Here is a 288358-nt window from a genome sequence, read left to right as displayed (position 1 = left end):
TGTATAATCTTGTAGGAGCTCTTTGTATTTCCTGAATTTGACTGTTGGTGTCTCTAACAAAGTTGGGAAAGTTTTCGTGGATGATATTCTGAAATATGTTTTCCAAGTTGTTTGCTTTCTGTCCCTCCCTTTCAGAGATGCCAGTGATTCATAGATTTGGCCTCTTTACCTAATCTCATACTTCTCAAAGATTTTGTTCATTCCTTTTCGTTTTTTCTTTTCTTTTTTTTTCTTTATTTTACCTGATTGTCTTATTTCAGACAGTCAATCTTCAGGTTCCGAGATTCTTCCCTCGTCTTGGTTTATTCTGCTGTTAATACTTATGATTGCATTGTGAAATACTTGTATTATGTTATTCAGTTCTGTCAGATCCATTAGGTTATTTTTTATGCCAGCCCTTATGTCCTTCAGCCTCTGTGTCAATTTATTGTGATTCTTAGTTTCTTTGGATTGGATTTTGTCATCTTCCTTACTGTTGATAATCTTTGTTTCTATTCATACCCTGAATTATATTTCTGTCATTCCAGCCAGCTTATTCTGGTTAAGAACTCTTGTTGGAGAGTTTTTGCAGTCGTTTGGAGGACATATGACACTCTAGCCATTAGAGTTACCAGAGTTCTTGTGTTAGTTCTTTCTCATCTCTGTCTGTGGATGTTCCTTTAACTTCAATATTAATTGAGTAGAGTCAATAGACTTCTTGAAGTTTTCACTGGACTGAGGCTTTGTGGAGGGCCTTTCTTGAAGCTGACTTGTCTCTGGTTTCAGAAGGGGATATTTAGCAAGGCATTTTTGGTGTTGAAGCTTTGGGGTGTAATCCAGTAGGTGGCACTTAGGTTATTTGTCAGTTTGTAGGCTCTTGCTCAGTTGTGTGGCTCCTCTATGTTTTCTCGTAGTTGCAGCCATGTTTCCTCTCAGTGCTCTGAAAATGTGCGTTTCTTCCCCATTGAGTGCTGCCTGTAGATCGTGGCTTGGCACTTCTGGGCTGCTCGCTGCAGCTCTGGGGCAATCTGTGTTTATGTTCCTCCTCAACTTGGAGGCAACCGAGAAAGGGACCTTAGGTGGCTGTAGCCAAGGGTCTTTGGTTTGTCTCCTTGGGGCTCCACCCCAGAGAGAAGCAGGTTAGCAATCACTCAGTGAAATCAGCTCAGGATGGAAAGTCCATGCAATGAGCCCAAGCCAGGGGCTCTATGTGGTGATGAGTAGTGGGGAATGGGGGCCTTGTGGGAGATGAACTGGCCTTCTCACCTTGGGTCAACTGCAGCTTATTGGAGGTGTGGATAAGGCACTAAGGGTCTTTGCTGCTTTGTTAGTCCAAGGGTAGAAAGGCAGAGGCAGTGAGTGAGAGGCTTTCAGTTGCCCCTGGAGGCTCTGTCCTGGGAGTTACTGAACTGCTACTGGCTTGATAGCTTTGGCAGTGGGTGGCTGGAGGCCCAGGCCCAGAGGACATGCCTAGTGAAGAGATATGGGAACAGGCCGCTGTGTATAAGCCTGGCCACTTTTCTGTAGGGCTGCTGAAGTGTGCTGGTGGCCTGCTCCAGTCACTAGTTGCTTCAGATTTTTCAGTACCTGGAGGTATCACCAGTGAAGTCTGTGAAGCAGCAAAGACGGCGCCAGCACCTTTCTCTGGGAGCTCTATCCCAGGGAGGTTTGAAACCTCTGTCAGCCAGAGAACACCATCAGGGATAGCTGGAGACCCTGGTTTAAAGATTGCACCAGGTGATGAGGAATGGGATTGGGGACCTGCTTAAAAAAGCAATATGAAATGGCCATATTTCCAATCCATATGAAAAATAAGTAAATCCCCACTTCACACCATTCAGGAAAAGAATACTAGATACATTAAATACTTATATATGAAAAATAAAACTTAGAAATTATTAGAAGAAAATAAAAAATTAAAAACCTAGAATTAAAATTACCCCTTGTATTAGTCTGTTTTCACACTGCTGATAAAGACACACCTGAGACTGGGCAATTTGCAAAGGAAACGGTTTAATTGGACTTACAGTTCTAAGTGGCTGGGGAAGCCTCATAAACATGGCAGAAGGCAAGGACAAGCAAGTCCTGTCTTACATGGATAGCACCAGGCAAAGAGAGAATGAGGAAGACACAAAAGTAGAAACCCCTGATAAAACCATCAGATCTTGTAATACTTATTCACTACCATGAGAACAGGATGGGGGAATCCACCCCCATGACTCAATCATCTCCCACTGGGTCCCTCCCACAACACATGGGAACTATGGGCGTATAATTCAATATGAGATTTGGGTGGGGACACAACAAAACCATATCACCTCTGAACCAAAATATAATATAAAATCGGAAGACAAGCATACAGTGGGAGAAGATTCTGTACCACATATGAGATAAAGAATTAATAAGAGTATATAATTGTCTCATATAAGCCACTATACTGTTTCTTCCACTTATCTCTGTGTGTATACAAAAATGGTATTTATATAGGTATATAAATTTTTTCAGCTTTTAACAAAGAAGAAATAGAACCTGCAGAATAAATATTGAACTATTTCCTATCTCACATGTTTAATTTTGAGAAATGTGCTGTTTTACAACAGCTTTACTGAAGCAAGGGGTGAGGATTCAATAGGATTATTTTCAAAAGGACAAAAAGTACCAAAGTCAGGGCCTGTCAGCCATTCATGTAGTCCTGTTTACTCAGGTATTTGTAGAAAGGTATCATGAGGTAGAGAAAAAATATATAAGCTATTAAAAGAAAATAATGTGAATTTAAAAACTGTTTTACTTGTTATTTAGTTGTGTAATATTGGGCAAACATCTTAACTTCTCTGAACCTCTGTCCTATATTTTTAAAGTAGAGACAATGGTATATAACGTACCTTTTTGTTATAGTTAGTACGTTAATTACACAATGTGCCTGGTGCAGAACTTAAAGAATATTCACTTGTTTTTCTTTTCTTCCTATAATACTCATTCTTTTCAATAAACTATCTTTTAACTTTTTTATTTTAAGATTTCCATGAGTTACTTTTACTCCTTTAATAATTTTTTTTTAATTTTGTATCTTCTTAATTTGAGACTGGCAAGAATCTATTTTGATAGTGATTTTTTGGGGACTGTAGAAAGAATGAAAGATGCACAATTACAACCAGCCTGTGTTTTCTCACAAAAGTTCATCAAAGTTCATGTGCTCAAACTTATACCTATGAAAACCAAAATAATATTTTTCTGAAACCAGAATACAAAATATTAACCTGGATCACCACAGCTACAACTTCATGCCAGTTACATCACATAGTTGACTGAAGCTAGACTATTAATTTTAAAATTAAGTAATAAAATTTTGTTTGATAACTGCTATGGTATTAAAGTCAAGATCTTTCACTGTGTAGTCAATTTATAGGGCAGAGTATGAGTAGCATAGATTATTTCTCATAATATACAAACTACTTTGATTCCATTTTACCCTGAATTATCTAATTTAATTTTTAACTTTTTGGCTTTGTTGTATTTTTTCTTATACTTTTATTTTTAACAATTTTTGGATAAATTTTCTGAAAACACATAGCCAGTAACAGTAAAAGAATCATAGAATATCTATTAATATTGAGCTTCTTTTATTTTACTCACATTTAAATTCATTGCATGATTAAAAGATAAATTGTCTTTTTATCTTTCCCTGAACTGAAAAATAATGACAAGAAATAGCAACGGCACCTTACAGGGTTCTTACAGAATTTCTCTGTTAATAGCCTAAAAATTATTAAAAATAAAAATGCAACAAGTTATCTTTCTCACGCTTCCAGATGAAAGATCATCAATTTCTATCCATTTGATTGTCTTTAGCCCTCCTCACCATCCCAAAAGCTACTACCTGATTCTAAGCCCTCATCATTTCTTTCCTGGGCAATGCCAGAGCCCATGAACTCTCTCTGCAGGGCACTTACATTTTCAAAATACACATCTGACACTCTGACTCTCCAGTTTGAAAATCTGCATGTAAGTTTATGGTTAGTGAATACACTTAGCACTTAGGCTTTTTTGCTTACATTGATAACTTTAGAACCAGAAGGGTCAGCTTTGGATAATACGATTTATCCTACATAAATCCAAGAAATGTGGGAGAAACGAGACATCCCTTGGCCCTATAGATGGAAAGAGGTTTTCTTTTATGGGAAGAGGAAATAAAAGACAATGATATATAGCTTTCAAGTTGCATTGATGATTTAAGCTTATTATTGGTCATGAGCATTAGGACAGAAAGGGTCCCATTTTAAGACATGCGGTCACATATATTTAATTTTTGTGAGAGCAAAATTTTTGGAAATATATCATGTGTATTTCTAAGAGCAATCTCTAAGCTGCAGGCAGAATAAAATGGATCAAAGAAATAGCTACATCTTTATAGAAACAGTTCGGTGGGCTAAAGTTACTACAATAAGCAACAACAACAACAAAAAGTCCTTTTGCAAGCAGAAGAGTCACATGTCTTTCACATTGATTTTTGTGGCTTCATCATGCACAACAAATCTATGTCAACATGAGTGGTAAATCTCAGAGGAGAAAAAAATGTACAAGTCAAGGCCATGAAAGCAAAAGATATACTTAGGAAACAGTCTGTTGTAGCTATAATGAGAGGATTTGTTGTTTTTCAGAGTAGGATTCACAGCACTCTGTATCTAAAGAAATGTTAAAGAAAACTTTATTAATTTACAATAGCTATCCCTCAGTCAATATAAATGATTTTTTAAAGAAACAGAAAAAAATAAGACTATGTATGGTAGCCCTATTAATTGGGTATTCTTTCTATAAATTCTTGCTAGTTTCTTATGGTGTGAGTTTGCTGGGGCTGACATAACGAAGTACCACAAACTAAGTGGTTTAAATAACAGAAATTTATCAACTCATCATTTTGGAGAGTGGATTATGAGACCAAGGTGTAGTCAGGTCCATGCTCCCTCTGAAGATGCTAGGGAAGGATCTGTTACAGGTCTCTCTCCTACTATCTATCTAGATGTGTTTGTTTCTGTGTCTAAATTTCCCTTTTTCATAAGAACACCAGCTGTATTGTATTAGGGACACACCCTACGGCAGCATGACCTCATCTTAACTAACTAATCTGCAATGACCCTATTTCCAAATAAAGTCACATCGTGAAGTGCTGGGGGTTAGGATGTCAACAAATGAATTTTAGGAGGAATGCAATTGAAGCCTTAACACTTATAAATACTCAATGTATTCATTACCTTTACACAATATAAATAGTGTGAAAATCATTCTTCTTTTTGCTTGTTTTTGAGATATTTCATTCTGCACTGAAAAATAAGAAAAATGAAAACACAGACTTCACATTCAAAGAGCTTATAATTTTGAAAGGGAGATACACTGTAGATACGTGAAGACACCTATGATATTGCAACATAGTGAGGGTGTGGCCAAGTGAATATTACTAAGAACAAGGAATATGGAAGTTTTCAAAGGCTCTTACAAGGATGATCAAGTTGTAAACAGAAGAAAGTTATACAGTGAGCAGAATTTTACGTGAAAAAATGTGGACATGGTGAAATTTACACACACACTCACACATACAACACTCTCACACACACACACACACGATCAGGATTCTTAAATGAAGAAAATTAGGCACAAACAAGGATGAACTCATTTGCAGAGATCCTTAAATGTTAGGCTAAAGAGTTTGGATTTTGCCACATAAGTAATAGGAAGACACAGAAGCTTTTAAGTAGAAGAGTAACATTCTAAAATGGTGTTTCAGGAAAATTAATTTAAGGCATCTCTGTGAATGCATGAAAGGAGACCATGGAACTGACATAGTTTAAACCTCTTTAGAGGATAAACCAAAGGGTGGACACTTCCCTTTCACATAGGTGAAATCCCCATCCCTCTGCTGAAAGAATTTATTTTGCCAGTACTCTTCCTTTCTTGACATTTCATCAATTATGAAGCAATGAAGCCTGGAAAAACTGCAGAAGTGGACTTATTGCTGTACCTGATTATGGGATGTTGGATCACCATGAAACAGAATGACGCTGGGTTGAAAATCTTGGTCTCAAAGAACTGAAGATCATTTCCCAAATCTACCAAACGCCTGTAGTCACAAGACAATAAATGAATTCATATACATCTTTTGTTTGTTTGTTTGTTTGTTTGTTTTTTCTTTTGAGATGGAGTCTAATTCTGTCACCCAGGCTGGAGTGCAGTGGTGCGATCTCAGCTCACTGCAACCTCCACTTCCCGGGTTCAAGCAATTCTCCTACCTCAGCCTCCTGAGTAGCCGGGACTACAGGGGCATGCCACAACTCCCTGCTAGTTTGTTTTATTTTTAGTAGAGCCACGTTTCGCCATGTTAGCCAGGATGGTCTCAATCTCCTGACTTCGTGATCTGCCCTCCTTGGCCTCCCAAAGTGCTGGGATTCATATTATTAAAATGTTACAGGTGTAATATTTTAAGTATTATCAGAAGGTAATTGTGAGCAGGTTCATACTGAAAAGTTTGTTAAGTGAAGAAGGTCATTATTATTCCTGGACTGACTACATATGCAAAAATAAAATAAAATAAAAATGTTACGGAACAGAGAAAGAGTCTCCACTTTGAGATTCAGGAGAGACTAAAGCAGGAATATGCAGTTTGGGGATCTCATTATGAGAAAAAGAGACATACTGCAGGAGGTTCAGAAGAAATCAACAGGAATAATTAAGGATCCAGAGGTATTTACTCCAGAGGAAATATTAAAAGAATAAATAATGTACATGTAGTTGGCTATGGGGAACATGAGAATTGTCTACAAATACCTAGTATGTGTAAACATTGAAAACTGAAAGTCAATATAAAGACTAGAGCAAGAAAGTAAAATTTAAAATAAGGCAGTTCAATGAAAAAGAAAATTCTGGCAGAATAAAAAAGAGGGCAAGTAGAATTCTGCACAAATAGTTTGCCTAACATGTCCCAGAATATTTAAAAATAAACTAGTCAAATAATATGTGGGTTCTACAGCACCCAGGAATAAATAAGTTTTAACGCATAATGTTACCTGCTTTTCTCTTTTCTAAAAAATAGAGTTTTAATGTTTAGTCACTAATAGAATAACAATAAAGGAATGATATTTGGAGCTCATCTGGAAAATCAAAGTACAATTTAGCTATCTGCAATGTTTAAAGACAGAGTGCTCTGTCTGGAAGTGAGGAGATTTTGATCAATTTCCTCTTCTATCTAGAGTAATTTTTATTTACCTGAAAATGGTAGAAATTAGTTGAATATTGGTATTTTTATCTCTTTTCCATTAGCCCTCTCCTTCTGCAAGTAAGTTGAAGGAAAAGTACTTACATGAGACTGTACAGTTGGATGGTCACCTCACCTGGCACTGCCAACCCAATCCTATCACCAAGAAATTACAAATATTTACCCCCTTCTTTTATGGAATGAACCCAGAGATTCTTATTCTAATCAATCTGACTTGAGAGTTTTTACTGGAAACTCTCAAGCATAGAGGGAGAGTCACCCAGGGGAGGTTGTCATCACCAGAAGTGTGACACTTTTGCCCAGTATCCCCATCACCTAGCAAAACGCTAGTTCAGGTCTCAGAAAACGTCTGCAAATTAAATGAAAGTTTTGTGACCCTAATCCTTTCTTCATCACGAGAAGAGAAACTAAGTCTTACCCTCTTTAATACTCTACAAATGACAAAAGAATTTCTGATTCTTTCATGATGATTGTTATGGATGCATCTTCTTTTTTTTCCAGAAGCATAACTCCTATTTCCTCACTGAGACAGAATGTTTCATTCAAATGATCTCATCAAAGGCACTGTGCATATATCTTTTTTTTCTACAAAAGTTCAGATTAGACACTTATCCTCAAATCAGACCTCAACAAGTTGGGTTGAATGGGGTATCCTGGAACTGGGGATATATTGTGAGGTTTTATTTGCTGCATTGTTTTGAGTCTGAAATTCAGTTTGCAATGTGTAAACTGGAGCCTCTAGTGATCTGGACCTGTGTCATTACAGATGCTTCACTTTTCCTTAGGAAGTTCTAGTTTAGGAAGGTAAATACAAATATCTTCAGAAAACCAGTGCAAATGGAAGTTACCACAAGATATATTGACCAATACTGGCTCAAAGATCACAGCCCTTGGAAGCCTGCCTCCCACCCCATCATCATTTAGAGAGTAGTTTGCATCCATGGTCTACAGGTTTGTTTGTTTGTTTGTTTTTTGTTTGCTTTTTTGAAACGAAGTCTCATTCTGTCGCCTAGGCTGGAGTGCAGTGGCGCGATCTTGGCTCACTGTAACCTCTGCCCTCCTGGATTTAAGCAATTCTTCTCCCTCAGCCTCCCAAGTAGCTGGGACTACAGGTGCACACCACCACGCCCGGCTAATTTTTTGTATTTTAGTAGAGATGGGGTTTCACCGTGTTGCCCAGGTTGGTCTTGAACTCCTGAGCTCAGGCAATCCACCCGCCTTGGCCTCCCAAAGTACTAGAATTACAGGCATAAGCCACTGAGCCCAGTCTCATGGTCTACTTTTAATTTTAACATAGTTCCCCTTATTACTGCAGAGGTCTATAATGTTACAATTTGAAAACACCAACTCTATCTATAATAAAAAGTGGCTTTAACTCTGTCCAACTTTTGTACACTTTCTGAATAAAGATACCTTAAATTTTAGTCTATTGCACAAAACCAACTGACAAATTTTCTGCAATTTTATACTTCAGCCAGTAAAATATTATTGCATATTCCCTGACCTGCACTAATAAAAAATTCATTCTATTAAAAACTTTAATATGAAAACACATATTCTTTTAACTCAAACTTTTATTGCAATGTATGTTCCCTTCCATTTAAATTTTAAGAAAGTAATGATGAGATCAGGTGGGTAGTAAATTGATCACAAGTCTATATCCAGTGAGTTTGAAGACATATGGTGCCGCTTGGAGCTAGACGGCCAGTGTTCTCTTGGTCTAGCACTGTTCATGAAGTAAAGTGTGAAATAGGACACAAGTGACTTAGGTATAGTCATTTAGCATCTGGTCCAGTCATGTTAATTCAGGTTGGACATTATATGAAGGCAGGAATATAACATGATGCAGAAACACTTACAAAAAGCATGCCAATTTAATAGCTTGGCAAAAAATGAATGTTTAACCTTCGGGGCAGGAAACTGAGTTTGTTTTAACAATAAGATTTTCTGTTACCCTGAAACCACAACAACATAACATGAAGCAAAGTTTCCCTTCATTCTAATAAAGGCAATGATTATCACTATTCAATCATGTATTCATTCACCCATTCTTTAAATCTCAGCTCTAGTATCGGTTCTTCCAAAAAGAGCAATTAACAATTTTAAAGGGATATACACTAGAAGCAGAAAGAATAGCAAGTGTGAATGAGTGCCCAGAATAAAAAGTAGGAAAATGTAATAAATACAGTATTAGTTTTACACTAGAAAAGCACATAAAATAGTATCTAGAATAAAAAGAAATTATGTGACATGTGGCATCTTGACTAAGGACTATTTTAATCAACTTTTTTTTGAAGTAGTGGAAGGATAATTTTCTTACACGTGCTTTTTCCTGGTAAAGGGGAAATAAACCATATTTCTCAATGTCATGGTGTTCTGAGGCCACAATCAAAATTTCAGTTATTTTAAATTTAGCACATGTAGCCAAAAGAACATCATTCAATATGCTACTTGTTCATTAATATCAAGGTCCTGTTGAAATGCAATAGTTCATAACATAGTTTTAGAGAACAATTGCTAAATGTGTGAAGTGGGGACCTTACATCATATATCTACACAACTTAGCAAGAGGAAGGCAGCATGATAGAGAGGGAAAGAAAGTACTAAACTGGGAGTCAGGAAATGTGGCTTCTATTGATGGATGTTGGTTAATTGCCAATGAGTCAATCACTATGAGCTTCAGTTTCTTTATCTATAAAATTGTGAATTGGACCGGATGCCCTCTAAGAGTCCTTCCATCTCTGATATCTATTTTAAATTTGTAATATTTGGTGGTTAACAAAATATTATAAAAATAGGCTTTCATTTATAAATAAAGTTGATATTATTTAATAAACTTTAGTGTGCCCTGAGCAAACAGTTAATAAATTTCTACTACTAAAGACTGTTAATGAATCTCTATTAAAATTAATACCATCAATTTCCAAAATAGTTTATTGAGAAACAGCCTGAGGATAGGAAATAGAATGCTTCTCTGAATCATGCCTCTAAATATTTTTGCAAATTACCCTTACAACTTTATTCTCATTTATTTCTTTAAAAAATTACAGGCATACTATATGCTAGGAAATATGCTGGTTATTGGAAAACAAGACAGTTACCAAAATGTTTTGCTGTTTTTATTGTTTGTAAGTCTCATAATAAAAATTTTCTGGATATTTATTCTCATAATGATATCCCCAAAGCCCATTTTTTACCCTAACTGAAAATATGAAACTTAGTAAAAACATCAAGTTGCAACATGGAGATAGGATCAAAAAAAAAAAAAAAACCCAGACATATTGGCCCGTGTGACATTAACCTCCACAATAGTTTTATTTTAACAACATTTGAAAATGATTTTTTCTGTGGTTTTTGTTGGGGGGATGGGAGTGAAATTTGTTATACTTATATACTAAAAGGATTCAATAAATGGAAAATAATAAAATTAAAACAAACTATGTGGATCCAAATTATTACTTTGAAGCTATTGCTATACAATGTTCTCAAACCTTAAAAAAAATTGAAATGTAGTTAAGCATTCTCATGTAAGAAAACAAGCAATATGTTGAGTTTATCATTTGATTTTTTTCAACACATTCTGAGAGGTGATGTATAAGCATAACCAAAATTAGCATAATTGTTTAAATGTTTATAATTATTTTACATGTTAAATATTAAGTTGTTAGCAGGGCTGTACCAGGGAGGCAGAAGTTGACTGGCTTAATATCTACCTAAATGGAAGAACAAGGTAAGATAATTACAAAGAGACAAATTTTTGGTTTAATCCAGCAATCAAAGATATTCATACATGGAACTGGCTGTCTTCATGAGGACTTCATTATTCAAGAAGTAACTGGGGTACAACACGTTGGGGATATTGTCCAGTGAACTCAAGCATCTGTCAATATAGGTTTAATGTCTCTTTCAAACCTCACTTACTACAATTCCTTAAAATCTTATGTAAGTCAAAGAAAAACAAAACAAACGTAAATGCTTGAGCAAAACTCAAACTAAAAATTGAAATAAGATGGCAAATTTTTAAATGTAATCCCCAATTCCGTCTACCAATTCTAAACTAGCTTAATCCAACTGTAACTTTCAGAAAGTAAAAGAACAAGGGAACTAGTTGATTTTTTTTCCTGTAAACAAGCCCCTGTAATCTTCCCACTCTAATATATTGGAAACAAACTTTTAGAAATGATTCCTATTTCAATACACTCCAGCTGTGCTATTTTTCTTATATATATAGACTTTTTCTGGCCCTAAACATGAAATACAACATTATTTTATACATAAAAGTTAATATTTCTATTAAATTACATGTCAAAAGAACTTCAAGGATTCAGCTTTGGGAGAAATTCACATATTCTTTTTCTTTCTCATAAGGAATATAGTGTATAAAAAACACAAAGAAATGTATATGTTGCTTTAGTTACAGAACACTCTGTCAAAAGGTCTCCCCCCACCCCACCCGACTGTTGTTTCCAGCATTCTCTGTCTCTCCATTATTCTTTGCTTGCTAAAGTAGCTGATTCTATAATAAAGGCAACAGAGTGTCGGCTTGAGACTGCCATGAAAACTCACATCCATATAAAGCGTTTTTCCACTTTTGTTAAGCTTCTTATCACACACACACAAAAGAAAGAACTCTCTCTCCTTCTCTCTCTACGCCTCTTTCCCTCTGCCCTTTTTAAGCGATCGTTCTAATTTTATGGAGACTCTTTTTGCTAGGGTACCAAACTACAGTTCACTCACTATAGGAAAGTGAACCCCAAAGAGCCAGCTTGCAACTATGACAAACCATTTCCACTTCTTATGTTAACATTTCATCTCAGAGGACTCTTTTCTCTCTCTGGCAGTTGCAAGGCACCTCTTTGTCTCTATTGAGCTTACTGTGTGAAGGTGCGTCATTGACTATAGTGAAGTGAACTCGAAATTGCCAACTTGAAGCGGGCACACGGTTTTTTAAATTTTGTTGAAGTTGACGCCCCCATGGGATTTGTGCTGTCCTAAGCAGCAGTTTAGTCTTTTATGACATTTCTCTTCGGAGACAGCCTCAGGGAGAGACAATGTGCCAACTTCTGCATTTGGGGAGGTGGAAACATTGGTGATTTGACGGAACTCATTTGATCACACCCGCACCCCACTCCCGTGTCCATCACAGGTGTCCTTTCTCATTGTTCTCTCTTCTCTCTTCTGAACTCACTGGGTTCTTTAAAGCAGGAAAAGTTCAAAAAATGCTAACTGAGGCAGCCCTCTCAACAGGAGGATTGCCCAGTAAGAGAAAATACAAGGCATTAAGGCAGTCTGCTTACCAAGGCTATAAGCAAAATTCTCTTCTTCTCCAAGTCCATTTTTATGTCCTTTGTTAGGACAAATTTCAATAGTAAAATTAAGCAAAGAAGAAGCTGCTCTTTCATTCTAAGGGGATATTAAATATGCTGAATATCATTTAGACCAGTAATTCTCAAAATTTGGTCTGAAAACTAGCCACATCAGTATCACCTAGAAACTTGTCAGAAATGCAAATTGCTGGACCCCATCTTGGACCTATAGAATCAGAAACTCTAACCTGCTTTAACAAACACTCCGGGTGATCTCAATGCACAGTAAAGTTTGAACTGTCTAACTAAACTAACAGCTCAAGCACTACTGTATTTGATGAATGTTGGTTATTGGAGTGGAATCAAGTGAGTGCATAATAATAAGAGTAAATAGGGAATAAATATAATAATTCATGATACAATAAACTGTGTTTTAGTACTGAATTCATCAAAGCAGAATCATTTGAAAATTCGAAACTTCATTTGAAAAATATCCTGAAGCATATGGGTACAAATAATACCCAAATCGAGGTCAGTTGCTCTACAGTGATATCTGTTCAAATAAATGCCAGATCAGTTATTAACACAAAGAGTACACCTTGAGCACTTGCCACATATACTGTCCTGTACCAGGATCCAAGAAAAGTGACAAAGATCCCAACCTCAAGTCTATGAGGAAGCTAGAACCTTTACATGCAATCTTACTATACAAGGAAGAAAGTCATTCCATAAAGCACAGATAAAATGCTCTGGAATTTCAGAAGAGATGAAAAATTTTACCTAATGAATCAAGAAAGGCATTATGGAAAATCCGCCAATTCAATTTACACAAAAAAAGAAGCACGAGGGGCAGTAAGTGAAAAATATATGAACCTCACTAAACATAAGTAAAACATAAGTAAAAACTATAAGTTACAGATTTTACCTCTTAAGTGGCAGTGTTTTTTAAAAATATTTGGTGAAGATGCAGTGAATCAGAAACGTTAACCACTGACTGGGAGGGCAAATTAGTCCATTTCTGGGAGGAAACTTATGCATTGAAAGCCTTAAAAGTGTTCATACTTTTTGACATAGTAATGCCATTTAAAGAATTCAACCAAAGGAAATATGTACAATGCTTTATATGCAAGAATAATAACTAAGGAAAAAGTGATTTTTAAAATGTTAAGAAATGGTGGGTTGAATGAATATATATGGCGCCACCATATAAAGTAACATTGTGCTGTCCATTAACATCATGTTGTAAAACAATATGTATTGACATGAAAAAAATGCTCATGGTGTATTGTTGGGTAAAAAAATGGAAGCCACAAAACTCTATCTACATTCCTGATGTTGTTTTTTAATCTGCATTTCTATATATCTAGTAAAAAGAACTGAAGAGAAATAAGTCAATATTTTATCTACAGGTAATGTTTGCTATTAGGCTATGGGTTTTTTTCTTATATTTCTATAGTTTTTATATAATAAACTCAGAGTAAAATCTATCCCCACCATGGCCCTGGTTTTTGTCTTCTTCTGTGACCCTACTTTATATTTCTCTTACTCACACTCTCTGATCTAGAACTACCCTGGCCATTTTTTTTGCTCCTCAAATATACAAAAGTGCAGCTTGGTCTTGGAGCCTTTGCACCTGCGGTCCCCTCTGCATGGAGTGCTCTCCTTCAGCTCATTTTGTTACCAGGGGGTCCTAATTACCCTAAAAGGTGGACTCCTTCTTGTTCAGTGTCGTGAAGCCAGTACATTAAAACGAAAGTGAGCATAGAGCAGTACAGGTTTTATGTGATGGTCATGACATAGAGAAGTGGGAGAGTGGCTCACAAATCAACATGTCAGCTCCTGAGAATCAGGAAATTACAGATACAGGGTATCTTTAATGAAAGGTTTGAGCATTAAAACCAAGGAGAGGAATATTCATGCTTTTCTTGGGAAAGGATGGAGATTTTCCTGGAATCAAGTAGCCACTTCTTTCCTGTCCTTTTCTGGTTCTTTTTGGTCATTGTCATGATGATTGTCAACTGTCATGGCGTTGGTGGGAGTGTCATTTACTATGGAAATTGGAGTATAATGAAGTTAGAGGTTCTTCAAAGATCAAGTAAGTGGATTTTGCCAGCTTCAACTTGTCTAGTTCCAAGAAGGAACTTCTGACTACAGATATTCTGTTTCCTAAAACTAAGCAGAGATAAGGCTGAGTAGAAATTCAGCTATGTCAGGGAGGCATTGCATTTGACAGTGAAAGCTAGTGGAGTACAGCTAAGTCACATTGGCACAGACATGGCTAACAGTTGCATGGCTGGCTCCTTCAACATTCCTCTTAACTTATCATATCAACAGAGAAGCCTTCTTGAGCAAGCAAACTGAAGTCCCCACACATTTTTCCTCTCCTTGTCTTTATCTCATTCATCACTATCCAAAATTATTTTGTGCATGTGCTTATTAGTTGTCATCTCTCCCCCTTTCTCTAAAATGCATGCCCCCTGGGAAGCTGCCTATCTTGCTTATCTTGAATATTAGTATATCTAATAACCAACAACAGTGCCAGATATATAACAGACCCTCATTGTACTATAATTTATATAAACAATGAAAATATAAGTTCTTGGGTATTTCCTGGGGATCAAGAACCTTTTATGTCTAAAATCTTCCTTTACCTCCAGTCTCTGTTTTAATTTTCTGCATTCTAATTTCTTGTCTCTTCTGCATTGTCAATATCTAAATGTCCACAGAAATAAAAATAAGCAACTAAATGATAATGTGTATACATTGATACATAGTATTGTAAAGTTAATATTGCAAAAAGAAAGCCATCAGCACAAAGTGCGCTAAACAAGAAAGACTTCCTGGAAGAGATGTTCCTTGAGTTTGTTTAGGAAGTGATGGAATACAGCTTTATGGAGGAGTGGTAGAAGGACATTCTACATGCAGGGACATCATCAGCTAGAATGAAGCAAGCAATGTAGGATTCACACCAGTAAGATTATGCATAGTGTTCCTATAAGGAGGATGTTTTACATGCATTTTTGTTTAATATATTGCCTAATGTATATACAACAACAACTATAAACTCTAAAATTTCAATGTTTTATAACAAAAGAATTTTACTTGTCTTTGTTCTCCAAGTATTGGGAGAGAACCTCTAAATCTTTAGAATTTTCCAAATGATAAGAGTGTTTTTGTTATTTTTGGTGGGCCTCTCAGATCATACCTAAGCGTATGTTAACAAGGTGACTCATGGTGAACCCCTAATAACCTCAGCATAGTGGCTGGCTATACCAAAAAGATCAGCCATTACAGAGTTGGGATTTTGAGCCATTTATATCTCCAGGGAGGGGAGAAAAAAGACTGAAGACAGGGTTTAACCACATGGGCAATGATTCAACCAATGGTGCCTACACAAAATTCCAAAGAAAACTTTAGACACTGAAGCTCAGGTGAGCAGCCAATTTGGTAATACAGATTGATTTAGTAGGACAATGACATATCCTGAGGATGCAGAAGTTTCACATTTGGGACCCTCCCGGACATCACCCTTTGCATCTTTTCATTTGATTGGTCCTCATCTGTATCTTTTATAATAAAAGTATGGTTATAAGTATAGCACTTCCTAAGTTCTGTGAGTCATTCCAGTGAATTATTGAACCTGAAGGAGTAGTGGGAACTCCTGAATGTGTAGGTAGTTCGTCAGATGCACAGGTAGCCTGGGAACGCCAGAGCTTATGGCTGGTATCTAAAGTGAGAAGGCTTATGAAGAACTGTGCCCTTAACCAGTCAAGTGTGTGCTAACTACAAGTAGTTAGTGAGAAAACTGCAATGTACTCAATATAGAAAAATTTGATTCTCCATGAGCTTATACCAATTTTTCTTAACATATATGTCTATCTGAATTTTTAAAATAATACTCCCATTTCCCAGATATTAACCAAGTCAAAAATTTTACCATATGGTATATAAATCACTAACAAGATAATATTATATCCATAAACAGAGGTTTCATCACAAGCCGACTTACCTTAGTATTTCATCATTCAGAGGCAGATAAGAGAAGTATAATGCACCCCTGGGTTCTTCCAAATGAAATTCAGCAATAAAAATTCTGACTCTATAGAGGCTCTCAATGTCCTGGGGTCTTATTTTATAACATCAGAAATTCTCCCTGAAAAGTAATTTCTTCCCAGTAGTTGTGGAAGTTGGCGAATAACATCACCTACATGATTCCTATTTGTACCAAACTATATTCAATAGTACAGATGTTACAGATAATTTAGAACTATATGAATTATATTGTTGCTTTTCATATTTTAAAGCAAAAATTTAAGACTTATCTGTGTGTCTCCTGTATTCTAATAATAATTGTAAGATTAAATAGTTCAAAGTAGTGAAAAGAAAAGGAAAAAAGTTTTTAAAAGGCATCCATTGACTATGAAACTGTTTTTTATTCTTGATGTTGCTTATTTCAGGGAAGTAACTACAAATATTTCCTTAACATGGTAAAATTCAGCAATTGGCCTGAATCTTCTGAAGATGGAAAGTTTTCATATTCATATCAAAGAGTTTCTGCTTTTCTTGAAAATGCCACAATTGCACATTTAAAAAACTCAATTTATTTTTACTTTTGCTTTGTAAAATGTTGGAATTGAGAAATATCTAGCTCAGAACATAATTATGGAGTTAAAATATAACATAATAGAAATTGTAGATTTGCATACTAAGATCAAGGCTGTAGTTTTTGATCCTTAGAAGAACCCCTAAGGGAAGTGGATCAAGTAATAGAATCGCCAGTTTCCATTTAATGATGTGGAGTGTTTATTTTGAAAAGAGTAAAAATAGGTAGGGAATGAGCGAATCTTCAAAACATCCTAAATCCTCTATAAACTACTACAGAATTTAACTACAGGGATGGAAAAGAAACTTAGCAACTGAGATTGAGCTGGGATTCTCTGAAATAATTAACACCATTCTCCTTAACAGCCAAGGTGCAAGGTTGGCTCTGTATTATAAAAAGGGTGCAGAACCAGGACCTCTCCCCTAGCAGTTTCATTGACCAAAGAAGAATTATTGCTTCTCTCACTTAACAAATTCTGTGAGTCTTCAGAAGTGCAAACCATGCCCACCGACCCCATGATCTCAATTATTATGAGAAAGACCTTGTCCTATCTCTACAGTTAATAACAATAACAACTAAATCAATTGATATTTATTAATTGCAAAAACTGTATGATGAGCGTATTTATACCTAATTTCATTTAGTCTTACTAATAACACTATTAGGCAAGTAGCATTAGTCCTATTAAACCAAAATAAGAGGGAAGGTATCAAGTTGCTTGCTCAAGATTGCTTATGCTGATTGCTTAGCAGCTAGTAAGTAGTAGAGCAAGGATTTGAACCTAGGTCTGCCTATTCTAAAGATCTTATCTGCTACAATACACTGAAAATAATGGTCCTGTGAGGAAAAAGTAGCGAAAAATAGATGTTCAGTAACAAATATCTACAAGATGTTCTCTTAAGCTTTTACATCCTCAGCTAAATCTGATTAAACAATCAGGTGTCACTTTAGAGTCTCAATATATATGCAAAAACAAGCAACTCTTTAACATCGGTCCATTTGTTTTTTGAAATGTAAGTTACATTTGACTAAAGCAAATTTAAACTCTCCCCAGACCCCTACTTCTGTATATAGTGAGAATCAGAAAAGATATAAAATATGTAGTGTATGAACATCAAAGGGATATACAACTATAACTATATATGACATATATGTTATATAATATATATATACATACACGATATACATACATTTTAGAAACAGTGTTTGATTCTGTTTCTAATACCTTATAACATTCTAAAATTATATGGTTTCTTAACAATTAAATTGGTAGTCAGTCAGCTTAAGTCCAATGAGCTTCCAAATGAGGTTTAAGATTCATTATTTGCAACACTTAATTATTTACATCTTTCTCTCAATTGTTTTCTAAGTTTAATAGAGCTACAGTTTATATATCTAGGACAACATATTTATTTTCTTTTATTCTCATTTTTGTCATCAGTTGATGAAAGACATTTACTTCTTTTTTTTTTTTTTTTTTTTTTTTTTGAGACAGAGTTTTGCTCCTGTCTCCCAGGCTGGAGGGCAATGGCATGATCTGGGATCACTGCAAACTCCACCTCCCAGGTTCAAGCAATTCTCCTGCCTCAGCCTCCCAAGTAGCTAGGATTACAGGCACCCGCCACCACACCTGCCTAATTTTTGTATTTTTAGTAGTGATGGGGTTTCACTATGTTAGCCAGGCTGCTCTCAAACTCCTAACCTCAGGTGATCCACCCACCTTGGCCTCCCAAAGTGCTAGGATTACAGACGTGAGCCAGTGTGCCCTGCCAACACATTATCTTAAAGATCAAATAGCGTGGTGCTCGTTAGGCACAATTTCTTATATACAATAAGTGCTCAAAAAATAATGTTATTTCAATTATTGTAATCACTGTACTTTAGCATACAGGAACTCAACAGGATCTACAGCACTAATATTAGCTGTATATTGTCCCCTGGCATTCAGATGACCAACCAACAGTAATTGGTTTGAGTACAGATCACGTAGCTAGCTAGAGGTACTGGGTACTTTAGCATGATAAATCATTCTTCCACTCTAGTAAATCTTCTGTGATTTTCAGTAAAATGTTACTCAGGTCTCTCTTTAAGCAAAAGATTATTTCTAAATTATATATACCTGGTACAAGTCGACTTGTTTCCATCAGGTAAAACATAAATCAAGCTTTAGTTTAGAAAAGAGCTTCAGTTTCCTGAATTATTTACTGTCTTATTAACTTTAATAACGTTTAATAAAGCGGACTTTGTCATTGCACAAATTCTTACTAATAACCAAAATGAACACTTCGAAAAGAAGTATATGCTCTTGTAAGCCACTTGGAGACCATTGGGTACATTCAAGAAACAATTTACTTAATGGTATCAGCAGAATCTAGCCAAGTAAATTTAAAACAGCATATGTCAGAAAAAGTGGAGGGAGTCACATTTTGTCATGTAAATACACAGCGATATGTCCCTGTGAACATTAATAAATGTTCCTTAATTTCCTTAATTCCTGAAAATTTCCTTAAGATGAACAGAATTATGCTAATTTTAAAATTTTATATAAATGTAAGGAGTACAAGTGCAGGTTTTTTTTTTTTTACATGGGTATATTGCATAATAGTAGTCTGAGCTTTTGCTGTAACCATCACCTGAATAATGTACATTGTTCCCATTAACTAATTCCTCATCCGTCATTCTCCTCCCATCCTCCCACTCTTCCACTCTTCCAAGTCTCCAATGCTGATTCTTCCACATTTTCTTTTTGAGATGGAGTCTCACTCTTTCACAGAGGCTGAAGTGCAGTGCCACAATCTTGGCCCACTGCAACCTCCACCTCCTGGGTTCAAGCGATTCTCCTGTCTCAGCCTCCCGAGTAGCTGGGACTACAGGCACCTGCCACCATGCCGGGCTAATTTTTGTATTTTTAGTAGAGATGGGGTTTCGCCATGTTGGTCAGGTTGGTCTCGAACTCCTAACCTCAAATGATCCACCCGCCTCGGCCTCCCAAAATGCTGGGATTACAGGTGTAAGCCATTGCACCCGGCCTCTACATTCTATGTCTGTAGGTACACATTATTTAGCACTCACTTATAAGTGAGAACAAGCAGTATTTGACCTTATGTTTCTGAGTTGTTTCACTTAAGATAATAGCCTCCAGTTCCATCCATGTTGCTGCAAGATACTTTATCTCATTATTTTTGATGGCGGAATAGTATTCCTATATATATCTCGCATTTTCATCATCCAGTCATCCACTGACAGATACAAGTTTACTTCGTATCTTTGCTATTGTGAATAGTGTTGTAATAAACATATACGTGCAGGTATCTTTTTGATACAATGATTTCTTTTCCTTTGGACAGATACCCAATAGTAAGATTACTATTGGCAAATAGTAATCTACTGGTAAATAGTAATTCTGTTGGTAAATAGAACTACCGTTTGTTCTATTTTTAGTTCTTTGAGAAATCTCCACACTGTTTTCCACAGTGGTTGTACATTTCCACCAATAGTCCTACCAACAGTGGAATTTACATTCTTACCAGCAGTATATGTGTTCCCTTTTCTCTTCGTTCTCACCAATATCTATTATTTTTTATCTTTGTAGTAATAGTCATTCTGAGTGGTGTAAGATGATATCTCCTTGTAGTTTCAATTTGTATTTCTCTGATGATTACCGATGTTGAACATGTTTTCATATGCTTGTTGGCCATTTGTATGTCTTCTTTTGAAAAATAAATATTCATGTTCTTTGCCCACTTTTTAATGAGGTTATTATTGTTGTTGTTGAGTTGTCTGAGGTCCTCATAAATTCTGAAGAAGCAAATCATGCTCATCATTAATCAGTCATAAAATGAAATGATGTAATTTGATAAAGTGTAGTCATGATGTAAATAATCTAATTGCATACTCTTACTAAGAAAATCAAGAACAATCGCCTTGTAATAAGAGGAAACAGTAGGTTTGATCAATCTTTTAAGTTTGTAATGTAATTCTAATGCTAAGTCAGCTTTAAAAACCAAGGGGACAAGAACTAGATCGTTCTAGATGGTAAATAACTGATATCATGAGAGTCCTGTATTATATCAAAATATTATTATAGAGAAGAACAGGAGCACTTTCAATTTGCAAATAAGAACTCTGTTAAAAATAATCAGTCAAAAGTTTAAAATAAGCTTTGAATATGTCTAGCAAATCGGAACAGAAATGCAATTGGCTATCCCAGGAAAATTTTTTGGCAATCTTTCAAAGAAATGAAGAAGCATAACACGAGCATTTTGTCAGGCCTCAGGAGTTTTGGTGAATATTCTATAAACAATAGCATCTCAGCATTATCCCCAGTCACAATCATACCAGATGTTATACTTCCAACCCTTATTCCATGGCTCATAATAAAAAAAAGGAAAAATGATCCTTCTATTTATGAAAATAGGAGGGAAAAAGTAACTCTTTTATAGACTATCCGTTGAAAGACAGTAGGATAGATAGTTTGCAAAGGTGTGTTAAAGTAGCAAATAATGGTAGCATGCATTCATTATGTCTTGTTTTCTCAAAGCTCAGCTAAACTTGAATTTTACTTCATTCAGTGTTTCAGAGGAAAACTGAAAGAAACATAACCTCTGCAGTAGTTAGTGGCAACTTTCTATGAGATTGGAAATGTATTCACTGTGAAAATATTGAGTCACTAAGCCTTCAGACTGCATTCCAAAAGTCTACCAGGGACATTTCAATCAAGGGTGTGAAAATGTGACAGCCAGGCCATTTGGGCTAAAAAGCATTGCACAGAATTATGTTGGGGAATCTAGTGCCCTCCAAATGACCTCGTGTGTGGCCATGGTATTAAATCATGGAGAAACTTATTCATTAGTTGAATATTTTCTTTCCAAAAAAGGGAGAAAAAGAAAGAATCTTGCATTCCCAGTAAGAATGCTAAATTACCCTATCTCCCAATGGAATGATTCACTTTCATTTCCAATAGCAGTAAAGCCTATTGACCCCCGTGGTGTTATCCTTCTCGCTGCTCATGCAGTACTTTCTTTAATCTCTCGGATCAAAGATTGGTCAATAAAAATCATCTCTGCTTTTGTGGGGAGCAAACAAATTGCACTCAGTCCTGTGATAATTGTAAGTTTTCACAAAATTCCAGAAAAAGAAATACCCATGTGTTGTCACTAAATTAGCCGAGGAAAGAGGTCATCTTCTATTTGGTGAGCCCATTTAAAATGCACTAGCTTTTCCATGTAAGGTACATATTACTTCTCTCGGGAGGGTAGGAAGAGTTCTGATTTTTTCCTTCTTCCTAAAAATTTTAAATGAATTCTGAATCAGTGAAAGATCTCTTACCGATGACCCTGAACACTGAAGTCCAATTTTTCTGCAGAAAAAAATTACATGGAGGTGTCATTTTGAAAAAAGAACATCAATATAAATGACAGCCTCAATATGAACTGCCCTTTGCAATAAAAGAAACATGCCTCAATCCCAAATGAAAAGGACAACTTCTTTGGTGAAAGAGTAGACCAGTTGTTTTCTCCATTAAAGTTTTGTCCACTTTGCTAAGTAGCAGCAAGTTTCAGTAGAAGATGAAAATAAAATCTAGTTTTTGTTAGGTCTGTAATTATTCAATTGAAACTAAACTCAGTTCATTGACTTATTTCATAATAGATCATCTAATAGTCACTCATGGGAGATTCATGTTTCTTCTGAATTATCTTAAAGTTGACAAATTGCTAATTTAGTCAGGCACAGTTTGCCATTGACAACCCCATTAAGCTTTTAAAATTTTATTTTAATTTTCTAATTGCTAGTCATAAGAAATATATACTGTCATCTGAACTGTTTCTTTCATCCCAGTTTAAATTTAAAATGTGATGGAAAATTAACACTTAGCAGAAGTAAAATTTGTGGAGGGTATTCTGATACCTTTGCCATCTGAAACGGTTTAGCTGTGTCCCCACCCAAATCTCATCTTGAATTGAATTGTAGTTCTCATAATCCCCATATGTCATGGGAAGGAACCCATGGAAGTTAACTGAATCATGGGAGCAGTTTCCCCCATGCTATTCACATGACAGTGAGCAAGTTTTCATGAAATCTGATGGTTTTTTAAAGGGTTTTCCCCCTTTGCTCAGCTCTCATTCTACTTCTCCCTGCTGACATGTGAAGAAGGACATGTTTGCTCCCGCTTCCACCATTATCGTGAGTTTCCTAAGGCTTGGCCAGCCAGCTGAGCTATGAGTCAATTAAACGTCTCTCCTTTATAAATTACCCAGTCTCGGATATGTTAAGTTTTTACTAGCAGTGTGTATTCGTCTATTTTTACATCGCTGATACAGACATACCTGAGACTGGGGAAAAAAAAGAGGTTAAATGGACTTACAGTTCCACATGGCTGGGGAGGCCTCGCAATCATAGTGGAAGGCAAAGAGGAGCAAGTCACCTCTTAGATGGATGGTGGCAGGCAAAGGAGAGAGCTTGTACAGGGAAACACCCCCTTATAGAACCATCAGATCTCATGAGACTTAATTCACTATCACAAGAACAGCACAGGAAAGGCCTGCCCCCATTATTAAATTACCTGCCACCACATCCCTCCCACAATATGTGGGAATTTAACTTGAGATTTAGGTGGGGACACAGTGAAACCATATTACAGTGTGAGAATGGACTAACACAGTAAATTTGCACTGCAGAGAGTGGGGTACTGCTGTAAAGATACCTGAAAATGTGGAAGTGATTTTGCAACTGGATAACAGGCAGAGGTTGAAGCTGTTGGGAGGGCTCAGAAGAAGACAGAAAAATGTAGGAAAGTTTGGAAGTTCCCAGAGACTTGTTGAATGGCTATGACCAAAATGCTGATAGTGATATGGACGATGAAGTCCAGACTGAGGTGGTCTCAGATGGAGATGAGGAACTTGTTGGAAACTGGAACAACGGTGAGTCTTGTTATGGTTGAGCAAGGAGACTGGTGGCATTTTGCCCTGCCCAAGAAATCTGTGGAATTTTGAACTTGAGAGAGATGATTTAGGATATCTGGTGGAAGAAATTTCTTTTTCTTGAGACAGAGTCTCTCTCTGTAGCCCAGGCTGGAGTTCAGTGGCACAATCTTGGCTCACTACAACCTCCACCTTCTGAGCTAAAGTAATTCTCCTGCCTCAGCTTCCCAAGTAGCTGGGATTACAGGCGTACACCACCACACCTGGCTAACTTTTGTATTTTTAGTAGCGAAGGGGCTTCACCATGTAGGCCAAGCTTGTCTCCAACTCCTGACCTCAGGTAATTCACCTGCCTCAGCCTCCCAAAGTGCTGGGATTACAGGTGTGAGCCACCACACCTGGCCCTGGTAGAAGAAATTTCTAAGCACACAAGCATTTAGGAGGAAGCAGAGCATAGAAATTTGGAAAAGTTGCAGCCCGATGATGCTATAGGAAAAAAAAAAAAAAATTCTGGGGAGAAATTCAAACCTGCTGCAGAAATTTGCATAAGTAACTAGGAGCCAAAAGTCAATCACCAAAACAATAGGGAATATGTCTCCAGAGTATGTCGGAGACCTTCACTGCAGCCCCTCCCATCATAAGCCTGAAGGTCTAGGAGGGGAAAATGGCTGGACCTGGGCCCTCCATGCTCTAGGCAGCCTCAGGACATGGTATGCTGCTTCTCAACTGCTTCTGCTCCAGCCATGGCTAAAAGGCACCAACATATAGCTCAGGCCATTGCTAGGGAGGGTGCAAGCCCCCAGCTTTGGTGGCTTACTTGTGGTGTTAAGCCTGTAGGTGAACAGAAATCAAGAATTGAGATTTGGAACCTCCACCTTGATTTCAGAGGATATATGGACATCCAGGCAGAAGTTTGCTGCAGGGGTGGGGCCTTCATGAAGCACCTCTGCTAGGGCAGTGGGGAAGGGAAAGGTGAGGTTAGAGTGCCATACAGAGGCCCCACGGGGGCACTGCCTAGTGGAGCTGTGAGAAGAGGGCCACTGTCCTCCAGACCCCAGAATGGTAGAGCCACTGACAGCTTGCACTCTGTGCTTGGGAAGTCTGGAGACACTCAATGTCATCCTGTAAAAACAGCTTGAGGGGAAGCTCTACCTTGAAAAATCACAGCGGCAGAGCTGCCCATGGCTGTGGGAGCCCACCTTTTGCATCAGTGTGTCCTAGATGGAGTCAAAGGAGGTCATTTTGGAACTTTAAGGTTTAATAACTGCCCTATTGGATTTTGGACTTGCATGAGGCCTGTAGCCATTTTGTTTTGGCCAATTTCTCCCATTTGGAATGGGTATATTTACCCAATGCCTGTACCCCCATTGTATCTAGGAAATAGTTAACTTGCTTTTGATTTTACAGGCTCATAGGCAGAAGAGGCTTGCCTCGTCTCCAGTGAGACTTTGGACTTGGACTTTTGAGTTAACCCTGGAATGAGTTAAGAGTTTGGGGGACCGTTGGAAAGGCATGATTGTGTTTTGAAATGTGAGAACATGAGATTTGGGAGGGGCCAGGGATGGAATAATATGGTTTGGCTGTGTCCCCACCCAAATCTAATATTGAATTGTACTTCCCAGAATCCCCACATGTCATGGGAGGGACCCTGTGTGAGGTAACTGAATCATGGGAGCGGTTTCCCCCATGTTATTCTCATGATAGTGAGTAAGTTCTCAAAGGATCTGATGGTTTTATATGGGGCTTCTCCCTTCACTTGGCTCTCGTTCTTCTTCTCCATGCCACCATGAGAAGGATATGTTTGCTTCCCCTTCTGCCATTATTGTAAGTTTCCTGAGGCCTCCCATCCATGCTGAACAGTGAGTCAATTAAACCTCTTTCCTTTGTAAATTACCTAGTCTCACATATCTTCATTAGCAGCATAAGAATAGACTAATACAACATCATAAGGAAGAAATGATCAATTTCAATATAGTGGGAAATAGCAATTATGTGTGACAGTTATTTTAAATACTACTAGATATTTTATGGAATGAATCAGAAAAGAAATAACTGAAACTATAAATATATAGAAGAACTGTTAAATACAAAGTGGAAGAATTAATTTCCAGGGAGAAAAACACACTCTATATCAAGATTTACAGTCTCACGTATTTTGCTTTGCATTAACATTGATATTACTACTGATCTTTTCTGTATATACTTGTTCTTAACAATACTTTTGTGTTATAGGGAATGATAGTATTTGCCTACTTAATATCTTACAGAGTTACTATAAAAACAAATGAATATATATACTGTAAACTCATCAGATGAATAAGATTAAATATATCTAAGAATGATTGCTCATTTATAATTTAAAAAATAATTTGATAAAACTTTGTCACTCTTAAAAACAAGTTACTGTGTTTTAAAAAATAATAAAAGCATCAGCTTTGGAGTTAGAGTTGGGCTAATTTTCAGATTTGTGACTTATTCTTACTGAGTTTTGGTTTCTTCTATAAAATTGGAACTTTAAAAAATTGTTTCCTTGTAATAAGAATTAAATATAATAGTGCACTCAATATGCCTAGTAGCATGCTTGGTTTAACATTTACTAAGCATCTACTATTGTCAGGCCTCGTATTTAGTGCTTTTTTTTTTTATAGTCAGTCATTTAAACTTCAAACTAATCTATGAGGTAGACATTATGACAACCACATTTCACAGACTAGGAAACAGAGGCATCATTCAATAACTTGCCTAAGGTCGTAGACCCAGTAGTTGGCAGAAGCAGGATTTGAACCAAGCTGGTCTGACTCAAGCACTTAAATTCTTGATTGTCACACTAGGCTGCTTCTCCTGTTAACAACAACTTCCAGCTTGTCAGCTCTTTATGTTAGTATGTATAGCACTTTCTTGCCTTCAAAGTTCTTGAGGTTTGCTTTTTTTTTTTTGAAAGGGAGTCTCCCTCTGTCTCCCAGACTGGAGTGCAGTGGTGTGATCTCAGCTCACTGCAAGTTCCGCCCCCCGGGTTCACTCCATTCTCCTGCCTCAGCCTCCAGAGTAGCTGGGACTACAGGCGCCCGCCACCACACCTAGCTATTTTTTTTTTTTTTTTTTGTATTTTTAGTAGAGACAGGGTTTCACCATGTTAACCAGGATGGTCTCGATTGCACTTTTTAAACTTGGAGTGAAAGGCTGGCTTTGACCTTCATTGGTGATGTCAACATGGTTCGCTTTTTCAATATCTCTTTCTCCTTTATTAATAATATGAGGAACTACCTCTCAATGCTATAGAGAAGATCACCAAAGATGATGAATATGAATACGCTAAATAATGATTGATTTTACATGGCCATATTGTACCTGGAGGGAAAAAACTATTGTATCTTGACCCAGTGATACAAATGCTTTATGATTCCACAGTTTTTGGACTATGCTTAACAAATGCAGGTTCCTAAGAATCTTCATGTAGAGTCAGACAAATCTGAACTCCTCCCACCCCCAACAACCAGACTTGTTATTTGTACTTGTTTTTTGTGTTATAACCAAGAATGCATTTTAAAAAGGATTTCAAACCTAATATATTTTTAAATCTCTGAATTCTACAATCTGTAGCTTCTAGCCAAAGTCCAACTATTCTATGAGCCCTACCAATTATATCACATGCTAAAGAGATTTGGATATGTTAATTAATTTCAATGCAAACTGCTTTTTAAGGAACTATATACTAAACAGGATGGTTTCAACTTTGGCAAAGTTAAGTTAAACCATTCTGTTGTAAAATGCTATGATGTTGGGGAGAAAGGACAAAGGATAGGCAGTCTGAGGACTGTCGTCTTCTATCCCTAATCTGACTTGATTGTAGGTATACACATTAGCCCCTATTATTCAACCCTTATAAATGACAGCATTTCAAAATACATATTGTAAATATCTCACTATTAACACTAGTAGTGAAGGAGTGGACTCTAAAAGGAAACGATGTGATACTTCTTCTAGATACTTGTCCTGGTTTCTTCACTCATGCGTTCATTCCTTCAAAAAATACCTTTTGGTCATTTACTGAAACCCTCTGGTAGCTGCTATAGCAAAAAAATACGTACTCAACATGGAAAACTAAAAATACAGAAAAGTATAGAGAATAGTTTAATATACTTCCAGACATTTGCAGTTTTGTACATAGTTTCATTATATTCCATAAACAAAACTGCATTGTTTTAAATACTGTAATATGATTTTCCGACTATAAGAGTACTACATGCTGGTATAGACAGAAAATTAAAATGAAGAAAGAAAAATCATCCAAAGTTCTGGTGAATATCATTACCACTGCATTTTCCTAAAAGAATGTCTCCTATGCATTTTTAAAAAATAGTTGAGATCACTTTGTATTCTCTGGTTTTTAAGTGTACTTAACATAGTCATTCAGAGATCTTACATGAAAAGGAAGTTAAGATGAAATCAGTGACAGATAACTGCCACTGGATTGTCTCCGTCAAATTAAAGCAAAAGTCATCTCTCAGGTCATTTAATGTAAGTTTAAACATGCAGAAATTAGTTATTCAAGTACTCCAGAAATTTAAAAAAGGAGAAAAAGGACACTTCATTGTTCCACTTAACCAGCAATTGGTAGAGACAAAAGGACATTTTTCCTAGGTCCCCTAAACTAAAAATTGTTAGCATCAGGTAAAATGGAACACCACCAAGTTTGGTTAAAATTGTCATCCTCAACATCTGTAATTTTCTCTTTCAGCATTTTATTTATTGATGCAGTGTATTGGAAGATGATCTCAAAGTTTTGGGTAGTGCTTTCCAAACTTTAATGAGTACTCAATCATCTGCAGATCTTGTTGAAATGCAGATTCTGATCCACAGGTCAGGACTGGATCTGAGAGTCCTCATTTCTTACAATAAGCGATGGGCTTGCTGCTGGTCCACAGACCAATGTCTCTCCCCAGCTCCCACAACCCAACATTCAAGGGTGAGACGCTTGGTAGTCTTTCGCTAGTTCTCAGTCCCTAGGTCTCTGGGTTTGAAACAGTGAGCACACTTTGAAAGAAGAAAGCGTCTGGCTATCTTGTTGTAGATGATTGAGACTGGTATGTTTCATGTTTTTAAATTATTTTTAAACTACAGATTAATTTTGGGTTTTCATTTTCATTATTTTATGCATCGTTATAAAGAGGTTAGTGGGAAATTGAGAAAAGAAGCATCAACTCTTCAGCACTTAAACTGGAAGTTTAAAAAAAAAAAAAAACAGAGTAAAAGGTAACATGAGTTGCTTCAACAGCCAGAAGTAAAGAAGTTGGAAAGGAGGAGCTACCTGTTCTATAAATTGTAAGAATAATGACTCTCCCACAGGATGTAAAACTATCTTTTTATTCCTATTTCTTTCAATGCAAAGTTTTCAAATGATATTAGCAGCCTAAACCTGTAGTGCCGACAGGTGAGTGCGGACGTATCCTAAGAGAGTCCATGCCTGGGGCCAGGCACAGATGGCTGTCAGTGATCCTGGTCAGCATTAAAAACCTCCTGCAGCATGAGGACCAGAGCAGAATATAATTTAGACCACATTGCAAACAAAATCAAGTGGGAGAGAATTTCACTTTTAAATGTTCATTCACCAATAAAGGAAATAAACAAAGACAACCTATCTACATAGCATTATTTTCCCCCGAAGTGAATGGTTGCATCTATGCATCAATTGGTTTCAGAGAGAGCTCTGTGAGCCAAGATCATTAAGTATTGTCCTGCCCAGAAGCAGGGGGATGGGTAAAATGACCTCTTGAAGTCCCAATTCTATAATTTAGGAACTGGTTACTGACTCCTTCAGTATAACCACAGAAGTGGTGGTAAAAGTGTTAGCAGGCATGAGTAGCCAACAGGCAGCATGCTTAAACCATCTGTCAGCCACACCAGAATGTTAGTAGAGAAAATGTTGCTTCCAATACCTCGAAACTTCCAGGTTCCTGTAACCCTCTCATCCCAGTAGAAGTCATCATGTAGTTTCCTTATTAGCATTAGGAGACTCCCCAGGAAATCACGGAAACTTTGTGCTAACTACTTAATGAAGAACCGTTATTTTAAACTTGTAGTTTTTACACAAAAGGTACAGAATCAAAGGCCTTAAACTCTTGACAGATCATTTTGCCTGAATGGTTCTAGACAAAGGGAATAAAACTATTATGTGGAACGTCAGTTTTCCAGAATGGTGTTGGCTGAGCAATTTTTATTTAAAAAATATATTGTAAGATTTGACAGATTATAATGTATGTGGATTATCAGCTTCCAGAGAATTAGAATACCTGATCTTAAACTCTATTGCTAACCCAAGTTGACCGTCTTTGTAAAGTGTAGCATTAAAAAGAAGGAAATCTGGACCAGAGACTGCATGATTTTGCAAGTCTATTACCAATTACTGAAAACCAAACAAAACAAAACAAAAAGCTAAGCTCACCTCCTGGTAAAGGTTCAGAAGAATTGTCATTATTGATGAAGGAGAGACATTCTTAAAGAGACATTGTGGGTGTTGTGGATCATTTCTGTGTAGTTTGGACCGTCAAATTCCAGTTCAGAATCTGTAATATACTGATGCAGCAGCAATCCAGTCTTCCTGCCGTATCCTCTTATAGGCTCCACCTTTCCTTCATGGAATTCTATGGCTTATGAGTTCATATTTGTGGGTCAGTCAGAGGCCTTCTACCCTTTCTTCCCATCTAGACTGTGAAAAGAAATCTTTTGTTTTTCCCTCTTGAATCCACAGCAATTTTAGTCTTAGTATCTTATACGTAGTAAGCCCTTGATAAATAAAGAATAAATTTTAAATGAATTTTTGATTTTTTATATGTAAATTTCTCTTGCACTTACAGAGGTTCACTGCCCTTTTGATACAGACATTTTCTAGATAGAGTTCACGGTAGTCATAGGAATCGCGCGTTTAAGTACTAATACTTTTAAAAGGACTATGAGCTTTATCTGCGGAACTGATTTCTCATTGTCTTACTATCTTAAACTAAGCAAGCAAATTGGGCCCGCATTATGGATGATGAGTGAGAAGGACAAAGATTCCCGATTAGCCAAATTAATATCCTAGATAAACAGAGAATTAAAAGCCAGATATGTAATCAGGTACTTAAAATATTTTGTTACCTGTTCAACCACAAAGTGCAACTCCCTCCATTACTAATAGAGTTCATCCATTAGCTCAACAATTATATTAATGGAAGCACTACTTAAATCACATGAATGCCTAACGACTTTTTAAAAATTTACATGTATTTAAGAAGTAAATATGTAGCATATAATTGCATCTTCATGCAATCAATACATAGCACTTAAATTTTTTATTTTATTTTTTCTTATTTGTAACATGTAACATTTTTCCTTTAAGAAATAGAAGCAAGTCATCAGAAGACATCAAGGTTTATTTTTTAAACAAAGCACTCAGATACTAAAAAACTGAATACTTCATAAAGGAAATAGGTTGCTCTCCCCTAAAATTGCCTCTAATGTTAGCTGAATATTAATAAAATCCATAAACCATTAGTACATTATAGCTGCTTTGTTCTGAATTACATAGACCTTTTATGTTTATTCCTCAGTGAAAATGCATAAAAAAATGAAATCCACTCTAATTGTACTCTCTGAAGATAGCTGGTAAAATCATTTCTAGCAGCTATAAATCAATTGTAGTATTAAAATGACCTGCCAGGTGCATCTTCTGGGTATCAGACTAATTAAGGGAATGTATTAATTGCAACTATTCATCAACACCACCAACGTTGTTAGGTAACCCTTACAATGAATCTTTTTACTGTATTATCTAGCAATAAAACTGCAGTTTTATAAAATGTGGAAAAAAAGGGAGAAAGAGAGAGCTGGGAGAATGGCGTGTGCTTGTGCTTCTACATTTTGAAAAGGTCTTACAGAGTGTCATGATGGCCAGAATAAAATATTTTCTTACACAAAATCTTTAACTCACCTTTATGCTTGGTTTCTATTGTGTTTTATTTTGTAAAACATGTTTAACGTGGCCTATTAAATCAATTCTGGATTTTAAAATCCCAGTTATTTTACTGCTTTTTATTAAATAACTGCTAACAACAGCATATTATGGACATATAAGTATATACATATATATGTATGTGTATAAAACATAGTCTTGCAAAGTTATGTATGCGTGTGTGTGTGTGTGTGTGCACGTATACATAGCTTTCCCTGTATGAAAGTCAATTAAACTGCAATGGTAATTGGTATCAAAAGAATGTCAGAAAAATGTAGGCTTTGATCATAAGTAGTAAACTGAGTAGGCCTTTGAAATTAATTTCAAATGATGGCCATACTATTATTACATTTTCCATTCCTCAAAGAATAAAAGAAATATAAGATCTTGGAAATTTTTATAAAACAAGAAGTGGTTTTTTTTCTTTCTTTCTTTCTTTCTTTATGAGCCAAATTCTTAGAGAGCATTAAGTGGCTCACTAGTTCTAAGAACATTAATTCGCTTTGTCATTATGGCAACATTTTTGTGTGTGTGTATTTGGGTCTCTTTAGTACTTTAAATAATATGAATGACAAAATGACATATTCCAAGAAGAGAGACTACTATTTCCGTTCTTCTGATACAAATCACTGGGAGACTCTGAATTGCCCCCGAATATCCCTGAGTAATCAATTCCAGAAGCTGCCTCCAAGGTTCCAAAAATGTGCTTTCCTTCAAATCAGGTCCCGGTCTCCTTTTCATTTTTTGGAGAATTCCTACAACAAATCTCTTCTATGTTTAAAGTATACTAAGGCCGGGCGCAGTAGCTCACGCCTGTAATCTCAGCACTTTGGGAAGCCGAGGCAGGAGGATCACCTGAGATCAGGAGTTTGAGATTAGCCTGGTGAACATGGTGAAACCCCGTCTCTACTAAAAATACAAAAAAATTAGCTGGGTGGGTGCCTGTAATGCCCACTACTTGGGAGGCTGAGGCAGGAGAATCGTTTGAACCTGGGAGGTGGAGGTTGCAGTGAGCCGAGATTGTGCCATTGCACTCCAGCCTGAGCATCAAGAGTGAAACTCCGTCTCAAAAATAAGATTTAAAAAGAAAATAAAATAAGATTTAAAAAGAAATAAGATTTAAAAAGAAAATAAAATACAGTATACCAAGACCACAGGATCAAGAGTAGATAGGATTCCAGGGTAACCCTTATTACACTAGCACATCTAATCTCCCTATAATAGAAATGAAGAGAAATTAAGTCACTGGAGTCACTGGGACTGGTAGAGCAGGAAGCAATGCTCTCAACAGCATGAAGAGTAATCGCTAACATCAGTTGCTCCAACACAAGTTGCCTATTGATATTTAGCCATGAACAAACAACCTTAGGTAAGCCTTGTGTTGAGGGGAAGGAAGTTTTTCCTCCTATGTATTTGGAATTTTGAGGTGGGACAATAAATCTGTTTGTTTAATGATTCTCAAAGTCTAAGAAGAATCCATTGCATTCCCCAAAATAAGTATACTGGAGATAAGAAATAAGAAATTGACAGGCAGTGTTGGGAAGTTCTGCTCGGATGGGTAAAGTCTCAAATCAGCCATTGCAAGCAAAGTAACAAGCCCCATATCAGGGGCTGAAGCTATAAATTCACTTTTGTTCTCCATTTCTTAAGGAGCTAAAATAGGATAAAGGAGAAACCAAAAAGGACTGAAGGCTAAATGGGGCAGACAAAACCCTCCATGTAAGAGCAACAGGGCAAAGCCATAGGCTAGAGTGCCCAACAACTACAGGAAAGCCCTAGTCACTGGAAGCTCATTCATTTAAGCGGCCCTGTCTTCAGCAAGCAGTGCTGGGTGCTGACCTGTCAGGATCAGCTTGTAAAGAGATAGTTATCCAAAGTCTGGGAGATTGTGGAAGAGCACTGATTTGAGTTTGCCAAATCAGTTTGGCTGCTGTACTTCTCTAGCAGTGTACAAAAAGAGGATAGGTAAGATGTAAGTAAATACCCTGCCCATGAATGCCAGAAATGTTTCATTTAGTTTGAACTCTCAAAGCTAGATATGAAAAAAGAAATATATAATTTTAAAGCTAGTACCATTTATTGATCATTTTCTATGTCAGGCACTATACTGAGTATTTTGTAAACATTTTCCTCTTAGCTTCATTTCATCTTCCTCACCATCCTAGGATAAGGGAATTAATTGATGTTCAGCAAAGATAAAAAAACTTTCACAAAATTCTATAATTAGTTGAGAAGCAAGGATTTGAATCCAGGTCTGTTTGACGATAAGCCCATGCTCTTGATCAGTAAACTATACTATTCCTGAATATTATCTTGAAGATTGGAATCATCTCAATGTACAAGTAACAAACATGAACATTCCAGGATTCCCTTTCACCACTCTGATTTTTGTTGAATCATCTCAATGTACAAGTAACAAACATGAACATCCCAGGATTCTCTTTCACCACTCTGATTTTTGTTAACTCAACTATACCCACCAAATGATTTCTGCCTGGTCTGCATCTTCTAAATTTCCTATATATTCCCAGGAATGCACTCTTGAGCTCAACAATTTTAAATTTTGATACCTCATGAAGGAAAGATTAGCAAGACTGATGCTCCCATTCAACAAAAGTTAAAATCCTTTATTCATGTCTTATTTCTTTACTGAAAGAAATAAATGTAGATTTTCAGATTCTCATTTACTCACCTGAGTTTTCACTTCATGTTATTTCAGGAAGATTTTTCTTTATGTGTAACAGGAAATTTTAAAAACAGTAGATAAATAATTGTGCTATGGTGAGCCTCAGAAAACCAGAAAATTTGCACAGCACTGGAAAGTACATGTGACATGCTTCTGTCTACTCAATCATATTCGAACATAAAAAGTCACACCATTGGGACACACTGATGACATCAGTACTATCAGGACTGGAGTGACAACAATCATAACCATGCTGACTGATTGAAGGTAAAGAATTTCCCTGAAGATACCATTAAAATACTTGTACTTTGTCTTCATATATCGTTACTTAAAGAAACACAGAAATATCTTATTTTGAAGATCTCACTTACATATAGGGCCAATTCACTTATTGATATGAATCAAAGAAAGTAGAACAGGGAATAATTCCCAAGTCACTTTGGGCTATGAAGTAAGTATGTTTGGATATTTCCTTTTTTTATACAGGAATGTTATTTTTATATCCCTACTGTTGAAAAACTCAGAAAGGAAAACAAAATTGGTTTCATAATTCCTCAGACTTATCTATTTCCTCTTTGTCAATAATACTGTTGTGGACTCTGTACAAAATGAAATAGAGTGAGTTCAGAAAATGCTTATAAGCTATTCAGTTTTCCCAGTTGGTCCCTTTGCTTGACACCTTCTTGAAATTACCTGTGCTGGGAATAATTAACTCTCATTCAAGCTGATGTTTTATATGGCTTTTTATCTTTCTATGTATATATCACAAGCACAATTATCTCTAACAACATTTAAGCTTATAAATATATAGTATTTACTATGTCTCTCATTTTATCTTTGATATAGACTCCATAATCCATTAATTCTTCCTAATTGATCTGCGGTTAGTCTCCATCTTTTTCCTATAGTATGTACAGGAAGATTTTTTCACATGTTTCTGACCCCGCTCTCCACTACATCCTACAGGTAAAGGATTTCTTTGCCAAGCATTTTGATTCTGTTATTTTTCTTCAATAGACCACTCTGGGGCTGTCCACCCTCTGAAATTCAAACTGAAATTTCAAAGGAAAGTGCTGTTTTTAAGTAGCACTCTTTAGAAAAGACTTTTGCAGTCTTCTCAAGAAAGTTAGCTTCTGCAAACTTGCTGAAATCTTTTATTATCTCCAACAGGTAGTTTTTTTTTTTTTTAATTAGGATTTTCTATATTCAAAACCAAATCTATGCCTAAACATAGGTTTGTTTCTTCTGTTTAATCTGGATGGATTTTTTTTTCTTGCCTAATTGCTCTGGCTACAATTTTCACTACAAAAATGCAAAATAGAAGCAGTGAGAGAATACATACTTTTCTTGTTCTTGATTTTAGAAGTGTATATTTCAGTTACCACTAATATGATGTTAACTGTGGACTTTTCCTGAATATCTTTTACCATATTGGCAAAGTTTCCTTCTATTGTATTTCTATAAAACTCCAACAATCTAAGAATAAAATTAAGAAAAGAGATCCGTTTACAATAGTGCCAAAAATAATGAAATACTTAGGAGTAAATTTAACTAAGTATAATGGAATATGATTCAACCATAAAAAAGAATAAAATCATAGTGTTTTGCAGAACTGGAGGCCATTATCTTAAACAGAAAGTCAATACTATAATACATGTTCTCGCTCATAAGTGGCAGCTAAATTATGTGTACACATGGACACAGAATGTGGAATATAGTCATTGGGAATTCAGAAGGGTGGGAGAGTAGAAGCTGGGATGAGGGAAGAGAAATTACTTAATGAGTACAATGTACATTATTTGGATGATGGTTACACTAAAAGCTCAGACTTCACCACTAGGCAGTATATCCATGTAACAAACCAGCACTTTTATCCCTTTGATTTATACCAAAAAAGAAGTATAAAAAAGTGTAAGACTTGTACCTTGAGAACATTGAATGAAATTAATAAAAACTTAAATAAGTAGAAAGACACAAAAGAAAAAAGTTATCTTCTTATTCCTCATGGCCATCATTATACCTTGTACACATCTCTATTTTGTAACACTTTCCACTCAGAAGAGCATTGGTTCCATTATCTGACACCTCATTAAGCAGTGAGCTCTTTGAATAGAGGAATCATGGTTTGTATATCTTATAAATCCAGAACCTAGTATTCTGCTTGGTATGAAGTGGCACCCATTAAATGTTTGATCAATAAATGAATGAAGACTCTATTAATTGCCATCACCGTATTTTTATATATGACAACTTTCCTTTAAATCCTATCCAATGAGTCCTATATAAAAGACTCCACAAATTTAAATTTAAATTATCCTGCCTTCAGGTTATGGCAAAAAAATCCCTCACTGAGAATGCAGAATTGCAAAGTGACTTGTAGAGTTACTCAAAATAAAAATCTTTCTAAAAGTGATTCCCATTCTCTTGACAGAGAAAATCAGAGAATTTAATTTCTATGACCTTCCCCTCCTGTGTCAAGTCTGGCCCTTTCAAAGGGCTGATCAATATTAACCTTATCTTTTTCAGAAATATTTTTATTTTAACTAACACTATAAGTTACTTTGTGATTCTGGTTGAGGATAATGATGATGACAAAGAATACCATTAATTAAGAGTCTACTATACTAATCTCTTTATATCAATTATCTCTTGTCTTTGCAACAGTTTTAAAATTTATGTAATGAATGCAATATAATCCCCCATTTTACAGATGAACCATCTCAAACTGAAAACAGAATAAATAACCTGTTAGTCCCACTTTTTTTGTTACTGACTAGGAAACAGTCTTGTATTAAAGAAACAGCAAGTGCTTTAGAGTTTGTTATATCTCCTTTCAAATTCTAACTCAACCATTCATAACCTATAGGACTACTTAACGCGTCTGACCATCAGATTGCTAACTTACAAAAAGAGGATAAGAAGTCCAAGAATTCGGTTTCCTTTTTTCTTATCCCCAACTATATTATATTCTACATGCTAGCCATCAGCAAATGACTTTGATCACGGGGATATTTGTAATAGTTGCTGTATTCTCTCTGCGTGAACAACACAAATGAAGAAAGTGGATATTGTGATTCTTTATCACCCCAAAGTACTTACCAAGTTATCTTATATTTACCATTGTTCTGTATAAGCACTGCATTATTTAAGATTTTTTAAAACTAATGAACCGTTGGAATTTCTAGTTAATCCTGCAGCAACTAAGTAGACCTACTACTACCACTTCAAAAAAAAAAATAAGCTAAGAAAAATATAACTGTGCTACATTAAAAATGAGCGACTTTCCAGATAGAAAAGTAAGAAAAAAATAGTTTAGAAATCACAACATTATTTCCATTTCATCAGGGGAGGCTTTCCCAGGGTAACAGCATTTAAAATAATTTTCTAATGGAATCGTTTAGTATATACCTGAATGGTCATTTCTCGTCCTCAAAATCACAAGGGGAGATTTGACAACCTCAATTTCTTAACGTAGCTATTTGAAACACTCCTTCATCACAGTGCTATCTCCATGCTTAGTTAATGCCCTCTGCAACCTTAAAATGGGAACCAAATGTCTCCTGTCAAGAAAGAGCCTTAGCACATAGTAATATAATCAAATGTTACAATTTATCTTTTGAGTGCTCTGGAATTTTCCTGTCAGGGTGCTATTTCTCACTGGTTTGGTGACATTCCCTGGTTTTTGCTTCTGACACAGTCAGAAGGGGCTCCTGAAAATTATTGATCAGCTGTGGCCCTGCAGTGAGCGTCTGAATGCCATTCAATAACATCCCTTGCCAAGAAAGAGCGATATGCTGCAAGTTGTCGTGAAATTCCCACCATGCTGGTTTCCTTTAGGTTCATTGATGCCTCAAAAGAAAGCCTGAAAAGCAGAGAGTCGACTGATGTGGATGGCAAGAGAAGGAAACGCATGTGGGATTTAAAGGTAACATCAAGAAACATTTGTTAAAAAAACATAAAACTCTCTCGGGTGCTTGGAGGCACCCTCTCTAGCGCTGCTGTTTCAACACCGCGCTCTGCAGTCCTTTATTCTCTGGTCTTCTCAAAGGGCTACTGAGCCATAAGCAATAACACAACAGGGAGTACTTATGTCAGCCCCCACACACATTTCTGTGAACTGAAATATGAGGTGTGGCTAAGTAGACCTCACTATTGCCAGGGTCTACATATTTTATCTACACACTCACTCCGTAGAATTGCTCTCCTACTACAGCCCTGATTGTAGCTAAAAACAATAAATGAAAATATGCTGAAAGATGACAGTCTGAAGTCATAATGGAAATTACAGGCACATAAAGTAGCACCGAGGTGCCTGGATGGCCATTTGACTAGGAGTACAGATGCCCTGTCCAGATGAACCAGAACAGCCCGCGTCTCCCGCTTTGTAGCTACAAAATGTGCACTCGGCACATTGAAACCTGGAAACCTCGAGACTTGGTTTTCCTGGTAGCAACTCCATGGCACTTCTTTAACTGGTACCCTTAAAGTTCCTTGGACACTGTCCACCACAAATAAAAGCCACTCCAAGCTGAGGGTCATGCCCACGCTAGCATGACACAAATAGCTGAATACGTCTCATGTGGGACCTACTTCATCAAATAACACTGGTGGCACTGAGAATGTTGAATTCTCTCCTCCCTCCAAATAGGCTGTATGTCCAAGTTACTTCTGAGCCCTGTCATGAAAAATCAGTGGAAGGGTGACTGTAATATTCTTAGAAAGCATAGCCCTCTTCTAAAATGTAGGAATTAGTATTCTATGACCAAAAAAAAACAAAAAAAAAAGTGATTCCATAGTCAATACATTCGGAGTGTTCTTTGCCACATCCTGAAGATATGCAGTAATAAAGTATTGGAATATATTTTTCATGAAATGCCATTTCATGTACTATTCCATGAAACATAGTTTGGAAATCACTGCTTTATTCATCTGAAATGACAGGTCTGATCGGTCTCAGGAAATTCTTGTGCCCCTCTTCTTTTTAATCTAAATTTTCCTTATTTCATCTTCATTATCTAACAGAAATACTAAGTCCAAACTCAGGTTATTCCAAATAATATTGAGAAGCAGTATGTTAAAAGATAGTTATAGAAGGCCGGGCACGGTGGCTCAAGCCTGTAATCCCAGCACTTTGGGAGGCCGAGACGGGCGGATCACGAGGTCAGGAGATCGAGACCATCCTGGCTAACACGGTGAAACCCCGTCTCTACCAAAAACTACAAAAAACTAGCCGGGCGACGTGGCGGCGCCTGTAGTCCCAGCTACTCGGGAGGCTGAGGCAGGAGAATGGCGTGAACCCGGGAGGCAGAGCTTGCAGTGAGCTGAGATCCGGCCACAGCACTCCAGCCTGGGTGACAGAGCATGACTCCGTCTCAAAAAAAAAAAAAAAAGATAGTTATAGAGGTCCTACATAGGGCTGCCCTTAGTTAATCTAGAAACCAAATAATTTAAAGATGTCTTAGAACTTGAAAAAAACTAAATCCTTATGCTAGAGAACAAGGCTAATTCACCTTACACTAACTGTTATTTTTGTTATGAGAATTATAGACTTTTTGGATGGTGATAAACATTTTTAAATTTTACCACTGTTTCAAGACCAGCCTGGGCAACACAACAAGACCCCATTTCTAAAAATAAAAAAAAAAGCTAGCTGGGCAAAGTGGCATGCACCTGTAGTCCCAGCTACTTGGGAGGCTAAGGCATGAGAATTGCTTAAGCCTAGGAATTGGAGGATGCAGTGAGCCATAATTGTACCACTGTGCTCCAGCCTGGGCAACAGAGTGAAGCCCGACTCTAAACAAGAAAAAAGAAAATTTTGTCTGTGTTATAAAGGGGCCATGTGTAGTTAACACTATTGCAGTATTAGCTACTATGCAAATTTATACCCCCAAATTCTGTCCCACCTTCAACAGCATCAGTACCTCTGTTTGGAATGTCTGAAGCAAAACAAGCATTGCATTCAGCAAACTGCTCTTGCCATATGAGGATAATACTCTCCTACCCACTAATTCATTCAATTTCTTCTATTGTGGTTACTTTGCAGTGCATTGATCTCTAGATACCTGGATTTAAAACTTTCTTTGTGCCTTTTAACAGCAATTGATGACTTTAAAAATCCATGAGAGTTTAGTTTCTATCCTGAAACTAAACAAGAAATTCTTCACTCTTTTCCTCTCTTATTGTGCTTTTTTAAAATCTTCCTTTTGTCCTCTATCTCCTACTTATCCCTTTCACCTTCTCTCCTCCTGACTCACTCTCTTGATCCATCACACACAGCCCAGTCACCTGATAGCTATACCTTAAAGTAATTTTGGACAGAAGCAAAAGGCCCTGGAATCCTTAGTAATCCACTTCAGATCCAGCTACTGAGCACTGGTTAGGCTCCTGAACAGCCAACCGTCTTTTCAGGCAACTACCTTGGAAATTGAAAACCTGTTAGAGCATCTGTGGAATAACATGAGCCCTGAAACAAAGTCATACAAATAAAAGAAAATGTACTTTAAGGCACCACTGAAACAATTGAAAGGAAGACAGACTCTGGTGATCTCTATTGATGGACCTCAAAGTGGCTGGTGCTTAGAAGCAGTCTGATCATTTTGCCTGCATTTCCGGTGTCATTAGGCCTCTGCCCTGAAAACCAAGCAGTTTATTTAACTGCACAGAGCTTCCTGTCTGACAGTGAATAGCAAACCCGAGAGAATGCATACTTGAGAGTTACCCATGGGGTAAGCAATACATGCACAGAGCATTCCAGCCCAGCAACACCTGCTATTTTGTTTAAGGCGAAGTTAGCTGTGCGAGCATGCTTGCTATAGCTGCTTCCATCCTGCTTTCTGCCCCCAACTTCCACAAAAGCCCTCTCTGCACTCCTCTCTGGAAAAAAGAATGCTATGCTCTTACCTCTGCCCACCTGCCTTTGACTCACTGTTCCCCGATTAGCTTTCCCTCACTAATTCTTCTACTTCCTTACTCTATCCCCTATACCTGCTTCCTGACTATATCGCATCAATACAAAATATTTGACAAGGATCTGCAAATATGCAAAATTAATAATTCTGCTGATCCGAGTTTAGAATTACATCTCTGTTGTTGAGATCATGTCAGAAATTATTCCAATGGTTCAACAATTTCATTTCTGCCCAATACAAGGAATATTTTTAAGCAGATAATTTTGTTTCTGTGCCAGACTGCCAATATTAACAGCTTCAAATGCACAAAATGTAATGCATTCCTGGGAAATCATGTAACATCATCCATTGCTTCTTCTTAACATAAGCCTCTCTTTTGTATCTCATCTCCTTTCTATTCATCACTTTACACTCCTCCATGACTCCCTTGCATCACCGTTTAGTTTCCAAGCCCCTCCCTCTCCTCTCCTCTCCTCTCCTCTCCTCTCCTCTCCTCTCCTCTCCCTTTCTAGTCTTCCCAAACTAAAAGAAATACCTCATCTGGCCATTTCTGGTCACCTTGCTACCACCTAACAAGGCAAGCCATCTTTCCTTTCCCATTTCCACCCTATTCTTCACCCCAGCTCATCCTCTGGTCCCAGGACAACTAAGCTCTGCAAGATTGGGACAAGGATCAGGAGCAGGAAATTTAACAATGGCAGAGCTGTGACAAGTTAATTCAACTCCTGCTGTTAAATTAACCAGCGTTCCAGCCGAGTTAACGCGTCACCCAGTTTCAAAAGGTTAAGCTCCAAGCTTAATCTTATTCATCATTATGAACTCTTCAAATTGGCTGAAATATTTAAAATTCAGTGAAATGAAAGGACTGCAGGAAACATTTAAGAGCCAACTGCCCGGTCTTCAAAAAATGGAGAAATAATCTACAAAGATTAGGAAAAGAAGGCTTCAGAATGGGTGAATGGAGACACTCGAGAACCAGGTTAGAGTGAATAATAAAAGGACATTGAGGACAAGGGCATCTTATCTTCCCACTATCGTGAAGAGATTCAGACGTTAGGAAGAAATTTAATGGAGCACCCTGAAAATGCTTGTCCTATCTCATCATAAGCAACAGACCAAAACTGAATGCTAATGAAAAGGGCATATACAATAATACCCACTGAGCTCTCTGTTTCTCTTTGGACTTCGGACAAAGATGGGAGGTGGGTCACAGTGTACCCCTCCACTTATCACTGACTGGGAGGGAGATCTCAGCCCCCTGTGTGCTCTCTACTCAGGCTTCTGTGACAGCGAAGAGGCCATGTGAATTTTCAGAGAAGGAGATGTGCAGTGGAAAATAATGCTAGAAGCACTGAGCCTCGCATTTCTTATTTAACACAATGTTTAGTATACAATAGGGCTTACTAAAGGTTAATTCTATTATTATTATTATTATTATTATTACTATACACCTTTGATCTCAAACCTCTGCAAACTTTTGAACAGAATAACAAACTGAGATAGAGGGAACTGATATTCCACATGCATCCCTTCCCCCTCCTCAATCCCTTGCCCCACGTGGAAGCATATGGAGCTGTTTGAAATATTCTTTCACATACACATGAGCTCAAGCTACCAACTCTGCTACCCAGGACTTTTCATACAAATAGTTGCATTCTTCCCAAACTAGTCCTCATGTCTACATTTCTTCTTTGCTTCTGCTTGCCACTTCATATGTGTTCTTACAATTTCCTTCATGCTTTGCCTCTTCTTAGAAGGTTTTTGTATTTGGAATATCTGTAATTACACCTCAGCTTCTTGAAAGAGGTATTTTTAAAAATTATCATGATATTGCTTTGTTGATTGTATATTTCATCTGGTTTTTGCATATTTTATTAGATTATAGGTATCTACAGGGCAAAGATCAAGCCTACTTTTAATATATTCTCTGTATGCCTAGAACAATCATGTGCATCTCTTGAGTTCCTTAGGTTGGTGAACATATATATAACCTCCATCTTAATTTTGTACATATTTACTTCTTTTCTCTCTCTGTCTTTCATACACACACATGCACGCGCATGTGTGCGAAAGAGTCCTTTTCAGTTTATATGCTACCTTTAATTGTTCTGTTCTAATTACATTGGCAAAAATCCCCAATCCCGTTAAAGAGTAGTAAGATAGGAAGCATCTTGCCTTGACTTTGGCAGGTGTACTTCTAGTATCTCCCCACTAAGTAAGATGCTGAGTGTAACTGATTGCATTTTCCAGTAATACTTATAGTACCATCTCCCATCCCAAATTTACCTATGCAGTGTGACCTTGCTGCTCTCCCATCAAAGTATGGAGGCTAATTCCCTTCTCCCTGAATCTGGATCAGCCTAAGCAACTCAGTTAAAACCAACAGGACACGACAAAAGTGAAGTTATGCGTGACCTCTGAGACTAGGTCAAAGGAAGCCTTCTGTCTGTTGAAAAGTTAGATCTCCAGATGTTCCTTTGCAGCATGCACCTTCTCACCACTCAGTCACCATGCTCTGAGAGGCCCAAACCAAACACAAAGGCCACACATAGATGTTCTGATCTGCGGTCCCAAGTGAGCTCATTCTATAGGCCATCTCAGTCCAAATGCCAACCATATAATGGAGGAAGCCCAAGAAAATTCCAGCGCCCAGCCTTTGAGTCATCCACAGCCATTTAGTCCCTAGATGAGGCCCAGACATCAAGCTGCTGAGACAAGCCATCACCCTGTGCCTGGTCAGAATCCTGGTCCACTCTCTTGGTTCTTTTGAAGAGGGTCAAAACAGAGGATGAAAAAGAGAAAGTCTCAAAGGAGAAGAAAGAAGTCACAGAAGAGCAAGAAGCCAAAGGGATCAAGGAGGAGGTCAAGTTGGCCTGAGCAGACCTCTCCTGATTTATGGCTTCTTGCCAAATCTCCCACCTTTTCCCCCCAACCCTTCAGATTTTGTATTTCCTATTTATTTTATATTTCCATAAAAATTTATCAAAAATAACTATTCCCAGGGACTAAACAGAAACCAAGGTCCTGAGCCCAAAGCAGCTATGCTGGGTGAGCTCTTCTAGGAGCTGCCTTTCCACCCATCGCTCCCCAGTTCTTAACTTTGAACCATAAAAGGTGCCAAGTCTGGATGGAAGGAATACTTTTATGCAACCATAAGACAAAATCCTGAAATGCCAAGGGCTTGCTTAGTAGCTTTGGAAACGTGCCCTTATTGAGCATTCTAAAAGGGTTGGCTGGGTCTTTAAGGACCCACTGTTCTTCTCAGTCTCCTAAGGTTAACATCACCCATTTTTAGATGGGTTCTGTTTTCATACCTTCCCGCTGGCCTCAAGTGAGCCAGGGAATTCACAGTGCCTGCCTCTGTCTTGCCCCAGTTCTGCCGGGTTAGGGTGGTAGTCTAGTTTCCTTTTTGAGATATTATTATCAGTTTTGTGTGACTCTTTGTGATAAAATGGTACATTTCTATACCTTCTTCTGAAAAATCCTCATCTGCACGATCTGTGAGTATAACATAGTTGTTTTACAAAACTAATAGTGATGCTTGTTTTATTAAGTGTTTTGATTAGGAATTGTTACATTTTGTCAAATGACTTTCGAGCATCTGCGGAGATGACTTTTTATTTTTTCTTTATATCTATTAATATGTTTATATTGATAGATTTATTAATTGATATTACATATAAAACAGCTTTACATTAATGAAATTAATCTTACTTAATCATGATATATCATTAAATATACTATTGGATTTAACTTGCTAGTATTTAAGATGTTTGCATCAATATTTATAGGTGATATTGGTCTTTGGCTTCCTTTTTTGAAATCTTTACCAGATTTAAATACCAGTTATAGTTGACTCATATAAAGAAATTGGAAATTTTTCTCCTTCTCTGAGCTCTGCAGCTGTTTAAGTAGCACTGGGATCATCTTGTCTTTGAGGGTTGTACAAATATGTAAGCCTGATGCTTTTCTCTGGGGGATTCATTGATTAATTATCTATTTCCTTTATAAAAAGTATGACCTTAATATTTTCTGTCTCTATTGGGGTCAATTTTGATAAATTATACTTTGCTACAAATTTAGCCATTTTAGCAAGGTTGTCAAATTCATATGCACAGGATTGAGCAGCATTATCTCCCTTTTTAAATACATACTTTGTTGGAATGATGTTTCATGGTCATTTCTTGTATCATATATTCGTCCTTCTTGACTAATTTGCTAGCAATTTGCTTGTTTTGCTGATTTTTAAAAGCATTTTAATTTTTCAGTTCTACTGAGTTTTTTCCTATTTTCTACTTAATAAATGTTGGGTTTTGTCATTATATTTTCCCCTCTGCTTTTTGAAGTTTTAACTTCTTGCTGTATTCCCACATTTCTGAGTTGAATATTTCTTTTATTTTCATTTTTATTGACCTAATTATTTAATTCTTCCCACCACTGCTTTAATGTTATTCCAGAGATTCCATTATGCAGTGTTTCCATTATCATTATTTTGGGATTTTTTTGTTTCCATTTTGACCCAAGAATTTAATAAGGAGTTTGATATATTTTAGATAGAAGGGCCTCTAAAGATTTTTGTGATTAAATGCCTATTTTTACTGCATTTTACTATAGAATGTTGTTCACGTTATTTTTCTTTCATAGAACTGAGCTTTTAAAATGAATTGGTATATAATCAGATTTGGTGTATAGTTAAGATTTATGTGCAAAGTGAGGCATTTTAGTGAAAAGCCTACTTGGAATCCATAGCCAGAGCACTGAGTAGAGTTAGATGAGGACCTGAGATAATTAAAAGTTGGGCACAAGGTGTTCAATACACAAGGTGCATCTTTGCCAATATTATTTATTTTTATTGTTTCTGAGTCACTTTGTTTCAGATATGTCACATGCATATTACAGAGTTGGATATTGCTTTGTAAGCCTTTAAAAATCTTTTTCAATATGTGATTGATGTCATGTACATGTATTAATATGACTGATGTATTCGGTCTCAGTTCTTATATATACATGCATACATATATGTGTACAATTTACTGTATTATATTTATGTATTTTTCACTATGTTTTGTTTTTATCTTTTGCAGTCTTTTGATAGATTTTTATTTTTTTCTAGTGATTACTTTTGTACTAATACTCTTGTATATTATTTTTAGTCCTCCTTTTCCTTAAGCTTATGTGATTTCTCAGCTTGAAAAAATAATTTTTGACTCCAAAATATATGGTAAGTTCATGGACTTTTCATAGTTTACACTTTCTCCCATCTCCTCTCATTTTCTTCCTTCCTTCCTTCCTTCCTTCCTTCCTTCCCTCCCTTTCCTTTCTTTCTTTCTCTTTTTTCTTTCTCTTTCTTTCTTCCTTTCTTCCTTCCTTTCTTCCTTCCTTTCTTCCTTCCTTCCCTTCCCTTCCTTCCCTTCCCTTCCTCCCTTCCCTTCCTTCCTTCCCTTCCCTTCCTTCCTTCCCTTCACTTCCTTCCTTCTTTCCTTCCTTCCTTCTATCTCTTTCTCTCTTTCTATCTCTTTCTCTCTTTCTATCTCTTTCTCTCTTTCTTTCTCTCTCTTTCTCTCTTTCTTTCTTCTCTCTCTTTCTTTCTTTCTTCTCTCTCTCTTTCTTTCTTCTCTCTCTCTTTCTCTCTTTCTTTCTTCTCTCTCTCTCTTTCTTTCTTTCTTTCTTTCTTTCTTTCTTTCTCCTCTCTTTCTCTCTCTCTCTCTCTCTCTCTCTCCTTCTTTCTTTTTTGAGACAGAGTCTTGCTCTGTCACCCAGGCTGGAGTGCAGTGGTGTGATTTCGGCTCACTGCAACTTTCGCCTCCCAGATTCAAGCGATTCTCCTGCCTCAGTCTCCCAAGTGGCTGGGATCTCAGGCACGAGCCACTATACCCAGCTAATTTTTGGATTTTCGGTCAAGACAGGATTTCCCCATATTAGCCCGACTGGTCTCAAACTCCTGACCTCTAGTGATCCACCCGCCTCAGCCTCCCAAGGTGTCTCATTTTCTTTTTTCTTTTTTTTTTTTGAGACGGAGTCTTGCTCTGTGCCCCAGGCTGGAGTCCAGAGGCGCGATCTCGGCTCACTGCAAGCCCTGCCCCTCCCCTCCCCCGGGTTCACGCCATTCTCCTGCCTCAGCCTCCGGAGTAGCTGGGACTACAGGCACCCGCCACCACGCCCGGCTAGTTTTCTTGTATTTTTAGTAGAGACAGGGTTTCACTGTGTTAGCCAGGATGGTCTCGATCTCCTGACCTCGTGATCCGCCCACCTCGGCCTCCCAAAGTGCTGGGATTACAGGCTTGAGCCACCGCGCCCGGCCTCATTTTCTTATTTCTACTTTGTCAAGCATATATAGAAATCACATGAACCTTTTCCATATTTATACTCATCCAAATGTTCTGAATTATCACTACCAGTCCATTTGCCAAAAGTTCTCTAGCATCTGAAGGTGTGATGTAATATGCTCCATAGTGGAATCTTCAAGAAGGGCTTGGGGGTGTGCTATTTTTGAGTTCTTGCTGTGTTAAACTGCTTTTCTTTAGCTTAATTCTTAGAAGACAACTTGAATGGATATAAAAAGCTTTGCCATTCTATCCTGGATTCTCTTGAAAACAGCGCTTCATTACTGTCTTAATTTGTATGTTGATGTCAGTAATTCGGACACCAACTTTAGTTTCCTTTCCTTTTTAAATGGCTTTTTGAAATCTAAAAGTCTGAAGAAATATTTTTGTTTATCTCTAAAGTCCAGCAGTTTTACTAGGATGTATTTCAAAGTAAAGTTTTGTCAGTACACGGAAGGTTTTCAGTACTGTATGTAAAATCAAGTCTTCTTTTATTTTAGAAGTTTTTTTAGATTGTCATTTAAGTATTAATTCTATTCCAATATTTTGTTTTGGTTCGTCTTGGATTCCAATCATATCAATCTTTCTCTCTCTGCTCTTTTTTCATCTTTCTTTATTAATTTTATTGTTTTGCTGTTTCTTAATATGTATTTTCTGTATCTTTCACTATTATCAAACATATCTACTTTCCTGTGGGCTCCTTGCAATTAATCTTTATTATGGTATAACTGTTTTTTTCCTCAGTTATTCATTACTACTAGTTCAGTCAGCTTTTATTTTACATAAATCTGATATTCATGGTTTTCACTATTGGTCTAATTCACAGTGGAGCATTTTCTTGCCTCCATTAGCTCTTTATCTTAAAATGCTTTCACAACCAGGCCTCCAGTTAATACCTCTCCCACTTCTATGATATTGCTCTGTCTCCCAGATGTAGTGTCTTTCCAGGATTGCTCCTCTAGTCCAATACACTTTCCGAGCCTCTTCTCTTAAATTAACATGCCAGTTATCAGGCTGCTTCACAATCTTTTCCCATTGAAAGTTTGACTAGCTTCTTCTAGGTTAAACCCTAGTTGATGTGATTGGAACTGTGTTCCCAATAGGATCATTCCTCACTCTTCATTCTTCTGTTGACACTCTACTAGGTTCTCAAACAGTTTAGAGCTTGATTCTGCTTATTTTGTATGTTTCTGGATATAATATATTTTCAGTTCTCACTAGGTTAAACTGATTTTCTTTAGCCTAATTCTCTAATTCTTAGTTTACTAACTTTATGTGAATTGTAGTTTGTAGTCATCTGTCTCCTAGTTATGTCTAGCCATGGTGTCAGGTAATGTCATTTACTCTCATTTATCTGCATGGTTTTTGGAGGCTGCATGGAAAAATTTGACTGTAGGCTTCAGCCATTATTTTGGTAAGACTCATAACATATCACATAATATACATATTTAAATAGAATTTAGTCCATTTGAAAATGCTTTATTGGGAGAATAACTATTTGAATATTAAGTGGTTTACATTTTGATCTATAAAAGGGAGTCAAAAATCTAACATCTTGCAATACTTTGAAAAAAAGTGTGAGCACCAAATTAGGTTAACATAATCACATTTTTCCATAAATCAACCTACAGCTTAATAAGTAAAAATGTGTGAAATTTTAAAATAATGACAATATTTTAATTTCATAAAATCCAATAAATCAAAATGATATAGTATTATTATTTAATGGATTATACATAGTTTCTATTGGTACTGAAGGACTGATACTAGACACATAGTAAAAATTTCAGCCACCATGTAGAATATGTGATAATTAGTATATTCACCACCAATCCATTGACTACACACTATATTTTGATAAGGTGTCTAAATATTGAATACATAATATCTAAATAAAGATTACATTAAAGACCAAACAACACTTTTTTTTTTCATCTTCTCTGAAACATAGGCTAAACAAAGTGATAGGTTGCTGACATTTCCTCATTAGTGTTGTGGAAGACTTGAAACCCAGTTTTCATGCCAAGATCTGTCCCTTTCCCACACTAACTTTATAAGACAACACACTTTGGCTGCACTCTGCTCTGTCATTTCCAAGCCTCTGCATTTGCAATTCCTCCTTCCTTGGAATTTTCATTCATTCTTATTTTCCTGGTAAGTACTCAACCACACAATTTTTGTTGACATTTTTCTTGATGTGTTACATGTCTGATTTCAAAAGCTCTAAGGTACTGCTTCTCTACAAGACTCTTGAGACTAACTGAATTATTATAAAATTTTGATTAATGTAACTTTATACTGCCACCCTCACAAAATGCACTCTCCAAAGAATTATTATTTAGGTGGACTATCATGTGTAAATATAGCATGTAAATTGTAATTGATATATTTATGCAAACTATATCAGATAGCAGTGTTAGGATCTGTTTAATAATAAATAATTTTCCTTTTCCTATGCAATATTGAAGAAAAGTACTCTAATAGAGAAAAAGCCATAATTATATGGATAGCCACGAGTCCATGAGACTTTTAAAAACTTCATAAGCTTAAAGTACACTTGGCGTGAGGTCACAGAGATATCATCAGCAGTTTGCTACAAACCTGTAGCTATGGCATCACATTCCACAGTGGCCAACACTAAACATTAATTTATGAAGTATTTAAATATTATCCATACGATAGAATAGAAGATATTCTTTAATATGCTGAGAAAGAAACTCACCCATCCCTTGAACTAAGTTTTGCTACCTCCTACAACTCTTCCTTCCTCCACCCCTGTCCTACTCCCACCAAATAACTCAAGGGCCCAGTGTGTTGAGAGGCTTCTCTCAATTTCAGGTCGTTCTTGCTCTGATAGTGTCATAGAGCTAGCATGCATTGCAACCTCCTCACTCAATGTGCATCTCATATGCACTTCTCTTTGTATTGCTTTCACCATCTGCTCACATGTGGTTCCTTTACTAGAATGGTTCCAAACCACACCCCAACAATTTTATATCAGGTACTGTATAAACATGGAATAAATAAACATAGAGTAGGGTAGGAACGAATAGAGGACACAGACCAAACATTTCAAAATAGAGATTAGCTACTAGGAGGCTTATGGACATAATACTGAGCCTGTCAATAAACACTTTAAAATGCTTCAAACCAAGAAGGAGACTAATCATCAATGAATCTGAGATTTTAGTGCAATAATGTAACTCAGGAGACTTTTCTGCTTTCAAACAGGTAAGTACTAGTTTCCCCATTTTACAAATGTGTCCCTGGAACCTCAGAAAAAGTAAATGAAATGCCCAAAGTCCCTCAGGTTATATCAGTAGTGGCAAAACAGTTGTTTGTCCTCTGTGTCCTTTTACAATGCTATGACTGCTGTATTGCAATGGCTTATTTTACAGATTTAGTTATATACACTTATTTTACAGATTTAGTTATATACACATAATCTTTTAATAAATTATAAAATAGTAACATTAACTCTGAACTGTGAGTAATGTGATGGGAAAAAATAAAATACAGCAAATAAAAGTCATTTTATCAAATCATGCTAAAGACATACAGATCATACTAATGAAAAAAATCTTAATGTAAGCTTATTATGTACAAAGTGCAAATATTATGTAATAAAATCACTTATAAAGTTCATTAAGAAACAAGTAAGAGATAGATAAGATTCAAAAGTGTGGGCAGAAAGTGAATATTTGAACAAAATATTACTGAGGTATATGATACCTGATGATTGTTTTTTAATTAACGTAGTAAAACTCAGTATTTGAAATATAAAGCATATTAACTCACCATATTAACTCATATTAACATCATATTAACTCATCATCCTGAAAGCCCAAGAAGTTAGGATATTTTTATTTTGAAACATTTGAAGAAAGTCTTCAAAGAAAGCTATCAACAGAGCCAAAGGTGATTTGAACAACAGTTGGCTAAATTAAGGCATTATGACTCCAAATGTAGTTAGAAAATAACATTTTTATTCTCAATGATTTAAAAGGTACAACAAGCACAAAGCCTTCTATAATTGGCAATAATTCAATGATAATGCACAATTTCATGGAAAGAAGAATTGTCATTACAATAAGATTTGCTTTATTGTTTTGGAACTAAATGCTAACAGGCATTATATTTAATGAGTAAAATGTAGTTAACTTATAGATAAATAATATCAAGTCAAAGAATACTATTGTTTTTCATGGGTTTCTTAATGTCAAAACAGGCCAGAGAGAATTTTTAAAGTATTATTTTTGAAAACTTTTAAAGACTTTGAATTTTTATTTTATTTATTTCTGAATACCTTACATAATAAAAAATGCAGTTAAATACAAGTTTATTGCAGACATAACAAAATTTAAAGACAGGAAAATCCAGAGGGAAAAAAAAAGTCTATTTCATTCCATATAATGCAACCTCTACCAAATGAAAACAGTGAACTTTGTCTTGTGATTACTACGATCATTTAAATAAGTGATTCTTAGAATTACTGGTAAATAAAAAAGAACTTACCAAAACAAATGACTATCTACTGATTATATCCATAAAACCATGCACTGAGGAGTGCTTCTTCCGAAAAAAAAAAAAAAAAATGTAATGCCATACTTAAACAAACAAAAAAAAAGGCGAAGCCATGCTTGTGACTCTCATTTTTAATACTATGGTGGAAACTCATGATTTACAGCATAATTAAGAAGTTTATTGTTGACACTATGTGCAAAGCTCACACTTCTTCCATTCAGATTGATGTCACTTAAGCAGGCACTACTGATATATTTTAGTAATCTGCAAGAAAACATTTGAGGTCTACAACTAGATAAAAGCTCACTATAGAAGAAGAAGAAACATGTACTAAAATTAAATAACATTTCAAGCAGAATCCACAGGATGTTCAACTAATACAGCATTAAATTCAAAATGACATGGGCGCATCAAACCCTGCAAGGGTTTATGTTATGGTGCTTAAATATCACCTTGAAGCAGTTTTCTATTATCACTTATGTGTACATTTTGAATTTGAGCATGATAGCATTTCCTGAGCTTCCTTTTATACCACCTCAGTGAGATTCTATTCACTCACAAACATTAACTAAGCACTCTGGTACACCTGTTTCCTATCCTAGAAAAGTTCGCTTGAATGTTGTAAACCTGCACACTCACCTTTTCTTCAATGTTCTTGTTTAATCTTATAAGCACTCATTTCTATATATCGCACATCTGGCAAATTTGACCACATTATCTTGTAGTTTTTAAACACAGAAATTGCAACTCGTTTTAGAATATGATAAAGCTCTCTGCAAATCTGAACTAAGGCCTGATATTGTAGCTATGCTGTGAGAATATAAGAGTCATGGATTAGGCTCCCTGATCAGCTGATTGAGCATTGCTAGGCATGATGTGACTTTGTTGCTTAAGTTCTCACGCAACAGATTTATAGCCAATGATTGAGCTCCTATCTGATACCTCCAGTTCCCACAAATAAAAAATCACCAGCCTTTGAAGACCAGTTTTCTTCTGGAGAACATCTGACTTTAAGACTTTATTCAGAGTTGTTCTTCGAGGTTTCTATTACCCTAATATTACCAAGGATACTGCTCTCCAAATGCTTTTTCCTTGGTATCAGAATCAAAAAGCAAAGTGAGCAGTCTGTAACTAGACCTAGAGTTAGGCAAAAATTCATAAGACATAAAGCCAGGAGTTCCACATAAAATTCTGTGTCTGAAAAATCATGGTGAATATTGAAGATTGTCTAAGACAAACCATTCTGAATTAGACTGTTTCTGAATGATTTCAATTTGTATGTGCTTAGCTAAAGATTTTCGTTAAACTCACGTAAAAGGATAGCTTTATTTAATGGGTGATCAGTTTGAAAACTGTCCTGAGATTTGTAATTTAAAACCACTGAGGAGCTACTTTAATGAATATCAAACTGTATTAAGGGGAAGGTTACTGTGCATAGGTGAGTAGTGATCAGCTCTCTTCAGATTTCCCTGGGAATAAAGAGAAATTATCTTTAAAAATATCATAAGAGTTTTACAATTAAGAGAAAGCAGCAGACATTTAGCACTGCAACAGTGGTTAAAGCAGATTTAGAAACAGTTTTAGAAGTCTCTAAATAAAGGATATAAACAATATCCCCATAGTGTATTTGAAACATACCACTATCTTGCCTCTATTTTACATTTTATAATTTTGAATGCTCTTTGAAATATTTGATCACCACAAAATTCTTGAGAAGTGAAGTGGCAAATGGGTCTGAATTTGCCTAATGTAGCCCCATTTTAGCCCATCACGAAGGAGACACGGCCATTTCCTTTTTAGTGTTCCTCAAAGTGTCCCATTCTAGATGAAATTGTATGGATTGATCAAAGATATAAACCCCCATTTTATGATTGAGGAAATTAAGATGCTCAGCTGGAATTATAACAGTAATAAATAATAGAACTGATACTGAATAGGAATAGCCTCTGATTCTTCCATGTTAAAGGCATGTTCTTCCAAGGAACAGGACTGGACAACTTCTAGGGTGTATTTTAATCATTAAAGGTTTTTCCTAAAAAATGACTACTTATTGATAACAAAGTTTCAAAATTTTTAAATTTTTCTATACATTTACTAGCAAGAAAAATGTGCCCATGCCTTAAGAGCCAATTTGATGTAGTTAATTGAAATAGGAGGTGTGGCAGATTAGAAATGACCAAATGTTTTTTGAGATTCTTTCCATGAAGACATGGCTCTATGAACACTGCTCTTGAATATTCATGGGCTCTTTGACTGCCCTGATGAATAGAATATATTGGAAATGCACCTAAAAAGTTTACAGTCCAGAAAACAAACTACAAAATGGCAAGAGTAAGTTTCTACTTACCAATAATAACATCTATATAAATAAACTAAAATCTCCAATTAAAAGACACAGAGTGACTGAATGGATAAAAAAATGGGACCCATTGATCTATTGCCTGCCAGAAACACACTCCACCTATAAAAACATAAATAGGCTGAAAATAAAAGATATTACCTGCCAATGGAAACCAAAAAAGAGCAGAAGGAACTACACTATATCAGATAAAATGGATTTCAAGACTAAAACTATAAGAAGAGACTAAGAAAGTCAGTACATAATAATAAAGGGATCAATTCAGCAAGAAGATATAAAAGTTGTAAATATATATGCACCCAACACTGAAGCACCCAGATATAAAAAGCAAACATTATTAGAGCTAAAAAGAAAGATAGGACCCAATACAATAATAGCTAGAGACTTAAACACTACACTTGCAGCATTGATTAGATCTTCCTAACAGAAAATCAACAAAGAAGCATCAGCTTTAATCTGTACTATAGAACAAATGGATCTAATATAGAGTAAAACAACATTTTATCCAAAGTCTACAGAATCACATTCTTTTCCTTAGCACATTGGTCATTCTGAAGCATAGATCATATGTTAGGCCACAAAACAAGTCTTAAAACATTCAAAAATTCAAATAATATTAAGCATCTTCTTTGACCTCAACGGAATAAAACTAGAGATCAGTAACAGGAGGAATTTTGGAAACTATAAAAATACATGAAAATTAAACAATATTCTTCTGAATCATGAGTCTATAAAGAAATTAAGAAGGAAGTTGAAAAATATGTTGAAATAAATAATAAAGGAAACACAACATACTAAAACCTATGGGATACAACAAAAGCAGTACTAACAGGGAATTTTATAGCTATAAGTGCCTACATCAAAAAGGAAGAAAAACTGTAAATAATCTAGTGATGCATTTTAAAGGACTAGAAAAGCAAAAGAAAACCAAACTCAAAATTAGTAGAAGAAAGGAAATGATAAAGATCAGAACAGAAATAAATGAATTTGAAATGAAGAAAACAGTACAAAATATAAATGAAACAAAAAGTTGGTTTTCTGAAGAGTTAAACAAAATTGACAAACCTTTGCCAGGCTAAGAAAATGAGATCCAAATAGATAAAATTAGAGATGAAAAGGGAGACATTACAACTGATACTACAGAATTTCAGATTATTAATGGCTAATATGACCAACTAACTATAGGCCAATAAATTGGAAAATCTAGAAGAAATAAACACATTCCTTGACACATACAACCTACCAATATTTAACCAGGAAGAAATGCAAAACTTGAACAGGCCAATTAACAAGTAAAATGATTAAGGCTGTAACAAAAGGTCTCCCAGTCAAGAAAAGCCCAGGACCCAGTGGCTTCATTGCTGAATGCTACCACACGTTTAAAGAACAAATAATACTAATCCTATTCAAAATATTTCAAAAAATAAAAGAGGAGATAATACTTCCAAATTTATTCTATGAGGCCAGTATAACCCTGATACCAAAACCAGACAAAGACACATCAAAAAATTAAAACTATAGTCCAATATCTCTCACAAATATTGATGCAAAAACTCTCAACAAAATACTAAGAAACCAAATTCAGCAATACATTTGAAAGTTGATTTATCAGGACCAAGTAGGATTTATCAATGGGATGCAAGAATGGTTCAACATATGCAAATCAATCAATGTGATACACCATGTCAACAGAATGAAGGACAAAAACTATATGATCATATTGATTGATGCTGAAGAGCACTTGATAAAATTCATCATCCCTTCATGATAAATCCTTCAAAAAACTGAAGATAGAAGGAACATACCTCAACATTCCTATATAGGACCAACTAACAGCTGGTATCCTACTGAATGGGGAAAGATCTGGAAGATCTGGAACACAACAAAGATGCCCACTTTCACCACTGTTATTTAACATAGTATTGGAATTCCTAGCTAGAGCAATCGAACAAGAGACAGAAATAAAACGCATTTAAATTAGAATGGAAGAAGTCAAATTATCCTTGTTTGCAGTTAATATGATTCTATATTTGGAAAAATCTAAAGACTCCACTAAAAAACTATGAGAACTCATAAATTCAGTAAAGTCGCAAGATACAAACACAACATTAAAAAAAAAAAAGTAAGGGCGGAGCAACTGGCCGAATAGGAACAGCTCCAGTCTCCAACTCCCAGCGCGAGTGACACAGAAGACCGGTGATTTCTGCATTTTCAACTGAGGTACTGGGGTCATCTCTCTAGGGAGTGCCGGACAATCGGTGCTGGTCAGCTACTGCAGCCTGACGAGCCTGAGCTGAAGCAGGGCGAGGCATCGCCTCACCTGGAAGCGCAAGGGGGAAGGAAATCCGTTTTCCTAGCCAGGGGAACTGAGACACACAACACCTGGAAAATCGGTAACTCCCACCCCAATACTGCGCTTTAAGGAAACAGGCACACCAGGAGAATATATCCCATACCTGGCCGGGAGGGTCCCACGCCCACGGAGCCTCCCTCACTGCTAACACAGCCGTCTGCGGCGATCCATACGCAAGGCAGCAGCGAGGCTGGGGGAGGGGCGCCCGCCATTGCTGAGGCTTAAGTAGGTAAACAAAGCCGTTGGGAAGCTCGAACTGGGTGGAGCTCACAGCAGCTCAAGGAAGCCAGCCTGTCTCTGTAGACTCTACCTCTGCGGACAGCACACAGCTGCAGTCCATTAGGGGAAAGAGCGGGGCGTTGCAGACGCAAATGACTCTGTCTGACAGCTTGGGGAGAGCTGTGGATCTCCTAACGCGAGGTTGAGATCTGAGAACGGACAGACTGCCTGCTCAGGTGGGTCCCTGACCCCTGAGTAGCCTAGCTGGGAGACATCCCCCACTAGGGGCAGTCTGACACCCCACACCTCACAGGGTGGAGTCACCCCTGAGAGGAACTACCAAAGAAAGAATCAGACAGGTACACTCGCTGTTCAGCAATATTCTATCTTCGGCAACCTCTGCTGCTGACACCCAGGAAAAACAGGGTCTGGAGTGGACCTCAAGCAATCTCCAACAGACCAACAGACAGTCCTTCTGACTGTCAGACGGAAAACTATCAAACAGGAAGGACATCTCTACCAAACCCCATCAGTACGTCACCATCATCAAAGACCAGAGACAGATAAAACCACAAAGATGGGGAAGAAGCAGGGCAGAAAAGCTGGAAATTCAAAAAATAAGAGCACATCTCCCCTGCAAAGGAGCGCAGCCCATCGCCAGCAACGGATCAAAGCTGGTCAGAGAATGACTTTGACGAGATGAGAGAAGAAGGCTTCAGTCCATCAAACCTCTCAGAGCTAAAGGAGGATTACGTACCCAGCGCAAAGAAACTAAAAATCTTGAAAAAAAAGTGGAAGAATTGACAGCTAGACTAATTAATGCAGAGAAGATCATAAACGAAATGACAGAGATGAAAACCATGACACGAGAAATACGTGACAAATGCACAAGCTTCAGTAACCGACTCAATCAACTGGAAGAAAGAGTATCAGCGATTGAGGATCAAATGAATGAATGAAGCGAGAAGAGAAACCAAAAGAAAAAGAAGAAAAGAAATGAACAAAGCCTGCAAGAAGTATGGGATTATGTAAAAAGACCAAATCTACGTCTGATTGGGGTGCCTGAAAGTGAGGGGGAAATGGAACCAAGTTGAAAACACTCTTCAGGATATCATCCAGGAGAACTTCCCCAACCTAGTAGGGCAGGCCAACATTCAAATTCAGGAATACGGAGAACGCCACAAAGATACTCCTCCAGAAGAGCAACTCCAAGACACATAATTGCCAGATTCACCAAAGTTGAAATGAAGGAAAAAATCTTAAGGGCAGCCAGAGAGAAAGGTCGGGTTACCCACAAAGGAAGCCCATCAGACTAACAGCAGACCTCTCGGCAGAAACTCTACAAGCCAGAAGAGAGTGGGGGCCAATATTCAAGGTTCTTAAAGAAAAGAATTTTCAACCCAGAATTTCATATCCAGCCAAACTAAGCTTCATCAGTGAAGGAGAAATAAATCCTTTACAGATAAGCAAATGCTTAGAGATTTTGTCACCACCAGGCCTGCCTTACAAGAGACCCTGAAGGAAGCCCTAAACATGGAAAGGAACAACCGGTACCAGCCATTGCAAAAACATGCCAAAATGTAAAGAACATCGAGGCTAGGAAGAAATTGCATCAACTAACGAGCAAAATAACCAGTTAATATCATAATGACAGGATCAAGTTCACACATACAATATTAACCTTAATGTCAATGGACTAAATGCTCCAATTAAAAGACACAGACTGGCAAACTGGATAAAGAGTCAAGACCCATCAGTCTGCTGTATTCAGGAGACCCATCTCACATGCAGAGACATACATAGGCTCAAAATAAAGGGATGGAGGAAGATCTACCAAGCAAATGGAGAACAAAAAAAAGCAGGGGTTGCAATCCTAGTCTCTGATAAAACAGACTTTAAACCATCAAGATCAAAAGAGACAAAGAAGGCCATTACATAATGGTAAAGGGATCAATTCAACAGGAAGAGCTAACTCTCCTAAATATCTATGCACCCAATACAGGAGCACCCAGATTCATAAAGCAAGTCCTTAGAGACCTACAAAGAGACTTAGACTCCCATACAATAATAATGGGAGACTTCAACACTCCACTGTCAACATTAGACAGATCAACGAGACAGAAAGTTAACAAGGATATCCAGGAATTGAACTCATCTCTGCACCAAGCGGACCTAATAGACATCTATAGAACTCTCCACCCCAAATCAACAGAATATACATTCTTCTCAGCACCACATCGCACTTATTCCAAAATTGACCACATAATTGGAAGTAAAGCACTCCTCAGCAAATGTACAAGAACAGAAATTATAACAAACGGTCTCTCAGACCACAGTGCAATCAAACTAGAACTCAGGACTAAAAACTCAATCCAAACCGCTCAACTACATGGAAACTGAACAACCTGCTCCTGAATGACTACTGGGTAGATAACGAAATGAAAGCAGAAATAAAGATGTTCTTTGAAACCAATGAGAACAAAGATACAACATACCAGAATCTCTGGGACACATTTAAAGCAGTGTGTAGAGGGAAATTTATAGCACTAAATGCCCACAAGAGAAAGCAGGAGAGATCTAAAATTGACACTCTAACATCACAATTAAAAGAACTAGAGAGGCAAGAGCAAACACATTCAAAAGCTAGCAGAAGGCAAGAAATAACTAAGATCAGAGCAGAACTGAAGGAGATAGAGACACAAAAAACCCTCCAAAAAATCAATGAATCCAGAGTTGGTTTTTGAAAAGATCAACAAAATTGACAGACCGCTAGCTAGACTAATAAAAAGAAAAGAGAGAAGAATTAAATAGACGCAATAAAAAATGATAAAGGGGATATCACCACCGACCCCACAGAAATACAAACAACCATCAGAGAATACTATAAATGCCTCTACGCAAATCAACTAGAAAATCTAGAAGAAATGGATAATTTCTGGACACTTACACTCTTCCAAGACTAAACCAGGAAGAAGTTGAATCCCTGAATAGACCAATAGCAGGCTCTGAAATTGAGGCAACAATTAATAGCCTACCCACCAAAAAAAGTCCAGGACCAGATGGATTCACAGCTGAATTCTACCAGAGGTACAAGGAGGAGCTGGTACCATTCCTTCTGAAACTTTTCCATCAATAGAAAAGAGGGAATCCTCCCTAACTCTTTTATGAGGCCAACATCATCCTGATACCAAAGCCTGGCAGAGACACAACAAAAAAAGAGAATTTTAGACCAATATCCCTGATGAACATCGATGCAAAAATCCTCATAAAATACTGGCAAACCGGATTCAGCAGCACATCAAAAAGCTTATCCACCATGATCAAGTGGGCTTCATCCTGGGATGCAAGGCTGGTTCAACATTCGCAAATCAATAAACGTAATCCAGCATATAAACAGAACCAAAGACAAGAACCACATGATTATCTCAATAGATGCAGAAAAGGCTTTTGACAAAATTCAACAGCCCTTATGCTAAAAACGCTCAATAAATTCGGTATTGATGGAACGTACCTCAAAATAATAAGAGCTATTTATGACAAACCCACAGCTAATATCATACTGAATAGGCAAAAACTGGAAAAATTCCCTTTGAAAACTGGCACAAGACAGGGATGCCCTCTCTCACCACTCCTATTCAACATCGTGTTGGAAGTTCTGGCTAGGGCAATCAGGCAAGAGAAAGAAATCAAGGGTATCCAGTTAGGAAAAGAAGAAGTCAAATTGTCCCTGTTTGCAGATGACATGATTGTATATTTAGAAAACCCCACAGTCTCAGCCCAAAATCTCTTAAGCTGATAAGCAACTTCAGCAAAGTCTCAGGATACAAAATAATGTGCAAAAATCACAAGCATTCTTATACACCAGTAACAGACAAGCAGAGAGCCAAATCAGGAATGAACTTCCATTCACAATTGCTTCAAAGAGAATAAAATACCTAGGAATCCAGCTTACAAGGGATGTAAAGGACCTCTTCAAGAAGAACTAAAAAACACTGCTCAGTGAAATCAAAGAGGACACAAACAAATGGAAGAACATACCATGCTCATGGATAGGAAGAATCAATATCGTGAAAATGGCCATACTGCCAAGGTTATTTATAGATTTAATGCCATCCCCATCAAGCTACCAATGACTTTCTTCACAGAATTGGAAAAAAGTGCTTTAAAGTTCATATGGAACCAAAAAAGAGCCCGCATTGCCAAGACAATCCTAAGTCAAAAGGACAAAGCTGGAGGCGTCACGCTACCTGACTTCAAACTATACTACAAGGCTACAGTAACCAAAACAGCATGGTACTGGTACCACAACAGAGATATAGACCAATGGAACAGAACAGAGTCCTCAGAAATAATACAACACATCTACAGCCATCTGATCTTTGACAAACCTGAGACAAACAAGAAATGGGGAAAGGATTCCCTATTTAATAAATGGTGCTGGGAAAATTGGCTAGCCATAAGTAGAAAGCTGAAACTGGATCCTTTCCTTACCCCTTATACGAAAATTAATTCAAGATTGATTAGAGACTTAATGTTAGACCTAATACCATAAAAACCCTAGAAGAAAATCTAGGTAGTACCATTCAGGACATAGGCATGGGCAAGGACTTCGTGTCTAAAAACACCAAAAGCAACGGCAGCAAAAGCAAAAATTGACACATGGGATCTAATTAAACTAAAGAGCTTTTGCACAGCTAAAGAAACTACCATCAGAGTGAACAGGCAACCTACAGAATGGGAAAAAATTTTTGCAACCTACTCATCTGACAAAGGGCTAATATCCAGAATCTACAAAGAACTCAAACAAATATACAAGAAAAAAACAAACACCCCCATCAAAAAGTGGGGAAAGGATATGAACAGACATTTCTCAAAAGAAGACATCCATACAGCCAACAGACACATGAAAAAATGCTCGTCATCACTCGCCATCAGAGAAATGCAAATCAAAACCACAATGAGATACCATCTCACACCAGTTAGAATGGCAATCACTAAGAAGTCAGGAAAAACAGGTGTTGGAGAGGATGTGGAGAAATAGGAACACTTTTACACTGTGGTGGGATTGTAAACTAGTTCAACCATTATGGAAAACAGTATGGCGTTTCCTCAAGGATCTAGAACTAGATGTACCATATGACCCAGCCATCCCACTACTGGGTATATACCCAAAGGATTATAAATTACTCTACTACAAAGACACATGCACACGTATGTTTATTGCGGCACTATTCACAATAGCAAAGACTTGGAATCAACCCAATGTCCATCAGTGACAGACTGGATTAAGAAAATGTGGCACATATACACCATGGAATACTATGCAGCCATAAAAAAGGATGAGTTTGCATCCTTTGTAGGGACATGGATGCAGCTGGAAACCATCATTCTTAGCAAACTATCACAAGAAGAGAAAACCAAACACCGCATGTTCTCACTCATAGGTGGGAACTGAACAATGAGATCACTTGGACTCGGGAAGGGGAACATCACACACTGGGGCCTATCATGGGGAGGGGGGAGGAGGGAGGGATTGCATGGGGGATTATACATGATATAAACGTCATGCACATGTACCCTAGAACTTAAAGTAAATTAAAAAAAAAAAAAAAAAAAAAAAAAGAAAAGAGAGAGGAATCAAATAGTCGCAATAAAAAATGATAAAGGGGATATCACCACCGACCCCACAGAAATACAAACAACCATCAGAGAATACTATAAATGCCTCTACGCAAATCAACTAGAAAATCTAGAAGAAATGGAGAATTTCCTGGACACTTACACTCTCCCAAGACTAAACCAGGAAGAAGTTGAATCCCTGAATAGACCAATAGCAGGCTCTGAAATTGAGGCAACAATTAATAGCCTACCCACCAAAAAAAGTCCAGGAACAGATGGATTCACAGCTGAATTCTACCAGAGGTACAAGGAGGAGCTGGTACCATTCCTTCTGAAACTATTTCAATCAATAGAAAAAGAGGGAATCCTCCCTAACTCTTTTTATGAGGCCAACATCATCCTGATACCAAAGCTGGCAGAGGACACAACAAAAAGAGAATTTTAGGCCAATATCCCTGATGAACATCGATGCAAAAATTCTCAATAAAATACTGGCAAACCGGATTCAGCAGCACATCAAAAAGCTTATCCACCATGATCAAGTGGGCTTCATCCCTGGGATGCAAGGCTGGTTCAACATTCGCAAATCAATCAACGTAATCCAGCATATAAACAGAACCAAAGACAAGAACCACATGATTATCTCAATAGATGCAGAAAAGGCTTTTGACAAAATTCAACAGCCCTTTATGCTAAAAACGCTCAATAAATTCGGTATTGATGGAACGTACCTCAAAATAATAAGAGCTATTATGACAAACCCACAGCTAATATCATACTGAATGGGCAAAAAGTGGAAAAATTCCCTTTGAAAACTGGCACAAGACAGGGATGCCCTCTCTCACCACTCCTATTCAACATCGTGTTGGAAGTTCTGGCTAGGGCAATCAGGCAAGAGAAAGAAATCAAGGGTATCCAGTTAGGAAAAGAAGAAGTCAAATTGTCCCTGTTTGCAGATGACATGATTGTATATTTAGAAAACCCCATCGTCTCAGCCCAAAATCTCCTTAAGCTGATAAGCAACTTCAGCAAAGTCTCAGGATACAAAATTAATGTGCAAAAATCACAGCATTCTTATACACCAGTAACAGACAAGCAGAGAGCCAAATCAGGAATGAACTTCCATTCACAATTGCTTCAAAGAGAATAAAATACCTAGGAATCCAGCTTACAAGGGATGTAAAGGACCTCTTCAAGGAGAACTACAAACCACTGCTCAGTGAAATCAAAGAGGACACAAACAAATGGAAGAACATACCATGCTCATGGATAGGAAGAATCAATATCGTGAAAATGGCCATACTGCCCAAGGTGATTTATAGATTCAATGCCATCCCCATCAAGCTACCAATGACTTTCTTCACAGAATTGGAAAAAACTGCTTTAAAGTTCATATGGAACCAAAAAAGAGCCCGCATTGCCAAGACAATCCTAAGTCAAAAGGACAAAGCTGGAGGCGTCACGCTACCTGACTTCAAACTATACTACAAGGCTACAGTAACAAAACAGCATGGTACTGGTACCACAACAGAGATATAGACCAATGGAACAGAACAGAGTCCTCAGAAATAATACCACACATCTACAGCCATCTGATCTTTGACAAACCTGACAAAAACAAGAAATGGGGAAAGGATTCCCTATTTAATAAATGGTGCTGGGAAAATTGGCTAGCCATAAGTAGAAAGCTGAAACTGGATCCTTTCCTTACCCCTTATACGAAAATTAATTCAAGATGGATCAGAGACTTAAATGTTAGACCTAATACCATAAAAACCCTAGAAGAACATCTAGGTAGTACCGTTCAGGACATAGGCATGGGCAAGGACTTCATGTCTAAAAACACCAAAAGCAACGGCAGCAAAAGCCAAAATTGACACATGGGATCTAATTAAACTAAAGAGCTTTTGCACAGCTAAAGAAACTACCATCAGAGTGAACAGGCAACCTACAGAATGGGAAAAAATTTTTGCAACCTACTCATCTGACAAAGGGCTAATATCCAGAATCTACAAAGAACTCAAACAAATATACAAGAAAAAAACAAACAACCCCATCAAAAAGTGGGGAAAGGATATGAACAGACATTTCTCAAAAGAAGACATCCATACAGCCAACAGACACATGAAAAAATGCTCATCATCACTCGCCATCAGAGAAATGCAAATTAAAACCACAATGAGATACCATCTCACACCAGTTAAAATGGCAATCATTAAGAAGTCAGGAAACAACAGGTGTTGGAGAGGATGTGGAGAAATAGGAACACTTTTACACTGTTGGTGGGATTGTAAACTAGTTCAACCATTATGGAAAACAGTATGGCGATTCCTCAAGGATCTAGAACTAGATGTACCATATGACCCAGCCATCCCACTACTGGGTATATACCCAAAGGATTATAAATTACTCTACTACAAAGACACATGCACACGTATGTTTATTGCGGCACTATTCACAATAGCAAAGACTTGGAATCAACCCAATGTCCATCTGTGACAGACTGGATTAAGAAAATGTGGCACATATACACCATGGAATACTATGCAGCCATAAAAAAAGGATGAGTTTGCGCCCTTTGTAGGGACATGGATGCAGCTGGAATCCATCATTCTTAGCAAACTATCACAAGAAGAGAAAACCAAAACACGCATGTTCTCACTCATAGGTGGGAACTGAACAATGAGATCACTTGGACTCGGAAGGGGAACATCACACACTGGGGCCTATCATGGGGAGGGGGGAGGAGGGAGGGATTGCATTGGGGAGTTATACATGATATAAACGTCATGCACATGTACCCTAGAACTTAAAGTATAATAAAAAAAAAAAAAAGTAGTATATCTATATGCCAACAGTGAAAAATCTGAAAAAAAAATTAAAGTAATCCCATTTACAATAGCCACAAATAAAATTCAATACCGAGAAACTAACTTAACCAAATAAGTGAAAGATCTCTATAATGGAAACTATAAAAACTGATGAAAGAAATTGAACAAGGCACCAAAAATTGGAAAGATATTTCATGTTCATGGATTGGAAGAATCAGGATTGTTAAAATGTTGATACTACCTGATATGGTTTGGCTGTATCCCAAACTTCATCTTGAACTGTAGTTTCCATTATCCATACATGTTATGAGAGAGACCCAGTGGGAGGTAATTGAATCATGGTAGCAGTCATCCTCATGCTGTTCTCGTGATAGTGAGTGAGTTCTCGCAAGATCTGATGGTTTTATAAGGGGCTTTCCCCTCATTTCGCTGAGCACTTCTCCTTGCTACTGCCACCTGAAGAAGGATGTGTTTACTTTTTCTTCTGCCATGAGTAAGTTTCCTGAAGCCTCCCCAGACATACTGAACTGTGAATCAATTAAACTTCTTTCCTTATAATTTACCAGTCTTGGGTATGTCCTTATTAGCAGCATGACAATGAACTAATACACTACCCAAAGCAATCTACAGATTCAATATAATCTCTATCAAAATAACAATAACATTCTTCACAGAAATAGGAAACACAATCCTAAAATTTATATGGGACCATAAAAGACCCAGTATAGCCGAAGTTACCCTAAGCAAAAGAACAAAACTGGAGGAATCGTAGTACCTGACTTAAAATTATACTGTAGAGCTATAGTAACCAAAACAGCATGGTACTGGCATAAAAACAGATACATAGACCAGTGGAACAGAATATAGAACCCAGAAACAAATTGACACCTACAGTGAACTCATTTCTGACAAAGGTTCCAAGAACATATACTAGGGAAAATACAGTCTCTTCAATAAATGGTGCTGAGAAAATTGAATATTCATATGCAGAAGAATAAAACTAGACCTCTGTATCTTGCTATATATAAAAATCAAAATAGAAAGGATTAAAGTATTAAATCTAAGACCTCAAACTATGAAACGACTACAATAAGACATTAAGGAAAATCCCCAGGACATTGGTCTGGGCAAAGATTTCTTAAGCAATACCCCAGAAGCACAGTCAACTAAAGGAAAAATGAACAAATGGGATCACATCCAGTTAAAAAGCTTCTACACAGCAGACCAGGCACGGTGGCTCATGCCCATAATCCCAGCACTTTGGGAGGCCAAGGTGAGCAGATCACTTGAGCTCAGGAGTTAGAGACCAGTCTGGGCAACATGGTAAGACTCCATCTCTACTAAAAATACAAAAAAATTAACCAGGTGTGGTGGTGCACACCAGTGATCCCAGCTACTTGGGAGGCTGAAGTGGGAGGATCACTTGAGCCCACGAGGCAAATGGTGCAGTGAGCTGAAATCATACCACTGTACTTCAACCGCGGTGACAGAGTGAGACCCATCAAAAAAGTGAAGACAATCCACAGAATCAGAGAAAATATTTGCAAACTACCCACCTGACAACGCATGAATAACCAGAATATGTAAGGAGCTCAGACAGCTCTATAGGAAAAAAGCTAATAATCTGATCAAAAAATGGGCAAAAGATTGGAATAGACATTTCTTAAAAGAAGACATGCAGGCAAGCTGGGCTTGCATATGAAAAGGTGCTCAACATCATCATTGATCATCAGACAAATGCAAATCAAAACGACAATGAAATATCATCCCATCAAAGTTAAAATGGCTTATATCCAAAAGGCAAGTAATAATAAATGATGGCCAGAATGTGGAGAAGATGGAACCTTTGTACACTGTTAGTGGGAATGTACATTAGTACAACCACTATGGAGAACAATTTGGAGGCACTTCAAAACGCTAGAAACTGAGCTACCATATGATCCAGCAATCCCACTGCTGGGTATATAGCCAAAAGAAAGGAAATTAGTATATCAAAGGAATATCCACATTCCCATGTCTGTTGAAGCTCTGTTTACAATAGCTAAGATTTGGAAGCAGCCTAAGTGTCTATCAATTGATAAATGAGTAAATAAAATGTGGTAGATATACAAAATGCTGAACTATTCAGCCATAAAAATAAATGAGATTCAGTCATTTGCAACAACATGGATGGAACTGGAGATCATTATGGTAAGTACAATAAGCCAGGCACAGAAAGACAAACATCACATGTTCTCACTTATCAGTGGGATCTAAAAATCAAAACAAATTAACTTATGGACAGAGAGTAGAAGGATGGTTACCAAAGAGTGGAAAGGGTAGTGGAGGGCTGGGAGGTAGGTTGGGATCATTAGTGAATAAAAAAAATAGTTAGAATGAATAAATACAACCTACTATTTGATAGCACATCAGGGTGACTACAATCAATAATAACTTACTTGTACATTTTAAAATAACTTAAAGAGTGTAATTAGATTGTTTGCAACTCGAGGGATACATGCTTGAGGCAATGGATACCCCATTCTCCATCATGTGCTTATTTCACATTGCATGGTTGTATCAAAACATCTCCTATACCCCATAATAATCTACACCTACTATGCACCCACAAAAATTAAAAGTAAAACAAATTCTTTTAAAAAATCTCACATGAATTAAGCCATCTAGCCATCCCTGCTTAGGCACCAGTCAAAAGTATGTGAAGTCATCTTGACCCTTCAGACCATCCTTCCACCAGCTGAATCCTGCCAAATGGCATCATTCAACATCATGCAGAGCAAAAGCATGGGCTAGCTGAGCCTTGCCCAATTTACTAACTCACAAAATTATGAGATATAATACATTGTGGGTTTTTTTGCTTTAGGCTTTAAGTTCTGGGATAATTTGTTATGTAGCAATAGATAACTGGGACAGAATTTGGCACCTAGATGTGTGGTGTTGTGATAACAAATAATTTAAAAGCTATAGTATTGGCTGGTACGAGGTGGAGAGCAGGAACTGCAAGGAACTATCCATGAAACCTTATATGGCCTCAGGGAAGCTATTAGGGCATCAAGAACAATGAGGAAAATGTTATTGGAGGCTTGTGAAAAGGGCCGCTGAGTTATATACAGACAGAACATTTAGCAAAACTGTTGCCTGAAGCAATATGGAAAATAGAATAGCAACCTAATAATCTCAAAAATCTTGCTAAGGAATCCATAGGCACAGATTATTCTAGCTCCCTATGACAAAATAAAAGATGGGAGAAACAAACTAAAGAAGAAATCTCTCAGTTTTCTAGCATAATTTGGAGGAAATACTAAGAGCTCAGGACAGTCTTTCCAAGCCAACAAAAGCTGTTAAAAGTAAGAAATAGCCTCATAGAAAAGATCAAATCTAGGTCCTTCTTAGAAAGCAAGGTCTGAGGGTAAAGATGAAGTAAAGGATGAAAGTGTGAAACCTTTTTTTAAGACCTCAGAGAGATGTAAGGTGGTGTTTTATGAACACTTTCAGCTGGACAAAATAACTTCTAAGGATAAAAATCCTTCTTAGGCAAGCCCTGTAGACTCTCTTCTTTAAAAATATTGGGCTTCAGGGAAGCTTGGAGGCATTGTCTTAGCCTCACAGAGTACCCTATGTATAGAAATGCCTATTTTGAAGATGTTTTTGGTTGTGGTGTTATCTACCAGCATGAATTATAAATTAATATACACGAAATCTACAAAATTTTTTTTTAATTGTATCAGTTGGACAGAAAAATACAGTGATATTACAGAATACAAAAGGCATTTGGGTTCCTAATTTTCATTAGGCAAAAAAGAAAAAGCTGAGAAACTATTCATCTAGAAACATATGCTGTTTCTTATAGAAAGGAAAGATGAGTTCAATGTCAGAACAAAGTGCTCAGAGGGAGAAGCAAGTAGGCACAGAGAATTATTTCCATGGAACAGGACTGAGCTCTAATTTTTTTAATGGCAATATCTGTTTGATTGGATTTCAGAATTGCTATGGACCAGAGATTGCCATATGTCTCCTGCTTCCCTCTTTTTGAACAGGATAGTCTATTGCTGTCATCCTATGCCTATCTCACCATTATATATTGTGTGTGGAGAACAGATAACTTATCTTTTGTTCACAAGTTAACATCAAGAGAAAGTATAAATGAAGGAGCCTAATATACAACATAACTTGTTTTAAAGGAATGAGATCTTAGACTTCATGATAATATTACAATAAGATAAGAGTTTGTGGGATTTGGAGGAAGTGAGTGTATTTTCCATGTGGAAGAAATATAAGCAATTTATGCCTCAAAGCAAACCATGATGGATTAAAAATACTTGGGTACAAATTTAAAAACTATAACAAGGCATGTATGTAGAAAACTACAAAACACTTTTAGTTTGTATCACAGAAGTATCCTTGATACGCATGTATACAAAGAAATGTGTCAAAGAAAGTCTAAAAAATGGAAAGATATTCCATGTTCAGAGATTAGAAGACTCAATATTGTTAAGATGTCATTCTTCAAAACTTGATCTGTAGGGTCATCAAAATCCCCATAATAATCCAAGGAAGATATTTTGTAGATATCAACAAACTGACTTTTAATTTCATATGCAAAGACAAAAGATCCAAAATAGCCAATAAAATACTGAAGCAAAAAAATGACACTTACCAATTTCAATATTTACTGTAAAGCAAAGTAATCAATACAACATGGCATTGGCAAAATTATAAACATAGAGCAATATAACAGAATATAGAACATACAAGTAGACCCCCCAAGTATAGTCAATTGATTTTTTATAAAGTCTCAACAACAGTTCAATAAAGAAATGATAGACTTTTCAACAAATTATACTGAAAGAATTAGACATCCATATGCAAAAAAATGAATTCAGACACAGATCTTACACTAAAGCTAACTCAAAATGGATTTTACAGCTAAATGTAAAGTTAGAGACAAACAACCAAAAAACCTACAAGAAGAAAGCATAGGAAAAAAATGCATGTGACCTTTAGTTTTCTGATAAGTTCATAGCCACTATACCAAAATCATGACCCATGAAAGAAAAATATTGATAAATTAGACTTAATTAAATGAAAATCTTCTACTTTACAAAGACAATGTTAAGAGGAATATAAAGCAAGCCATGGCTGGGAGAAAATATTTGTAAAATACTTATCTAATAAAGGAATTGTATCCAAAATATTAAAGAACCCATAAAACTCAACAAGAAGAACATCAACAACCCAATTAAAAATGAGCAAGAGATCTGGACAGATACTTGCCAAAGGAGATATACAGATGGCACAGAAGGTTATGAAAAGATGCTCAACATGATTTCTCATTAGGAAAATGCAAATTAAAACAACCATGAGATATCACTGTATACCTTGTAGAATGACTAACCTCCAATGGTCTGAAAATAGCAATTGATATTTAGGGTGCAGACCTACAGGCACTCTTATTCATTGTTGGCGGGGAGACAAAGTGGCACAGCCACTTTGGAAGACAGAGTGGCAGTTTCTGACAAAGTTAACCATAGTTTTATCACATGTTCCAGCAATCACGCCCCGAGGTATTTACCCAACTAATTTGAAAACTTACATTCACACAAAAGTGTGCATGTAAACATTTGTAGCAAGTTTATTTACAATTATCCAATTGGAAGCAACCAATAGGGGACCTTCAATAAGGGAATGGATAAACAATTTTTAGATATCCATACAATGGAATACTATTGCTAGCATTTGAATGTTTGTGTCCACACAAAAGTCATATGTTGAAATCCCAACCCCAAGGTGATAGTATTAGAAAATGGGGCATTTGGAAGGTAATTAGGTCATGAAAATGAAGTTCTTAAGAATGGGACTGATGCACTTATAAAAGAGGTCTGAGAGAGCTCCTTGCTCCTTCTGCCATGTGAGGTTGTAATGAAAGATGGCCATCTAGGAAGCAGACACTTGCAAGAAATTGAATCTGCTGGTACCTTGATCTTAAAATTTCCAGCCACCAGAACTTTGAGAAAAAAAATTCTGTTGTGTATAAGTCACCCCATTAATGGCATTTCATTACAGCAGTGTTAACATACTAAAAAAATTCTGTTGTGTATAAGTCACCCCGTTAATGGCATTTCATTACAGCAGTGTTAACATACTAAGACAACTATCCAGTGATAAGGAATGTGCTCTCAAGCCATTCAGAGACATGGGTTAATCTTAAATGTGTGTTGCTAAGTGAAAGAAGCCAGACTGAAAAAGCTACATGCTGTATGATTCCAACTATATGGCAATCTGGCAAAAACAAAAATGTAAGGTAGAAAACTGATCCACTGATCACTGTACCAGGGTTCGGGGATAGAGGGTAATATAGGGGAAACTCGGGGATATTTTTGGGTAGCAAATTTATTCTGTGTAATACAATAGTGGTGGATGCATACAATGCAATTTTCAAAACTAAAAGAACTTTATAGCACAAAGAGTGAAGCTTAACATATGCAAATTAAAAAATAAGATGTCACAGGGCTCCAAGATAGAATGGAGAATGTGACGATCTAATTATATTACACATATATGAAACAAACTCACTGAAAGGGATGAGGGAGAACTGTTCTGACTTTAGAAACGGGTGGAATCTGTAAGACAAATTGCAGAAGGAACCATGCATAAGCACTGTACTTTAGTTGACAAAGTTGTTTCTCTAGAGATAACAGTTCTAAAACTACTACACATTTATACCGCAGTTAAACACATAAGTAAATGGATGGAAGGCAACAGTAGCCACTTTTCTTATTGCTGGAGTAGAAGATCACAGATAGCAAGGGGAGGGAGCGAAAATGAATGGTGTAGAAATGGATTACAGTTGAAGACATCAGTATGCAAACTCATGTTTAGGTTAATAAAGACACAGATGCTTACATATAAAAATATTTATAGATATGTGTACACACATATATGTCTCCTTGCTCTGTCAGCTGGGAGGGCCTGGCAGCAATAATGCCACTATAGCAACAAACACACTGAGCTCCCAGATCTTGATTTCAAAAATGATTCTCTAGTAAAAGGAATCTGGGATTCTTAGAGAAATGGCTGGATTTAGGACTGGGAAGTCCCAAATTCTGGAGAATCCTGTAGTGAACTAAAGTAAGAAAGTACTCAACACAAATAAACAAAGGGATCCCACGATATTAGGTATGTCAAAGGGTACAGAAGCCAACTGAAAGAGTTCCCAATGGCCAAAGCTGGAACAATTTGAGAAACAAAATAAACAAATTAGTATTTGATTATTAACAAAATTATAAAATAAATATCCATAAATCCATACTGATATAGATAAATAACTTTATAAATGAATAAATAGAGGAGAACATCGTGTGCAGAAAATTCCAAACAATTTATATAAATACGCTGCTGTTAAGGAGGTAGAGCGTACTTCAAATCAGGTAATTAAGGTTAACATCAATTGTGGTAAGTCATTACATCACAGTACCTACTCTTGACATACATCAAGGTATGTATGGTACATACATATCATATACCCCTGATATGATGAAAATAGCTCTTTACCTCTGTATATTCCTACTAAAAACACATTTCTTCTATTTAACCATTAGAAAAACATCAAACACATTCCAGTTATGACATATTCTACAAAACATACAATGAGTACTCCTCAAAACTGTCAAGGTCATTGCAAATAGAAAAGTTTGGGCAACTGTCATTTATAGCCAAGAGAAGCCTAAGGAGACATGATTGCTAAATGTTGTATAATTTCCTGAATGGTATCCTATAACCAGAAAAATGAACATTAAGAGAAAACTGAACAAATCTGAATAAAGTATGTATATTATTTAATATCAATTTAACAATGTTATTTCATTAATTGGGACAAATATACCATACCAATGTCAAATGCTAATTATGGGGAAAACTGAATGTGGAGTATATAGGAACGCTCTGCACTATACTCTCAATAATTCAGTAAATCTAAAACTGCTTTAAAATAAAAAGTATATTTGGCTAGGCGTGGTGGCTCACGCCTGTAATCCCAGCACTTTGCGAGACTGCAAAGGCGGATCACGAGGTCAGGGGATCAAGACCACCCTGGCCAATATGGTGAAACCCCATCTCTACTAAAATATAAAAAATTAGTTGGGCATGGTGGTGAGTGCCTGTAGTCCCCGCTACTCAGGAGGCTGAGGCAGGGGAATCGTGTGCACCGGAGAGGTGGAGATTGCAGTGAGCTGAGGTCGCACCACTGCACTCCAGCCTGGCGGAAGAGCAAGACTCTGTCTAAAAAATAATGATAATAAATAATAAAAAGTGTGTTTATAAAAAGAGCAAGTGTGGAGAACTTACAATATGCAAAGTGAAGCTAATGTAGACAATAAAGCTGTATTAATCAAGACAGTGTGGTATTGGAAGTAAGATAGACATACAGAACAATTGAACAAAATAGAGTTTAGAAATACACTCACACTAATATAGTCCATTGATATTTTAGCAAAGGTGATAAGGTAATTCAATGAGAAAAAAGTCATTCAATGAGAAAAGAGTCATTCAATGAGAAAAAAAATCTTTCAACAAATGGTGATGAAAAAATTGGATATCTATGGGCACAAAAATGAACCTCTTGTCTCACACCTCACAAAAAAGTTAACCTGAAATGGATCATAGACCTAAACACATAAATTTAAATTAGAATTTAAATTACTAAAATTCTAAGATATAATACAGAAAAATATTTTAAGTGTGCATAGAAAAGTGGATTGATACTCATAAATACCTCTATAGAGAGAGATTTAAAGAAAGAGAAATAAAATGTCACAAAATGGTAACAATTGAAGAATTTATGTGAAAAATATATCAGTATTCTATTCACTATTCTTGAAACATTTTGTAATCTGATAATTTTAAAATTTAAAAGTTTTGGGAAAGAAGATAATAGAGTCAAATAGAAACTAAAAATGGAGATACCGCATTAGAGGACTGCTCTAAACACCTTGAAATAATTAAATTGTACTATATTATTCTAGTTATAGCAACAAATGGCTTTAAAATAAAATAAAAGGCAGTGGTAAACAATGACAAAGACACAAGAGATTCACATAAGGTGAAGACAATAGAAATTCATTGATGTTAGCAACATGAAAGTCATCAGTGACTTAAATGAGAGTAGTTTCAATGGGGTACTAGGAACGAGAACCAAATTTAAGTAGAGTGAGGGTCAAATAAGCATTGAAATAAAACACAGCCTGCTAATCAACTTTTTTTGAGAAGATAAACGAAACTGCTTCCTTTATGATAGGACTTAAATAGAAGGAAATGGGTGCAAAAGTAAGTAGGGTTTTACATTGTGGTGGGAAGGTCACAGATTTTGGCATCTCTTGGTTTCTGTATTGTCAATTAATAATGAAGTGAATAAAGATCTACATCTGAAATTTAATGTGGGGAAATTAAGGGACTTTCAGAGTTGGAAAGTTAGCTTCTTAGAGTATCATAGTAGGATTTCCATGCTATTGTGGAAATCCATTTAGAAATGAATTTGTATTCATACAATATTCATAGCTGTACATAAATTATTATTAATTAGATAGCAGCATTATATTATTTACATTTATCTAAGAGAAATTAAAACTGTGTTCACTCAAAGAACTGTACAGAAATCATTACAGTAGGTTTATTTCTAATTACTAAAACTTAGAAAGAACTCAAATGTCCTTCAACAGGTCACTGAGATATATCCATATAATGCAATACTACTCAACATCAAAGAGAAAACACACACTAATGATAGGTGCAGCAACATGGAATCTCAGATGCACTATGCTAAATGAAAGAGGCCATATCTAAAAGAATGGATAATTATGATTCAATTTATATCATATTCAGGAAAAGGTAAATCTATAGCCTGGTAGTTTCTTAGGTCCCCATGATGAGGGGGAGTAGACTACAAAGGGATGCAAAGGAATTGTTGTACTGATGGACTTATTTTATATTTTTATTGTACTAGTGGTTACAGGACTCTGTGTTAGTTATATCTCATACAGCTGTACCCTAAGAAGGAAGAATGTTAAAATATGTAAATTCAGTCTTAATAATTATTTTTAATTTAGTTGATAAGAGGTAAGTGTGGAGGCTTAGACTTCTAACTTTGACTGAGTCAAACAATTATGTGAAGCATGATGAACGTGGTCTTAACAGTCTCTAAAAGTAGAAATTCCCAAATGGTCTTCCAAGAATAAGTTACAGGTGGACCAGGGATACTGCTCTCCTTTAGTTGCAAGGACAGGGAGCAGGTCCTAGGCCCCAGAGCTCCTAAACTAGGCATTTTAGCTGGAAGCAACTTCAACCATTTACCCCATTGGGCTGTACACATGTTATTGTCTGTGTTAGCGTTATGTGAGAAGCATGGGAAGCACTGTCTTAAAAGGAGATGGGCCCTTCTTGGAAGGAGATAGTGCTGTAATTCTTACTACTTCACTCATTCCTGCAAGAGCTTCGGAGAGGGTAGCATCACAGTGATTAGGGCATGCTTCCTGCTCCAGGCTGTTACTGGAAAGATAGTCTAGACAACAGAAGAAAGCACAATTGCTCTTGTCTCTACAGTAAGACAAAAAAACTGAAACCAAATCTATGGTTAAAGAAAATTAAGAATCCTAAAATGCTCTCATTATTTAATAAGGAAGAATAAAATTCGATGAACTTAACATGTCATTGAATAGCTTGGGGAGAAAAGTTGAAGACAAAATAAATTTAATTTTAAAAATAGACAAATGAAAGTAATAAATTAAGGGCAGGAAATAATACATTTTTAAAAAGGAAGTTTGATATTGAAGATTCTGCACACACACAAATAATATATCTGCAAGTATTAAAAATTCCAAAGAAAAATCAGAAAATAAATTAACTTATAGTTACAGCAATGATTAAAAATATAAAAATGTCAGTAAAAACAATAGACTTCTAAGAAGACAAAAAAAATTACCAAATTGATTGTGTAAAAATTACTAAAATTGATTCAGAAAACCTGAATAAACCATTAACCCATAAAGAAATGGGAAAAGGTATCAAATATTAAACTTAACTTTTCCATGTTATATAAACTTTCCAAGAACATAAAAAATTCTATCAGGTCTATCTAGTGATAAATGGTAACTTTCTTTTTCTTTTCCATATTTCCTAAATATTATAAGCAATACGCATCATTTTTATAATCAGAAACAAAACAGTAAATTTTATTTTTAAACCAAATAGTCCCAACCAAGCTTCTGTTACTATTATTAATTAGTTATGAATTTGGCCTTTGCAATCCTGCCACCTCAACACAAGTTTTAAAAAATTATCTTCATTCATCCAAAAAGTATTTAAGTTTTGCATCTTCTCAGTGAATATATGTCACAATTGATTAAAGAAAGTATACTTGCTTGGGAGTAGAGAACTAGTTTAAGAATATTTTAAACTAATCAATCTTCCAGAAGCCTGAATGATTATATGTGAACATGAACCACAGGAATTGTCAAATGAATCTGTTCAAAGAGCCTACCTCCAAGTTCTCCCTCATCACTTAGTTAAGTTCTATGAAAAGAAGAAATGTCAGATGACTTGAAGTGTTGAAATATAAACTCCCTCTGAAATCTAAGTTTTTTTTTGTCTGTCCTAAATAGTTTCCCACATTTGTGACAAAGTAATAGGAAATTCATTTACTCTCTAAACATAATGAAAGTTTAAAGCAAAGGTGCTGCCATATTTGCCCCCTATATGCTGACAGACAAGCCTCTAGTTGTCATCGATGGGAGACATGGGAACATACATGGCAGAAAAAATACTCTTGTAAGGATTTGAACAGTATTGCAAAATAACAGTGAGGGAGGTGAGAAGTCACTTGCTTAACAGAGGAAAAAGCCAGGAAGAAAAATACAATAGCATGAAAAAAAAAAGAAAGAAAAGAAAAAGAAAATTATAGAATCACCTAAAAGCACTCTCACTTTTTATTTCCTTTCTCCTCTATTAAAAATTTAAAAACTGAAAGACAGATTTCAAAATTACCTAAGACAACAAACACATTGGATTCAAGATAGACTCTACAGACAGCTGCAGCCATTGAAAAATTGGAGGTGAGAACCACAGCAAACGAAGTGAGGAAGTAATAACAAGAGAACTCCTTATGTCTTTAGCAAATGTGAAGAAATTAAGAGATACATACTAGGAAGTGAAGCTTCAGGGGCATGAGGAACTTCAGTATCCATATACTATTCACTGAATAAGTATTGACCATATATTCTTAGGTAAACTGAGTTTCTTTTCTATAAGACAAAAATAATGTCAATGGGAAATATGTAACTCATTGTTGTATATTTTTCAAATAGCTCTAGATTTTCTAAGATCTGGGGTTGGAATTGAGGAAATTAATAAAAGAAAAGGTAGCTAACTTTGTTCCTTGAAATTATAATGGGACTAATAATGGAGTAATGGACTAATAATTATGGAATTTGATTTTTATCACATATTGTGTTAAATTGTGTACTATATATTCATTGTTTAAAAACATTAAGAGGAAAATGTATTGGAATAACATGGGGAAAACAAAAAGCAACAGAATAGCCAGCCATTACACACAGAAGGAGGCCATTTAAAAGTGGGTGTGTCCATAAATTTTCAGATAAGACCCATATGGGATGAAATTCAGTCATATTCTATTTCAGGATAATGATAAAATTCAAAATATATGAGCAATGTATGAGAAATCACAGAATGCAAAGAAGTATCAAACAACGGAAATAGGCAGGTTTCTAATTTTTAAATCAGGGCAAAATATGGGCTTATTCACTCACTAAATATTTACTCAGCACATGATACATATTACTTCATATATGTGACAATGAAAAATAAAGTTTATTATCTTATCATTTGACAGTAGGTACCATGGTTAGGAGAAAATAAGACAATTAACTAGGTTGGTATATTACTCTGTTCTCACACTACTATGAAGAAATACATGAGACTGGGTAATTTATAAAGGAAAGAGGTTTAATTGACTCAGTTTCACATTGCTGGGGAGGCCTCAGGAAACTTACAATCATGGTTGAAGGCAAAGCAGAAGTAGGAACCTTCTACAGAGGGTGGAGGGATGGAGTGAGTGCAAACAGGGGAAATGCCAGATGCTTGTAAAACTGTCAGATCTAGTAAGAACTCACTCACTATCATGAGAACAGCACAGGAGAAACAGCCCCCAATATTCAATTACCTCCACCTGGTCCCACCCTTGGCACCTGAAGATTGTGGGATTATAATTCAAGGTGAGATTTGGGTGGGGACACAGAGCCAAACCATATCATTCCACCCTGGGCCCCTTCCGAATCTCATGCCCCTTTCACATTTCAAAACCAATTATGCCTTCTCAAAAATCACCCAAAGTCTTAATTCATTCCAGCATTGACCCAAAAGTCTAAGTTCAAAGACTTATCTGAAAAAGGCAAGTCTGTTCTGCCTATGATCCTGAAAAATCAAGTTAGTTACTTTCTAGATATAATGAGGGTACAGGCATTGGGTAAATATATCCATTCCAAATGGGAGAAATTGGCCAAAATGAACAGTCTACAGGCCCCATGCAAGTCTGAAATTCAGTGGGGCAGTCAAATCTTAAATCTCAAAAATGATCTCTTTTGACTCTATGTCTCATATCCAGGTGATGCTGATGTAAGAGGTGGGCTCCCATGGCCTTGGGCAGCTCCACCCCTGTGGCTTTGCAGGGTACAGCCCTGCTCCTGGCTGCTTTCATGGGCTGGTATTGAGTGTCTGTGGTTTTTCCAGGTTCAGGATGCAAGCTGCCAGTGGATTTAACATTCTGGGGTCTGGAGGATGCTGACCCTGTTCTTACAGCTTCACTAGGCAGTGCCCCAGTGGGGACTCTGTATAGGGGCTCCAACCCCACATTTCCCTTCCACACTGCCCTAACAGAGGGTCTCCATAAGGGCTTCACCCCGGCTGCAAACTTCTGCCTGGACATCCAGGCATTTCCATATATCCTCTGAAATCAAGGCAGAAGTTCACAAACCTCAATTCTTGACTTCTGTGCACTTGCAGTTTTAAAACCATGTGTAAACTGCCAAGGCTTGGGACTTACATCCTCTGAAGCAGTGACCTGAGCTGTACCTTGGCTCCTTTTAGCCACAGCTGGGGTGCAGGGCACCAGTTCTTGAGACTGCTCATGCACAGAGCAGCAGGTTCCTGGACTCAGCTCATAAAACCATTTTTCCCTCCTAGGCCTGTGATGGAAGGTGCTGCCATGAAGCTCTCTGAAATGCCCAGGAGGCATTTTTTTACGTTGTCTTGGTGATTAACATTTGACTCCTTGTTACTTATGCAAATTTCTGCAACTGGCTTGAATTTTTCCCTAGAAAATGAGTTTTTGTTTTCTACTGCCTCATCAGGCTGCAAATTTTCCAAACATTTATGCTCTGCTTCTTTTTTAAACTCAGTTCCAATTTCAAACCATCTCTCTCCAGTTCAAAGCTCCACAGATCTCTAGGGCAGAGGAAAAATGCCTCTTGTCTCTTTTCTAAAGAATAGCAAGAGTAACCTTTTTTCCACTCCCCAACAAGTTCCTCATCTCCATCTGAGACCACCTCAGTCTGGACTTCATTGTCCATATCACTATCAGCATTTTGGTCAAAATCATTCAACAAATCTCCAGGAAGTTCCAAACTTTCCCACATTTTCCTGTCTTCTCTGAGTCCTCCAAACCATTCCAACCTCTGCCCATTACCCAGTTCCAAAGTCACCTCCACATTTCAAGGTATCTTATATCAATACCCGACTCTTGTTACCAATTTACTGTATTAGTTCATTCTCACATTGCTATGAAGAAATATCCAAGATTGGGTAACTTATAAAGGAAAGAAGTTTAATTGACTTATAGTTCTGCATTGCTAAGGAGGCCTCAAGAAACTTATAATCATAGCAGAAGGCAAAAGGGAAGGAAGAACCTTCTTCACAGGGCAGCAGGACAGAGTGAGTGCAAGCAGGGGAAATGCCAGACACTTATAAAACCATCAGATCTCATGAGAACTCATTCACTATCACAAGAACAGCATGGGGGAAACCAACCCTATGATTCAGTTACCTCCACCTGGTCCCATCCTTGACATGTGGGAATTATGGGGATTACAATTTGAGGTAAGATTTGGGTGGGGACACAGAGCCAACCAAATTAGTTGGCAATAAAATATTAGAATTTATCTTAGTATTTTTATCCTAAAAATAAAAAAGACATGAAGCTATACTAATATTTAATATACAAATTGGCAAGGACATCCGCATTGAGCCCAAATGTGAGACCATAATACACGCTGTATAGTTTATTGAAGCATCCTAATGGAACAGTAGGAGTTCAATAAGACAGGTGGCCTTTGCTCATATTTGAACTATTGTAATTTAAGCACACCAGTTAAGTCGATTTACAGATTACATTGTCTAGTTTTAATGAAATTCACCCTCACAAAATGAACAAGAAATTTAAAAAGACTCTCACAAAGGAGCCACAGATCAAAGGCAATTCTATTAACACACATACAACTGAACAATTAGAAAATGGCAATGCTAAGATCTCTATTCTTACTTGACCACATTTCTCATCAGACACTTATGAGTTAAAGGTCAATGGTAGTCTCATCAGATCTAATGCAGTCAGGAGACTTTCACTAAAATACTAAAAATAGAAGTAATATTAATATTGACTAAAATATAATTACTAAAATCTAATGAGAAGAAAAGATTTTCACACTGAAAAAATAAATAATGTTGCATTCTAGTTACCTTTATACTTTTTCAATTCCTATAATTGGTCAAGTTTTATAGAACATCTGTCATATTTGCATTATGTTTATATTTTAGTACAAGCACATAATTAGACATATATTGGAGTGAAAATGCATAAAAATATTTTACTGAAAGGAGTGCACTATCAAAAACATTTGGAAATCATTGATCTGGAAGACGTATTATCAAAATAAAAGTTCTATTAGGCTAACATCAATAATCAGGAACATGCTGAAAGAGATTTTATAAAGAAATACAAATATAATTTTTAAAGTGTAATGATTAGAAACCAACATGACTTAAAAAAACAAGGCACGCAATTGACTTCATTTGTCTTTTTAATATTATTACTCTAACATTAAGATAATAGAGTATATACTACTATTTTGAACTGAGCAAAGTACTTAGAAAATATCAGAATGTAACTAACTAAAATAGTAGAACTTAGATGGCACACACTAGGAGGAATAGTAAATATTATAGACAACCAGAACAATCTTTCCAGCTCACTTCCTTTAGTACCACCAGTTCAAAGCCTTTGATCACTCTGACAACGAGTCCTAATGTCCATTGATCTATCACCCTTCACTGATCTCCCAGCCCCTGATGCCTTCACTACCCTCTTTAGCCACTTTAAATTCCATGGTCCTGTCATTATAACCATTGTCTTACACAGGCTCTTAGATAGCTCCCTTGGCTCTCCCTTGCTTTTCCATTGAACTTCCACCTGCTGCATCTAAGTCTATGCTTGAATCTAAACATGAATGCAACTAAACTAGTCATAACCATGCTCTCTAGTATAACTTTAAATTCAGGAAGAAGTAACTCTCAATAACACCAAGAATTATGTGATATTTCCCTGGACTGTTCACATCTTCACTCTCCTAAACAATTGTTTCACACATTTTTTGTCTTTTTAAGACATAAACACTTTCTTTTGCCCCCAGTATGTTCTAATGGTCTTACTTCCAATTTCGCTGAAAAAAATGAAGTCATCACAGCCAACCACCAGCATCCATGTCCATAAACTCTATCCACCCTTCTGTACCCTTCTATTAGTGTGGAGAATGGCCCAGTTTCCTAGCTGTGACCTGTCAAGATAGGAAGGGTCTGAGATTTTACTCTACTTTCAACCTAAAAAGTTCGCTTACCACATTTTTGTGAATAACACCAAAAGCCATGACACTCCTGGGATGTATACAAAGGACAGTTTACTACTCACAGAAATTGTAGTAGCTAGAGTGTCGTCATTTGCTTGTGGTGGTTCCTATGAGGGTTGATTTTATGTGTCAACTTGAGGAGGCCACAGGTGCCCAGCTATTTGGTCAAACATTCTTTCTGGATGTATCTGTAAGGAGGTTAATATTTGAATCTATAGACTGAGTAAAGCAGATTTTCCTTCCTAATGTAGATGGGCCTCATCAAACCCATTGAATGCCTGCACCTGAATAGAATAAAGGGCTGAGTAAGATAGAGTTTTCTCTCTATGCCGACTGGCTTTGGACTTCTCCTGACTTTGAACTACAGCTATACTATCAGCTCCCCTTGGTGTCTAGTTTGCCAACTACAAATCTTAGACTTCTCAATCTCCATAATTGTGTGAGCCAATTCCTCAGAATAATTTTATTCTTATATATCATATATAACAATATATAATATATATGTGTATGTGTATAAAATCTCCTATTGGTTCTGATCCTCTGGAGAACTCGAATACAGTTCCCTCGACCTCAGTTCTCACAGGGCAATGTAATGAGGACCAAGTGAAATCTGCCTATGCAGTGGGTTGCATTATGGGTGACAAAATTTGAGCTTAGGGAATTTGAGTATTTTATAACAGGACATGAGCAAGCTCATCTGACTTTTCCTTAGAGGAAAACATTATCTTTACTACATTTGGCAGTAAGCAAACTTGCTTTCTCTCCAAATAGAGATAGATAATCTCTCTAACTTCCCAGGCTCTTTACTGTACAAACATCCTTGAAAAGGGAGTCTAGAACAAAAAGGCAATAAGTGATATTGTTCACAAGACACATAAAGACATAATAATTTCATGGAGAATTATCTCCTAACATAGCCAACCTCTCCACTCATTGTACACTTTAGCTGATACCTTCTTGTCTACATCGCACCAGCTTTGGTCTGTTCTCAACAGAGCAGCCAAAATGATCCTGTTCTAAGGTAAAACTTATCACGTCATTGCTTCTTGCACACATTGCTTTAGTGATTTTCCCATCTCTCCTCTAAGTAACTGTTTTTCCTTCTCTGTTGGCTCCTTCCCATGTACAGAAATGTCTCTCATCTTACAAACAAAATAGACTGATTTTCAGCTCATAATTACTATTCCCATTTGTCTCCTATTCTTTATAGCAAATCTTGTGAGAAAAAAACAAACATAACAACAACAACAAAACTGCTTCTATTCACTGCACCTGAGTTGTCTTCTCCAATTGTCTCCACAACTCATTCTAATTAAACCCCTCCCTCCCATCAATCCAGCAGCCCTCCTCATATCAAGATCACTGTCTTAGTCCATTTGGGCTGCTATAGCAAAGTATTCTAGGCCAAGTAGCCTATAAACAACAGAAATGTATTTCTCACAGTTCTGGAGGCTAAGAAGTCCAAGATTAAGGTACCAGCACATTCGGTGTCGCAAAGGGCTACTTCCTGGTTCATAGACCGATGCCTTTTCCCTGTATCCTCACACGGTGGGAGGTGCTAGCTAGCTTTCTGGGATCTCTTTAAAAGGGCACTCATTCCAATCATAAGGGCTCCTCCTTAATGACTTAATCACCTTCCAAAAGGGCCCACCTCCTAATGCCATCACCTCAGGTGTTAGAATTTCAACAAATGAGTTTCGCAGAGAAAGAAACATTATCAAAGCCATAGCAATCACCAGTGACTTATATGTTTCTAAATCCAATGGTCAATCATCAGTTCCCATCCTGACCTATTAGCAGCATTTGAGACAGTTGTGTTCCCTCTCCTTTTTCACCATGTTATTCACCTGGTTTTCAGGAAACCACTTTCAACATGTTTTCCACTGGCCTCTCTGACTACTCCTTCTCAGTCTCTTTTGTCAGTTCCACCTCATCTCCCCAACCTCTAAATGCTGAAGTGCCCCAGGATTCAGTCCTGGTATTACTGCTATGTTCTATCTCCACTCATTCTCTTGATAATTCATCTAGTTTTATTATTTTTAAATAGCATCTATTGTACTATATGCTGTTGACTCCTGAAGTTATGTTTCTGACCTGTACCTTTCCTGGAACCCTAGACTTACATGTCCAACTGCCTATTCAACAGTTTTTCCTGGGAGAATCACTTGATCTCTCAAATTCATGAGCTCCTGATATTTCCTCCTTACCTCACTCCTTTTGTATTCTTCCTCATTTAGGTAAATGGCAACTCCATTCCTTTAGTTTTGGCTCGGGTCAAAAATTCTAGAGTTATTCATGACTTCTCTAATATTCTTCATGCTATTCTTCAACTAATCCTGCCTGCTCTCTACCTTTAAAAAAAATCCGAAAGAGAACAAATTTTCCTTATTTGCCTGCTACCATCCTAGTCAAAGTCACACAAAGCTGCAATAGCAGCTTCCCTTGCTCCCATCCCACCTCCCAATCCCCCAAAAACCTGATGTCCTTTCTTTTGTTTATGGCCAGCTTTGGTCTGTTCTCAAGAGAGCAGCCAAAATGGTCCTGTTCTGAGGTAAGTCACATCATGTCATTTCTCTAGACAAAATTCTCCAGGGTTTTTCCAAAGTAAGAGCTCAAATTTCTTGCAGTGACATATAAAACCAGCTTTTTTTTCTCTGATCTCATCCTAACCTCCTCTTTGCTAATTCCACTTTAGTTACACTATCTTCCTTTTGTCCCTTGAACATACCAGGCATATTTTGCCCTCAACACTTATCCCATTCTTCTACCTGGAATGATCAATTCCAAAAAACTAAACAGCTCACTATTTTGTTACCTTTACCTGGTGAGACTTCACTTGCTTACTCTATCTAAAATTCCAGCACCTTTCCTCTTTCCCTAGATTTCCTGTCTCCCTTTCCTTTACATGTTTTACTTAACATATATTCATTAATATTCTATAAATCTCGTTTATTTATCCTGCTTATTGCCTACCACTCTCACACTAGAATGTCAGCTTTATAAGAGCAAAGACGTGTGACTGTTTTGTTCATTGCACTATGCTTAACACCTACAATAGCACTTGGAATATGGTCGGTATTCATTTGTAGAGTGGATTAATAAACCATTCAATGAAGAGAAGTTTAACAAACAGATGAATTAGATTTAGATGCAAAAAGCATGCATAACCTGACAGATATTATGCTAGGTGAGATAATACACTCACAGGATAAATACTGCATGATTCCATGTATATGAAGTATCTAAAATAGTCAAACTCACAGAAGCGGAGAGGAGAATGGTGGTTGTCAGGAGCTGGGGGAAAGGGGGATTGAGTAATTGCTGTTTAATGGGTATAAACTTTCAGTTAAGCAAGCTGAGTAAGTTCTAGAGATCTGCTAGACCAATTGTCCCCAAACCTTTTTGGTACCATGGACTGGTTTCATAGAAGACAACTTTTCCACGGACTGGGAGGTTGCGGGAATGGTTTCAGGATGAAACTGTCCCACCTCAGATCATCAGGCATTAGTTAGATTCTCATAAGGAGTGGGCAACCTGCAACCTAGATCCCTCACATGTGCAATTCACAACAGGGTCCGTGTGCTCCTATGAGAGTCTGATGCTGCTGCTGATCTGACAGGAGGTAGAATTCAGGTGGTAATGCTCGCTTGCTCACCTCCTGCTGTGCGGCCTGGTTCCTAACCGGCCACAAACCAGTACTGATCCACTGCCTGGGGGGGTTAGGGAGCCCTGTGCTATACAACATAGTACCTATAATTAACAATGATGTCATTCATTTTAAAAATATATTAAGAAGGTAGATTTCATGTTAATTGTTCTCACCACAAAAGAAAGGTCAGGTACAAGGGAACTCTTGGAACTGATAGATGTGTTTATTACTTTGATTGTGTCGCCATGGTTACAAGCTCACCAAATTGTAAACATTACATATGTACAGTTTTAAAAATATATCAAATGTACATATTTCAATAAGGCCATTTTAAAAAATCAATTCTAAAAATAAAGAAGAGGGAACTTGATTTAGCTATTCTCTTGGAATTTCCTACACATATCTTGTTATTTGGACTCAATGCCTTTGCATGTACTTTCTCTCGTGCCTTACATTTCCTTCCCCACACCATTCATCGCAGGTGTCAATTGCTCAGCGAAGTCTCTCTTGTTACAAGATGTCTCGTTATAAATCTATTAAATCCTCTTCTACCCTGCCTGTGTAGTATGTTGATACTTCTATTTTCACCTGTATTATACCATGTAGTAATTATTTGTTCTGAGTCTCCTTTTAAGTTATGTATTCCTACGTGTTAATTATGACCATGTTTGTGATATTCTGTCTTTCACATGCGCACATCCATGGTATATAACTGTTTTTCAAATGTAACAGAATTTCTCTTCTTTAAAAAAATACAGAATGACCAATTTTTCCAAAAGCTTTAGTATAAGCCAAAGTTGTCATTAGTAGATATACATTATTTGGGCTGTGAAAAGTGAATCCCAAAGTTTTGCTGAAAACATGGCCACACAAGGGTATGAGTTTCCCATCACTGGATGTAATTAGGTGAAGCCTAGAGACCAATGCTCAGGGATCCTTGGAAAAGAGATTCTTCAATCAAAAAGGAAGTTAAATTAGAAGAACCCTTATTTTTCTGCTTTTCTTTGTGATTTATTGTAGTCTGAGGTTTTTAGCATACTATACTATCCTGTCTAATTTATTACAATTTGGATACAATGTATAGATAAATAAAAATTTGATATCAATGAACAGTGAATACATTTGCTCAGGTATCTGAATGATTTTGTAGGCAAAATATATTTTAGCTATAAAACTATCAATCTATTTTCATGTCAAATAAGTTACTTTTGATTTTAGTAAGTATAGCTTTCATGTTATAAACAATATTTTGCAATCTAAAATATGATTACTAGGAATATTATTCTTTGGCTCTTATTTCTCATTTCTTTTCTCTCACCCTCCCCTCTTTTAAATTTTAAATGTGAATGCTTCCTGTATTTCTGTGTAGTTTTTTTTATGATTTTGAGGTGTTTGGAATTTAGAAGCATCATTTAATATTGAGTGTTTTCTTTAGAAAAAAATCGTATTTAATCATTTCAGTGTTAATGCTTCAATAGTAGCAAGTTTAAAATATCTTAGTGAATACTAAAGACATAAAAATGAAACTTCTACTGATGCTTAATCACTAATCATATTTTGCCAAGTAGTTATCATTATTTCTTCAATTGATCTTAAAAACAATACCAAATGTAGAAAAGGTAGATATTATTATCTTCATCCTATAATGAATATTCTAGTACAGAATCACACAGCAAGTCATGGCAGGCATAGCAATAGAATTCTTTCCTGATTCTAGCCCAGAGTTCTGTACATTTCAATCTGTGCGTTTAACTTTCAGAGGCTGCTTGATGAATGGATACTTCTTTTTATAATTTTTTTTGTTTAAAACAGAAACATTCAATTTTATTTTTTTCAAACAAAGAAAAAATATATTTCATGTTTTTGAAGCTGAAATTTTTAAATTTATTATTTATTCAAAAAAAATCTGACTAGATGCTTAGAATAAATATTCTGTACTTGAAACACAGTACTCCACTATATATTTCTTTCCTTCAAGTCTCCCTCACCTGCCCCTCATCTCTAGAAAGATGCCCTCACATAGGGATCCACATCTGTCAGGAGACCTTTCCCTCTCCCTACTTTAAAAGAAATAGACATAATTTAAAATAATTCAAATTCCAAAAAGCACATTTAGCGTATTGGTCAAATATTTTGGCTTTTTATTGTGCAAAAGTGCAATGCCTTCTTTCTTTTAATATAAAGTAAGTCAGGCTACTTTCTGCACAGTAGTCACTATTATCAACAAATGCACAAAAATGCACAATAACTAGAAGTTGCTAGGATAATAAGTATTCTCTGAGGAGTCACTTTTGAAGTCCAGAAACCCGCAGAAACTGAGAAAATGTTCCTTAAAAGAACATGTCTTGTGAGTTCAGATTCCATTTGCTATGTCTGTGATTAATCCATACCTTTTTTACTAAGATACTTGCGTCACACTAGTAATATATTTTCTTTGTTAATGTCACAGTAGGAATAAAAATGGTGACAGTGGACATAAATATTTTGAACCTGATATCTGTATTTATTGCCATTCAGTAAATCAAAATATCCTATGGTATATAAACAATTGTTTGAGGAAATAAGTATAGGACATTTGAATTAGCCATAGTAAATTTGTAGGGCTTATATGGAAGTTGACAAACATATTTTACTATGAGCATTTAGGTGCAAAAGTGATTGTGGTTCTTGCCATTATTTTCAGTAGCAAAAATCGCAATTGCTTTTACACCAACTTCATACAAGATATAAATATTTATTTTACATATATATCACTCTACTAATCATTAATATATGTATATATGTACATGTATATGTATATGTTACATATCTATATTTCTCCTAATCAGTAAAATCTATTCACTGTCAAGGACAAACACATGATTTCCTCAGCTTTTCCTTCTTTATTTTGAGTCTACATAAAAAAATTCTCCAGAAGGAAAATACCAATTTCCAAGAAAACAAAAATGTTAACCAATTGGTAGATATCTTAATCCCTGCTAAGTTAGACCTTGGCCTCTGGGAGATAGATGAAAAGATAAATGTACATCAAAAACTGCCTCTTATTGGGAAAGTTTCTACTAAGATGTCCAATAGTTGCAATAAGTGATTAATCAGTTTCCTAAATGGTATCACCTATCCACAGGACAAGCCAGGTTGGAGCATATTACACAAATTATAAAGACATTACTAAATTGTCCAAACAAAGTCTTCATATCTTGAACCTGAAGGAGCAGTCAAGAATATATGCACTGCTGATCATACCTACATAGCACGATGTGCTTTAATAATACAAATTACCAAATATTCTAGAGCACCTCCAAAGATTATTTCAAAAAAATCTTGCCCTGATCCTCTCATCCCATGTTGTCATAGATTCATATCCAGAATAAAATTCAATCCATCCAATGGGCAACCCATCCAAACAGGCCATGTTAGACATTTTAGAGGCCCTACATGTCCCAAAGATAGGGAGGGAAGAAAGAAGGAACAGAAGCAGGAAGGAAATGGCTGACAACAATCTTCCAACACTTCTATATGCCTGTCTAGAAAGATTATACACATGACAAGAATCAAGCTTGGGTATTCGTAAACTGAATTGCAATTTAAAAAATAGCATGTTCATCTAAGAAAGGTCTTATATGAAAAAATGCAACTCGAGAAAATGTCCTTCCCATAAGCTTTTATACACAGAGGTGTATATAGTTATACATATATGTGTGTATATATAAATATATATGCATAATCTTAAGTATCCACATATCTTTAAATATTTATATATAATGTTAAAATATCAAGTTTAGAAAACCTGTACAACACAATTGTCTCAAGATCTTCTGAGAAATTCAACGTGCTTGTCTATTTAAAAAATGATTGTGTTCGAAATTCTTTGAGCTTATAAACCTTCTTGCCGAAATTTTCACTAAGCACAGAACATGTGTAAGTCATGTACACAATATAAATTAGATGGAAATGGGCATATGGCAAGTTTATACATTTCATAAAGCATAATATATAGATAGTACATACCTTTCAATTCCTCAGGTAACCACAGAAAAGAAATCTAGATTATCAAAGTGATATTTTTATGTTGTTTATGTCTCAATAATGATGATGGAAACTGAGAAAGACAGGACTCATTCCTTGGATGTTTAAAGCAACCGAAACATTCTATTTTCATGGTGTATTGTGGCACAAGTGAGGATATATCCTTAGCTTCGTATATGTTTTGCTAATTTCCCTAGGCTTATTTCTTTCTGTTTTTTTTCTTACACTTCCTTTGCACTTTCTCTCTCTCCCTCTCCCTTTCCCTCTCCTGCTCCCTCTCTCTCCTTTTCCCTCTCTTCTAATTAGGCCACTTCTTTCTTCTATCATTCTTGCTCTAAATATACTTGCTAAGTCGATCACTGCTATTGCCTCTTTTCCACGTTATCTTTTTTTAGGCACAATGCCAGTGCCATTTTTCTTGTGATTTGTGAAAGTCTTTCTTTCCTCTGTCCCTGCCCAGGCCTCCTACCCCCTGCCTAAGCTTTTCCTTTTTCCTCTATTATCTAGTATGCTTTCTGTTATATTTCTAGCCCTTAAAGTTCACAGGACTCGTGAGAAAAGAAAACTACAGCTGTGGTGAAACAACAGAGGTTTGTCCAAAAACTACCCTTGATTATTTGGATCTGGTTTACCGTGTTGCTTCTAAACAATAGCTTAATTGCATGTCTTGAAAAACCCTGCAAAAATCAAGCCAAAGCCCTAGAGAAAGTACTTGTTGTAATATGTTTGCTCTCAAGTTTTAGAACCCTCCAATTTGCCCTCATTTCTGCATCCACATGATAAAACAAAGCATATTTACATTTTCTCTTGTTTACAAGAGAAGCAGAAGAAAAAAACCTTCTGTTCCCCCAATTATAATGAACTCTCAATACTAATATGACACACAATACATGCCATCTCAAGAAATATACATTTAATTTGGATAGGATGTTTGCAGTTTTATCCAGAACACTGGGAAAAAGGTGATTAAGTACCTGATGCCTGAACTCTTAATGACATGCAGAGAATCTCATGAGCTGAAGAAATTCCCAGAGGAAAACTCTGGAATATAATAGCCAGTTTGGGTTTCTACATGTGGATCACTTCTTTGCTTACACATGCAATGATTTTAAAGTCTTTAATTGTATCAGTGTTGTGTTTTGTTTTACTATAACAACCTTTTAAGTTTATTTTTATTGCCGGTTTAGTTCCTAAAAGCATTCCCCTTACTCCACAGGCACAAGATGCCAGGTAAATTTGCTTCACTACCGATCAGCATTTTTATTTTCATTTCATTGATAAATAGTTTTTCACATGCTTTGAAAAAAGAATAAATATATTTAAAATCTTAATAGGGAAACTGATCATTGCAAACATAATTGGATCCCTTGACTTTCTTTCTTTACTACACATGCATCTGCGGTAGTGTACTGAGCTGCAGACCTACGGAGGGAAAAAAAACCTTTCTGATTACAACTGGAAATATTTTTAAATTCTACATTTGCAGAATCAAAATTACAAAAAAAATGATAGCACTGGGAATAGCAAATTAAGTTCTCTATAAGCTACAGCCAGAAGTTAACAGTACAGAGATAGTTAATGCAACTGAACTTCTCAACAAAATCCTCTCGCAAAACCACACCTGACTTAGTCTTATGGGAAAGAAGGGAAGTAGAAAATATATGGATTCTAAATAGATTGTTAGGAAATTAAAGATGAACGGAATAGACATAAAATAGAGAAAAAGCAAAAACCAAAGATGCCACTATGTAATTAACACTGATGTGTAACCATGAATACAGTATAGATAGAAATTCATACTCTTGAGTCTTTTAAAGAGAAATACTGCTGTGATAAGAGAAAAGGAAGCATTAACACTGACCAGCTTTTGAACAGTGATATTTTGCCCTATGAAGTTCTGTGAAAATTGCACTGTACCAGTAATATTTAATTGTAGCATAAAACTTAAACACCATTTACTTGATATAAAATAAGGATAGTATGTAAATTAAGTAAGTTTCAATTCATGTCTTCTTACTCACATCTGTTGGCAGTTTAAATAGTTTTAGTGTCATTAATTGTTATAAAAGTGCAAGATTTGCTGTATGCTTGCCACTTAGGACCAAAGGCACAAAAGTCTAATTGAACTAAGTAATTAGTAATTTGTCATTTCCTATTGTCAGCAATTACTTTCCATTAGAAATCCTCACTGAAAATTCTAATTTGAAGTGAGGTTTGCATTTTATTGCTGTCCATCCAAATTAGTTTAAAATTGACAGCTACATTTTCATTTAAAATTTTAAAGATATTAAATATGCTTGAAGAAACTGGAGCATACACAGATCCACATAAGCGCACGCGCATGCACACTGTCTCACACACACACACACACACACACACACACACTCACATTCATTCAAAGGAAAAGACGGCGAACACCAAAGGAGGTGCCTTTTATTTTCCCAAAGATGAGTTGCTGTGCAAATATCACATCATCGTTGCTTCTACAAAATTCTAGGTTTCTGATTTTTACATTTACACACAGACCCCTGCAGTGGTGTTCTCACCTGAACACAGATGGACAAGGAAACAGCACACTATTAGACTTCTTTCTGGGGTTCCAAACTCCCTCTGGGATATGGTTGTTGGATGGTTTTTATTTTGCTCTTTCTTCACGCTCCACTAGCCAATCAACACTCTTCCTCTCCTAAGTTCTGAGTACTGTAAAAAGCTAAGGGGGAGCTTAGATCAGCCCTTAAAAATAATACTAAGGAGGTGATTTATAATTAGCATGGATCCACTGATCTACTTTAAGGGCAACTCGGAGAGTCAAGCTTATACTTAGCTCCCTTTGTAAAAGTCAGAGCACCACATGTTTTCCCAACTAGCTAATCTTCCTCTTTTAAAACTTAACAAGTCTGTTTCCCTTAAAGTAAAGCTGAGTTTCTTTAACAACTAAACTAGCTTTCTAATTTTCAAAATTAAAAATATAGATTTAAACATCACACATTTTTCTCTCTACCCCATTGTTTAAGTCCTAAAACTGTGCGACAAATCTTTAGCTGGAACGTTTGAGTTAACATACATGTACACAAATGTCCAGTTTCTTAGATGAGACTAACAAAAATTGCTTGGGGAAAAGCATATTCGTATATTTATTATGATAAAGTTGGCAATGTCCATAAATAACAGATCTGATTTATTAGCCTAGGGTTAGAATTACATTAAAGGGCGAAAGACAATGAAATTTTACAATTAATGTCTAATAATTGAAGAACTAATAGGGTGGTGTTTAATGCATCTCTATATTAATTTAAATGATATGGTTTACTAATTTTTTTCCTAAGTTACATAAATGGTAAAATTGGCTTGTAACACTGGAAATGGTAGTGAATTTCTCTTATTTTTTTAAATGACATTCTAATCATTACTCTAAATTAATATACTTTCACAGAACAAATTTTCTACAGTTACCCCTTTGGTAACTAACTACATAGATCACACATCTGTAACACTTAAGTGAACATTAATTAGTGCTAATTTACAATCAAATTCCAATGGAGAGGCAAATTATGCTTTCTTGAACATCAAAAGTCTTTATCATGACCATTATGATGAAGAATGCCAGGACATCTTAATTATTTCTGCTTATAAATAATGTTTTGCACAAACCTTAAAAATGTGGAGTACTTAAGAAAGAGAAAAAAAAGCTAGTCTCATTATAATTTAGTTTTTACTTAGGGCTAATCTAGTTCATTTCATTGAGTATCTTTCTCTTTCCTTTATTATAATAGGAAAAAGATTGCCTGAAAATTCAAGAGCAAATTTTTCCATTGGGCATACTGTTTGCAATCTATTGAAATAGCTTTAAGAATTACAACACTGCTACAAGATTTTGCTATGTAAATCTAAGGTTCTCCATAGTATTCAAGTTTTATGTGAACCAAAAATTATTTAAAGTGTAAAATATTTGCTTCCTTACATGTATCACATTTAAATAGATTCATAGTTCTAAAATAATATGCTTCACAGAAGAAAAATAAGTAACTGACACATAGAAACTCTTAACTGGCTCATTCTAAAAATGTGTGTAATTGCCAATAAGGCACTGAAGAGACAATTAAATTAAAAGTTCAATAAACACTGATCAATATGCTTGTAAATACCAAGTCTATAAAATGATCTTCCCTTTAAATGTAGTTATACCACAGGTACATATTCTGTATTTTGGAATTTGGCTGATCATTTTAAAATCTACTTAAATTTGTTTCTAATAGAAACATTCCAGAAATCTAGAAAGGCTGCCCAAGAGGATTTCTTTTTAAAAAAGGAAGAAAAAGAAAACAGCAGCCTGGATTCTCTAGCTATTGCTATCTCCTGGTTTAGCATTAGCTCACAATCAGCTGAATAAAGAAGTCATCTCTGTCTAAGATGTAAATAAATCACAAGCCTCAGTTACTTTACCACTAGCTGTTTGTCATTCAGGAAAATAATGGTTAATCAATGTCTAATCAATGAAGATGTGTAACATATTAGTTTGCAGTCCTTCATCATCCTATTTTCTTCAATTGCCTGGGGGTTTGTGTTCAGTACTTACAGAATCGATTACAATTGAGAATGATCATTCAGCTCATGTTGAGAGCTGTCAGCTGTGCTTTCCACGAGGCAGCTTTACTCTTGTGTTTAATATGAGATGCTAATATTTAGCTTCATCTGACAAACTAGGTTCCATGGTGGAACATTTTATGAGAAGTGCTTAAGTAACTAATTGTATCACTACATGTCACTTGATGAAACTAAACTTTTCCTGACTTCACAATAATCATAAGCATTACTGACTTGCTGTGGAAAATTAAAGAGAAATAGCTGCCTGCTTGAGTCTGATCATGCCTGCAGGGAAGGTCTAAGAAAGGCAACTACCAATGATGCCTTTATAAATAACTACAGGGGGTGAAGGGGGGTGATGATTCTACAATTTCATATAAAATAACATTTATAAGGATGCTGTATCCTCAAGTGCAAGCATCCTTGAATGTCCACAATACCTCACAAATAGCATGAGAAAAGCTGGACCGCAGACTCTTGATACATTTCCTTTAAGAAACAACCTTTTCTGACTGCGCATTTAAATTCCAAATAAAATGTTAATTGCCTGACAAGCCCGTTTTCCTTGTCATTTATAAAAACGTATACATCCTGAATAAAAAGTGGGAGAATACTTAAAAGGGTAGAAGAGGAGAATCTTGATTTTAACAACAAGTAATTGTCAAGCTATGGAGCTCTTTGCTTTAATTACTGTTTTTGTGATTTGTTTTGGAAGTTGGGCTGATGACAAGCACAGAGCCCAGTGTTAAAAACTAATAACGATATAGTATTTCATTCGAAACATTTTTGGATCTTGATAGTATTGATTTGAAAGAACAAGTTTAGGCCTCTCATTGTTAGTATTAGTTCCAAGAGCACCCTCTAGTGCCCACAGCTTTGAAGAACCTTGTGGAAGACAGAAAAGTCATTTGTATGCAACTCAAGCTCATTGACACTTGCTTTATAGGCCAATATTAAGAACGTTTAAAAAGTATATCTGTCATCACAAGTGACCTAAATGTGCTCTTAAACTTAAAAATGTTTTAATATTATTCTGTGATCAAGCATACTGGAGAAATTTAAAATGATCTAAGATTTTCTTTAAGTTATAATAGTGCATTAACTTTATTAGAGTATTACTTCAGTGATACATTGTCAAATTTTATGGATATTTCAGGATATGTGTTAATTGTATAAATTGCTGGGATAACTGAGAAAAACTTAACTAATGACAACACCTTAAAGAAAAAGGTTACTTCACACCCAAAGCCATAATGTACAATGAAAGATTGAATTTACATTGTTTCCAGTAACAGTGAAAAAGAAAAAAAAAAAAAAACTTTATCTCTAAATTCAAATTTTCAATTAATCTGTTTTAATCAATACCAGTTGTAAAGGTGAGCAAAACAGACCCTATCAAATGATTAAATGATCACTTTTGTTTGCTCTTAGTTTTAATTCCGTTCATTTCACAAATAAATCACATAATGAACCTGCATACATTGGACTACAGTGGGCCTGCTGAGAAAATGAAAGAGTATCTGTAAAACACTGGTTTTGTTTCTATTTTGAAATATAATTTCATGGTCATAAATAACAAATACAGGAAAGACATGTGTATTCAATTTTAAATCACAGATCTATCTTTCCGGGTTGGTGTACTAAAGATGTAGTAGAGGAATTCAAAATTATGGATTTATAGTAATATTTTAGGCAATCATAAATGGTATTTATAGACACAAACTACTTAGCTAACCTGATCAAAAAAACAAAACTCTCAGCCTTTAAGTAAATCAAAACTGCCAAACCAAAACAGTTTTGTGCTTAAGCACACGATAAGAAGACTGAAGACAAAATTGCTGGAGGCACCGAACTCCAGAGAAATTTCCAACCCACAACATTGCTATAATTGTATCAAAATATATGTGATAGTGTTTTCCTCTTTTACACCCAAATTTCTTATGTAGAAACAGTTTATACACTGACATTCTGCTATTTTTCCGCAAACTTTGTTAGATTATTTCTTATGTATCTTTCTAGTGACAAATAGAATGGAAAGAAAATAAAGCTAACACGTGCACAATGCCTCATAGGTAACAGTCTCCAGACTGGGCATTAAAGTATGTGTTACCTCACACAGAATCAGATCAAGCTCTGAATTAAACTTGGTCAACATTTTCTACAAGTTACTTTTTTGTCCTGTCACTCAGCAAAAGCTCAGAATATGGGAAAACCTGAGCCGGATGTCTTATCAGCTGGGTTCACATATCTGTGCAAATATTTATAGTCTTCTTAAACTACCTTTTTACCATCAGCAGTTCCTAAATCAAGCATATACACTATAAAAGGCAAACCAACAAAGAAGTATGTAAAAGATCTTCATCTACCTCTGCACAGCTACCAGGTGAGGTGAGCTTGCCCCATGAATGTCTACACTTTGATAGGAGAGCTGTGATAATGATGAAAAGTTAATAGATTTTTATCTGTATCAACGTGATGATCATAGACCTTGTTATTTTTATTATTTTTAAGAAGGGAATTGGTGCTGCATGAATATGAAGGCATATATTCACAGAATTTCTTAGATTTATAGGTACAGGAGCTACAAAGCCTTCTCTTCTTTCTGAGGTAGATAAATTGAGTTCCATGCAGTTTACTATGTAGGGGTCTTTCAAATGAGACCACAAAACCTCAAATCCTTCCTCTTCTGTGTGGACATTAAAGATCTCATAGCAATTTTCATAAGAGTAGGGGTTTGTCACCATGCCACTGGACAAATTCCTAGGACTTACCTTAAAGTCAAGCAGCCAGCTTCTCTCCACAGGATTTTAGTGTATTAGATACCTTGAAAAGTTCAATATATTTACTCAATTTATTTAAAATGTTCTCCTAATGATTCTGAAATATATTTTTAAGCAAAAAGGAACCAAAGGTCTCTTTAGGTGAAGTTACAGTAATGTTTGTTACATGAAATCAAACTTCCTTCCAAAATATTTGATTAGTCCCTTTTGAACACAAATGCCTACAGTATTAATTTTATTTTAAAAACAAAAACAACCAGCATATAATAAAAAAATCTTATAATCCATGATCCATGCTTTCTGATACAGGTAATGTAAAATAAATGATATAATCTACAAAACAATGACAAATGAAAGACTTGGAAAAGGTTATGGTTTGACAAGGTAACATTTTTGAAATCTGGACACCAATCAAATTGATGTAACTATTGGTGATGCAACACTCTCTGACACTAAAGTCTTTACCACTGTCTAAAACATATAGAAGAGCCTATTGTGATTGCTTAATGTCAGCTTTTGTTCATAAGCTCTTTCATAAAATTGAAACCAGGAAAATGATTTAAAGCAGTTCAATTTGTCTATTTACCTTAATCTTTAACTATTCCCATATGTCCAGCTACATGATGTATGACTCTTCATAAACCAATTTTTCAAAGATATACACGACAGAAAAAAGTCAGGCTCCTAACCTTTTATGTGCTGAACTTTTATAGAGCTCTAGAAAACAAAATGCTTTTAGGTTTCAGAGAAGGGGAAAAAATGAGAGAGAAAGATTATTTTCTTTTTCTCTCTTCTTAGTACATATTTGCATCAGTGAAAGTAGAGCATGCACTCATTTCTAAGTATGTGAAAAGTTCTTCCGGAGGTGCATTACGCACCAGTGTAAAGGTCTTTGTTTATAAGTACTATGTCATAAGTGAGAATCTATAAATTAGGATCATTAAATCCTTACAGGTCCCATAGTTGAGGCAGGAATATTGTGCTAGGTATAATATCACTCAACAAGGGGGAGTAGAAAAAAAGAAATGCAGATTAGGGATTCCTCAGCTCAAGAAGCCTGAATCATAATCATAGTAGAACTGCTTTAGCTTCAGTCTTAGAAAAAAGCAATAATCATAACAATAAATTTAGCCAGAATTGAAATAGAATGTTCTGATTATTTTTAAAATATTACAAGATCATATAAACTTTTAATTTATGTACATGTCTTTGTAAAGATAAAAACAAAGGGAAAATCTAGCATTTTGTTCATTCATGTAAAAAGATATTTGCTGGGCACCTATTTTGTGCTCGTTGCTGGATAAACAACTATGAACAGGACAAATTCACAGCCCTGTCCTCCTGGAACCTACTTAGTTGTAAACCAGAGAACCAGCTTAAGGAGTATTGCTGTCAGGTTATGATTATGCGACAGTGTACAAGTGAAATTTTTCTAGTACTTTTAGTCCTTATACCCCCTTCAGCTCAGTCCTTATACGAAGTTTACATCAGGTCAGTCTTTACGCAAATTTTGTTCTGTAGGCTGTGTTATTTTCAATGTACACTGTAATTTCTCAGTTAGTTTGTCCAAATTTTAAAAATGTAGTCTTCTCTCATTTAAAAAAAGGCACAAAAATGTAGAATGCAGAACAGAGAGAGAGAGTTAGCATTTGTTACACATCTAACTATGTGCCTAGCCCAAATCCAGGCACTTTGCATATGTTACATATAGATGTTTTCATAAGATGCAAGTCTAAACATTTCTACTGTGAATATTTACATCTTTCATAAGATTAAGATCAGACTTTATGGATTAGCATAGTCTTCATCTTAAAATAGAAGAAATTCTAACAGAAAAAGCAAAGGTTCATTACAACTAACTCTTATTTCAGTATGTGGATCAGTTAGCTTGTATTATACCACCATTTCTCCATCTGTAAGTAGGTAAACAGCACTTTTCTTATGCAGATTTTGTGAAGAGGTCTTAATGAACCACTGTATTAATTGATAAGCCATAAGATTTAATGCAACTTCCCAAAGTGCTTTATATGCTGAAAAAAGGCAAGCCTGTCAACCAATACAGAAAAAAATTAGCATTCAAGTTATTATCATTATCAAGCACTTTCAAAATCTAACATATAAAAATTGCATGATAAAAATCAATGCAATACTGTCTAAAGTACATCAGAAAATTTTATTCACAGCACCAACACCACAGGATGATTTTATGATTTGTCCCTGTCATTTGACCAAATCACCATAATTCCAAATTGAAATTTTAGTACCAGTTTCTAAAGTGTGTGAAATTTATGTCTTGTTTATTTACTATCCCCAAGTGAAACACTGAACATATATCTCTACACATATGTATGTATACACAGACATTACTATAATATATTCAAGTATACTTGCAGTTCATAAAAAGCAAATGGAGCTGTCTTTATAATTTTGAAAATGAGAAACCTACAACTTCCAAAATAGGTGCTAAGATTCATCTGATGTCGTGTTATTTTAATGTACATTCTCAATTTATTAAAGCTCTGCAAAGGAACTCTGAGTAAATGAAGATAAGAAATTGTTATAAACCTAAGAATATTGCAATTTCTGTTATTTTTTTTTCTTTTAGTAGGAATTCTAATTTCTAATCTTACTCCAACTTCACACTAACAAAAAAAATTGTCATCTTAAAGCAATTTGGAATAACTACAAAAATGAAACCACTTAACAATTAGAAAATGTAAAATTGATAATATGTGTTTAAATAAAAATTGCCAGTTTAAATACTGGCAATTCTCAGAATGTAGGAAAAAGCAAACACATTTGTGTGACTTTAGGTAAATGGCTCTAATCTGTTTACTTAGATATCTTGCTACTTATCTTGTTCTACTTATCAGTTTTCACTGATGAAATACAGGAAAAAATGTATAGAAATCAGATACACATCACAAAAGTGTGTTTATGTGTGACTATTTGTTGCTTGATAATCAGATTTTAGAAGGGTGAAGTAGATGAACTATACATATAAAAATAGAAATATTTGTGTGCAACTTTAAATTTTTTTAATTATTTTATTAAATTATTTTTAAAGTAAAATAATTTTAGATCCACTTAAAATACAAATGATTAGATTTTGCTATTCTGCTCATTTGAACTAATACATTTAAAACTATTTCAACAAAAAAACTCATTTAAAATCGATTTTTTTAATTCCTAACTTTTTTTCTTAATGGCTCTATTTAAAACTTCAAGTATGCTTGAGAAACTAACTGTGGATCATGTATACAACATAGGGTCAATGCTGTATTGAATTTCCAGACCATTTTCAGACTACCTTCTGGCAATGGAAGCATTTTGACCACTGACACTCCCTATGGGTATATCTGACTATCCTGGTACAATGCACCATTCCACATTATTGAATCTACAACAAACTGCTGTAGGTTATTCATTGATTGAGTGTTTAAGTATATTCTTTAGGAGCAAATAGAGAGCTAATCTGTAAGCAATCACATAAAATAATAATAATTTTAAAAAAGCAGAATTTCCGTGTCAAAGATGCTTCAAGCTATAGCACTTAATTATGTGCATTCTTTGATTATATTGTGTCACATTCAATAAAGATATATAGGAATTCTATTTCTTTATATCACCCTAGATTCTTCTCAGTGCTTCATTGTACCGTACAATGAAGTTAAGAAAGCACCTGCCAAACCAACCACACCAATTTAAAGCACATCTACTCTCTTTTTATACTTATATTTTGGGGGGGAGGCCTGAATCAATCACAATATTCACCAGAATGTTTATTTAACCAGTAAAGATCCAGGCAGTGATTCTATATTTTCCAATGCATGTAAAACTAAATATCAGGTAAACTGTTTCCAGCCTCGACATAAATGTACATAGGTGCTTGAGTCTTCACTCATCTTATCTAGACTGTATTTTAAGAATAAGCTTAACGACCACTCACACAGTCTTCTTAAACAATGCAGAACCTGAGAGCGTGTGGTGGCATGTGTGAGAGAGCAGACAGCTCTCCATCCCTTCACAGAGTCCCTGTGTCAGTGTGTATTTAGGACAGCTTTCTAACATGAAATCAGCTCAGCTGCAGTGTCGATTTCAGAGGGTTCTGAGAGAGACAGAAAGGGAGAATGCTTCAACTCCTTAAAATGCATTTGCTATTTCTCTTCTCTGAAAGCCTGAGTGTATTTTCTGATTTTTGCAAAGAAATTACTTTCGAGAATATGTCTGCCATACCAAACTGATTTCTTTTGGTTTGCATTAGCTTGGTAGGTTTTGAATATTTTAACAAATATACATTTAGAAACGTTAAAGAACAGAGAACAACACATGTATGCTTTAAAAATATATATAAAATATGTATACCTTAATACTTGACATTTTCAAAAAAAGAAAGTAGGAAGAAAAATGGGGTGAAAACATTTTTTACAATCTTGTGTCACGTAATGTTTTATCTATTTTTTAAGTATTTTTTAGTTGCCTAGGTCTTCTTTGTTTTGTTGTGTTCTATTGTAAGCAAAGTACCCATTGAAACCACCATTTGTGACAAGGAAGGAAGAGAAGCTCAAAGTGTTAATATCAATAAATATAAATATCAAAATTTTATCTGGATTATTTTTCTGAAATGCAGCTGTAGCACTGCTTTGATGTCCATGCTTTTTATTTACTGAATTATTTTCATTTTAATGGCAGCATAGAAGGCATATGGAAGAAGATGTCACTTTGCAGCCTTACTAATATAAGAGTTCAGTGAAACCTGGAGTTTATTCCAGCTAATGAAATGCTTCAGTATTTTGAGAGATTGCTAAATGTGGAAGTAGTTTATTTCTAATAAAACATTTCAGTAATATTGTTCTTCAAGTGGAAAATAACCAGGGAATAGAAAACAATTTTAAAACACAAGCTAACAAACTACAAAGAAAAGAAAATGCCACGGTCAATGTCACACTCCTACTCACCTCTCTGATCAAGTTTGTGGAGTTCTTCAAGTGTAACAATTAACGATCCAAGTCAGTTAATCTATGTGATTATGCTGTAGGGACTTGAATGAGTAAAAAATGTGGCTCATTCACAAAGGAGTTCACACTATAGAACAAGAACATAGAAAGAAAGTCAGTTCCTTATAAAATAGTAAAGAAAATATACTTATGATGTGGGAGGTTAAAAAAATGATTTCATACTATTTATTAGCAATGTTTCCTCAAAGTTATGGACAGTTTTTAAAGTCTTTTTTTTTTTTTTAAAGTGAGGAGTAAGTGTAGTGCAAGTATTTTTTACAATTCTTTTTACAATAAATATATAAAGTTTAATTTTATTCTTTGGTAAGTTATTCTTTTGGTTGTTTAGGTTTTGTACTGATACTGACTGTACTTTCAGCTTGAGTTCAAGCTTTTACTTATATATAATACTTCTATGGATTTATTACTACATATTTTATATTATTAAAAATGCATATATTTAAGCAAGATACTCACTCAGAAAGGCATTGAGGCACTCTCCAATAATTTTTAATAGAGTCATTTTGATTCCTCCAAGGAAATGTCTTTCTTCAATTTAAGAAAGACTCTTTCTCTGCTAAAGGTTAACACATTTAAAAAGTCCATTATCAAACAAAATTTTTAAAATTCAGGATACCAAGGAATCCCAACTAACATTGTCCTACCAGAAATTTTTGTTAAAATTATAGTTATACACTCGTTACACTGGATTATTATCTTTTATATATCTATAGAGAGAGAGAGAGCATCCTTAGACTATGACAGTTTTAAAGACTTCAATCATTATTTCATTCAGATCCTAATTCAGAGAGGAACATGTAGCAAATTTCCAATCAGTGTTTGTGGATGAAAAAAAAATGGAAGGAAAGAAAAAAAAGAAATATCAAAGAAAAGATGGATAGACTTGAATAAGAGAGCTAAATAACAGGAAAACCCAAAAGAAAAGTAGTAATATAAAATGTGTAACAATATTACACTAAACAGCCTTTACTGTCAGATGTGGAACAGCATTAATCCATAATTAAGTAAGACAAATGTAAATATACTTGCTGGGCTGATAATCTATCCATTATTAAAAATTTCAGCATCAAATCTGTTGTTAAATAAGGTCATCTTACTTCATTATAATTCCCTGAGGAAACATTTTAGGAAGGTAAATTTCTGTTTTTGTTTCAAATAAAGAGATTGCATTCCACCGATCCCTACCTCAGTTCTGAACCACATCGTCATAATTTAGATTTCCTCTGCAACAATCTCCCATAAACCATAAACAAATCACCCCCTGGGAAACCACTGGACAGTAGCAGCCACCAGCAACACACCTAGGCTCAAAATCCTGTGATACAGTTTCGCTATGTCCCCACCCAAATCTCATCTTGAACTGTAGTTCCCATAATCCCCATGTGTCCTGAGAAGGGCACTGTGGGGGCAATTTAATCATGGGGGCAGTTACTCTCAAGCTGTTCTCATGATATTAGTGAGTTTCTCATGAGATCTCATAGTTTTATAAGGGACTTTTCCTCCTTTTGCTGTGTCTTCTCTTTCCTGCCATCATGTGAAGAATGTGCTTGCTTCCCCTTCCATGATTGTAAGTTTCCTGAGGCCACCCCAGCCATAAGGAACTGTAAGTCAACTAAACCCCTTTCCTTATAAATTACCCAGTCTCAAATATGTCTTTATTAGCAGGGTGAGAACAGACTAATACATCCTGTCACATGGGGAGATTCTACTAGCAAGAGTCTCAGACTGACCTCAAGTGTAACAGAGAGAGTTGAAACATCACCAATTTCTGCTAACAGAGTCTATCTATAACACAAGAACAATCCTCACATACGTACAGTATGGAAAGGATTACTCCTGATCACCTTAATAAATATATTCTTTTTCATGCATTCATTTTTGAACTACAAAGATTAGCAGTGTCTTCCTAAAGCGCCTTTGAAATTTTAAAATTCTTAAACATCGTTCAGTTGGAAATGGAAGTTCTATGTACTAAACTTTTCTGGTAAAAAACAATATATTTTCTTCTCAAAGCTAGTAGGGGTTTTAACTCTACCAACCATAGAACATGGTTTACATTATGGTCTAGAACAACCATCTTTCCTTTGGCATAGGTTCTGAACGCATTACCTGAATTTGCATGATGTAGCTCTCTTGAGCTTTGAAAGTTAATAAATAATGAATTCCAGTGTCCTATTATACAGTGAACCTATTATTATTGTAAAAAGTAAAGACACTACAATTATAGAAAATAAAGGCTTGGAAAACAATTTGAGGATAATTCTACAAAATCAGAGAAGGAAGAAAAGACACCTAACATGTTTACTTCTATGAAAAAAGCAGAGTGGAATTTAATTGTATATCTGAAAAGAGAGGCAGAGTATTTAATTTCTCTTGAACCTGCCTATCAGCACATTTTTAAACAAATTTGATAATTTATAATATAAAATCATTTATTAACCTCTATTATTTATGTAAGTCGATTATATTTGCCTTGAGAACTGGGCATATCTTTTTTTCCTCAGTATAAGGGCCCAATGCCATGTACATACACACAATATATCTTGCTGAATTTGTTGCATTTGTTTGAGTTGAATGAAACATTGTATAGCTTTCATCTAGTTCACAAATGATGATAACGCTAGCTAAAAAGAGTGCACAAGATTTTGAGAATTTGTTCATGAAAAGAGAGAGAGATTGAAAGAAAATGACTAGCCAGTTAAGCTTTAAGCTGAGAGAACCTCAGTAAAAGAATTCATGCAGGTTTATTTGGTATTGACATATACATGTATTTCCCTCTCAGCTGGAATGACTCCAAAAGGGTTGTCATGGTTGGTTGAGTAAATAATACATGCTTTAAAAACAATTATAAATCTGTATTCACCTGATGGACTTTGTATTCATTCCAGTCAATTGGGCATATAATACTCGTTTAAAAAATAAGTATATATAATGCATTAAAAACTGCTTAAACGCCCATTTAACCGGAGGGGCCAAAACAGCTCTAAAATGGAGCATGTGATTAACGCTAATGGAAGTTATGCATATGTAATGAAAGGAGAACCCCAAACCCTTTTAAAGAGGGCTATGACAGGAGAATGACAGCTGGGAAACACCATGATTTAAGGCTTCTATTGCTTTGGAAAGCAGTCTCTGCCCTCATAGCAACCAACAACTCCCAGAGTGGTGAATCTTGGGGTCTAAGGCAATAAATGTACCGATATTTAAGGTAAAACAACGCTAAGGGGAATGGCAGTAACAGCCTGATGATAAATAATGCAGCGCTGTAATTGGATTGCATCTCCGTACTTAAACAGCTATTCACTGATGATGGCTCCCATCCCACTCAAAGGTCTTACCCAAGATTCCTTCTTTATAATGTCAAACACAAGAAGGACATATTTTATGTTTTTAATGAGTGCAATTCGGAAATAATCTCACAATATTTTAGGTTCACAATATTTTCCTTTTATAAAGGATGAAGGAAATAAGCAACAGTTCTTCTAAAAGAATAGAATTCTGTCTTATTTCCCTTTTGATCAGAGTTTCAAGAAAGTATTTTTCAATTGTTCACATAGATGGTGAGATTTGGGAAGCAAATAAAAGTCTGCCTGTCTGTCAACCAAATTGTTTCTCCATTAACCCTCCCCACAATGCCCACCCCCACCAAAAAAAAAAAAAGTTTGAAATTATCAATAGAAGTGCTTTGTAGGGGATTGGGTTCAGATGATAGAAACTCACTGCTGAAAGTGCAAATACATTACCTCGACAAAATATGCATCAATTCATGAGTGCTCCCCTGCCCATAAATTAACTTTGCAGGTGCACTCTTCATGACCTAGGGAAACTGGTCCTGTATCACAACAAGGCACAGAAAAGAGCAGTTCCATTGGGACAAAAGGAACAAGGAATATATATTGTACTTTGAGGTAACACAAAAGAATAGACTATAAGCAATCAATGGGAAGAAGGAAAGCACTGGGCTGTGTCAATGAGCCTTGAAAACAGACCTCCATGCTCTCACCCATTACTTTGCTGATCTCTTTCAAAGTAAGATCACACTGGTAACTACTAGAGTTCCATCTCAAGTCTCAGTCTCTTTTCAATTTTCAGTGTTAATTGCAGTAGTTTGAATGTTGCTATGATGTGAGTATCTTGAGGGCAGGGACTTTGATGTGTAGAGCATCTAAGGTGGTCGTAGTAGTAATAGTAGTATACAGGTATAATTAGTAGTACCAAGAAGAATATCTGAAATGTAAGAGATGCTCACTATGTATCTGTTGAATGAATGGAGTGAATAAATAAGTAAATATAATAAAGCTTTCCAAGAGCACAGGATTAGAAATTAATTTCAAAGTCAAATGATGAGCTGGCTTCTTACTTCATCTTCTAAGGCATAATGAAGACAATTTCACCTCTAAATAGATGATTTGACTAAGTAAAAGCTTCCACATACAGAAAGGGAAACATATAGTAGAATGTGAGTAAACCAGCTAGCAAGAAGAAGGGAAAAGAGAAGACCAAAAGGAAACAAAAAACCCTAAGAATGTCTTACAGTGCCATTGACAACATAGAGATGACCCATAAAACACAAGTCCCTTAGAGTTCCTTGAATCCAAGTCTGTTGTCTGCAAAGAGTGGCAGAGTATGTTTACTAGTTTTGTATTCCCATGAGATAAATGCTGCCTTCCTAACTGTCAAATATAGTCTTAAAATAAATCCCTATAATCTGACCCTGAGCAAACTCAAGGTCTCAGTCCTCTGAGAGTCACAAAACACTGAGTCCCATGCAGAGGGCAGAAGTGTTTCCTTCCAAACTCTTTGCCCACGTTATCACCTAGGTACAGTGCAGCCTTGAAGAATCCCACCACTTCTGCCTCTTTCTCTACAGTCGTCTAAAGCTAGGCCCCAAAATATGAGTTAGTGGTGGGTTGGAAAGGTGATTACATTTTATCTCCCATCCTGCACTATCCTCCCTACATCATACACCAAATCTCTCCTCTCTAGTGATAAAATAAAACTCTCAAATGAAAGGAAACAAACCAATACTATGGAAGTGGATGGTGAGGGGAAGCACAGTCATCTAAGAGTAACCTGCCAAAAATTCCTACTCTACATGTGTTATTTCATGTAGTTCTCACCACCTCCCTATGAAGGTATCTTCATCTTTGATATGTGGAAACTGAGGCTAACTCGAGAGATTAAGTAACTTGCCCAAGAAAGTATTATCTCCCATGAGTTAGCACGTGAAACCCAGGGTTCAACCAGAAAGACATAGCTCTTGCCTTCATGAAGCATATTAAGTAGACAAATGGAAAAGTAAACAAGAAATTAAATTAAATATGCTACAGAAGTACCTAAGAGAACTTCTAACTCACACCTGGAGAAGCAGATAAAGTGTTGGCTACACTGAGTTCTAAAAGATCAACTGGATTAAGCCAAGAAAAGAGGCAGTGAAGACAATCCGTGTAGAAGAAATGATATATACAAAAGAGCAGATATATACAACCTAGAAAAACGGCAAGGATGAAAAGTTGCAAAAAGTGCTACTGAAGAAATCAGTAGAGACAAGCTCGTGCAAGACCTTGTAGGTCACAAAGAGGAATATGGACCCTATCCTGGGAACAAAGTAGAACTGTTAAAGGGGATGAACAGGGGTGAGATACGCTTAGATTTTGGGAAGACTTCTCTGGCTGCAGTGTGAAACAAATGGATTTTTAAAAGAGAAAGGAAAATAATTTAGGTTGAATTGAATAAGTGTCAATATCTGAGTATTTTTGTCTGACAATATTGACAATTTCATATGGTTCAGTCTAATGGTTACACAGCTGTTGTTTACACTAAAGCAATGGTAGGGAGAATAAAAAGATGTAGATGCCTTTCATACCTTCCGCAGCTATTTATGAGAAGACAGCACTCAAAGATTGATTGAATATGGCTAAGGGAGGGAAAACGGAGTACCAAGAATGATCCCCCAAAAATCTTCTAAATAGAGAGACTGAATAGATAATGATGTCAACCACTTATGTAGAAAAAGAGGTGAAAGAATTAGGAGGAGAACATAAAGAAGTCAACTGGTTGGAGTAGGTTACTTATAGCAAGAACTCTACATACAAAGAGTAGAAAAAATGCTTTAAAATGGAAAATTCTGAATTAACAAAATAAAACTGGTTTAAAATAGATAATATTGTTAAAAGGTCTATCAATGCTTAAATTAATAAGTAAAACCCTTAAGCTAAATTGCCAATCTCCATCTTTTGTAAAATCGGCATCCTTCTTAACTGATAAAAAATATAGGCTTTTATTTTTGCATGGATTCATAATCTGACCTTCTCCAGATTGTCAAAGCCTAAGAAATAGCTTCAAGACTATAGATTAACCTTTATAGGGTATACTTGACATGAATTTTTAAGAGATATAGTGTCTTCAACTAAATGATCTCAATACAAATTTAAGATTCAATCAGCATTAATGGTGGTATTAGAAATGCTAACTTCAATTATAAGCATAATGCATTTTCCTTTGGGATATTAATTTATGTAGAGTACTCAGAGTTTGCCCTGGTATAGTCATACTTCAAACCTCCTTGTCACCAAGAAAAGGCATTTGTGCTAGTTTGATTATCTAGTTTGATTATGCTAGACAAAATATAATATTTTAGATGATTCATTTAGATAATAGCAAATGTTTAAAAAATAATGTTATGTAACTCATTTTCCAGAAAGTTATTTTTTCTAATTATCTGAGAAAAAGGGTATAGGTTGAAATTAAAACAGATAAGATATGGAATTCATAAAAGAAATCTATGATTTGGTCCTCACGTGAATTTTATAATCTATTCAATCTATAACTTTAAAGGAATAGCTATAAGAATATTGTGCTACATGAGAATAAAATAAGCAATTTCCCTGAGTATTCTCTATCATCATTTCACTTTTCAAAAGAAAAAAGTTCTCTAAGGAGACATGTGACTAAATCTATAAAGTAACTTTTAAGGATATTGACAACTATTTTTAAAATGAGAACATTAAGAATTCTCTTGAAAGTGAAAGTGAAAGTATCCATAACATCAAAATTATCTAAGCTGAAAACTCAGATGTAAAATGTTCTTCTCTTGGTAATTTAGAAAAAAAAATGTATATTATTAAAAGAAATTTCCCTGGGGACCTTGTCAAGGTATACTCTAGAGTACTCTATAGACTATAGTATACAATAAAATATATGGATTGATATTCATATATAATATCTCTAAAAACACATTAAATTAACATAATTAAAAGTTATTTTAAAACTTTAGAGCCTAGAGTGTTAATAATTACATGTGCTAATCGATTTTTATATGCCATGCAAAATATATCTGATGCACTGGTACTTAGATGTAGGTACAATTATAAGTCCCATTTTACAGATGAATAAACAAAGATTGAGGTTTAAGTTACTCATCTGAGTTCTCCCAGCTAAGGAGTGGCAAATGCCATTTGCGAGCCTCTAAAGCATGAGCTTAACTCTAGCATGCTATATATTAACTCTCTAGGAAGATGTAAGGTGACCTCCCTCTTATCATTATATTTATTTTAGATTAGCCTGTCCTTTCATTGGTAACATTTAACTAATGGGGAAGAGAGTGGTAGTCAAAGGTGAAAAATAGGGTAATAGAGTACACTTCTGGCTTGATCACTGAATCACTGAGTTTATACCAACTGAATCTTTTTTTTTTTTTTTTGAGTCGGAGTCTTGCTCTGTCGCCAGGCTGGAGTGTAATGGTGCAATCTCTGCTCACTGCAACCTCTGCCTCCCGGGTTCAAGTGATTGCCTGCCTCAGCCTCCCAAGTAACTGGGACTACAGGCGCTCGCCACCATGCCCAGCTAATTTCTGTATTTTTAGTAGAGACGAGATTTCACCATGTTAGCCAGAATTCTCTCGATCTCCTGACCTTGTGATCTGCCTGCCTCGGCTCCCAACATGCTGGGATTACAGGCATGAGCCACCGCGCCCGGCCTGCATCATTAATCTATTCAGTTTTTCTGTCTGCAAAATGAGAATTAAACTGGATTAAACAAGTGTACCATTCTAAGTAATGGTATTTCTGATGTTGGTATTGGTGGTTATGTAGAGTTATTATATAATTTTAAGCATTTAAATTGAAAGCCCCTCATTAAAACTTATTTTAAAATAGTTCAATATAATATTCTTACATCCAAAACACTTTGGTGGGTACTTCGAGAAAAACAGAAACCAAAGGCAGTCTATGCTTTCCGTGATATAACAATCTACTTGGAAAGATACAAAACACATGCAATTGGTATAAAACTGCTAAGCAAAATATACAAACCAGTACAAAACAATGTAGTAAAAAATATCCACCCAAGAAATGAAGGCTAAGGAATAAAGCAACAGGTATGGCTTGGAAAGAGAAAGTGAAGGATGTGTTTTAACCCAAAGAATTAAGAAAGTGATGAAAATGATGTTCAAAATGAAAAGGTAAGTAAGCATGAAAATTTATATTGGGGGCTAAGAAAAGTGTACAAGAAACAAGAGCTGGAAAGTTGCGCGAGGGAAATTGACAGATGGCCTGGAATATCACACAGCAGATTTAAATGAAATAAAAACAACTTTGTTTTGATCTGGTTCTTCAACTTACTTTTATAATTCAGGGAAACACAAATTCTAATCTAATATACCATTTGCCCAAAGTGTTTGCCATGAGTACCTGTCAAATTAATGTTTTTATAAGTTACTCTATGAATTATACTCTACAATTAAATAGGAAGACCAAACCCAAACATTCCCTACACAAGTTGAAAGGTGGGTTTTCTTAGCCCAAAGATTTCTTTAAAAAAGATATATATATATAGACACACACACAAAAGCTTTTAAACAAAAGCTACATATGTATAAATGTATCTTTTGATGTTTAGAGCCTAAAAGATACATTTTCTCCAACTCTCTTCAATGAGGTCTTAATGGTAGTTGTATCTTTTGTTTTAATTTAATCCCCCTTGTGTAACTTTTAATGCTTTTTGCAAAATTCAACAGTTCAGTCTGGAGCCAAAGAAATAAAATCTTGATGACTCTTAAAGAGTTTAAGATTAATTCAGGAAGAAATTACCTTGGTTAGTCATGCCCCTTCTTATTAGTATCCTGAAGTTTGCTTTTGCTGAAGAAGTGGTGAGAGTTTGATGTGCAGCCAGGACTTAGTGCACAATGCACACTTTGTTTCTAATCACTGAATGCAAGAAGATAGAATAGCATTTTGAATGATGATATTATTGTACATGCTATCAAATAATAGTAAATGAGATAAGACATTAATGTGCATGATAAACAGAAAGGAATATCATTCTTCCTGGTTCCTGACATAATATCATCATGTCAACGAAACAAGTGAATATTCTATGGTTCAGAAACAATATAAGTAAATTTTTAATGGAAGCCTACATATAACTTGTCTTTCTAAGTCAGGATATCGTGGGCAACTACTCAAAGTCAAAACATCTATTACGTTGGGGAACTTGTAATTGTTCTTCCAGAATATGCTATGAACACTGCAGTGTTTATCAATTAATCATACAGTTACTGTTATGCAAACCCTCTGCCAGGTGAGCTGTGAGTGTATCTGCATACTGCACGTGAACTAAGAACGAGAACACACACAAAAAATGGTCTTTTTTAAAACCTGCTTCCTCTTATTCAAAGGAAAAGACACCCAAGTCAGTTGAAACTCTGAATTAGGAATATTCACATGTGTATGGAGAGAGTGATTGGCATCTCCTAATATCTGCTTTAATTATATCATATAAAAAATACATCTCACATTTTTATAAATGGGTATAAATAACAACAAATATCTATTGAGCAATTATTATATGCCAGATACTATGCCAAGTACTTTGCATACAATCTCATTATTTCTACCTTAAAACTATTGTAGTTGTTTTCAGTGGTGTCCATACTGCCTAATGGGGATATCTGGCACGTCTGGAGTCGTGTTTTGTTTTGTTTTGTTTTGTTTTGTTTTGGACGTCAGAACTCGTGGGCAGTGGTTCTCCTGTTGACAATTGAGAGGTAGAAGCCAGGGATGCTGATAAACGTTCTTCAATGCACAGGACAGTCCTTACATTGAATTGGGGGCTTTTCAATTATCCAGTCCAACATGTCAATAGTGTTAAGGTTGAGAAATCCTGCCCTATTTTAATCTTCATTTAACAGATGAGAAAAATGAGGTTTAAAGTGGTTAAGTAAACTGCTCAAAGTCACAGGGCTAAAGAGTGGCTGAGTCGGAACTCAAACTCAGCACTGTCTAACTACAAAAGCCCGGATCCTCGCCACTATCTCACACTCTTGCTGCTTTGCACCTCAGTGTAAAATCATTTGTTTCACTGTACACATTTCAGAGTGCAGCAAACCTGGTGCCTTGAATCAGAGGCCCTCCATTTTGGTGTAAGTAGAGCTGCTATCTACCTCTTTGATCTTCACAAGTCATTCAAATTCTTATCAGTAAGCAAGGAACCTACAGCTAGAGGTTTCCTATATTTTCTTTCTATGATTTTAACCATGAGCCATCTAGAAAGGCTGCCTGATTGCCTCTCCTTTCCTCCACTGGGTGTTAGCTTAGGCCTCCCTAAGGCTTTGCTCTTATTCTGTTCTCTGCTTCCTAGCAAGTAGCAAAAGAGTCCCTGGAGTCGCCCCCTGCTGACTTTTCCATCTGTTCTGTAGAATAGAATCCCATCTTCAGTTGTGCCAGCGGTGACTTTTTCTTCCTCCAAGGAGCAATCCAAACTCCTCTGGGGCAGTAAGGGGGATTTGGCACTGCCCTTTCCCTCCAACTGTCTGTGGAGTATCAGCTGTTCTGTAGGGAAGCCACTAAGAGTTCACTCTCTCCTACTCTGCAGTAGTAAAGATTCCTAGGGGAGGGGTTCCACAGCCTGACCTCCAACCCAAATAGCTGAGGACTCAAGGTATGTTGCTCAGTTACCTGTATGCACCCTGGGGACCAATCTAAAACACCCAACCAACATTAGCTGTCAGCTAGCTTTGGGGGATTCTCATGACCCCAAAATAGCCATTCGGCTAAACCACAGCATAAGGAGCTATAATTTGTTTCTAAATATAAATTTCAAATAAAAGAAGCAGTATTTTCTATTATATATCCTTTTAAGGGATCAGACTTGTTTCTGTAGAAAATGGGATAGAGAACATGCAAGAATTGCAGTCAGATATCAAGCAGAACCAAACCCACTAATGAGGATTCCACTGCCTCCTGTTATTGCCAGAAAAGGATTTCTGGCCATTGAAACCTGCCTATGCGATCCAGACGTGATACCCCAGTTGGAACACATCACTCTCACACAAAGATCTCAGTTTTGCAAATAATAGGAGATCAGTAGAACATGGATTTGTCATCATAACCAGGTAATTGAAACTCAAGACAGAATCTAAACTTTAGTAATTTCTTCTTAACCTTCCTCTCCAAGGCATCTCTCAGTTGTGCCCATAAAGATCAAAATTACTCAACGTCAGCTACTTTTCCCTTATCTCCACCAGACCAGCTTCTCCCTGCTGATGGTTCCAATCATGATTAAATTCCACGTAGTAGAATGAGAGAGAAACAAGAACACTACAATATCAAGAAACTTGAAATATCTTGTGAATAATTGTAAATAAACTGCATTTTAACTACCCGTGTCATGAAATTGGGCTTACGTTACTCCTACCCCCACCCAATTCTGCCTGGCTTGGCACAGTTTCTGCTTCAGTCCCTTCTGGGGGAAGCAAGGGATTGCTTGTTGGAAAGGTCAGCACAGTTCAGAAATAGGGGCATACTCCCCATCAGAAAAACAATCAAAGATAATGAGGTAATAAGAACCCCATTTCTGTCCCTGTTGCTTATGGCACTTGAAGCAATGAAATTCTCCGCATCCCACAGACCAGATGGTAGTTAGTGTTGAGTGTAGCACAACTGGTTAGATTCAAAGTGGCCTTCCCATCATCTGAAAGTAAACCAAAGGTCTTATCACAGTACGTTTCTACTCTTTGAGATTCAAATACTGTAGAAATGAAATCAGCTGCTTCTAACGGAGATTTAACCTAATTTGATTTTAAATCATTTTCTGTTTTTCTGGTCACCACTATCCAACATCCTACCTGAATACACACACACACACACACACACAAACACGCACACACATACACACTGTTTATTCCATGTTTTTCCAAAGATTTAAGCGGGGTGAAAGTGAGAGAGCTAAGCCCGGCTAGAGCTAGAGCAGCTGAAGCTGTCACGGAGCTCTCTCCCCCTGACACATAAGTCTGCCAAATTGAACAGCCAACTAGCAATCATTTGTCTTTTCCCTCATCTCCTCAGAGCAGAAGCTGATGTTCAGGGTAGTTTCAGAATATGGACAGGGGTCTCCACGGCCAAGAAAAGACATCTGACGCTTCCCCCTCCCCTCCCCCAAGCCCTGCTCAGCGGATATAACTCCTCTAAGGCTTGGATGCAGGTCTCCAGAGGTGAAAGGAGCATGGACCAGCCCACTATGCTGCCTTGCCCACAGCATAGTATAATATTAATTAGTCACCTTCCTTATTATTCAGTCAAAATATGCCAGACTGAAATAAATTACATTCTTAGCACATATTTCACACCCCTGGATCAAGTCTTGCAAGGTTTTTCTTTTATTATTTATAAGATCATGTGCTGTCTTCCTGCAGAAAATGAGATGGTCTGCATGAGGAAAAAGGTAAAAGAAATGCAGAGAAATGAAACAATCACATATTCCCTAATGATATTTAAAAATAGAAAATTTGCTACTGTTACATACAGCATGTTCCATCTTTTGAGATTTAATGGCTCTCTTGTGGTTTAATGGAGAATTACTTTCAGTAATTGATTATTAAAATTTAAAATTGCTAACCATCTTCATTATTAGATGAGCGAACATGTTATCCTTGTAATTAAAAAAGCCTGAGACTCACTTTCATCCTGTTGACAGAGCGGGCAGACTGTCTCCACACTCAGACTTGATGGTTTCAGGCTTCTTGTTTGACAAAAATAGCCAGCCAGTCATTTGATGATGAAAATGCAGAACATCCACAGAGACTGAGCAGAAAATATAATGAACAAAAAATAAAATAATAAAAAGCCCTACAAGCAAATTAAAGTTTTCAGTCCCGACTCATTAAATGCTATGCATCACTTATGTGATATTTCAATGTGCCGGTGCTCAGGTAACACAGAGCGCTGTCAGGTTTTTCTTCAGCCTCAATCAACGTGCCCGTTGAAGGCAACACAGTCTCCCAGCACTCTGGGAGGCGAGGCGGGCAGATCATGAGGTCAAGAGATCGAGACCATCCTGGCCAACATGGTGAAACCCCGTCTCTTCTGAAAATACAAAAATTAGCTGGGCGTAGTGGCGCGTGCCTGTAGTCCCAGCTACTGGGGAGGCTGAGGCAGGAGAATCACTTGAACCCGGGAGGCGGAGGTTGCAGTGAGCTGAGATGGTGCTACTGCACTCCAGCCTGGTGACAGAGTGAGACTCCGTCTCAAAGAAAGAAAGAAAGAAAGAAGGAAGGAAGGAAGGAGGAAGGAAGGAAGGAAGGAAGGAAGGAAGGAAGGAAGGAAGGAAGGAAGGAAGGAAGGAGGAAGGAAGGAAGGAAAAGAAAGAAAGAAAGAAAGAAAGAAAGAAAGAAAGAAAGAAAGAAAGAAAGAAAGAAAGAAAGAAAGAAAGAAGAAAGAAAGAAGGAAGGAAGGAAGGAAGGAAGGAAGGAAGGAAGGAAGGAGGAAGGAAGGAAAGAAAACAGCACATCTTTCCTTCTCCACCTGCAACAGCATTTCCCCTTTGACATTTCGCCTCGGATATTTACCATTACAAATTTTTGGTTTTGGCAACATATTACACAAAGTTGGCACTGGAAAAACGCAGTGTGGTTCCCTGTTCTCTTGAATGTGTATAGGACGTCTCTAGTTTCTTGCATGGAGGGCTCCAAGGAGTAAGCCCCCTGCAGAGTAAAAAGAGCCATTCCTCAAAATCTCTCACCATGTCCACATCCTGAGAGACACAGCTTTATCAGTCAGTTAGCCACACACAGGGGGTGAGGGATTTGTCTGTGTGGGATCTTGCATTTCCTTGAACGTTTTCATCATATTAGACTATTCATTTTGTGAAGGCAGCACTCAGTGCTTTCCAAAAGGAGATTTTATAACTGTCAATGAAAAGAGCCTATCAAAAGGGACATTTTTCACAACTCAAATATTAGACAGATGTCAGCCTTCAGGAAAGGAAAATCCTGCAGACTCTAGGAGTACAAACATAAATGAAGCGAAGATTTTTGTACATGAAGATTTCTTCGAAAAATTAAGGAAAGTCATCTGTGTATCAGCATTCCCATAAAATCTCAATCGTTTAGCTCATAAAATCTCTGCTCAAATGTCAATTTTTTAAAATTGACTAATCAATGACTTGCCAATATTTCCTTAAGATCTAGATTCTCAAGGATGTCCTCTCTAATTTAGCCCAGCCAACCTTCATTATTCCTTAATGCAAATTAGCACCCTATACTTTGTACACATTCAAAGACTATGATATCACTGGGCAATATTTAGATCATGCTGTAAAACTGTTCTTATGTATTCGTCCTTGTGTTTGCCTTCCCAATTAGATTACATGACCCTCAAGGGTAAGAGCAATTCCTTTTATTTCTTTTGTTATTTTACCTTACCTACAGCCTCTCACCCACTGTCAAGTTCAACAGACATCAGGCTTACCACCATCTTATTTGCTTCTGGAGTTAGATATGGAGGTTTGACAAGGAGTTGAACTCCTCTATTCTAGTTAAATATAACCTGGAATTTAAGTTATACATAAATATCACCTTGAATTTAGGACTTGTAGGGACTAGATTAGTCTTTCTCAAGCATAGAAAAAATTTCCTAATCTTCCCAAGGATGGCATATAACTAATTCCATTCTAGCTACATATAAGTAAATGCGTTACATACAATGAGCATTAGTACTTAATTCTCAGAACTTCTTGACAGTCTCATCTAGATTGTTCTTTCAAATTACTTTCAACAATCTCACAAAGTCATTAAGAGACAAGAAACTGTCTTTCCTCTTTCATGGTCTTTCTGGCTTTGGTGATGTGGCAACCTTCATCCAGGATTATAAAATGTCAAACCATTTTTAAGGTCATCTCATAGGGTACCACTCCCCATAGTCATTTGCCTATATCCAACTGTCATGGTACCTTACCTGTTTTAACGAATCACTTTTCTACTCTCTATTAGGTACTACTAATAAATTATATGTATGCTGGCAACATAATTCACATTTGAACAATTTTCTATGTCTCCCAGCACCTAGCAGGGTGATTTTAATGTGTAAGAGATTGCAGTACATATTAACTAAATGAATAAATGAATGCATGAATGAAATTAAAAGAATGGCTGAGTCTTCGATTTTTTTTCCCATTTCTAAGTTTCCTTTCTAAATTTAAATATGAATGAAAATAATTACTCAATACAGGTTTACGGAGTAAGAATTTAAGAAACATTTCTTCCTCATCCAGGCATCAAAAGCATATCTGAAGACAAATTCTTCATTTTCTCATCTCAGTTGATAACAATTACATAGTTTTAACTTCTCAAGCTATAACCTCCAAGTCATCTTGGGCTTCTCTCTTTCTCTCATATTCCAATTTATCAGCAAATCATGTTAGCTTTTCTGTCAAAGTGGATCCAGACCACTTATCAACACTCTACCATTACCACTTTGTTCCAAGATATCATTATCCATCCCCGGGATTATTCTTATTGTCTCTTAGCTGCACTCCCCGTTTATTGCCAGAAATATCCTATTGCAACAACACTTAGAAATCATTCCTCTGGCAAAACCCAAATGATTCCCCATTTCATTAATGCCCTACAAAGTCCTACAAAACCTGCCTCCCCCTCCTCATCTTCAGCCATCCTCTCCTACTTTTTCTTTCTTTCTCTTTGACACCAGGAATACTGGCCTTTTTGTTATTCCTGCAACCAGACACTCTCCTGCCTCAAAAAATGCCTCTGGACTTCTGCACTTGCTCTTCGCTCAGCCTGATGCTCTTGCCCAACACAGATGGGAATAAAATCTTGCTTCCTCAACTTTCTTCACATTACTGTTCAGGTATCACCTTATTATTCGGATCTTCAGAGATGTAGAAATTTATATTTTCTCCAACTAACTTAAACCAGTTAATTTATCAAAGCAGTTTTAAAACGATCCTATTTTTCTCCAAGGAATAGGGCTCAGGTGGTAAGGTAGAAAGGAAAGGGGAAGAAAAAGCTGAAAGAAAGAAAAAAAAACTTTCATTTATCACTTCTTTGTAGTCAGATAAATCAGACCAAAAACAAGATTCATTGAGCAGCAAAAGATTTTCCCCCAAGCTTTTGTTTTTATGGGTTTTTTTTACTGGTTGTTCCCACTCATTATAATGTCTTGGCAGCAACACAGATAACAGCCTGTTGGCATTAAAACAATTTCTGGAAAATATTCGAGTTTTCTGAAATTCTGACAACCTAACATGTTATACGATGTTATACGAGCTGATCCCAACTAATTTTTGTGGTTAAAGCAATGACTTTGCAGTAGGAACTTTCCCTGATGAGAGTTTTCCAAAAAAAAAAAAAAAAAAAAACCACAAATCTCTGAAAATTGGAGCTGGATGTAACATTGGCTGATTCACTTTCTCATTTTACAGATGAAGACTCAAAGACCCAGGGAGATTAAATGATTTGCCCAAGGCACGTGGATTGTTACCAGCAGAGCTGGGAATAAAATTCAAGCTCCTTGGCTTCCAATTCACCGTTCCTTCTGCTTTGCTGTGTGATGTGTCTTGTTCATGATTGTGCCATTTAACTACTCACAGTGAAAATCCAACTAATGTCAGCCTTACTCCCTGGGAATTTGTAATCCAGAATGTGAAACCAAATGGATAACATGAAAATAATCATAATCATAATTATGATGAAATGTATCTTCCAGTTTCCAATCCTCAAAGTGTTTTCATATCTATCTCCTCATTTTATCCTCAGAAGAATACTCTACAAATTATATAATGTGAAACATTGCATAAATATTAACAGGTAATATTTAGGTAATCCAATGTGTCCTCTGGGGGATGATCAGGAAAGAAAAGTCACTACAGTTTTTTCACACGTATGAATGAGATGGCACTCTCACCACTTATGCTAGATTCCTCTAAATTGGTTTGATAGACCAACATTTACATAAGTATATATGTTTATACATTTATATGTAATTTTATATCATGCACATATAAATAATTTCTCTTCTCTGTTATCATATTCATACTTGGAATCCACTAATGCTCTTCACTATATTCCATGTGTCAGCACAGACAAAAGCCATCTCAGGTCTCTGGAAATGGCAGAGTGAATAATTAAGATCAGGCATCAAGACATTGACATGTCATTCTCTGATAACATGGGCAGACGGGATGCCAATATTACTTTCTAAATATGCCACCGAGGGGAGTATTTCCTAGATCCTTAATAAAATTGGCCCCCATACATAATGGATACTCCCAGTCAGTACCTGCTTTCCACTGCATAGTTTATGTCAAAATTATGAAGGGAAAAAAGAAGAAAAGGATATTGTCCATTTGCTTATGGAGTAGACAACTGTCTGTTTTGTGAAGTGTGAATGGTGTCAGGCAAGGCCTCTGGCCAACAGTATATCCCCCTCAATACCTGTCATACTGCCTTAAATCCCAACCTTACTGATTCCAGTCCTTTGTGTCTTGAATCTTTTTTAGGCCCTGAGCAAACCCATTAAAAGGTATATGCCCCTAAAAGGAACACGGTCTTCTCACAGATCAGCCCCCTAATTAATGGAACCCAGGATAAATCAGGGATAAGGAGAGTGATAGTAAACGAGCATTTTTAAAACAATGCAGGGGCCGCATGCAGTGGCTCATGCCTGTAACCCAAGCACTCTGGGAGGCCAAGGCAGGAGGATATCTTGAGCCTAGGAATTCACAACCAGCCTGGGCAACACAGGGAGACCCCTGTCTCCACGAGTAGATAAGAAATTAGCCTGTCATGGTGGTGGGTGCCTGAGCTCCCAGCTACTCAGGATGTTGAGGCAGGAGAATTGCTTGGACCCTGGAGTTTGAGGCTGCAGTGAGCTATGATCACACCACTGCACTACAGCCTAAGCAATAGAGTGAGACCCTGTTTCAAAAATTTAAAAAAAAAAAAAAAAAAAATTAAGCTAGTTTACCCTTGCTGGTTAGGGGTAGGTTCTGATTCTTTTTCTATTTGACTTCCTATTTGAGATCCTGCATACCTACCAACAAGTTTTAAGAGCCAATTATGCAATTACGTATATCCCTATTTTTTTTCTTATAAAAGTCCAATGTTATGATAGGCTCACCAGCTGGGAAAACCTAACTCTAGCTGACCCAGTATCATTAACGCTCACATTCTAAAATCTACTAGGTTTAAGTAACACATGAGAGCTTAGACAGTAGTCAATTAAATCATTTAGTATGAGATTAAGAAGGTAGAGTGGAAGAAGAAGCACTACTGTGGGAAAACTTCCTGAGCAGGAAGTGGCAGCAAAGTGATCACGAGAACTGCTATGACCACCGGCCATCCCACACTATCCAACCAAACTCCCACGTGCCTCCTGAGGCCACAGTCTGAGGGGTTTGTGCAAGAGGGACTGCAGAGGACGGGGGATACCAGTAGCCTACTGTGCATGCCAAGAAAAAGCCAAGAAATAGACTTTTCCACGTTTTGTTGTATCTTTTCATTTGTCCACCAGTAAATGTGGAGGAAAAAGTTGTCCCAGATCCTCCATAGGAAACTCTTACTTATAATTGGATTAAACCTTAACTAAGTTTGAGAACGACTCACAGTATTGCAGAGGAAGAGGGAAAAGGTAGTAAAAATTCAAAATGCAATGAAGCCTAATATATACTCTTTCTTGCCAAACGCCCTTAGTCATACTGAACTAGGATGCATCCCAGGAAGTAGTAGCTCCTTTGGAGAAAGGATGTTCTATGACCCCCAAGGGAATAGTGCTAACACCAGGGACAGATTCTACAAACCTCTGTAGACAGAGTGAGGAAAGGCTCTATTCACTCACTGGAATTTCCTGGCACTTCCATAAATGTCAATAAACACTGGTCTAAGGGGCATATGATGTTCCAATATATTTTGACATAAAAGTTGTAACCAGGAGAGTCTTAAAATAAAAGTACTGGAGGGAAATGTGTGAGTCAGTTGGGGAAGGCTAGGCCATTCTCAAAGGCAGTATATGACTGCAGAGGGGAGCTACAGTCCCCCGAAGCCAATTGAATAATCTGTTTCATTGACACAATTATTAAATCATTGATTAGTGTGCTGAGTGGTCGGTATCGGTTGTCTTTATTACAGGTGAATTGTAGCTATTGCCAGCTGTTTCTGCAGCAAGTTCTTCAGCTGCAGAAAAGCTGGCATTGTGCCCAGATGCAGCCTGGGAGTCCCACCGCTTCAAAGTGCTTTTTTTCCCCCCAGCGAGTGCTTCTCCCTGTCATTACATGGTTTCCCTGTGCTCTCATCATTACAACAATAGAATCCATAAAACCAAACGCAGAAACAAAAGGATAACTTATTGGCAACTAATGAAACACAGAGAGATTGTTCAAGTGGTATAAATGTGAAAGGGCTTTGAACCAGTTTAAACAATCTACATATATTCCATCGCCCCATTGTTAACACAGGCGTGAAGGCAAGTGTCTCAGCTTCATAGAAATTACACCATCTTTGCCTTAAAGATCTGCTCTCTTGTTGCCTCTGCCTCTGGCGTTCTTTTTAGAGGGCTGGTTTGCTTTTTGTCTACTTATTCAAATTCTGCCCATCCATCAGGACTGGTTCATCTTCCAAGTTTTCTGAAAAATTTTCCGGGAACACTGGAGACTCAATGAGATTTCCTTGCTTTTCTTTTCTCCAATAACTTAGGTGTGTGCCACTTATTTAGCCAGCCAGAGCTAAGGCAAGTATAGGCAATATTGAGAATCCATGTTACATCACAAGTGAACCAAGGAACCTCCCTCTGATCCCAGAGGTGCACTGAGAAACATTCTCAACCAGCACTCCAAGTAGAGCTCCATCAATGACTCAGTTTTGACAGATGGGATGGGATGAAATGCGTATGTCATCCCAAGTGCTGTGGGAATGAGACAGATCTTGGTGTCAGATCAACCAGGATTCAAACTTCAGATCAACAGCTTACCAGATATGCCTCCATGGTTTTTGTTGTTTCCTTTTTTAGCTCCCTCGACTCGGGATTTTAATCTATAGAACAAAAATGAGGCCACCTACCTCAGATTGTGAAGTCTGCCCAGTTCCTGGTACACAGAAAGCATCTAATATATGGACATTTCTCATCCCCTGGGCCCCTACTAAGAGTGCTTATTGTTGAAGTCTTATCTGCCCAAGCAAATTGTAAGTTTCTGGAGGATAAGTCTACAGAAGGTGATTCATGCTAAGGCTAAAACTGTACCCATCTAATGCAACATTTGTAACCTTTTTCCTGAAACACTAGGTATAGACTGAAAGAAACTTAGGTGATGTTATGAATGGAAATAGGGAATTAATGAACTAACACTTTCAGGTAGTTGATTCCAGCAATATGCTCATTCTCTATAGATGCTATGATATGAAAAAAATTACAGAATAAAATAAAGCCCTGCTCATTTGTGGCCCAAATATATAACAGCCTTAATAATCTGCTTAATAATCTGTCTGAAAGGATTCTGATTCATGCTTTTACTGTCTGTAGGGCCTGCTCAAGTCTCCAGATAAACATTCTGATTTGGTCAGGCACAGCTTTGACAAATGGCAAGTGAGAACCACATCTGCCACACTAGCTTGATGTGTTCCTGTCAAATTGTGTTTGAGAAGCATTTTGAAAGAGGATTGGACTTAGCACAGGTATCAGGTTATTTTCCTTGGTAACATATCATGAATATTGAATTGCACCTCTAACCCAAGCCAGAGAGGTTTTTGAATGCTTTCATACTCCCCACGACCTCCTCTAGATGCTACTAGATAGATAGGTGACTATATGTAGTCTAAAATATAGTGCACATCAATTTCTTGAATTCAAACATCTCCTTCAAAATCAAGCATGTGATGCAAATAAAATTTCAAACTTTCCAAGTTAGGTTTCCTTTGTTTCATTTCTACATATGGTAAATGCAAAACTTCCAGTCACTAGGAAATACATTAAATAATCATAGAATCATAGAATTTTCAGGCTGGAAGGGACCTTAGAGATCATCTAGTCCAACCCCCTCATTTTAACAGATGAGGAGACTGATGTCTGTGGAGGATTATAGCCTCAGGGGGAAACCAGAGTTCATTAACTCATCTCTGGAAGAACTTCGTTCTTTTTTTTGTTGTTGTTGTTAGAATAAATGATTAAATGATTCCAATTTCATGCTATCTCCTTTATTCAGAAAGTTTACATTTGCTTTCTCCTTTTGTCCATGTAACCATGACAATAGTGGGGAATAATAGAGCTATCAGTATAAAAATAGCCTCATTAGCATCAAGAAGGGTCTCGCCAATCAGCTTGGACCTATGAAAGGGCTGATAACTACCTCCCCTGCCTTCCAGTTTGCAACAAACACACTCTCTGGACTCCTCCCATAGGCTGGCTCTTTCCTCCTCTGAAGCTGTGTCCCTCACAGTTTGACAGCTGGTATTTACAAGTGGAATCCTACCTGAGAAAGCCCTGTTCTCAAGCAGGCTCAGCTGGATCTGCCTGAGATTTCCAACCTGCCTCTGCTTTCCAGAACCCCTATTGTCATGTCTAAAACAAAAGTGAACATATTTCTCTCTGTGTATATAACAAAGGACAGAGAAAACTTAGGTAAAATTTACAAACGGACAAATTTATTAGCAGGAATCTTTTCGAGAGGGTTTAGTGTTTGTTTGGGGTTCTTTATTTGATTTTTCCACTGCCACTCCCCACGCCACCATGAGCAATTTGAAGATTCTATAAGTTTATATATGATAGAAAGCAGTTTGTCAAGCTATTTATATCATATCTCCACCACACCCCCCCATGCCCCGGCCATAAAAGCACAAAAAATAAAAAATGAAATAAAAATGAATAGTGGAAAACAGAACTGACAAAAGGTAAAGAGAGTCTTCAGACCAATTTTACATTATTGGCTAAATTCACTTTGTCTAAATTTCACTAAAATAGAAAATTATACAGAGTTGTCAAATTGAGATACATGGAAGGAGGGAGAGAATGATGGAATGACACTCAACAAACTGTCTCAAGAATTAAAAGTTTTCAAACTATACCATGGCCTTAAAAACAGACAAATAGAATAATGGAGTAGAATTGAGGAGAGTCCATAAATAAATCCATACATATATGATCAACTGATTTTTGACAAAGGCGCAAAGGCAATTCACTGCACAAAGAAGAGTGTTTTCAACAAGTGGTACTCAGACAATTGAAGATCTATATATTTAAAAAATGACATTGAGTTATACCTTTCACCATGTGAAAAAGTTTACTGGAAGTGGATCATAGATCTAAATATAAAATCTGAATCTATAAAACTTCTCAAAGGAAACATGAGAAAATTTGGTAATCTTGGTTTAGGACGAGATCTCTAAAAGATAAAGTGATAAATTGAATGTCATCAAATTAAGAACTCTCTTTAACAGATGCAATAAAGTTCATGAAAACACAGTCACAAATGGGGGGAAAATTGCATATTATATACTTTGGATACAAATCTTTTATCAGGATTTGTATATATTTTGGATGCAAATATATAAATAACACTAAAAATTCAATAAGAAATCATTCTAATTTTTAAAGCAGAACAAATAATTTGAATAGCCACTTTATCAAAGAGGATATAAGGATTGGGAAAAAGTACATGACAGCTATTAGGGAAATTAAAAATAAAATCACAATGAGATACCATTACATCACTCTTAAAATAGCTGAAATTAAAAAGATCAACCACACCCAGTGTTGGTAAGTAAACAGAGGAATTGAGACTCTCAAACGGTGGTGGAGAGAGTGTAAAGTGACACAACCACTTTGAAAAACAATTTAATGGCTGGGCGCGGTGGCTCAAGCCTGTAATCCTAGCACTTTGGGAGGCCGAGACGGGCGGATCGCGAGGTCAGGAGATCGAGACCATCCTGGCTAACACGGTGAAACCCCGTCTCTACTAAAAACTACAAAAAACTAGCCAGGCGAGGTGGCGGCGCCTGTAGTCCCAGCTACCTGGGAGGCTGAGGCAGGAGAATGGCATGAACCCCGGAGGCGGAGCTTGCAGTGAGCTGAGATCCGGCCACTGCACTCCAGCCTGGGCGATAGAGCTAGACTCCGTCTCAAAAAAAGAAAAACAATTTAATGACTACTTTAAAAGTTAAACATACACTCACCGCATGATCTAGCCATTCCACTCCTAGGTATTTCCCTAAAGGAAATGAAAAAATGTCCATACCGAGACTTGTATTTGAGTGCTCATGGAAAATTTATTAACTCCAGTTTAGTAACCCCAAACTGAAAACAATTCAGCTGTCTATCAACAAGTGAATGGATAAATAGTTAGTGCTATAGCTCTACGATGAACTAGTCCTCAGCGAGAAAAAGGAATAAATCATTGATACATGCAACCAAATGGATGCTGCTCAGGCAGAAATGATGCCTCACTGGGGTCAAAATGTTTATCTTAACAATAAACCTAGAAGTAATTATGCTGAGTGAAAGAAGCCAGATCAAACCACCACTGACAACAACAATAAAAAGCACATATGAATGGATATGATTCTATTTATATCAAATTCTGGAAAATGCAAACTAATCTGTAGGGGCAGAAAGCAGATTAGTGGTTGCCTGGGGATGGGGAAGGGGCAGTGAAGATAGAGGGTGGAAGAGTTAAGGTGAGGGGTAACAAAATTGCACAAAGAAACATTTGGGGATAATGGATAAGTTTATTATTTTGATCGTAGTGAAGGTTTTATGGGTGCAAATAGGTATCAAAACTTGTTCAATTTTATAGTTGTTAAAAAATGGGGGAGAAATAAAAATAAATGTATCTTGGACCCATTTATTAATATGATCCACATTGATGACTCCAGAGTAGCATTTTTGAGGATGTGGGGCAAAGAGAAATAAAGTATGAGGGAAGCTTGAATAAAGAATATACAGCAAAGAGGTCATACAATATTGCCAGCTTGGGTATCTGAGGTCCCTTATTTCAGCTTTGGGAAACATATTCTAGGGTACAGCTTCTGAGAGCAGCAATGTTTTCAAATGTTTGTTTATTTAATTTATCCTCACCACTTCTGGTCTTATCTTCTACCAAGCATTTACCCTGTGCCAAGCATTTTACATGCATGTTCTCATTTAACCCTCCCAGTCCATGTTATTGTCCCCATATTACAGATGAAAAAGAAAAGGCTCAAAGAGATTAGATAATATGCATAAAGTTATACAACTAGTGTCAGGCTGAACCAGGGTTCACAAGTAGGTCTGACTGCAACCCCCATGCCCTAAAATGTACAGTTCACTGACAGAGGACGCTTCACTGACAGAGGACGCTTAAAAAAAGAAAAATGCGCAAAGCTGCAGAATGAACTAAGGGTGGCCTCGATGAACAGATTTCCTTTGTTTGTCTTTTGTTCTTTTACTATCTTCCAAACTCATAGCATCACATTACCACGCTGGATTCTGCATTATTCATGTCAAATAATCTGCTAAATAATGTGTCCTAGAAGGCACAATATGAACCAAGGTAGCTCACATAAAAAAGAAAAAATAGTGGCATAAATGATAAATGAAATAAAGATTCTTAAAGAAATTTTATGGTATTTAATTAATCTACCAGTTTTACTAAGTTGCTTTCAAGTGAAATGGCTCTTTACCAGTGCCTTTTGAAAAGGTTAGAAGTGAATTCCCTGAGCTACAATCATTAGCATATAGATGTCTCTAAGTGTTAATTTCTGTTTTCACTGAATGAATGTAATTTAAAATGAGGCCCTTTCAAATCAGTTAACTTCGGCCATTTGAGAAAGATAAGAAAAATGGACTCAAGCATGAACCCCCAGCAGAACCTGCTTCTTCGGGATAAGTACTATATGCCACGGCCACGCACTACTTTGGGAAATTGCAGATCTTTTCAGAAAGAGAAAGAGAGTTTGAGGTGAGCAGGTTAAAAGGACCCTAAACAATTTGCTTTCGATTTAGCTAATCATGAAAAGGAAATTAAAATTGAATGAAGAAATCAATTTTGAAAAATATGGCAGTTCTGTCCCCACAGAAAAGCCCAGTAATATTGTAGATCAAATCCTGCAACAATAACTTTCTGTTTTTGCACAATGCTTGCCACATAGAAATTACTCAATACTCTTTTGCGGAGCTGTATTATGTAAATAGAAAGATGAGTCTAATAGTGATCATTAAAGACAGTTAAAATTTTACTCATACTCTCTTTACATACCGATAGTCTTTGTTTGTTTGTGATGCTATAAGGAAACATCTGAGACTGAGTAATTTATGAAAAATAGAAATTTATTTCTCAAAGTTCTGGAGGCTGAGAAGTCCAAGATCAACGTGCTGGCAGGTCCAGTGTCTCTTGTGAAGATCCTTTCCTCACAGATGGGGCCACCTAAGTACCCTTACATGGTGGAAGGGCTCAAAAGGGCAAAAAAGGATAAATGCTGTGATGTCACATGGCAGAAGAACCTAAGCTAGTCCTTCCAGCCCTTTCATAGGGACTAAACTATTCATGACAGCCTAGCAACTTAATCAATTCCCAAAAGAATCCAGCCCTTTTCTTTTTTAACTTGTGTTTTATGTTTAGGGATACATGTTCAGTTTTGTTACAAGGTAAACTTATGTCATAGGGGTTTGTTGTGTAGATTATTTCATCACTCAGGTATTAAGCCTAGTACCCATTAGTTATTTTTCCTGATCCTCTCCCTTCTGCGACCTTCCACCCTCCAATAGGCCTCAGTATGTGTTGTTCCCGTCTATGTGTCCATGTGTTCTCATCATTTAGCTCCCACTTATAAGTGAGAACATGCAGCATTTGGTTTTCTGTTTCTGTATTAGTTTGCTAAGGATAATGGCCTCCAGCTCCATCCATGTCCCTGCAAAGGACATGATCTTGTTCTTTTTTATGACTGCATAGTAATCCTTGGTGTATATGTACCACATTTTCTTTATCCAAGACCCCAAATCTTAATACTGCCACAAAAGATATTAAGTTTCAACATATGAATTTTGGGGCACACTTTCAGACCATAGCACAATTCCTTCTCTTTACTTCTGAAGTAATCCTTTAATAATACAAATCAGAGCCTGCCAATCCCATGCTTGCAATACTTCAACAACTTCTTATCTTTCTTAGGATAAAATTTAGGATAAAATTCAAAGTCCTAAGCAAAGTCACAGGTCCAACGTGTTCTGCCGCATTGACTTCCTCTCATCCCCATCCCCACTAGGCTCAGCTATACTGACTTCCCACAGTCTTACACACACAGCTCTGTCCTGCCTGGAGCCCTGATTTTTGATGCTCTCTGAATGCAAGGCTCTTCCTGCAGCTCTCCTACGGGCAGCTCGTGATCATCCCTCATGCTTCAGGTCAGATGTCACCTTCCCTAAGGAAATCTGTCCTCATCAGCATAGCTAAAGTGATCCGCACCTCACCACTGGTTCTAAATCTCACCACTCTCTTTCTATCATAATACTTATCAAAATCTGACATTATCATTCTTATTTAACATCTATCTTTCTCATGAATGTAAGGGCATTGTGACAACACAGAACTTCTCTCTCTTGTTTATAGCAATATCCCTGGTACCTAGCACAATAGGCACAGTGCCTGTTCCTTTGTAGGAGACTGAAAAATATTTTCTGATATAATCAATAAGTGAATGGTGAACAGGCGGATTTGCCAGCTCCACTCTAGATTTTTTCAGTGGCATGTAGACCCAAAGATACATAAGCCCATTGATTACACAGAATATATTAAATCAGAGCATGAAATCACTGCCTTCAAAATACTATTTTAAAAAGTCAAATAGTGTCTATGTTCCCACACAGCACTTATAGCACCCAGTAACACAACAGCACTTAACACAAAGTTCTGGCCTGTCTACCACATTCATGCTATACTTATCTACTTATAGGACAACTCTAATGCCCCTAAACTGTAAGATGAGTCAGGAAAGAGATCACAACTTCTTTTTTTTTTTTTGAGACGGAGTTTCGCTCTTGTTGCCCAGGCTGGAGTGCAGTAGCGCAATCTTGGCTCACTGCAACCTCCGCCTCCCAGGTGTAAGCGATTCTCCTGCCTCAGCCTTCCAAGTAGTTGGGATTACAGGCACCCACCACCATACCCGGCTAATTTTTTGTATTTTTAGTAGAGATGGGGTTTCACCGTGTTGGCCAGGCTGGTCTCAAACTCCTGACCTCAGATCTGCCCACTTCAGCCTCCCAAAGTGCTGGGATTACAGGCATGAGCCACCATGCCCGGCCAAGATCACATCTTGTTCAACTTTTTATTCCCTAAGTTCCCTTGAACATAACAGATACATATGAAATATTCAGTTTGTTCTTACCTTCTCTAGAATTCAGGCACACTGCCAGGTAAAGTCCTTCTCTAAATTGGCTTCACACTCACAGTTCTGTCATAGCAAAGAGGAAAAGTCAAGGCCTTTCATTGTTTGATCCTCATGAACATAAGAAGCTCTTGGATTAGGGCTCCATTCATGTGACTGACTCATGGAACTATCCACGTATTCGCCCATTCTTCAGTCAACAAATGCTACAGAATACCTACCCAATGCAGATTAGGGTCCCTCTTAGAGCTCACAGCCTAGTAGAAAAGAAAGACGATAAGCAAGTATAAACAAACTAACAAAAATCTATAATTGAAATTGCAAAGTGTTTTATGAAGGTATGAATAGAGCTAATGATAAAGAATAGAAGGTGCAGGGGTTAGGTGGGCAGGAAAGGCCTCACTGAGATGGTATTTAAAAGGAGACTTTAAATATGAGAAAGAGGCTGGGCATGGTGGCTCATGACTGTTACTCCAGCACTTTGGGAGGCCGAGGCGGGTGGATCACCTGAGGTCAGGAATTCGAGACCAGCCTGACCAACATGGTGAAACCCCGTGTCTGCTAAATGCAAAAAATTAGCTGAGTGTGGTGGTGTATTCCTATAATCCGAGCTACTTGGGAAGCTGAGGCAGGAGTGTATGTATGTACATACTGGTGAGTCTCTTGTGCTTTGACATTGGATCTATAGTGGATTTCCTCCTGAGGGGCTTTATTCTTTTGAGAGAAGGTCATTTCTTCATGCTTATTTGTCTGCCTCTTGCTATTTGTTTGTTTGTCTACATGATCTCCAGTGTTACAAGTATAAGGCCATATTTTTAAACGCAGACATTTCAGGTACTATGACTCTTTTCTCCTACTGTGGTTCTAAGCCAGCAATCCCTATCCTTATCAACAAAGGCAGTGTGAGGGTCACACTTCTGCACACACAGATGTACACAGGAGGGCCTATGGATGAAGAAAGCCAAGAGTTTTGTAGTTTTGTTTTCCTTTTTTCAAGGGCAAAAGTAGAATAAAACCTTGCAGGTCATGCAGCAACTTAGTGGCTCAGATTGCTACAATAGCTCCTTCCATCTCCTTTAGGAGCTATTTAAAAGACTTGATTCTTCAATGCCCATCCTTCTTCAGTACAGGAAACACCAATGCATAAAATCATATCCATTCCCTGTGCTCTAAATAATATCCTAGGTAGCCTGAGTTGATGTGTCAGCTAAGATGGCAAAGGCAGGACCGTAAACTGCAAGATAGCATAGTTAAATGAGGTATATTTCTGTATATTGAAGGTTAATCTTCAGAGTTCGTGAAACATATGTGTCACTAGTTAGCAAATTCAGAATACAAGCTGGTTTATCTATGTCCCTTATAGCCCTATTTATGCCACACAAAAAAAAAATGCATCTACCACTATAACAGTACTCAACTTAGAAAATACAAATAATAATTATAATAGCTAATTTACATTGAGCAATTGTGCATTGTAATGCATTTAATTCTTCTAATACAACATTATAAAGAAGCAAATATTATCTTCATTTTACAGGTGATAAAAATGGAGCTTCAATAGGTTAAGTAATTTGCCAAGGCCACTCTTTGAATAAGTAACAGACCTGGAATTCAAATCCAGGTCTGTCCAATCCCAGGTCCAAACTCTTAATCCTATATAATGCTGCTTTTTGCTTTCAAGATGCTCACAGTAGGAGAGACAATAATGAAATCTATTAATATTCACCACGGAAAGTGCTATGTGTAGTGATCTTGTGGATACTCAGAAAAGAGACTCCCTGAGTGGGAGAAGATTTGCAAAAACAAGTGAAGTTTGGGTTGAATCCTATGTGGTGCCAGTCTAACACAGTGGTCAAAATATCCTGCCCTGAAGATATAGTTCAGGTTTTAATCTGGTAATCTGGCTTCTCCTTGTTTAACAATTTACATAATATTTCAGTGTTTCAGTTTTTCCATCTGTCAAACGGCGTTACATACTTTGACAGATCAATATGAGGATTTAATGAGTTAAGTCATGTCATGGGCTTAAAACAGTGCTTGGTATATAGTAAACATGCAATAAATGTCACTAATTCTTGTTTTTAGCAAAGAAAATTTAGGAGGTTATCAGGGTGGATTAGATGGTGGCAGGAATGGCATTCGAAGCTGAAGGAACATTTTCAAAAGCTAGTAAGCAAGAGAGTGTGACAAAGACAAAGAGTTTTCAGACATTCTGCAGGTTGGAGTTTTTGGGTTTTCATGCATAGAGGAAGGAGGTAGCACCATATGACAGGAGAGTGAAGCAGCACCTTGACATTAAAATGATTTCGTATGTAACCTTTGAATTATAGAAGACTTCTTACTTGGTTCTTATCAATAAAATTGCGGAATTTGATGAAATGACAATACAGCCCATTGAGGTTCTAATGATTACCAAAGTCTACAAATCCTACCATCTCCATTGTCAATTTCTTACAGAATTTATGCTTGGGTCTTTTAAATTTAACTGTTCACTTGGCATTCTTATTACAGAATCCCTAATCAGTTGATGAAAATGGTTGACTTACGTTTAATGACGTCATTTTTAGTAGGGATAATATTCCTGTAAGTAGACAATCTTGAAATTCTGATGACTTGTGTATTTTTGTCAAATATCTGGTAATTAAATATGCTTTCATTTAAACCAGTCTTTGATAAAACACAAGTGTTCTTCAGAAATGATATTAAAGAGGAACACTAGGGACACAAATATTAACATTAGTTAATGCCAAACAGTAATGTTTATCTAACAAATATGTGCAGTGTGCTTGACATTTCTCCTGGTATCAATTTGTTTTATTTAGGATTTTTTTTTTCACTTATGGCAGCACAAGTACATTTAAATAGTAAGTTTGCCTTTTACCTAAAATGTTCACAGTCATCATAAAATTATATACATCTTGTTTTAATAGCTTGTTGACACATTTTTAGAGATGAATCCAGCACCTATATCCATCCAAAGCCCACTATTAGGGAAATAATTTGTTTCCAACCAGTCCAATCACTGCAGAAATAGGAATTGCCATTGTACTGTATCTACTGTGCAATGTTATTTATAAAGTGCTGCAGTGGAGCACAGCAATGCCATTCATCGGTATCCAATCAACAACAAAGCTGTCAGGGAAGTGGAGTGAACCAGGAGATTCTGCAGCTTGAACTTGGCAATAGTTACTGAAACTAATTTATTTGTTATTTGTGGGAAGGGGTTGCTACTTTGAAACACAGTCGAAAAGTTTCCAATTTCAGGACACTGAAGGGTCCAAAATGCAACTAGCATTCTTGTGTGATTTCCTCCCAGCACTCCCTTCCCCCATTCCCACACCTCATGTCATTTCATTCTCTGCCATGGTTACATTTCTTTTTTTTTTTTTTTTTTTTGCTCATTTCCTATTTCTGTTTTTAAAATTGAATCCTCTCCAAATTCTTTTCCATTTTTAAACACCACCTGCTCTTCTTTCTAAAGTACCTCCAACACAGGTTCACATTTCTTGAGAGTCCCATTAGATTCGGAAATGATACATAAATGCTGTTTGTTGCTTAGCATTAAGGGCTAGAGTATGGATCAATTCTTTATTCACATATATTAGTATTATGTAGATGAGTTAAAATGCCATGATCATCTATAAATACAATGAAATTCAAATTCAAAGCACAATAGAATTTTTCATACACCTTGACAAACCAATTCTTAGCTCTACGTAGAAGAACAAAGCTCTAAGACTAGTCAAACATTTTTCAGAGAAGTACAAGCAGTAAAGAGGTCTTGCTTCACTAGAAATTAATATTTGTGTGGAAAACCATGTTAATTAATACAATGTGGCTATAGAACACAAAAAGACAAATTGATCACTGGAACTAAATAAGAATCTCAGAAATAGAAGTATGCATAGAGGTAAACTTGTTAAATAATAAAAGAGGCATTGAAAATATGTTATTAACAAACTACTCAAAAATGGCATTGGGATGTTAGCTTCTCATGCTAAACAATAATAGTAATAATAAAACTCAACAGTATACACATACATAAATTCTAAGAGTATTAAAACTTACATATAAAAAGACAAAAATGGCCCAGTGCAGTGACTCACGCCTGTAATCCCAGCACTTTGGGAGGCCGAGGCAGGCAGATCACGAAGTCAGGAGATCGAACCATCCTGGCTAACACGGTGAAACCCTGTCTATACTAAAAACACACACAAAAAATCAGCCATGCGTGGTGGCGGGCGCCTGTAGTCCCAGCTACTCAGGAGGCTGAGGCAGGAGAATAGCGTGAATCCAGGAGGCGGAGATTGCAGTGAGCCAAGATCGCACCCCTGCACTCCAGCCTGAGCATCAGAGCGAGACTCCATCTCAAACAAAAAGATAAACATATAAAATGTCTGTGGCCTTCGGATGTCAAACACTTATAAGTTATTAAGGAATGGATGCTTTAATTGGGCCAGATCAAAATGAAAGCCTCTGCACTAAAGACACTATAAACAATGTTTAAGGACAAGCCGTATCCTGAGAGAAGACATTTGAAACACATATGACCATGAATTAGAATTTTAAAAACTTGTTTAAATTCCTCTAAGTGATACGAATACGACCAAATAGTAAAATGTGCAAAAAATTTGAACAAATATCAGAAGAGGAAACTTAAATTTTTAATTAACACAATCCCATGAAAATAAATTCACATCCATTAGTATTATTAAAATATTATTTCATAACTATCCAACTGGCAAAAAAAAAAAAATGTCTGTAACAGCAAGTGTTGATGAGGATGTAGGTAATCCCCATACCTAGGTTCTCATACCCCTGCTTGCAGGGGTATAAAGTATCAGGACCAACTTCAAAAGCATTTTGGCAGGACCTGTAATATAGAAAATTTACAAAATCTACAATCCAGGAATTCAATTCCTAGGTAGATAGTCTAACAACAGAAACAAAAACAACATAAACAACACAAACAAAAACTCTCATAAGAAGATACAACTTAGAATATTTTTGTAGAATTATTTGTAATAATGCAAACCTCATAAAAACACAAATAAAAACATACAGGAAATAAATAAACTTTGATATAACCTTAAAAAACAGCAAAAGTAAAATATACACACACACACATAGCTAGATAGAATTATATAATAATAGATGATAGAAAGACAGATAGCTAGATAGATAGATAGATGATAGACAGATAGGTAGATACCAACATGGATAACCTTCAAAAATACATTTATTTTGTTGTTTTTAAAGCAAGTTAAAGAACAATATGTATAGGATAATAACTACATTTAATACACAGAAAATAACATATATCATTTATGGGTAGTTACATATGTGATAGAAGTACAAAAATAGACATAAAATTTGTGAATGGCATTACCTTTGGAAAGGAAAGAAGAGAGAAGGCTATAAAGTTTTGCTTCTTTAAAAAACAGCATGAATTAAATATGACAAAATATTACTTATTAATTTTGGAGAGTGTGTAAAATGTCTGCTGTGGAAAATAAAACTGAGGGGAGGAAGTATGTAATATTTCTGCCTGTTACATACTCAAGAAGTTAATGTCTTATCTCATTTCTCACATGTTTTACCTTCCTGAACTAGAGCTATGGTTATTTTTCACATTAACACTTGAATAAATTTAACTTTAAAAATTATCTACCCTTTAAGAAGCAACTGATTTCTGAGCTCAGATGCACACGAGCTAATGGAGAAGGTTTAGGTGTTCAGGAAGCACTAGCCTTTTATTGGAACCACAGACAGAAATAAGGATGGGCTTTTACTCTGAATTACGTTCCCCTGTCAGTTAGCTGTAGCGCTACAACATTCCGCCAACAGTTGCTTCCTTGGTTAACAACATTGTCATTTCACCCTTGTCTTTGGCTTCTCATCGCCTCTTTCCTACCGCCAAGGGGTATCTGTATCTACGAATATTTTCGTATAAGTGAGATTTTTAAACACCCCCTTTCTAATCTAGTAGAACAGCTAAGACAAAAACAGTTTTGATAGGAAGAGAGACAGTGGAAAATATCCTGTGTAAAGACGTTTATTCATTTGGTTGGACTAGGTTTTGGTTGGCAGAAAAGAACCCTAAAACAACTCCAAAAATCCAATCTGTTTAACCTAAAAACGTTTCTTTCTCAGTCATATAATATGTACAAAGTGGACTGGTGGAGGGCTCTTTTATACCCAGGAACCCAGGTGACATAGGCTTACTGTCCTATACTATCAGCTATACTACCTGGAAGATGTCATCTTCTCAGTAGCTTTGTCAGGTCCAGAGCAACTGAAAAAAAGGACACAAGCTTTTCACCTCCATACTTTGTCTTTTGGCCAGCAAAAGTTCCAGGGCCCTTTCACCCCGGGAATCTGTCTTCCAAATGCCTGACATTAGAGAAAATTGAATGTTAGTGACCACTAGTAATATCTACTAAGGTGTAGAACTAGGGTGCAGCCAGGTGTCCTACAGAGGAAACCTGGAGAAGACAGCAAGTTTAAGGCTGAAAAAATGATTGACAAGGTACAGAAGGAGCAGACTATCAAAGCTCTGCCTTAAAGTGTCAATAGATTCAAATATTTGATTGACATACAGAAATTAGGGGAAAAATAACTTTAATGCTTTTAGTGTAGAGATTGTAGTATGTACAAGATGTTCTGAATAAGAAATACAGAACTTGCATATTTCAGGTCTGCATTTTTTTCAACAGCTCAAACCTGATATCTTTTATTTTGCTGGTGACTATAATTGTCAATTAGGTGCTAGGTCTTTTGTAATTTGAAATGTTTATGAGAAAACACAAAAATCAAAGAAGGAATATTTATTCTCATTCTTTCACCCCTTTTTATTGGATCCAGTATAAGAAAATAAAAATTTGTTCATGTCCCATAAACACTTTATACAGACTTATTAAAAAACCTATTGAGAGGATTATATTGTTTATCTTCAGTGATGCCAGGGTTTGTGCAATTATGCCTAAAATTAATCTTATTAGGATGACTCTCTTTACCAAATTCGTTTATTATACTATAACATCCATAATATATTTGATTCTCTTCTCACTTAGCTAAATTGTAATTATCTATACTGGCAGTTTTCTACGTGAAGTTACATACTAGGTGTTTTTAAATTCAATGCAATTTAATGCCAAAATATATCCATGTTCTGTAACAAGAAATTCTAAATAAATCTAACAGAGCTTGTCTGCTTCCTTTATCTTTTGTGAAAACTACTGGTAGTTGCAAACATAATGTAATCTATCCTCAAGCATAACATTTAATTATAGGCTCATAATTTTATTAACTTCAATGCAGCAACTGTAATGAGTTTGTGTTCAGTTTTGCATTTAGAATCAAGATCTAGGGATTAAATAATCTTCTTATATTCTTATTTGTAACTAAAATCCAAGAGCACTGTATCAATTTGATAAGATGTAAAACCTCAAGAAAAGTGCTGTGGTCAGCTGGATCTACAGTTTTAATTTTGATGGTAGAGATAATTTGATAAACTTTTTTAGGAATGTTTTTTCTTACAGTTAATTTAGACATACTGCTCTTATTTCCCCACTGCTTTCCGCTTTTTTGATAAAGAAAGAAAACATAGTCAGGAAGCATTTTTTTCCCCTAGAACAAGAGCAGCAGGGCCTTTTAAAGGATCTTCATTATTTTATGTGGTAAATGTTCACAGCTCTCAAATTTATTGGTACAGCTGTCAACATGTATATTCAGTTTGATAATAATGTTCCCACTTAACGAGGCCTCTTGGAATTATTTATTATTAAATTTCATTACTTTCTGCAAATGTTCGTGCTGATTAAGCCCACCCTTTCAGGCTCTACCACACTTAGACCAATCACAGTGTGACGAGATGGTGAAATTTAAGCTAACTTGCTTTCCACAGGACCTGTCTTGTCAAATCTTTAAATATAATTTAATGAAATGTCTGTTGATGTAACAATGGTAAGTGGAAAAACTCATTTATAAAATCAACCAACCATACCTGAAGTACATTTGCACTCCTTGACATGACAAGAATTATTTAAACATTTTGGACTGCCTTTGTGTGAAAAGAATTGCCACATACGGTGTTTGCCAAATATTCTGAACATTGTACTCTGCGATGAACATGGCACATCTTTCCTGGAAAACGTTACTCCCAAAACTCAGATCTCTAATAAAATGCCTTGAAAAGCATCAAGTGGAATAGAAATATAATCATTATTATCTTTATAGATACGGACAGAATAGATCTTGTCCAAATTCTTGGTGATTTTGAAGGTGATAGTGGTGTGATAAAAATATATTATCAGTATTGCCATATGAAGGAATCAAGAGAGTAATTCTATACATAAAATAGAGAAGACCTGTGAATGGAATATACATACACAAATATATATATGTGTGTATGCTACATATACATATATACACACACACAGAGACACATACACACATGTACATGTAATTTTCAACATGGAATATGAAAATCTTAAGATTTTCTTAGTAGGAAAAAGAAGTGTAGAGATACGAAAAAGGGTATAGGATCACTAAATTAAAATCCTCATGGGCAAGTTATGGGATAAGAGCATCTCATTTTCAAAATAAAGGCATCTAAAAGCAGGTTAGATTTGCCCATTTAAGATGCTTCCATTATTTCTATGAGTTCATCACTGCACTAATCATGTTTTTATACTTATCTGTCAATGGGTTTGTTCTTACTTTCTGTGAGATCTTTGAGGACAAGGACCTTATTTGTTATACGTTTCATTTCCTTAGTACCTAGAACAGTCTCTAAGACATAATAGACAATCAATAAATGTTAGATCGATGAATTGGAGACAGAAAAAACAATCATGGCCAAAAACAACTTTGGAAATTTCCTTACATATAAACTGGTTTAAAATTATTTACATATTCCTAAAAAAATAAAGAAAATAAAAGAAAAACAAAGTACTGGCAAAGATGGAGAGAAAAATAGGCAAAATTATTTCTAAAATACTATAGAAAGATTATTTTATCTTCTGTCTTTCTGATATGGTTTGGTTTGAAATGTATCTATTATTCAAATCAGCATATATTTTAGCATCTAGAGGATAGAAAGTAACATATAAAATACATTCCCTGCTCAAGAAGACCTTATAGTCTGTTTCAAACACATGCTAATTTGAAAGAGACCACTTCAACCTATCCTCAGAAATGTAAAATTTTGAGAGAACTATTTGCCATGTGAATCTTTTTTTTCCTTCTCTTGGAAGGTTTTATGGAAAGCATATATTTTAAGTCATGCTTTGAAGTATAGCAAGATTTGAATAAGTGAAGGAGGCCTTGGATGAGAAAAGATGTCTACTTTTAGGGGGTGTAGATGTGAAACAGGACCATGAGAGCCTCCAGAAACAAATGTAGTCATCAGCAATAACAGAACCCAGAGAGATGTTAGCGACAACAGACTTACATTTAGAGAAATTTAAAAGGTAGGATGCTGAAAGAGTATGATAAAATGATGATAAGGAGATGATAATTAACAAATTGATTCAAAAGTTGCTTATACCGTAGCAGTCATTTGTCCTTTAACCGAAATTTATTGAATGATTATTATGTTCCCAAAGAGAAAGGGAAAAAGAAAAGGATTTTAAAAAGAGTATTTATTGATCTATTTTGTTCCAGGTTCTAGGTCTTGTGTTTTGCATGTATTCTGTCAATCTTTATGACAATTGCTTTTGTTAAAGGAAACTGAAGAGCAGAGAAGTTATTTATCCCAAAGTTACAGACTTGGTAAGTGGGCTTGAACCCCCAGTCTTTCCATGCCTAAAATTATGGTCTTTTCATTCCCCCTCCCTCATGCATACTGTTTCCCACGGGTTCCTTCCAACTGAGATGTCCGCAACAGGGTTCCTATGCAAATAACTTTTGGTCTAGATTTTATAAACTATCTAACTAGATAGATGATAGATAAATAATAGATAGATAGATTATAGGTTATATACATGGAAGATAGATGATAGATAGATAGATAGATAGATAGATAGATAGATAGATAGATAGAAAATAGCTAGATACATATTATTGGAAATCACCATTAAACACTTGAAAACAGCACATATGAGCAATAGCAAAATAAAACCACTTTATCGAAATCTTAGAAATAAACCAACCCTGAAATATGAAGGAATAGAAAACAAGTTATCCCATCAACATATTTATTCTACAAAGCCAGAAACATCATTTCTTAAGCATTTAAGCTACTTTAAATCATTTTAAAGTTGCTATTTTATTTATTCACAATGTTTACCCACAGATATAATTGGGTCATGCTGAGTTTGGGATGATATTCAAGCACATAGTTAATGATAACCCAGCAAAACCTGTAGTTATGGAAGCAATCTTTGGAACAATGTCTCCAACAGGAGTGGGATTGATAATCCACTTCAAACCGTGGGTATCCAGGGACTAACATGAGAAGTGTTGGTCAATCCTAGAATTAAGTCCAGACTCCTGTAGTGGTCTTGAGGCTATTATTTATATTCACCATGGCTTTTCATCTCTAAGTTAAGACTGAAAATATCTTCTTCAGTTTCTTGTCTTCCATTATAATGCTTCAAAATTTAACTTAGAAACATTAACATTCTACATGGCTCTGACTCTCAGTCTCCAAAGTATAAGTAACTAGATTCAGTCCCAGGAGTCAGCACAGACAGAGCCCACTTCAAAGAGTCCTGGAAGAGGCTTCGCAGATACCTCCTGTTCAGGAGCGTTGGACTTTGACATCAATGGCACTCATGTTGTGGCACGTACTGCCAGCTGTTGGTCAATGTACTACCTGTGGAGTATATTCAGTGCAATGCCTAGGCCTTAGAAAGTGTGACAACAGCATTATCTACTGAAAAGAGCCCTTTTGAAAAATATCTTAGGCATTTGACTTAGACATCCCATGATTTCAAAGCAAGCTTCAGCACTTTACTTTTCTGTTCTCTGTCACATCAGAATAGCACAACTTTCCTTATGGGACTTTTTTCAACGATTTAATGAGGTAAATTGTGCAAAGAGCCTAGGGTGGTGCCTGACATTTAGCAGAGTTCCCAAAATAATAGTTATTTCTGTTATCAGTATTGTTTTGTTTGCCTTTTAACACAAGTGGGGAAGGTGAGGGAAGAAGAAGCATAAAAGGTTTAAACATCTTTTCCACTGTTACACAATGGAAAGACCTGGAGAGACTCCAGACTCGCGTTCATAACGGAGAAGAATCCACGATTTGGAGAAAAATGCATTTTAAAACTTAGAATTTGGGGGTCAGAGCTGCTTAGGGCAATTTTATAATTAACTGAAAGTAGCTTTATTGTAAGCCAAGGGATCTCAACAGCAATTCCTATTTGATCTGGACATCTATGCTTCACTGCTTACACTTCACAACAAATCTTCAAATGGCAAAATTCACTGAAGTAATTACAATTTTTAATTGGAGGGAAAAGTATGCAATTCACAAAATGTATTTAATTAGCCCTCAGACCACTCACTGATCCAATATATAATTTCCAAAACAGTTGTGCAAGTCTCTAACATGAAATTTGCTGAAAAGGGAACCACATTTTTAAAACAAAGCAGCTATTACTATCTTTTAGGGTAAATGTTTCTTAATTGAATGACAATCTTACTTCTTAGCATTTAACCCTATTCTCTTTAAATATCTCACTTCTTTCTTAAATGCTTTCAAACTTGTTTTTTATTAATTATACAAATCATTTGTATTAAAAGGCAATATAATTGTTTCAAGAAGTAGCTTCACAGACTATCTGCATATTTAATCAACTGCCTCTAAATTTTTAATCATTTGAGTCCAGGTTCTTGTCTTGAAGCTTAACTTGATAACAAACCTAGCCACTGGTAGAACTAATTGGTACAGAATCAGTTAATAATTTATAAGGAAAAGAAAAAAAAGAGTGTATGTTAAGAAGCTGTAAGACCACCAGCCAGATATTCCTGAGAAGTAACAACAAAAACACTTGCTTCTACAAATCCATGGCGCGCTGGTGACATCCACTGGCTGTTCCTTAGCATGATTCTGATTCTTTGGATTTTTAGTTAAAGACTTGTGAAAAAGAATCAGTAGGTTTTACATATTTGTGCCTTTCCTTAATGTTAACTTTAGTTGGATTAACCTATATGCCTACTACACTTAGTCCATCGTATGTCTAACATTTTAAACCTTGAAATTCAATAATACATGAGAATCACTTCGTTTATCCAGAGTTAGAGTGACTTCAATGAGTCTTGCTATGATTGTGGGTTTGAAAGAACACAAACCAAAATAGAGTGAGAAGAGAAATCATCGTCATTGGTTACATGATCAGTGGAAATTAATACTGTCATTTTACACTAACAGGAATTTGGCAAATTGCCTTGCTACTATAACTGTGAAAACAGTGAAGCATTTGGAAAGGACTAGTACTGGGCAGTAATAGTCAGGTGGACTAAGATCGTGTTTTGCAAAGCTTAATAAGTATTATAACCATCTGGAATGTCTATTACAAATGCAGAATTCTGAGTCCCTTTACAGACCTACACCAGAATCTGTGAGAGAAGTTTTTGATGCATTTGGCAACAAGGGGAAGAGCTTCAACTTTATCAGAGGGACAAACGATTCAGAAAGAATGCCTTTTGTATGAAATTTTATATTCTTAAAACTTCATCATCAAATCAATTAAAACTTATTTACAAAAGGAAAAATCATTTCTCCAAATCTTCCAGACAGTGCACTTAAGATAGAGATAATTTATGATTCCTTATAAATAAAAATCAGATGCCAGAAAAAGTGACATCAAATAGAGAATAACTAGTATTAAATGCTCATAGACAATACATAATTTATTCTCGTTATACATATTGATGCATTAGCAGTACTGTGTTATTTGCAGGTGGCGAAATTACAGATGTTTTGGCTTTTTGTGGGTTTTTTTTTCTTTACTAGTGTTGCCTAATTGTTCTACAGTGAAGATGTGTTACTTACATGATTTTTTAAAGTTTAAATAAACATATCCTATAAGTTCTGAGGAAATTGTGCTTGTGCAGAGAGCACTCAAGGATGCATTCAGCATTCTTGCTAATATTTAACCAGTCATCATCATCATCATCATCATTATCATATTGTAATGATCATCTCTCTAAATCCCACAACTAAGCTTTCGATCAACCAGAAGCTCCATGGATAATTTGAGTTACTGCACAAAGTTTGGGTATTTGCTTGAAACTACAATGTAATAGCCTTAAGTTAATAATTGTGACATGGAGTGAAAGACAATTTTGAAAAGCACCAAGAAGGTAAGAGACAGAAGGGCAACAAAACACAAAGGCTAAGCTATTTTCTATGAGAAACCAAGAAAAGCCTATTACAAGGATGGGTTATAAAATGGTAAGAGTAGGAAAGACAGCATCCAGCACTTAGGGAAAAAATTATTTTTTTTTTTCTGGAGGGGCTGAAAATTAACCAGGTAGATAGCAATTTTAGGTAAGTTATTTCCTTTTACTGTAGTACAATGTTACTCTATTTCACTTCACAGCAACACGAAAGTAATGTTCTTTCAGGAAATATACTCAAACAACTTTCAGACTCCCAGGGCCCTGTGTAGGATTCATGTACGTCTAGAATAATGCCACTGGAAGAAGACTGGGGAGTTTGAAGCTGAAGCCACTTTGTGATCTTTACCAGTCCTTCAGGATGAAAAGCTGGGAGCTAGCCTAGCCTCAGAAGATAAAAACAGGTCTGTTTTATTGAAAATTCTCTAATTCCTTTGAGTTACAAAGACCACAGCCTAGGGAGAGAGCCTAAATTTAGACTTCTCTTGTTTCCTTAAGGAATAGGCAGGAATCTGCCAAGATGTGTGTTCATTGTCCATTGATAACTAATGGGAAATAATGAAGCCACATGTTTTGACAGAGGAGTAACATGCTCGGATGGAAATACTAGATTAGATGGAAAAGATAATAATTCAAATGTGTATCATATTAGAAAAGAATGCCAGCTCACATTAAGAAATGGCAAACATAGTCAAATTTTGGAAAGCGGAGAGAGTAAGATGACTAAATAATATTCCCTTGCCTTTTTTCTCTAGAATGAAAAGGAAATTGTTTGTATTCCTGATTATAAAAAGTATTCCCAATCATAAAATGTTACAGAGAAAAAAAGATAAAGCAAATTATAGTCACCCCAACACCTCACTGATTTTATGTCATAGGGAGAGCAGAGTCAACTACTTTTATCATTTTTGTGAACATCCTCCTAGCATACGTGTACACATACGGACATACTTGTTCTCAAAAACTGTATGAATTTTTCCATATCAGTGTGTACAGATACATGATCATCCATCTGATTATGACCAATCCCTATTGATAATTATTTGTTATTTATAATTTTTCACTATTATAAATGATGTTGTCTATCCTTGCCCGCTTCCAAACCATTATGCACAAAACTTCAAAGTAATATTGCCCCAATATAAATCTGAATTTATCTTTTCTGTTTGATTGTGTATAAGTCATCACTGGCTTTCCATGGCCCTTGGGATAAAACCCAAACTCCTTTTCTTGTCCTAACAGGGGTCTGTACGGTTTGAATGTTACTAGTATCTTCACTATCATCTGTATCACCCGCTTCTTACCCACCATCCCCAATCATCCTGGTCTCCCAGGTGTTACATTTTGCCTTGGGGACTTTTGCACACACTCTTTCCACTGCCTGAAAAGCTCTTTGCCCTCATGGCTCTCACATGGTTAGAACCTTTTAACTGTGTCTCCACGTAAATGGAGGTCTTCTCTGAACCTCTTGTTTAATATACATTGCCCATTCTATTATGTCTGTTAGTACTTCCTTACAAGTAACTTGGAACTATTTTTAAATTTGTTTTTATATATATATTTTTTTTCTGTATCATTTACCAAGATATAAAGTCAGTTATCATGTCTTGCGTGTACCTGAGTTTTTCCCAGTCAAACACGTACTGGGCATTAAGAAAATATCTACTGTGTGAACAAACAAATAAATTGAGAAATACGTAATGATACATTACCTAATGAATTTTCTCCTTAGAACAAATTTCTAGAAATAGATTTTAGGACTGGGTGCAGTGGCTCACGCCTGTAATCCCAGCACTTTGGGAGGCCGAGGCAGGCGGATCACGATGTCAGGAGTTTGAGACCAGCCTGGCCAACATGGTGAAACCCCATCTCCACTAAAAATACAAAAATTAACCGAGTGTGGTGGTGGGACACCTATAATCCCAGCTATGCGGGAGGCTGAGGCAGGAGAATTGCTTGAACCTGGGAGGCGGAGGTTACAGTGACCAAGGCCACACCACTGCACTCCAGCCTGGGAAGAGCAAGACCCCATCTCAAAAAAAAAAAAAAAAAAAAAAAAAACCTTTCTGGCAAAAGGAGAATTTACCTTATCTCTTTGCTATTAATATTGCCTAACTGTTCTCCCTAAAATACGTAACACTTGAAATTTTCTCTAATGACATGGTGGGAATGTTTCATTTTCCCCCCACACCCTTGACAATACTTAGTAACAATGTATTAGGCCAAAATAACTGATTTAAATTTTAGTTGTTGGATATTAATGAGGGTGAACATCTTTTTATATATTTACTGGTGATAGTTCATTTCTTTGCCTTCTTTCTACTGGAATGCATGTTCTGCTTACTGATATGTAAGGCATTTGCATAACAAAAATATTAACCTTATTTATTGTTAATGTTATAAATACTTTATCCATATTTTTATTTTGTCATTAAGCCTTATTTATTGTGGTATTCTCTTTTGTATGTATATATTATGATATGGGGTGTCTGTGTCCCAGTCCAAAATTCATCTTGAATTATAACTCCCATAATTCCCATGTGTCATAGGAGGGACCGGGGAGTAGGTAATTGATAGTGATCTGAATAAGTCACATGAGATATGATGGTTTTATAAAGGGGAGTTCCCCCGCACACGCTTCCTTGCCTGCCACCATGTAAGATGTCCCTTTGCTCTTCCTTCGTCTTCTGCCATGATTGTGAGGCCTCCCCAGCCATACGGAACTGTGAGTCCATTAAACCTCTTTCCTTATAAATTACCCAGTCTTACTATGTCTTTATTAGCAGTGTGAGAACATACTAGTACAATATTTTAATTTTGTATGTTTCAATAGTTTGTTTCTAGCTGTAATATCATGATTAAATACAACCACATTTTAAAAAACATATGCATCCATTGTTTTTCTAGTTCTTTATGACTTCGTATACCATATGTTATTTTTGACCTATCTGAAATTTATTATGGCATAGAGTGAAGTAGAGTTAACAAATGCTAGCTGTCCCAACAAAACTTAAAAATCAACTATTTCTTTATTGATTTTAAATTCCATGTAAATTCCTGATTCTTTTACTGGTTTCTCTTTTTTTTTTTTTTTTTTCCATTTGAAAGAGATGAATTTGCTCAATGAAACTTGAGTGCAACAGTGTTCACCGTTATAGAAATTCAAGGCATGGTCCCAGACAATGAGGGCTGTGACTTGATATTTCACTTTGGTGATTAGCACCATTTGAACCTTTTGCTGAAAAAAAAAAAAAAATTGATGTCAAATGAGTCTTCGGCCATCAGGTCACCCTTAGTGTTCTAGGCAGCCTACTTCTGAGTACAAGTTCTGCCACAGAAGCCCTTGTCTCTGCTCTAAAATATAAAATGCTTGATCTTGTCTTCTGGGCATCCTCCAATTATCCACTCAACAATAGAGCTGTGTGTAAGAGGGACACAGGTTTCTGATCCTCATGGAAAGCTCCTAACAACCATCTGTTTCTTAATTTCCACTGAACTAGACTACTCTCTCTTTTGGTTGAGCCACTTCCATTTCTTACAGTGTGGTAATACACTTTCTCCTGTTTGGATAATCTACCTTTCAATATCCATAATCCTAAATAATAAGATTTCGCCATATCTTTGGAGATTGGTAGGAGACAAATGTGGTTGGGGAGCTCAGATATTTATAATCACAAGGTTGGTCTATGTTTCCTGAAGTCAGGGTAGAAGGATGAGATTTCTTCTTCTCCGAAGAGTCCTCAGCAGTTACAAGAAAAACAAGTCCTGTTAGCTCAATTAAACAATGATCATGTCAATGTCTTTATTTAAATGCTGTTTTAATCACTCTTATCTTACAATATATTTTAATATGTGTTGTAGTAACACCCCATGATTTTCTAAATGTTCTTGGATATACTTGTATGCTTATTCTTGTAGACAAAGTTACAATCATTGCATTAAGGGAATAAATATACTAGGCATTGTCAACAAGGGTTGTATTGAATTTATCGGTTTGGTGAGTATTGAGACTCCAGTTACCTTTAAAAGCAGAATGGGGAAGACACTGTGCCACTGGTCCAGGAAAACAATGGAAAATTCTTAGGTGTTTTCTACTGAATTCAATTTGAGAGTTATCTTTAAATGAGTTTTAGTTCAATATAAATTTTCAATAAAGGAAAATAAAGTAAGAGGGTACAGTAGTTTCTCTTATCTGTGAGGGGTAAGTTCCAAGATCCCTAGCGGGTGCCTGAAACTGTGATGGTACCAAACCTTACACATACTATGCTTTTTCTTATATATACATACCTATGATAAAATTTAATATAAAAATTAGGCAAAATAAGAGATTAATAACAATAATTAATAAAATGGAACAATTATAATTGTATGCTATAATAAAAATAGGTAAATATGATGTCTCAAAATATTTTATTGAACTATATTCACCCTTCTTCTTGTGGTGATATAAGATAATAAAATGCTGACATAATGAAGTGAGATGAAGGATGTAGGCATTGTGGTGTAAATAAAGAATTTCAGAAATCAGCAACTCCTAAGTTTTAAACTGCACACTCTTCTGAGTAGCATGATGAAATCTCACACTGTCCCACTCCCTCACACCCTATACACAAATCATCCCTTTTTTCAGCATCTCCACACTGTACATGCATTACCCACTCATTAGTCACCAAGTAGCTGTCTCAGTTATCAGATCAATGGTCGTGATATCCCAGTGTCCATTGTGTTCAAGTAACCTTATTTTATGTAATAATGGCCCCAAAGTGCAAGAGTTATGATGAAATATTTTTAGACTGCAGTTGGCCATGGAAAACTGAAACCATGAAAATGAAAACCATGAATGAGAGGGAATTATTACTGTATATTTGAATTCTAATTTTAATCTTGTAATGTCTGAAATCATATATATGCATATATATATTTTCCACTGTTACAAAAGTGAAAAAATTTTTCACTATTACAAATCTGTGGAGGAAGTGATCAACATCACTTTACCCTCAGATTTTAACCTTCCTTCTTTTTTTTTTTGAAATTACATTATATTTCTTCCTGTTTTGTTAAGCTTCCAATTTACATTTCCAAAGGACTGGTGTCACTTCCTCATATATTGATTTCTTTGACAAATCTCGTTAAGCACTTACTATCAACCTTAGGCACCTGGCTAAATTCTGAGGCTGTAACTATGAACAAGATACTTCTTCCTTGCCAGGAGTTTACGCTTAGTAGGAAAAACAAAAATTAACCACGAATTTCATACAATGTGACGATGAGTATTACAATGGAAAAGCTGGAAGAATCTACAGTATGGCAACTTAACCTAGCCTATAGTCAAGGGAATTGTCCCGAAGGCAGTGGTGTATTACATGAGCTTTTGAAAAGGAAAAGAGTTCATAGAACTGGAGACAAGGTAAAGGGATATGCTGGAGATAAAGGGAATGGTATGTGCCAACGCTAGGAAGAATGGACTTTATCCAAAGGCAATGGGAAGTCACTGAAGCTTTTAGGTAAAAGTACTATGATCAAATAAGTGGAGAGATCAGTTTGTCTTAGAGTGGAGGCGGGAGGGTAGGTGGGGAGAAAGACCAGGGGATGAAAGACCATTCAAGAGTCTTCTGTAGTAGTGGAGCAAAGAAAGTGGCCCAGATTTGTGTAATGGCAATAGAGGTGGAGGGCCGCACAAAAATATAACAATGTATATAAACAGCACTCAGAATTATTTGGATGTGGAAGATGATAGTCTCTTGATACCTTTCAGGGTTCATTTGGGGAAACTGAATGGTCATTCTCTGCTTACTGAAGCTCTGGAGGTCAGTTTTAAAGGGAAGACAGAGATCCATGGAAATGTAGAGTTTGATGTAACCATAAGATGTACAAATAGAGATGTTGGAATATGCCTGAGTACATGGATCTAGAGTTCAGGAAGGAGGCACAGCTTTAAAAGTCACTTAGTATGTGAAGTCATGAGAATAAAGGAAAGAATCTACAGGGATGGAGAAAAAATAAAACAAAAGAATTGAGTGTAGGACCTAGCTAAGTATTGCAACATTTAAAGGGAGCCAAGAGGAAGATGAGTATGGAAAAGACACCAAGAAGAGGTACCCAGAAGGACAAGAAAAATATAAGCACTCTTTTGACATGGAAATCAAGGGAATAAAGTAGTTCAAGGAGGGAGTGGTCAAAGCACCAAAGTTGTTGAAAAGGCAACTAAGAAAAGCCTGAAGTTATCTGTTTCAGTGAGGTTGAGGAGACATCAATGATTTTGAGTAATAGGAAGTAAAGAAGGGGTGATGTGCAAGAAGGTAGACTATGAATGAGAAAAGCAGAGAGTGAGTTAGAGTGTTTGCTAAGGCAATGAAGAGTTGTTTTTTAAGAAATGATTATTATAAAAAGTACAACTTACATGTTAGCTGATGGCAGTTTGCCTTTTGGTTTCTGTAAAACAGAAGTATGTCCACTTGGAAGGCCAATGATGTCCAATTCAAAGTTTCTGATAGTTGGTCCTGTAGTTTGGATTTCCTACTTCTGCTAAACTTGTATTTGCCTGTATTCCACCTTTACATGCCACCTAAATTTTGGTGTGGAGTATGGCCCTTTCTTTCCTTGAACTTTCTGTAACACCACTCCTCCAGGTCAGTTGTATGTGCAAGAGTTTTCTTTCAGGATTGGAGGATTAAGGGTGGCTAAATTGTAGAACCACATAGCAAACATCATTAATACTGTGTACTCAATATCTATGTTCTTAAGAATCTTTTTGCCATATGGTCTCTTTACTTTCTCAATGACCATCTTTCTCTTCAGGTTCCTGCCTCCCACCATCTCATTAGGCCCCTTGATTATTCTCTAACTGCCTCACTTCTTCACTTCTGTGCCCTAATTCTTAATATCCTGTACAAAATAAAGTTCTCTGTATTTAACTATTTCCTTCAGCATGGATCCTTAAAGCCTCACTTTCCTATAGAAAAAGGTTCTGAATGAAGACTTTTTTTTCTCTAAGAATTTCAATGACATCTGTTAAAATTATTGGGTATTTTTACCACCATAAATATCAACCCTCCTAGTTTCTCTGGCCCTAAACCTACAAATCATATTTTACTCTTCTCTTTGTTCCCTCTTATCCCTCTCGAGCAATTGTTTATGACATCAGTGATGATTCACTCTCCATAAAATCCGTTTCATGCCCATCGCTTTAGAACAGGCTCTCCTGATTATTGGCAAGACTATTACAACCGCTCTTTGCTGCACCACCCTCCTTTTATTCCTTTCTTCATCTTTAATCATCTTATCCACAGTTGCTCTTATAACTCCAGACATTATCGGCCTGCTTCTACCCTTTAGATTGAAGAATAAATTCACTCATTTGTTTGAGAAACAATTTTTGAGAACTTATAATGTGCAGGGTAGAGATTAAAAGGTGAACAAATTTCATTCCAGGTAGAAATTTAATGGAGTAAAGCATTGAGGTACCTGGCTATGCTTTTCCTTTACTAAAATAGAAACCTCTTTGCCTAGGTTTGAAGTTCCCCTAATGCGCAGCCACTTGCTTTTCTAGTCCTCTTTGCCACAGCTTTCTTCTCTGTTATGATGCACCATATACTTCAGTCACAACGAAGCTATCATTTGCAGAAAAACCCTTAAGTTCAGTATGTGTCCTTTCCATGCTGCCTGGCATTGCCCCTCTCCCTTTGATGAGACCATATAGTCCTTTCTCCAAGGCTTTGTAAATTGAACTCCTACAGGCCTTCCAGGAACCCACTTTATTCCTCCCATCTTTCAGCAAGTGTAAGCAATGTCTCTCTCCCATTGTATTTATAGTATAGCACTTACCCAGCTTACCTTCTAGGATAGATACTTGTATATCTATACTGTATTATTCAATTTTGCATGTCTAAAAGTGCCTTCCACATAATAGGTACTCAATACATCCTGAAGTGAACTTAACAAGCATACAAGACAAGAACATTCAGCTCCTAATCAGATTGCTAACAACAAAAGAGCTTCCGAGGGGGGCAGGGTATACTGAGTGTATCATCAGCCAGAAGGACACATTCATTTAGCAAGTCTATTAATTTCTCAGAGATGCACCAATCACCTAGGAAGAGCTTTTTTCATATTCCTTGACCCAGCCGTGCACCATCCCATGCCCTGTACTGTCCAGGCATGAACTCTAAAGCAGGTTTTTAAGCTTCTGTATTTCCCATCCTATCAATCACTGTAATTTGGGGGAAGGGGACAGGATGAATGTGAGAATCACAAATCACACTTAATCTTTTTCATCAGCAGGTGTAAAAATCATGGTGATCTGTACGATCTTGTACAGATGGGCACAATATGGTTTTACACACAGTCCCTACTGATGGACTGGGTAGCACCCTATTGTAGAACACATGGTTACTTCCATAAAAGCATCCTTACAGAAAGAACTGAAATAAGGGCAGAGGCAAATATGTGACGTACAATATATTGTTCCTGGCAGGAAGAACAAGAGGTAGCAATGAAATAGCACTCAGTGGAAAGACCAATGTCCCTCGGAGGTAGAGCACCTAAATGTATGATCGTTAATGTAATAGACATATATACCAGTGAAGATCTAGGCCAGTGATTTGACTGGCAAGACAACTTAATAAGTGGTGGTTATGATGGTGGTGGTAGTGATCCCGTATAGAGATGAAGAAATTAGTTTGACCAAGGCTACATAGCTGGTATATAATGACTTGGAATTTGAATCTACAAGGTATAATACCAGAGCTAAAATCTTAACTCAAGTTGCTAAAGTTTTGTGTATTGTGTGGTGTTGAATTAGTCACACTTACAAAGTATATTAACATGGCAAAGAACTAATTACATGATATCCCAATCGCAGGCAAGTATTTATGCTGGTTAAATTCAATTGGGCAGATCTCTGCAATGAACTCTTAGCTGAATATAGTTATGTGATCAGCCAAGATGTCTATGCAAATCTGTATCGTGGCCTGAGGAGTAGGAGGTTAGCAACATTACAAGCAGTGCCCCAGTTATGAGCACTGCGGCTCATATCACCACACATTCCTATGAATGTCACAGATGGTAAGCGTGGGAGCCAGGACTGGGCTGCTGTGATGCATCCCACAAGAAATAGGCATGGAGGTTTTGTTGAGTGAATTTTCAACGTTACAATAACCTTGTAACAACAAGGTCCTTGAAACAAGTACTCTGAATCTCAAACAAACTACTTTATGCCCCACAGGTATTGTAACACTAGGAATCACCCACTCTGTTGTCTAAAGAACTCAAGATGGAAAACTGGAGGTCTTGTATAGGTAAAATCAACACACCCAGGGACACAGCAGGTCACAATATGGCAGCATTTCTACCTTCTAAGAAGGAGGTCCATAGGCTTCACCTGGCCGCTGAATGGATACAAGGCACCATGAAGCTTAAAAGTGGCTGGCAATATAGAGAGCATTTTAGACGGTAAAGCCAGCTTGAAACACCAAGCTGTAACCGTTACCCCCAACAACCTTTCCTCCTCAGAGAAGTTATGCTCCAGGAAATAATGCGACATCACCACCAGAATACAACTACCACGTGTAGAGTTGTCATGATCGGTGTTCAAAAACCAGAAACCATATGGAGCTCTGATTAACTGATGTCACCCACTGTAAAACAGCTAAAACAAAAACGTCCATCTAGTCTCCTCAAATCAGTCAGGGCTTACACTGTTACCTACATGAAACAAGCAATTGTTGTGAATTGAAGCACTACTAATAATTTTTATCCTGTAAAAACAATATTTACTATATAGTCTGCTGTGCTAGCTTCTTTCTGGGAGAGTGAAGTATATTACCTCCGATGTGAACAGAAATGGAAGAAAACAGAGACCATTTGTCTTCATTCCTATCCCAAATGGTGCAAGATAACAGAACATGGCTAAATCAAAATGGAAAGTAATCCAAAGGTAATTCACATTTTACTAGAGAATGCACTTTAATAGTGTAGTAACTGTAAATGTGTCTGAAATTCTCAGATTTCATGTCATACTGGATTTACACACAGACACATAAATACACACACACACACACACACACACACCCCAAGACCCATTTTCAGAAGGAAACAAGGAAACAAGAAAATGATTTCCCTTTGTCAACCTTTCCTCAATAACGCTTCTTCACTCATACTTTAAGATCAAATTAAGCAATTACATATAAAATCTGAGCCCCTCAATAATACATTTAGATTATGAAGTTAGAGACACAAATAACAAAGATAAGCACAAATTGGCCAACTTACAAGAGTTTGGTATTCAAAATAGTACATTTTCTGATACTGTCTGTTTAAACTGGGTACAACTGAGCAAATGTATTCCAATTCAAAACACAGATCTTTTCAAAAATCAGAATTAAATCAGAAATCCTCAGGGCCCTTCTGAGAGGCTGAAAGAGGCAAGTGTGTTCACTCATGCTGTTCTTCTTAGAAGAGAAGTCCTAGGTGCCTTCCAAGCCTTTGCGGAAACCAGACCAGTATTTTATAATATCAGATTAACATTCTAAGTTTCAGTGTTTTAGCAATTAGGCTTGCATTAGCTAAAAGTAAATTAAATCTTTAAAAATTTAATAATTCTTTTTCAGTTATTATTTTGTTAGCATTTCACGAATGCTTTCATATGTTTTGTCACCAAAAATTATACAGATTTCATTGAAAAGTAAAGTATGCATTTATGAATATTGCTTTAAAAACTCTTTCTTGCAGTGTTGTCATAAAGGTTAGTTAGAGGAAATGGCTAATAGTTTGTATAATTTTAACGTTTATTTGATGTTTTGTTCCTTTATTTTTAGGAACAAGTAAAATCCTTCCCACAAAAAAATGGGAACAAAAGAATCATAAAATCATTTTTATAAAGAATCATTTAATCATTTTTAGATTAAAACTATTCCCAGATGGTCTCAACAAAGTTATAGGGAAGGTTAGTATTTCAAGTTTTCAAAATCTTTGGCTTCTTTCTTGATATTGCCTGGTAAGAAACTGAAAAGGGGGAAGGCAAAGAGACAAAAACAAAGATTTCCATATTGGTATCCTTACAGATTGTGAGTCTTTGATTTCACCTATAGATTTGGTTAATGATCTATTAGTGAAAAGATCCAAAAAGTGTTCTGAAAGTTAGAGAATGGGGCAAGTGTGAAATGTTAAAGTAACGATGTCACATTGTCACAGATTATATACCATGAAAGGTGTGTGCAAATTACATACATCTCTTCTACATTTCAACTACTTCTTTAAAAACAAGTAGTACTAGCCAATCATTAAATGAATGGAAGAAAATACAATGAACAATATGCCACTAATGGGTACAATACCAGTATAAATTTTATAATGAACTATTTAATAATATTTTTAAATTACCTGGAAAAAAATCAACATATTTCAAAATGGTTTAAAGCTACTATCTCAAAATATGATTTCATTTTGAGAAGATCATAAACCCAGAAAATATATAGTTCAAAATAGTTTTTACTTTCATTAACAGGTTGTGGCCGGGCGCGGTGGCTCAAGCCTGTAATTCCAGCACTTTGGGAGGCCGAGACGGGCGGATCACGAGGTCAGGAGATCGAGACCATCCTGGCTAACACGGTGAAACCCCGTCTCTACTAAAAACTACAAAAAACTAGCCGGGCGAGGTGGCGGGCTCCTGTAGTCCCAGCCACTGGGGAGGCTGAGGCAGGAGAATGGCGTCAACCCGGGAGGCGGAGCTTGCAGTGAGCTGAGATCCGGCCACCGCACTCCAGCCTGGGCCACAGAGGGAGACTCCGTCTCAAAAAAAAAAAAAAAACAGGTTGTGGATAATTTCTTTTAATTGATAAGTTATTATCATATTTCTTAACATTAAAAAAAGTATAATTGAAATTTAGTGCACAAATAATTATTTCTGACCCCCAATTTATTTCATATTTTGTGTTTGAGAATTCTGATGTTGCTATATAGTAAATAAGGGAGATAGATGTTTTAATATGCATATTTGAAGAAAATATTATAGTAATGTAAAAATCACACAAGAACACACCAAGTCAATTTTTTTCTAAGGTTTAATTTTAACTAACGAATTTTAAATGATGAATGTAAAGTCAATCCAAATCTTTGCTTATTTGCAATGCACAAATTATTTTTTTTATAACTTGCAGGTAAAATACATTCTTTTCACATGGTAACGTTTTCACCCTTATTTATGGTCTTTTATTATTTTTCTTGAGTCCTTTTTCTTCAATAGTTTAATAAGTCACTTCTGGTTTGGCTAGAGAGCAATCCTAGCACAATAATGTTTCAACTTGCAAGGAAGAACACCCTTATTGAGTTGATAGAACTCCACCAGTTGTATTAGATCTGTAAATCTTGTGTGGCCATCATCCAGTGTGTGGAACATTTCACCATCATCTTCTACCTGCAGAAGGAAAAGCAACAAATAAGTAAAGAGGGTACATTACACAGAAGGACAGTCATATTCGATTGCAAACTATCTCCACATGCCAAAATTGCCAAGTTTTTCAAACTAAAAGACAGTGAAAAGAATGTTATGGCATTTCTACTTGTTTTTTGTAACATCACTTGCATTTAAAAGAAGTATCAGCTGATCCCTGGATAAGCATTGCTACTCTACTTCATTGTAACATCACTTGCAAATAAAAGAAATATCAGCTGATCCCTGGATAAGCATTGCTACTGTACTTATTCTCCCAACATTCTGTTAGTAAGGACAGTATGACTATTTTGAATCAATGCAAGAAATCTACAATATTCCGAGTAAAAGTAAATGAAGATTTTAATGCTCCCACTTGGAGAAATTAATTTGCTTTTCTAAATGTTATCTACTTAGCCACAAAAATGAATATTTACATAATTTTCTTAGTAGATTTATTCTGAAGCAATCACATATTATGCTAATGGAATGTCATTTTGTCAGTTGTCTTTTTTTTAAGTCAGGGAAGTCTTCTGGTACTAAACAATTCATATTTGCTAGGGACATTGATCACAAAATAAAAGAAGTAGGGAAGGATACTTTATATAGCCTTTGGATAATTCCAAAAAGAGGCAATTCAAAAGGATGCACTAGTAATTTAGCAATATTATGGAATACCTTTCCAAAAAGACTGAATCTTCATTCCACACCATCCAGTTCCAATATACTACACACATTACATACATACATGCACACCCACACAGACACACAGCAGCAGAGGCAACAGAAATCCCAAAGCAAGTTGTGTGCCACAGAGAAGCCCAATCACAGAACTTTTAAAAAATGTGTTCAGAGTGCTTTCAGTCTTCACCAGTTCCATAGAATCTCTGTTTCTAGCCAAAGGCATTAAAAACAAAACAAAAAATTTTGAGAAAAGAGAGCAGAAAGGGCTTTAAAGTAATGTTTTCTAAAGAGCCGTTAGTAGAATTCAGGAGAAAGAAGCTTTAGTGCCCTTTTAACAATAGGTGGCATGGGGTCTATACAATATTGCTAAGTCATATTTCATAGAAAAGGGAAAATTTAATTTTTACAATTCCTGTATTTCTTATATTAATTCAGGCTCATAAAATCATTTCTGCCAAAGTTAATATAGTCAAAGCACAAGCTCCCAAATTATATTTAATAAAAAGACCAAAAGAAAACCAAAGTTTCCAAAAGCTTATGCATTAAGATCAAAAGCTTATGCATTAAGATCATTTCTAATATACGAATGTGAAATCACAAATTACTTACTGGTATAATTTGAAAGTGCTTTATTTTTTGTCCATGACTCATTGACAGTACGAAAGTTTTGGGGTTACTCTGACTATCCCGTACCAAGAAAACTCTAAAGAGAGAGAAGAAATTTCAATGTTTCTATATTTACTCATGGATTTCATAGAACTACAGTGTTAACAAATTCAAGAAGTGTATGCGTAAGTGTAGATGGGGACTCCTTTACTATGTATTCAATGGGTGGGATTATCCAACTTGGCAATCAATATGGTATAACATAATCTGTGCTATAAAGCTGACATTGGTGCTAATGTAATTTTAATAGGCTAAATACATGACCCATTTGTCAGATTGTTTGATCACAATAAACAATACACTGTTATGTCTGCATCAACAATTGGTGCTACATTCTCTTTGCACTGGGAAACTGGGTATTCACATGCAACTATTTTGCCTAAAGATTAAGGCATTTGCATATTGTTATTTTACCTTCTGGGTCATGTTAAGCTTTGAAAGAAGGTAAGAATTTAGAATGAATTTTTTTTTCTTTTGAAACAGGGTCTCAGTCTGTCGCCCAGGCTGGAATGCTCTCGGCTCACTGCAATCTCCGCCTCCTGGGTTCAAGCAATTCTCCCACCTCAGCCTCCCAGGTAGCTGGGACTACAGGCACATGCCACCATGCCCAGCTAATTTGTGCATTTTTAGCAGAGACGGGGTTTCACCATATTGGCCGGGCTGGTTTCAAACTCCAGACCTCAAGTGATCCACCTGCCTCAGCCTCCCAGAGTGCTGGGATTACAGGCATGAGCCACCACACCTGGCCTGAAATTTTATTTTATTACAACCCCCTCTTCTATACTGGATACCCTTTCTTTTGATTCTGGTTTTAACTGTTACATACACAATAGCAAGAAAGAAATGAATATATTGTTTTTAAAAAATCTTGAAATTATTTATCAAATATTTAAAAAAAATACTCTAAGTAAAAAAAAAAAAAAAAAAAACCATCCGATCAACACATACTTTAACCTTGAAGAATGCAGCAGAAAAGCCTCTATAATGTCAGGCTAGAAAAACAAGACATGACCTCTAATGGCCTAAGAGAAAAATACTGCCAGAAGTAGATTCTTACTTACTGGCAGTGCAATGCAAAACCAGTTTTGTATTAATTGTTGGTAAACACACTGTGTAAATGATCCCCACTGGTGAATCCAATACGAATCTCACTGTGCCTGGGCCAAGAGGCAGCCAAATTTAAAGCATCACAGATGTCTGACGAGGTTATCCATTTCATTTGCACTGTGTGAGATTCCGACATTACATCACTGGGAAATGGGACAAAGGGGCGTTTCACTGGGAAATCAAGCTGTAAGTCTCTTCCCAGTCTCAAGTAGATCACCACTACCACCTAGTGGATCACTTGGCACCATCACACCTCACCAAAAGAATACCAAAAATATTAAAAATAAAATATTATCATTTTTATACGATCATTTCATTCACTTTATAAATACTGGGCTCAGAAATAAAGAAAATTATAATCCTTCAAAACATTTTAATAATTCTTTGTGACTCATTTATTTTCTTGGTTTCATCAGATTGTAATTCTACTGATTGTTCAAATTTATATCCAAAAAGACTGCACTCCATGCAAAGAAACATATTAAAATATCTTATTTACAGTCTGGGGAAATGCTGACTTGCTATTAATAATCTTCCATGTGAAGAAGCATTTTTATCCAAATTTCAGTATTAAATCACCTTGAAACCTTGTCATTATCTGAAGTCAACTTTTGAAGATAAAAGATTCCATCACCACTTGTTTAAATTGATAATGATTTCACTTCTCATCTAAACCACAATACAACCTCCCTCATTTGTACTGCATTTGGAAAGGGAATTCAGCCAGTATTATAGAAAATATCTGAAACATCGAGTAATTTGAGAAAAATAAAATTCTTCACATTATAAACCTTTCATAATACATTTTATATTTCTCTTTTGAATTCCATGGTACCCCACTAAAAGACAACATGAGAAACAGTTGAAAGCTACTCTTTTCACAGGTTTATATTACTTTAAGATGTTAAAATGTAGAGAAAGGACAATAGGGATGTAAACAGAAAAAAAATAGGTGTTCAAAACACATACGAAACAGTTTTTTACTTAATACACATTGTATCATGCCTAAAAATATACAACAGGTGACATAATGTCACAATATAAACCATACTTTGAAATCATAATTACATGTTCAAATCAAAATATTGACACTTAAAAACAAGTTCATTTTCCCCCCATCAATTGATATCTGAGATGCTAGAATCAGCACATAATGGGTAACATTAGTGATCGCTGGTTAAGAACAAGATATTCTATTCTGTTATATTCATTTCTATAAAAATACCAGGCACACACTATGTACCAGGTATAATACAGATACTGTTAGAATACAATGACAACCTCATTTACAGAACAATGTCACTTCTGTTTTATGATAAGCCCAAATCAAGAACCCTTTGTGGCTGTGGAATAAATAATTACTGCTTATAGGAGAAATCCAAATCACAAGTACTCAAAATTAAAAATACCAAACGTACCCATCCACAAGTCCTTGCTGAATAATCAATCGCTGAGCCTCATCTCTAGAAATTTTGTGGTGAAACCATGGCTGGGACCGGTGGATAGCTAAAGAAATAAGATGGATGAATGCAAAGCTTTGTTTGAGATGACTGCAATCTCATTACATGTCCTTTCCACGTCTATCCGTCTACTCAGTGGCAATGACTATGAACAGACATACCCATGTTTGTGGCAGAGCTCTGAGAAGAGGCAGTGGGGCTACCGTGAGTGCCCAGGCGTAAACATCCTTTTTTCTGAGCAAGGAAGGGGAAAACAGAGCTCAAGTTTTTTGGTGAAACAAACTGAAATCATAAATATTTTGAAGAACATGAAGCTACTTGTACCCTCCAAGCGAGTCCCTCTTCAACTGCAACGGAAAGGGCTTCGGTGGGATTTTCTATAACTCTGCTTTTCTGGCCTGAGAAGTCCATTGCTACCAGGGAATTCTCTGATATACTTCTCTGGAAAAAAGAAACACATTTGAATCATGAAAATATGATTTGAAAGTTATCTTTCAAAGAAATAGAAAGTGCTTGTCAATTTTAGTGTTTTTCTCTCAGTGTTTTTCTGGCAGTACATTTCCATTCTAGAAGGCGGTGCCCAAAGTGGCTAGCAGAAAATTTAAAGTGAAAATACATATTCAAGATACAATGGCGCTATAAAATATTTTTGTTAAATAAGCTAAATGGTAATTTGTTAAGGTAACTGAAGAGTTGAATAAACAGACTAAAAGCTTTTAAGGTATGTCTTCCTTCTAAAACAAACTTATCTTTTCATATTCTCTAGTAAAAAGGGAACTTCCATTTAGGAAGGAATAGCTCTTCCTATGGTTAAAAAGATACATTGTTTCTGAATTGATCTCTCCATTAAGCTTTGAGATCCATCAGTCATCAATTAAATGTCAAATCCATCTACTTATGAAGCAACTAGTTTTTAAGATTCAAGATGCATGAAAGTTACAACTTAGATTGACATACATCTCTTGAGAAATAATACTAATATTTTTAATGAGTTTTATTATGGAGCAAACTAGAATACGTATTTTAAAAGTTTATCACATCAACTTTCATCTTGCTTAGAAAATAAAATTTAGAGAAAGAATAATCCCGATAATTCCATAATCTTAAAATTTCCATGATTTAACATATGAACACATTTTCATCTTGTGAGAATACACTTGGCCACATGCAGGCGCAAAAATAGCCTGAATATAAACTCATAGAAGGCAACGTTAAAGAACTTAGTTTAAATAAGTGATAAAGTCATTGTCTTTGCTAATTACTTCTTGTATTTATATTCTTTGAGTTGAAAGTAAAATATGCAAAACCTGGATCTTATTTTCCTTCTTTGTTTGGGGCTCTACTTTACAATCATCTTTTAACAAGTATGCCATCCCACAGGTCATGAATCTTAAGAAAGACCATTGTCAAAATCCCTAGTCAAGAATCCCACTCAGTGCATACAACATCAAGAAGGAATTAAAATTCTCCAAAAGAAAAAAATTTAAAGACACCCATGGAAAATAACAGTTATTTTCTACTAATTAATAGAAGAGCAAAACCCAAAGTAGAGTTATAATAGTAAACTACTAGCCAGACTGCATCTGGGGCCCCCTGGCTTAAAAACATTTTATCTCTCTTTATGTGGATTCCGCTATACCTGGCTTGGTTACATAGACTATAGTCAAATGTGGGCTTCAAACAAAACCTTATCCACAAAAAACATTAGGACTCCTTTATCACTGCATCACATATTCCACTTTATTAGCATTCGTAATTTTCTCTTCAAACTATGCTGTAGTGGTCTACAATCTTATTATGGTTCATCTGTATTTCTAGAGATCTGGCATGCAATCTTTCATTTGTTATAGGAGCCTTTCTAACTGACAGCTGCTCTTTCCACACAGATGCTGTCTCTGTAATCTCTATTTGCTGTCACACCTTAGTTTGCCCTTCTCACCCCGTGAGCTTCTGTGCAGGTCTGCAGACCAGTCGGATATACTTGTGCTTTGCTGACATTAATGAAAAGCATCCACCTGCCCAAACTGCAGAGTAAGTTTCCTCAATCATAACAGCTTTATGCTTATAATATCTCTCCCTTTACATGTCAAGGTAGGTTCTGTAATCTCAACTCCCTGGCAACATAAAAATACCATTATATTAATAAAAAAATAAACATAATCAGTTGTCCTATTTTTCTCTCTCTAGTATAGCAGGCCAGGAAATAAAACAAGATCCTGTGTTCCCTATTTACTTGACATACATAAGAAGACGACACTACAAATAAGGAACGTTATCATTTGCTACATTAACTAGATTAAGGGAAAACACAGGACTAAAGCAAATGTTTTCTACTGAATGGCAGGTAGTGGATGAAAAATTAATAGTTTATCATTGGCGGACAAAGAAATGGAAGTAAAGCAGAGTCTGACAAACTCAAAAGGTCATTTTCAGCTCAGTTTCTTTCACATAGAAAAGCAATGTTGATAACATTCAGAGTTGGTTATATTTCTCCAACACTTGTCCCCTTTTCTAGCTCTTCCTTCTTAGGAGATGAACAGGGCAGGCCCTAAAGATGGGGTCCATGATTTTAATGGCATGACTTTCATTTTAAGAAAAAAAAAAAATAGGTCTGGGTATACCCTGGATTATCCAGCCCACACTTTGAGATCACATCTACTCATTCTTAGTGAGGCTGCACATAAAATAGTTTTTCAGGCAGTTTGGCTAGGTGACAACCAGTATCATCCCATTTGAAGGATTTAGATAAACCTACAGTGCCACCATTAGCAACAAGGCACAAAATTTCTTCAGATATTATTCTCTCATTTGCTTTATACAAAGCTACAGACATCAGAAATGCAATGGTTTCTAGATTATACAACCATCACCCTCATTTTACACTGCAGGATACCAGTGACTTGACCAAAGTCACACAGGCAGCTTATGGTAAAAGCAGTAACAGATATGTCTGGTGTAGGGTTCTTTTACGTTCCATAGAGTGGGAAATACAGTGAAGAAATTGCATTTTAGAATGTTTATCTTCAGGTCAAAAGTGAAGAATAAAAAGAGCTTGAGTAGACTCGCCTTCCCCAAACCTCCATCCCCTCACTCTGGCCAGGGCAATATTGATAAATGTTCCTTTAAATGAATCTTTTGTTTTCCCTAAAAAGGACCAAATATATTTGGTTTCCTGAAATGTCTGCTGCTGACTGATTTTCACTTCAAAGGCTGATAGGGTGGCTGTTACATGCTACATATAGCTAAGACGTTCATTACGGTTTGAGTTTTTTTCTCATTTCCTTTCTCAAAATGTATACCTGGAAAAGTAAGGAAAAGAAAGAAAAGAATATTGCTCCTTTAAAAATATAACTAAAGTTTTACACTAAAATGTATAGTAAAAACTTAAGTGTTAATCGCTGAAAATAGTGCCTGGATGAAAAGCAACAAAGGCTAGTAAAGATTACTGGCATCTTTTAGGTCCCTGATTCTTCCCAAATAATCTGGAAAAGTGAGATTTTATACAGACACCAAAGTCAACACAACTACTTCCCAAAACTTCTAAGTTTCCTTCATGTAAATTAATAATATTAAAGATGTAATGCTCACATACTACTGTATCTGATTATGACAACTGCCAGACAGGATAGGTCTTTACCACACGGGCACCTGCATCCTACAACCACTATTCCCAACCAAACTCACTCAAGGAGTATCTCTTCCTTTACCTGGCGCTGAACAAGGAAAGTCACACTAATTAAACCGTCATCCACATCTTGATCAACAGCAGCATCACTTTCAATGGAAAAAGGCAAGGGTAATACCACACATGTATGCTGAAGGTGATGAGAATACAAAGAACTTCCTTTATAACCATGTTTCCTATGGTTAAGAGGACACTAAACAATAATTGCCTCCAAATATTTGGCTGCTATTAACATGTTCATCATAATAACTTCGGACTCTAAAAGAAATTTGGAGGACTTTAGGAAAGGATTAATATAATAAAATTCATTATTATTCTTATATACATATGAAATGAAAGATAAAAGTAAGCTGAGAAAATGTAAAAATATTCATCTTAACATGATTGCTTTTATAAAAATTCACTGTGTTCCTTAGTTTCTTATTTTAGAACTTAAAAATAATACCACACAAAGATGAAAAGTTATTCTTCCATAACTTAAAGCGATGCAACTAGAAAATTGGGGTTCTTTTTCTATATAGTCTATCAGGTTTCATAATCAACATTATTTCATGCTTCATTCCTAGAACTGAGCATTTCATCTACTATATTACACATGGGGTAAATGCACCTTCCCTGGTCACATCCATGAAGAGCATATTTTTAACCTAAGTGAAAATGTAGATTTTAAAAAAATGCACATTAACTGATTTGTAACACATGTGCATACATCGGAATTCCTAATATACTCTATCTTAAGGAGTGCAGCAAAAATAGCAGAACATAAATCTTAAGTTCAGAAATGCATTTCTTATGTTAATGCACACGAAATTAAAATTAGATCCTAAAGAAGGAAAAAGATGTGCCTGTGTGTGTCTGCAAATAAATATCCAAGTTACATTTAGTATAAGTCTGAAAAGCAGTGCTAGAGTTAATGTAACACACGACCTATATTTTGGCTTGCGGTTTTTGGGTTTCCTGGAAAGCAGTCTGCTTTTAAAGGACCTGGAACTTAAAAAAATTACTGTTAGAAAGCCAAAATGCAAAAGAGCTCACATGTGTATACTGTAGCTTTTAAAATTCCAAATCACTGGCATCTTTATACTACATTGTGACAATCCCAGAATCAGTATTAAAATAAAAAATGAAACCACAATCAAAACCAATAATTAACAAAACATAATCTAAAATGCCAAGGAATATGTTCTGTAAATTATATTTTTAAGATCTAATCTTCAAATGTTGTAATGACAGAGAAAGACACATAATTCTTTCAAATATTTAAAACTTTAACATATACTGTTATATGTTTTATTAAATACTTTATGTATTATGATATGATTTTATCACATAGGTTGCAAGCAAATAAAATCCAAGAATAAAAAATTCAATGTAACATTATACTAGAATGGTGCCAAAGAATTACTTAATCAACAGAAAGTAATGTAAATTATTATAAAATATTGTTATGTAGTGTAATTTAAGTGAATATAATGCAAATGTAAAATAAAATACAGGCTCAAGAATTTGGTCCTTACCATAGGTGATATGCTCTGTGAACTGCAGCCACTTCTACCTTGATATGGATGCATATAATTCTGGTACAGCTGCATGCCATACTGCAGAATAAATAAATAAAACACATTCCCACCACTTTTACTAATCTGATAATCTATGAAAATCAACACTTTCATCAATTATACAATATAAATATAAAAAGAATTAAAGCAAACAAGTAAAGCAACCAAAATTTTGAAAGATAAACTTTTAGTGCCCTGCAATAATACATTTAAAAAGACAATTGAAGTCTTTTACTTAGACCTACAACTTAAAAGTCCAGCTCATCTGTACAGAGTTCTGGAGCTGACATTTCTACTCATTATTCTTAGCAACAAATTGTACCACAACTATCTGGAGTAGTACACTGCCTCATGATAAAAAAAAAAAACTCACTTGGGAAGGGTGATGTGCTTTCTGGTACAAAGATTCCAAAAACTTCACACGCATGCTAAGCAACACTGTGCCAAATTCATTGTACCTCTCTGACGAATGACTAATGATTTACTTTCCCTCTTTGGTAAATCCATAAACATGGCCCTATGTTGAAAATTATCGACAATATAGCATCCTCATATCAAAACTATTAATACCATTATTAATGTTTTACTTCAAATTCAGGGAAACCAAAATAGTGGGGAATCAAGCTGATTTCAAACAAAAGGTTTCAAGGTCCAATGTAAGTGGCAGAAGATAAGAATTTCAGTGTCTTCACTTTCAGGAGGCAGCATCACATGGATTGAGCTGGCAGGACAGAATTGGAAAACAGGTCTGGATTATAACTGGATTATTAGTTTGAAAAACAGTAAGAATGCCAACTGCCAAGACCAAACTTGTCCTGGAGTTTTCCACATCTGAATTTGGAAGCTAATCTCCAAATTCAGGTTTAAGTCACTTTGTGAAAAAAAAAAAAAAAAAAGAAAGAAAAGAAACAGAAAACAATGGAATAAACAGCCTTTTTTCCCCTATATTCTGCAATTCTGTCCATTTCATAGAGCCATAATGAACTTAAAAGTTAGGTTCTATATGAAAGAGATTAAATAGACACCATGGAAGCAAATCTTACCCGAAGGATAAATTCTATTTAAACATTCCAACAGAGCCGTTTTTCTACTAAAGACTATATCCTTAAAAGCAATTTTAGCACAATGGATATATTTGGTAATTAGGCAAAAAAAAAAAAAAAAAAAATCAGAGGGGGTCTAGAGGAGTCACTGTTTTCAAGATTTTGCTTTTAACATGAAGGCAAACCCACACTCATTTAAAATTCTCTGTGTTGACTTCTTATCCAATTATTCCCCAACTTCTAAAAATTATTTTTTAATTTAAGGTTTGATTGACATTAATGGGACCTAATGAAATTTATTTCAAATCAACTCTAAGCCTACAATAGCTTTAAAAAGAAGGCAGAGGAGCTTAATTCCTAGTCAAATTCATTTTGGAGAATATATAATAACCTCAAACCAACATTTTCACAAGAAACATGCTGCCTGGCCACCTTTTATTTATCTGCATTGAAAAGCCTGCTACCTACTAATAAGTCTGTTTTCTTCAAAGATGTATTGTCCCTGGTACCTGCAGTGTTAGGTAGTTGCCTCTGTGCTGCTGGAGGTCTTTAGTAGGCATTTAACTCTGGACAAGAGGTAGGGCGGGGGTCACCTTAACATTTCCCCATCCTATGGCGGGGCAGATAGGGGACCAAAATATGTTAGGGAGGACCTAGCAGAGTTCTCATTGAAAGGGAAGGAAAAGAGACAACATGTAACTAGCACATTACACATAAGAAAATCTCCCATTGTCTAAGTCTCAGATATTCTATAATTCTATGTGTAATTAGAATTTATCCAAAGAGAAAAAGAGAGTCTCCATCTGATCCATATGAAGACTTAACGTACATATAAAAGAAAAGGACATAAGAATAAAACAAGTGGCCAAATTCTTGGTGGGAGGTTGTATCTAACAAGTGGTGTGTGATGAAAAAAGAGGGCACTCCCAGTTCAGCCAAGATAATATCTCCTTGTTCATCCCCACTAAGTACAATGGTAAACTCTGGAAATAACACAGTAGACAACACAAGAAAACAAAGTACATGTTGGAGACACTTCTACCATCTGGTAAGCCCAGCTGCACCAGCCAGGGGGATCCAACAGGAGGAGCCCTGCTGACAAGAAATTGCCAGGGAAGCCAACTCACTCCACCATTAGAATGCCACAGGTGTGTCTGTGTTGTAAGACCTGGAGTAAGCCCTGGATTCCTGTGATCTGGATATTTTATAGTGTAAAAGAGATCATATCATCTCTTTCCTGTTTGGGTTCTCATAGATTCCACATAAGGGACCTCAAAGATGCCTCCTCCCTCTTCAGTCTCACCTGGAAAAGCTTCGTCATTATTGAAATGAACAGGAAACACGGATGTGGTAGGTGGAATAATGGTCCCCCAAAGATGTCCACATCCTAATTTCCAGAGCCTATATTAAGCTACATGGGAAAAGGGAATTAAGGTTGTCAATCAGCTGATTGTGAGGTGGGGTGATGATCCTGGATTATCTATGTGGGCCCAGTGTAATCAAAAGGGGCCTTAATAAGTGGAAGGGAGAGGCAGAAGAGGCAGAACCAGGGAGATGGCAGTGTGAGAAATACTTGGTGTTACAGTGTTGGCTTTGAAGACATTGAAAGGGCCCCCAGACAAGAAGTCTGGGCAGATTTTAAAGGCTGCCAAAAAACAAGGTAACTGGATTCTCCTCTAGAGCCTTCAGTAAGAAATGCAGCTCTGCCAACACCTTGATTTAATCCAGCAAGACTCATTTCAGGCTTCTGAACTAAAGAACAATAAATTTATGTTGCTTTAAGTCACTACCCTGGTGGTAATTTGTTACAGCAGTTATAGAAAACCAACACAATGAAGCATCTTTCAACTGGGAATCTGTGATTGAAAGATGCCTTAAGAACAATAAGGTGAGAAAAAATAGTGAGAAGGGAACATTCTTCCAGGAACTAAGCATCATGGAAACGGAAGAATTAAAGAAAGTTTTTAGTGTATTTCATCCATTTTTAGATGTGCATTTCAAAATTTAACATCTATAAATTTAACTGCATCCTATAATCTATAACATCTTATATTCACTATGGACCTAGTGATTTGTCATTGCCTGATACCTTTGGTGGGATTAAGAAATCACCAGCATCAAAACTTACACACGCAATATTAGTGGAACACAGCCCCATGCCATATCCTATGGAAAATACAGGTATCTGTGACTCTGAGATGAAAATGATTCAGAAAAGCCAGGCTTAGAATACGAAGAAGTTTTAAAGATACCTCAATTAATGCATTCTACTTATACATTTTATTTTATATTTATGTGTGTATATACTTAATGCACATATATGTGTATGTGTAAAATACACTTATGTCTGTGTGTGTGTGTATATATATATCTGAGTGTGTGCAAACAAAAGTGATTAAATTACAAAATCTAGGTTTAAATAAACCTAACATAACTATCTCAATAAATAAAACAAAAAATATAAGTGATATGAAAGCATCATGTCATTATTTTATTGGCATCATTTTTTTTCCTTCTAATGCTAATAAAAATACTGATGTATCCTGGTAAAAACCAATAGTTTCTCAGATTAAGTGAAATGTTGATTAAACGAAGTAGGCTTACCACCTGCTTCTGTATTGGGTGTCAAACTTTAAGCCCAAGGGAGGAAGAGAGGAAGATGAGTTAACAAGGTTGAAGAACATCCCCCTTGCAGCCTAGCCTGATTTCCAGTTTTGAAAACAAAGAAAACCAAAAACCACAAGGTAATTTTCTCTACCATAACTCTTGATGGAGTAGAGCCTTCCAAAGAGTACCAGCCTCTTTATCTGTAAAATTGGACGGCTGGACAAAGTTAGTAGTTCTTATTCAGAATCCCTAAGGATGGGGCGGGGACCACATGTAAATTCAGAAAGCTTCTCAGGTGATTTTAACAGCAGAATATTTGAAAAACAAGCAAACTTCTCATAAAGAAGTAAACATGGTGGCTATCTGCCAAAACAGCAAAAGAATGTAAATTTCACAGTTAAACAAAAAGCTTCATTTAAATGACTTTTTAAAACTTTCTTCCAATATCACTTCACATCCACTAGAATGACCATAATTAACAAGAACAGGAACCAAAAAAAGTAAATAACAAGCACTGACAAATATATGAAGAAATTGGAACTCTCATGCATTACTGGTAGGAATGCAAAATGTTTCAGCCACTGTGGAAAAACATTTTGGCAATTTCTCAAAAAACTAAACATAGAATTACCACATAATCAGCAATTTCATTACTACATGTATTCCCCCAAAATTGAAAACCTGTACTCAAACAAATACATACACACATATTCATAGCAGCACTATTCACAATAGTCAAAGGTAGAAACAACCTAAATGTCCATCAGTGAAAAAATGGATAGACAGTGTTTATCCAACATATAGATAGATATAGAGGGCTATGCATACAATGGAATAGTACACGGCCATAAAAAGGAATAAAGCACTAACATATGCTTCAACGTTGGTGAAACACAAAACATTATGCTAAGTAAAAGTCAGAAACAGAAGGTCACATACTGTATGATTCCATTTATATGAAATACCTACAATAGGTAAATCTACACAGACAGAGGCAAACTAGTGATTGATAGGGTCTGGGAGTAACACTTAATGGGTATGGAGTTTGCTTTTGAGGTGATTAAAATGTTTTGGAACTGAATGCACTAAATGCCAATGAATTATTCACATTAACAATAGTTTGATTAATTTTATATTTTGTGAATTTTACCTCAATTTAAAAATTGTAAGAACACAAAATAAAACTTTCTTCTAAACCTGGTATGATAATAATTCTGATTATGACATTCTGTCCTTCTTTACCCTGATCTCTCTTAAGTCGGATGCTAGGAAAAAGTCAACAGAGAGCAGAAAAGGTAAAAATGGCAAAGGCAGAAGAAAAAAAGTACACCTGGAAAATATGCAAACTACAAATCAATTGAAAAGTTTACTGCATCCGCTTCTTCAGGGTAAATGAAATGGGGGAACCTAAGGACTTCACAATGCTCCAGCTGCTCTGATTTTCATTTCTAACTATATTGAAAAGCTAGTTTTAGTACACTCATTGTTAATAATCTAAATCTTCCTGTAGTAAGAAAAGGATTACATATACATAACACACATGTAAAATGCATAATCATTATATTGGCAAATTATATTAGTGCCTAGGCATAAATTATAAAGAGTACCTTAGAAAATGTTAAATGCTCTTATTTTAAACCAAAAATTTAGTAATAACGATAAATTATGTATTTTGTTGGCTTCAGCAGCAGCAATACTAACTAATGTGGACAGGCACATTGCTTGGATTGTATCTTTTCAACAACAACAACAACAAAATTTTGTAATTTCCTCCCTAACTGTGATACCAAATCAGTATCTTTAAAAGGAACTCATTGGCTGGGCACGGTGGCTCAAGCCTGTAATCCCAGCACTTTGGGAGGCTGAGACGGGCAGATCACGAGGTCAGGAGTTCGAGACCATCCTGGCTAACACGGTGAAACCCCGTCTCTACTAAAAAATACAAAAAGCTAGCCGGGCGAGGTGGCTGGTGCCTGTAGTCCCAGCTACTCGGGAGGCTGAGGCAGGAGAATGGCGTCAACCCGGGAGGCGGAGCTTGCAGTGAGCTGAGATCCGGCCACTGCACTCCAGCCTGGGCGACAGAGCGAGACTACGTCTCAAAAAAAAAAAAAAAAAAAAAAAAACAAAGAAACAAATAAAAGGAAATCGTTGATAATTGTTATAAGTATACATTTTAAGTTTTGCTCAATTTACTGGCAAACAGTTTTTGAAAATAAATGTGCATTCTATACATTCTGGAAGAAATCAGTTCTGCTTTTATTTCCTATGAGCGTCTACCTTTAGAATATTGTTACTCATTTCAAAATCGCTCAGCAGCAACAAATAATTATGCTTACGGAAGTTGTAATTTCTACTTAGCACAAGAGTAGATGTTTAAAAAATATATTCATAGTAAAATTGTACAGTAATTTCAGTCATGCTTATTAAACTAGAAAGCAATTTATAAAACACAAATCAAACACAAAACAGTTACATTAAATATCACAAGGGTGGGCACGTTTTAAAATACACTTTACCTTGGATTGTTGACAACATTTTAAGAATGCAGACTTAGTCTTGTATAGGAGACATTTCATTCAGTTATACTGGCTATGTAATACCTTCACAAAAGTAAAAATCAGAACATTTCTAGAAATGGAATACTTCACACACAAAAGAGAAATGTATTAGGTTATCCAATTCTACTCCAAAATGTTTACCATTTAGAATTTTAAAAATATACACATTTGGTGGTTATTTTTCTTCTTTCTCATGTAGCCACCCAGTGAGACTTCATGTTCTGAATTACAGATATTTTCTAACTTTTATGGTACTCACAGCATTTAATAGAAATTCATGCCTCCGGCAAGATTACCTTAAGCAATCTAATCGCGGTCACCCAGCACGTCCTACTCTGCTCTTCTTCTGCACAGAGCATTTTCAGGTCTCGGGGCCCTCCCGCTTTGTTAGGCTAGAAGGCCACAGCACATTGTTTATCGTTAATGCATATCTTGAAGTAACACCTGTTGAAATAAAAGTCACTAAAATTCTCCTATATATAAGAGAAAGCTGTCTCTTTTCAAAAGAAATTAAAAGAAACTCAAGCTTACCTAAAAGGCTGAGGCTTGCTTTATTCATCTATCAAAATATTAAGCCTGTACCTTAAAGCAGAATCCATAGTTAGTCGGTGCTCCATGTTTTTTTTTGCCTGCCAGTGACACATAAATATCACTATTGCCAAATTCGCTGAAAAACTGCAAATGCCGCGGTTCCTTAAAAAAAAAAAAAAAGTATTGAAATGGATACATATTTTTGCATTATCTTTTTTGTTTGTTTATATTATATAATTGATACCTTGGGCAAAAACTTATGACTAGCAGAAGCTCAGTATGATGTCACAAAAATAAAAGGAGAAAAAGAAATCTAAGTTACTATATCTTTAATTAACCAGGAGCTGGATACAATTTTATTTAATTTGAGAAGTGAAAATTTTGTGTATAATTTAACTTCCAATAATATAAATAAAGTCCTGTTTTAAACTTCCGATTCTCTTTAACCACCATTTCAAGGAATCTGAGAGAGAAAAAAGTTAGCAAAGATTGGCTTTTGGAAATGTATTCCTCATCCAGCTTTCAAATAAGGGTAGCTCAACAAAGGGGAGAATGTTGGTTTGAGCTTCCATAGCCATTAGAGAAGATAAAAGAGAACAAGACAATGATTCCTGCTTCATTCACACACAGTCATCCCTCACATTTGTGTACAGCGGAACACACCACAGGAAGCAGCGACTGCAGGAATCTCTAACTTTACAAAAGGAAAGAAAGAAAGTCTGTACAGATAGAAGAGTTCAGGGAAATTAGCTGGCAGAGGAATGTTTCTGATTTTCAACACAAAGTGGAATCATGAACAGCTATTTCTTCTCTGGGAAATCCATGAGATTTAAAACTGGTCATGGGAAATCACTAGGTCATATTACTCTGTGATAGGTTAATAACTTGGAGAAGTGCTTAATTCTGAGGTTGAATGTATAATCAAAACTGACCAGAATGCATTTGTTCTCTAAAACCTTGCTGCTAGGAGTGTGGTCTCAGACCAGCAGCATCAGTATCACCTGGGAGGTTGTTAGAAATGCAAACTTTCAGGGCTCATTCCAGACCTCCTGAATCAGTATTTGCATTTTAACAAGATCCCAGGTGATTCATAAGCACTAAAATTTGAGAAGCAGCGGAAAAAAAAAAAAAAAAGAAAAAGCACCCCACAGAAGAACACTGAGCAAAACAGGCAACCCCACTCAAATCCAAAAACCAAAAGAACCTTTCATTGTCATTTACCGGTGTTACTCCACCTCTGATAACTGGGAGACCAAGAGTTTCTCTGTACGTTACTATTCTTAAGCATTTTAATCTAACGAATAACTGTAGTTTCTAACACCATTGGAGAATAAGACAGGAAAGAAAATTGTTTTAAAAAGACCCCGAATAGGACCCTTGGTAAAAGGTAGGAGGAAGGAGAAAGGTACACTTATTTCTATGGCTTTAAAAATCTTATTCCTTGATAGAAACTAATTTGCTGGCAAAAATGTTTGATATCTATGAAGATGGAATAAAACCATCCCTGTCCACTGATGCTGTAGAAGTCAATATAGTTCAGTCATTCAAAGGAGAGTAAAAGGTAGCTGGAGAAACACTGGAAGGCAATAAGATTATGATGAGTTTTTTTCTCTTGATTTATTTTTGTTTCACCACTGCAGACATGCTAAGGCTTACTGGCACTACAAGGCTATGAAGTCGAATTGGCATGGTTGGCAAAATATAAGAATGTGTACATTTGTACATCTCCCCATGTGTACGGACATAGGGAGGTGGAGAGAAGGGTACTTCGAGATTTCTCTGTAAATATATTCCTGACCACATTTTTAAGGCTTGCAGCAGTGGTCAACTAAATTTAGAACTAAAACCAATCAAGACCTCCTCAGAGAAAAGGATAGGAAATGGTCTCTTTGCCAGGTAGAAATGCCATATATGACATTAGGAGGGACAGAGCAAGATGGCTGAACAGAAGGCTCTATCTATCCTCCCCGCAGCAGGAACACCAAATTTAACATCTACACCAAAAAAAAAAACAAAAGCACCTTCCGAAGAACCAAATCAGATGAGCACTCACAGTACCTGGTTTTAGAGGGGAGCCCACTACCATGAAGGTTGAGTCTCAGTCCTGGTGCATTCACCCAAGATGACTGGAGAGCCCTTAGGCCTTAAGTGAACATCAGCAGTCCCCAGCAGTACTCCCTGCGGCCTTCGTATCACTGAAAGAGGCACTGAAGGAGGTAGTAAAGACCGTCTTAAATTGTCAGCACCTCCCCTCTCCTGTTCCTCAGCAGGAGAAAGAATCTGTGTACTTGGGAGAGGGCGAGCTCAGTAACTGTGAGACTTTGCATTGAATTCGGTGCTGCCCTGTCACAGTGGAAAGCAAAACTAGACTGAACCCAGCTGACACCTACCCATAGAGGGAGGATTTAGACCAGCCCTAACCAGAGGGGAACTGCCCATCCCACCAGTTAGAACTCGAGTTCTGGCAAGCCTCCCAACTGGGGACTAAACTACTCTGTGGCCCTAAATAGACATGAAAGGCAGTCTAGGCTGCAAGGACTGCAACTCCTAGGCAAGTCCTAGTGATGAGCTGGGCTTGGAAGCCATGCACTTGGAGGGCACACAAGCTAGTGAGTAACAGCTGGGGTGGCTACAGGAGTCCTTGTACTACCCTTCCCACAACCCCAGGCAGCACAGCTCGTGGCTCCGAAAAGAGATCCCTTCCTTCCACTTGAGAGGAGAGGGAAGAGTAAAGAGGATTCTGTCTTACATCTTGGATACCAGCTTAACCACAGTAGGACAGGGCACCAGTCAGAGTTGTGAGGCCCCCATTCAGAAAGTAGCTCCCAGATGACATTGTTATACACACCCTGAGCCAAAAGGGAACCCACTGCCTTGAAGGGAAAGACCTAGTCCTGGCAGGATCTATCACCTGCTGACTAAGAGATCTTGGGCCCTGAATAACCTGCAGTGATACCCAGGTAGTAATCCATGGGACTTGGATGAGACCCAAAGATATATCCTAAGATATGCTGGCTTCAGGTGAAACCCAGCACATTTCCAGTTGTGGTGACTATGGTGAGAGATTCCTTCTGCTTGAGAAAAACGGAGGGAAAAATAAAGGAGACTTTGTCTTGTATGTTCGATTCCAGCTCGGCCACAGATGGGTAGAGCACTGGGATGGTTCTGAGGGCTCCCAGTTCTGGGCCTCAGCTCTTGGATGATATTTCTGAACATGTTCTGAATCAGAGGGGAGTCTACTACCATGAAGGGTGAGTCCCAGACCCGGTGGCGTTCACCACAAGATGACTGAAGAGCCCTTGGGCCTCAGATGAACATCAGCAGTCCCTAGCAGTACCCCCTGGGGACTTGTAGTAATAGTGACCATAGGGTGAGGCTCCTCTGCCAGTGAAAAGTGAGGGGAAGAGTGGGAAGGACTGCGTCTCGTGGTTTGAGTGCCAGCTAAGCCACAGTAGAATGGAACAGGTAGATTTCCAAGGTTTTTTGTTTGTTTGTTTGTTTGTTTTTATTTTTTGAGACAGAGTTTTGCTCTTGTTGTCACCCAGGTTGCAGTGCAGTGGCACAATCCTGGCTCACTGCAACCTCCGCCTCCCAGGTTTAAGTGATTCTCCTGCCTCAGCCTCCCAAGTAGCTGGGATTACAGGCTTGTGCCACCACACCTGGCTAATTTTTGTATTTTTAATAAAGATGGGGATTCACCATGTTGGCCAGGCTGGTCTCTAACTCCTGACCTCAGTAATCCACCCGCCTAGCCTCCCAAAGTGCTGTAATTACAGGTGTGAGCCACCACACCTGGCTGATTTCCAAGGTTTTTGGCTATAGTCCCTGGCTCCCAGATGGCATCTTGAGACCAACCCAGGGACTAGGGGAACTTGCTGCCCTGAGGGAAGGACACAAGCCTTGCAGGCTTCACTACGTGCTGACTGTAGAGATCCAGGGCCTTGAACAAACATAGAAGGTAGCCAGGTAGTGGCTCATGAAGCATTATACCACAAGGAAATACATGCACACACATAAGACCCACACACAAGAACAGCAACAAAGGAAAACTGTGTATGAGGGAAAGAAGGAAGCTATACAAGAACAGCTAGGGGAAAATATGGGAAAAAGTCAAGTATAACTATTTTCCAGCTCCATATCTCCTATTAAGACCATTACGCAAACATCTGGTCTCCATCATTAGCTGTTTTGAGCATTGCCATTTGTTGGCTTCATCCTCAGTAAAACATATCCAGAACTGAGATTGCTATTTGTCTTCTAAGAGAGTTACCTTCTAGCAAATATGCTATTCCTGTTTATTTTTATTTTCTATTTCTCAATTTTCTTTTATCTTTAAGAACATTTTTAACTGCTTCCTCTTCTTTGATAGCAATCGGCCACACAAATCTGGCCTTTTGCCATTTAATCTTGTGGCCATTCTTTTATTCTGCCCTCTACTGCTTGTCCTAGGTTAGACCCCATCGCTTCCACCTGGATTAATGAAATGATCATCTAATTAGCATCTGTGTCTATAATCAATTCCCTCTCTCTCTACTTCTCTCTCTCTCTCTTTCCCTTCCACTTCTCCCTCTCTGCCTCCTTTGCCTTCTTCCCTTCAATCTCTTTTTCTCTCTTTCAATCTCTCTCTTCTTGATCTTTTAAGCTCCCTGTGACCAAACTAATCTCAAGTTTGGTAATTTCACTCCCTTTTTCAAACATTTCAATGGCTTTCTGTAATGGGTTGAATAGTAACCCCCCCAAAAAATATATACCCATGCCCTAATGCCAGGAAATTGTAAATGTAACCTTAATTCAGAAAAAGGGTCACTGAAGATATAATTAAGTTAAGGATCTTGAGATGAGATTATTCTAGATTATCCAGGTGGGCCCAAAATCCAATGACATGTGTTGTTATAAGAGACATACAGAGAGGAAGGGAGAAGGCCATGTGAATACAAAGGCAGAGACTGGAATAAATCAAGCCATGGGGCATCTGAAGTCATAACTAGCCAAGACAGAAAATCCTAACAAAAATGCAAAAGATCACATAACAAGAATGGAAAAGAAGTAGTCAAATAAATAATGGATGTACATTTCTACTATGAAAAAAAGATGAGTTTTCAGATTGAATGTGTGTGCTAAGAATCAAGCAAGATTTAGCAGACTATATTTCAACACACCTAGTAATATAGCAGGGAAATTACTGCACGCCAATGTTTATAAGAATGTTTGAAAAATTGCTAGAGAAAAAAGACAGTTTAACCCATAAAGAAGCAATGGTGCTTTCACTGACAACTATAGATGCATGAAAATAGAATAACAATAACCACCCATAAAAACTCTCAAAAGAATTTTTACTTGAAAGACATCAATGCATTGCATAAAATGTCAACACTTACATGCCAAAGACTATATAATATAATGGACATAGAGTAGACACAGAAAACAGACAGAACTGTAGAATACATATGTATGTTTAAGTGATAATGTATGTGCATATGAACTTCTGCACATGTATATCTGCGTAACCATTACATAGGTAAACACATAAGTATGTAGATAAATATATCTATTCATCCCTGATGACAGCATCATAACTTCCTCTAGGAATTTACAATATATGTAAGGGAAAAAAATAACACACACAAAATAAAGAGAAGTAAAGGAACAGGAGGCAGGATTAACTTGCAGCTCCCACTCTGGTGGGCAGAACAGCATGAGGAGACTCACACTGTGAACTTTTGCTCCAAGAACTACCACAGGAACATACAAGGAAAGCCAAGAGAATCCACAGACCCTTTGAAGGAAATGGATTGCTGCTGCAGGGCCCCCAGAAGACAGCCAAAAAACTGTGAGTACCCAAACTGTGAAAAGGGGGATCAAGCACCCCTGAACACACACCCTCACTGGGGAACCTGAAGGTCCAGATCACAGGAGAAGGATGTGACCTTACCTACAGCTGAGACAAATTCAGAGTTGAGCGAAATACAGGGTGGAAAAAGCAGCAGGAAAAGCCTGTGGGCACTCTTGGTCCCCGGGGAAGCCTTTTCTGACTGTCTCACAGGGGTCCCTGGGAAGGGCTGCCAGAGGAACTTGGAAAAGACCACAGAAAGAAGGAAACTTCCAGCTGAACTTTGTAACAATTTCAACTGACTCAATGTTTCCTAGACAGAACCTGGGTGAGGGGGTGAATGAGGAGTGCAAACACAGTACAGAAGCCGTGGCAGGCCGGGAAGTGCAAAACCTGAAAGCCTTGCTTGCTTTCTCAGTTGGGAGCTGGTAGCCTGGGGCAAGTTCTCAGCCCTGTTCACCTGCTGCCTGGAAAAATACTCAGTGCTGTTGGTGGGGCATGGTGGGAGCTAACCTGAACTTCTGGGCTGCACAGGAGCTGGGGGAGGCCTGTAACTGCCAGTTTTCCACCACTTCTCTGGTGACCTACTGTATGATGCAGGAGAGGCAGCCATAATTCCCCTGGGAATGTAACTCCATTGGCCTGAGAACCACACCTCCATCCCCTACAGCAGCCTCAGCAAGCCCTGCCCAAGGAGAGTCTGAGCTCAGACATGCCTAACCCTGCCCCACCTGATGGTCTCTCTCTACCTGCCCTGGTAGCCAAAGACAAAGGACATAATCTTTTGGGAGCTCCAGGGCACCATCCACCACGTGATCCTCCCTGTACTACTGCAGCTGATATGCTCTTGACAGCACCAACTCTGGGTTGGAGGCCAACCCACACAAAACTAGCACAATAAACAAAATTACAACTAAGGACCCTCACAGAGTCCACTTCACTCCCCTGCCACCTTCACTGGAGCAGGTGCTGGTATCCATGGCTGAGAGACCTGTGTTCACATCACAGAACTCTCTGCAGACACTCCAGTACCAGCCCAAGGCCCGGTAGCTCCAGTGGGTGGCTAGATCCAAAAGAGAAGTAACAATCACTGCAGTTTGGCTCTCAGGAAGCCACATCCCTAGGGGAAGAGGGAGAGCACCCCATTAAGGGAGCACCCCGTGGGACAAAAGAATCTGAACAGCAGCACTTCAGCCCCAAATCTTCCTTCTGACATAGCATACCCAAATGAGAAGGAACCAGAAAAACAATATTGGTAATATGACAAAACAAGGTTATTGCATACCCCTAAAAGATCACACTCGCTCACCAGCAATGGATCCAAACCAATAAGAAACCTCTGAATTGTCAGAAAAAGAATTTAGAAGACTGATTATTAAGCTCATCATGAAGGCACCAGAGAAAGGTGAAGTTCAACTTAGTGGAAAAAAAAAATGATACAAGATATGAAGGGAAAAATCTTCAGTGAAATAAATAGCATGAATGAAAAACAATCACAATTTTTCAAAATAAAGAACACACTAAGAGAAATGCAAAATGCTCTGGAAAGTCTCAACAATAGAATCAAACGAGTAGAAGAAAGAACTTCAGAGCTCAAAGTCAAGGCTTTCAACTTAGTCCAACAAAGACAAAAAAAAAAAAAAGAATTTAAAAGATGAACAAAGCCTCCAAGAAGTTTGGGATTATGTTAAATGACCAAACCTAAGAACTGGTATTCCCAAGGAAGAAAAGAGATCTAAAAGTTTGGAAAACATATTTGAGGGAATCATCAAAGAAAACTTCCCCAGCCTGCTATAGATCTAGACATCCAAATACAAGAAACTCAAAGAACACCTGGGAAATTAATCACAAAAATCATCACCTAGGGAAATAGTCATCAGGTTATCCAAAGCCAAGTCAAAGGAAAAAAATCTTAAGAGCTGTGAGGCAAAAGCATCAGGTAACCTATAAAAGAAAACCTACCATGATGGTGTGCACCTGTAATCCCAGCTACTTGAGAGGCTAAGGCAGGAGAATCACTTGAACCTGGGAGGCGGAGGTTGCAGCGAGCCAAGATCACGCCACTGCACTTTAGCCTGGCAACAGGGCGAGACTCAAAGAAAAAGGAAAAAAAAGAGAAAACCTACCAGATTAATAGCAGATTTCTCAGCAGAAATATGACAGGCTAGAAGGGATTGGGGCCCTATCTTTAGTCTCCTTAAACAAAATAATTATCAGCCAAAAATTTTGTATCCAGTGAAACTAAGCAGTCTTTTCCAGACAAACAAATGCTGAAAAAAATTCTCCACTACCAGGCCAGGACTACAAGAGCTGCTAAAAGGAGCTCTAAATCTTGAAACAAATCCTCAAAATACACCAAAATAGAACCTCTTTAAAGAATAAATCTCAGTATTTTGGGAGGCCAAGGTGGGTGGATCACTTGAGGGCAGAATTTCGAGACCAGCCTGGCTAACATGGTGAAACCCTGTCTGTACTAAAAATACATAAATTAGCCTGGCATGGTGGTCCTTGCCTGTAATCCCAGCTACTTGGGAGGCTGAGGCAGAAGAATCACTTGAACCTGGGAGACGGAGGTTGCGTGAGCCAAGATGGTGCCCCTACCCTCCAGCCTGGGTGACAGAGCAAGACTCCATCTGTATTAGTCTGTTTTCATGCTGCTGATAAAGACATACTTTATCAGCATGAGACTGGGAAATTTATAAAAGAAAAAGGTTTAATGGATTCACAGTTCCTCATGGCTGGGGAGGCCTCACAATCACAGCAGAAGGTAAAAGGCACATCTCGCATGGCAGTAGACAAGAAAACTTGTGAAGGGAAACTCCCCTTTATAAAACCATCAGATCTTGTGAGATTTATTCACTACCACAAGAATAGCATGGGAATGACCTGCTCTCATGATTCAGTTATCTCACACCGGGTCCCACACACAGCACGTGGGAATTATGACAGTACAATTCAAGACAAGATTTGGGTGGGGACACAGCTAAACCATATCACCATCTTACAAAAAAAGAATAAACCTCACAGCTCACAAGACCTATAAAACAAAAACACAATGAAAAAAGAAACAAGGTATTCAGGCAACAAATAGCACAATGAATAGAATAATAGCTCAGTACCTCACATCTCAATACTAACATTGACTGTAAATGGCCTAAATCTTCCACTTAAAAGATACAGAATGGAAGAATAAATAAGAATTCACCAACCAAGTATCTGCTGTCTTCAAGAGACTCATGTAACATATAAGAACTTACATAAACTTAAGGTAAAGGGGTGGAAAAAACATTCCATGCAAACGGACACCAAAAGAGAGCAGGAATAGCTATTCTTATGTCAGACAAAACAGACTTTAAAGCAACAGCAGTTACATTATATAATGATAAAGGGAATTGTCCAGTAGGAAAAAATCACAATCCTAAATATATATATGCACCTAATCCTGGAGCTCCCAAATCTATAAAACAATTTCCATCAGACATAAAGAAATGAGATAGACAGCAACACAATAATAGTGGGGAGTTTTAATACTCCACTAACAGCACTAGGCAGGTCATTAAGACAGAAGGTCAACAAAGAAACAATGGATTAAACTATACCTTAAAACAAATGAACTTAACAGATACTTACTGAACATTCTATCCAACAACTATATTCTATATATTCTAATATATGAATAGAATATACATTCTATATATTCTATATATATTCTATATATACAGAATAACTATATATCCTAATACATGAATAGAATATATATTCTATTCATCAGCACACAGAACATTCTCCAAGATAGACCATATGATATACCACAAAACAAGTCTCAATAAAATTTTTAAAATTTAAATTATTTCAAGTACTCTCTCAGAACACAGCGTAATAAATTGGAAATCACCAAAAGGAAACCTCAAAATCATGCAAATACATGGAAATTAAATAACCTGCTCCTGAATGATTGTTAGGTCAACAATGAAATCAAGATAGAAATTAAAAAATTCTTTCAACTGAACAATGATAGTGACACAACCTATCAAAACATCTGGGATACAGGAGAGGCAGTGCTAAGAGGAAAGTTCATAGCCTTAAATGCCTACATCAAAAAGTCTACAAGAGCACAAATAGGCAACCTAAGGTCACACCTCAAGGAACTAGAGAAACAAGAACAAACCAAACCCAAACTCAGCAGAAGAAAAGAAATAACAAAGATCAGAGCAGAATTAAATACAATTGAAACAAATACAATACAAAAGATAAATGAAATGAAAAGCTGTTTCTTTGTAAAGATAAGTAAAATTGATAAACCATTAACCAAGATTAACCAAGAAGAGAGAAGATCCAAATAAGGTCAATTAGAAATGAAACAGAGATATTACAACCAATACCAGAGAAATACAAAAGATCATTCAAGGCTACTATGAACACCTTTATGCACATAAACTAGAAAACCTAGAGAAGATGGATAAATTTCTGGAAAGATAACCCTCCTAGATAAAACCAGGAAGACATAGAAACTCTGAACAGACCAATTACAAGCAGTGAGATTGAAATTGTAATAAAAGAAATTACCAACAAAAAAAAGTCCAGGACCAGATGGATTCACAGTTAAATTCTATCAGACATTCAAAGAATAATTGGTACCAATCCTATTGACACTATTGCACAAGACAGAGAAAGAGGAAATCACCCCTATATCATTCTATGAAGCCAGTATAACCCTAATACCAAAACCAGGAAAGGACATAACAAGAAAAGAAAACTACAGACCAATATCCCTGATGAACATAGATGTAAAAATCCTTAACAAAATACTAGCCAACTGAATCCAACGGCATATTGAAAAGATAATCCACCATGATGATGTGGGTTATATATCAGAGATGGAGGGATAATTTAACAAATGCAAGTCAATAAATGTGATACACCACATAAACAGAATTTAGAACAAAAATCACATGATCATCTCAATAGATGCAGAAAATGCATTAGACAAAACCCAGCAACACTTTATGACTAAAAATTTCAGCAAAATTGGCATAGAAGGGACATACCTTAAAGTAATAAAAGTCATCTATGGCAAACCCACAGCCAACATTATATTGAATGGGGAAATGTTGAAAGCATTCCCCCTGACAACTGAAACAAGAAATGGATGCTCACTCTCACCAGTTCTATTCAACATAGTACTGGAAGTCCTAGCCAGAGCAATCAGACAAGAAAAAGAAATAAAGGGCATCTAAACTGGTAAAGAAGAAGTCAAACTGTCATTGTTTACAGATTATATGATCATAAACCTAGAAAACCCTAAGGACTCCCCCAAAAAATTCCTAGAACTGATAAATGAATTAAGCAAAGCTTCAGGATACAAAATTAATGTACACAAATCAATAGCTCTGTTATATACCAACAGTGACCAAGCTGAGAATCAAATCAAGAACTCAACCCCTTTTGCAATAGCTGTAAAAAATAAAATAAAATAAAATACTTAAGGATATACCTAACCAAGAAGGTGAAAGAACTCTACAAGGAAAACTACAAAACATTGCTGAAAGAAGTCATAGATGACACAAACAAATGGAAACACATCCCCTGCTCATGGATGGATAGAATCAATATTTTGAAAATGACCATACTGCCAAAAGCAATCTATAAATTCAACGCAATTCTTATCAAAATACTATCATCATTCTTGACAGAACTAGAAAAAAAAATCCTAAAATTTACATGGAACCAAAAAAGAGCCTGCAAAGCCAAAACAAGACTAAGCAAAAAGAACAAACCTGGAGGCATCATATTACCCGACTTCAAACTATACTACAAGGCCATAGTCACTGAAACAGCAAAGTACTGGTATAAAAATAGGCACATAGACGACTGGAACAGAATAGGTAACACAGAAATAAAGCCAGATTCTTACAGCCAAGTGGTCTTTGACAAAGCAAACAAACAAACAAACAAACAAAGTGGGAAAAAGGACACTCTAGTCAACAAATGGTGCTGGGATAATTGGCAAGTCACATGTAGAAGAATGAATGTGGATCCTTATCTCTGTCCTTATACAAAAATCAACTCAAGATGGATCAAAGACTTAAATCTAAGACCTGAAACCACAAAAGTTTCTAGAAGGTAACATCAGAAAAACCCTTCTAGATATTGGCTTAGGGAAAGACTTCCTGACTAAGAACCCAAAATCAAATGAAACAAAAACAAAGATAAATAGATAGGACTTAATTAAACAAAAAGCTTCTGCACAGCAAAAGAAACACTCAATAGAGTAAACAGACAACTCACAGAGCAGGAGAAAATATTTGCAATTTCTAAATCTGACAAAGGACAAATATCCAGAATCTACAAGGAACTCAAACAAATTGGCAAGAAAAAAACAATCCCATCAAAAAGTAGGCTAGGGACATCAATAAAAACTCTCAAAAGAAGATAGATAGATGGTCAACAAACATATGAAAAAAATACTCAATATCACTAATGATCAAGGGAATGCAAAACAAAATCACAATGTGATGCCATCTTACTCCTGCAAGAATGGCCATAATCAAAAAAACCAAACAACAGTAGATGTTGGTGTGGATCTAGTGAAAAGGGAGTGCTTTCATGCTGTTGGCAGGAATGTAAACGAGTACAACCATTTTGGAAAACAGTATGGAGATTCCTTAAAGAACTAAAAGTAGAACTACCTTTTGATCCAGCAATCCCACTACTGGGTTTCTTCCCAGAGGAAGTCATTATATGAAAAAGATACTTGCACATGCATGTTTATAGCAGCACAATTCACAATTGCAAAAATATGGAACCAGCCCAAATCCCCATCAATCAATGAGTGGGTAAAGAAATTGTGAGATAGATAGATAGATAGATAGATAGACCATGGAACCATAAAAAGGAATGAAATAATGGCATTCCCAGCTGCCTGGATGGAACTGCAGACCATTATTCTACGTGAAGTAACTCAGGAATGTAAAACCAAAAATCGTATGTTCTCACCCGTAAGTGGGAGCTAAGCTATGAGAATGCAAAGGAATAAGAATGATACAATGGACTTTGGGGACTCGGGGAAAAGGTGGGATGGGGGTGAAGGATAAAAGACTATACAATGAGTAGTGTACTCTGCTTGTTGATGGGTGCAACAAACTCTCCGAAATCACCACTAAAGAACTTACTCATGTAATCAAACACTTTCTGTTCCTTACAAACTTCTTGAAATAAATCCATCAATCACTAATAAAAGAGCAATAAATGACTCAGATGAAACATTTTATTAACTGTTCTATTATTAACTGTTCTGTTCTGTTGATGTTGATCAACAGAGGTTCAGAAGTAGAAAAGATCAGCAGTATGACCTGGGGTAAAAAGAAAAGGTATACACTACATCAGGCTTCAAACTCTGCAGCCAAGGATGAGGAGAAAAGAGTGAATTCAGAGTGAGCACAAAGGAGTAACATATGTTGTACTGAAATAAGAGTATCCAGACTCCATCAAAGATACTACATTGAAACCAGTGTGAAGTAAAACTGAGTAGTTAGTGTTTAAATAATCAAGGCAAATGTTTTAAATAAAAAAAATCAAAGACCAACCTTTAACATCAAGTAATAAAATAATAAATAACAAAGTAAATATGTTTTAACTTACAGCTTAATATGTCATTCATAACACATCCTGGATACTTCAATTTACCTTTGATGTCCCTTTAGTAGAAAAATATAAACCAGATCTTCTTAGAAAAAAGTAAATTTTTTTCCAAGACTTCTTTCCCTGTTCTTTCGCATGTAAGAAACCATGAATTTCAGGGTATGTGCTTGAACTCAGAAACATCTGAAAGAAAATTTACATATTTTCAAACTATGATTAAATCAATGATATGGTAACCTTATACTAATCATATTAAGATTTCAAATATAAACATGTAAAAATCACACAGGATCATAACATGTAACATTACGGTAATTAACTGTGTGTGTGTTTTGATAGTCCTTGGTGTCTCTCTCTCTTCTTCTCTCTCTCTCTCTCTCTCTCTATCTCTGTGTGTGTATACACACACACATACACACACAGGAAATAAATTAGAGTCTTTTAAAAACCTGAGATATTTCAAATGAAAATGAGTTCACAAAATATACATTCTAAGTGATAGTAAGTAGTTATCTAACTACCAAAACTATCAGCTAATTGAATGTCCATTCAAAAAGTTGGACGTCATCCACAGCATTAAGTCCTGATATACTGTTCATTGTTTTCCATGGTTTTCCCTGAGATTACAGGTTTACCTATTAACTTCATTATGGTATAAATAAGACCACAATCCTGACTTCAACTGGGAAGCAGGAAGTTGAGCCAAGTTCATCTCCTTGAGGAGGGTAAAGCAAATAAAACTATCTCTTGTTTGTCATCTATGGTTCTCAGTTGTGGGTGAATGTGGTAGGTCATGTTTTCCAAAGAGGACGGCAACAATGTCTTCCACCCCACATGCTCTTCTGCAATGTCATCTTGCCCCTGAATCATAAAAAGGTGGAGTCTTTCTCCACTCGCTTGAATGTGAGCAAGCCTATCATTGCTTTGACCCATACAATATGTGGAAGTGACCCTTTGCCAGTTCTAGGTGTAGTCCTTAACTAGCCTGGTGCTTTTCATGACTTGGCCCTTGGAATCCAGCTGTCACATAAGAAATGTGACTACCATGAGACCATCACAGGTAAGAAGCCCAATGCAACTCGAAGAGCCCTACAGGATGAGACACCATGAGACAGACAGAGCGAGAGAGAAAGTGGGGGAAACATGGGAGAGAGAGAGAGACACCAAGGAGTCAAAGGACATGCAGTCAAAAAACTGTCTTAGAAGTGGATCCTCAATCCCCAGCACTGAGTCAATGTGCCTCAGAGATGACCCACCCAGCTAGACTCTTCCCAGATGCTTGTCCCACAAATTGTTGGCAAAATGTAAATGGGTACTTTAAACCACAAAGGCTTGGAATAGTTTGTTCCATGGTAATAATTAATTGAGACAGTGGGCATGTGTTGGTCAAGAAAATGACAATGAAAAGGAATAGCTCAACTGAGTGGTTGTGCTCAGCATCCTTAATAAGACAGTGGAAATGCATTAGTGTCTCATTAAAAAAAAAGAAAGTAGAAATTCCTCCGAATAAACAAATGGAAAACATTTGAAATAAGGGAATTTATTAACTAAAATAACGTAATACATTTTAAAAGGCTACTCAAGGAAATGCTGATAGTAGATATTTATGTTTTTTAAAGTAAATTACTAAAGAAATTTAATTTAATGAGCCACAGATATTAATTAATTGACATGCAAAACAGGCAAGTAGGTTTTTTAGTTTGAGTGCTTTCCAAGTTATTAAACCAAACCAATTAAATTTTAAAAAGAGAGTCATAGAGGTCACACTAGAAAAAGAAGAAACCTTTTAAAAAGTGGAAACATTGCCTCAGTGGAGAGAAGAGGTCAGGGGCACATGCAGGACTATCTGATTCCAAAGCCTATGATTTTTCTTGTTTTTATAATTTAACATTAAAGCAATATAACTGTGCTATAGGAAGACTTGCAAAAGGAGGTGGAATAAAAACTCCATCCCACCACTGTGCTGTAATACAGTGGTGAAGCATTCAGAGGGCTGAGATCTGAAAGTCCTGGGGCACAGCTGCTGCTGCCATTTACCTAACATTTTGACGGGGTGTCTCTGTAAAAACCCAGGAGCACAGAAGCAGCTTTTAGAAAAATCTCTGGGGACTAATCATGTTTCAAAAATATTCTGAAGCACAAAAATGAAATATAACCTATTAAAAAGCCCACAGAAAAATCCATGATAGCTCTGCCAACCTAATATTTTTAAGGTCAAACAATACTGGAAATATTAAAAGTTGTCTTCATTAAAGATCAGGGAATACTGAGTGAGTTTGGGGATGCATGGGGCTGAGCTCAAACAGCAACCATTATAAAGACATTGCTCAACATTAACCTGTGAAAAACAACTGTAGAGCTTCTGATGTAAAATCTACAAATCTATCAAAAAATAAAATAACTGAAATTATTCATTTATTGTAACAACAATGTCTTTGAAAATAACCATTTTGAGCCACCGCCAGTTTGGAAGAAGTGAGTCCAATAGAAACAAAAATAAGGAGATTTTTAACGAGATAACTAGTCTTCTTAATTCAGCTAAGAATATTTCACAATTCTATGCAAGGATTTCCATAACATCTATTACAAATGCTAGTGAATACATTTGCATCCTGTATCTTTCATCTCCTTTCATTTATTTGCTAAATATTTTATTACAAATAGGATTGAGGGCATTTATTATGAAAGCTAATACTGAGTATCTATTGGTAAAATATCTGTATTTTACAAAGAATTATGATTTTTCTAAAGACTAACATAATATTTACACACACCACATAACAAAATTGCAAGTTTCCTTTTAAGACACACATTTTTAAATATGTAAAATCCTTTGACAATTGGCTAAAACTGGGAAGAAGAATGTTGGTAAAGAGCTTTATTGACTTAGGGCATTCTTTACCTGGGTGCTATTATTTTTAGTTTTACCTCCAGCAAAAAATATTAATAATAATTCAGGCATAACTTTTCAAAATCTGGGCATATAAAAAAAGGACTTTAAAGTTTTCCTTCATTATGCTATTATTTATATATTTTAATAAAAATATATTTACCTGCAAAATCTGTGTGGGGGATATTTCACCATTGGTTTCAGTTGCAAAAGATACCATATGCTCTGGAAAAAAATACTGTCAAAAAGACACAGTTAAATTATCACAAAATTCGTGCTAGAAAAGATTCAAGTATGACCAATATAGTAATCAAAAGCAAAAGTTCTTTAAACTGGCGTGACTAAAATTCACCCAAAGTGCTTTTGAAAAGGTCCGTCCTTAGACTCTACTCATAGGTACTTTAATGAGAATGTCTGGAGTTGGGTGCAAAGATTAGCAAATGCCCCCACAAAATGCAGATGTGGATGGATTCAGGTATCCGGAGTTAAAAAACACTGTCCTGAAGTCGACAATGTGCTCGCTCCCACATCTTCTTCCTGAGTCCTGCAACCAGTCTATCAGGTACAAATGGACTATCCATTCCATTTTACAAAGAAAAGGCTCATAGAAGTACAGAGTTTAGAGTATGCCCAAGGTCATAGCCCACAACACAGTGGAGGTCAGGACTTAAACTGAGCTGGGGAGCTAAAAGTCCAGTTCTTGCTACCTACCATTTTTCCAAACTTTTAATCATAAAATTTACCCAGGGCAGTTGTTTAAAATAGGAATTCCCAGGCCTCATTCCTGGAGTTTCTGATTCAGTAGGTCCAGGCAAGTCCTGGATTCTGTGTTTTTAATAAGCACTCTCCCCTCAGTAAATTTTATGATTAGACAAGTTTCGGAAAATATATTCTACTATATTTCCTCTAGGACAGGGTTTTTCAACAGCAGTTCTACTAACATTTTGACTTAATAATTCTGTGTTGAGGAGGCTCTCCTGCGTATTATAGATGTTTAGAGTATTCCTATCCTCTGCTTACCAGCAGTCCTCCTCCCCACCACCAGTTGTGACAACCAAAACTGTGTCCAGACATTGTCAAACCACCCCCCAGTTAAGAACCACTGCAATAGTTCTACAAAACAAATGTCCAGCCTTGTTCAAATAAAAAAATAAAATAAAAAACAAGCATTGAACAGTATTTCTTTAAATATATCTTTTTAAATTCTTGATTTTAATGAAGACTCACAACAAGAAAACACTTTCCCTTCACATTTGAATTTATTTAATTTTTATTATGACTAATTTTCTTTGCCAAAGATCATCCCATTATGTTTCTATTAATAGGTTAAGATAAAAGAGAACGTGAGAGGTCTTTCAGGGTTTGAAAATATTCTATTATGGTGTGTATCATATATTTTTCATAAAGAATCGTTTCAATCCAATTATCATCCAAAACTTAGTGTAAAAATATGCTTCAGCTTCAGAGACAAAAACAATTTAAAATAATGAGCCCAGAGGCTATTCTGACTTTTCTAGATCCCTAGTCTTCATTAGAATGTGACATACATTTATTTTCTTTTAAAGAGAACTACAGTGAAAGTAGTATTTACTAGATAATGCACTGGTCTTTATCTCCTTTCTACTTAGTTAAAAAATTACTGCACTGGAAACAAAATAATTTAGAACAGCAAGATTCATGTCAATCTTAATTTCTGGCTAAGTTATAATACTCTCAACAATCATTAGTCTGCTTTTACTTTAGAAAGTCTATTTAAATTTCCCAAATTCTGTAGAAAGTGGTAAAGTATAATATTTTGCTTAACACTTGTTCTTAATCTGTTTGAGAACCTATAAAAATTCATTTCCCACATCAAATGTATAATTGTTTCCTTTTCACAAAAGGCAAAATTAGGTTTCCTAATACTTTTAAATTAAATAAACCAAACTCATCTCAATTCAGACTTTACCAATATGGTTTCAAAAAGTTTTACACCTGTGTATCTGAACTTCTGTGTATAATGTTCACTAATCACTGTTAGCATGAGAAATGTGGGTATAATTTTAAAGGACCAGAGTCTTCATCTAAAATTTACCAAATAGGACTGTATTTTATTTATAGGGACTATCTTCTTTGCATAAAATTTAACTGATTCATTTATTTTCCATAACTACTAATGGGGATTTCACTTACCACTGGGTTTTTAAAGAACTCATATTTGGCATAATTTTTTCTAAAGTATAGCTTGTTTTCTTCTTCTATCCCCCAGTTGGATAGTACTTCAATCACCAGTTCATGGTCTTCTATTGTTCTTTCTGTAAAGAATGTTTCAACGAGTATGTTGACAGATAGACAAATATGCAAATATACACACACACACACATAGACACATACAAACATATAAAACGTATTACGCATCTTTATTAAACATAGCAGATTTCAACTTAATTATGAAATAGTCAGATTGATAAAATTCTCATCAATATTCAATTTACTAATGTTCATTTTTATACCAAAGCAGACTGATGTCTAAAAAGAAAACATGTATAAAATATCATAATATACTCTTTGTTATCTCAATTTCCTTTTCTTACTGTGTAAATAATACAAGCTTGATAACAAATCTGCATGAAGTATATGGGAGCTACTTTTTTCTCCAACTTACCATGGTGCCAAAATTAAAATATTTATTTCAAGGTTGAACAATTCATTAAGAGATGAAGAATTTTGACAGGTTCATGTGCATTTAAGACTGTCCAGACTAATCTGGATAGCTGAGAAAAATTAAAATAAATGCTTTAAAAGGAAACTTTTAATACAAGTAGATATAGGTATTTTTTTAAGAAGCCCAATTCCTTGGGGCACTTTATTATTTCAAAGCTAATACTAAAGAAAATATATTTTGTAATAACAATGAAGATAATTAAGTAGGGTGAGAAGGCACTTGGCAGAAAAGGCACTTAAATGAAGTAAGCAAAGGCAATTGTAAAGAGGTGAATATAGCATGCAAAATTCCTATTTTTATAAGAAACTGTGAGGATGTTGACAGTAGTATTATTCATAATAGCCCCAAACTTGAAACTACCCGAATGCCCACTGATATGAGAATGAATAAGTAAATTGTATAAAAGCACACAGTGAAAATATACTACAACAACCCACAACAGTATGGATACATGTTGCATTTCCTGAACACAATATTTAATTAAATAATCCAGACACAGATAATGCATACTGCATGATTCTACTTACATAAGGTTCAAAACACCAAAATTAATCTGTAGTGCTAGAAAGGGTTTTGGAGATATTAAGTAAGTGGGAGGCATGAAGGGAATCACTGGGGTGAGTACAACACTGTTGCTTGATCTTGGGGTTGGTTACTCTGGTGTATTGTATCATGATATGCAATATCTGAGAGTTCACTGAGTTGTGCACACTTGGTTTGTACACTTTTCTTAATGTATGCCATACTTCAATAAAAGGTGGAGAAAAGAAAAGAAACTAGAAATTACCAATGCAAAACAGGAAATGGAGAACAACCAAATAAGGAATATGGAAATTCTCTGCTGTTTTACTGTTTCTAGGATTTTTTTTTTTTTTTTTTTTTTTGAGACGGAGTCTCGCTCTGCCGCCCAGGCTGGAGTGCAGTGGCCGGGTCTCAGCTCACTGCAAGCTCCGCCTCCTGGGTTTACGCCATTCTCCTGCCTCAGCCTCCCAAGCAGCTGGGACTACAGGCGCCCGCCATGTCGCCCGGCTAGTTTTTTGTATTTTTTAGTAGAGACGGGGTTTCAGCATGTTAGCCAGGATGGTCTCGATCTCCTGACCTCGTGATCCGCCCGTCTCGGCCTCCCAAAGTGCTGGGATTACAGGCTTGAGCCACCGCGCCCGGCCTCTAGGATGTTTTTAAAAAGCATTTATGTCTCAGAAATTCAACAGTCAGTAGTGATTTGTGACCTACAACACCCAAACTCTTGAAAGTAATATCATTCTTAAATAGACAGTTATTCATCCAAAAGGAAGTTATCGTAAGAGTGTTCAATGAATATGGATGAGTTTAAGCTAAGTGTATATCAACACTTGGGGTTCTATTACTAACTCTGATTGCTCCTTTTCTATCCCATTGACTAGTTCCACTAGCTCCTTCTCCTCCTACATCTCAGTCCCTGGTTCAACTCCTTTCTTTCTCCCCCTATAAACTAATCCGTTCTCACCTCTTCAACCATCTCATTTGTCAGGTTTTTTGAAGTGAAATCTCTGGCTATAATTGTTCTCACCCATGCTGCTGTCCTAACTGCTATACGGTCCACCACCTCAAATACAGTGTGTCTAAAACCAAAGTCAAAATATGACACATAAAATTACCATAGGATCCAGCAATTCCACTTCTGGCTATTTACTCAAAAGAAGTGAAAGCAGGGACTCGAACAGAAATTTGTATACCAATGTTCATAGCAGCATCATTCGCAATAGCCAAAAGGTGAAAACCTAAAGTCCATGTCCATGAACAATGAATAGATAACAAATGTGGTATACAGAGTACATACAATGGAATATTCAGCTTTAAAAAGGAATGTAATTCTGACACATGCTACAACATAGATGAACCTTGAAGCTATTATGCTAAGAGAAATAAGACAAATACAAAAGAACAAGTGCTGTATGATTCCACTTATACAAGGTACCTAGAATAGTGAAATTCATAGAGACAGAAAGTAGAATGGGGGTTGCCAGGGGCTGGAGAGAGTAGGGAATGAGCAGTTATCATTTAATTGATGCAGAGTTCCAGTATGAGAAAATTAAAATATTTTAGAGATTGATGGCCAGTCATGATGGTTGCACAACAATGTGAATTCATATAATGCTACTGAACTGTACATACACAAAATTTTAAATGGTACCAAAAAACTTTTTAAATTTAAAAATGAAACAAAGTCATCTACATTTTTCCCTTTCAAGTGGCTTTTTCTTCCTAAATTATCCTATCTCCATTACTGTCATTTTTACCACACTGTCTCAAAAAAAGTAGAACTACAGCTCACCTTTGCAACTTTCTCTACCTCTACTCCAATATCTTCTACTCATGAAATTCTCAGATAGCAGAGATTCTTCCTCTGGGTGTCTCTCACACAACTAACAACCCCCACACCCGGTCCCACTGTCACCATTTCAATTTAGACCTTTGCCTTTTCTTGTTCAGCCTAACTAACCTTCAAACCTCTACTTTCTCATTCTTCTAATCCAACATGGACACTGATAGCATAGCAAACCTCCTAAAACATGTGTATGAATGTGAACCCTGCCCAAAAAGCTTGTCTGCTTCTGCTTGTTATAGATAAATTCATACAGTCTGGCAGTTAGTTATAACTTAGTCATTTGTTCATCCATTCGACAAATATTTGCTGAAGGTCCACAGTATGTCAAACACTCATCTTACGGTGAAAAATTTTATAGTGGAGAAGACAGTAACAAAATAACTGTCCCGACATGAAGCTTTCATTCTAATGGGAATACGTGGATAATAAATAAAATGTGAATCATAAAATGTGGTGGTCTTAGTCCATTTTTTGTTGCTATCAAGAAATACTGAGGTTGGGTGATTTATACAGAAAAGGGGTTTATTTGGCTCGTGGCTATACAGGAAGCATGGTAGCAGCACTTGCTTCTGGTGAGGCCTCAGGAAGCTTACAATCATGCAGGAAGGTGAAGGGGGAGCAGGTGTGTCACATGGCAACAGACAGCAATAGACATGCCAGGCTCTTGAACAACCAGCTTTTGTGTGAACGAATAGAGTGAGAACTCACTCATTACCACAAGGATGGCACCAAGTCATTCACGAGGGATCTGCCTTCATGACCTAAACACCTCCCACTAGACCTATCTCCAACACTGGGGATCTCATTTCAACAGGAAATTTGGAGGGGCAAATATTTAAACCATAGTAGTGGTGATAAACCTTACAGGAAAAACTAGAGCAGGGAAGAGAGAGAAAGTGCTGAGGACACAGCAGATAGGAACCCATTTCCAACAGCTTGTTAAGAAGGCCTCATTGAGAAGATAATGTTTAAACAGAGACCTAAAGGAGAAGACGACAGGAGCCAAGTAGATAGAGAGGAAGAGCAAGAAAAAAAGCCCTTGAGGTGAGAGAAAGGCTGGTATGTTTGAAATATAGCCAGGAAGTTAGTGTGGCTAATGTTGAATGAAGAAAAGGGGTTATCCCAGGAAAAGAAGTTAAGGAAATAATGGTGATGAGATGATGAGTTGTAGAAAGCCCTGGAGTCTATATAGTAAGGATTTGGCTTTTCCTCTGTGCTAGATGGGAAGTCATTTTGAACACAGGAATAACATGAACTAACAAGTTTCAATAGGATCACACTGTGGAGCAGAAATTGATTTTAAAAGGCTGAAAGCACAAAGACCATTTGGTAGGCTATTGGAACTAACCCCAGGAGAGACGATGCAGCTTAGATTAGCATGGTAGCAGTTGATGTGGTTAAAAAAAAAAATACACAGAATCTTGATCTATTTTGAAGGTAGGGCCAACAGAATTTGCTGACAAATTGGACATGGAGTGAAAAACAAAGTACTTGAGGAAGATGTCAAGGTTCTCAGCCTTACTTGGAAGGACTGTGTTACCAGCAATAAGCTAGAAAAACTGCAAGACAGTCAAAGTGGAGGGACATCCAGTGATCACTGAGCTACCAAGTGGGAAGCTGCATTCTTAAAAATCTGTCTTACTTCTGTTTACTTCTCACGTCAACTCAGCTGTATTTCGAGATTATGAAACACAAGTACACATTATTAAATACACTATGTGCTATGCACTGTGTCTGTATTCTTTGCAACTGCAGTGGGGGACAATTTCAAGATATCAACAAAGTTGCTTGTTTATTTGCTTTGCCAACCTATGTTTCCTTGGACCCATTACCTTTCTCTACCTCTAAGAAAACACTATGAATTCTGCCCTCATACTACACTATAAAGAAAGGAAAAAATAGCAAAGAGGCATTTTGTTGGTTTTTCTTTTTTTTTTTGAGCTTTGCAGTAGACTTTATCAATTTTTGACAAATATAATTGTTTAGGAAGAAGCACGCCTAGCCAATCCTCCATTGTCACTTGTGGGGACCCACCTTCTGACCTCTGAGAAAGGAGGCAGAATTAAAGAGTGATTGAAGGAAACTGGTGGAGTGGAGACTGTGAGGCAGCTAGATGGTAACTGGATGGTGTAGGTCCCAAGTGACACCACATTGTGGGGAAAAGAGAGATCAGACTGTGAAACTGAGGCAATTGCAGTAGTTGCTGATGGCCTTGCAAATCTTAACCCTGTCACTTTGGTTAAGACCATCTGAAGTACTACTATTGTAAATTGCATATTAATCCTTGTGTGCCTGTTCTGTCTGCTGTTAGTCTGCAGGTATACCCAACAGTTCCAAAGAGACAGTGACCATCGAGAACAAGCCATGATGACAATGGTGGTTTTGTTGAAAAGAAAAGGGGGAAATGTGGGGAAAAGAGAGATCAGACTGTTACTGTGTCTATATAGAAAGAAGAAGACATAAGAGACTCCATTTTGTTCTGTATTTGAGATGCTGTTAATCTGTGACCCTACCCCCAACCCTGTCCTTGCAAGAGACATGTGCTGTGGTGACTCAAGGTTTAAAGGATTTTGGGCTGTGCAGGGTGTGCTTTGTTAAACAAGGGCCTGAAGGCAGTATGCTTGTGAAACGTCATCACCATTCTCTTAATCTCAAGTACCCAGGGACATGTACACTGCCAAAGGTCGCAGGGACCTCTGCCTAGGAAAGCTAGGTACTGTCCAAGGTTTCTCCCCACGTGACAGTCTGAAATACCGCCTCGTGGGAAGGGAAAGACCTAATCGTCCCCCAGCCTGACACCCGTGAAGGGTCTGTGCTGAGGAAGATTAATATCAGAGGAAAGAAGCCTCTTGGCATTTGAGATAGAGAAAAGAATCTGTCTCCTGCCTGTCCCTGGGCAATGGAACATCTCGGCGTAAAACCCAATTGTATGTTCTGTTTACTGAGAAAGGAGAAAGCCGCCTTAGGGCTGAAGGTGGGACGTGCTACGGCAATGCTGCTCTTTACGCACTAAAAAGGTTTATGGAAATGTTTGCATATGCGTATCAAGGCACAGCACTTTTCCTTAAACTTTATTCATGTCACAGAGATCTTTATTCATATGTCTTACTGCTGACCTTCTCCCTACAATGATCCTATTATCCTGCCACTTCCCTTTTTCTAAGATGGTAAAGATAATGATCAATAAATACTGTAATCCCAGCACTTTGGGAGGCCGAGACGGGCGGATCACGAGGTCAGGAGATCGAGACCATCCTGGCTAACACGGTGAAACCCCATCTCTACTAAAAAATACAAAAAAAACTAGCCGGGCGAGGTAGCGGCGCCTGTAGTCCCAGCTACTCGGGAGGCTGAGGCAGGAGAATGGCATAAACCCGGGAGGCGGAGCTTGCAGTGAGCTGAGATCCGGCCACTGCACTCCAGCCTGGGCGACAGAGCAAGACTCCGTCTCAAAAATAAATAAATAAATAAATAAATACTGAGGGAACTCAGAGACCGGTGCCAGCGTGGGTCCTCTGTATGCTGATCGCCAGTCCCCTGGGCCCACTTTTTCTTTCTCTATACTTTGTCTCTGTATCTCGTTTCTTTTCTCAAGTCTCTCGTTCCACCTAACGAGAAACACCCGCAGGTGTGGAGGGGCAGGCCACCCCTTCACACATCCTGCCTCCTTCCTGAATAGAACCCTCTAAGAGTTGTAAGATTCCAGATAGGTTTAACAGTGGTATGTGGCTCGAATCAGAGTATAGACTTAGAAAGTCTATACTCCAGCCTTAAATAAAAGCCCTTCACCAAGCATGACAGAGAAGCAATAGCTAAGTACAATGTCAAGTCCATAGCATCCCAGTACAGGGCAAGAGTATTGTAGTACCAAGTTCCCAAGAAGAAATATGGAAGGACTAAAGGAAGACCGTGAACCTAAGGGTCATCATGATTACACAATAAGCTTAAAAAGCAGGAGTTTCTACAACATGAAGACAACAGTTGGATGAAAGTTCCACAGATATCCCTCTGGGGATTTAAATGTCCCAACAGAGTGCTGGAGGAGTGAAGGTAAGTCTCAACCTTCAACTGAACACGTTTTAAATGTGTATGGAACTCATTGATAAAAACTGCATTGATTATTTTCCTCAAGAAGACTAAGAACAATCCAGAGAACAAACAAATAATAGAAGAATAAACTGTCTGTTCTTAAGCCAGGTGACTCAGTATTAGAAACTAACTCAAAATACTGTAATGACGTTACATTTCTGCACGTCTGAGTCTGAGAGCTGTTTCATTATTGTATTTAATTCTTATAATACCTGTAGTAAGCTAAGTAATGGCCCTAAAGATATCAGGTCCTAATCTCTAGAACCTGTAAATGTTGCTTTATATGGTAAAGCCTTTGCAGATGTCATTAAATTAACGATATTGAAATGGTGAAAATAACCTGGATTAAGGTGGACCCTAAATCCAATCACAAATATCCTTTTAAGAGAGAGGCAGGAGATTTAACATAGACAGAAGAGGAAAAGCAATGTGATCAGGGAAGCAGAGGTTGAAGTGAAATCATCACAAGCCAAGGAAAGCTAGTAGCCAAGAGAAGCTGTAGCGGACAAGGGATGGAATCTCCCGAAGGTTCTTGCAAAGAATGTGACCCTCCAGAACTGTGAAAGAATACATTTCTATTGTTTAAGCCACCAAATTTGTAATTTGTTACAGAAGCCTTAGGAAATCAATATAATAATCTAATAAGCAAGTTATAGTTCCGTTTTTACAGATAGAAACAGAGGTTCAGAATAGCGTATGGACCCACCCTCTGCCCTCTGGGAAAGGAGGCAGAGTTAAAGAGTTATTGAAGGAAACTGGTGGAGTGGAGACTGTGAGGGAGCTAGATGGTAACTGGATGGTGTAGGTCCCAAGTGCCCAGGGTGAATGACAACCACATGTCTGAGCCCAAGTTGATGTTCTTTTCCCTGCACACATTGCTTCAACTTCATGGAAGTTCTCACCCAAGGGATATTCCCTATCACCTTTGCTGGATCTATTTATATCCTGCACATTCTGTCTATATCAACTAAAATTGCTCTTTCATGCTCCTGCCATTCTCTACCTTAGTTGCTTCCAATTCTTTTATTTTGAAAGGTATTCAATAAATATTTGCTAATTAACTGAAAGTAAATCACATTTTAAGTGTACGGGACAAAACGGTCATGGGCAAGATTTCAAATTATGTCAATCAATTTCCATGAAAGTACAAATCATTTGAATTTGGACTGCATCAAAAAAGAAAATAAAACAAAAAAGGTTGAAAAATCAAACTACATTTGAACAGCTATGACAAATGTGTAACTAAAGAACTAAGCAGGTTCAGTGGCTCATGCCCATAATCCCAGCTACTCAGGAGGCTGAATATAAAAAAAAGAACTAGTGTAACATGTATGGTTACCGAGAAGTGGAATCTAGTCAGGGGTTTTGTTGACCACATGCAAATAAAAACCAGAAGACCAATCTTGAAAAAATAAAATAAAGGATAAAAGATTTGCAGAAAATGTCACAGAACTATAAAACCAAGTATTTACATAATGCAATTACTAACACTAAGAAACTAATCTGGTAATCTTAAGAAAAATACGTCTTTTAAAAAGCCATCAAAAAACAGAGTATATGAGAAAGCCAAAGACATACATTCCATTCCTTCAAAAAAGATTTCTAGTACTGTTCTATCAAAAATTCAGATAACATATTAAGGAAGCTAATAAAAGTCAAGAGGATTGAATGCAGCTATAGTTTTTTTACCTTATATACTAGCCTGGTAATGAAGATATAATTTTCTTATTATAGAATCTGATTTTTAGAGATTATATTTCATATTCTTTTTAAATGTATATATCACCACCCCAATTTGGATGCATTGTACCTTCCCCCAACCAATCTCATTATGTTAAAGGATTAATGTTACAATAATCCAAATAACCCCGGGAGGCAAAATTGAATATCAATTAATCACATCTCACATAAAATTAGCATTTCTTTTTTCAATGCAGATATCTGACTAAATACAGGTCCTAGTAGACAGAAAATTCAACAGGAAGATGCAAGATGACTAGATGGATTACTCCAAGAAGAAAATAAAAATGCTGCAAAAGGAGGTGAAATGTTGCTGAAAACCAACTTTCATTTGCCTCAGTCTAGCCAAAAAACGTCATTACCAAGACCTAAGAAAAGGGCAAACAAAACAAAACACTAAACCAAAAGGTCTTATTAAACTTTCTATGCACCTTTCTCCCACCAAGCAAATTTTAACCAACTAAGTAGTCCTACTAAGTTATTTATCATATATTTCAAATATCAAAAGGAAAAATACTAATTCTACAACTAGGGGTTCTTTGCTGCAATGTTCAAAACCCAGAATGAACTCAGGTACTTTTTGAGTTACCATTTGAGAAATGACCTCAGGTAGGAATCACATGAATTCAAAATTATTATTGTAAATACTTTATTTTTAAAACTTCATAAAATCCATCCAAAATACTATAATAAAACATGTTATTAAAACTTCACAGATACAAATCTATTTAAAATAAAACTTCCTGACTTATTTTTTGGGCACTGGAAAGTAAATTACAGTTGTCAACTACCACTCATACGTAGGTAGAAAAATAGGAGGGAAGCCCTCTTAAATTACTTCAACATAGCAATCAAGAAGAAGGAAAAACAAAGAAAAGCTTCAAAAGCATTTTAAAAGCTTTTTCAAAACAGAAACAAAAAATTTCATATTGCCTTAAGTTGTATTTTTTGTTTCTAGTAGGTCAGTGAGGTCTTATGGTAATAAAAATAAATATTAGCAAATAATGATAACTACATGTAATTCTATTTTCAAATTTTCAGAAACTCTTTCTTTTAAAAAAGAAAAAGAAAAGAAAAAAGAAGAAGAAAGCAAGAAGTTTCTTCTGAAACTGTTGATTTAACATCAAAGTCTTTTTAAAAACCTCAATCCTCCAAGAATGGAAAGTGCTCACCTGTGACCTTCTGCCTGGATCTCTTTGCTGAATCTACTGCCAAGTACAGCATGGAGCTCAAATAGAAACCTGAGTCCCTACTCTTCTCTCACTTGATAAGAGAAGAAACAAAAGTGGCTTTTACCTCTAATTCGCTCAGAAAACAATTTTTTGAATACCTTTTTTACAGGAAACTCCAGGAGACAAATGGTCCTTGTACTTCTCTATGCTGGGTAGAAACTACATACATTTTGTCAATCTTATTTTCAGATAAAAATGAACAGTCTCTGGCCAAGCAAAACAAAAACTGGAGAAGCAAAGAGTAAAACGCAGCCCACTTTCTAAAAGGTTCCTTAACCTAAGAATACTACTTAATACCAGCAGGATCCCCCAGAAAATTGCCATCAGACACATTCAACTCCCCAAGTGCAATAATAGGAAAATTGTGACACTTCAGCTTGATGGCTATAAAGGCCCTGCAGTTCATTCTTCTGCAAGGGGAAATAGTCTCCAATTAACTCAGACCCAACCATTGCAACTTATATTCAGAGACAGCCTTGTTTTTCCACAAAATGCCTGCATATTTATGGTCTCGAGTTGACTGGGTAAATATCTGAAGAGCTTACAGACAGTTTCCATTAATTTCAAGGTTCTCACAGCATTCTTTAAGGACTCAGAGTAAATTCTATCTGAGCACGGCATGTGATTTCTTTGGCTTCTTTTCCAAGCCTATTCCTTCTATATACTTTGTAATCCATCCTTTTAATTTTTTGATATAAATGCCTTACAGTTTAGTATGACTTAATTCAAACCACGTTTATTTGTCTCAGACCCCGGGTTACAAAGATGCAGGTGTACAGAGAGTCCCGGCTCCACGGAATTATTGTCTAATTTTAATAATATGATCACCATTAAAATAGTTGTAGAAAATGTTACAGCAGCAAAGAAGATGTGTATTTTGTCCAACTTGGGGCTTCAGAAAGATGTCTGAACTAAGACTTTAAAAATGTCTTTCAAAGTTTTAAAAATTGTGTTTATTTCTTTTTTTCTGATTATTAAAATAATACATTCCATTAAAGAAAATTTTGCAAATAAAGATAACTTACAATCACAATACATCTTTGAACCTGTCAATCAGGAATAAGCACCTAACCTTTCAATATATTCCTTTCTTGTCTTTTTCTCTTGCTCTATATGAGTGTATGTGTATATGCTTTTTATAATATTAGAAAACATATGTTTATACACTGATTTTATTCAATCATCACCACAATGTTACATTTACCCACATCAGTCTTCAAAGGAAGAATAAAAGCATGATCAAAAGCTGCATCACATTACATCCTTGGATGTACTGTCATTTATAACATTCTCCTTTTATACTGTTAGGTTTTAACTTGTCTAGTTAATTGGTATTGTAAACAATCTACTTTGAACAACCTTGTATCTAAATCTTGTCCACACTGCTTGTTTCTCACACCTACCTATACAGTATGTCCCGTGGAAACATCATCTCCCAGGACACAATTCATCACTAACACTCTTAGTGCCTCCTGCAGCTCTCTGTTGTTTTCAGGACTTGCAATTTCCCAAGAGATGTATGAGTACGAGTGGTGGCAGCAAGCATCCTGATCATCTCAAGGAACAGCCCTGGAGCAGCGGCAGCAGTTTGCACCCAGCAGCCAGGCATGTGTAAGAGGCGGATGTGTCTCCCGGCCTACTGTTAGATGGAAAGGGTGACTCTACTTCACAAGGCTGAGCATGGGATGCCTCCAACTGCTTTTCTCTCTCCACTCTCCCAGGACTGTGGCACTAGGTTACCTATCAGTCATCTTGGACAGTTGAGAGTTTTCATCTTTATTGTCATAAGTATTTTTAAGAAAAGGCTGACGTTTTACTTTCCTTCCATTTTTAACTAAAATAACTAAGCCCTGGAAGATGAACAGCAGTTAGCCAAGTAAAGATGGACAGGAAAGGGTTTCCTGTGACTCTTAACAGCATAAACAAGAAAACTGAGTAGAAATTGTAGTGTATGCAGGCATCTGCAGGCAGTTCTCTAGCATATAAACTAAAAGGAGGGAGGGGTGGGACATTAAGGCTGCAGCTATGAAGGGTAGACAGGTCACAAGATGCTACAAGTCCCACAGAGGACCTTGCACCCAAATGCAAAAAGAATCAGGTCTGCGTTTAGATGGATAATGTTAGTACTACCAGAGGCAGAAGGACCAGTTGTGAGGCTAACATAATAGCTGAGGGGAGAGATGCCAGGACCTGAATTCATGTAGCTGAGGCTATGAGAATATGTAGAAGGAAAAATCAGCTGAATCAGAAGCAGATTTAGTTATAGGCACTTCCCATTTTTGCTAGTTAAATATTGCCCCATTTCTGGTCTGTGCGTGCTACCAGGACACCATGTCTCCTCAAAGCCCAGGGGGTCAGGGCACATGATTCTCTTTATGGAAAGAAGCACAGTGCCACATGTCCCAAAGGTTTCACAATGACTTCTGCTGTGACGAGGGTGGTCACAACTCTGATGGTTGGTATGTTATAAACTGCACAGAAAGTCCAACTACATATCAGCTCCAGAACAGGAAAAACACTTGTACTTCCTTTGTTAAAAAAGAAAAAAGAGTGAAGGAGCAGCTTCCAAGCAGGAGGCTGTGAACCATTCCCTCACTGTCACTGTGCATTGCTTCTGTCTTAAGGCGATCACGTGGGCATAGCTGCACACATTAAACTGGTTTCATTAAGAGCCTCCAGTCATTCATTTTGCTTATTAAAGCCAATCCACAATGATATTCACAATGGAAATCTCAGCTGTCCCTAGCAAAGATACTAAAATACAATTAATTCCTCTTCCCGAGGAGTCTGTAGGTATGCGCTTGAGGTATTGTGTTAATTGCCACTGCTTCATACCATGGCTTCAATTAGGAATCAAAATGGGAGCAAGACAAACATGGATCCCATTAAGTTTCAGAGGACTTGAAGCTGAAGTTTTTCCCCCACCCTCCTCTTACACTGATTATAACAGCAGAGAGGATTCCATCTGGGGAACTATAGTGACATCCAGTGGCTGTGAAGCGAACCACGCCAGTTGCAAAACTTGGTTTACTACATCATGAAAGCAGAAATATTTGTTGAGATGCTGACATTTTAAATTCAATGTCTATCAAAGTGTGTGTACAAGTAGAACCATATAATAATATGATCAAAAATCAGGACATTCAGAGATTCATAACAAAATCAAGATATTTAGTTGTCTTCAATGATTGACTCAGCAGCATATATTAAAATTCTCAGCAGCATATATTAATGATTACAGGTGGAGGATATGAAACATTGACGTTGCATTCAAAGTTCCAAACATAATATTATTATACAATTCATGTGTTGTACAAATTCAAAAACAGGTAATTTTTAGCATGATTCTCTTGCTCAGCCAAAATAAATAACTGGCTCTGCTCTAAAGTGAACTCAGTTGGCTCGGTTCAGTCTCAATAATTTCATTACTACCTGGGTTAGGAACGTTTATACGAAAGTTTTCCTGGTGGTTCACAATTTAAATGACAGCATTCCTGAGAGAGATGTAGAGTGAGACAGAGGCAAATCGACCACAGAATCTCAGGAACATTTGCTTGAAATATTGTGGTGGGAAGAAACCAACTTGCTTCAGTGGAAAAATACAGATTACAGAATCTGACAGAATCTAGATCTTTGTATTCCTGTATGTAAATAGATATTAAAATATATACTCTATGCACACTAGTAGTAGCTATCACACATATGCATTTATATTAAAAATACTAATAATGGCCAGGCGCGGTGGCTCACGCCTGTAATCCCAGCACTTTGGGAGGCCAAGGCAGATGGATCACTTGAGGTCAGGAGTTCGAGACCAACCTGGCCAACATAGTGAAAACCCCATCTCTACTAAAAATACAAAAATTAGCCAGGCATGATGGTGCACGCCTGTAATCCCAGCTACTCAGGAGTCTGTAGCATAAGAATCACTTGAAGATGGGAGGTGGAAGTGGCAGTAAGCCAAGATCACACACTGCGCTCCAGTCTGGGTGACAGAGGGAGACTCTATCTCGGAAAAAAAAAAAAAATTAATAAGATTAAAGTGTCCTTTGCCGCAGAAAACATAACTCTGAAATTAAGACTTCAGGTTCAGGAACGTACCACATTTTGAATGTCAAGTATTCCCCCTTCTGCTTTTAATAGTTTGTGATACAGTTTAGACAGATGAGAAGCAATTATAGTAGCATATGCATTAACAACTCGGAATGTCTCTGAAACTGGCCTAAGCTTATCTTTGTCACTAAAAGTGAGCTAAAGTGCAGAAAACCCTCAACTCTCACCTATCCTATAAGTTAAAATATCCTTACCTATGAGGCCTCAGGATCTCACAAACACTAAATCTCATAAACACATAGACCACATGTGAAGATGATACAATGAGGGCATGTACAGCTAGTAGAAATGACAGATAGGTGGGGATCATTCCAGGGAGCCACAGGTAGTCTGATGGAAAAGCAAAATAAAAGGTCAAATCTTGCATTCTGGCCTCCTTAGTAGTATACTTTTAAAACTAAATCACATCATATTCTTCTCTGACTCAAAGACCTCCCCTTGCTTTTTCTCTCACTCAGTGTAAATGCCAGACCCACTTCCTGGCCTATGAGACCCTACACGATCTGGTCCTGGGGCAGCTCTATGAAGTCCTCTCCCATTACCTTCCACTTTATTGACTCCACTCCAGGTGCAATGGCCCCGAGGCTGCTTCCTGAACACAAGCACACTGCCACGTCCAGGACTTTCCACCTGCTGTTCCCTCTGTCCAGAATAATCTTCCATTTAATTGCACAGCCTGCCTGCTGTGTGCTTCATTTCTCTACTGAAACATTACCCAGTCAGGGAGGCTTTCCCTGATACCTCTTTAAAGTGCATCTCCCAGCCAGGTGCGGTGGCTCATATCTGTAATCCCAGGACTTTGGGAGGCCGAGGCGGGTGGATCACGAGGTCAGGTGTTCAAGACCAAGCCTGGCCAATATGGTGAAACTCCATCTCTACTAAAAATACAAAAATTAGCTGGGCGAGGTAGTAGGCATCTGTAATCCCAGCTACTCGGGAGGCTGAGGCAGGAGAATCGCTTGAACCCAGGGGGTGGAGGTTGCAGTGAGCCGAGATTGTGCCACTGCATTTCAGCCTGGGCAACACAGCGAGACTCCATCTCAAAATAAATAAATAAAAAATAAAGTACATCTCCCTTCTGCTCTAGCACTCACTCTCCCCCTTTCCTCCTGCCCTCCCTCCCCAGAGCTTATCATCTCCTATGGGATAACAAATACTAGGCCTTGTTTCCTGTCTCTCTCCCAATGAAAATGCAAACTCACAAGGGCAATACTTTTTGTCTGTTTTGCTCATACTGCATCCCCAGAATCTACAACAAAATATAGGCTTGGTACAAAATTGTCAATCAATATTTGCTAATTCGCTAAATTGTTTGGGGAACATAGCCAGAGAAGGCAAGAGGAGTCACTGATTTTTGTGGAATCTGTAAAATGACAAGTAAAAAACTACAAATACTCAAGATATATTTTAAGTGCACAAAAGAAAAAAAAAGAAGGTAGGCTCTAAGAGTTAATACATATAGCAACTATGTTAAAGCAGAGAAACTGATTAAAGAGCTTTAAAAAATGTTAACATTAGTTATCTCAGAGTTGAAATTATGAATAATTTTGTTTACTTCATGATATCTTTTTTTCAGTTATTTACAATGAGCTAGATTATTTTTGTATTTAAAATATTTTTTAAAATAATAGGCCGGGCGTGGTGGCTCACGCCTATAATCCCAGTACTTTGGGAGGCCGAGGCAGGGTGGTGGTTCACCTTAGGTCAGGAGTTCGAGACCAGCCTGGCCAATATGGTGAAACCCTGACTCTAGTTTAAAAAATATAAAAATTAGCTAGGCATGGTGGTGGGTGCCTGTAATCCCAGCTACTTGGGAGGCTGAGGCAGGAGAATCACTTGAACTTGGGAGGCGAAGGGTACAGTGAGCCAAGATTGCGCCATTGCACTCCAGCCTGGGTGTCAAGAGTGAAACTCCATCTCAAAATAATAATAATAATAATAATAATAACAATAACAATAATAATAATAATATTAGAGGCTGAAGCTGGAGGATTGTTTGAGTCCAGGAATCTGAGGCTGCAGTGAGCCATGACTCCACCAGTGCACTCCACCTCAGGCAAAAGAGTGAGATCCTGTCTCTAAAAAAAAAAAATTAATTTAAATATAAATAAATAGAAACTATGCCCTTCCCTTTACAATTCTATTTATTTATTTTTTATAATTTCAATTTTTATTCAAATTCAAGAAATACATACATACATATGCAGGTTTTTAACATGGGTATACTGTGTGATGCTGAGGTTTGGATACAATCGAATCTGTCACCCAGAAAGTGAGCACAGTACTTGACTGTTAGTTTTTCAACCCTTCCTCCCACCTCTTCCTCCTCTAGTAGCCCCCAGTGTCTATTGTTGCCATCTCTACGTCCATGAGTATCCAATGTTTAGCTTCCACTTAATACGGAACCCAAAAAGAGACCAAGTAGCCAAAGTAATCCTGAGCAAAGGAACAAAGCTGGAAGGGTCACATTACCCCACTTCAAACCGTATTATAATTCTACAGTAATCAAAACAGCATGACACCTGTACAAAAACAGACATATTGACCAATGCAACAGAACAGAGAACCCAGAAATAAAGCCATACTCCTACAGCCATCTGATCTTTGACAAAGTTGACAAAAATAAGCAACAAGGAGGGGACTCTCTATTTAATAAATGGTGTTGGGAAAACTAGCTAGCCATATACAGAAGAATGAAAGTGGACCCCTACCTTGCACCACATACAAAAATTAACTCAAGACGGATTAAAGATTTAAAAGATTAAAAACCTCAACCTATAAGAATCCTGGAAGAAAACCTAGGAAACACCATTCCGGACATCAGCCTTGAGGAAGAATTTATGACTATGTCCTTGAAAGCAATTGCAACAAAAACAAAAATAGACAAGTGGAACCTAATTAAACTAAAGAGCTTCTGCACAGTAAAGGAAACTATCAACAGATTGAACAGACAACCTACAGAATGGGAGAAAATATTTGCAAACTATGCATCTGACAAAGGTCTAATGTCTAGAATCTATAAGGAACTTACACAATTCAACAAACAAAAAACAACCCCATTATAAAGTAGTGAAGGACATGAATAGATACTTCTTAAAAGAAGACACACAAGTAGCCAACAAACATGAAAAATTCCTTCACATCACTAATCATCAGAGGAATGCAAATCAAAACTACAATGAGATACCATCTCCCACCAGTCAGAATGGTTATTATCAAAAAGTTAAAAAACAGCAGATATTGGCAAGGCTGAAGAGAAAAGGGAATGCTTATACACTGCTGGTGGAATGTAAATTAGTTCAGCCACTGTGGAAAGCAGTTTGGAGATTTCTCAAAAATTTAAAAAAGAACTATCATCCAACCCAGCGATCCCATTACTGGGCATATATCCAAAATAAATAAAAAGACACCTGCACTCAGCACTATTCACAATAGCAAAGACACAGAATCAGTAACAGTGGACTGGATAAAGAAAATGCAGTACATACAGGCCAGGCATGGTGGCTCACACCTGTAATCCTAGCACTTTGGGAGGTCAAGGTGGGTGGATCACCTGACCTCAGGAGTTGAAGACAAGCCTGGTCAACATGGTGAAACCCCACCTCTACTAAAAAAAAAAAAAAAAAAAAAAAAAAAAAAGCTGGGTGTGGTGTCATGTGCCTGCAATCCCAGCTACTTTGGAGGCTGATGTACAAGAATAGCTTGAGCCCGGGAGACAGAAGTTGCTTGAGTCCAGGAGATGGAGTTTGCAGTGAGGTAAGATCACGCCACTGTACTCCAGCCTGGGTGACAGAGTGAGACTCTGTCTCAGAAAAAAAAAAAAAAAAAGGGTACATATGAATCATGGAACACTACGAAGCCATTAAAAAAAAGAATGAATTCATGTCCTGAATAAAAAGAAAGAAAGCCGCACTCCTACAGCCATCATTGATGCTGGACTCCCTATTCAATAAGGGCATTATCCTAACCAAGTTAACACAGGAACAGAAAACCAAATTGAATTTTATTGAAAATTCATCATTTTGGACAAAAAGAGTGTAAGAATGTTTCTTAAACAATACACAGAGCCAATTGGCTGATCACTAAAGTTCTGGAAAATAGCTCATCCTTTGGTTCTTTACATCAGTAGCACTCACAGAAGACTTGCAGTAAAGACATCAGTGGTTTATTCTGTTAGCAAAGAGCATCTGCAGCTGCATATCACATTTAAGGAGAAAAAAACCACTGTAGTTCTATCCATTCATTTAAATATGCAAATTAAATTGAACATTTTACTTCCTACCACTATTAGACTGAATAGATATTGCAAGATTATAATACACTATGCAAAAAGGCAAAACTAAAACAAAAAACATTTTAAAGACAAATCTGTTTATATTTTGTGCTGAGGAAGATGACACTACCTCAATAGTGATTACTCTCCTGTTACATCGGTAAAGAACTGGAAGCTATTAAATCTAATACATGTTAGTATTGGAGTAGAAATAATGTTTTCAATTGTTCTGTTTAAATATATAATCTGAGTGAAAAACCAAAGGAAAAAAAAGTACAAAAGGCTCTGGAAATAAAATTCTTTCTCATGAGCTTTGGTCTAATGCATGGTTGATGAAGTCATGAGAATATGCTCATTATCTTTGATTTTATTTCAGCAGTTTCCAGAAAATACAGTAATAAAGAAATAAACTTCTATTACTACTTGATGCCTAAAAGTTTAAATTTAATATGTGGATCAAATTAATTCCCAATGTTCCATTTTAAGCTTTTGCATTAAAAGACCTGTACATTTTATTCCTTAATATAAATAATTTACAGTGTTTTCAGTGAAAAACACTTCTTGATTTACAGAGCAGATTCTTATTACTGAACTGCAAAGCTATTTGTTAGAGATAAATGGTAGTGACTATAACAAAAAAAAATTTTAAGTCCCCCCGAAAGAAAAACTTAAGAATATAAAATACTGTAATAATATACAATGCTAATTAGGAGCTAAATGAAATAGCTTGGAATAGGGCAGATATCTATTGAGAATTAATACCATACTTCTAGGAGATTAATTATCATGAATAGAAGTTAAACTAGTCACAAACGTCCATGAAGAAAATATATAGTGAGCCTTTTCTGTCCTAGAAGATGAGGCAACAAGTCGTATTGGCCAGTATGACATACCTTTAGAAGCAAGCGTCCTTGGCAGGTTGATAACTATCTAGGCTGAGCTGTCAAAATCAGTTGCACTATTGTAGCTCATCAGCTATCAACTGAAGAGACTGCGGAACAATTCTAGCTTCCTCTCCACAGGCCTCACTCTGTCCCCTTCATGAGGTTCTGGCATGTCCCAGGACGCCCGTTGTCAAATCAGAAGTACAAACATTTCCTAAGTGGTTCAGGGAATGCAGGTAGTGTTCAGAAAAACCACTTCCCAAATCTTTAAATAATGAATCCTTCTAAGAACACACCTTTCCTGCCAAAATCATTTTTAATTCCATTTCATAAGAGAAAGGCTGTTCATTGGAATAGAACCTTACATTGGCACATTGCTCTGAGGCATAAACTCGAATGCATCAAACAAGGGGATGACTTTATATATTGGCAGCTATGCTAGAAAGTAAATGACTCCAATGACTATGTACAAAATTCTTTCACAAGTCTGAACAAATTGAAGCAATTAATGGAGCAGTCACTGATAAATTATTTAAAATGATTTTGATGATTTCTTACTAAAAGTTGTTAAACATATAATGCAACGAAGTTTGTGGCAGGCTGAACTATAGCCCCCAAAAGAAAACCACATCTTAATTCCTAGAACCTGTGACTGTCACATGGAAAAAAAAAAATTTTGCAGACAGTATTAAATTAAGGATCTTGAAATGGAGATCATCTTGAATTATCTGGGTGGGCCCGAAATGTTACCGCCTTCATAAGAAAGAGAGAGACTTGACACAGACAGAAGAGCAGAAAGCAATGTGACCACAGTGGCAGAGATTAGGTGATGCAGCCACAAGCCAACAAATGCTGGCAGCCACCAGGGCTGGAAGAGGCAAGAAATTAGGGCTTCCAGAGGACACACATCCTTGACAACACCTTGATTTCAACCCAGTGATATGGATTTCAGTCTTCTGGCCTCCAAAAGTGTGAGAATAAATTTCTGTTGCTTTAAGCTGAATTTGTGGTAATTTGGAACAGCAGCCACAGGAAACTAATAAAGAGTTCAAAGAATCAAATGGCATTGCCATAACAAACTCCTTCCTGTCTCATCTACTTATATGTAAACATGTTTTGAAAACAAATCTATAAAAATAAAAAATCAGAGGACAAAACTGTTGCCAAATCCTGTCTCACTCTAGTAGAACAAATTCTTTACAACATATTAAAATAATTTTTTTAAACCCTTCCCATTTCATAATAGAGATGCATTTCCAAATAAAACATTTTAAAAGGCTACTCCTTGTGTTTATGAATTTAAAATGTGAAGGACTTACTTATTTCTTCAAGAAAAATTTAGGGTCTACACTCGCATAAAGAGAATCACTGCTATGGATACTTGTACCTGTCTGTGCTACAATTGACTCAAATCGTGGTCCAAATGACAGCTTTTTTTTTTTTTTTTTTAACATCTCAAACACTTTGCATTGTGCTAATAAAAATTATTATGAAATGTATTCTTCCATCAATTGGATCTGTTTTAGCTCTGAAATTCCCATAGATCATTCTTTAAATGTAGAGGGGTGTGTAAACTATAAAAATTTCTATCCTTGTTTCCACTTTGTGCTACTTTCTTTCTCTTGTAACTACAAATAACAAAAAATAAAAAGAATAAAGAAATGACTATTCATAATTCTTTGCTATTTTTGTACCTCTGAAGAAAATCTTCACCATAGGATCTATACTAAAATAAATAGAAAAGCAGGACTTTCTGAAAAATAATGGCAAAGAAGCCACTGGCTTCATTCTCCCCAACAGAAAACCAAAACCAAATAAACAGCACTGAGATTTTCCCCAGAAGTATCCCAGAACTCAAATATGAAGATGAGACAGTTCCATGGGCAACAGAAAAGTGAAGAAAAACTCCAGAAGGTAAGAGAATCAAACTCCAGTATCCACCACGATGCCCCTCCCACAAGCTTGTGAAAAACTTTCCCCCAACTCACTGTGTTTACACCAGAAAAAGTGAGATTTAGGTGGACAACCTCCTTCCCCACCATCTTGGGTTCCCTGGCAGGAGATCTGTCTCTGTCTTAATCATAGGAAGCATTGTGATTGCCTGATGGGAGAAATATCCCTGAGGACAGGCAGAGACAAAAAAAAGGAGGCAAGACAACCATTCCCAGCCCCAGAAACTCTGCTCTGCAACCCAGCCAAAGGAGACACCAAATCAGAGTGGCTGTTCAGCAGCACCACACGGCAGGAGGTTCATCCCACAGGTCCCCTGGCCATGGGCCCGTAGCCAGCTGTCCCGCAGTGTTGGGATATCCCCTTTGGGAACCTCTTCCATTTGCAAAGTGCAGTGCTCTGACCTTTACTAGAGCCAAGGCAAACCTAGGCTTAAGGCGCCATCTAGAGCCAAAAAGAAGGCAATGACCTATCGGTAAAAACCTCTAAGGAATATATCCAATAAAAAAACAAAAGAAGCCAGGCAAAGAAGGCTCGAATAAATAACTAATCCTTCAGTGCAAAGATATAGACACACATCCACAAAAACAGCAGCAAACAGGGAACCACGATCTCTCCAAAGAGACACAAGGAACCAGTAAATGACCTTAGCAAGACAGCAATATGTGAGCTCTGACCAAGAATTTAAAATAGCACCTTTAAGGAAATTCAGTGATTGCCAGGATAAAATTGATAAAATCAATTCAGATATTTATAAGATAAATTTAACAATGAGATTGATTTTTTTTAAAGTACAAAAAATTGTGAACCTGAGAAATACATTCTCTGATCTGAAAAATTCATTAGAGGCTCTCAACAGCAGAATGGATCAAGCAGAGGAAAACATCAATGAGCTGGCTATCTGAAAATACATGATCAGAAGGAAAAAAAGAAAAAAGAATGAAAAGGAACTGAGATCACCTATAAGATATAGAAAATTACCTCAAAAGACCAAATCTAAGAATTACTGGTGTTCAAGAGGGAGCTGAACGAGAAATAGAAAAGCAATGATGTGAGACAATAACTCTGTATCCTTACCTACACCTATGTGAGGCAGGTGCTCAAAAAGGGTCCAGCTGTGGTCATCAATGTAATGATTCTTCAGGATCAACAGCTGACAAACATCTCGAGCCGTTATGTCACTGGGTACATCTAAAGCCCTGCTGGTTTCATCTTCACTGTATACTTTAATCACCTGTGTAGGTAGAAATAAGAAAAAGAGCTAAAATATTCCTGTTTGTGTTTTTGAAAAATTGTATTGTGTATATTTAAAGTATACAACATGATGTTATGAGATATATATATATAAATAAATAGCAAAATGGTTACATAGTAAAACAAATTAACATGTCTGTCACCTCACATAGTTACCCATTTTCTTGCAAGTGTGGCAAGAGCAACTAAAATCTACTTATTTCTCAAAATTCCAAAGTCAATACATTATTATGAATTATAGTTCTCATTTTGTACATTAGAGCTCTAGCTGTATTCATCCCACACATCTGCTACTTTGTATCCTTGATCTACATCTCATTTCCCTCCACCCCACCACTGCCCTTGGTAACCACTGTTTTGTTCTCTATCTCTGCATATTTGATTTATTTTTAGACTACACATCTGAGATCATGCAATATTTTTCTTTCTGTTAGAAAAGAAAAAAGGACTTATTTCACTAAGCATAACGTCCTCCGGGTTCATCCATGTTGCAGCAAATGGCAGCATATTATTTTTTAAGGCTGAATAGTATTCCCTTGCGTGTATCTGCATGTGTGTGCATGTGTGTGTAATGCAAATATACAATAAATTACATAAAAGCTCAAATATACACCCATCAATGGGATATGGTACTTAAGTTGTTTCCATATCTTAGCTATTGTGAAAGCTGCTGCAATGAACATGGGAGTGCAGGCATCTCTGTGACATGCTGACTTAAACTCCTTTGGGTGTATAGCCGAGAGGGATTGCTGTGTTATATATGGCAGTTCTACTTTTAATTTCTTTACATATAGCCATACTGTTTTTCAGAATGACTGTATCAATACACATTCTCACCAACAGTGTACTAGCATTCTCTTTTTTCTACACTTTCACCAATACTTGTTACCTCTTGTCTTTCTGATAACAGCCATCCTAATGGCTATGAAGTGATATTTCATAATGGTTTCGATTTGCATTTACCTGATGATTGGTGATGTTGACCACCTTTTCATATACCTGTTAGCCATTTTTATGTGTTCTTTGGAAAAATGTCTATTCAGGCCCTTTGCTGCTTTATTTTTAAAATTTTTTTAGAAGGAGTTTAATTCTTTCACTCATGTTGCCCAGGCTGGAGCTCAATGGCACAATTTTGGCTCACTGCAGCCTCCACCTCCCAGGTTCAAATGATTCTCATCTCTCAGCCTCCTGAGTAGCTGGGATTACACGCATGCGCCACCACGCCCGGCTAATTTTGTATTTTTTTTTTTTTTTTTTTTTTTTTTTAGTATAAACGGGCTTTCACCATGTTGGTCAGGCTGGTCTCAAACACTTGACCTCAGGTGATCTGCCTGTCTCAGCCTCCCAAAGTGCTGGGGTTACAGGTATGAGCCACCGCACCCAGTCCTTTGCTCAAATTTAATTGGGTTATTTGTTTTTCTGATATTGAGTTGTATGAGTTATTCATAAATTTTGGATATTAACCCTTATAATTACATATGGTTTGCAAACACTTTTTCCCAATCCATAGGTAGACTTTTTATTAAAATATTTTATTAAAATATCATTCTAGTATATCTGTAAACATTAGTCAGTTCTAATTCCTTATACAGTGTCTTCTATATTTAATTGTCTTATTCACTGAATGAATGTTACCTATCCAAGACTTGTTTATGTGTCTAAGCTACTTTGTCCAACAACTTCCATTATCTTCAGTGTCTAAAGATCATTCAATAACTATTTAGTATTACTTCCCCACCACTTTGGTCTCTGAAAAAGCTATGTATCTCTTATCAATATTATAACAGGGCACAGTGGCTCACATCTGTAATCTCAACACTTTGGGAGGTTTAGGCAGGCAGATCACATGAGGTCAGGAGTTCAAGACCAGCCTGGCCAACATGGCAAAATCCCATCGCCACTAAAAATATAAAAAATTAGCTGGGCATGGTGGCACATGCCTGTAATTCCAGCTACTTGGGAGGCTGAGGCACAAGAATCACTTGAACCTGGGAGGTGGAGGTTGCAGTGAGCCAGGATTGTGCCACTGCACTCCAGCCTGGGTGACAGAGTCATGTATCACCCTGGGGTAGGTTCCTGTGATACAATGATAAATGATGAATAAAGAGAGACTTTTCTTAAAAGAGTTTTTGCTAAGAGAGTGATCTAGTTGGCTATTTGTCCTCTCCAAATCTCATGTTGAAATGTAATCCCCAGTGTTGGAGGTGGAGCTTAGCAGGAGGTGTTTGGGTCACGGGGGCAGATTCCTCACAATGTCCTGGTGCCATCCTCATGGGATTGAGTGAGTTCTCACTCTTGGTTCCCAAAGGATCTGCTTGTTAAAAAGCTTCCTACGTCTCCCTCCCTCCCTCCTGCTTTCTCTGTTGTCTGTTTCTGTTCCCTGCTGCACATTCCATGCCAGGAAATGAGGGGACTGAAGAATAATCTAGGGTTTGCTGAAAATGTTCTCTGCACCTCCTGACTACCCCCCACATGTTTTCCTACAGTAAACTCTCCTGACCTGGGGCAACAGAAGTATGCCTCTTAGTTTGCATGTTCTATCTCTTATTTCAGAGAAGCTAAGAAAATGAAAAACTAGAGACATTCTGAAGGCTAAACCAATTTTTTTAGAAAAGAGCAAGAGGTAAATTTGGATAAAATGAGAAAGGTGACTAAATAATCAGGATATGCCACTGTTTTCTTTAGATTATGTCCCTGCAAATTTAGACATAAGTTGACAAGAATTGAGATGCACAAACTTAGAGGGGCTTAGGCCAACTTGAATTTCTGGAATAACTGCATATATTTCATTGTTAGAATGAATAAAACCTGCTGAGAGAAAAACCTAATACTTTTGTTTGAAATCCATTTCAAGCCCTTATTTTTTAAAAATCCTATTTAATGCTCACACTTATCCAAAATACACATTCATCTATGAATAATGAAATTATATTTAGGTTGATATTCCACAGCAGTAAATCTCTGTCATCTCTTAGATATATTCTGTATTTATGAAAATTCCTTAAACTACGAATGGGATGCCTTTGTTAAAAAGTCTCATTATATTTCTATTTGTTCCTCCTTAAAGTAAATGAAAGGGTCAAGTGCAGTGGCTCACACCTGTAATCCCAGCACTTTGGGAGGCCAAGGTGGGCAGATCACCTGAGGTCAGGAGTTCGAGACCAGCCTGACCAACATGGAGAAACCACATTTCTACTAAAAATACAAAATTAGCGGGGAGTGGTGGCGCATGCCTGTAATCCCAGCTACTCAGGAGGCTGAGGCAGGAGAATCGCTTGAAGCCAGGAGGCAGAGGTTGTGGTGAGCCAAGATCACGTCACTGCACTCCAGCCTGAGCAACAAGAGCGATACTCTGACTCAATAAAGAATAAATGTATGTGTGTGCGTGTGTATATATATATATATGAAAAAGGAAAAGACAAGTGAAGACTTAACTCTCTAGTAGAGTTGCACATGCCTCTTGCCCAAAGAATTACTACACTAAACCTTCCTATTTAAGAAGAATTCAACTCATCACAAAAACTGCATGACTATATGGGTTAAAACTAAGTTAAAGTTAAAGACTTTTGTGATCATGTAAAAAACAAATAGCAGAGCTGTTCTTAAGAATCACTGAAGCAAAATATTAGTATTCTATTTCCTGTACATACTAAAAGGTAAAAAAAAAAATTAAACATTATATAATCATGCTATTTAATAAAGGGATATTATACATTTATTTAATAAAGGGATATTATATATTTCCAGTGCAGTGGCCCAAATTCCCAGTTTGCTTTAGAGTGAGCACTATATTATTTATATCAATTTATCTACAAGATCATTTGAAATTGGATGCCAACAGGAAGAAATTCTCCTGGACCCTAAAGAAGAATAAGAAGAAATTTTGTTCCATCCAAGGACTGAAAGTTGACTAGCAAGAGAAACATGGCACTGATAAGGTTTATGTACAACAACCCACCAGCATAAACAGATAGAGCGTCCAAGGAAGGCCAAGAGTGTACACACTGCCTGTGTTGGAAAGCCCTTCTGTGTCACTCTAATCCTGACAATCACAACAACCTTGGCCTTTGGAGTAGTTTACAGCTTCAAACACTGCCCTAGAAGCACATGGCACCTAGCAATGCAAATTTAATACTTAGTCACGGCAGCCCTTGCAAAGACATGCTGGAATGTGGGTGAAGCAAATCTCTGTTTTGGCTGACATTCTATCAAGGCATGTTTATACACTTTACACATCAACTCCTCCCCTAGACTGCTCTTCATAAAAAGTAAGTGGAGGAAAGAGATTAAATAAACTAACACAACCCATTTTTAGAATACTAGACACAACAATGTTAAAGTACAAGAAGAAATGGTAACTTTTCAGAAAAAAAAGTTTGAGGCCTTTAAAGCCTCTAGACTAAAAGAGACAAAATATTTAAAATGAAACTAAAAATAAATAAGCAAAATAAAGTCAAGTCAGTATGTATTACCTTGCCCCCAAAGCATACTTAGTATTTCTCTGCCTCACCTGAAATTCTAAGAACATATTTGGAAAGCTCTAACTAAGGAAAAAAGTGAGCAAAGGCTAAGCAGTCAGCCTTTCTCCTCCTCCTTGCTGACTTCAAGGAATGGGATGGCATGGGATAGCCAGATCCTTTTCAATGTGAATTCATTCTAGAATATTTGAAATGAACTTGGCATTGTCAACTGGTCATTTGAGAATGTCACAGAGCAAAAGAGGGCTTTGGATCTGCCATGACTGGGAAGTCATTAACTATGCCATAGGTTTGCCTCACTTATCCTTTGTTTCTTCAAACAGAGAGAGAAGAGGAATCATCATTCGGCAGGTAAAATAATGAGCATGGATTAAGCATAAAACCAAGAGTAAGAATCCATACAATGAAGCAAGAGAAAGAAAAAACTGAAAGAGCAAAAGTGAAAGAAAAAGATATTTGGGCATAGTTATCTATGGTTATCTTCTGTGTCAAAGTTTCTATTTTAGGAAAATTCAAATTCAATAGTTAAACCCAACTAAATTACTATTAATTAATTAGTCATTGATTTAAAATAATTTAAACGTGATATTTATTTTAAATTTTAAATTTATTTTAAATATCATATTTAAATATGGCCTTAGCATGATGAGACATATATATTTTTTAAACAGAAATGTAAATTCATTAATTTATGTATTATATCTATTAATTATATATGTATAGTTAACATATAGTTAATATAAAATAAAAATAAGAAACAAGGCTCACAGGAATCTGCTCTGAACTATGTCCTAAAGCTAAGCTTATTTCTACAGCTCTTTGAAAGTTTATCATCTAAACACAGTAAAATTATAAAATAACTTATAATGTTTCAATATTTTTTCTTTATTATTGTTAATAGATAGGCAATGTACTTGAGTCATGTGAAATATTTTTATATCAGGGTCAGAGTAGCCCTGAATTTTTACATTCTTCTAAATAAGAAACACAGTGTCCTAAGATAACAAGAGACATTTTTAGATATCTTGAATTAAGCAACTCAGTAGTTCCCTTGAAATGAAAAGAATGGGAAGCAATGTAGTCATTATTACTTATTCCAAATCTCTAATTGTGTTTTTAAAATTTTGCATTTTAAAAACAAAGATTGTTCCAAAAGACCCTAACAGCTCAAGAATATCTACTGCTTTCTTATTGCTATCCTGTATTATTTTGCTAGCTGTCAAATATTTACTAAGATAAAAACAGTATATAGTTTTGAGAAATCATGTTGCAAGAAAAGCCTCCGATCCTCTCCACTTGTGAGGGATAGTCAAAAACACATTTTCCTTGAGCATGAACAGTACGTGTTAAACTAGTTATAAGACATTAGTTAAAACAGATATTGTCACCAATATCAGAATTCCAAGAATTGATTGACACAAACAGGTTTATTCCACATCCCTGTACCCCCTTTCAACTTCATTCCCTACAATCCTGTCCTCTGACTCCAATCCTACATTTTTTTCTGTTTCTTGAAAAAGTCATGCTCCTTCTTAACACAGGGCCCTTGCACATGCGACCGCTTGTGCTGAGAACATGGTTTCCTTACCCTCTACTTTTTCTGCTCCCTCATATCTTAGGATAAACCATTATTTCTGGGAGGAAGCTTCCAAAGACCTCCAGCTTAGGTCCAGGCCCCTTTTGCATGCATGCATGTGTGCAACTATAATTACTACGCGTTGCCCTTCACCATGAGAATGATGTATGACACCAGGGACCACTGTTTTCTCCTCTTTATATCCCCAGCAGTGAGCACAATGTGGGGCACACAGGACAATCAAAACAATTCCTTCAGTAACGAATGAAAACATCATGTACACCCCTGCATGAGGCAATATTAGTGAATTCCAAAACGGTAGTGTTGAAACCTCACGGAGTTTGAAAACCCCTATGGGAGAAAAGACACATGTGAACCAAAGAGAAAATTTAGGCAAATTTTCATGAAACTTATGGACTGAACAAAGGTGGCTTAGGTGACTGCTGAGAGCCATGTTATGTCTGGGATTCTGAAAGAATAAGGAAAGAAAGTAAGAAAACACCTGTGTGGGACAAACATGAGCAAACACACTGAGGAAGAAAGGAGAAAAAATGCTCAGGAAACAGTAACCAGACCACACTAAATGGAGATCAGAAGGGCTAAGCTATGAGGACAGGGAGGAAGTATGGGTGCCCGGCGGCCTGAGGAGGGGGTGCCTTCACCTGGTACTGTGGGACACTGATTTCCATCAGTGCAAACTAGCCAGGGGCCACCACAATAGGAAATACTTTTAAAGATACACAAGTGATGGGTAGCTTTTTAAAAAGCTGGCAACGTAGAAATAACTCTTAAAAATTAAATGTTATTTAATAATAAAAATGACAGTTTTACAAGAATATGATTACAAAGTGGCAAGAGAATCAGGATAAATAACCACATGGTGACTTAATCACTTAGGAAAGGATTCAGCTACAATAACAGAAAGTCATTCCTGCCTACAATGGGCTAGCCAAATTGAGGTTGATCTCCTTCTCACATTCAAAACCAGGGCAGGCAGCCCAGGGTTTGGCGAGGCAGTTCCATCAAGTCACTCCTGACCAAGGCTCTTTCTGTCCTTTCACAATCTTTGAGGTCCAGCTCTTATCACTAAGGTCGCAAGATGGATCATCTCCACACCACCTCTGTAAAAACTCAGTCCTGCTATAGATTTGCATGATACTACATTTCTGCAGTAAATTTTAGGGTCATGCCTGGATAAAGAGATCCAGAATTAGAGATTCTGTGTTCCTGGGGATCCACAGAGAGCTTCCAGGAGTCCTGGATATGAATTCAAAATGCATAGAAGTGGTTTTTGGGGGTTTTTTGTTTTGTTTTGTTTTGTTTTTTGTTTTTTGTTTTTTTCTCAGACGGAGTCTCACTCTGTCACCCAGGCTGGAGTGCAGTGGCGCGATCTCCGCTCACTGCAAGCTCCGCCGCCTCCCGGGTTCACGCCATTCTCCTGCCTCAACCTCCCAAGTAGCTGGGACTACAGGCACCTGCCACCATGCCCAGCTAATTTTTTTGTATTTTTAGTAGAGACAGGGTTTCACCATGTCAGCCAGGATGGTCCTGATCTCCTGACCTCGTGATCCACCCACCAAGGCCTCCCAAAGTGCTGGAATTACGGGCGTGAGCCACCATGCCCGGCCTGATGAGGTTTAATGATGCATTAATTTTCTATCCAGCAACAGGCTAAAGAGGCCCAGTGTGGTCTCACTACTGGAAATGCCCTACACTTGGCACAGAAGGGAAGTTAGCATTGTCACACTAGATAGCCTGGGGCAGTGACACTGCAGCAGCATGCCGCATCTAGGCTTACAACCAAGAGAAAAAAAAGCCTGCAAGCAAGAAGAGACTCAGGACACCTCCTTAAAGCCCCTCCATTCACCTTTATCCTCCTTCTCTATTATTTACCTTTTCTGCTCTCCTTGTCTCAGGCCAAGAGCCATGAAGAGCACTCTTTCTTTGGGCCTCCTTTCTTCCTATGAGGCAGAAAGAAGGACTCCAACTCAAGTGGGGGTTCCATTTGACAAAGCGAGAAATTCAAGCCCTTTCAGTTTGCTCTATTATGTGGCAGGAAAAAAGGGCAAAAGAAACTGCTCGAATTTCATTAAAAAAGAAGGCAAACATTAACAACTAAGTTAGAAAATATCCTAAGCTATCACATACAGACACACACACACATGGACATGTTATTTTAAGACCTAAATCCAATATGAATAATAAAGAGAGGTTCAAATTACAAATCCCACACTAAAGTTTCCGATGATTTCATCAAAGCTGTGTTCTCTGAAGTTTCAGTGTTTTTAATACTCATGCAATTCCTGCTAAGATGCCAGCACTAATTCATCTTTGAAACGAGAAAACCTCTGCAAATGCTAATGCTAATTCATATTTAAAGCAGAACACCACTGGCCATGCTTATGTTGGACACAATTTTATTTCAGTATCTCATTTCAGTTTTTAAGCAATAGTTTATTCCCTGAACAGCCATAAGACATGTCTAAGTGAAAAAGTTAAAAATTGGTTCACACAGTGAGAAAGAAGAACAAGTAGGGGAGGGGTGGAATAAGTGTTCAGAAGAAAGGGAAAATGTGAGGAGAAGAAAGACACTGTTTACTAGAGCCCAAGACACATCAGACTTTATTGCAATTATTGAGTTGTCTGGCATCTATTGAAGCCCTTTTAGGAACTGCCTTATTTCATTGATTTTTAAAAGCACATTTTTTTTCACATTTAACGTCTCTGAAACCTGGATGTAACTTACCCTTAATGGTATGTTATAGTTTTATTGGAAGTATATAAAATAATGATGCTTCTTACAACTTAAAGTGACATACAATCAATCAAATATGCTATGTTCCACATTCCTGGACATGTGGGGGTATTATTTCATAAACTTATAATAATGTACAAATTTTCTAGATCCTAACATTCCCATGCAGTAACAACACTGAGAACAACAGATTTATACCCACTTTGTAATTTTACTTTTCCTTCATTTTTCTAAATATTTACTTACTTTTCTTATTTTATTTTTCCATGAGTTATTGGGGTACAGGTGGTATTTGGTTACATCAGTAAGTTCCTTAGTGGTGATTTGTGAGATTTTGGTGCACCCATCACCTGAGCAGCATATACTGCACCATTTGTAGTCTTTTATCCCTCACCTGCTCCCTCTCTTCCCCATAAGTCCCCAAAGTCCATTGTATCATTCTTATGCCTTTGCATCTTCACAGCTTAGCTTCCACATATTAGTGAGAACATACGATGTTTGATTTTTTATTCCGAAGTTACTTCACTTAGAATAATAGTCTCCAATCACATTCAGGTTGCTGCAAATGCCATTAATTCATTCCTTTTTATGGCTGAGTAGTATTCCATTGTATAAATGTACCAGTTTGTTTATCCACCTGTTGATTGATGGGCATTTGGGTTGGTTACACGATTTTGCCATTGCGGATTGTGCTGCTATAAACATGAATGTGCAAGTATCTTTTTGTATAACAACTTCTTTTCCTCTGGGCAGATACCCAGAAGTGGGATTGCTGGGTCAAATGGTAGTTCTACTTTTAGTTTTTTAAGGAAGCTCCATACTGTTTTCCATGGTTGTACTAGCTTACATTTTTCTGATTATTTATTTTATATCAGTGAAAGACATGTATGGAGCATGTATAGTCATGAATACTTATTTTATATCAGTGAAAGACATGTATAGAGCATGTATAGTCTTGTAAAAGAAATGGAATCTATACTGTTAGAATCATAAAATACTAAAGGTTAGAAGGGTTCCTGGAGAACATCTACTGAAATCCTCCCATGTCACAGATGAAAAAGCTGAAGCTGGAGTCAGAGACCTCCAAATGGTCACTGGCCCAGCCAGCCACAGATCCCCATTTCTGGCTCCCACCTGATGCTGTACTCTTTCCATTCTGTTCGCCCAGTATTTAGGCTGCTTTAAGCTGCTGCTTCTACATGACATCTTGGATAAAAGTATTAGAAAAATAAACACTAGAGAATAAATAGATGTATACATACATATATCCCAAAGCACCTAGCTTTTTGAGTGTCAAAAAAAGGCTGTTTTTCTTTATTTTATTTTTTCACTTTTCACAGCTTCTCGCTAGAATAATTGCAAATACTGAAATAGCCAGCAGAGGGAGTCTTTATTTCTCAGTTTGTGCAAATAGAGAAAATACCATGTTTCGAAAACTGCAACCTTGTTAAATCTATGGAGTTTCTGTTTGATATAATCACAAGCTTGTGACAACGTTAATATCTATTTTTTTAGAATGATTAAATATTTGAATTTTTAAGATAAACGATTTCTACATATTAAACATTAATAAGAAGGATTGTGGGGGCATATGTATACATATATACGTATGTGTCACCCCACTAGGAACCTTTCTTGGAACTCAAACTTGAAGTTTTTGCCAGGATTTCAAACAGTAATATCAAATTTTTTCTTCAAATACTGATAAAACTACCCAAGCAAATTTCAGTTTTGAAACTGCAAAATAATAATTCCTGGTATTTTCCCAAACAAAGCCTGAATGTATACGTTCAAATATGCATGTCTGATTAGGAGGCTTTCTGACAATGCTGTTCTTGCCAAAACAAATTTTGAATTCCTCTTTGAGAATTCTCATAATGGCAAGCATTTTTAATATCCTACAGGGGTAGAAAATCTTTATCCTTTCTAGGGGTTTAGAACCTGAAATTACCAAAAGTCTTGCTTCTTTTTTTTCTGCCAAAAAGAGATTATTATTTTCAATATCTGGCTTAGAGTTCTGGGGCACAGCCAGGAGAGCCAGCCCTACAGACTGCCCCAAGCAATAGTCTGAGACCGTTCATTAGCCCAGCTATTTTTAATCAGCCTTCACTGCCAAATGTGGACTATGCATTACAGTGTGCAAAACCATGCTGCCCGGCACCTGTGCTCAGGGAGGTTCAGCCCAGGTGCTCACAGTGGACAGGGGACCGTGGAATCTGCTGTGATCAGATCTTAGACCCCAAACTTAGCATTAGTCATGAGTTTTAGATTCCTCATACTGTAAAATGGGCAGAATGCTGGCAAACTGATAGCACTCAACTAATGTTAGCAACTATTATTATAAATTTTTGAAAGCAAAATAAGGCATTGCTGAATAAGTCCCAAGAGACCCTACCGTCCTGTTGAACTCTAAGAAACTCTGAACTGATGGTTGAATCACTATGTCTTTGAGGCAAAACTGAGTGCACAGCAAGGAAAAACAACCAGGAGAGCAAAAGGCAGATTGGCAGAAAAGGTGAGATTCGTCCCATGAAAAGACTACAAGTGAAAGGACAAATGACTGCGGCTACAGGGTGATGAGTGGCTACGGGGTGCTCGTGCCCAGGCAATTCTGAGAGGCAGCCTCCTGTGCTAGGTGGAGCAGAGGCCTGGACCTCAGTCCCGCCTCTGTCATTGATGAGCAAGGTGCTTTGGCAAAGACACTTAACTCTCCAAGCCAATTTTCCTCATCCAAAAATGGGTCTGGCCACCAAGCATTTAGGGTTCTTATGAGGGTTTAAGTGAAAGTGTAATGAATGCTGAACATGTTGTAGCTGCTATTTTTTATTGTGCTGTGTGAAGGGTATACCAAATTGCCCACTGCAGCAAGTTGGAGCTAGATAAAGGTAATGAAAAGGCCTGAGTAATAGGCTGGGCGTGGTGGCTCACGCCTGTAATCCCAGCACTTTGGGAGGCTGAGGCGGGTGGATCACGAGGTCAGGAGATCGAGACATCCTGGCTAACACAGTGAAACTCCGTCTCTACTAAAAATACAAAAAATTAGCTGGGTGTGGTGGCGGGCGCCTGTAGTCCAGCTACTCGGGAGGCTGAGGCAGGAGAATGGCGTGAACCTGGGAGGTGGAGCTTGCAGTGAGCCGAGATTGTGCCACTGCACTCCAGTCTGGGAGACACAGCGAGACTCCATCTCAAAAAAAAAAAAAAAAAAAGAAAAGGCCTGAGTATTACAGCTTTTCATCCCAAAAGATGAGAAACTTGGCAAAAATGAAGGAAAAGCAACAGAGAGACAAATATTAGGAAGGAAATAGTAGGTCAGTATCTAAAGAGCTCAATCTTGCCTTTACACAAAATTTTTTATCCAACTAATTGGTAATTAGATACCAACTTTGTGCCTTCTATGCGCTGGGCACTGAGGTCCAATGAGGACGAAAAGTAACAAGTTCTCACCATCATACAGCTAAGATTCTATTAATAGTAACACCACTTGCCTGCTGAAACAACGTCTTAATACTAGACCTACTTTTATCCCTTTCAAATATACAACCCAGAAGTCCCTGTCTAATACTCCCTAGGACACTGAAAGGAGGAGTAATTAACCACCTATCTTGTATTTAAATCTATGTTCCCAAAGATTTTAACAAAGTATTCATTAGCATATATAGTTGGATTCATTTTTTTAAATTCAAATTAGAGTCCTTCTAAAGTTACAGAAAGGAAAACAGTGGGAGCAAGCATTTGAAAGATATATTGCCTTTCTTTCCTGGCTGCAACCTATGAAGAAAAACCACTTTTTGTTTGACTCATTTTCTACTATGAAATCTTTGGATAACCACTTTAGGAGAATACGGCACAGAAAATTTAAATTCTCAGTCATAGGGAAATTTAAACTCTTTATGAAACTAGTAAAACATGCCATTTCACAGGTGGGGAAAAAGGGAAATTCATGTTCGTTAGACTTCTACTGGGTGTGAAATGCTTCTACATATTTATCCTGTTGAATCCTCACAACTGTTCTGCGAGGAAGCATCCTCATCCCCAAGACAGAGAAACTGATTCTCAGAGGGTTTGGAAAGAATGCTCCAAAAGCCAGGGCACTGGTGAGTGACAAAGCTGAGCTCAAAGTCTGGGCTTCCCGTCTCTAAAGCATACAAATAATCTGCTACATCACACTTCCTAAAAACTCACTGCTCAGGAAAAGAAACATTTTATGAAAATGTGAATACCACTCATCTGTGTGACCCCCTTCCTGGTTGAGTGTACAACTAAGTTACTCTGTACAAAAGTAAAAAGGGCAGGAGAAATATCAAGGTTTAGCAAGAATGAGAACTCTGGATAAAAAGCAGTAACAATGCCCACTACCACTTCACTATCACCTTCCAAGCAAACTTAGACCATCTAAACTTAGACCACCATCCATGGCCTTCCACAACCTCTTCTGCTCAGGAAATCTGCTCCCTCCCCACTTATTACCATACCTACAATCCCTATCCAAGTAATAGAATATTATTTGCTTAAAAAGCATAGCCACATTTCATATCTGGCACCAGAATAATAAAAATCCCAGACAAATATTTACTAAATGTCTAATATGCCCAAGGCACTTGTAGAGGAACTGGCGAGTTACCCACCAATATCCACGCTTCCTCTCTTCCTTCCTGATGAATCCTGATTCTGGTGAGGAGGGCAGTGTGCTACACTCCAGGCCTGCATTTCCTGACTTTCCTTGTATCCAGAGTTGGCCAATAAGACGTAAGCAAAAACTTCTGGTTACTCCACGATGGCATGTTAACTGGTATAAAACTCATGAGCCTGTTCTTGGTCCTTCACATTCTCTGTGCAAAGACTGTAAACAGGATGACTGGAAATTTACATTTATCTTTCCATAAAAGGAAAAAGGACCCACACTAGAGAAGAAATAATAGCAAGAAGGAGGTCAGTTGCCTGAGGACATTGTGGCGCTGCAACATTAGCTTTGGACTGATCCTTGTAAAGTGAAAGAAAAATAAATCTCTTTTCCTCCTTAATCCACAGTCCTTTGTGTTTTTTGGTTACATGAAATTACATTCTGCCCATAACTGACAAAACATTTTATTTAAAGATTTCTTCCCTTAAAATACTAAGATCTAGTTGTAAGACCAAAAATCAAAAGACAACTTTTGGAAACCAAACGGTGGTCCAAGATATACAAAAATAAACAAGATAGAGCGATTGAAAGTCATATTGTACACACCTATGGACAGCCATATGAAGTAATAATAAAACTGATGTTACAGGGCTGTAGTGGTGGAATTGACAAATGAGTGACAAAGGTCTGTCCACTGGTACTAAATAAAGGCACCATGAAAGTAAATGTGAAGCAAAAGAGTTTTAGAATGCTTTAGGATGAGACCACAGCCTGAGCTGACACTTAGACAATATACAGCATTTGGGAAAGCAAATGAGCCTGGAGTTCTCTATAGGCTGCAGAGCACAATTCTGGCAGCAGAAGTGCAGAGATACAGATGTTAAAAGCTGTTTGAAGCACAAGGAGGCAAAAGACATGCTGCAGTGAAGCCTTCAAGGGAAGCTGGGCAGGCTGAGGGCCAGGCAGGCCCTGGAGCACGGCAAATGCTAAGGAAGTTTGGACTGATTTTGTACATGTTTAAAAGATTCTGGGAAAAAAAATAAATAAATAAAATAAAATAAAAAAGATTCTGGGAAAAAGTGATGTGATGATATGTGTTCTTTCCTCCACTAAATCACTTTTAGAAAATCATAGCAATGTCTCTAATTGTATGAGGAAAGAAATGACTATAACATGAACTATTCTCTTATATGAATGGGGAATTAGATCTTCTCATAAATGGCATTGCTACATATTACACTCATGAATTCACAATTTTCAAAAGGATTTGAATCTTAAAAGATATATATCATTAAAAGTATCCCTTTTTTTTCTCTGAGATTTCAGAAAATACTTCAGGATCTTGTGTGCTTATGAACATCTCCTGTAATTGTAGCATGGATGAAGAATGCAAAAATGCTTGCAAACATAACTTGAAAACAATGTTGGCTGAGCGCAGTGGCTCACACCTGTAATCCCAGCACTTTGGGAGGCCGAGGTAGGCAGATCACGAGGTCAGGAGATGAAGACCATTCTGGCCAACATGGCGAAGCCCCTTCTCTACTAAAAATACAAAAATTTAGCTAGGTGTGGTGGCACACGCCTGTAGTCCCAGCTACTCAGGAGGCTAAGGCAGGAGAATCGCTTGAACCCAGGAGACAGAGGGTGCAGTGAGCCAAGATGGCGCCATTGCACTCCAGCCTGGGTGACGGAGCGAGACTCAATCTCAAAAAACAAACAAATAATCAAACAAACAAAAAATGTTAACCTGATAGAGACATGAAATATGCCTAACCCACCGAATCAGGATATGGACATAAGGTTTTCTGACCTAGTAATGTTTCTATAAAAGAATGTGAATTTTATATTATACTTAGTTTGTACTTTACAATACTTGAGCCTTATGTTAACTCTCTGGGACCTTAAAATTTTTTCTTTATGTAATGTGCCAATCTGGAGTTCCAGGTATAAACTTTCTATCACACACACACACACATACACACTTGGCTGCTTACAATTGCTTTCTGAATAAAATGTTTTCTATGCTAGAGCATAAGGGAGTTGGTGGAGGTGCAGAGGAAGATGAAAGGATTTGCCTAAGCTAATTCCAGACTTGAATGGCAATTATACCCACCATAAGGCAATTTCATTACCATATTAATTTCAGGAGGTAACATGTATCTAGGAGAAGCATACTGGAAGTCACAAGATCTAGATTCTATTTCTAGCTCTGCCACTGACCTTCTGGGTGACCTTGCATAAGTCACTCAACACCCAAGAGACTCAGTCTTCTCATTTGAAAAAATAAAAAGCTACAACCTAGTGCTGATCTGAGAAAAATGTGATGCGGTAACATATTCATTCACAATGTTTGCTGAGGATGTGATTGTTTCTGAAGCACATGAGGAAGCCTTCTTCACCAGAACCTTAATTCACTTAAATCAGAGAAATCAGATTCTAATAGAATTTGGAAGTGAAATTTTTCTTTCCAATTTACTTGATAGAGAATCTACCAAAATACCTTTTTTCTCAAAGATCAAGGCATACTTTCTCTGCTACAAAATAGATCTATATCACATGAAGGGCCACGTTTAAAATTCAAGTTCCTCCTAATCACTACCAGAGACTCTTACAGCCACTTGGATCAGACACACTAGATGATACGAAAATTACTCCCTATTGCTATGGAGCATTTTCAGAAATGCTCTCAGCCTTTTAAATGATTAGGATTTCATTTGATAAATTATTTGTCAAGGGCCACTCATTCAGGATGAGCAAACTACACCAAACCTGTGGAAAAAGCACCTGCCTTCATGGGAAAATGAGAAGTTGCTCCCCAAATTCTCTGAAAAATGCTTGTGCTGATTTATAAGATCATTTAAAATTATGGCATATATGGAAAATAAGTTAATTACTAGTATGAAATAACTTATGTTGGAAGAAAAAATTAATCATGGTGTGACCAGAGCAGATGGATGATTTTTAAATCAGAAAATACTCAACTCCTAAAATAAAAGATATTAAGATTTTCAGAACAATCAAATAGACAAAAATAGGTCTTTTGGGAGTTAAAATATCAGGAGAAGCAAATAACAGTGTGCTAAATTATATAAACACCTAAATATGTGCACTCACTGAAAAAAATAGCATAGATTTGAGTCTAGGGAATTTTGACTTTTATAAATATCATAATAGAAACTTGACAAGAAGCTAATTATTAAAATACCATCATAAATCACAATGATGTGACCATTGGCAACTCAGATGTAATATCAATAATAACCACAGCTTTCCAGAGTAATCTTGTTTTCCTACTCATCAGACAGTGCTCAAAGTTATTTTTCTATCCAAGTTTTGCCATAATCAATTTCTCCTAGACTAATTGTTCAAACTCCTTGAACATTATAGCATTCTTTCCTAATGTTTTATAATCTCTCTAAAATAATAAAAATAATTTACATACTTTACAATAACCATGAAAATATAAAATATTTGGTTCACAGCATTATAGACACAAATAAGACTGAAGATATTATCTACTGAAAACTCCTCAGTTTGTTATACAGATGAGGAAGTAAAGACTCCAAGAGTTTACTGGATTTGCCCAAAGTCACAGGGCTAGTAAATGGAGAGTCCAAATAGTACACTTTCCATCATACCAACATGTCATCAAAAACCAACCATATGATAGAAGTTTCTTAGTCAATGTAAACTGCAATATTAACTGGATAAAGAAGAACTCAAACATGAGAACATAGACTTGATAAATGTTAATATGCCTTTTCACATCCTCGGTGAGTCCACAAACCTATATTGTCATTATTAATGCACCGCTAAGTCCAATTCAAAATAAAAGTTAAAGCCCAAAGCAAAATATTTTTAATTAAATTTGCTTACAATTAGCAAAAGGCCTCAAGAAAGATAAAGAACTCATGTTGGCAAAATTATCATATAGCTGTTCCAATGCCAAATAAAATATTCTCAGTAAATAAATGGTTGACTGGATAAGAAAATAAGCTGAAAATCTAAAAATTAAAAATAGTAAAGAGACACTTCCTTTTTAAAAAATATAGCCACTTTAACTGTTAGATTTGCCATGTTTCAAATAAATTGCAACATGACCTTTGACTTAATGGAATGCACTGATAGTTAAAAGTTAACTATTAAAAGTTGAGTTCAAAAATAAACACTACGGTTTCTAGTGTCACCAAAACCATTTGGAAAGCATATTGCCAAAACTGAGTTTTAGTGCTTTCCTTCTCAATGTGACAGATTTGATTCTTTAAGAAGTCCAACGCAATGTTCTTATTTTGGAGATTTACAAGAGAAGTTTACCATGACTACATGACATGGTTGCACATACCACCTTGTAAAATGCAACGCCGTAAATGATACATAAAAATAATCTTTACAAAAAACTAATAAATAAAATATTTTCACACACAGGATTGACTGCATTAATAATTAACAGAAAGCCCTTTAACAGGGGAATTTAATGGAAAGTTTTTCTTAAGCAAATATGCAGAAGCTCAATAGAAATGGGTAGAAACTTGAGAATAAACTGGTAACACATGTTTAAACAGTAAAATAATTGTATAGTCTATTCAACAATGAAGAGATTGATATATTATGAATTATGGTGAAACAAAGAAACTATTCCTTAGTGAACAAATAAAAGACACAATAGTAGATTTCCTACTGAACTTAAAACAAAGAGGCTTGAAGTTACAGTAGAAAGACAAAAAAGAAAAAGTTTCAATACAGTCTCTAAATCCCAAAGACCTGAAATCGAGATCAAACTTCTTTTAGATGAAAGTCTTTAACTATAGTGATGTTCTAGTGCAGTATTACTTTTCCTAGTTCAATTCCAATAATATGTCCTTTAATTTTACCTACAACTTTAATGAATTACAGGCTCTTTCAAGGGTATGTAAGTAAAGCTTCCTATGTATTAATAAATACACAGTAACGGGGAAAAAAGCAGCAAGAAAAATTAAAGAAAAAAAGGAAAAAGAAGTCACATACCCTTTTCTGTAGAATTATTGGCGTTATTGCAGGCAGAGTGACTCTTCTTGCACTCAAACTCATGCCTGCTCTTCTTAGAATGATCCTCTCTTGTAGGTCATGGACAAAATAAAAGAAATCTTTTACGGGAATCTCAAGGCTCAGTGCAATGAAACAACTAGGAAAGTAATAAATGTCACCCTGCTTATGTGATTCCAATCTACCCAAAGCCAATTAAGGATGGCCGTGGGACAGGACAAGGCAGCAACCAATCAAAGCCTGGAAAACCCCGCCTTTGTCCTTGGAAACACATTCTGATACTTTTGTTTATGATATTTAAAGAACCAGATTAACAGGCATCTAGTTCGCTCAACTTTTTTTCCAAAACAGTGCAATTCAATGCCATCTTTGTTGACCAGGCAGTTATGTCTTTACTAAAGCATTTCAACATATGGCAGATAAGAAGTTGTTTACATTGGTCTATTTAAAGTATATAAATACATTAATGAACTAAATTTACTTATGCTATTCATAAAATTGATGAAGAGATCAATTGGAACATACCCGAGGCACAAAAAATAATCCTGAGGTTAGAATTGGCACAAAGTGTTAATTTCTATATTATAATAAAATAGTTTTAATATATGTTAATATCTTTCATTTCCTAAACACTAAAATTTTTGTATTATAAACCTTCCAGCTATCCTTGATATCACACGCTATTAAATATTATTTTAACAATAAACTTAAATAAGTGTTAAATACAAAGAGAGAATTAAACTACAACATATCAATCTCGAATACTTATGTTTTAAAAAAGCACAAATGTGTGTGATGTAGCGTATTTCATTCCATTAAAAGCATTTAAAAAAATAACCACTGCCAAAGCTTTCTCAAAATGTTAATGACCCTTTTGCATTTCTTCCCATAAAAAACTGAAAATTTTATTCTAATGTTTCTAGGGGAGGGAGGCAGGAGGAGGTTTACAACGGAAAATATCTATAACTAACAAGAAAAATTTCAATGAAGTCTAAATAAAAAATGAAAGAAACACGCAAAAATGACAAAAAGGATTGCAATGTTAAAACTAATCTGAGCTTTTACAATTGTAAAATCTCTTCTGCACTGACATCTGGACAAGCTTTACTGAACTGCTCAATGCTCTTCAATCCTGACCCACTGCCTTCAGCAGGAGAAGAACTCGTAATTTCTAGATTACAATGTGATTGTTGTAGTAACAATGCAAAACGCAAGATTCTCAGCAACACAGACACAAACTTTCCATTGCATTATCTTGACTGCTACTAGGCAGGATTCACTTTACTGCTTTACACATAAGTGGGTTTAATATGCATGGTGAGCTCATATTCCTCAAAAGAAAAAAAGAGGCACTACAACTCCAAGGTTCCCTGCTTTGAATTTCAAAACCAAAACTCCCTCAGAATGGTAGTTGAGAGTGGCAGTAATGTGCTTAATATAAAAAGTCACAGATCTAGTTCGGAAGAATTAACTAATTTGATCCTTATCCAGTTAGGTTTATCATGATCTTTTAAAAGAAAATTACCAGGAAAGAAAATATCGACTAATACAGCGATGGGGGGTTAGCATTTGTGAAGCAAAAGATTCTGTTCTAACCTTGAGCTACTTTTCAGCAAGCCAACAATAACAAAGACCATGGTAACTAACAATTTCAAGAAAATCATCCATAATATTTGGCCTTATCTATCTTCTTTCCTCAATTTAGCCTTCAAATATTACAAAGTGTTATCTCTGCATCCTGGCTAACATTGTGAAACCTCGCCTCTACTAAAAATACAAAAATTAGCCGGGCGTGGTGGCACGTGCCTGTAGTCCCAGCTACTCGGGAGGCTGAGGCAGGAGAATTGCTTGAACTCGGGAGGCGGAGCTTGCAGTGAGCCGAGATCGCACCACTGCACTCCAGCCTGGGCAACAGGGCAAGACTCCGTCTCAAAAAAAAAAAAAAAAAAAAGTGTTATCTCTGGTCTCAGATTTTATTGGGGTTCCATCATAATGAAAGCAATTCATTTCACTAAATTATCAAGCAAAGTACTATTTGCCAAACCCTGTATCAGGCAGTAGGAACACACTATCGTTAAGACAGTTAAGGTCACTGTCTCATAGTGGAATAGGGATATTAATTTTTAAGTTAAAGTATCCCATTCAGTAGTAAGCTAAGACTAATAGTGATTAAATGCTAAGCATCAAGAGTGCACCGAGGTAGAAGCGACTGCGCAGTAGGGGTGAGATCAGAGCAGGCTTCAAGGAGGAAATGGCATTTGCTTTGAGAAGTGACTAGTGGGGAAGAATATGCAGAACTTGAAAACTGATGTGAACACAGGGTCAAGGTCTCAAAGTTTACTCTGTTTGAAGTCTAGATGATGGGAAAGTTAGAAATGCTGTTTTGTATCACACCATAGAGCCTATTAAACACTATTTATAAAATGAATGCTTCAAGTCAAAACAGTATCCAGGTCCTGTACAGATTACAGTGCAATATATACATGCCCTATAAGGGCTTAAAAACACTTAATAGGCCGGGCGCGGTGGCTCACGCCTGTAATCCCAGCACTTTGGGAGGCCGAGACGGGCGGATCACGAGGTCAGGAGATGGAGACCATCCTGGCTAACACAGTGAAACCTCGTCTCTACTAAAAAAAAAAAAAAAACAAAAAAACAAAAAACTAGCCAGGCATGGTGGCGGGCGCCTGTAGTCCCAACTACTCGGGAAGCTGAGACAGGAGAATGGCGTGAACCCGGAAGGCGGAGCTTGCAGTGACCCGAGACCGCACCACCGCACTCCAGCCTGGGTGACAGAGCGAGACTCTGTCTCAAAAACAACAACAACAACAACAAAAAACACTTACTAGATGACTAGCTGCTTACGTGTGTGTGACAGGTCATCCCTTCAGAACACTGGAAAACTAAGTTTCTAAATTGTCAGAGAAAATGGTGAAGAGTAAAATTTGGCATTTTGTGACTGTTATCAAAAAGGCAACTGTCTTTGAAAAATGAAGCTTACCCATACTTTCCATACTCAGCAGACTGAACAAGATAGCACACTGCATACTTAAGACAGGTGGAATCTCATGTTTCTGTAATCTTTTGCAGGTGCTCACATTGACTGTGCTTTCTCTTACTTCCTAGTTATTTCAGACACTGATTCCAAATTTAACTTCAGCCTATTCTTTTTTCTCATTAATTATTATAAATGACTTTGCCACTCACTAACCTTGTCACCTGAGCCTTAATTCTCTTCAGCTGCAAAATGAGGATAAAAAACTATGACCAACACTTTCAGAACTGCTGTGAGTATCAAAGGAAATCAAGTTTGTAGAAGGCCTGGAAGAGCCCAAGGCAGATACTAACAAAACACTCCTTAAACTCCCACTGCAGAGAACGGGTCTTTTATCTCCAAAAACGAAACTTTAACATTACAAGATGTTTTCAACACAACAGAGTCAACAATATAATATTACAGAATAGCACTATATATTATTCAGAATTTTGTTCGATAATTGGATAGAACAAGAGTAAATGTCACTTAAGGTATTTTCATATCGATATTTTAATTAGGAAAAATAAAAATAACTATTATTGTGGTTATTAGTAATATTCATGTGAGCACTCATTATGTGCCAGGCACTGAGCTAGTTTTCACTTAATGCTCACAATTCTATAAGGCACTAGCTATTGAACAGATGAGGAAATTAAGGCCAGAAGAGCAGGCAGCTAAGGAATGGTCTGGGGTTTAAGCATATACTGCAAAAAACTTGTTCAAGTTCACAAAGTCCATAGCCACTAAGCCAGGGAGAATTCCACTCCACAACATGTGTTTCCACATTTTATTATTAAATACATAGCTTGATACAACATTAGCATAAAATGTCACATTCATACAGTTCTTGTTTCTGACGTTCCCAAGCATTTGTTTGTTTTATTAACCTGCTTTATAAATATGTATTGAAGACCTTACTATGTGTAAAGTGCTGTGCTGTTTATTATGGAGAATTCAAAGTTAATCAACTCATGATTCCTGTTTACCAAAAGAGCTGATGGAGGGTGACACATAAACCACCAGTTATTATAGTATACAAGGTGGAATCTGGGCAGAAGAAGCTATTAGATCGGTGCAAAAGTAATTGCGGTTTTTATTATTGAAAGTAATGGCAAGAACCGCAATTACATTTGCACCAACCTAATACAAAAGTATCATCCAACCTCTAGGTTTCAAGTCCAACCTTCAAATCTCTTCTCCCACTCAGCTTCGACAAAGCTCCCAAAAGCATGTTCTGTATTTCCACCTCTTTGTTCATAATATTCATCAGTTCATTAAGCCCCACAATGAAGGCCCAAGGCCAGTCACACCTCTTCTGAAAATGTCACTTCTGTGCATCTTTCAAGGATCTCTCCTTTTTATGGTACAAGTTACCTCAGAATTGAGAGATGGGGAAGGAAGGAAAGATGACAAACACATGTCAATTGCCCATTAAGTGTTAAGCACTTTGCATATGTTATTTCATTTTATTCTAACAGGCCTGCAAAGTAGGTATTATTTCATCTCATTTTACAGATTGAAACCCTACCTGGCCGGGCGCGGTGGCTCAAGCCTGTAATCCCAGCACTTTGGGAGGCCGAGACGGGTGGATCACGAGGTCAGGAGATCGAGACCAACCTAGCTAACACGGCGAAACCCCGTCTCTACTAAAAAATACAAAAAACTAGCCAGGCGACTTGGCGGGCGCCTGTAGTCCCAGCTACTTGGGAGGCTGAGGCAGGAGAATGGCGTAAACCCGGGAGGCGGAGCTTGCAGTGAGCTGAGATCTGGCCACTGCACTCCAGCCTGGGGGACAGAGCGAGACTCTGTCTCAAAAAAAAAAAAAGAAAGAAAGAAAGAAAAGAAACCCTACCTGTCCTTTCAATACTACCACTTTACTCTTTATCATACACCAGTTTATTCAAGCTTCAGCTACTGTCTCCTATGTGGATGCATTCTATATTATTTAGAATGGAGGTTCCTTGAGGGCAGTGGCATGCCTAACTTCTCTCTGACCATTTCAGTGTCTATCTACCCCCAGTGGCTTTACACAGAGAGAGAAAAAAAAAAGCAATAAGGTAGATGCCTCTTGAATATCAAGTCTCACAAATACTTTTTTAATCCAACCAATCTCCTGCCTCACACAAAATACAACTTGCACTGTCCTTTCATCTTCCCCTGTATCTCACACTACTGTGCTGTGTCCCCTTGGGATAACTCATTGCCTAGCTAGGTTCATCATCTCCCTCAAAGACATAGATCAAAATTTATTCCACCAAGAAGTCATCCCTCCATATAAATCATATCATTCCCTGTTTTGTAATTTTTTTTAAGGACTTAAACTTTTCCATTTCTCCTGTCTTGCCTGATACTTACTAATGCATTGTTTTGATAACTTATAAATCCTTCAACAGGCCAACATTTTCTACTCAACACAAATATAATCCTTAAAGTTAGGGCCGAGTCTCTTATTTCCTCTGCTTCTCCCAGAATACCTAGCAGAGTGTTCTTTGTACACAGTAGGCATTATGTTCACATACAATCAATGTGGAAAGACTAGTCACTCCGGTTACATAGTGGACAAGCCTCCTTTCTCATCTTAACAATTGTTAGCCGTATGATTTTTTTTCTGAACAAAAGCACAAAGTCTTCTTTACAGGAAAATGTAGATATTCTTTCACTATCTGACACAGTTCTATTAGTGACCACTAGTGTGAATACTAAATCTAAATGTTGTTCTGAGAACACCAGTCTCAGAAAATTTTTTTTTTTTTTTTTTTTTTGTTTGAGACGGAGTCTCGCTCTGTCGCCCAGGCTGGAGTGCAGTGGCCGGATCTCAGCTCACTGCAAGCTCTGCCTCCGGGGTTCATGCCATTCTCCTGCCTCAGCCTCCCGTGTAGCTGGGACTACACGCGCCCGCCACCTCGCCCAGCTAGTTTTTTGTATTTTTTAGTGGAGACGGGGTTTCACCATGTTAGCCAGGATGGTCTCGATCTGATCTCGTGATCCGCCCGTCTCGGCCTCCCAAAGTGCTGGGATTACAGGCTTGAGCCACCGCGCCCGGCACAGAAAATTCTTAACATAGATTGTTGCAGCAATAAATATGTAGCCTAGATCTTCAGAGATAAATTCAGAAACTCTGGTTTTACCAGCTCATCATACCCTACTATAAATTTTCACTTCCTTAAGTAAATGACATAGAGTCAGTCTTCACATTTGATGAGCTGATCTGATCCACCACTAGCCAATTTTCCCCTCCACTCTAACAGTGAAGTAACCAAAGTGAGAGGAAAAATTATCTTTTTTTTTTTTTTTTTTTTTTTTTTTTAAGACAGAGTCTCACATGGTCACCCAGTCTGGAGTGCAGTGGTGTGACCTCGGCTCACTGCAACCTCTGCCTCCTGGGCTCAAGTGATTCTCCTGCCTCAGCCTCCCGAGTAGCTGGGAATACAGGTGCGTCTCACCACGCCCAGGTAATTTTTGTATTTTTAGTAGAGATGGGGTTCACCATGCTGGTCAGGATGGTCTCGATCTTTTGACCTCCTGATATGCCCACCTCGGCCTCCCAAACTGCTGGGATTACAAATTTGAGTCACCACGCCCCGACGGAACAATTATCTTAAATTTAAGAAACATTAGACAGAAACTGAAATACTCACAGAATGAAACCAAAACAGCAGAAAAGAATAAATAAAATACAATATAAGAATTTTTTTGTAGTCAAAACTTATTGATCATTAGGCGTGGTGGCTCATGCCTGTAATCCCAGCCATTGGGGAGGCTGAGACAGGAGGATGGCTTGAGGTCAAGGAATTTGAGATCAGCCTGGACAACAGAGCAAGACCCTATCTCTACAAAAAATTTAAAAAATATGTCCAGGTGTGGCGGTGAGCACCTGTAGTTCCATCTACTCAAGAAGCTGAGGCAGGAGGATTGCTTGAGCCCAGGAGTTCGAAGCTGCACTCCACTGAACTCCAGCCTGGGCAACAGAGTGACACCCTGTCTCAAAATGAAGGAAAAAAAAAAAAAAAACTTAGTGAAAGTCACATAGTTCCCCAGAGAAACAGTCAGCACTAAGACACTTCCTAGTAAAATTACTGAAACCTTTTGAACAGCAAGGCAAAAGTTTTCTAGTAGCTTATTTTAAGGGGAGAATCAGTCTGTTGTCAAATTTCTCCACAGCAACATTCAACAGTCAGATTCAGTGGACACCAATGCCTTTTAGATACTCTACTGGAAGCAGTAATGTGCATGAAATCCTTGAAAAAAGAAAATACAAATGAGATTTTTAAATTCAGCCAAACTCATTAATTATAAAGGCAACGGACAATGTTCAAAATTTTGAACATATTACAAATATATAAAATCTTGTTTTCATGGGATCTCCTTGAGGAATTTACTAGAAGATAAATTTTAGTCATCCAAGTGATTGTAAAACATCCAGAGTGTAATAACTGAATATTTCACTGAGTGAAATAACTGAAATAAACACTGAAATAAATCATGGTACTAAATTCCAATCATGTATGTGATTATGTTGCTATAATAAAACATAAGTAATATGAGCCATAACAATATAAGAATTGTTATGAACTTCAATATGAAAATATGAATAAAAAACTTTTCAAAAAGATGAAAGCTGAAGGAGCAAGGACAAGGTATGTAGCATACACTGTATAAGCTGACTGCTTTGCTAACTAAGATCAAAAGATATTTTAAACTGATAAATCACAGGAGAATTTTAAGTAATTTATTTTATAATGCTAAAATCACCTAGTAGAAAAGGGATAATGAAGAGGAAACATATTAGTTTTATTATTACTCTGCAGAAAGGAATAATAGATCATTTTTAAGGAAATAAGAGGATCAAGAACTTTCCTACACTTACACTTATAACAGAAATATAAACTTTTCTAATAAAAAGAAAGCAAACACAAAGCTAAGAAAGCAGAACATCTTGTGAATTTTTTTCAAAAATCTATAAATTAGAAAACATAAAATAACAGTACTAATGCCACACTTTTATGTTATCTCAGAGGTGTTGCAGAGCTAAACTCACCTATTGAAAGAAAAACTTTCAGTTGAATCATAAAACAGATTCTGCTCTATTCTATGGGAAAGAGAACCCCCTATAACCAAGTGTTTCATCAAGTTGCCTATTCAAAAGAACAGGCAAAAGCACACAGGACAAATAAAAATAAAAAGGAAGGAAGGAGCAAGGAAGAAAACACTATAATGCTGAATGGTGTAATTCACAATAAAAATAAAATGATTATGAATATTTAGGTGTCATATAGTACACATTTGTAAAGCAAACTCTAAAATAGGTATAAAGATAATCAGATGGAAACATACTATTAATTGACTATTATCCAACCTTCTCAAAGCCTGAATAACAAGAGAATTAAAAAGTAGGTATAAATATAAAATATATAAATAGGGTAACATAATAACATAGAGTTCATTGCCATATATTTAAGGTGAAATCAGAGAATATCCCTTCTCTTTAAGAAATTGGGCCGGGCGCGGTGGCTCAAGCCTGTAATCCCAGCACTTTGGGAGGCCGAGACGGGCGGATCACAAGGTCAGGAGATCGAGACCATCCCGGCTAACACGGTGAAACCCCGTCTCTACTAAAAATACAAAAACTAGCCGGGCGAGGTGGCCGGCGCCTGTAGTCCCAGCTACTCGGGAGGCTGAGGCAGGAGAATGGCGTAAACCCGGGAGGCGGAGCTTGCAGTGAGCTGAGATCTGGCCACTGCACTCCAGTCCGGGCGACAGAGCGAGACTCTGCCTCAAAAAAAAAAAAAAAAAAAAAAGAAATTGGTTAAAAAAAAAACTTGATCACATTTGACATCAAAGATAAAACCCCAGTAAATTCTGGAATACAGATAATAGTTTCTAATCACAATAGAGTAAAAGGAAAAATCACTAATAAATCTTGGGGTAAGAAACTCCCAGCACCTGAAAATTTTAAGACTCTTCAAATAACTGTTCTGGCAAGGAAAGCAATGAAAATTGAAAGTGTAAAATGTCTATGTAATAATAATAAATATAATAAACACCATATATAATATCTCATACTGCTAAAACAATTCTCAGATTCTAATTCATAAGCTTAAATACATGTATAGTAAACAAAAATAAATTTATTAACATCCAAAAATTTTAAAAAATCATTAAATTAAACCTGAGGAAATCAGAAGGTATAAACTAATAAATATAAAAGTAGAAATTAAAACTTGAAAAAAAGGTAAAATAATAAAACTAATAAGTCCTGAATCTTGTCTTTGGGGAAAACAATAAAATAGATAAAGAGTGAAACAAGTCTAGGGGGGAAAAGGGAGAAAGTATCAATATACAAAATAAAAAATAATACCAGAGAAATGATAAGAATCATAAGAGACTACTTCCTCCAATTTTATGCAAATAAAACATAATGAAATAGACTATTCTCTGGACAATATAATTTATACAAATTGACTCCATAAAATTCAAAGAAACTAATTGCCATAAAAGAAAGACAGTTGTCAAAGAGTATCAGGGGAACCCGCCCCCAATATTTCAATGTAGATTCTTTCTATTTTTCATAAGTGTCAGCCAGCTGAGAAATAAAGAGAAAGAGTACGAAGAGAGGACTTTTACAGCTGGGCCTCTGGGGGTGACATCACATATCAGTAGGACCATGATGCCCACCTGAGCCACAAAACCAGCAGGTTTTTATTAAGGATTTCAAAACGGGAGGGGGTGTAAGAACAGGGATTTGGTCACAAAAATCACACGCTTCAAAGGGCAAAAAGGAGAACAAAGATTACATGCTTCTGAGGCCAATAAAGATCACAAGGCAAAGGGCAAAGCAAAGGTCAGAAGGCAAAATCAAAAACTTCTGATAAGGGTCTATGTTCAGTTGTGCACGTATTGCCTTGATAAACATCCTAAACAACAAAAAACAGAGTTCGAGAGCAGAGAACTGATCTGACCTCAAATTTACCAGGGTGGGGTTTTTTCCCCACCCTAATAAGCCTAAGAGTACTGCAGGAGACCAGGGCATATTTCAGTCCATATCTCAACCGCATAGGACAGACACTCCCAGAGCAGCCGTTTATAGACCTTCCCCCAGGAATGCATTACTTTCCCAGGGTCTTAATTATTAATATTCCTTGCTAGGAAAAGAATTCAGCGATATCTTCCCTACTTGTATGTCAGTTTATAGGCTCTCTGCAAGAAGTAAAATATGGCTCTACTCTGCCCAACCCCGCAGGCAGTCAGACCTTATGGTTGTCTTCCCTTGTTCCCTAAAATTACTGTTATTCTGTTCTTTTTCAAGGTGCACTGATTTCATATTGTTCAAACACACGTTTTACAATCAATTTGTACAGTTAACGCAATCATCACAGTGGTCCTGAGGTGACGTACATCCTCAGCTTATGAATATAACAGGATTAAGAGATTAAAACAAAGACAGGTGTAAGAAATTATGAAAGTATTATTAGGGAAGTGATAAATATCCATGAAATCTTCACAATTTATGTCCCTCTGCTGCGGCTCCAGCCGGTCCCTCCATTTGGGGTCCCTGACTTCCCACGACAAAAGAGATACTCCCAAAAACTGTGGCCAAATCCTAGATGGTTTGATTTACAAAAAAATTCTATATAACCTTTAAGGAACAGATCATTTCAGTGCTAGCAAAACTATTTCAAAGTTAAGAAAATGTACAATTGTAGCCAAGAAAGGCAGACAAACAAGATCAATGAGGGGGGTCTTCATATACCTGGTGTACCTAATTGATATGGTTTGGATCTATGTCCCCACACAACTCTCATGTTGAACTGTAATACCCAATGGTTGGGGAGGGACCTGGTATGAAGTGGGCGGATTTCCCCCTTGCTGTTCTTGTGATAGTGAGTTCTCATGAGATCTGGTTGTTTGAAAGTGTGTAGCACTTCCCCTTCAGCTCTCTCTCTCCTGCCATCATGTGAAGACGTGCTTGCCTCCCCTTCACCCTTCTGCTGTGATTGTAAGTTTCCTGAAGCCTCCTCAGCCATGCCTCCTGTACAGCCAGTGGAACTGTGAGTCAATTAAACCTCTTTTCTTTATAAATTACCCAGTCTCTGGTAGTTCTTTATAGCAGTGTGAGAATGGACTAATACACTAATATATAATGAAACTGTAGTTAGCCAATTTTTAAAAAGGTGCTGACAGACTCATACATGTTTGTGTGTACATGTATGCAACAGATGCCACTGAAAATCAATAAAGAATAAGACTTTCTAAAAAGACTAACTATACCCATCTGAGTAAATAAAATATACATTTTTTTTTTACCTAACACCATACTCTAAAATAGACTGTAACATTAGACAACCAAAAAGAAATTCTAAAATATTAATTAGTTTATAAATATTTTAGAAGAAATAACTCAAGAATGCTTTAATGGCCGGGCACGGTGGCTCATGCCTGTAATCCCAGCACTTTTGGAGGCTGAGGCGGGTGGATCACGAGGTCAGGAGCTCAAGACTAGCTTGACCAATATGGTGAAACCCCATCTCTGCTAAAAATACAAAAATGAGCTGGGCTTAGTGGTGTGTGCCTGTGATTCCAGCTACCCAGGAGGCTGAGGCAGGAGAAGTGGTTGAACCTGGGAGGCGGAGGTTGTAGTGAGCCAAGATCATGCCACTGCACTCCAGCCTGGGCAACAGAACAAGACTCTGTCAAAAAAAAAAAAAAAAAGAACGCTTTAATAATCTTGTAATATGAAAAGTCTTCCAAGGTAAGACCTAAAAGGAATTACAAAAGCAATTTTGACTCATAAATATTTTAATGCTATAGAAGACTCCACAAGTAAAATTCAAATACAAAACACATATTGAGTAAGTATATATGCAATATATTTAAGAATGAACTAATAATCTAAATACATAAAATACATAAAGCATTCTTTAAAAATGAAAAGTTTTAAAAAAAACCCAAAAGAAAAATGAACAAAAAACAGCTATGAAAAGACAATTCACACACACACACACACAAAACATACCACTGAACATAAACACTTAAAAAGATAATCTCATCAGTAATAAGAGAAACATACATTAACATAAGGCATCTTCATGAGTTGGACAAAAATGGAAATGACTAATAAAGCCAAAGGCTGGTACAAGTGCCAAGTGAGAGAGTGGTATTCTCTAATACTGAAAAAAAGCATATACATGGGAACAGATGTTATGGAAGGAAATTTGGCAGCACCTGTAAAAGTCTTGAGAAGCCATGCCCTTGACATAGGCACTCCTTTTCTGGTTCTCTATAAAGTAAGGAGCATAAGTGATTAGAAAAGTATCTGGAAGAGTTAACTGCATCACTGTTTACAAGAGAAAATGTGGAAACACCATATATACTGGAAATGGTCACATATGAATAAAGCGTAATACATTCAGACTACAGAATATTAGGTAGGAATTAAGAGAACTAAAGTATGGACTAACAAAGAAAATTGTTAAAACATAGTGTCCAATTAAAAAAAATCAAATTATACAATATTACTTAGTATGACCCCATTTGTGTAAAACAATAAAATATCCTATACTTCTATATATATAGTAAATCCTTACTTAACATTGTCAATCAGTTCTTAGAAACTGTGACTTTAAGCCAAACGACATATAAAGAAACCAGTTTTACCATAGGCTAAATGATAAAATATATAAGTTAAGTTCCTATGGCACATTTCTGGTCAAAAAAAATCATCAAACTTCTAAATAAAGACCCAAAACACTTCTGATATTAAACACTGAAATAAATGTGAGCTATATATACATTTAAGAAAGATGAGTAGAAACAAGTGAGATAACAATTTAATGATTTATCTGCTTATTCCAGTTCAGGGTCACAGGTGGCCAGAGCCGATCCTGGCAGCTCAGGGCTCAAGGTGGGAACCTACCCTGGTCAGCACCTCATTTTATTGCAGGGCACACTTGCATACACACACACACACTTACTCACACTGAGACCATTTAGACATGACAATGAACCTGACCTGCACATCTTTGGGAAGTGGGAGGAAACGAGTCTCTGGAGAGGACCCACACAGACATACAGAGAAAGTACACACTTCACACAGACAGTGGACTGATCCTGGAATAGATTTTTTTTCCTCAACCGTGTTAGAAAAAAAATGATGAAGAAAATGACCTTATTGGAGGACCAGCTATACACATGAGCATAGGTAAGCCCATAGAAAAAGACCTCCATGAATCTATGCCAAATTTTTAACAATCTTGATCTCTAAGAAGGAAAATAAGAGAACACAGGAGATCATAAAGTGGTTATTTTTAATGTATCTATTTTCATTCTTACAATTTTTATAATTCATTTACTATCAGTGGAAAAATTAAATTTTAAAAAGCTATCAGATTACTCAAGTTAAAGAGCAAGTACTTAATAGAGTGCCATGAGCTCTGACTACACAAATATCTAGAAAAACTTCTTAAGAATTCTTACTATATTCTTTACTTCTGATCAATTATTTCTAGTAGCATTCTATGACACTTTTTTTTTTTTTTTTTTTTTTTGAGACAGTCTTGCTCTGTTGCCCAGGTTGGAATGCAGTGGCATGATCTTGGCTCACTGCAACCTCTACCTCCGAGATTCAAGTGATTCTCCTGCCTCAGCCTCCCAACTAGCTGGGATCACAGGTGCCCAACCACACTGGGCTAATTTTTTGCAATTTTAGTAGAGACAGGGTTTCACCATGTTAGCCAGGCTGGTCTTGAACTCCTGACCTCAGGTGATCTGCCCACCTTAGCTTCCCGAAGTGCTGGGATCACAGGCATGAGCCACCATGCCCAGCATTATGTTACATTTCTTTAAAGTGTGTTCTAGTCTGGGTGCAGTGGCTCACGACTGTAATCCCAGCACTTTGGGAGGCCGAGGTGGGTGGATCACTTGAGGTCAGGAGTTCGAGACCAGCCTGGCCAACATGGTGAAACCCCATCTCTACTAAAAATACAAAATTAGCCAAGTGTGGTGGTGCGCGCCTGTAATCCCAATTACTAGGGAGGCTGAGGCAGGAGACTCGCTTGAATCCGGGAAGTGGAGGTTGCAGTAAGCCAAGATTGTGACACTGCACTCCAGCCTGGGTGACAGAGCAAGACTCCATCTCAGGAGAAAAAAAAAAAGTATATTCTATTTAGAAAGTATGCATTACTGGCCGAGTGCGGTGGCTCAAGCCTGTAATCCCAGCACTTTGGGAGGCCGAGACGGGCGGATCACGAGGTCAGGAGTTCGAGACCATCCTGGCTAACACGGTGAAACCCCGTCTCTACTAAAAAATACAAAAAAAGCTAGCCGGGAGAGGTGGCTGGTGCCTGTAGTCCCAGCTAATCGGGAGGCTGAGGCAGGAGAATGGCGTGAACCCAGGAGGCGGAGCTTGCAATGAGCTGAGATCCAGCCACTGCACTCCAGCCTGGGCGACAAAGCGAGATTCCATCTCAAAAAAAAAAAGAAAGTATGCATTACTTACACAATCAGAAAATATTAGAACTGTCAATGAAGTCATCTTTTGTAACTGAGCACCCCGGAATACTTACTAAACTTTTCCAATGAAATGTATATTTAACGTGCTTTGAAAACTCCCAGTGACAGAAAGGTAATAATCATCCTGTGTTGGATATCTTTATTTCCCTCTACCCATTGGGCTCCTGGCACACAGCAGGCTGTTCTATTAGTGAAGTGAAAACAGTACTAGTTGTTAGGATGATACTTTCTTCTATGGATCTATACTACTAGTGCCTCTTCCTTCAAACAAGTGAAACAATCTCTACTTTAGTGAAACAGGAAATACATTCTATTTCCACTATCCCATATACAAACCACCCATACTTATGTTTTCTACGTTCCTTCTCTTCAATTAAATTAGGAAATTTTCCCTTCTTTCTTTTAGGGGCTGTCCCTCTAACTGTGCTTGGTCTTTGTAGGAGGCTGAATAATTCCCCCACCATCACCCCACGTCGATGTCCTAATTCCTGGAAGCTGTGAATATGTAATCTTACATCGTAAAAGGGATTTTGCACGTGTGATTATGTTAATGGTCCTGATCAGAGAAGATTACCCTGAATTATACAGGGGGTTCCAACCTAGTCGCAAGGGTCCTTAAAAGAGAGAGAAAGAGGAGGGTCAGAGTGAGAGAAGGCAATGTTTCAGTGAATACAGAGAGAGAAAAAGAAAGGCAAAAACCAAACCTGGAGTCAAAGTGATTCAGGACCAAGCGCCAACAAATGCAGGCAGCTTCTAGATGCTGGAAAAGAAATGAAAACGAATCTCCACACCTGCCCTGCCACCCAAACCCACCAGAACAAATGAAGCCCCGCTGCGACCTGGATTTCAGCCCAGTGAACTGGCTTCAAATTTCTGTCCTCCAAAACTCTAAGATAAATATGTGCTGTTTTAAGTCACCAAATTTGTTGCATTTTGTTACAGCAGCAAGAGGGAAATAATATATCCCTATTTCCTTCCCAGCCTCTTAGAAGTTCTGTATTATGATCTCTTCTCTCTCCTGGATAGTCAACTTTCCTCAACTAGATTTCTCCCACTGGCTTTTACACTTACTCAAGCCTCTTGATTTAAAGACAAAAGATTCTAAAATTTCCCTCCAGCTAAATTATCTCTCTTTTACCAATAAACTTCTCAATCTAAGGTCTCTACTGTAAAAGTAATCTTAATCCAACCCTTTCACCAATGATCTCCTCAAAGCTAAGTAAAATGAGCATCTTTTATTCTTCATTCTATTTGTCCTTCAGAGTCATACTGGCATTCTTGACTGGCCTCTCTCTGTTGACTCTCTTTTGTCCAGCTTATTCAGACCCAAGACTTTAACAATTTATAGAAAGATGTTCCCAAATTTTTATCTTCTGCCCAGATATCCCTGCACAACAATACACTCATATGTTTAATTGGCTATTTGATATCCCCATTTGGATGACTCACATGCAATTCAAACTCAAAAAGTCTAAGCCAAACTGATGGTGTCACTATTTGCCACCCAAACCTAGTCCTCCTCCATCCAGCATTTCTAGTTCAGTGAATGGCCACCACACACATCAAGTAACATAAAGCAGGGGGTCATTTTTGACATTTTCCTCTATTCACATCCCATATCCTATCCACTCTACCACAAAGTTCTGCTAATTTTACTTGCTAAACATCTCCCAAATCGATCCATTTATTTTCAGCTTTTTTTTTTTTTTTTTTTTTTTTGAGAAGGAGTCTCGCTCTGTTGCCCAGGCTGGATTGCAGTGATGCAATCTTGGCTCACTCCAGCCTCCGCCTCCCAGGTTCAAGCAATTCTCTGCCTCAGCCTCCCAAGTAGCTGGGATTACAGGCACCTGCCACCACACCCAGCTAATTTTCATATTTTTAGTAGAGACGGAGTTTCACCATCTTGACCAGGCTGGTCCTGAACTCCTGACTGTGTGATCCACCCACCTCAGCCTCCCAAAGTGCTGGGATTACAGGCATGAGCCACCACGCCTGGCCCATTTTCAGCTCTTATAATTCACTCTCCAGGAATGAAGTGGAACCCTCAGGTCTCCATAACCTAATACCTCCCTTGGCCTCCACACTGCCATGGAAATAGCTAACAGGAGAACATAGAAGTTAGTATGGTGGTAGAAACACTTTCCTCTTTAGAGTTTCCCTATGATTGGCCGGGTGCGGTGGCTCAAGCCTGTAATCCCAGCACTTTGGGAGGCCGAGACGGGCGGATCACAAGGTCAGGAGATCGAGACCATCCTGGCTAATACGGTGAAACCCTGTCTCTACTTAAAAAAAATACAAAAAACTAGCCGGGCGACGAGGCGGGCGCCTGTAGTCCCAGCTACTCGGGAGGCTGAGGCAGGAGAATGGCATAACCCGGGAGGCGGAGCTTGCAGTGAGCTGAGATCCGGCCACTGCACTCCAGCCTGGTGGCAGAGCAAGACTCCGTCTCAAAAAAAAAAAAAAAAAAGAGTTTCCCTATGATTGTCTTGAGTCCCTCAACACAAATGTTTCTTTATGCCCTCCACCTTCCCCATTTATGTCAATCACCACAGGTTGAGAACGCCCAGGTCATCCATTCTCAGGCCCCAGACTCTCTACTGAAGAGCAGTCCATTGGCTTATTTTACTTCACCATCCACACCTCCCCAGCTACTAAAACTCTTTTACTATGCTTCTGAATCTCACAGTTAATCAGGAACAAAATCCCACAAAATTCAACCTCTTCTCTCAACTTTCTCTTCATTCTAACTTAACCCTATTTATCACTAAATATCACTGTTCTCCCTATGGCCCTCTTCACATTAAAACCATTTCCAGACAAAGAAAACTGGAGATAATTTGTCACTAGCAGAATAGCACTAAAATAAACATTAAAGAGAAATAGTCAGGTAGAAGAAAATTGACCTCAGAGAAAGAAAAAAAAAAAAGGAGAGTAAAAGGTAGAGAGAATCAACAGTTGTGAAAAGAAGTTAGTGGGGAGGTAGAGCAGTGAAAAACGTAAACATATTGCTAATTCAAAGTGAATATTGAGTGGACATATTAATGTCTTGTGAAGTAGAAGATCCATGTAGAATTAAAATACATGACAATACTAACATTAACGGTGGAAAGTAAATGAACAGATTTAAGTAGTGTTAACAATATCATTTAAAGGAATCAAGGATGCACATTACAATATCTAGAGTAGCCACCAAAAAAACCAGTAAAATAGAGTATAACCACAAGGTAATAGAGTAAAATCATAAAATAATTTTTAAATACTCGATTAGTCAAAAAAGGCAAGAAAGAAAAAATGATGAACATAAAACTGGTGGGACTAATAGTAAAAGAATATAAGATAAAACATTTGAAATTATAAAACATCATACTCATTCTTACATTAAAATAGAAATCATTTCTTCATAGATTTTCTGACTGTAAACATTGTGGAAAAGTTTGTGAAATCGGACTTTTCTTACTTGAGGGAGTCCCCTTTGCTGGTGCTGAAAATACTTATTTCATCTTCTTGACACAATTAGGTGACCTCATATGCACTTAGTTAGGCATTATAATAAAATTCTATATTACTACGCAAAATTTAGAATGCATTGCAACAGGGTCTTGCTCTGTCACCCAGGCTGGAGTGCAGTGGCTTGATCTCGGCTCACCGCAACTTCTACCCCTCAGGTTCAAGCAATTCTCCTGCCTCAGTCTTCCAAGTAGCTGGGACTACAGGCCTCCACCACCAGCCCGGTTATTATTATTATTATTTGTATTTTAGTAGAGACAGGGTTTCACCATGTTACCTAGGCTGATCTTGAACTCCTGAGTTCCGGTAATCCACCTGCCTCGGCCTCCCAAAGTGCTAGGATTAAAGGCATGAGCCACCGCACCTGGCCAGCATTGCATTTAATTCAATTTATTGGCTACAGTTTAACCCAATTTCAATTTCTATCCTATATTTATTTTAAATGAAAATTTGTATTCAGCCCAATAAAATTCAGTTTTATCTCCTTATCTATAAAATGAGGTTTTTAAACGAAATTATCTTTAAGTTCTTTTCCATTTATAAGAAGAAAAAAAACCATTAATACACACTTGAAAACATATTCATTTCCTGAACAAAATTAAAATATTTAAATATGTAGGAGATGGGTGGCTAAGAATAAGTTCCTACAATGTAAACAAAAAAAAAACGACGACAACAATAACAAAAAACTTTTCAGGAGGCTTAAGCACTGTTCTCCTAAATATTATCACCATTGCAAAAATACAAAGGAATATGTCGACTTGCCACAAATCAATGTCATTCTACTGACTGAAGACACAAAATTATGGCTGATCTTCCCCAAATGGTATAAATCACACATAACAAACCGCCATACAATGTCTTGTTCTACTCTTTCTTATATTTATCAAGAAACTGCTAGTACCTTTATAAAAGTTACACATTTCCTTACAAGAAATTCTCCAATTTAAAGATTGAATTGTTCAGTATCTTTGATTTCATTAGTGGAAAATAACTAGAAGAGAGAATGCACTTGGGGTTATTTTTTATGTTTTTGTTTTTGTTTTTGTGGTTTTTTTGAGATGGAGTCTCACTCTGTTACCCAGGCTAGAGTGTAGTGGTGTGGTCTTGGCTCACTACAACCTCCTCCTTTTGGGTTCAAGTGATTCTCTTGCCTCAGCCCCTTGAGTAGCCAGTATTACAGGTGCATACCACCATGCCTGACTTGTGTGTGTGTGTGTGTGTGTGTGTGTGTGTGTGTGTGTGTGTGTGTGTGTATTTTTAGTAGAGATGGGGTTTTGCCATGTTGGCCAGGCTGGTCTCAAACTCCTGACCTCAGGTGATCTGCCCACCTTGGACTCCCAAAGTGCGGGGATTACAGGCGTGAACCATCGCAGCTGGCCACGCATTTTGAAATAAATCTCAACACTCAGCACACTCACTACCATCAATCCCAAGTAACAAGTTGGTTTATTTTCAAATAATGTTCAAGAGCAAAACAAGATAATGGTACAAACAACTTCATTTAAATGCACAACGTTTTCAGTTACAAGCAGTATTATATTGGATTTTCATTTTTCTTTATATAAACTTCTGACAGGAAATAGACTGAAAGCTGAATAACTATTTCCCAAATATCTGACAGTACTCCTATGTCATTAGCAAGTGTTTATCTCTATTTGTGGAAACCCATACTTGAAATTTGCTAAGAAAAGTAGATTTTAAGGATTCTGACCATACCAAAAAAATGGTAAGTATATAATGGGATTAGCTTAATCATGGCACAATATATACATATATCAAAATATTACATTGTATGCCTTAAATATATGAAATCTCTATTTGTCAATTATACCTCAATAAAGCTGGAAAAATAAATATTAAGTGATCATATAGACAATATAAAAACCTGTAAAGTCAATATAGTCAACAAAGCACAATTTTGGTCACCAGTCAGCTCCTTTTAAAAACAAAAACAGGCCGGGCGCGGTGGCTCAAGCCTGTAATCCCAGCACTTTGGGAGGCTGAGATGGGCGGATCACGAGGTCAGGAGATCGAGACCATCCTGGCTAACACGGTGAAACCCCGTCTCTACTAAAAATACAAAAAACTAGCCGGGCGAGGTGGCGGGCGCCTGTAGTCCCAGCTACTCGGGAGGCTGAGGCAGGAGAATGGCATAAACCCGGGAGGCGGAGCTTGCAGTGAGCTGAGATCCAGCCACTGCACTCCAGCCGGGAGACAGAGCGAGACTCCGTCTCAAAAAAAAAAAAAAAAAAAAAAAAACCTCCAAATTTATTTTCTCAATGTAAAACATTACAATGCAGCATGACTACAATGCATCCAGTCACTTAGTCAACCGTATTTACTGAGCACAGATTATAAGTGAAGTACTGTTAGACCTTAGTAGATCACAGATGAGCATGACATAGATTATGCCTTAAGTCACTTTATGCAGTATGTTATACATAAGAGATGCACACAGCATGTGCTTTGGGGCATACACAGAAATAGAACCTGGAGTTATAGAGATGGGCAAAGATTTCTTAAAGGAAGAGGTCATGAAGTTGGACCTTAAAAGAGAAGAATGTCCTGGTATAAATGGGAGGAATGGAAGGAGTCCAAGGAAAGAGCATGGGATAGATCTGGGAAGCACAGACTAACATATTTGAATCTGAGTGAAGGAATATGTAGAGAATAATGGGATACAATACTAGGAAGTTACACTGGTGTCAATCTTTTGAACAACTCAAAAATTAAGCTGAGGAATATGATGTTAATTTTGTAGGCAGTGGGGATCCAGTTAAGATTTTTAACAAAGAATGTGACATGATGAGAGCCATTCTTCTGGAAAGATAAATGTGGCAGCCATTCATCAGATGAACCCACATAAAAATATTATAGATCCCACTGTTGTCTTTTATAGACTTCTACCTTAAAACAAACTCTAAGAGTTTCCTTGTTATTTAACATTTTACCTCTCCTTTCCATATATGCTTTGACTCGTTTCTATGTGCTGATCTCTGCATTTGCCACACAACACAGGCTACAGTGTCGAAGCTTTCGGAAATAAGCCAATGCTACCTTGAGGAAGACCAGAGTCATGCCCAATAACCTTTATGCTAAAAACAGCCTAGACATCACTTTAAGAGCCAGAAGTCTATATTTAGATTCAAATCCCTTGATCAAAATGATAAGCTTAGAGAAGCAAGACATCTGAAGGAGAAAGAATAATTACCATATTGGGACCTGGCCTCCTGGGGATTATAATTTCTACTTTATAATAATGCAATTGATGATCAAAGATGTTAGAGGTTAACTTGCTCAAAACCACAAGGCTGACACAATGCTTGGCAAAATCTGGACCCAGAAGGAGAAAACAGAAGAAAGAAAATAATGAAACACATAATTTTCTCTTTGCCGAATAAAAGACCGTAGGCATGAGATGAAATAAGCCTACCAAGTGCAGAGCAGAAATAGTTATTTTTTAGAGACAATTTTAAACATATTTCAATGAACTATCATAATAGCAACAATAAGAGAAAAACTGCACAGTTTCCAGAGAGAAAGTCAAAAACCAACAATAAATCAAAACAAAAAGTCTTATTTAAATAACAAGAAATCAGATTGGCAAAAAAACTTTTATCTGCAAAACTGGATGACAGATGACAATGGATCAGTATCTTTAAAGCTGGCTTTAGAATTCTATACCCAGGCAAGTGATTAAACAAGAGTAGTCAAGTGAAGACATCCTTAAATACAGAGCCCCTTAGTAATGAACGTCCTTTATGTCTCAGGCACTGTGCTGGATGTTCATTATCTCAGATGAATTACTTTGTTCAAGATAATTCCTCTGCCTAAGAAAGTTGTCTTTCAGTTAATAATTTGTTTTACAATTCCGTTTATTGGAACAATGTATCCCCCAAACATGTGGAACCCCCATGTCTCTACAGTCATTGTCTTTAACATAGGAATTGTGTTTAATATAGAAACTGACACAATAATGTCATATTGCTTATATCTGCCAATTTTCATATTACATGCTAACAGATAATTTTACTGCCAGTAAAGGAAAGGAAGGAAGGAGGGAGTCAGTCCGTCAATTAGTTTAAACTTCAATAAACAATTTAAGGCAAAGATCTTCACCCGTTTTTATTTTTCCCAATGCAAGGTCTGCTAGGCTTACTGATCGGAAACTAACATTGAGGATTATCTTCCAAAGAAATTTTTCATTATTGATATCAAAACCAATGGGAGGGAAAACTGCACTGGACATAAAGCTTTTCTCACAGAAGTAAAACACCACATGAAAGAGGGAGTGAAATGGCGTCACTGTGGTCTACACCAAAAGGAGGTAAGCACTGGAAGGATCTTTTCAAAGGCAGTGTTTGCCATGAATATTTCTGAAATAAACATGCAGTTCTAAAGGACTGCATTCCTTCAGGACTTCCCAGCTACTCTTTCCTATCTTTCCACATTGGAACCATGGTGGTCATCAAAATAGTTCTCAAGGTAAATGAGATCATCAACTTCTTGTCAACTGTTAACAGATAAACGTGCTTCCAACCTTCTAAAACTCTCTATAGGTAACAGGATTTAATCTAGGACTCCTCTTGAAAATATTATGTCACATGAAAAACCATTTTTATTATTTAAATGATTCATTTGATGGTTTTATAAAGATAAGAAAACTAACAATAATGCCCAGCCAAGGGTGGGCAAGAAATGCAGAAATGTTGCCAATGTACCTCATCTTAACAGCAGCAGCCTTATGTTCTCTCATTAGACTCTCCTGAGCAGATTGAGTAGAACAACTGAATTAAATAAGGGCCAAAGATTTTCTCTACTTAAATCAACAGACCATCTGGTCTGCTATGCTGTTTCTGCCAGTGGTCACAGCAGAAACATCGAGAAAGCAAATGTGGACATCATTATAGAGTCATATGTAGGTGGAGAGACAAAAGTACTCCTAACCGTAATTATAGGAGAATATGCATTTTTTTACCTCAAGTTCAAATATTTATGATGTGTAACTATGCAATAATTATACTTATTTAACTAATATGCCAGGACATATATATGCATCAAATGAGTGAAATCTTCAAAAGTGATTGTCTCAGAAGTTATTCAGGTAGACCTCCTTATGTGGAGCTTCCTTCTAAATTGTTTAAAATCAGCCTGTATTTTCATTTTTAGCCACCTGTATCTATTTGACAGCTTATTAACAAAAGAGAGACCATTATTTTCTGGCATAAATAGGAAGAAGCTACAAGCTATTTTAAATAACATGGTTCTAAAATCAATGCAATAGTTTCAAATACTCAGCTTGCTGCAGGGAAGTCTATTTTGAGAAAAAGATGACTTCTGTTTAAACCTCCAAGACACCTTTATTAAAATTCCCAATTCAGAGAAATAATTCCAAAAATTGCTTTTGGATAACATTCATTTGATGGTAGTTATGGTTATAAATCCAGCATATTAGTTGCAAGTCAACATTGATGAGGTAGGATTGTATTTTTTGTAGGTTGAATCTATGTATCACAGTACATACAGGTCTCTTTTGTAGTCAATGTGTACATTTACAGACATTTTAGAAAAGTTAAAATATAAAATTAGTATTCAACTCTTATTGATAAAGGTTTATAATTATTATATTTTTGCTTTCAAGAAACTGTCCTATGTGGATGCATTAAAATTACAACTACAATAATACTTTATTTATCCTTTTAAAAAAATCCTATCCTAGTTAAAATGCTCTACCTTACAGTTTCACAGGCAATGTCAGAGAAAAAGTTTTCATATCCTGTATCCTTTATCTTAGTCCATTTAATTTTGTTATAAAGGAATATCCAAGGCTGAGTAATTTATAAGGAAAAGTGGTTTGTTTGACTCACAGTTCTGCTGGCTGGAAGATTAGGCATCTGGTGAAAGCCCCAGGCTGCTTCCACTCATGGTGGAAGGCAAAGGGGAGCCAGCATGTGCACAGATTACATGGCAAGAGAGAAGTAAGAAAGAGAAAGGAGGTGTCAGGCTCTTTTTACAAGGGCTCTGTCCAGAGCTCATGGAGAGACAACTAATTTGCCTCCCACCCAAGAAGGGCATTAATCTATTCATGAGGACTTCACTCCCATGGCCCAAACACAAGTAGGCCCCATCTCCACCAATGGGGATCAAATTTCAACACGAGGTTTGGAGGGGTCAAAGATCCTAACCACAGAACTCTTATTCCAATAATGTCCTTGCCTTACTTCAGTTGGACCACTATAACAAAGCACTATAGACTGGGTGGCTTATAAGCAACAAAAGTTTCTTTTTCACAGTTCTGAAGGCTTGAAGTCTGAAATCAGGGTGCCAGCATTATCGAGTTCTGGTGAGACACCTCATCTGGGATACAGACAGCCAACTTCTCACTGTGTCTTTATGTGGTGAATGAGAGTTAGCTAGCTCTCAGATCCCTTTTATAGGGGCACTAAGCCCATTCATGAAGGCTCCACCTTTCTGAACTCCAAAGGCCCCACATCCTAATACCATCACATAGGGTAATTTCCACATATTAATTTGCAGGCAGCGGGAACCATACATTCAGTCCACACCATACTGCTCCATAAGTAATTTTCGTATTTTTCCTAGGGAACAAATGTGTCCAGGTCACATAAGAAACTCAGAGCCTCATTACTTTCTTCATATATTCCCTAGTTTGAGTGTTTTACTTCATTTCCCAGAATTGGCTCTAAACGACTTTTTGCTCATTCTCAAAAGCAGATACTGTCAAGGAATTAAGACCCGTCACCAAAGGGATGCTTAAAAGATGGTTATAAATAATGAAAAGAAAGTTAGTTGTCCCAAAATTACCGAGCAGTAACTATAACAGTAGGATTAAAGTTATCTCCCAGTGAGTACCGTGAATGAGAACATAGTTATGTGGATGTATCAATTCTGATGTAAAATAAACAAATAAATTGCATGACCTTAAGCCACACTCAAATAAAGCAAGTTCAATAGTTTGGCGGAAGGAAACAATGAAGCCATCATTCAGATTATAATCCTTCACAAACTGATATTCAGTTTATGCTTTATATACAGCACATAGCACCCTGACACTGGAGAAATTCTACAAGCCTAATCATGTCTCTGCCACACTATTATGTCATCTAAACCTGTGATTGAAACCACTTTGATAGTGCTTTGTATAAGTGGTTTCACCTTTTTAAATTTTCACAAATAAGACACAATCATTTACTTCATTATTTGAATAGAAAATATTAACTCCATTATTTTTATATTAAAATGCTCTAAATATACAACTGCACTGGTCCCACTATTCTAAACCATGTTTGCAAAGCTGCCACTTGATTTATTTTGAAAACAGCTAAGTCACATGTGTAATAACATGCTAATACTTGGCTGTAATCCTAAATTGATTATACAGTTTGTTAACACAGCAAAATTATTTGGTCTAATGAATGTCTATTAGCACTAAGTAACTGTTTTCAGTTCTAATATAAAGTTGATTGGAGATTATGCACAGAAATTCTGTCTGTGTATTTGAGCTTTCCTCTCAAAACAACAGTTAAATAGATAAATTGGCAGTTAGAAATACTCTTCCACATCAATCTTCTATGTAGAACACAAAGACTTTCTAAGACTAGGGATGGAGAAAGAGCACACAGGAAGATTAGACTAGCTTTTGTTTCTATTGTCATCACACCACAGAAGTACCTTCCACTTTAGTCCATTAAGTAAGGGGTTTTGACCAAAACATTACATTGAAAGTAACTACTGAGTGACAAAATCTTGAAGGCCAAAAAGAAAAACTGCTATTCTCTTTCTATCCCCCAACCAATAACATCTCATGTAGAGGTACCTATAATAGAGTATGCCTATAATAGACCCTCAAGCCCAGGGTCCTGTAATAGTATTTGTGTTCTTCAATAAAAGAGGTCAAAGGAAAAGGCTATTCTGCTCAGGCCCAACTGTATCCCACAATATTATTCCGTTAATTTGCTAATTCTCAGAGGACAGGTCTAGGGAGACCTGATCTTCTATAATTCCCAGGGTTTTTGGTCTGAGGGTCATTGGTTTCCAAAGGCCTCAGGGCAATTAACTTCCCCATGATTCCTCACTAATCCTCAGGGACTATTTCCTGAGCCTACTGCCTTGTCCAAAGCAGTATCTATTGCTCTGGGAGGCTGAGCTGACACACTTGGTAAACTTGGCCCAGAGCCTGCTTCATAGGCTACTGATCCCAGCGATATGGTTTGGCATTGTCCCCACCCAAATCTCATCTTGAATTGTAGCTACTATAATTCCCTCGTGTTGCGGGAAGGACCCAGTGGGAGATGATTGAATCATGGGGGCAGTTTTCCCCATACTGTTCTTGTGGTAGTGAATAAGTCTCACGAGACCTGATGATTTTATAAGGAGAAACCCCTTCCGCTTGGTTCTCACTACTCTCTTGCCTGCCACCATGTAAGATGTGCATTTTACCTTCCACCGTGATTGTGAGGCCTCTCCAGTCATGTGGAACTGTGAGTCTATGAAACCTCCTTTTCTTTATAAATTACCCAGTCATGGGTATGTCTTTTTTTTTTTTTTTTCTTTTTGAGATGGAGTCTCGCTCTGTCACCCAGGCTGGAGTGCAGTGGCACAATCTTGGCTCACTGCAAGCTCCACCTCCTGGGTTCACGCCATTCTCCTGCCTCAGCCTCCCGAGTAGCTGGGACTATGGGTGCCTAGCACCACGCCCGGCTAATTTTTTGTATTTTTAGTAGAGATAGGGTTTCACCATGTTAGCTGCGATGGTCTCGATCTCCTGACCTCGAGATCCACCCATCTCAGCCTCCCAAAGTGCTGGGAATACAGGCGTGAGCCACCGTGCCCAGCCAGTCATGGGTATGTCTTTATCAGCAGTGTGAAAACTGACTATACCCAGTGAGACCTTTGGGACCCAACCCTAAACAAGCCAGCTCTGACATGGAGGCCCTACCTCTTGGGTACCACCAGGCTGGGATCCAAGTCTGTGGCCAGCATTAGCCACTAGACACATAGTATTCATATGGCCTTCCTCTTCATTTTCTGACATTCATGTGCATGGCAACCTACTCACAATCTAAAAAACTGAAAAAAGAGAATGGTGACTTAATGACATTGTAAGATTTCTCTCTCTGCTTACTTTGTATGTGCTTTGCATAGAGTAAAGCGCTCTATCATACCAACACTTTTTCAAATGTGGAAATACTCCTCAGTTTATGAAAGTGTTCTACATACCCACCTCCATTTCTCTGATTTCCTTTTAATGTTGCTCTGCTTTTCTCAAAGCGTTTCAACTCTCCCTCCATGCCCTTACCTCTCAGATCAGTTAATCCCCATCTTTGTCATTCCCAATGATAAGCCTTTTGTTTAATCAACATGTAGTTGCAAGTGCGCAAAAACCCATCCTAAATTATGAGTTAATACAAATTACTTTATGTTACATAGTGGTCTGTACTTTTTAAAGTGCTTTCATGTAAAGGCACCAAGAAACCGTTAAGCCAAAAGGCAAAGCAAATGGAATATGCTTATGATAAACCTATAACTACAATTACTTATATTTACATAAGTAAGTATATGGGGATGTATAAAAGATATTAGTGGAGGCAAATCCCTGTAGGTATTGAGGGAGGTGACATGTGCTGATAAATGTGAGAACGGGAGCAAGACTTTTCAATGAATAATTTTAATGTATTTTTAATATTATTAAAATATATATACATTCTGACTACTAAAAAAATAAAATCAAGTAAATAAATGAATGAATATATTTTCATAGGATTTAAAGATTCAAGATGGCAAACTGGAATTGCGAATGAATTGGAACTCTTAACAGTATATAAATAAAATACAATTTTAAAATGCCTTGAGCAAGAAATGACTAGAATTCTACATTCAGCAAACGTATTTCTGAGTTGTAAACTTAATATAAAGGCATTTTCAGACCAATAAAGACTCAGAAAAATCACTCCTCCTTCCCCCAGCTAGGTACACCACCACAAAAAGAGGAAAAGGAAGAAATCATGAGACCCTAGAAACAGGGAATCCAATACAGGAGGGAGAAAAAGGGAATTCCCAGAACAAAGGCAAAGCAATATCCCAAGCTGAGGACAGCACTGTGGCAGCCCTGGAGAGCAACGTCTCTCTGCAGGGGCAGAACAGAGGCAGAAGAATGGAAAGTTCCAGGAGGGATGCCTTCGGGTAAAGGACAGAACTACCAGAATCCCTGCACAGTTGGAATTTTATGTTAAGATTGTTTTATGTTTCTTGGGAGAGCAGAAGAAATTTGGAAATAGGATCAAAGAAAATGAAGCAAATGAAACAACAAAGCAATTATTGACTACAGGAAAAACAGAACGTTTTCACAACAAAAGAACATAATCATAACACATTATGCAGCACTGAATGATATTTACATAGTCATATTAATAGAATTAACAAAAAATTTTGATGTGACCATATTGTCAGTAGGGGAGAAGGAGAGTCTGTTCTAAAACTAAAAATCTTCAGCTTCCATCAGTAGATAGCATCTAAAATATCTTGTTACAGTCTGTCTAATAAAAAAGAAAAAAAGTCTATCTTGTGCTGACTCACAACACAGTAGATGTATATTGATGAAAACCCTCTGCTCAATAAGAAAAAAGGGCTACCTCCTTTGGCAGTATTTGCCCTGGGTGCAGGAAGGAAAAAGAGGCTTTCCCTCATTTTCATAAGACTTATTTCTGGACTACTTAAGCAAGCATTATTTTGAAACAAAATAATTTGATGCATCCACATGGCTATTTTCATATTTAATCTTCATGATACTCTGTGAGATAAATGGAATGGTTATCATATGTATATTACTGATGAAGAAACATGTAAAATGTCTGCTGATGACTGTCAAAGCCATGTGTAAAGTTACCTTTCTGGCCTCTTCCTCCAGTATGCTTTCCCCTGTATTCTGTCTTGTAAAGTACAGAGGTTGTATGTAATTATTTGCTCAGAAATTTTTAAATAATGCTCATTATCTACCACAGGCACACTGAGAACTTTGGACTCACCCATAATTTGACAAGCTCCAGGGTGTTAATTGAAGTCACTACATTCAAGAGTAGAAAGACGCAATCCATCTCTTCTTAAACCTCTTCATAAGTGATTCTACGGCTATACATTTTTTACCATAAGTTTTGTGTACACATTTTAACTTACCCACCAAACATTTTCCCTTAAACTTTTATAACAAAAGGAAATTGACAAAAATAAAAACAGCGTTTCAGAAGAGGCAAAGAAAAGTTTATCCCTACAGTTCTTCAAGCTCAGACTTTACAGTAAACATCAAAGTCTGTTTCTACCATAACTCAGCTAAAGGTTCTTCATGAAAATGGTTTTGCCCTTTAACAGACAACATTAGACCCTGGTTTTGCCCTTTAAATCAGACAATATGAGACCCATTAACGGGTCCATGTCTGTTTCATTCGCCAGTGCCCAGGCCAGTATCTGTATTTAGAGGGAATAAAACATGTGTTTATTAGATAAATCAAAGAAAGAATAAAATAATCCAGATGATCAAATACTTGAGAGCATGCAAAGGATTTTGCAATAAATCAATGTTTATGTAGTCAAAGGGACATTAAGAATTTTCAGTTTGGTGAGCTTACTCATGCTTTCATCCAACTTTTTAAAGTTTTACTGTGCCAAGGGCTCAGTGCTAACAATGGGTAAGACACAATCCCTATTCTCAACAATCTGAGTATCTCGTGGCAGACAAAAGCAGATATAAAAAACTATTTGGGCACAGATGTTATACATGCTATGAAAACAAACAAACACAATGGACACAGGGAGGCCTAAGGAGCACGTGATTTGTTTTTCTTGAGGACATTAGGAAGTGCTATTTAGGAAAAGGGATAATTCATTCTGGGACAGGAAACTAAGCCTGAAGAGGAAATAAGATATGGAGTAGGATGAAACAGAGGCCAGGGGAAGGCCGTCAGGAGTCAGATCACAGAAGGTTTTGTAAGAAACAGTAAAGAGCTTAGGTTCCATTCTATAGGCGGTGGGGAGCCACTCAAGAATTAATGTCATTAAGATGTCCCTCAGCTATGACTTTCATAGATGAATATCATGTTCAGATTTGAGTTTTTATAGACAGCACTCGAGCAATAACAGAAGAAGAAGAGACAGGTATGATCTGGCAGAACAGTTGATGGCACTTAGACTATTGCAATAGTGCAGAAATAAGATCATGCGTCTAATTAGAATTTGCTCAATGGGGTGAGGTGCAGTGGCTCACACCTGTAATCCCAGCACTTTGGGAGGCCGAGGCGAGTGGATCACGAGGCGGGCGGATCACGAGATCAGGAGATCGAGAATCATCCTGGCCAACATGGTGAAACCCTGTCTCTACTAAAAATACAAAACTTAGCTGTGCTTGGTGGCATGCGCCTGTAGTCCCATCTACTCGGAAGGCTGAGGCAGAATTGCTTGAACCCAGGAGGCAGAGGTTGCAGTGAGCCAAGATTGCACCACTGCACTCCGGCCTGACGACAGAGGGAGACTCCGTCTCAAAAAAAAAAAAAAAAACAAGAAAAGAAAAGGAAAAAGAAAAAATAGAAACAAAGACTGAATTCTATATTTGTACTTAAATGTGAACCCCCAACTTAGAATATACTGTAGGCAATCTACTTAACCCACAATCACGAATTATTTTTTCCCAAACACAAGTGACCTTACAGTGACAGAAGTAACATAACAAGCTACTTTTTAAATACATAACAGAAATGAATCGAGCATCAATAAAACAGTAAGAGTTGTTTTCTCTTTTGAAATATTGTTCCTAAAATATTTATGCACCAAGGAAAATCAGAGCAATCCTGAACCCTAACATGAGAAGAAAGTAATTATCCCTCAAGTCATTAACATGCCAGCTTTCTCAAAAATAAAGGACAGAGAAAGGACTAAAAACCAAAATCCTTTTTAAAAAATTTCCTTACATGCTATTGTAACCTTATTTTAAAGTTACTATCTAGGATTCGCTCATAGCTGTGTTTTCCTTCTTGATGACTTGAGGAATTATTTAAAGTACATTTGGTCTAAGAAGATAAAAATAGCAAAGAGTTTAGAACGGCTAGAGTAAAATACGGATAAATACACAGAGATAACATTTTGTGGAATAGTATGTTCTTCAACTTGGGACTTATTAGCATCTTATTTTTACACTTCAAATCAGGCTCAAGGAAACATAAAACTCAAACATGACCTTGAACTTTTTCAGCACAATTTTTGTCTTATCCTTGGGGAAAGCTGGAACCGTCACTCACAGTACAAATGATTCTGTTTGAGTAAAGAACTATAGCTTATTTGTCATCAAAAAACCAGCTTTAAAAAAAAAAACGATTCCTAGATCTAGGCTTTAATCCTTGAAATAACCTACAAAACCTTCATTTACTTAATCTAACTCTAAGGAACGGAAGGATTAAATGTCAGAAATCCTTCTTATGACTAGTTAATTGACGACATCAACCCATAACATTACACAGTTCCACAGTTTGGTTGTATCCCAAGAAGAAAATCCCTCAGTATCATGAATATCAGTGAAAGTGAATCCAGTGAAAGACTATCAGTAAAAGTGAAAAATAAAGGTAAAAGAGAAAATCAACAGCAAAATTTGACTTTATAACCTCACATACACTTGCTATATATAATATATGAACTAGAAACATAGGCAATGTGTAAGGATTTATAGGATGTCAAAATAATTTTCAGTGCATTTCACCCTCTTTCATAGTACAGATATATATTAATAAAGAGAAGCTGTAGCTATAATATTTAATTTCTATTCACTTATACAATAAATACTGCTAAGCATTTCAAAATTATGTGATAGGGATTATAAAGAAAAATTAGATGTAACCCCTCCTTTCAAATGCCTATAATCTAGTAGGAACACTTATAATTTATCTTATTTATATAAGCAGCAAAGATACAGAGCAATGCCACTCACTTTCCCTAAATCTAAAAATAAACTAAGGAATGTAATTAACTATACTAGCTAACAATTCTCGAACCATCAAAGAAGTTGAGTCGATTTTAAGAAAAATAAGACAATGGGTAGAGAGGAAGAAAGGCAGGAAGAAAAAGAATGGAGGGAGGGATGCAAGTACAGGATGAGGAGGAGAGGGAGGGAGAAGGAAGAAAGAAGGAGTGAGAGAGAGGAAGAAGAAGAAGGAGAAGTGGAAGGAGACAAGGAAAGAGTAGCAAAAAATAAACACACTTTCTTGGTTTTAGAAATAGGAACATAGGGGAAAATGGAAATACTTTAGCCTGTTCTCTAATGAGTTTCAAAATTGATACCTTGGAAAGAGGAAGCTATTGGGCAGGATAGAAAGGAAAGCAAGTAAATCAGACCCTAGGATACTTAAAATAGGGAGGGGAGGGGAAGCACCAAGAGCTGACTTGAACTAAGAAATTTAACCAAAAAGAAGTCCTGAACTATGCTGTTTCTTCACCAAGTAGAAGACATTCTCTCACCACATTGAGACCCTAGAACCTTCTCTCTCTTCATCCCGAAGCCTAAGAAGACATCCTCTGCAAGTTGGTGCTGAGAGCAAGATATAGGGTGCTATCCTCCATTGCTTAACAAACAGGAAGTCCCTCTGCCAAAGCCAAATGAAGGGAAGAGTTGGACTGATGGGTCCATAGATACCAAGTTGGCATTCAGAAAGCATTTCCTCAAAGAAATCTGATAATTATGGTGATAATTTCAAGTACTGTACTTTATGTATGTTAGGTATTAAATGGAATTTTGAATGGCATTGTTTCTATGGGAAAATGCATTCCAAGCTCCCAAATTTACCAGGAAATTTTTGGCATACAAATTACATAAATGTTGTGATTGCTTACATATGATAGCATACATCTGCATGCGTGATTATTTTTCTAGTATCTTTTACTATATTTGAATGTTAAATTAAATGTACAGTTACACTGGAATGCAACTTTTTATAAACGTAGTTACATAGGACAAAATGGTTGAGCAGGGTATTCCTGGAACCTGGTATTTTTGAGACTGTGAAGTTCTTTCTGGAATGGTAGGAGGTCTTTAGGTGTCTCTAGGCTATATCGATTGGTCTTCACTTAATAGTTTTAAAGTAAAAAGTTCAATGATCTTATAGGATGTACTAAAGGCAAGGGCAACAAAGTTAGATAAGAGTCCTGACAGTGACCATAGCCATCAGATGACAATGAGCATGCCACTTCATCTTTCTGGAAAACAGTTTTTCCCTGTAAACGGGTGTGGTTAAATAAGATGTTCTCCAAGCTTCCTTCCAGTTGCCACCATCTACTTTTCTTTCCAGAACTTAGCCTGTGTTATGCACTTCTCATTGTCACACTAACAAACTGCTCCATAACACAGTGTCTTAAAACAATAACCCTTATGTTACATCTCATGACTTTGTGGAATTGGAGAGAAGGGTTTTTCTAAGCAATTCTTCTGTTCTACATGGTGTGGGTGAAGGTCACTTTCCCTAAAAGGCACGCAGCTAGAGAATGAGCTAGTCTAGACCATCCAACCTTGCTTCACCATCATGTCTAACACCTTGGCAGACATGGCTGAAAAGACTGGAGCAGCTGAGACTACTGGAGAATCTACACATGGCTTCTCCAGCACGGCGCTTCAATATAGTCAGAGAGGGCTCAGATAAGGTAGCTCAAGGTTCCCAAAGAGAGTATTCCAAGAAACAGGAAATGGAAGCTGCCAGGCTCTCCAAGCCTTCGACCAGAAATGGTCACACTATCACTGCCAACGTATCATATGGGTCAAATAATCAGAGCCTTCGAAGAGGATAGGACATAGATTTCCCCTCTCAATGAGAAATGTAAATAATTTACAACCATCTTTAATCCACCATAGCCTATATCTAGGAACTGACACCAGCAGTGACACTCATTACTCTACCCAGTGTTTCATAGTAGAAACTGAAGAGATAAAAAAGAATAAGGAACAGTCTCTACTTTGTCAAAACTTCACAGTTTGACAAAAAGAATGACAAAGTAGGCATTCCTTTTCTGATTAACCAAGCTCAAGTTTATTTATTCTACTGTAACTAACAGAGAATTGATAGAAGCATATATGGGAAAATTCTACATAAAAAGAACAAGTTATAAACAAAGTATTTGCATATGCACTAAGTCTGGAAGGAAGGAGGAAAAATAGCATATTATGATGTGAATGATATATATCTTCAATTCTCAGGCAAAACACTACAAAATATTACACAACAAATCATCTGTAGAAGATATCTGTCTGTTGCAGATTTATAATCAACTAGCACTTTTGCATATCAGAATCTTAATTCTTATGACTAAAAAAGAAAAGACCCAACGTAGAAGAGATGCTACTTAGAGCCACTGTTTATAATGTAATGCAAAAACACAAAGAAACCAGAATGACTTGAATACATGTCTAAATTATTAACTTATAAAAACTTCACATGATCTTTACTTAAATAAGTTTCAGCAAGTCATATTTCTTTAATAGTCTAAATTAAATTCATAATGCAATCTAGAATAATTCAAACTAAAACAATCAGGTCACAGGTTCCTTGTGTCACTTAAAGCTTGCGCCCTCTGCTGTATGGATTTGGAACTACCCACAGACATAACATATTTAAACAGCGCCCCCATGTGTGATCCACTTCAACAACCACTTTAGGAGTCATGGAGAAAGGACAATTCACATTGCCATAGAGGTTGTCGGTTAAACAGTAAATACACTTAATTTTAAAAGCAATGCAATTTAAAATTCAAGCAATTTCTAATACCTTTAAGATGAAGCAAACAGACGTAGAAAACAGTGACCCTTTAAAAAAGTATAGAACCTCATATATATAAAGCATGTAGATGTATCAGGAATAGCTCTTCCTGTATTGATGACCGATTGACCAATCCTTCTGTAGGAGAAATGTCATTATTTCGAACTCTGATTCAATCAGATTATATCGGGGTTTCTTCAAAAGTGGTATAGAGTCAAGCTGCACCAGAATTATAAGAATCTCCTGGCAGGTGCTTGTTAAAGGTTCTAATGTCTCAGCCTATGGAAACAGACTGTCCAAGGATAAGACCCAGGGATCTGCACTTATATCAAATACTCTAGGCATGTAATATGTCCACTGGGGTTTGAGAATTGCCAGCCTAAAGCATTACATGTAAAACAACTTTTCTAAGATTGAAGGATAATTATATTGACAAGTAAAATAAAGAATTATTAATTTCTTTTTTAAATGAAATTTAACTCAATCTCTAAATACTTAAATCATTTTTTATTACACGCTTTTAAAACCTAGTATTCTCTGCACTGATATTTATAGTCCCACATTTATTATAATGATGAGTATTTGACTTGCTAATAGTGACCACATAACAGCAGGACCGGTCCATTGCCAAATCTCTACCATCTCTGCAAGTGACCTGGGTTCTTTCCAATGGAAAAAAAAAAGGTTGAGAAAATACATTCCTCTCCACTTCATCTACTTTGTCCAATTGTTCTCTAGGCCACAGGGCAGAATTTTTACTGACTTAAATCTCAGTTAAATCCCAGACAAGGATCTGTCAATGAAAATTAATTTTAACACTCCAGAGTACAGCTAAGCTCTTTCAGTATGAATACATCCTGATCTTAGAATGATCCAGTTTCCCTAGCAGTTTCTGAAAGTCATTCAAATATCTTACAAATTAATAATAATAATATCAGTAATTTCTGACATTTTCTGAAACAATAATAAAAAGGATTTTTGGTATTTCATAAAAGCATAAACATCTACAATATTGAAAGCACAGAGAAGGTATTTTGAACGTAGTTTCTAAATAGAATTTTACTTATGAATTCTGTATTAGGTATGCAGGGCTGGGATTGAAATCTGAAAATCTGGATTCAAGTCCTGGCTCTCTCAGGCATAATCTGTATATGTAACCCTTGATCTTTGACCCTATGTTTTTCTATCTGCAAAACTAGGATAAAACTAAGGATTCCATTTATTACATTCAGATATTAGAAGAATAAAAATAACAACATATTTGAAATTATCTTAGAAACTGTGTCATCATTAATATAAAGGTATGATATATGCACCCTTATAAACCAGTGAAAGAGAAAATAAATCACACTGCTTTATAACTGCAGACCTTAACAATTCAGGACACAATCTTAATAGTTTTGAAGAACTGTTTTTCCCAAAGAAGTAAAAAATATTTTTATATTTAAATTACTATAATTTTACACATCTAGAAATAAACTAATCAAGTCCAAGTTAATGTTGAGTGAAAGGAAACTTTATATAAATCTAAAACCGGTTCTGCTCCCTCAGGCACACTGGTTATACTATGTAAGAGTAATGTATCAGCGACGCCCACCTCTGGAATTCTACTCTGCAATATTATCCATAGTATAGGCCTGGTCTACTTATAAAACAAAATACTTTTTGTGTGTCTCCAAATGTATTTTAAAATTAAAAAAAAAAAAGGAAGGAAGGGAGGGGAGGGGAGGGGAGGGGAGGGAAGGATGATTAGGAGTCTGCAAACAGCATAATATATGGCAGTCTGAATTCGTACCTTGCCTGTGCCACTTGCTATCTCTGTAATTTTAATCAAGTAATATAGTCTTTCTTTTAACTCTTGAATGAAGATGCTAACATCTTCTATACCTATGAACATATAAGGAAGTCCTGAGAGAGATGATGATTGAAATTAACAAAATTCAATAATATCTTGACATGCTGGAATAATAGGCCAAAATTGAGATTTACATAGGGATGGAGGCAGTATCCTGAAAACAATGTGCAATTATTTTTTCCTTACAATTACAGACAAACTTGGTTTACATGTACTTCATAAGAAAGCATTATAAGGGGATTTTATTGATTATAAGCTAATGAGCTCACTATCATTGAAAATGCTCAAGAGGAGATGATATGGATGATCATCTACCAAATATTTTAAAAACAAATCCTACTCTAGGTGGGAATGTTATCTGAAACTTCTGTTCATTCAGCAAGTATATACAGAAGACTTAGTATGTGCCCGGCACAAGGCTAGAATCCAGAATCCAAGCCAACTGGTCCCTATTGCCCCCAGAGATCCCTGGATTGTGGAACACTGATAATGCAATGTAATTGACCTGGTATATTATCCCTAAGCAGGGACCTAACAAATATCTGGTACAGGAAGAGAAAATTCTCACAGCTGAGTCTTCAAAGATATATTATTTGAAGCTAGCTATTTAAAGATTAAGGAAAAGAGATATTCAGGAAGACTGAACATCTATCTCATGTAAAGATCAGAGTCAAGTAAGAAAGACATTGTATAAAACTAAAAAGAAAAAAAAATTAACTGTGGTCAAAGCACGGAATATAAGAAGGAAAGGGTTAGAGGCATGAATAGAGAGGTGGTCCAGCTGCATAGTACCTCAGGGTCCCATTTAAATCAGTATCTGAAGAGTGAGGGGGATCCATGGAATGGTTTTAGGAGTAAGATAATTTGATTAGCCACTTAACATTATTGCCTCCACCTATGAAAAGGGTAACTTAATACATGATCAAAAAAATGTTAAACAGCTTTGGGAAAAGAAAAGATGATTAATAAGTGCTGTTAGTATGAATGGATGGTCATTTGATAAAAAATCAAATTCCTATCAGAAAAAAATAAATCGTGCTGTGTCAAAAACCCAAGTGTGAAAAGTAAAACATAAAAACGACTACACAAGGCCAGGTGTGGTGGCTCACACCAGTAATCCCAGCACTTTAGGAGGCTGAGGCAGGAGGATCACCTGAGGTCAAGAGTTTGAGACCAGCCCGGCCAACACAGGGAAACCCCATCTCTGCTAAAAACACAAAAATTAGTTGGGTGTGGTGGCAGGCATCTGTAATTCCAGCTACTTGGGAGTCTGAGGCAGGAGAATCACTTGAACCCAGAGGCAGAGGCTGCAGTGAGCTGAGATAGAGCCACTGCACTCTAGCCTGGGCGACAGAGTGAGACACTACCTCAAAAAAAAAAAAAAAAAAAAATGACTAGATGAAAACATATTCATGACAGAGAGGGAAAAAAATCCTTAAATAAGACACACAAAAGTACAAAACTAGATTTAACTAAATTAAAACAAAAATATTCTGTATCATAAGAAACACCATAAACAAAGTTAAAGCAAGTCACAATTACTGAGAGAAGATAATTGCAATGTTTACAATTGCAAAAAGATAGCTATCAATACCATATAAAGGATTCTTACAAGTCATTTTAAAAAACACAAACAATGCGATAGAATAATACAGGTAATCCACAAAGAAGAAATAAGAATGGACAGAAGCAAATAAAAAGATGCTCAACCTTACAAATAATCAAGGTAATGCAAATGAACACAGTAATTAAATTTCATTACACTCACCACATTGGCAAAAACTTTAAATTCTGAAAATACCAGCTGTTGACGAGAAAGTGTGGAAATGGAGACGCATATAGTGCTGGTGGGCACAACCACTTTGGAGAGCAATTTGGCAATACCTAGTAAAACTGAACATGCACCTGTCTACAGCCAAGCAATTCTACCTCTAAATACATACAATAGAGAAACCCTTGCACACAGGCACAAAGATGTATATTATAGTGTAGTTTTTAATGATGGAAATGGAGAAATTCTCAGTTTTCTTCAATGGGTAAACAAAAAATTATGGTACATGCATACAATGAAATAAAATTAAAATAAGTGATTTATATTTATTCATATGGATTAATCAAAAATGTCAAATGAAAATAAGTTGCAGAGATAGACATACAATATATTTTTAAATAAATCATTAGGACACATTATAGTATTATATGTGTAAAGGCATAAAAACATGGAAAGAAAGGATACTCACCAACCTCAGAACAGTGGTTTCCTCACAGCAGGAAAAAGGGGAAATAAAATGGGATTGAGAACAAAGACACAAAGAGGAAGGAATCATGTATGAACAATCTCTTCTTTCTTCAAAAAAGAAAAAAAGGTTAGTTCCCTAACTGTTTGGAATTACTTCATGTGAGAATCTTAGCATTACATGCAACAACATGGATAAATTTCCAAAACAGGCTAAGTGAAAGAAATCAGATGCAAAAGGTCACATACTATGTGATTCCATTTTAATGAAATATCCATAATAGGTAAATCCATACAAACAGAATGCAGATCTGTGGTTATGAGGGGCCAAGAGGGAGAAGAGAACGGGGAATGTCTATTCAATGGGTATAGAATTTTCTTTGGGGACAATGAAAATGTTTTGAAACTAGACAAAGGAGATGGTGATACAACACTGTGGATGCACTTACGTCAGTAAATTGTAAATACCAGGTAAATTGTAAATGCCAGTAAATTGTAGATTTGAGAATGGCTAATGCTATGCTTAATGAATTTTACCTCCTTAATAAACATGTGTAAGCATACAACACCTCTAGAAGTAGAAAACTACTAAAAATAGAGAATCAGTGAAGGGAGTCTCAAAGTAATTATGTAAGAGATGATCTGACCTGAGCTGTTGCAATAGCAGAGAAGTTTTGAAAAGTGGATAAACCCAAGAGTTGTTCTTCCCAAAGGACTTGGTACCCAACTGGATGAGGAGAGAGAAATAAAGAGGAGCCAAAGATGAACTAAGATATAGTATTTTATAGTACAGGCAGAATATATTCTATTTCCAGGGAAGGAAAATATGGGAGAAGAAGCAAGTTTAAGAGGAAAAGTATTCACTTGTTTTGGAACCTGATGAGTTTGAGATGTCTACGGGCTGTATAAATGAAGATATCCAGCAGGCAGCCCAGTATACAGATCTAGCCTAGACTTACACGCACAAATGCAATTGAGGCCGTGGAAGTAGATGAGATCATCCTGGCAGTAAAATGAAAACAAGAAGTTCTAGGACAAAACCCTAAGGAATACCAACACTCAGATCCTACAACAGAACCTTTAAGAGGCAGAAGTCAAGAAAGTATTTCAAGAAGGAAAAAGCAGTCAAAATGTCTAAAACTGCTGAGACATCAACATAAAGACTAAAAAGTAGGTCTTCGGGAATAAGGTGGTCTTCAGAGACTTTAGTTGAGAGCTATTTCCTGCTACACTGCAAAAAAGTACAGTAGGACAACAGTTCAAATATTTAAAATCCAGTATGTTTAATAGTAGTGATATAGATGCCAATAAAATCAGGAAGTTCTAGAAAGGACTATGGCTAGAGAAGAAAGAGATAACCAACCCTCATGAGAGTTACAAGGAGCCACTTCCCACAGAAATGAAAACTACACTAGCACTTCTCAAATGTTTCCACCAGAAATACCCAATATGCAAAAGAAAGTAATTGTACAGTTTTTGCCATCTCAGGGTAAGAATATCTGAGGTATATAATTTGTTCTTAAAAATTCATGCACATTATGTATTCTACTCATAAGTACAGGAATGTTTATTTTAATATAAGAATGTTTTTCCCATATTTTCAATTAAAGTTAATGTTCCAAAAAGGTGTTCCATGTTTATCATGCAACTTCCCATATGGCCCTCCCACAATCCCCACACATCCCATATGCATATATGCATCTTATACTCCCACTTGGAGAAATATGGAGGAGGTTCATCGTTCCACAAGAGTGATTGCCCCTAGAAATTCCTTTTAGAAATCATTTGCCACAACACAATACCCACAAACCCCTACGTGACTTGTAATCATTTCTTCTTTCCATTTTTCTTAAAATTACATCCTTCAACTTTAAAAGTATGTTTCCGGCCAGGCACGGTGGCTCAAGCCTGTAATCCCAGCACTTTAGGAGGCCGAGACGGGCGGATCACGAGGTCAGGAGATGAGACCATCCTGGTTAACACGGTGAAACCCCGTCTCCACTAAAAATACAAAAAACTAGCCAGGCGTGGTGTCAGGCGCCTGTAGTCCCAGCTACTCGGGAGGCTGAGGCAGGAGAATGGCGTAAACCCGGGAGGCGGAGCTTGCAGTGAGCTGAGATCCGGCCACTGCACTCCAGCCTGGGCGACAGAGGCAGACTCTGTCTCAAAAAAAAAAAAAAAAAAAAAAAGTATGTTTCAGATATCATGGAACTTGGCGGCTAAATCTGTATTGAAGAGACTTTTATTAGGACTCCTCGTTATCTTTCTTGACTAAAGAGTCAATTAATTTATAAAGTACTCTATACATGGAGGTTGACCCAATACCTTTAAATATTTAGTCATTTTTCTCTGAACCTCTCCCGTATCTTTCCCAAGGTGCAGGCATGGTGTCGTAAAGGGCCCCTTACACTTGTGGGACAAAGGCAGGTTTGGCCTAAATGAGGTCATTAAAACAAAACATCAAGTTCCCAGTGCCCTAAGATTCCAAGCCAATGACCTACAGAGTGTTCCAGCTGATCTTAATTTCCTTGGCACGGCACAGTAAGAGTACTGTAATATAATGCAAAATAGCTCTAAAGAGAAACTAGATACTGGCTAGAGTCTTGCCAATACACAGTTAAATAACACCAAAGTAGCCCTTTCATCTGAATACTGTGTTTCACACACACATGTCACCCTTCCCAGGAATGAAAGTAATCTTCCACTGTGAATGTGGGTTGATTGAAAAGCTTTTACTGGACTCAGCCCCATAAAGTATGCATGCTTTTTCACTGGCATACATGTGCTGCTAAGACTGAAAATGCTTACAAGGGAACCAAAGAGACAAAAAACAGAACCCATTCTGACCAACGGTAATCCAAATTTAGAATGTGCTTATAGTGGTAAATCAATACTCAAACGTTTATCCTCACCAGGCTCTTTTTTAACATCTAGCAATATCAGACTCTTCCTGGAAAATGAACTAAATTTCACTTTTCAAAGTTTCTTTGCACATTCATTATCATTTATATTAAAATATTAGTACGTTTCCAAATATTCTCTCCCTTAATAACAATGACTTCCCTGCTCCTTATCCATTGATTTCTCCATTTATTTATTCTTTCATTCAGCAAAAATTTACTGAGGACCTGTGAAGTGCCAGGCATTATTCTACACGCTAGAGATTGAATAAATAAAACTTACTCAATTAAAAAATAGTTCCTGTCTTCGCAGAGCTTATGTTCTACTGGGGAAAGACAGTAGATGAATGCATATATATGTGAATGTAACACATGTCAGATAATAATAAATGCTAGTTAGAAAAATTAAACTGAGTGAGGGAGAAGAGGGAGCACAGAGGTGGTGGAAGGCAATGCAAATCTTTGAACTCCATCAGAGCTAAAATAATCTTTAATAATCTGTTAACCAGCAAATCAGTTAAGGACCTCGTATAATACAACTGCAAATGACAAATTAGAAACCATCTGACTTGATAAAGATTTGTCACCCAGATTCATTCATTTTATCAATTTCTGAATAGTTTCAACAAAGCTTTACCATCAACAAAGTTTTACCATTAGCCATTAATGATTTTCTACTCTTCAACTTAAATGTACTTTGTTCAAACTAATACACTCGGAAAATGTGTTAATTTTAGGCAAAATTTTAGGCAAACCAGGTTCATGCCTTGGACAAATGGAAAAAAAAAAAAAAGAGAAAAGTTAAATTAATACAGAGCTAAGAGTTCTGGGGAGTATGATGAAGTGCTAGCAAGTACATAGAATTCCTTTGGCAATTGTGTTACTGTACATTTTCACCACTGGGTTTCAGCTTTTGGATATAACTAAATAAAAACCAAGTATAAAATCAGAAATAGTTCCATTAAATGTAGTAGTCACCATGATAAAATTTTCTTATGTTTTTCAGGAACGCAAATGGTATATACACATTAAAAAAATTAGTCCAGTAGCTAGCTAGCATACCATTTTTTAGGCATTAGAAAATATTAAAATATTTTATGATAAAATAGGATGGGAATTGACTGGAATTGGAATAAACAGTTTATCATATGATTTACTAAAATAGATTTAAGTACAATATTGAATAACACACACAAAATTTGAAAGAAATCATGTACATATTTTATTCTTGAGTTTTAACTAATTTATCTTGAAAAAATTAGTTGCTAACTATGGCAGATGCTGTGGCACACCATCCAAACCAACCCCCTTTAAGACTGAAGCACTCACTGTTAGAGTATCAACCACTAAGACCTGTGGCTAAGGCCTCCTTGACTGCCATTGCACTATGCTAAAGAAAGCTGCCATGCCCAAGTGCTGACATTTCCTACACAGCCCAGCACCTATGCCCTAATTCTGAACAATTCTGTAGGGCCAATCCAGCTCCAGAGTTCTCCTATGGGATCAACTGGACATTTGCTGTGGCTGTGCTGCAGCCCAGCTTCTTCCTGTGTCCATTCCTACAAGTATTGTTTCCACAAGCTCTCCCCAGCAAACTTCCTGCAGGCAAACCTGTGCTCCAAGTCTATTCCCAGGTAACCTCACCGGCAGCACTAACTTATATCATATCAGGTGTTTGTAGGTGCATTTTCTTTCAGCTTTTATAGGATTTATTTGCATTTACAAATATGTATTTCGTATATAAATTACATAAATTCAGTGCACTTATAGGATTTCTTTCAGCATCCTATAAATATGTATCGAGAATAACAGATGATATATTTAAACACATGACAAAAGGCCATTTCAGCAATCAATATTTCTCACTAATGCGCTCCTTGCTTTGCTCTTAAGAAGTTCTCCCTCAAGGGTTATTATATATTCTTTGACAACAGTCAGGACATGGAAGAACTGAAGTCAAAAACTGAAAAATGAAAATTATGATTACTCACATCACACCATCATCTATCTGAATTCAAAATATTTCAACACTGGTCAAAATCCTCATTTCTACCATGATTCACCCTTAACAGAAAGAGGCTTAAGGCATTAAAAAGGAACTCCTTATTTGTGATATTTTGATTAACCATTCAAGGAAGCCTTCCCTCTGTGTGATGCCCTGGAGGTTAACATGCCCCAGGGTAATGCACCGTGAGCAGGTTACCGGGAGCATAGGTGGGTTCTCAGGAAGTGAAAACTGGTTCTCTTAAATCTATGTTTGGACAACCCTTGGAAAATCTTCCTGTATTTTCAAAGGGTATATGTCTCCCCACTTCCATGTGATGAACACTGACCTAAATAATTCACCACTGACATTAACTCTTAATAATTAAAACATTTGCTAGCATATACCTCTTGCTCTGAGAGACTCATACTATAAACCTAACTGATATCTCCACTTAATCTTTTCTAAAGCTGTGGATCTTATGAACATGCAGTAAACTTAGAGAAAGTATAGTAGTTCACTGAGCACTCACTTATAATTATATTAAAAATAATCTATACAATCAGAAATATCTTGATTACACATGATCAAATTTTCATGTGTGTTAAATGAAAGCAAAAGATACGTACTTTTAAAATCCAACTAGTCCAGGATCTAGATTTAATTTTATTTTTGCATTACAAAGAAATAATTGTCAAGAAAAAATTTTTAAAAAATAAAAATAAAATTTATTTTGGTAAATAGAATCTCTTAATCAAATTTAATTTTATTCTAATTTAATGAAGATGACTGATCATGATTAGAATATGTCAAAATATAATTTGATAAAATTAGTTTTAACTATGGATCTTCAGTAATCCATTTACTCATTCATTCTTTCCATGAAAGAACCCAAGAACAATAAAACCAAGATAACTCACATAGAGGGAAAAAGAATAAAACAACTACACCAAATAGATAAATGAGACAATTCGGATTATGGTAAGTGCAACCAAGGAAACAAACTGAGAAATGTGATGGGAAAAAAAATTTTAAAAAAAACAAACAGGCTACATTTAGGCTGGTCAAAATAAAATCTCCTTGATTAGATGACCTTATACTGAAATCTAGAGAAAAAAGAGGAATCGCCGGGCACGGTGGCTCAAGCCTGTAATCCCAGCACTTTGGGAGGCTGAAAGGGGCAGATCACGAGGTCAGGAGATTGAGACCATCCTGGCTAACACAGCAAAACCCTGTCTCTACTAAAAAATACAAAAAACTAGCCGGGCGAGGTGGCGGGCGCCTGTAGTCCCAGCTACTCGGGAGACTGAGGCAGGAGAATGGCGTGAACCCGGGAGGCGGAGCTTGCAGTGAGCTGAGATCGGGCCACTGCACTCCAGCCTGGACCACAGAGCGAGACTCCATCTCAAAAAAAAAGAAAAAAGAAAAAAGAGGAATCAGGTATGTCAAGAGCCAGGAAAAGAGGTTCCAGACTCAGACAACAACCAAGATAGAGTCTTTGAGATAGAAAAGAAAGTTTGCTGAGTTCACAAATAGATAGGGCTGTGGCTGGAGTCTAACGAACAAAGGGTAGAATGTACATGAGGTTTAAGAGGTAGCCAGGGACAAAACCATGGAGAGTACTGTCAGTCAAAGTAAGAAATGTGGATTTCATTGTAAGGTATTAAAATGTTTTAAACCAGGAAATGACATGCTGTGATTTACATTTCTGAAAATTCCCTATAACAAGTGTATGTAGAATGAACCAAGATAAGCTAACAAAGAAGAAAGGAGGCCATTTATGGGGCTCCTGTAGGTGACAAGACAATGGTTAAATTAGGATGATAGCAGCAAGAGGTGGGGAGATGTATATAGATTCAAGCCTACTTTGATGAAAAATGTAGCAGTTCTTAACAAGAACAGAAATAGAGGACTCCTTGAATTTTTGGCTTCAGTAATCAAATAGATGATTTGAGGGTGGAGCAAGATAAATTTAGAGAACTCGGAGGTTACGACCACCCCATACCTATTAAGCCAGGCAGAGTCAAATGTGTATTGCACCTATGCCGGTCTCAAGTGGTCACATCTTATCTCATATCCTTATTTCTAAGTTTAGATACTTGGCCCTGTACTTTCACTTCACCACTCAAGCTGGCTCCTACCAGATGTGATTCCTTTTCTGATTCTTCGTCTAATATTTGAACTTTGACTTTGATGCAGTTTCTACTTTAACCAGACCCTTCTGCCCCAATTATTTCTATGAATGTGACTCCTGTGCTCTTTGTCCTATGGCACCCCAAACATACTCTTTATCACAAAAAACTGTGGTCACTATACGGGAATACCTGAACAGAGGCAGAGAGGGAGCTTCTAGGGCTAGTGGAACAGAAGAAACCCTGCTTTCCGCGACTCCTATATCCACTGCACAGGAGTCATTACTGCTTCTGGAGCCATGCTCTAGGAATCACTTGCTTTAGGAATCCAATAAAATCGTAGAGCTCTCAGGCACACAGTGGGTGAGCAATGGGCTGATATGACACCCCTCATCTGCAGTAGGACCGTATTAAAAACTAGGTTTGCTGGTTCCTGTTCCAATATCTTTCAATTACATCATATTGACTCACATCTTTCCACAGAAGCAATTTTAAAAACGGTGCAAGCAATGTTGTAAGAGTACAATACTTTGGAGCCATTATGGATTTTAAGGCTTTGGCCTGACAACCTAACCACTGCATGTAACATTACATCTATGGAAAAATGTATGTGAATAAACAGCCAATTTATTAAAGATCTTTTGGAATACAAGCATTTGTAAACTGGTTAAGAATATTAAACCTCCTATTTGTGTTTATTTTTTCTGTGGCTTTGAAAAAATGTTAAATGAGTAGACCAAAGAAAAGGACAAGAAATAAAGGATGTTCTCCCTATGTGAGTCCTGCCATTTCTCTTCTAAATTAATCCTGAACCCTTTCTTTCTACTCCCTTGTCTTGGTAAAGACTTGTGGCCATTTCCTGGGGTCTCCCTTGAGCTGACCTTTATCTGGAATGCCAAAAGGACAATTCTCAGGTCTGCTTACCACTACTGAAATACACATAAGTATATACTTATACAATAGAGTTTATTACTATTTGATATAAGCTGACATTTTTTCAAAGCAATATCCATAAGACTGCAGAAACCTTTTTTATATTAATTAAAATCCACATTTATATTGAACCATGGATGACTCCAATTTTCTTTCTCTTGACAGAACATATTATATGCCCCTAGGGAAAAACAAACCAGAAGCTGAGATTTCAATAAAGTTAAAAAGAAAACCCATATTGTAGATAAAGCTTGGACTGCAAACGTACCCTGCAAATTAACCAAAAATTAGAGGCAATCTTCAAACTGGAAATAAAACCTTGACAAACAGAAGATCTGCTAGGGGATTTAAGTTTTAAAATAGGAAAAGAAAACTATCTTCTCCTACAATGAAGGAAACTAGCATAAGGTGGGAAGGATCCTGAGTTGGTAACTCCTGTCATCAGAAATTAAGGAACCTCAGTAAGATGTAAGCTCAGGACAATGGACAAGGAAGCTGAGCATCCCTGAAGGGTGACATCAATTGAAACTACTGCCCAATAAGTATGTTTCATAAACATTAAGTGAATTGAGACAAAGGAACTGGACACTCTGAACTGGGTACGTTAAGTCAAATAAACCAATTGGTGGATCATCATACATCATATAAATATTACTAGAATTAGTTTTTGTGTCCTGTTTGAGATCTTTTTTTTTCCCCTAGGACACTAGCTGTTCATTGTTTCCTCCCTGCCTCCATATGCCATACCTACTAAACCTGTACCTCCTTCTCACATGTTACCACACCCGTGCAGACTGAACAGTGGTCCAGGGCCTTCTGTCCCTTTAGCCACATCTGACTGAACAGGAGCTGGACACACTGGACTAACATACCTCTCTAGATACAGTTTCCAATCAGTTACCAAGTACTGAATCACTAATAAGAGGAAAACTTGGGAGCAGCCACTTGGAGCCACAGGTGTGGACATGAAATCAGGGCAAGCAAGACTGCAGAGAAATGTCAAAGATGATGTGAATTTGCAAGGAGAGGCAGAGACTATGAGGTATGTTTGTGGGAGAACAAAAGAGAGAGAATAGAGAAAGTGGTTGCCTTGATTTTTGCTGACTTTCTTGTTCTCAATTCCAGCCTCTCATGAGACCAGTGACCTTTTGGCCTTCAGGTACTACAACATAACCTTTCAGGCTGGTTCATTTGAGGCTCTGTTTTGTCTGAACAATCAATACCTGGCTAAAATACAAACTAAAGGCCATTTGTAACATTCTCACCTTTGTCAATGAAACAGAATTGTCCTCAGTTTTGAAAGGTCCAATTGCCCCAGTTTGAAAATGACAGAGAATAAGAGTAGCACTGATTAAGAGTAGCACTGATACATGTCAAAGAGAAAAAATATATAAAAAATCAAATTCCTATAACCTTCCCCAGAACATTCCTATTCGGTGGGTTTTGCAAGAGGTCCAAGTATCCATATTTTTAATAAGCATCCCTGCTGATTCTGAGGAAGGTGATTTAATGACCACACTTTGAGAAGCACAGCTGTAAAGGCTGCTTCAACGCTGCTACAAAGATCTGTATACTTTCAAATTCTTCTCCCAAAAACTTATATTCATCAAGTGCCAGCATTCAAAAGCTGCAAATTGCCGTCGGAAAGATAGATTTGTTTGAAACCCTAATAGGAGAGAGTATTGTTTCTATTATTCTTTCTGCATATATGTTTTGTTTCCAATTAAATGGGATTTTGTAAAATAGCTCAGAGGGCCTAAATACAATTTATGATGTTGTTTCCATCTAAAAATGAATTTAAACTTCCAAAGAGCTAATTTGCAGACATTTGAAAGCTAAGCAGTTTGTAATTTGAGAATTTCATGAGCCATTCCAACTGAGAAAATTCAATTATGAATGGTTTTAGATGATACCAAGGAATTATTGTTATTTCTGTCAGGGGATAATGGCATTTGGGTTATAAAAGAAAATTCATTTTTCAGAGATGAATATGAAACTACATAGAGATGCAATGATGGGGTGTCCAGGATTTACTTCAAAATACTGTAGCAAAGAAAATAAAATTTTTAAAAAAGAAATGGATGGAGCAAATGAGGCAAAATCTTGATAATTGCTGAGTCTGGAAAAACTACAATATGTACATAGGGTTTCTCTTCTTTTACTTCTGTGTATACTAGAAAAATAAGTACATGAAATTTCAGTTAATGTAGCAGTCACACAAGATTCCTATAGGACCACACATGCAAGTTCAGCATGTCCACATTGGTATCATTACTGGCATCAGAAAGGAATGATATAAGAGGCCTTTTAATTTGGGGACAGAGATCTACTTATCCTTTGAAAGTCCGTGACACGGTAGAGAAAAAAGAAATAAAAGGCAGAGCATATGGAAAACTAATTTTTTAACTATTTGAGATAAATTTTTATTTTTCTGAGATATACAAGAAAAGGCTTAATTTAATAAAGAATAAACTAGAAACAGTGTGGTGAGGGACAGGACACATTGAGACATGATATTCTTTTTGATCTCCCTCTATTTAAACTGTGGAAGCACGAGCAAATCCCTTCTGGTTTTTGCATATTCTTTTCGTAATCTCAAAATGCAGGTGACATACTCACTTTCTTGTGTTCCCATGAAATAATATCCTGTGGACTGTAAACTACATACAAAAGCTGGTTATTAATAATACTAAGAAATCTCATTTGATAATAAAATCAAATATTTGATAGATTTCTCAGAACAATTTTAGGGAGAAGATGGAGAAGAAAACTAGAAGAGAAAACGTAGTTACATTTTGGGAAGAAATAAAAAGAGGAATTCCAGGTCTTTAGAGGAATATTAACCAACGGCATTTGTCTCCCCTGTTCTTGTGTTATGAGGAGAGTTGTAACTAACAACACTGGTATATACGTATTATTATACTACTCTTATTTACAGTCCTCCCTTTCTTTATAAATTGTACCTTCCTAAAAAGGGACTGTCAAAGTCTCAAGAAATCCAGATTTCAGGTTCTGGCTGTGCCACACAGCATTCCTTAAACACAAATTACACATCTCTAAAAGAAGAACATTGGAAGAGAAGATCTGAAAAATCCCATCCAACTCAAACATTTCATGACACAGTTTTTCATAGTATTTTTTAAATCTCTAAAGCCTTCAGAGGCTTTATTCTTTCTTAGTTGTACAACATAGTCCTGGGAAGCAATTAACCAGAGCTACTACACATGCTACGTCCACACACAAAAGTTACCTAGGGTTTGACAAACAAAACAAGAACTGATTCTGCTGCAAGAGCTAAATAAAGATTTCTAACTCTTTGCTTTTTTTCAAACAATAGGTGTTTAGGGTTCATTATTAACAGATGATTTCCTTATACATCTAAATCAGAAATTAGAAAAAAAGAGATTAAGTTCATAATGGAAGTCACTTTTAAAATAAGTAACTTTTCTGGACCATGTATGTAAGGGAAGGTATAGTTTAAATTTGCTTTATTGGTAAACACAGAGAAAGATGCCTAGGAAATCTGGCCATCATTATAAAAAGAGGGAAAGGGAATAAAGAATATGGATTATCTCTCATTCTAGCTTTCATTTAAAAACAATAGTACTGAAAGCCTCCAGTATTGTACACTTTGGGACATTTTATTTGCAAAAAGTGATAAAGCATATTCCATTTGTGGTTTCAATGCACTTTACCACTCATGCATTATGTAGGCATCTCAAATAGTAAACAAAATTTATGATTTGTAAGATGATTTTTGACTGTGATTTTTAAAGGCCAGATGAAATTTAACATTTTTAGTCTCGATTCACTCAAATTTTCTGCTCATTGATTTGTAAATAACAAGTACAATTATTTTCTTCACTTTTTCTATGAGGAGAAAAGAATCACTAAAATGACTTGAATGGTTAAACAGGACAAATGAGAGAAAATATAAAGTAAAGAGACATCTTCTCCTATAATATTTCAACCATAAGTAATACGCAGTAGAACATATCGCAGAGTCACTTACATCATCTCAACTGAAGGTTACAGATAAACTGGGCCAAAAACAGCATCTTATAAAAAGGTAATATATGTCACAAAGGTACTGAGTTGGGGAACTCACTTACATAGTCATCTATTCTCAAAACCTTCCTCATTTCAAAGACCTGAGTGTGTTCAAAGAAACTAAAACAAAAGGATCAGTTCTAAATGCAAAGTCTAGGTGAGGGAAAAAGGAAACATAAAAGAAAGAAAAAAGCAGCCTCCCTCTTCCTCAACTTTGGGGTACCCTTGTCTTCTTAGAGATCTCAACCCTTGGGCCAAGGAAGAGATCAGCAAGAAGGGCCCTTCAAAGGTGGGGACAGCCCTCTGGGATTGATCTTTAAAAATCAGGCGGGGACTGTCTACTCAGGAAACAGCACAGCTGTGTGTGTGAATACAGTGCTCTCTGAGAAGATCACTGTGGACACAGAATACAAGGCCACAGCAGGAAACCTATTGGGGTCAATAACAATATCACCTTTTCCCCATTTCTAGTTTGCTTCCCCCACCCCCCCACCCCCGCCATTTTCCAATTTAAACTTGATCTGAGGAAACGTCATCAATCTCTAAGACGTCTTACTCTAGTCTGATGACTATCGACACTTAGGGCACATCCTACCTTAATCCTGGCACTTCACCCACTCTTTCTCTTTTGTCCCCTATACTAACATAAGCACACCAACACCTCTTCTCACTTTCTATTCAAAACAAACCCTGCATCATCAACAAATCTCTTAGACACAGGTATTCTGCAAGTGTCCATTCATAGCATTAAAGTGAGTCAGCCCAGATCTCTTTCCCTTTACTTCCTGTCTGGTTCAGGCTCCACCCCCTACCACAACCCCAGATCAAAGCCCCATCTTTTTTTTTTTTTTTTTTTTTTTTTTTTTTTTTTTTTTTTTTTTGAGGCGGAGTCTCGCTCTGTCGCCCAGGCTGGAGTGCAGTGGCCAGATCTCAGCTCACTGCAAGCTCCGCCTCCCAGGTTTACGCCATTCTCCTGCCTCAGCCTCCGAGTAGCTGGGACTACAGGCGCCCGCCACGTCGCCCGGCTAGTTTTTTTTTTGTATTTTTAGTAGAGACGGGGTTTCACCGTGTTAGCCAGGATGGTCTCGATCTCCTGACCTCGTGATCCGCCCGTCTCGGCCTCCCAAAGTGCTGGGATTACAGGCTTGAGCCACCGCGCCCGGCCCAAAGCCCCATCTTTTAAATATATCTTGCATTGTATTGTTGCTTAGCTAGTGGCCTTACTGCCTAGGATGTTGTGAGAAACATAGCAGGCCCTTAGTAATTTGGGAACTACCTATTAAATTCTTCCAGATGACCATTATGTCATCATCAGACATTTCCTTTTCTTACTCTGGCTCAAGGACAATCCAGAATCATTTCTTTTTGGCGGGGGGAGGGGACAGAGTCTCACTCTTTCGCCCAGGGTGGAGTGCTGTGGCACAATCTCAGTTCACTGCAGCCTCCACCTCCTGGGTTCAAGCGATTCTCCTGCCTCAGCCTCCTGAGTAGCTGGGACTACAGGTGTGCACCACCACACCTGGCTAATTTTTGTGTTTTTAGTAAAGACAGGGTTTCACAATGTTGGCCAGGATGGTCTCGATCTCCTGACCTTGTGATCCATCACCTCGGCCTCCCAAAGTGCTGGGATTACTGGGATTACAGGTGTGAGCCACTGCACCTGGCCTCTTCCCCCCCACCCCACTACCATGGCACACAGTCAAATCTATTATCCTTATTTCCATTTTCTATCCAAACCAAAAAGTCAACTCTCAAAGAGCTTGGAAGTTTCACTAGGGCTGTTTTTTTTTTCCTTGGGATCTGACTTTAAACCTTACCCTGATAATAAAGGTCTCAAGAAAGTCTCCTCTTTATCTCCCCAAGCAGAGTTACAGTCTCCCACACTTAAGGGTTTATTTCCCCTTTCAAAGATGCCAATTCAGAACATAGTTCTGCTTCTAGAAAAATTTACTCCCATTTTCTCCAGTCCTTACCCAAAATCATGTGTACCAAGTGACTTGAGTGACCTCTCCCCCAAAAAGTATATACACAGGGCTTCCATCAAATATATTTCCCACTGTCTCTATCATTGTTGTATATGATCAAGAATTCATCTGCTTCCTAAGGTATTTCCTTCATTCCTAAAAATATAAACACACACAGTTGAACCCTCAGAGGTAATAAAGGTGCAGAAATAAAAAAGGGAACAATAGATGCAGAAAAATGGCCAACTGTCTTGTCCTCTCTGTTCATTATCCTTCTCCCATTGCAAGCATCTGGCTATTTTAATTTACTGTTTCCACCCTTGTAAGAACAAGGTGCATTTTGTTTAGTGAGGCTTCTCTTTGTTTTGCTGGGTCAAAACTGGAAGAAAGTATATGACAAGAGATGAATTATTCTATGATATACTCATTTTTTTCCCCTCCAAATGTATAGCTATCATGTATTTTCTGTTAGTTGCTTGGTCCTTAAAATCTAATTTGCTTAAGTCAGTCCCAAACTAGAAACTTGAAAAAAAGAAAATCATAAAAATACGGTCCTCAGTCTTCTAAGAATCACTTACAAGTCATCTATCTTCTGCAGCCAGAGTCTCCAAACTGAGGAATCTACTGAAATGAAGACATGTTGACCCTAAACTCTAAGTACCTTTTGCCATAGCATCACTCTATCACTTTCCTTTAGTAAATGAGGTTGGCTTGGGTTGGAAATGTGAAAAATTAAACAAAGTATTAAATGAATCAGTCAATCCCCTTCTCACCCCACTACCACCGCCCACCCCGCCGTAGCCTCTGCCCAATTCCTGGCTTAAAAATGATCATCTCTCCTACCTATCTCGTGAATGATCATTGCTGCCAACCACTGTACTTTATATATATTCTGTTTTAATCTATCCCAAGACCCTGGGAGGCAGGTTTGAACATTCCCATTATACAGCTTAAAAAAATGAGGCCATAAATGGAAAATAATGCCAAAGGACCATGTCAGTCAACAGAGATATTTAACAGAGCCCATGCTAATCCTTTGTTAATACTGTGGATTACAGAACAATCTTAAAGACTGTATGGATTCAGAACTCCTAAGATATTTGAATTTTAAAATTTAAAAATGCATACCTGTTTTTTCCTTGAATTTGCTTTGGGAAACAGGTCTGCTGACAACACAGATGTAAATGGAGAACAGCATAGCTCAGGAAAAGGGTTTGGAATAGATGGCATTTCCGGAACATCAAGATCTTTCTTTTTTCTCCTACAGTAAGAGAACATAGGATGTAATTTACATAAAACAGAATGTAAAATATAATTGCTGTCAGGATTAAAAAGTGTGCTAAGGCGAACATGTACCACTCTGTGACAAAGCTCATATTATATAAAGTATACAGAAAAGGTCTGTGATGTACTTTCTATGGGTCAAAATATAGTATGTTAATTAGATACAAACAAATCTCCTATAGTTCCTCTCTCTCTCTCTCTCTCTCTCTCTCTTTCTCTCTCTCTCTCTTCCCCCACCCCCTTCCTTCTCTCTGTCTTTTGCCTTTAAATCACCAGGCATAGAAACTCCATCACGTTTGATAATTTTCCTGAAACAGAGATATAGACTATACAATTACTAATCGAAACATCATCCTGAGGAGTCAGACATTGTTATGCATCCATGATATTGTCTCTAAATTGCATTTAGTGCATTCGTCCTTATATTTTACTAATCGCTTTGGGAAGTTATGATTTATTCATTACAGCTGTGGTTCATCTCACTTCAAATTTCATTCACAATGTTGCCCACACACAGCCTGTTTGATTTTCAAGTGCTTATAGATATTAAATAGCAAGGTAGTGTTTTGGGGAGGTAAATTAATAGAACTTGCTAATCTATAGTCCACTGGAGAGTAATTTTAACTTCACTGAAGTTGGAGTGCTTTGAAAATCAGGAAAAAAAGTAACATTTAAATGTATCAATATAAAGGACTATAGATTTTTGTATTGTTGTAACCTTTTTTTCCCCCGAAAGTATGTGCAACCCGAAAGGCACTTAGTGTTGAATGCTATGGAGATTGGGAAACCCTTTAAAGCCTCTGTTCTTTCCTGCTGAACAGCAAGACTGCTCAAATGTCAATCTATGCTTTGCAGGGTCGCTCTAAGACTCTATGTGGGAGGTGAATACATTTATGCTACAATTTTCTAAAATATATAAAATAAAATAGAGTTTACTTTGTGAAAATGCAGGGCCACGAAGGAACAGAAGGTGATCAACCTGCAGCCTAACCTCCTAGTTTCACACCGATGGGCAGAGGCGAGAGAGATGAGAGCTCTCAATGAAACGGTGATGCTATTTATAAGGCGCTGTGAGATCGCAATGTCCTGCTGATCCGGTAGGAGCCAGCTCAAAGGGGATTGTCTTCAGAGACTTTTACAAACTTGGCCCAGCTCTGGGCACATGGCTCACCCCCTAGGACCGCCTCCTCACCCCGTCGCCGGCTGCCCAGCCAGGACACTCCCCCGCGCCCTCCAGGGTTGCCTACCTGTCTGCAGCACAGCTGCGGGTCCCGTCCGGAGGGGACAGGAGCGCTCCCGCGTGCAGCCAGGGGGCCGGCGCCAGGTCGTGGGCGTCGCCCCTCCCCTGGGCAGCGCCGCACACCTGGGCGGCCAGCGGCGAATCCCGGGCAGCCGCCCTGCCCGCGGCGCTCTGCCCATCTTGCAGGGAAGTGGTCATTGTCGCCGGCCGGGGGGCTCGGGCGTCATGGGAGATTCGGCGCGTGGGGAGAAGGGGATGGCGCGGCCGGAGGCGAGGTGCCGGCTAGGCAGCCCGAGCGCTCTGCAGGTGTGGTGGCCTCGCAGCCTGCGCTCAGAGCCCCGGCGGCTGAGACGCGCTGCCGAGCAATCTGCGAGGCGGCGGGGGAGGGGAGGGGGCGGAGGAGGAGGGTGGGGAGAGGGGAGGAGCGGCCGGTGGGTGGGGGCCGCGGGCGGCAGGGCGAGCCGCGGAGGGGGCTGGGAGGGCGCGAGAGCGCCGGGCCTGCCCCGCGCATGGCCCGGGGTGCTCGGGGCCGCTGGCATCGCTCCCGCGCCGTCCGATCCGGGACGCGAGGCCAGGACCGCTGCCTCCCCAGGTGGGCACCGGGGCGCAAGACTGAGCCCAGGGTCTGGGCGGCCCCGGCGCCTCTGGAGGCGGGGACCCAGCAGAGCGGGCGCTCCCGCTGGGCTTGCCCGGACGACCGCAGGCGGGACAGGGGTCTGCGCAGCCCTGACCCTCATACCCTTGCATTCTTCCTGCTCTGCCATCTGAGATCACCTAAGCTGTTGCTGGGCCGCCATGACAGTCCCTACCGGGCTAGGAGGCCAGGAGGCCAGGGCACCAAGAGGCTGGGTTTGCCCCAGTCCTTCCCCACGTGCCTCTTCTTCCATGCACTTCGCAGCCAAAGATTGGGGGGTTAGTGGGGAGCAAAGAGTCCGATCATTATAGAAAACTACTGAGATTTTGAGAATTCTCAGTAAAGCATGAGTAAACCCGTAGGTGTCTGGAATTAGAAAGACTATTTGTTTTATGGTAATGAGAGAAGCTTACATTAATGAATTCCAGGTTGCCTTACGCTACCTATTCCATCCCCTCAACAGCTCCATAAATTAGATGTTTATCTCATTTTACACAAAAGGAAACTGGGGCTCAAAGCCATCGAGTACTTTGCACTAGTAACATAGCACCAGTAGCTGGTGCAGTCAATATTCCAACCCAGAAACTTCCTTCTCAAAAACCCAGACTGTTTGAAATAGTAATGACATTATCATGCTCACCCTCTGAGATGCAGCA

At 37.0% G+C, this 288358-nt stretch overlaps 1 protein-coding gene and 1 long non-coding RNA gene across 6 annotated transcripts; both read right to left on the bottom strand.

Moving 5' to 3' along the window:
• Window positions 1-47542: 47542 nt before the first annotated feature.
• Window positions 47543-47947, bottom strand: LOC117095388. The gene is made up of 2 exons (XR_004441950.1): window positions 47904-47947; window positions 47543-47617 (listed from the first exon to the last, which is right to left on the bottom strand). It is a non-coding gene; the product is annotated as an uncharacterized LOC117095388 (long non-coding RNA).
• Window positions 47948-155941: 107994 nt separating this feature from the next.
• On the bottom strand, window positions 155942-287800 carry GRB14 (growth factor receptor bound protein 14). Of its 5 annotated transcripts, none has more exons than XM_033231282.1 (14): window positions 287076-287800; window positions 285673-285805; window positions 213008-213164; window positions 190750-190871; window positions 188741-188815; window positions 185733-185870; window positions 172268-172378; window positions 171982-172077; window positions 165436-165516; window positions 160558-160674; window positions 160395-160467; window positions 160192-160279; window positions 157610-157703; window positions 155942-156301 (listed from the first exon to the last, which is right to left on the bottom strand). In XM_033231282.1, the coding sequence occupies exons 1-14, from the start codon at window positions 287264-287266 to the stop codon at window positions 156155-156157; spliced, it is 1623 nt and encodes a 540-aa protein (XP_033087173.1). In that variant the 5' UTR covers window positions 287267-287800; the 3' UTR covers window positions 155942-156154. The 5 variants fall into 5 exon arrangements, with proteins under 5 accessions (XP_033087173.1, XP_033087172.1, XP_033087174.1 ...); XM_033231281.1 differs by having other exon boundaries at window positions 160552-160674; window positions 287076-287465; XM_033231283.1 differs by lacking the exon at window positions 165436-165516 and having other exon boundaries at window positions 160552-160674; window positions 287076-287465.
• Between the last annotated feature and the right edge of the window lie 558 nt (window positions 287801-288358).

This window comes from Trachypithecus francoisi, unplaced genomic scaffold (assembly GCF_009764315.1).
Source record: "Trachypithecus francoisi isolate TF-2019V2 unplaced genomic scaffold, Tfra_2.0 Lachesis_group13, whole genome shotgun sequence".
In the NCBI taxonomy this organism is placed as follows: Eukaryota; Metazoa; Chordata; class Mammalia; order Primates; family Cercopithecidae; genus Trachypithecus; species Trachypithecus francoisi.
This window is presented reverse-complemented; position numbering and strand designations above follow the sequence as displayed.

Excerpts from the sequence above, each read along its gene's own strand:
- GRB14 (XM_033231281.1), bottom strand. The coding sequence starts at position 287,266 with ATGACCACTTCCCTGCAAGATGGGCAGAGCGCCGCGGGCAGGGCGGCT. Across the intron at positions 285,806-287,075 it reads CGCAGCTGTGCTGCAGACAG|GAGAAAAAAGAAAGATCTTG; the intron begins GTAGGCAACCCT and ends CTCTTACTGTAG. Across the intron at positions 160,468-160,551 it reads GACTCGCTTGGAGGGTACAA|AAAAAAGGATGTTTACGCCT; the intron begins GTAGCTTCATGT and ends TTCCTTGCTCAG.